The following is a 288358-nucleotide window of genomic DNA, read 5'->3' as shown; positions in this document are numbered from 1 at the left end:
TAACCTGTGACAAAGGAGCCTGGGGCTCTGGGGTTTGGTCACAGAGGAGGGTGATGACGAGCCTGGTCTTCTCATGATTTATTTCACCCAGCGGGCACTCGAACCAGGAAGGTAAATGGGCAGGGTCCCCACAGCAAGCTGAGCCCGAGCAGCCCAGAAATGACAAATTGATTAAGTCAGCCTCCAGGCAGGCAACCAGTGACCACACCTAATTACTCAGTGACCGCTCAGGGCCTGACCGTTGAAATTCCATGCCTGTGAGTCACTTGCTCCCCTTCGCTGTTGGGCTGTGTCTCCTCCTCCAGCCTGCTTGTTAGCTGGTGCCTCTGCATAGCTGGTGCCTCTGCCAGCGCTGTGGCCTTTGGGCACCAGCAAGCAAGAGGTTAAGCCCTGAGCACTAGCAAGGAGGTGTTCTAGGTCCCAGGATTCTACACGGGCAGCATTGGAAATGAGGTGGTGCTTTGGGCTTCCTTGGTAGCTCAGATGGAGCTCTCCTTGCACTGCAGGAGACCTGGGTTCAAACCCTAGGTCAGGAAGATGCCCTGGAGAAGGAAATGGCAACCCATTCCAGTACTCTTACCTGGAGAATCCCATGGATGGAGGAACCTCGTAGTCCACGGGGTCGCAAAGAGTCAGATACGACTGAGCAATTTCACTTTCTTTCTTTCTTTACCCATGCTAGTGTCAAGTACAGCATTTGCTAAAAAGAAAACAGAGAAGAAAAATATCAAGCATGAGGGGGTGGGAGCAAGGAGTGGGAATCAGGAATGCCCCTGCACTCCCCTACCAAGAGCAGGAGACTTGTCAGGTTCAAAGGCAGGATTCACTGACTCAGAGTCTGGCCAGGAACAAGGACCCCACACCTGTCCTTGAGTAGAGAGCACGTTGTTGTTCAGTCACTCAGTCATGTCCAACTCTGCGACCCCAGGGATTGCAGCACATCAGGCTTCCTTGTCCTCCACCATCCCCCGGAGTTTGCCCAAACTCATGTCTGTTGAGTCAGTGATGTTATCTGACCATCTCATCCTCTGTTGCCCTTTTCTCCTTTTGTCTTCAGTCTTTCCCAGCAGCAAGGTCTTCTCCATGAGTTGGCTCTTTGCATCAGGTGGCCAAAGTATCTGAGCTTCAGCTTCAGTATCAGTCCTTCCAGTGAATATTCTGGGTTGATTTCCTTTAGGATGGACTGGGTGGATCTTCTTGCAGTTCAAGGGACTCTCAAAAGACTTCTCCAACACCACAGTTCAAAAGCAGCAATTCTTCCAGAGCACGTAGTACAGGGAACTTGGTAAACAGTGCTGACCATGCTAAAGAGTCATTCAAGGCTGATGAGGCCACCTGGAGATCAGCAGTGGGTGGAGGTGGTACCTGAGCAGAGACCAAGGCCACCCAGCAGGAGAGGCTCTGTGGTCAGGCACAGCCAGGGGGAATTAGGGTTATAGAGACAATGTAGCCACTACTGGAGACCTTGACCAGAGCAGAGATGGGGAGGAAGGACAGTCTGGCTCCCGCCCTCTCACTGAGCCCAGCCTCTGGCCCAAGGTGGCCAGGAGCCAGTGACCAGGTGTCCTCAAAACTGCAGTTTGCAGAAGTCAAACCTTTAGTGCAAAACATTTGGGAGAATGACTCTGACATTCGCCTGAAGGGTGAGCTGGATGGACAGAGGTAAGGTGAGGGACCAACCAACCAAAGAAACCTAGAAAGGACTTAAACTGAAGGCCCTGGTGGGAGAACGACGGGGTGGCTGCAGACCGTGAGGACAGACAAGTCCATGAGACAGCTCGATTGAACTTGAACTTGAACTTGCCATGTGACACAGCAGGGGGACAGGACTCTTTTACCCCCTACTACTCCATCTCAGTCAGGGTCCCATCAGGAGAAGAAATTTAAACAGGGAAGTTGTAATGTAAAGCTATAAAGTGCAACAAGGAATAACTGGCACACCTTCCCAAAACCTCACCACAGGGCAGTAGAGAAAATAAAAAGAAATACAAATACATACATACATGCACGCCTGTGTCTGTATATGAGCATGCATGCTCAGTCACTCAACCATGTCTGACTCTGCACATTCATTTACCTTCACCACAGGTTTTACTTTCCATCTTTTAGAACTGGAATGAAATCAAAAGGCCTGCAGGGGGAGAAATCACTAAGAAACAAACCTATTTACACCACAAGTTCCAGAAAGCCTTAGAAATTTGAGCTCCCATGTGCCAGTGAGTGGGGGATGTGGCCCAGTGGTGAGGTGTCCTACCGGCAGCCCATACCAGTTTGCAAGAACCAGCAGCGACACGTTCGGGACTTCTGTGAGTCAGCTTTTGAAATCGGCCATTATCAACACTTAAACTACAGAAACTTAGAATTTAAAGCAATTTCTGAAAAACCATGTAGAAGGTCCTCAGAACGCATCACTTCCTAATTCTTCCATCACGTTTTGCTACTTCCTTTCTCGAGGGGACCCTGTTTCGTGTATCTACGTACGTGCTACAAGCATCTCCGACAGACTCTGCCTTCAGTGATGTCACACGGCAGCTAGAAACGGACCACGAGGGGAGCACTGGTCACACGGGAGTCGGCAGACACTAGACACCGGGGCCGACTTCTCCTCTAAAAAGCAGTTGCTTAACACTTCCTAAGGTGCCCCTGGATGAGGCTGAAAACCTACCATCTTAGACCCTCCTGTCCCACCCCTGCCTCACACTCTGTCATCAAGAAGAGTAAGGGTGTCCTGTGGGGGGACTGAATCGGGATCTGGGCTTTGAGACCTCAGGCACAGCAGATCTTCTTGAAAATAGAGCCATTAAGCAAAATTATCCCCCCGGATGGTAAGACTCGGTGGGCACAGACAAAGGGCTAAAGAAAGGGGCGACTGAGAAGAAGTACCCCCCGGCTGGTGAGTCTCACCCGCCAGCCCTCTTCCCCATCCCGCTTCCCTGGGTCCCTCTCCAGGGGACCACGAATCATGCTTACATATCCAAGACTGGAGAAGGATCTGGAATAAGAGACCCATGTGAGATAAAGCCCCCCAGACCCTCACACTCAGGGCACCAAGGTGAAGCATCTCGGTCCATCCGTGAGTCCTTCCACAAGCTTTGCTGGACACCAGGGCCCCCCAGCACACAGCGTCTCATTGTAAACTGTGGCTAGGTCACCAAAGAGCAGGAGCTATTCGAGAAAAAACCCTCATGTGAAAGTCAGAGGCCAAAGCCAACAGGCAGGCAAACAGGGAGAAGGGCTTGCCTGGAGCTCAGTCCACTCAGGGTCCCGTGCGTGCGGGGCTGGGCTGGGAATCAGGACACGGGCTGACCATGTCCGCCCTGTCAATGGGCAGGAGCACCCCCGAGGTGGGCTGACCAGTGTCCCCCCCAAGACATGCCCATCTGGAGCCGGTGAGGGGGGCCCTCGTGGGGAAGGGTCTTGGCCTGGGTCTTGGCACCTGCATGTGGAGTCCATCCTGATTGAAGCCCCCGTACCCCCACAGTGGCCACATGCCCTCAAGGGCACCCCCAGGACTCTTACGGATCAGGAACCCCAGATCCCAAAGGCAGCAGGTCGGGACAGGTCTAGTCTCTGTAGCCAAACCCACAGACCAGGAGCAGAAGGCGGGCAGCTAGGAGCACAGGCCACTGTACCCTCCTGGCCCCTCTCGGCGGTGCCCGAGGTGTGCTGTGTTCATGGCAGATGATCCCAGACTCCTTACTTTACAGACCCCGGGGGGAGCGGGGAGAGACGCTGTGGAAACCCTGGGAACTGGCTGACTAGAAGAGACCCTGAGAGCTCAGCTTTAAAACGTGGTCTCCGTTCCCGCCACCTCCCGAACTGCCAGAGACCTTCCTGCCGCAGTCAGCCTGCAGCACAGACTCCGAGCAGGACAGGAGTCCAGGCTCTCCGAGGACCGCCCATCCCACTGAAACACGGGTCCAGTGGTCCAGCCTGAGGCTGGTGAGAGCTGAGCGTGCATTCCGCAAAGCCTCCGTCCATTGCCCAGGTCCTTGTCTTGAAACCCCATCTTCCATCCTCAGGATGGACGTGGCCCTGATGACCTTGGCTTCTGACCTAGAAATAGGCTCCTATCACACAGAGCTTAATAGCGTCAGTTCTGATTGACTTCTGGACACTTCAGACGCCTTCACTTTTCCTGGAAGTGTTTCCTTTTAACAGTGACAACATTCCCAAAGCTGTCCTGGGGGCCGCCAGCCCATACCCTGTCCCCAGGGCCTGGCCGCTAGAGTCCTGGCCACCGTCAGGTGGGGATGGGGAGGACATCTCTTTGCAGACATTCCCCCATTCCTCCTGGGGTGAATCGCTGCCTCCTCTCAGCTCTGAGCCTCCCCAGAGTCTTCTCACCATGCTGCCAGTAACAACATCTCTGCATCTTGTCATCCATCTCCCCTTCCAGGCTGGGATCACAGAAAACTAGGAAAATGGGGGCTTCCCTGGCAGCCAAAGGGTTAAGAGACCATGCTTCCAATGCAGGGGGCACAGGTTCGATCCCTGGTCAGGGAACTGAAATCCCACATGCTGCATGGCATGGCCAAAAAACTAAAAAAATAAAATTCAAACATTAAAAAGGAAAAACCAAAGCCCTAGCTGTCTCTAACATTTTAAAGATGAGCCCAGCGCCTGGCATACCATGGGCATTCAATAACGATGGCCTGATCCGTGATTGAATAAATTAACAGGAGCCAGGGCAGAATAAACCACAGGGAAAGATATTCACAGGCTGCACAGCTGGGCAACGGGTGATTTTTCATTGACACTCCAGCTCCGCACGAAATTCAAATTCTCATTAGAGCACAGCCTAAAACACAATCCCCACTTTAACCACGATCCTGAGAAAGGCAGCGATGGGGGGACCCTAATGCGTTCTTCCTATTGATGACAGCCCCGCGAAAAGGAATGAAAGGCTCAGCTTCAAACACTTTGCTGTGAAAGCCTAAAAGGAAGCAAATTCAGCGTGGTAGCGTGAGGCCCGGGCCCTTTCAGACACACCACGGCCACCGACTCGCCGGGTTTGCGACGCGCCCCGTGACACGCCGCCGTGCCAACCCGCATTCTGAGTCACCCAAGCAGATTTAATGCCCTCGCCACAATGCCTCTCTCGGCCTTTTCTTCTGAACGTGGTTAAAGGGAAGACTCCAACCTACCTAGGAAAGGATTTTAATCAGTTTAGTTCCGGAAATAACTATGGAAATTCAGATTTTTCCATTCTACTGCTTCTTAACATTATATTCTAACAAATGGCTGATGAAGCCCCCCTTTTTTTCACCCCCTCTTTTATTCCCGCCCCCCAACCCGTCGGGAGAAATGACAAGATGGTCAGCCCTTCTGAATCCCGCATGGAAAAGACTGAGTGAATAAGCATATGAAAAGCCAGCAGAAATGAAGCTTCGGAAAATAAGAAAAACACCAACGTTGCCCATCGCTTGTCACACACCCTACAGATAACCAGGCCCCCACCCCGTGAAGACCCTTCCTCCCACGGTCAATCAACTCGGTCCTCGGGAAGCACAAGCCTGGGAAACCCAGACAACGTCGTATAGACAGTGACTGACAGCAGGGTCCGGTGACTGTGAACGCACGCGGACAACATGGGCCCGCAGAACACAGTGCGCCCTCAACATGTGACATCGGAGACACTCCGGGCCGCAGAGCACGCAAGCACCGGGACAGGGAAGGAAACTCGCCCAAGCTTGGAAATTCTTGGTGTGGCTTCAGAGGCGCTTCAGAGGGGTAAAGCACTGACTTACCCCTTTATCCCATCACTCAGCCGTGTCTATTGGAACGTGCACGCCTCTGACCTCTGCAAAAACCCTTTAATGGAGGTGAAGAAGCCATTTTAAGGGTAAGAAAACTGAGGTTCGTGGAAGGACTATTATATTACCAGCATCACCCAGTTATTGAGATGCAGAATCGAATCTGTCACCCTGCTGTCTTCATGCAGCTCTGTCACCAACCGTGTTCTTTCTGGGGCCTTCTAAACTAAATGTTGTAATTCTCTTGATTTTGCTTTTATGTCTGCTTTTTTTTAAATTGTTTTATTCAACCTACTCTCTTCACAGATTCCTTTAGTTCTGATGTCTTCCTTGCTTTGTGAATCTAATGTTTCCTTTTTCTTCCTTCCTGCTTTAAAGGTGTTTAAAGCTGTTAACAAAAAAAGGAAAGATAAAAGCTCCCAGGGGCACCTCAAATGTTGACTACACTTTATTTGCCTGTGCCTTTTTCACAAGTGTCTTCAATGTAAGCTAGTAATGAACCAAATTTGTGAAATTCAAATGAGAATTTCAGTCTGAATCCTGTGAAATTAATATATCTGCAGGCACCATGAGACTCTCAGTCTGAGTCCTGCATAGGTACTGAAGGTGTGCCTTGCCCTCACCTGTCAGCTAGTGTCCTTCTGCAGAGCTGAGGGGCAAGGAAAGGGGAGCTGGGTGTTCTGGAGACCCCCTAGGATGTACCCCCAGCCCCAGGACCATCGAGGACCTGCTCTGAACAGATTGTAGGTAGGCAAAGAATAGCAGCCAGAATTCTCATGTCTCGTGGTTGGCTTAGCCAAGACCCAGGTCCCTCCATCTCAGCTCTGCTGACATCTGAGGCCAGCAATTGTTTGCTGGGGGCCGTCTGTTCACTGTAGGATGCCCCTTCCTCGCCTCTACCCACCAGGGGCCATAGCGTCTTCACCCCCAGGGGAGACAACCAAAAATGTCTCCAGCCCCTGCTCGATGTTCCCAGGGGACAAAAGCACCCAGTGGAGGCAGGTGTGCCTCACCCCTTAAACCTCCGCCCACGGGCAGGCATTCGCTCTCCATGTTTCTCTGGAACATGTTGTTTCTTGCACAGAAAATGCAGACTGTGCTCAGAGGCTGCGGACAGAGGGGCTCCGGACCCAACACAGGCTCTGTGAGCCCCAGGCCACTGACCAACCCTCTGCAGGGTCTGTGGAATTTGACCGTCTCAGAAACCCCATGAAGCAGGAACTGTTATCATCCGACTTTATAAATGAGGAAACAGGATCTCCAAGATTCCCCAGGACATGAGCACTGAGGGCTCTCTGGGCTTCGTGTTCAGCTACCCCAACTCTGACAGAGGTCCCCGTCTTCTAGAAGGCAGACTTCAATGCTATGGTCCAGCCTTTGGCTAGGCCATCCTAGACATGACCGTGGAAGTCGTGTACATGATGGGTGTGTTAGTTCCCAGATGGTAACGAAACCACATGTACGTGTGTGAGTGAGTGTGAGAGCCGATACCAGGGAAGAACACCCTTAGCATTTTACAGCAGGGTCAAGCCTTCATTAATCACCCAGAAAGCAAAAACCTTGCTGCAAATACAAACTGCCTACAATAAATAATTTAATTTCCTATCAGACCTTCCCCAAACTAGCATCATTCCATATTAAATGGACCTGTTATCAGTATTTGAGAGTCCTGGCAGGCACTGCCTGTATACACTGTCAAAGGTATAGGGGAACTTTCCTTGGAGGGTCCAAGACCACAGATAAAGGGGAGTGAAGTGTTTTTGAATACTGGGTGGATCGTTTCAAACATTTAGCTACCATTGCTCAGGAGAGGTGAGATCTCAGTGGCTCGTATCCATACAGAGGTACCCTCCTGGAGCTTCATACTGAAGCCTGGTCCTTCCGGGAGGGAACTTTGGGGACCTTCCTGACCTAATCCACCACCACCACTCACTCCATTCAGGGCAGATTCACCTGAGACTCCAGATTCTGCGATGTCAGGCTTAACTCAGACAGAAAGTCTCCTGGACCCATGATTGATGGTCAGTGTCCTCACAGGAGGAGCCCAACAAAGGCAGAATTTCCACATGCCTGAAAAATGGGGTCACACTGCTGAGCTGCTCTCTCCTGGGGAGACTCTGAGAAAAGGCCAGCTGTCAGTGATTTAGAATTTCTTGCTACTCAGTCAGAGAACTAAACACCGACGTCCATGGGGCCTCATCCCAGTTTGCGGCCGGGCTGCTGGGAGGACTAATATCCATCATCCCATGAATCACTTTGGGCCGAAAGGATTTCACATCCAGTGCTTTCAGTGGCATTATGTTTCTCCTTCATTTTCAGGGAACCCAGTAAATAGCTTATACTTTGAACCAAATGGAAAGCCTTTATTAGTGACAATGGACTGCCACCTGGGTGGCTTGCAGTGATCCTCCTGCCCGTTGCCCTTTGGGATAGAGCATCAGGTGGAAGGGAAGGGGGCAGAAAACCTGCCCCATCTCCAGCGCCAAGCAGAGCTATCGAGGATCTGATGGCTGATTTCCTCCCCAGCCCAGACCCCGCCCCACACTGGAGCTCCTGATTGGATGTGGGGTTCAAATGCCATCACTCGTTAGATCACCAGCAGTTTTATTACCATCTCAGAAGGCTGGCATTTTCAAAGACCTTTCTTTTTTTTTTTCTTTTTATTAAAACTTTTTATTTTTTATTAGGGTATAGCCAACTTGGAGAAGGCAATGGCACCCCACTCCAGTACTCTTGCCTGGAAAATCCCATGGAAGGAGGAGCCTGGTAGGTTGCAGGCCATGGGGTTGCGAAGAGTCACACCCGACTGAGCGACTTCACTTTCACTTTTCACTTTTATGCATTGGAGAAGGAAATGGCAACCCACTCCAGTGTTCTTGCCTGGAGAATCCCAGGGATGGGGTCGCACAGAGTCGGACACAACTGAAGTGACTTAGCAGCAGCAGCAGCAGCATAGCCAACTAGGGCTTCCCTGGTGGCTCAGACGGTAAAGAATCCACCTGCAATACGGGAGACCTGGGTTCAATCCCTGGGTTGGAAAGAGCCCCTGGAAGAGGGCACATCAACCCACTCCAGGTTTCTTGCCTAGAGGCTCCCCATGGACAGAGGAGCCTTGCGGGCTACAGACCATGGGGTCATAAAGAGTCAGACACAACTGCATGACTAAGCACAGCACAGCACATAGCCGATTAACAAACAATGTGGAGAGTTTCAGGTGAGCAGTGAAGAGACTCAGCCATACATGTACATGTATCCATTCTCCCCCCAAACTCCTCTCCCAGCCAGGCTGCCACATAACACCGAGCAGACTTTCCCATGCTACACAGTAGGTCCTTGTTTGTTACCCATTTTAAATACAGCAGAGTGTACATGCCAAAGATCCTTCCATCACAAGAAACACCCAAAAAATGACAGAAAGGCAGAATTCAGACTCTGGTCTCTGCATTTGTGGAGAGCTGCAGGCTTCTGCCTAGCCCATCTCCCCGCAGTGGCCACCACATATCCCAAACCACGCACATGACCTCTGCCAACTCCACGTTTAAAATATTAATTGATGACATTCCCACTGATGTTCTGTGCTCTTGACCTGGGCCTCGGTCATCCCACCTGCAGCCATATTGTCCCGTGCCATTGCTCCCAGGAAGGATGTTACACCAAAGATCAAAGGAAAGTATTCCACTCTGGATAAGCAAGTCTTCAGGGGGTATCCCAGGTGGCTCAGAGATAAAGAATCTGCCTGCAACGCAGGAGAAGCAAGAGATATGGGTTTGATCTCTGGATCGGGAAGATCCCCTGGAGGAAGAAATGGCAACCCACTCCAGTATTCTTGCCTGGAGAATCCCATGGACAGAGGAGCCTGGTGAACTAGTTCATGGGGTTGCAAAGAGTCTGACACGACTGAGCAACTGAACAGGCACACACACAAGCAGGGCAGAGAAGAGGATTTCTGGAAGGAGCAGAGAGGGCTTAGTCACTGGCGCATCCCGCACCCAAGAGATGCACAGGGGTCTGCGACACTGTGTGCTGAGCTCTACAGGGAGATGAAATCTACACGATGTGTCTAGATTCAATTCCTCCTCCTCCCTCCGCACCTCCAGCAGGAGGAAGTGGCGGGTGATTTTCACAGGCTTCAAGAGGTTGGAATGCAGAAAAGCACATGTGGCAGCCTACCCAGTACCCAAGTATGCTGTGGTCCAGCGTGGTGAGGAGCAGCAGAGAGACTCTTGAACAGAACTGTCAGAGGAGCCCTGCTGAGAACCAGAGGATGTCTCAGCAGACATCAGTGGGGATGGGGGCGGGGCGCCTCTGAATGGCAGAGATGGGGCCTCAACACTGAATTATTTTTGTTTGCCTATTACAGAGCTGTCTTTCCACCAGTCATATATGGATGTGACAGCTGGACCACAAAGAAGGCTGAATGCTGAAGAATTGATGCTTTTGAACTGTGGTGTTGAAAACTCTTGAGAGTCCCTTGGACAGCAAGGAAATCAAACCAGTCAATCCTAAAGGAAATCAGTCCTGACTACTCACTGGAAGGACTGATGCAGAAGCTGAAGCAATACTTCAGCCACCTGATTCGAAGAGCCAACTCATTAGAAAAGACTCTGATGCCTGGGAAAGACTGATGGCAGGAGAAGCGGACAACAGAGGATGAGATGGTTGGATGCCATCACTGACTCAGTGGACATGAGTTTGAGCAAGCTCTGGGAGATAGTGAAGGACAGGGAAGCCTGGCGTGCTGCAGTCCATGGGCTTGCAAGAGCTGGACATGACTGAACGACAAATTACAGAGCTGAACTTGGGGGTGAAATCCATACCCTGCTTTGCACTGACTATATGGTAAGTATGTTTCTGCCTGAATTTAGGCCACTAGAAAGCACAGAGCAAACTTGCAATCCTTGTCTATCATCAAGAACATGTATCTGGGTCATAATCTCCTCTGATTTCACTTCGCCATCCTCCCGTCCGTTCTCCCTGACCTTGGTGTCTTCACCTGTGGTTACGTCATTATCCACCTGCTCTATTACCATCTGACCTGAATCCTATTTGGAACAAGGCAAGGGATTCCCTGGTGGCAGCTCAGTGGTAAAGAATCCGCTTGACAATGCAAGAAACCCAGGTTTGATCTCTGGGTCGGGAAGATTCCCCTGGAGAAGGAAACGGCAAACCCTTCCAATATTCTCGCCTAGAGAACCCCATGGACAGAGGAGCCTGGCGGGCTAGTCTGTGGAGTTGTAGAGAGGCGGATACAACTTAGGGACTAAACCACAGCAAGGGACACGTGGACCTGAGAACATACATGTGTATCAAGTAGGTGTTTAAAATAACATGTAAGCTGGGTTTCACAACTCTCAGCCCTAAGCCCTCTGAGAAGGGAGAGCCCTCCTGCAGTAGGTTGGAAGCAGGGCCTGGGGGGCTGTCTGCTATGGAAAGCGACATGCCCAGGGTATTTTGCTATAGTGGGGACAGCCCCCAGGTTCCCAGGTGAGCCTGGAGTCCTGGTCTGGGTCCACCTCTGTGTCAGCAAAAGCTCTCTCTGTTCATCAGTCCCATCAGAGGGGGAGGTGGGGGAGCCGCATCGGGGAGCCAGGCCCTCCTCTGGGTTCCTGCCCAGACACGCCCACCAAGCCCCCGCGCCGCTCCTGTGGCCCATGTAGACGGTCGGGGCTTCCTGAGAGAGCTCTTTCTGACTGCTGGTAAGGTGGGTTTACTTGGTGACTGTACTTATTGCATGGTCTGGAGAAGAGGGTCATGGATGGATTATCTTTTAAATGAAGAGTCTGTCTTGACCAGAGAAAAAGAAAGGACTTAAACCACAGAGCCTCAGCAGGGAAGGTTCAAGGCCTGGTGGATACGAGGCTGAGTTCCAGGCCCTAAACCGTTTTGGGCAGACAGCAAACCGGGACTTTTCTTTGCCAATTTTGCATTGACAGGTGCACCTACCAACCAGCTCCCCTCCCTTAAACATAGGCAGAAATATTTTAAAACATTAAACCACAACACTCGCACTCAGATGTTTCTCCTTTCATATAATTTCATCCAAGTTAACTTCCTGGGCTTGGCTTTTCTGGCTGTACTCCTTCCTTTAAACATATTTACTAGGTTGATCACCTATGTTGTAAATATTTGTATATTATCATCAAACATGCTGCTTGAATGCCAAACATGCTTTGAAAACTGAGATCCAAACACCTTTTTAGGAAAAAGAAATCTTTATTAAAAAAAAAAATAACTTACAAATGGAAAGAACTCTCTGGAATACAAGGGTTTGTTTCGTGTGCCGCGTTACAGCCTGGAAGAGTGTCACTGCATTTATTTTTAACGTCACTTTGCAATAATATTAATGTCACAAACCGCATTATAGAGCAGTTTTCGTTCCGTATCCCAGACCGGCCCAAAGCACCACACAGATATAAAACTATCGTAAATAAAACATTTCAGCCAAGACTGGCATATATATTTATATATATATTTATATATATTTATATAGAGAGAGGCTTTCAAAACAGCTAACAATTAATGTCATCCTTAGTCAAAACGGAAGTCAAAGTAACCTCAGAACTACGACACTGAGTAGTACATGTCAGCATGGATACCTCCCACACGATATTTAAAATATAAACTTTCAAATACATCGAGAGGGTACATCGAGAGTGAGAAAAATAGAGTCTTAAGATTTAAATACAAAGCCCCATTATAAAACCTTCAGGCAGCACAGAAAAGTCCTATGTTACAGAAGTGCAGCAAGCCTGTCCCGAAGCTGGTGTGACTAGCGGCGGGGGCTTGTCACAGGGGCCCCTCGAGGGTCACGCCGGCTGGAGAACGAGAAAGAAGCCACAGGGACGCAGGCTGCCCCTCTCCACGCCACCGAGGGTCACCACGCCCGAAGCCACTCGGCTTTCCTCCGGAAAAACCACGCAGCCCGGCGGTCCCCCCGCTGGAGCCCAGAGCACAGGTCCAGAGGCCGCGCAGGGCGCCCTCACTTGGCGTTCTGCTCCAAAGCGGAGTACTCGGTCTCCGACACGCGGGAGGCGTCGATGAGCTTGGTGAGGCCCGTTTTGGCCGAGTACTTGAAGATGAAGGCCTTCATCAGCTCGTACCGGTAGTTGCGGTTGATGAAGCTGTAGAGCACGGGGTTGACGCAACAGTGCACCAAGGACAGGCACTGCGTGACGTGCAGCGCCGTGAAGAGGAAGGCCTCCAGCTGGCAGGTGAAGGGGACGTAGTGCAGGATGGAGAAGATGTCCAGCAGCACCACCAGGTGGTAGGGCAGCCAGCACACCAGGAAGACCACCACGTAGGAGAAGATGATCTTCCGGCTGCTCTGCTTCTCCTGGTCGCTGGAGGAGGCGATGGCTCGGGCCAGCAGGAAGTAGAAGACAGCGATGATGGAGAAAGGAATGGCGAAGCCCAGGACCACGGAGACCAGCTCCATGCTGATGAGCCACTCCTTGACGCTGTGCTCGGGGTAGAAGGCCCGGCAGTAGGTCTCGTTGTTGGAGGCGGACGTCACGGTCTTCAGGTAGTAGGTGTCGGGCAGGGACACGCCGAAGGCCAGCAGCCACACCAGGACGCACACGGCGCGGCGCACCAGCCTCTTCTTGCGGCTGGAGGTGCTGGCGAAGTAGGCGACGGACAGGTAGCGGTCCACGCTCATGCAGGTGAGGAAGAAGATGCTGCCGAAGAGGTTGATGGAGAAGATGAGGTGGGTGACCTTGCACGTGAGCTCGCCCATGGGCCACTGGTTATGCTGCACGAGGCTGACCACCCAGACGGGGATGGTGACCACCACCCACAGGTCGGCGATGGCCAGGTTCAAGATGTAGCAGTGTGTGTCGTAGCCCGTGGTCTTGGCCTGGATGTTCACCCAGACCACCACGGAGTTGGCGATCATGCCGATCACGAAGATGAAGATGTAGACGAAGGATAGCGTGTACAGCAGGACGCTCTTGTTGGGTATGTGGCCACACTGCAGGGTGTCCACCGCGATGCAGTCGCTGCCATTGCAGGGCCAGCTGATGTCGGAGAAGTTCCCCGGCTCCGAGTAGTCCAGGAGATGCAGGTCCATGGTGTCGAGAGCAGCGGTCCAACGGCCTGCGCGCAAAAGCAAATACAGTTTTAAAAGATGCAAGAGAAGAATGGATCCCTTAGCAAACGCTCCAGGCCTGTAAAGCACTTTCCCAGCACTCCTGTCTGCTCAGCAGTTTCACGTTAGCTGCCAAGTAGCTTTGCAAAGAAAGGAGAAAAGAAAACTGACCGCAACAGAATCTGCAAAACAAAACACACCCGGGTTCTAAAACCATGTGAACCTGAATCCATCTCCCTCAAAGAGTGAAAGTGTTCGCTTCCTCTGTCTTTGCAGAACTGTGTTCTCAAGAGGTCACCAGCCTGGACTGTGCCCCGGATGTGAAACTGACACATTCTGGGGGCCAGAGGGACGTCGGGCAGCTGAGCCTCGGCCCAGAGGTGCCTGTGGGCCAGCTCGCTTTCCCCTGCGGGTGGCAGAGGCATTTCACCCATGTACCCAAGAGCAGAGGGTGGATCTGTTCCCTGCACTGGTGACTGACAAGCATCCTGCTCAGCCATGTCGGGCCACCTGCGGTTTACAGACCCCTGGAGGTGTGGACGGTGTATGGACCGCCCTGCAGGTTCACTGTGCCCCCATCCACAGCCTCCGACTTTGCCAAGTGGTTCGCAACTCAGAGCCACCAACCGGCCATCTCCGAATGTGGGCCGTTGCTGGTTTTCCATCTTTTATTTGTCCAGCTGCTTTGAGAACAACTTGTACCAAGACCCAAAGCTGGTGGGCCTCGGAAGGGCTGGCTTTTCCCAAAGGTCTTCCCTGTTGACCTGGCATGAGGTTAACACTCTTTACTGGTATCGTCTTAACCCCCAGGAGAATCCAGGCCTGAGGCATTACCGTGACTTGGCATGATGGCCCATGAACACCAGCTCCGAGAGCTGCCCGGGGCCGTCTTCTCCTGCTGGCCGGCTCACCTGAAGGCTCCGAAATGCCACCACCACCACCCTGGGTGGACAGCCTCGCTGCGTCCCCAAAGGGAGGGGCTGCAAAATGAAACCATCGGCCCAAGGGTGCCCTGATGGGCATCGCCATCTAGAGCAGGGAGTCTGTCTGTTCCTCCTTCTCCCCTGTCACAGGTAAGGACTGAGTGCAAGCCAAGCTTATTTGCCAAGTTCATCTAAAGTGGACTCCAGGCCACACACGAGAGGTCCCGGAGGATGGGGAAGGATGGTCCCCGAGTCAGGGCCCAGCGGCCGGGCTAATGGTCCACAGAGACCCAGCGAGGAGAGCAGCCCTCTGCTGATTGGACCGTCCTGGGCTGGGATTCGGGCTCCTCCCTCATTAGTGTCTCTTGCGAGTCTAGTTAACCCGTCATCTGCCGCTGCTTTCTCAGGGCACCAGCCCCTGTCTCCCAGAACCACCTCAGAACTCAAGGGCTGAAGACAGAATCTAACAGACAGAAGCTCAAAGCTGCATCCTTCCCCACTCCTGACCTATCAAAAAGCACAGACTCGCTTACCTCTTGCCCTACATTCAAAAGTGACCAAGTGGCTAAGTGGCCAATGCCCTGCCCTGGTGGGGAGAGGCAGGAGCTGCCCGCAGACAGCGAGTTATGCCTTTACCTCCAGGGGAAACGAGCAGACACCCCAGAAGCGAGGCCAGCCGCCTGCTGCCGCCCAGGGCACCTCAGCCTCCAGACTCACAGCTGAGCACCTGCCCTAGGACCACAGGTATGGAGCCGGCCCTCAGCTGCGGTCTGTTCACCTCTGTGAGTGGCAAGAGGCTGCTGGTTCCCTTCCAGGTGACCTGACTGGGCCTCAGTGTCCCCTGCTGCTGATGGACGCAGCTGGACCTCCGAGGAGGAAGTGGTGGAGCCATGGGGCCCGAGACCAGGAAACCTGGTGGTCCTCAGAGCCTCCCCCCATCACCAGGAGGATGCTCGGGCCCTGGGACCACTGACTTGTTGCAAAACCCGACCAGAGGGCACGCATGGAAAATCAGCAAGGTCAAGTTGAAGTGAAGTGAAGTGAAGGTCACTCAGTCGTGTCCGACTCTTTGTGACCCCATGGACTGCACAGTCCAGGGGATTCTCCAGGCCAGAATACTGGAGTGGGTAGCCTTTCCCTTCTCCAGGGGATCTTCCCAGCCCAGGGATCGAACCCAGGTCTCCCGCACTGCAGGCAGATTCTTTGCCAGCTGAGCCACAAGGGAAGCCCAAGGTCAAGTCAGGACAAATAAACTCATCCGCCTAAGAGACTGTGGGATGGCCTGTCCAAAGACGCAGCTGGAGGACCCCGAGAGGACATGGACGCACAGCTCATGCCTCTGAGAAACCAGGCCTGGACTGGCCTCGGGGTGGGCGGCCACCTCCAGACCCTGCCTTCAAGGTCCTCCTGACCCTCACGCCACCCTGGGCCGCTAAGCAGACAGGAACTGATGGTCCCCGCTGCACCCCCGACTTCAGGAGAGAGGGAGGGAAGGACTTGGGCTTTGCTCTCCTGCATGGCTCCACGGAGTGACCCCCTTTTTTTCCCCATCTCCTTAAAATGAAACACATCCACAGCTGACCGTCATTTCCGATTTGGCCCAGCCACCTCATTCTTTCTGGAGCTGTTAGTAATTGCACTCTGCTCTTTCAGGAGAAGTATACAAGACACCTTCCAACCTGGCGGGGTGGGGGTGGTGGGCTCCAACCTTCTGGTGTCATATTTTCTTGTCTTTTCACACTGTTCATGGGGTTCTCACAGCAAGAACAGTGGAGTGGTCTGCCCTTCCCTTCTCCAGTGGACCATGTTTTGTCAGAACTCTCCACTGTGACCTGTCCATCTCAGGTGACAGACTCGTGGCTCAGAGCTCCACTGAGTAACACAAGCCCCTTCGCCACGACCAGGCTGTGATCCATGAAACACATTTGCAGCATGGCATGGGGCTTCCCTAAGGCCTAGTGGTAAAGGTGGTTGCTAGTGGTAAGGAACACTTCTGCCAATGCAGGAGACAGAAGGGACATGGGTTTGATCCCTGGGTCGGGAAGATCCCCTGGAGGAGGAAATGGCAACCCACTCCAGTATTCTTGCCTGGAGGATCTCATGGACAGAGCAGCCTGGTAGGCTGCAGTCCGTGGGGTTGCAGAGTTGGCATGACTGAGCGACAAACACTTTCACTTTAGCTTATAAAGCACTTTCAGCCCATGACCTCATCTGACCCGGGTCCCTGCAGAACTCAGCCGGAGGACAAGCTGCTGCCCCACAGAGGCGAGCAGAGCGGGGCTGGGACCTGGCCGGGGGTCCTTTCCTCTGCCCGCCCTGGCACAGACCTATCAGGCCTCCACAGACGCAGCCAGAATCCCTGGGGTCTGGGCCGTGCACAGGGGCTCGAGGAAAAGGAAGCCTGACCGAGGCGCTATGCCCCCACCTCCGTCTTTACCCCAAGGAGTCATCCCACCCACTGGACACACCGTGCCCTGCAGCACCCAGGCGGAGGGACATGGCTCAGTGTGGACAGAGGGGCCACGGGCACAGGAGGCCTACAGGAAACACCAGGAATCTGTGTCCCTCAAGGAACGTCTCCTGCAGAGCAGACCATCCACACTCACACCTCTGGGGCTGGGCCGGCCCTCGGCGTCCCCTGGGCCGCGGCCAAGGTGGGGAAGGGCTCAGGGACCCCATCGGCTCCTTTGGTTTCTGGCCTCTGGACGATGAAAACCCAACTTAATGATCACTCATCCTCTGGGCCCGGAAGGTGACTTAAGAGTCGGTCACCCCCCTGCAGTCGTCCTGTGTCCTCTTGGGCAGCGTGGGGAACCTTCCAAGAGGGGCTGGGGGGACAGCAGAGGCTTGGGGTGGGGGCGCCATGCTGGAGCCTGAAAGCCAGCTGGCTCACCGATCAACTACCACCAACCACTGACCAGCGACCAGCCGCCAGCCCGGGAGAGGAGACAGAGGCCCACGCCATGCCCCCCGACCTTCTTCCAGGGAGCCCACCGGCCCCTGCCCTCCCAGGGCAGAGGCTGCAGGGGTCCAGAGAGGGAAGAGAGGCCGCCAGAGGGGAGGTGTGCACACAAGCAGTGCAGCAATCCAACCCCCCCGAGATTCAAATGGGAAGCCAAAGAGGGGCAAATGCCCACAGGAGGGCGCAGCCTGCATCATCTGTCATTTTTCACCTGGTCTGTTTTGGAAACAAACAAGGGCTCTTTCCAGAAAAAGAAGATAGTATCATATAAAGACACCTGCTGGGTCACATCAAATGCAGTCAGTGGGCCTCTGAGCGCGTGTCCTGGAGGCCTGGGGCTAACCGTGGGTGGTCCCCACGCCTAAGACAACAATCTTCCTAAGTCACTGTCTTAGATTTTAACAGGTGATGCTCTCAAGATGCTGACCTGAACAAAGATGTGATATAGCAACTACAAAATGGCCCCTGGCTCCCCAAGGTCTGGTCAAACCCGAGGGAGGAGGGGTGAGGGAGGCGTCCCATCAACTCCCTGAGGCCACTCAAACCCCCAGAGACCCTTCACCAGAATCTCCACTTGCCCCCAGGAAAAGCGAGGGGTCATCCCATGCAACCGGAGGGCTCACTGCCTATGCCAACTGGAAAGGATGGGCCGTGATCCTCGTATACATGGTGATGCCTCCAAGCCATGTGGCTGGTCTGCGATGGCGGGAAGGGCAGTGGTGAGGCTGAGGATCCCAGGGCCTGGAGCCGACTCCCACGTCCACATGGACCAGACCCTGTCTGATGCAATAAGCCAGCAGTTCCGTTCCCGTCAGCTTGGTCCAGAGCTCAGGAGGGACAATCACACCTGCCCACTGCCTGTGTCCCCAAGAGTCAGAGCCCCAACCAGGGTGGGCAGGAGAATGAGCGACGACTTCTGACACAGGTTAATAACATCTGCATAAAGATTCTTCATGGAAGGAAGGCAACAGGGCTTGGGATAAAAGATTCTTCCAGTTCTTTGATCTCACAAGTTCACACGTTCTCTTCTCAAAATAAATATTCCCAAGAAAATCTATGCAAGGATGTTTATTGAAGCACTATTTATACACCAGCAAAAAATTGGAGACAACATAAATGTCGACCCATAAGGGACTGCGAACTACTGTCTGGAATATAATACAACTGTACAAATAAAGAGGGAATGCTTTTATAAACATGAAAAGTTACACATATATACATGTAAAAAAACCCAAGAATTATGTGCACTTTTATAGGTACATATATGTGCATAAGGGGCTTCCCAGGTGGCACTAGTGGTAAAGAACCTGCCTGCCAAGAGATGCGGGTTCAGTCCCTAAGTCAGGAAGATCCCCTGGAGGAGGGCACGGTAACCCACTCCAGTATTCTTGCCTGGAGAATCCCATGGACACAGGAGCCTGGCGGGCTATGGTCCATGGGGTCACAAAGAGTCAGACACAACTGAAGTGACTGGGCACACACCCATATGTGCGTAAAAGCATGGGAAAAGATCTGCAGTGAGTATAAAGCTGGGCTGGAAGTGCAGGATGAGAAGACAAAGCGGGGATTGTAGCGTTTGCTCTACACACTTCTGTGTGATCTGAAACTTGGCATCAGGAGTTATGGAAGTTTTACTAGAGGGAAGAATGTCCCACAGAACAATGACGGTCCGTGGTCCATTTTTTCTAGACCAGAGGGACCCCGCTGAGAACAAAACAGTAATCAGCGTCACTTTTTTTCGCTCCCTTTTCCCTAGTGGGTACTGGTTTCTCTCACCAAGCTCCCACTATAGGGATCACTTCCTGTAGATTCTGGGTCCAACATCTGCACCCAGAAAGCATCACACTTCCACCAAGACAGTAAGTAGATTTTCCTACGGCCTGCAGGATGGAGGACCAGCGTCTGTCCACCCCCCGCCCTCCCCTCCCCGCAACACTGCATCTGTAAAGAGACTCATCTACCACTCACATCCCCATTTGCTGGAAGGGAGATGTCCCCTCATCTCTTGGGCTTATTATTCATCAATCAAGGTTCCTCAGCAACCACAGCACAGCTTCAAGCGGCCTGACACATTCAGCTGCCCCCAGTGGTCTCCCTGAACTCACCCTGCAAGCTGAGGGCAAAGCCAGAAAGAGACATCTCCAAGTTCAGGGTCTCCGTGGGCTGGTGGTTTGGCCTGCAAGGAACATGTCCTTCCAGTGGGCCACAGTCACTCCCTGCAGGACGCAGACCGCCCCACGTCCAGGTACCCAGCCGGAGTTCCCCAACACTGCCTTCAGCATGTTTGCAATTTCCAGTCACAGACTTGAAACACCCTTCCGACCAGCCAGGTAGGCCCTCCTCTCCCCAATAAATCCCATCCCCATTTATGCCCTCTATTACTCCCACCTTCTCCCAGCCAGGCTGTATACCTCCACTGTGTCACTGGGCTGATCCCCTGCCTCCCCTCCTTCCCCCTCAAGCGCCCACCCCCACGATGCCTTACTGCCCATGTACAGGACAGCCAGCAATGGCACCGGGACAAAGCAGGTGTCCAGTGAATTCATAATCAACGAATCAATAGTGAATCAAGCTCCTGAGACCAGAAATTTGCAATTATCAAAGGAAATGGGAGCCCCGAGGAGACTATTCCAGAACCCTCACTTAAGTCTCACCCTCTTCTGTGCCCGCCAATGTTTGTGGAGCCCCTTCTATTAAAGGCATTGCTCTGGGGCGATAACAGACTAGAATCATCACTCCCCACCCACCCCCGGGAACCCGCCAGCAGGTCGGGAAGGCAGGAAGGCAGTGTGGACGCCGCTGGAGCGTGGAGACGGACTTCCGCTCCAGTGACTGATGGGGACCCCCCCAGGAGAAAGAGGGTGCTGGGGTGGCCAGTGACGTGCTACGGGAGGGTCACCGGACCTGGCTGAGCCTGTCCATGCACGGTCTTGAGCAAGGGTCTGGTTTTGGGGCAGAAAAGGCTTTTGAGGGAGAAGGCAGTACGAACCACGTAGAAGGCCTGCAGGGGAAGCCCGGTGCTTGTCAGGCCTGGGTGCAGTGCAGAGAAGGTAACTTGGGCCGGGCCCCCAGGGCACCGACTCGGACGCTGAGGGGACCCTGGGCTCTCCAGGACCTGTGCCCGAAGGTGACCTTCTTCACTGGCTTTTCTGCAACTGGGACTCAACTCATGTCCTCCCAGCGCAGAATTTCACGGAGCAGCTCAGTGTTGTCCCAACATGATCGCCCACCCTGGCTAACCTCGCCGCTGGGCACCTGGAAACTGAGGCCAGAGAGGCAGTGGGACCAGAAACTCAGGGGTGTGGCTGAAACCGCTCTGTTCACCCCACCCCCCCCCCGCCCCCCACTCCCCAGGGACTCTCCAGGGGGATGCAGACTCTGGTCTCCTGCAGAAGCCCCGCCCTTTCTATCCAGGAGTGCAATTTACATACAGAAGACCTGCACCATTCCTTTCTCTTTTTTTAACTGATTAATTTATCTTAATTGGAGGCTAATTACAATATTGTGGTGTTTTTGGCATACATCTCCATGGATCAGCCACGGGTGTACATGTGTCCCCATCCTGAACCCCCCACCCACCTCCCTCCCCATCCCATCCCTCTGGGTTGTCCCAGACCACCGGTTCTAAAAGTCCTTAGGAAACTGCACAGCTCTGGGGTTGCTTCATTTCTTAACAGTCCTGCATTAAATCTACGGGGATGTCTGGGAAACTTTCGGCCCAGGCTTGCAGGGCCACCTGCTAGGGCTGAGAGCAGAACGGGGGCGGGGGGCAGTCTGTCTCCCCCGCCATGTCAAACAAACAGAACAATGCCATCCTGACTGCTGTTATTCTCCACAGGGAAAGAATGCTCTGAGTCATTTGAGAATTCAAAAAAATAATGAGAGAAAAATCCAAACCCTAATCCAGATAGAGGCCATCTATTTCCAGAGTCCTCAGACACACTTCGCATTGACACACGGGGAGAATTTGGGGAAACAGAGCAAGCCCCACATCCAGAAACCTGACCTGTTCTATTGTGCTCAGCGGCCCGACTGGGAAGCGCGGCACGGGACCCAGGAGGGCAGACCCAGAGGTTCCCACGGCACAAAGGCTGCGTCTCGGTTGGCGGGTGTAACCAGAGCCCTAATTTCCACCCAGCTTAGAAGCAGGACGAGCGGCGGGGGGTCAGCCAGCCTAGGGCAGCCCCAAACCCTGGGCTATACACCGTGGGGTTTCCATCTTAGGCTTAAAACTAGAAGAAGACGTGACAGAGGTTTCCAGGACCGTAAGAGAACTGGGAGGTGTTAGCCATCGGGCTGGCAGTCCCCAGGCAGCCCCCTGCCCTGCCCCCTTTACCTGTCCCCTGCCCGAGGGCACCACCCGAGGGGGTCTCAGCACCTCTACCTCGGAACAAAAAAGCAGAGTCAGCTTCCAAACCTACTTAGGGCTCGGCAGAATTTTCACCATGAAAATACGCCACTCTCTCATCACTTGAAGAACCAAGCAACGACGTTTGTTTTTTTCCAGTTCTAAGTTGAGTCAATTCTTGTGTAACCAAAAGATCAAAGATTCCAGCAGGAAACCATGAAGTATTCAAAAATCAGAGAACTGCCCCCCTTTTCTCATTCTTTCCTTTTTTTCTGCTTGCTTTCACTTTAATAAAACATATGTCTCCCAGAGCTGTAATTTCCTGGACTTTAAAAACACTTGACATGACACACAAATTTCCACCTACACTCAGGCGATTTGTCTGGAAGCCCTTCTAAAACTATTTCTGTCCCTGAATAAAAACCAAGTTCCGTGGTTGCCTGGATGAAACATACAAATACTTTCTAGCCCGGAATTCCACTCGTGTTCTGCAGAATCACTGAGAACCATCTCAAGTCCTTACACCTTTAAGGTTTTTTCTTCTCCTGCTTACCCTTAGGCTTCATAGAACGACTCTCTTTCGGTCTCAGGTTTGAGTAGCCAATTTCCCTGGTGTCTCCTGGAAAACAGGAGCCTCTCTCTCTGCCTGGAGTGATCAGACAAAAAGCCACTGTTCCCGATTAAGTAGGTTTTTTTTGTTTTGGTTTTTTTTTTTTTTCCATCCAGAAAGACTATACTTTGCCTGTTCTGGACCTGATTAGAAACCATAATACCTTCTCCAGTCTCTCAAGACTGGCTGTTAATATGGGATAACCTCGGAAGTCCTGACTCTGCATGCTGCCTGCACTGTACTTTCCAGAACTTTTAAAAATTGACAACTGCAATGCACACCTCTTTAAAACATCAGATGAGCAGCCAAGCCCAGCCGCAAGTCTCAACTTTCTTTTGCTTTTCCACCCGAATCCCGTGCAGCCCTCCTACCCCACCCCCACCCCCAGGAGCTTGGGGCATGGGGCTCCACAGTTGGTGCACACTGGAGTGTTTATGGCAGAGACTGGGGAAAAAAGAGCAAATTGTTTCCAAGCTAGAGCTCCCCATGTGCAACTCTGCTTTAGAAAAAGGCTCTGCATCTGGGGAAGCTCAAGGGCTGATGAAAGAAGGGCAAGCAGTTTATCCATTTAAAATCTATGGAAAGTGAAGCGCAGTCACCAGCCGCCTCCACTTGCCTTTCTAGGAGAGCCTATTTGATCTCCGCATTTCCCTGGAATAAATAAAGCGACACAAAGGCAGCATCTGCCCGTTTAAAGAGAAAAGAAAAAGTTACTACATTGAGACTCTGCAGAATGAATGTTTCAGGGGATGTCAGGGCATCAAATACCTTCAAAGGGCTGTAAACCATTTCGGGGAGGGGGGGGGGCTCTTCTACGTCTGGAAAACGTAATGATCCTGGTGTGAGCAAATGAATTGAAAGAAAGACAGAGAGAGAAAGAAAAAGGGAGACAGGCAGTCTGACTTTTACAACTTCTCATTCTCCCTGGAACTTACAAGTCTTGGCTAACCACCCAAGCCTGACCTCACTGCAGAGTTCTGAGTCACTTCTCAGATCTTTATGCAGGCGAACAAAATCGAACAAAATTCATGTTTTTTACTTCAAGAGTACACTTACAGTGCAAAATCCTAGACTTGTGTGTGTGCCTTTTTTTTCCCCCAACTGAAGGCTGATTTAACACCTTCTGAGCGAACAGCAAATAGTCAGATTAAGAAGGATGCAGTGGAGAGACAAGACTGCCGTGCTGTATTTAACATTCACTCTTATAGCTTCCGGATTTACAGGCGCTGGTAATCCTCCAGAGCAGTGAATTCAAACCCATTCTGGACCCACAAAGACTCTCAGGCCAGTTTTCTTCTCCGCTGGAGGATGCCTCTTCATAAAGGGCACATCTTTCTAGATTACACGTTTAGTACCAGTTCTGTTTCCCCAGTGGAGAGAACAGAGGAGAAAACAGGTTATGCAGCGGTGCCAAGCTGACCCCGATGCCAACTTTGAGCAAGGGGGATGGACAGTCTGCTTGCAAATGAACCCGATTCCTCAGTCCAATAGATACACAGAGAGGGCGCCTTCCACTTCAGAAAACAGCCCCTGTTGACTTTCTGCAGCCCACGGGAAGCCCCGAGTTAGCAGCCGCACTTCTCAAGGCAGCACGCCGCCTGCGCTTTCGGAAACCAGACCTGCGGACTCGCCAGCACCCATCAGAGCTTATTCCAAAGAAGAGCTCTAGAAAAAGACTGCTGCGCTTTAAGAGCAGACCCCTGCCCGCCGTCCGCACGCCCTGCTGATCCAGCAGAGTTTCCTTACCTGGCGGCTGGGCTTCTCCGGCTCCGGGCTCGCCTTCTGGGTTCAGGCGCTCCGTGCCTTAGGGCTGAGCAGTTTGCACAAGTGTGAGCTTTCTGGGGCTGCAGACTCGCGTTATATACACTGCGGGCGGGCGGCCTCTAGATGGCAGCTTTGTAACCGGCAACTGCTGCTTCCCTCCCCCGGCCCCCTCCCCCTCCATTCCCCCGCCCCGGCCACCCTCCCTCCGCGCGCGCGCGGGCGCGCACACACACACACACACATGCTTGCATGCACGCACACACTTGCACGCTCGCGCGCGTCCTCACCCCTCTTGTAAACCCCGATCTGTGGTTTCCGGCCAAGCTCTCGCACACAAGCAGACTCTGGGGAGATCCCAGCCTGCCTTCATTTGCAGAGTCTAATGAAGCTACAAGGTCCAGACCCTAGGTGGAGGGGGGAGATGCGTCAGCAGAACACCGGCAAAGAAACCCCAGCGCTTTGCCAAATCATCAAATATTTATCTGGGTCTCAGGGATATCTTTAATAATCCCATTAACAACAAGAATTCCTTTGAATGCCTCTTAGCTCTAGGGAAGACTTTGTTCCCAAGACAAATTGCTCTGAACTTCTGAACTTCGGTGTTGATTTATTAAGCCTGGGTTGTCTTTGTTAATTCCTCCAAAACAGAAGCAACAGTTTTGGAAGGGGAGCAATGAATCTGTACCACATCATACTACCCCCAAAGGAGGGGAAGGAACATTTGTAACAGATTTTATTTAGATTCTTTTATTTGTAAATCTTGAAAGTCTAGTGAAAATAATGTTCTGAACCACCTACCTAGTGCCAGACACAGATTAGAGGTATCAGACGTGTCTTTTGATAATGTCCTCTTTGGAGGTTAATTTAGCAAATATTTATTTTTATTATTGACATATACATTCTTATCTAGAAGTGGGTGGCTGAAGTTCTGTCTGTGGCGGAATTGAACCTAAACATGTGCTTCACATAATAATCCCCTCTACTGCCCTATTTAGAGAAATCAAGGGTAAGACAGGGACCTGAACTTTCACTTTTAAAACCATGCTTACTGAGCTTTTCCCCCAGGGTAACGTGCTGGTCCGCGGCTTCTGTTTTGCTTTCTGCCTCCTGGTGTTAGCTCCGTGGCTCAAGTCACTGTATGCAGGCCCCCAGTCCTCCCCCCGTCTCCCCAGCCCAAACTTTCTGAGGTTCTTTTTATACTTCTACTAAAAATACCAGCAGACGGCCAAATGCCGAGTCTGGAGAATTGGGAGGTCAAACTCTTAGGCAGCCAGAAGGCCTCCGTGTTGCAGAAAGCCCTCAACAAAAGAAATATTTTGTTTAGATGAAACTTCACCAGCACAGTGGAAATCACTCCAAAATATGAGCTAAGAGCACACCTGCTCCGGGAGGCTCTCAGAGGGGGTCTGCCCACCCTGTCCCTGCTCATCGGGTCACTGTCCTTAACAAGTGGCACGGACCTTCTTCCTGCCCAGTCTCCTGGGCACCCGAAGCCCCATCTCCGAGCTCCCAGAGTGAAAGTGACTGTGGAGTAAAGCCGCGGGCCGCCAGGCTGTACACACGCAGGATTTGGGGGGAGTCCGCAAGTACACCCTCAGGACTTTCTCGGTCCTGTTTTCTCCCGGCCCGTGACCCTATGTCTGAGTCTGACGAATGCCCGCAGCGGCGGCCCCGGCAGAGCTGCCCTCCTCCGGACAGCGATGCACAGGCTGACCTTCTATGTCTATGAACTTGATCTGTCCCTCAGCGAACGCCATTCTCCTTTGGCAGGTTTGGGGGCCAGACCGAAAGGCAGGATGGGCTTGAATCTGCTCTCAATTAAGTGTGCTGTGTGGAAAAGAAAGCAAGCCTCCTCGCAGATAAACCAGCAAGACAGGATGCAGTTGCTAAAGCGGAGGAAGGAAAACTCAAAGTAGATGTTAAAAGAAAAAAAGAACTCGCTTCAGGTCAGATGCTATGGGGCCCGCACTCCCTGAGAGGACTGGGCTGGGGTGCCTGGCTCAGCGTTCAGAGGAAGGAGAGGGGCGCAGGGATCCTGGTACCAGTTCGGGTGCAGAGCTGCATGCACCCGCCCACCACCCTCCCGGGTCCGAGTACTCCCCTGGCTGTCCCCACCCCCAGTCCTCTCAGAGAACCCAGTCCTGGGGGAACTGAGAGGGTAAGTAAGCCAGGTTTTGCAAGGGAACAGGAATCCATCACCCTGGGACCCAAAATGTCTCTTGGAACGTTTGGAAGTCTGCCCCGCTGTTGGGAGGGTTGTGTTTCTAAGGGAGGGGTTAGTTGGGGAGGAATGGGTTTGCTCACCCCCATGGGAAACTCAGAGAAGCAGGAATGGGTCATTGTGCCTATGGTTATCCAGAACTCATAGTTCCTCAACCCATTCCTAGCCCTGACTACTCAGAGCAGTGGCGCCGTGAAGGGGTGTCCAGTCAAGCCCCCCTTCCCTGTCTGGGATTTTAGACCCCCACAGAGCAGCTGTCCCTGTTGGGCTCTGATTTGCCTGTGGATGTGGCCCCATCAACCTCCTGCCTCGAAACCCCAGCTCCCTTTCAGAGGGATCCTGGAGGGCCAGAGCTGTGGCAGGCACAGTAAGGATGGAGACACGGTGATCTCTGATGGTGGGCAGGGTGGAGGCTCCTGGGGGAGCTCCCGGGGGAGCAGAGTTAGGATGGAGACACGGTGGTCTCTGACAACTGCACATGTGGTCCACAGAGGCTCCCCTGCACCGTCGCCCGAGGGCCGAAGACTAACCTGGCCCCAGGGCACGTCTTCCTGGCAACCTCAGCATATCACACCAGGTTTTACGGATTCCTGGAACCAGCCAGAGTCTTGGCCTGGCAGGAGTCATCTCAGCCAGGACTGGACATCCCCCGCTGAACCACAGACGCCAATGCCTGGCATGGTGAAAGGACCTGGAAGGAAAGGCAGAGCCCTGCCCGCAAGGGGATGGAGGTCCCAGGCTGGGCTCGGTTCCGATGGGCCTGATTTAGAGCCTGACTTGCACACCATGTATCCTTAGGCATCTTATCTCTTTGGACGCTTAGGTTCCTGTCTTTAAAGTAATTTTAACAGAACCTTCTATTCTTGGCAGGTGCATCTCAGGCTTAGGGCTTCCCTGATAGCTCAGCCGGTAAAGAATCTGCCTGCAATGCAAGAGACCCCAGTTCGATTCCTGGGCCAGGAAGATCCGCTGGAGAAGGGATAGGCTACCCACTCCGGTATTCTTGGGCTTCCCTGGTGGCTCAGCTGGTAAAGAATCCACCTGCAATGCAGGAGACCCAGGTTCGATCCCTGGGTTGGGAAGACCCCCTGGAGAAGGGAAAGGCTATGCACTCCAGTATTCTGTCCTGGAGAATTCCATGGACTGTATAGTCCATGGGGTCGCAAAGAGTCAGACACGACTGAGTGACTTTCACTTTCACTCTCAGGCTTAAATGAAAAGATTGGAAGCATCTTGTAGGTCCCAGAAAGGCTATTTCTCTCCTTCCTCATCCCCTGGCCCTGGCCAAATTCTGGTGACACAGAGCACCATTGAAGATATACAACTAAAGCCTTGCAACATTTTATGAACTCTTTCCTAAACTTTGCGCAATAACAGCTGTCAGTGTGTGACTTGCCAGTCTCTGTGCTAAGTGTTGCATTCTTTTAGTTAATCATCACAGCAGCCCTTAACCTAAAATGTCTTTTTTTGTCCTGCTTTTGTAACTGAGGAAACTAAGGCCCAGAGGGAGTGGACAGCCTGCCCCTGGTGGGGGTGCGGGGGAGTCATTGCCTGTCAAAAAGAGGGAGATTCAACCTGGTTTGTCCAGCTTTCTAGCACAGAAAGACATACTCTCAAAAGAAATGTAAAATGAGTATCAGGGTTCTAAAAGCAGACTCTTGGATGAGAATTCATGGGGCACTGATGTATTAAGGAAGTGCTCCCGGAAGAAGCTGGTGAGTGTAGGGGGAAGGATAACCAGAGGTACCATTTCTGACTAAGTCTCAACTGTAGCCTGATCCCTGATGTCACTCTGAAGCCTAAATTGCACCCTAATTTGTGCCAACCCCGGGCAAGGAAGCTGGTTTTCCTGGTCCTGTATCCTTCAACCAGTAGATCTGGGCTGCTGGGTGATGGGTCAGGGAATATAAACACAGATACTTCCCGTTCTCAACCTGTGTGGGCAAAGCTGCTCTAGGAAATCGAGGTCAGCCTCTCAGATTCACCCAGTCTCAAGCCTGGGCAGTAAACCCACATTAAGGGTGCCAGGGGGTACACAGAACTAGAAAGGGGTCAAGGGGACCTGGGAGCATCACCACCAGTGTCCACTGCATTGGCCTGTGGGGCATATATTTTATCAGATTTGACCCAAATAGGAGAATATTCTTTAATCAAGACCTGGACCAGCTTGTTTCCACCTCAGGACCTTTGCCCCTGATGTTTTCTGTTCTTGGAATGCTATTTCCAGTAATTGTTATATGGCTGCCTTCTCCTCATTATCCTGTTTCAGGCTTAAATACAGTTGCTTTAGAAACACTTTCTCCACTCTAGCCAAAGAATCCCCCCATCCCAGTCACTGTCTTCATTATTTTGTTCTCTTGGTAACACTTACTCACCATCCAAAGTCATCATTTCGTGTTTGTCTTCTACCCGCTAGAGTGTAAATCCCTGCAGAGCAAGACTGTGCCTGCTTGGTGTCAGTGCTGGGTTCTTGTGGGCACACTCGATGCTTGGCTCATGGCGAGTGCTCATAAATATGACCTGAATAAACTCGGGCAAATCTCACTTTTAAATCAGGTTTTTGCTCTCCTCCTATTTTGCTCACCTTCCCCCTCGTAGACATGGGGGGTGGGGTTTAGGAAAGAGTCCAGGTTAAGGGTTTTGGGGGAACTTAAAATATTAACGTTGAACCAGAAGCTTGAGGTTAGCATATAAACACTATATATGAGATAGATAACCCACAAAGACCACTGTATAGCACAGGGAACCATACTCAATATTTTGTAATGACTGATAAGGGAAAAGAATCTGAAAAAGAATATGTGTGTGTGTGTGTGTGTGTGTGTGTGTGTGTGTAAATTGCTGTGCTGTATGCCTGAAACAAACATGATATTAGAAATCAACTATATTTCGATTCTCAAGACTCTTGAAAGTCCCTTGGACTGCAAGGAGATCAAACCAGTCAACCTTAAAAGAAATTAATCCTGAATATTTATTAGAAAGACTGCTGCTGAAACTGAAGCTCCAATACTTGGGCCACCTGATGCGAAGAGCCAAATCATTAGAAAAGACCCTGATGCTGGGAAGGACTGAAGGTAGGAGGAAAAGGGGGTGACAGAGGATGAAATGGTTGGATGGCTTCACCAAATCGATCGGCATGAGTTTGAGCAAGCTGCGGGAGATGGTGAAGGACAGGGAAGCCTGGTGTGCTGCAGTCCATGGGGTCACAAAGAGGAGGACATGACCGAGTGACTGAACGGCAACAATACTTCAATTGAAAAAATATAAACCTTGCAAGTGGGCAAAAAATTTGAACAGGTAGGTACTTCACAGAGAGGGATCTGCAGATGACCTAAACACATACGGAAAGTGTACAACTTGCTTAGTCGTCGGGAAAATACAAACTAAAATAACGGGGCCAGACAACTGGACCCCCCCGGAAAGAATAAAATGAGATGACTGAATGCTACCAAAGGCTGTGGAACCACCAGAAATCTCCCACACCCCTGCTTCTCAAACTCTGAATGGTGAACGACCAGCATCCTTTCTCAGTTTGCAGTGTGTTGCAGACCAACGCATGGTCCGCTGAGAAGCTCTGGGCCAGCAGCGCCCGCCGCCGGGCCCTCAGGCAGATGCGCCATCTCAAGTGCTGGTCTGCACTGTCGCACAAGGCTGCCGACTGTGGGTCCGTGGCGCATTTCTAGAAGTTTCTAAATGCTCACTCTTGATTTCTAGACCTAACGTTTTGCAGACTGGTAGCAAGCAGCTCACAGCACACACGTCCAGTGACACGCTCTACCCTGACGGCGGAGGTGCAAAATACCACAACCGCTTTGGCGGGATTTGCTAAAATTAAACATGCGTATACCCTATGACCCACAAGTTCCATTGCAACATATATACACAACTTAAAGGTGTTATATTGCAGCAAAAAAAAAAAAAAAGCCAGAATGTTTATAACAGGACTATTTATAAGAACTCAAACTAGAAATAACCAGACATTAGCCAAAAAGGATCTTGAAGACCTATATCCCTCATGAACATAGACATGAAAATCCTTTAAAAAGCAAATCAAATACAACAGTATAATATGACTAAGTGGGGTTTATTCTTAAAATACAAGGCCAGTTAAACATTTCAAAATTAATAGAATTCACTAAATTAATAAATCATTTGAAAACCTTCAAAACCAATTCATGGTCACTTTCAGCAATCTGAAAATGAAATGATCTTGATTTGATTTAATTTCTTAATTTGATATAACCCATGTATACACTTGATATAGGGCATGTATGAATACTTAGTTAACATCATACTTAACGCTAAAAAACTGAACAACTTAACTGCATCTAAAATTAAAAACAAACAAAGATACCCACTTTTACCATCTCCTTTCAACATTATACTGGTTTCTGAGTCGGTCTCAATAAGGAAAAAAGAAATAAAGGCAATGGATTGGAAAGAAAATGAAAGTGAAGTTGCTCAGTCATGTCTGACCATTTGCGACCCTATGGACTGTAGCCTACCAGGCTTCTGCTTCCATGGGATTTTCCAGGCAACACTACCAGAGTGGGCTGCCATTGGAAAAAAATGTTAAACTTCTTTTATTGGCAGTTGACATGATTATTTACATAGAAAAAATCCTGATGAATCTACAAAACAAATTCGAGAACTAAACAGCCATGAGAGAAATTAAATGAAATCAAAGGGAATGGAGCCTGCCATGCTCCTCCATCCATGGGATTCTCCAGGCAAGAATACTGGAATGGGTTGCTATGCTCTCCTCAAAAACGAATGAGGAAGTAAAGCATGTTCATGGATTGGGAGGCTCAATACTGTTAATACATGAATTCTTCCTAAATTTGTGTGTAAGCTCAATGCAGTCCTAATCAAAACCCCAGAAGACTCTTTGGCAGAATTAACAGGTTGATTTTTGTATTTTAATGGTAATTGAAAACATGTAAAAATATTTTAATCCATCTTGAAAGAATGTTGGAGAACTCATACTTTATGATTTTATGACTTAACATAAGGATACATGATCAGTCTGGTGTGGTATTTGCATGATAGACAAATATTAATAGATACACAAAATACTCCAAAAATAGACACACATGTGCAGTCCATTCAGTTCAGTTCAGTTCAGTCGCTCAGTTGTGTCTGACTCTTTGTGACCCCATAGACTGCACCATGCCAGGCTTCCCTGTCTATCACCAACTCCCAGAGCTTACTCAAACTCATGTCCATTGACTCGGTGATGCCATCCAACCATCTCATCCTCTGTCATCCCCTTCTCCTCCTGCCCCCAATCCCTCCCAGCATCAGGGTATTTTCCAGTGAGTCAACTCTTCGCATGAGGTGGCCAAAGTATTGGAGTTTCAGCTTCAGCATCAGTCCTTCCAATGAACACCCAGGACTGATCTCCTTCAGGATGGACTGGTTGGATCTCCTTGCAGTCCAAGGGACTCTCAAGAGTCTTCTCCAACACCACAGTTCAAAAGCATCAATTCCTCGGCACTCAGCTTTCTTCACCGTCCAACTCTCACATCCATACATGACCACTGGAAAAACCATAGCCTTGACTAGACGGACCTTTGTTGGCAAAGTAATGTCTCTGCTTTTTAATATGCTGTCTAGGTGTGTCATAGCTTTTCCTCCAAGGAGCAAGCGTCTTTTAATTTCATGGCTGCAGTCACCATCTGCAATGATTTTGGAGCCCAAGAAAATAAAGTCTGTCACTGTTTCCATTTTTTCCCCATCTGTTTGCCATAAAGTGATGGAACCAGATGCCATGATCTTAGTTTTCTGAATGCTGAGTTTTAAGCCAGCTTTTTCACTCTCCTCTTTCACTTTCATCAAGAGGCTCTTTAGTTCTTTTTCGATCGCTGCCATAAGGGTGGCGTCCTCTGAGTATCTGAGATTATTGATATTTCTCCCAGCAATCTTGATTCCAGCTTGTGCTTCATCCAGTCCAGCATTTTGCATGATGTTCTCTGCATATAAGTTAAATAAGCAAAATGATGGTATACAGCCTTGACGTACTCCTTTCCTGATTTGGAACCAGTCTGTCATTCCCTACCCAGTTCTAACTGTTGCTTCTTGACCTGCATACAGATTTCTCAGGAGGTAGGTCAGGTGGTCTGATATTCCCATCTCTTTCAGAATTTTCCACAGTTTATTGTGATCCACACAGTCAAAGGATTTGGCGTAGTCAATAAAGCAGAAGTAGAGGTTTTTCTGGAACTCTCTTGTTTTTTTCAATGATCCAACAGATGTTGGCAATTTGATCTCTGGTTCCTCTGCCTTTTCTGAATCCAGCTTGAACATCTGGACCTACTGTTGAAGCCCAGCTTGGAGAATTTTGAGCATTACTTTGCTGGTGTCTGAGATGAGTGCAATTGTGCAGTAGTTTGAACATTCTTTGGGACTAGAATGAAAACTGACCTTTGCCAGTCCTGTGGCCACTGCTGAGTTTTCCAAATTTGCTGGCATGTTGAGTGCAGCACTTTCACAGCATCATCTTTTAGGATTTGAAATAGCTCAGCAGGAATTCCATCACCTCCCCTAGCTTTGTTCGTAGTGATGCTTCCTAAGGCCCACTTGACTTCACATTCCAGGATGTCTGGCTCTAGGTGAGTGATCACACCATCGTAGTTATCTGGGTCATTTAGATCTTTTTTGTATAGTTCTTCTGTGTATTGTTGCCACCTCCTCTTAATATCTTCTGCTTAGGTCCATACCATTTCTGTCCTTTATTATGCCCATCTTTGCATGAAATGTTCATTTTACAGTCCAATATACAGTCCATTGATATTCAGCAAAGGCTCCACAGCAATTAGCAAAGTTTAAGACCAATGATATTTACAGTATCATGGTAGAAATCAAATGGTTGTTGCCTATAGGGGTGGGGATTAACTGGAAGGGAAATTTCTAATGTGAATGGCCATGTTCTGTATCTTGATTGGTGGTATACATAAATGTATATATTTATCAGGTTTTATAAAACTGTATACTTGAGATTTGTAAGTGAAGTGAAGTGAAGTGAAAATCGTTCAGTCATGTCCGACTCTTTGAGAACCTGTGGACTATACATATACAGTCAATGAAATTCTCCAGGTCAGAATACTGGAGTGAGTTGCCATGTCCTCCTCCAGGGGATCTTCTCAACCTAGGGATGGAACCCAGGTCTCCCGTATTGCAGGCAGATTCTTAACCAGCTGAGCCTGCAGAGAAGCCCTGTGATTTTCATTAAATTTTACTGAAATTTAAAAAATTGCAGAGTGTACACATTTGTTATTGGTGTTCAGTTGCTAAGTCATGTCCAGCTCTTTGCTACAGCATGCCAGGCTTCCCTGTCTTCCACTGTCTCCTGGAGTTTGTTCAGATTCAGGTCCATTGAGTCAGTGATGCTGTCTAACCATCTCATCTTCTGCTGCCCCTTCTCCTTTTGCCTTCAATCTTTTCCAGCATCAGAATCAGAAATACACACACACACACATATATATATATATAATATATTCAAAGTCATGTTATTTACATAAAAATTTAAAGCACTTAAAGAGAAGTATGTATTGTTTGTGGAACTATTCAAAAAGCCTACATAGATGGAAGAACCATTATACACTTACCTGAGGACAAAGGTTTCATCAGCAGAGAGAAAGAGAAATACAATGGAGTGAGGAACAGGAGTATGTACACCGTTTCTGTAATGTTTTTATTTCTTTAGGCAAAATTTATCATCTGTTAAGTCTTACTGGTGGGTGCATGGGAATACGTTATATTACTTGCTGTTCTCCATATTTGAAACTTTTCATTCTTGGCTTTTAAATTTTAAGAAAAGAAAAAAAAAAAAACTTGAGCAGAAAATTCTGAGTGAAGCATTGCTTCCTCTGCTTTTACTTCACTATAAAGTTTGACACAGAATAGAGTGTTTTCTGATCTCTGAGTGAGCCCAGGAGACTTTTGCCAGGAGAGCGTATCAAAGCATAGAGAACCTAATGAGATACCAAGCAAGTCAGGTCAGACTAAGTCTCATTCTTCTGAAGCTTTGGCAACATTCAGAAGTAGTGTGATTTAACATTCCACAAACTTCAATATACACATTTTAGCTTCAAAGTCTAAAAGCAATTTCAGCTTAAAAAATATCTAAACCTGAAGACAATCAAAGAAATATCTGAGTATATATAATAAAATTATTCCAGCTGCTATGGGTTTTAAGAATCCAAATTTTATACCTGCTCATAGGGTTATATATTTTCATTTCCATGTAGTTTGAAAATACCTCTAAAGAGCTTAAAACACCATATGAGGTCAAATTAGAATGAGATTCCATTCTTCCTTCCTTCCTCTTTCCTTTTTATTTTTAAATAATCACAAACTTACAGAAAAATTATAAGTGGAGAATAAAGGCTCTTGTTTTCCTGAACGATTTAAGACTGAGTTGCTGACATGATGCTCTATCACCCCACTAAATACTTAATGTGCTTTTGTCACAAATAAGGATATTCTTCTTCTTTTATCCCAAAAAAACCACCAAATCTAGAAAATTAACATCAAAACATTCGTGTCTCCAGAGCCCATTCAAGTTTTATCATTTACCCAACAGTATCTTGTATAGAAAAAGGAGCCTCTGAATCATGGCTTGCCCTGGTCATTATATCTCTTTCCTTGTCCGTCCAGCAGTTTCACAGTCTTTCCTTGAGTTCCATGGTGTGGACAGGTTTGAAAATAACAAGGCAGTTGTATTGTAGACTGTCCTTCCATCTGGGTTTGTCTGATGGTTCCTTGTGGTTAGATTCAGGTTATGCATTTTTGGCAAGGAGTCTCACAGGTGTGGGCTTCCCTTGTGGCCCAGCTAGTAAAGAATCTGCCTGCAATGTGGGACACCTGGCTTCGATCCCAGGGTTGGGAAGATCCCCTGGAGAAGGGAAAGGCTATCCACTCCAGTATTCTGGCCTGGAGAATCCCATGGACTTCATAGTCCATGTGGGTCGCAAAGAACCGGACATGACTGAGCAACTTTCACTTTCCCTTTTTTCACACGTGTGTGTTCTCTCTGCAGCGCACTGGGGGTGAACAGTGTCCCCTGGTTCTACTACTGTGCTGACAATATTCACTTGATCCCTTGATTCATTACTGCACTGATGTTCACTTTGATCCATTGGTTCAGGAACTGTCAGTCAGACTTCTTCACTGTCTTACTCTTTTCTCCTATGTCATTTTGAGGGGAGGGACTTTGAATCTGCGCAAATATCTCATTCTTCCTCAAACTTTCTGTTCATTCATTGACTTATTTATATCTATATGAATTTGTGGTTTCCTGTCTGTGAGTTTCTGTCCACTGTTCTCAGTGTCTATTTTTAACTAACTAACTGTCTCTGAAAAGTCCCATTTCTAACGTAGATCAGGAAGTAGGCCTTAGGTCAACCACTGTGGCCAATGAGATGGATCAGTTATGAATGAAATGGTCCTGCTCAATTTCACATGACCAGAGCACAGACTTTTGGGTGGAGAGGCTACCTAGTCTCATACCTGTGCTTGGTGGAGTGAAAAGCTTCTGAATGTCAGGGCAGTCATAAGGCCACATAGTTTACAAAAGGCAGAAGACTTGGGTGAGGAGCAAAGTGGAAGGTCTGGGTTCATGTATTAGAGAGCTGTCAGCTGGACGACAAGATAATTGTCCCCGGACCAGAACCGGTGATGGACACTGGCTCAGTATGTGGAAGGACTGTCTGGCCATTTTAGACATAGGTAGCTGCCTTGCCCTGGATGTCTCATCAACTTGGCCACCCCATGATGGGGATGTGAGCATTTGGAATCAATAAGACTTTCGAAAAAGTATTTATGTTTGGCTGCGCTGGGTCTTTGCTGCTGCATGAGGACTTTCTCTAGCTGCAGTGCACGGGCTTCTTGTGGTGGCCTCTCTTGGTGTGGACCACGGGCTCTGGGCGCATGGGCTTCAGTAGCTGCTGTTCGTAGGCTCTAGAGAATAGCCTCTGTAGCTGTGGTTCACGGGCTTAGTTATCTTCCCAGACCAGGGGTCGAACATGTGTCCTCTGCCTTGGCAGGCTGAATCTTAAGCCCTGGACCACCAGAGAAGCCCACAGTAGGACTTTTAAAGACCCTTCCAGACTTGACACTCAGAGAGACCCTCCTATCAAGCTCATTTATTTACTGCCTCTCGCCTACAAATTCAACCTTTTTCCTCATCCTGTGAAAATGGGTATGATCCCTTTCAATATTTTTACTTTGCGGTTGGCATGGTGTTCAGCTTTGTGGGTGGAGGGGGCCCGAGGGAGCCCAAGAGTGACAGGAGGAAGTGTTTTGCTTCCTAGTTTGGGTGTAGCCATCAGCTTTCCCCAGCACCCCTGGGTGGTTTTTTTGTTTTTTTAGCAGTGGAGTTTTTTGGTACAAAACCTGGGTAACCTCTGATGAGATATTTCTCCATGGACAGTGTTCTGGTAAGGCCTGATGAGGCATCACCATAGCAACATCTCTGCCACCAGAGAGCCCTGGCTGTGCCCTCTTCACTGAGGTCTGCGGTCCCAGCCCTGGGTTGTGACTGCTCCTATAGTTAATGTCTTTATATTAAAACCTGCCCTGTTCAAGTTGCCTGTGGCCTCTCTCTCCCTTCTGGGCCTGGACCAATATACCCACCTTGTTCCCCATAATGATGTCCCGGCTCCTCCCATTCAAAATCCATCATCCCCTCAAGGATCCAGAGACCTTTTACCTAAATCTGTGGACACTGCCTCAATCACACTTCACTTTATTTATGTTAAATGCACCAAGTTACTAATAGCCTCTCGAGGGTAAAGGGATGTGTCCTAATCACCTGCTTTACCAGAATGGAGGAAAAGAAAGGAGGCAGGAAACATAACCATCTGGGAGCTTTTCAAACCACACTTTCCTCCTTGAGATTAAGTCCCATGTGTGCAAGCTCAGTCACTAAGTAATGTCTGACTCTTTGCAACCCCATGGACTGTAGCCCACCAGGCTCCTCCATCCATGGGGTTTCCCAGTCAAGAATACTGGAGTGAGCTGCCATTTCTTTCTCCAGGGGATTTCCCAACCCAAGGGTTGAACTGATGTCTCCTGCATTGGCAGGTGAATTCTTTACCACTGAGCCACGAGGGAAGCCCTGAGGTTAAGTCCCACCAAAATTCAAATCCACCGCTGACTGTCAGCCATAACTGAACATTTTTCCTTAGAACACTGCATCCTGCCACCCCCCACCTACAACAAAAACATTCTGTGAGTCTCTGACCTGGATCCTATTTAGCAATGCTACAGAGATGAGATGCAAAAGCATTTTCTAAACAAAACCCCACACCAGTGGAACAACAGTCCAGGACAAGTTTCCCAAAATGTCTGAAACAAGTTGAGATGAAATAATTAAAATATCACCAAAGAAAATGCTTTCTTCTTCTGAAGTCTGTATTTTTTTCTGAGACATTTCCTTCTTGCTTTACCATATCAGATGCCTACAAACCAAACTGTTCCTCTCCACAAGCCCAACATCTGAACACAAGCCTGGGGTGGGGGTGCGGTGGGGGAGGGCTCCCATCTCCCACCCGCAGAGCCAGTTCAGCAGGCCTCTGAGCAGCCGTGTTTCACATATTCTCTCAAACACGTCCAGGGCTGAGGGGTTTCCTTTCCACCTCAAATCTGAAGCAGGTGCATCTCTATCTGTGCCTTAATTTATGGAACAGGGGGTTCTGCTCCAAGCAGCCAGGTCATTTTCAGTCTTGACTGAGCCCCTCAGGAATCTGTTTCCTCACTGTTCTGGTGCTTCCTCATTGGCTTCTCTGTGCCTCGGCCTTTCTAGCCTCAGGAAGAATTCTCTTTAAAGGACGGTAAGCATACATGTGACACAATGTCACCAGTGGCTGCCTTGGTGGTGGGATGTATTCAGTGCCAAGATCTTCCACTCAGTTCCTGGTGGAGCCAAGATCCTTCCCTCGGTGATGGGATCCTCACGTCACCCTCCCCACCTATTCTCCACCAGGAGGCTGACCTAATGGGTGCATCCACAGGGTCCCAGGAGATAGGAAGAGAGCTCCCCCTGCCCTCCCACCTTCACCTCGGGTGCCTCCAGACCCACCAACATCAGGCAACCCTGTGGACTGCAGCCCGCCAGGCTCCTCTGTCCATGGGATTGCCCAGGCAAGAATACTGGAGTGAGTTACCATTTCCTTCTCCAGGGGATCTTCCCAGTCCAGGGGTTGGACCCATGTCTCCTGCATTGGCAGGGAGAGTCTTTACCCTGAGCCATTGGGGAAGCACTTACCCCTTGTACATGACGGTGGACCCAAGGTTGTGGGGCCTGAAGTTGATGCAGTTTGTGTTGCCCTTTTAAGAGGAAGAACTCAGAATTATGACTAAACACGCCTAGGCCACTCCAGACCACCAGGCACAGAAGGGACAAGGGGGACTTGAAATTGGAATGGGAAGAGACATACATTACCTGCTGTCAGCTAAAATGTGTTCCTTCCACAAGTGTTCCAAACTTTGTGATACCATGAGGCTCCCCAGGGGCCTGGGAAGTGAGGAGCCCGTGCAAGTGGCCAGCATGAAGTCCTACGGACATCGCTGTGGTCCCTCTGCTTCTGGCTGGCGGGGGAGAGGTCGCTTGGCACTGCAGCCCCATTACCCCACCCCCTCCCAGTCCCCACACCCAGATCTGAGTGCAGAGACACTTTGTAGAGAAACACACCTCATGGTATCATCACAGTCAGTTTATATTTTCTAATTTTTCGACAATGGCAGACATTTACATTTTTTTCCAAATAAGAATCCTTACCCCCAGAGGAGAAACTGGGGGTCACCAAAGCCCATGGCGATCAGTACCATGCAAAGGATGGAACCAAGGAGGAAAAGACTGGAAGGAAATACACCGAAACTCTACAGGGCGCTTTCTTTGGGTGGAGGTGCCCATGTTGATATGTTCCCTTACTTCTAATTTCACTAATTTTCTCAGTTGTTCACCATGTAAAATAGAAATGAGTGAAATGAACTGTAGATGGATGACAAGGAGGTGGAAAGAGTCCTTTCTCTCTCCCCAAACTTTGTCCCCTCCCGCTGCCCTGAGACATGCCCATCAGGACACACGTCCTCGGTCAGAGACCCCTACCAGGGAGGTCTCCTCTGCTTCACATCTTATTCAGGGTTTCACAAAGCACATTTACATCTTAAAAGATCATCACTGGGCTTCCCCGGTGGTCTAGAGGTTAAGACTCTGCCTGCCTGCAAATGCAGGGGACACGGGCTCAATCCCGGCTCCAGGAAGATCCCATGTGCTGCAGGGAAGCTAAGCCTGAGACCCACGACTACCAAGTGCCCTTCTCTGTGCTCTGCAACAAGAGAAGCCCCAGCAATGAGAAGCCCATGCCCAACAACTGGAAAGCAGTCCCTGCTGTCCACGACTAGAGAAAGTCTGTGAGCAGCCATGAAGATCCAGCATAGTCAATAAATAAATAAGAAGTTTTCAAAAGGATCACCCCCACTTTGCTTTGAGAAATCTTGTCTCCCCCACAAAAAATGTAAATACTCTGAATGAAAGTGATGGGCCAGAAACTCTGCAGAAGTTTCCACAGGAGACAGAGACCATGTTTCAGTCACTAAAATGGGAGAAAAGGAAGAGAACTTGATGATAAAGAGCAAGGCTAGAGTCCAAACCGGAGAAGGGAATGGCAACCCATTCCAGGTTTCTCCTCTAGAGAATCCCATGGACAGAGGAGCCTGGCAGGCTACAGTCCATGGGGTCACAAAGAGTTGGACATGACTGAGTAACTTAGCATGCACAGAGTCCAAACAGGGGTACCTGAGTCCCACGGCTTTGGGACCAGCGGCCAGACCAGAAGCTGGGCCTCTGAGCCACCATCATGGTCTCCCCGATACCCCAGCAGGCTCCGAAGGGGTGAGGCCCAGCCTCCTCCAGGTCCCAGCTACAGGAACCAGAGACCCAGGCACTCAGGTGTCCAAGCTGGTGGAGGGCTTGGAGGTCCAGGCTAAAATATAAACCTGTGCTGGCTGACACTGGAAAGGAGAGGTTTTCTATTTTAAACAGCCTCTAAGACACTGTGTTGTTTGGAAATATTCCATCTTGCCTTTCAGAAGCCATCCTTCTGTGAATTAGGTGGTGAGGGTGGGGAACAGGTGGACTGGTCTCACACAACTGGTGTTGACTTTGGGGTCAGTTAGTGCATGAATAGGGGTGGCAGCCTGACTTGCGGAGGGAGCTGACAGCTCAATCCCCTTGTGTCAGCATAGACAGCCTGCCCCGGGGCTGGGGACTCAGAGTTCCACGGGGAAAAGCTCTCTGAGTTCCCCGTAGGCGGGCTGGAGCACACTTTGCTTCCTGCAGGCCCACAGCTGCACTTGTGAGCAGCCACCTTCAGCTCAAAGTCATGGTGAGGCTCCCCTGGCCGGGGCAGTGGCCGAGAGAGGGGCCAGGGGCTCTGGAGCATGAGAGGTCAGCCTCCCGAGGGGGCCTGGGCAAGGAGCCAGGATGTTCTGAAGACGGTGTAGAAGTGGGTGCCAGTGAGGCAGCCGCTTGTCCTGCCAGCCAGGCTCCTCCGAGACCAGCCCTCAGGTGGGACGTGAGATGCAGAGGCGGGCAGCGCCCTGTGGAAGAGAGTGCCAAGGGCAGGTGCCTCTGCAGTGCTGAGGGACCAGGAAGACCAAGGAGGGGACACCCATGGGGAAGAAGACTCTGCCTCCAGAATGAGGTACAAGGGAGAGACTTCGCAATAAGGCGCCAGGAGCAGGGGACTCAGGGCTGGCACAAGGAATGGCTTTGTTTTCACAGCAAAAGTATGATGGCAAGAAAAAGTAGATCCTTACTGAGCCTCAACTCTTTACTGGAGACTTTGCATTTATCTCTGAACCCAGGTAACAGGCTTTCAGAAAGCATCAATACACCCATCTTGCAGATGGGGAGGCTGAGGCTCAGAGAGGTGCCATGTTTTGTGCCCAAAGTCTTGCCCAGCTATTCAGTCTGGGTTACGGAGGTTGAGTCATTTGCTCCCAGAGAACCCGCCATGCCTGGAACTGGTCTAGGGCTTTTGTCACCCTTTGCATGAGACTCCGGCCTGAAACAAAGCAAAGCAGTCCCTCCCAGGCTGGATTCCTCGAAAGATAATGCCATCCATCAGCACGGATTTACTGCCAGTTGACACAAAGAATGTTGACTCACCAGTTGCATCTGCACTTCTGGAAACTGAGAGCTTGTCTCTAACCTGACTAGACGGGTCAGCTCACTGGCCTGGTAGATGAGTGGGCCCCAGAGCGCCCACCCACCCCCGACATCCCCCGCTGGGCCTCGTCTGGCAAAGCAGTGCTCCTGCTCAGGCATTCCAGCCCATTCCACCCGGTCATAGACACCAGAAAGGATGTAACTGACTTTTCCCCTGCAGCTCCCACACTGCACCGCCTGCCTGCAGAAAGCCAGGCCCTCTGGTGACCACGGGCGTGGGAAAGACAGGGTACGAAATGAGAATCCACAGTGCTGAGCCCAAGTCCGCGATTATCTGCCCTTAGGTTGCACTTGTCAAAGGTCCGTGAGCGTCCCTGGGCGCTCTGTCTGGTCAGATGGACTCGCCAGCACAGTCACACCACAAAGGTTATGTCAGGGATGAGAGTCCTGTGGAAATGTCCTCAGTCACAGTAGAGAAAGTGGCGATTTGCCAACTCTACTCACCCATCATTCCTCTGGAAATAAGTGGGGGTGATTCATGGTTCCCCAGACCATCGTCTTCTACTAAACACAAGACATCCTCTGTCGCCCCCTTCTCCTCCTGCCTTCAATCTTTCCCAGCATCAGGGTCTTTACCAATGAGTCAGTTCTTCACATCAGGTGGCCAAAGTATTGGAGCTTCAGCTTCAGCATCAGTCTTTCCAATGAATATTCAGGGTTGATTTTCTTTAGGATGGACTGGTTTTACCTCTTTTCTGTCCAAGGGGGATAGAGGCAAGAGAGGATGGGATGGTTGGATGGCATCACCGATTCAATGGACATGAACTTGGGAAACTTCGGGAGATGGTGAGGGACAGGGAAGCTTGAAGTGCTGTTGTCCACAGGGTCGCAAAGAGTCGGATATGATTTGGCGACTGAACAATGACAACAAACACAGACATAATGTCCACCTTCAGAATGCACTCCCTGGGGATGTACCGGGCACGCAGCCCAGTCCTTTGGGCCTGTCACAGCTCTGCGGGCACACAGGTGGTGGCACCCCCACTCCAGGTGCAGCGCAGGATGGGGGACCCTCCTCCAGTCTCCCGGCACCAGCTGTGGCCATGTTCTCACGCTCAGAACGGCAGCCAAGGAAGGAGGATGTTGCCTGGATGAGCATCTTCGCTCCGTCATGGTTTAGTTAAAAACTGAGTCACTTGGAAACCTACTAGCAGCTTGCCTCCCATGGGATCCAGACCCAACAGTTGGTAAGGATACCTCATGGAGAAGAGCCCTTGGGAGGAATGGGCCCTCCAGCATGCTGTGTATGGGGACCCCGAGGATGGAAGCCTTCTGCCCATTGAGGAGGAACACGGGGTACCCAGAGTCACCTTCCAGGCAGGAGCAAGGGCAGACGGCACACCCAGAAGGGTGACTGAACAGGGACACATAAAGGATGATGGGCAGTTCACAGACACACCCAGAGATTGTGAAGCATGTTGGGGCCACAAAGGTGGAAGCACCCCCTTTCTGCAGCCCTTCAAGCCTGAAGGGTTGGGTCAGGAGTGAGGATGGAGCCTGGAGCTGACCGAGCCAGAACAGAGGGGAGGGTTCTCCATGGAAGTCATGGGCTCAGACCAACCTCCCCCAGACAGACAGACAGAGACAGAAACACATCAACCTCTCAAAAGCATCTCAGTTCAATTTTATTGCAAAAGAGGAGAGTTTATCTCATTTCAGATCAACAGAGTTTGTCAAAGATTGCCGAGGGTTCTTAGTAACTCGTTAAAGCTGTTTCACATTTCCTTCCAAGGCTGAACAAAGAAAATTAAGGTTCTCTATTAAATTAAACAACTCTAATTGGTGACCAAAAGCTGCTCAAGTTAAGAGTTTTAAGGCTAGCACATGTATGCCCTTGCTGTCTGCCTTTAGGCAATATATCCCAAAACGGTAATGCCGCCTCTTTAGATACGTTTTTAAATGAGCTAGCTGGCAAGAAACTCATCTAGTAAATATAAGTCACAATTAAATAAATGCTGAACTGTGCTGATGTGAATTTTTACTGGCTGTTACAGCAGAAAAAAGCCGACATCTGCAAGTCTCCTCAGACAATACTCTCCAGCCTCCCTCTGCCTGTGTCACACGGCGCTCCATTCCCAAGCAGAGCAAGGGCTCCTGGCCAGAGGTTTGCAGTGTCCTCTCTGCGTCCTCTTGCTGGGTTGGTTTGCTCAAGAAACATGGGGCAGGAGACAGAGGTGAAGGGTCAGGTCAGGGACCTCCACACATAGAACTAGGGAGATGATGAAGAATCTTCCTCTCTTGGTCTTGATCTTGCTAGTTGTTGTTCAGCGGCTCAGCCCTGTCTGACTCTTTGTGACCCCATGGACTGCAGCGTGCCAGGCACCTCCGTCCTCCACTATCTCCCAGAATTTGCTCAAACTCATGTCCATTGAGTTGATGATGACATCCAACCATCTCATCCTCTGCTGTCCCCTTCTCCTCCTGCCCTCAATATTTCCCAGCATCAGGGTCTTTTCCAATGAGCTGGTTGTTCACATCAGGTGGCCAAAATATTGGAGCTTCAGTATCACGCCTTTCAATGAATATTCAGGGTTGGTTTCCTTTAGGATGGACTGGTTGGATCTCCTTGCAGTCCAAGGGACTCTCAAGAGTCTTCTCCAGCACCACAGTTTGACAGCATCAATTCTTTGGTCCTGCTTACAGGGAGAAAATACTCCCCAGACTTCATAATAACAGGCCAGACTTATGTGAGTTTTTGGGCTGATTTTGTCTCACTTTTGTGGTCCAGAAGTTTGAACCACAAAAGTTAGTTTGAAGTAGACCTTCATGCAAGAGTCAGACTGAAGTGAACACAAATACCTCTGGAAGAGGTGCTCTCAACCCAGGCCTCAGAGAGTTCCCTGAGACAAAGACCACTGCATGAACTCATGACCAAAATAAACTCAGAAGTGAAGTCACAGGATACGTGAGCAGACAAGGCACGAGGAATGCTGAGTGAGCACAGACAGCAAACAGCAAATCCAAACCTGCTGCCACAGTAATGGACTTGTTGGGGAGAAACAAGAAAATAGAAATGCAGCTCTTTGGCTGCTTTGCATCTAGGATCTTCATTACCATCTGACTAAATTCCATATATGTGCGTTAATATACAGAACTGGTGTTTCTCTTTCTGATTTACTTCACTCTGTATAACAGGCTCCAGTTTCATCCACCTCATTAGAACTGACTCAAATGTGTTCTTTTTTCTAGCTGAGTAATATTCCATTGTGTCTATGTACCACAACTTCCTTATCCATTCATCTTCCAATGGACATATCTAGGTTGCTCAGGGTTGGGGGACATATATGTATCCATGGCAGATTCATGCTGATGTATGGCAAAAACCATCACAATATTATAAAGTAATTATCCTCCAATTAAAATAAATTAACTAATTAAAAAGATAGGAATAAGGAAAAGGGAGACATGGAAATGGGAATGAGAAATGTAAATATAGGGAGGACCAACAGGAATGTGTAAGATGCTTGATAGAAATTCCAGGAGGAGAGACATAAGAGGAGGATGACACAGTAATCAAGAAAGATGGTTCACATTTTCCAGAATAGATGAAAGACACCAATTTGTAGGTTCAGGAAAAATGACAGTTCTCAAGCAGAATGAATGCAAAGAGTTCAACACCCAGATATATTATTTAAAATTTTAAGAGTACTAAACATGAAAAAGAAGATCTTAAAAGTAACCCCAGAGAAAAGACAGTATCACAAAAGAATGGCAATTAGGCTGAAATCTGACTTGCCCGGCTATGGTAATGAAAGTTGGAAGTCAGTGGAATAATATCTTTAACATGTCCAATCTAGAACTCTCAATCTAGAATTATAAGCCCAGGATAATTGTCTATTAAGAGTGAGTGCAAACTAGTGCTCTGGAACAACCCAGAGAGATAGTGTGGGGAGGGAGGGGGGAGGGGGTTCAAGATTGAGGGGATGGATGTATACCTGTGGCCTATTCATGTTGATGTATAGCAAAAACCATCACAATATTGTAAAGCAATCATCCTCCAATTAAAAGAAATTAATTTTTTAAAAAAGAATGAATGCAAAATAAAAGGCTTTTGTAGCCACATACCACAAAGTTCACCTGTTTAAGTGCTTTCTAATATATTTATAGTTGTGCATCCATCACCAAAATCCAATTTCAGAACATTTTCACCACCTCAAATGATACACTTCATTTTAAATTTAGGTTCTACTCAGCCATCAAAAAAAAAAAAAGAAATTTTGCCATTTGCAGCAACATGGAGGGACTTGGAGGACATTATGATAAATGAATCTGACAGAGAAAGACAAATTCTGTGTGATATCACTGATAGATGGAATCTTAAAAATACCACAAATTAGTGAATATAGCAAAGAAGAAGCAATCTATCATTCTAGATCGAGAGTTCTAGATTGAACATATTAAAGATATTATCCCGCTGACTTTCAACAGATATGGAGACCCACAGATGTGGAGAACAAGCTAGTGGTTACCAGAGGAAAGATAAAAGGGGAAGGGGCAAGACAGGTGTAAAGTGTTATCATGGGACTATGTGATTTCACGTGTGTGAAACTTTTGAAAATTGTAAAGCTCTATAAAATTAAAATTAGTTAATTTAAAAAATAAAAATTAACTCAAGTATTCATTCCCCAAGAAGTATTTGACAATAAAATATCAGCCACAGACATATATACATATCAAAAATTAATCTTTTGTACTATCAAAAATTGAGTTTTTTCATCAACAAATCTTCTTTAAAAGTAACTTCTTTAAAAGTTCTAGATCTGGAAGAAATAAAATGATCTCAGGGGAAAAATGATCTGATATTTGTGAAGAAAGTACAAGCAAAGAAAACAATAAAGTTGTGGGGAAATCTAAACAAATTCTGATTGTATATTTGTAGAGCTTATTCTTTCTGGACAAGGATATATAATCTTTTGCAGATAAACCTAGAACAAATTGCCTCTTTTCAGAGCATTTCTTAATTCAGATCTAATCAGTAACTGTGCTTATACCTTTACAGTGTATGATCTAAGTTAAAAAGAAGGATAATATTTTTGAACAGTCATTATCTGCACTGAGAGGCTCTGAGTGATTTTTATTTCTTTCTTTATACTTTAATATACTTTATACTTTATATATACTTTATACTTTATACTTTAATATGTTTTCTAGAGTCACCCTTACAGAGTCTCAGGAGGATGACCGAGCTGGTGGCCAGAGCATCTGCTCCAGGGTGAATGGATATCCACCCATCTTTGTATTTTATAACATAAATCTCACAGGTCACTTTTACTGCCTTAAATCTGATTCCTGATTGTAACCATCAAGAACTGATCACACGTTTTATTTAAATTTGTAGTGAAAAAATACAAGTGAAATAACCCTTGCCCTTGTGCAGGGGAAGACTGGCAGAGAGAGACAAGGCAGTCTTCACTGGCCCCTGAAGCCATGAGGACTCCATGGGTCCTTCCTAAGAAGACATCCTACCTGAAGGAGGCTGGGGTCCCTCACGAGCACGCCAGTTATCAAAGTCCCCGTTTTACCTACAACCATTTTCATATCACAATTCCACACACTTGGCCAGTTACCTAGTTTCTCACGGGGCCATGAGAGGTGAGAAGGGAAGTTCAGCTGGTTTGGTGCTTTGCAAGTGACGGAGCACGGCGGTGCGTTTTCTGCAGTATACATGCGATGAATCTCTGAAAAGGAAGCAAAACCCTTGTGGTCGAAAGATGGCTCCCTCCTCGGTAGTCAAGCCAAAAAGCAGCGCAGGGAGCAGCTGCTCCGTAGCCCACTTCCTTTCCCACAGGCTGTAAACTCGGGCTTTTCAGTTCTTACCCTACTGTGTGTGTGAGCCATGTGAACTGCAACCACGACAAGCTAAATCATGCAAATAATTTCACAAATAAACATGACTTCTCTTTCTAGTAAAATAGAAGTATTTATTGGAAAACACAGCACACTCTCCCCGTAACGGCCGTAAATTCCCAGAAGTTTTATGTTACTTCCCTAGAGAGAAGAGTTCCCAACATACATACCATGAAATCTTCCTATTTTACAACCAAAATGCAAAGCAGAGTGTTAAACAGTTGCTGTGCTGATACTACATCCATAGGGCAGCCCCCGTTCCCTGCTCACCACAGAAGAGAGAGTGTCTTTGGAGGAAAAGAAAGTAGAACAACAGGCCGCAGGTGAATTTCCTGGCCTTAATTGGCTTGAACTCCACTCAAAAGACAAATGGACTCTGTCCACTTGTTTCCTGCACCAAGTCCTGTCTGGAATCCTAACATTTGCCTGTCTTTTGTTCCACATCTTGAACATCATGGTGAAAATATGCCTGCGGTGGCCTGGCTCCATGACTGTGAAGGGAAAACATTCATTAGTCTCTTCTCCCTTTAAATACAATAGGGGGTATTTTTCTGATGGTCCAGTGGCTAAGGCTCCATGCTCCCCATGCAGAAGGCCCAGGTTTGATCCCTGATCAGGGAACTAGATCCCACATGCTACAACTAGAAGTTTACATGCCACAACTATAAATCCTGCCTGCTGCAACTGAAAGATTCCACAGGCTGCAATGAACATGGGAGGTCACACAAGCTGCAACTAAGATCCAGAGCAGCCAAATAAATCCACACAGCATGGATGGAGAGTTCCGAGGCCCTACAGACATGGGCACAAGTGCTAAAGAAATACCCAAGTAGAGGTACTGACTTTGAAAGGGTGAATGAAGAGGGAAGCGAGAACATTGTATTCTTGGGCAGGGTGGCAAAATATGGGGGTGAATGCTGTGGACTCTCCGTGGAGGGGTGTTTCAGAGCTGTGAAACAGCTTGGCACCGATTCCCAAATGTGTTTGAGTGACAGAGCCCCTGAAGGTCAAGGTGCATGTCTCACATCTTTCAGTTGCTACAAACAGAAGCCCTCTCAACCTCTCTTAATTTCCAACAATGAAGGATGTACAGGAAGGATGCAGGGTGATGCAGAGAACATAAGGGAAGCAAGACCGTTATCCTGAGAGTTTGTAGAAAATATGGAGCGCCAGCTGCCTGAGATGTGAGGCTTCTGGGGGGGTCACATGTCTCTCCCATCTCTGCCCTGATTGCCTGCTGCCATCTGCAGACCAGATTTGTCTTCTTTGGAGTGAAAACCAGAGGCTCTGGTCCCTTATAAAAATGTCCGAGTGCCTTCAATTAAAAATAAATGAAATCCATATTGTGTCTTCTAGATTTCTGCCATGCTTTCTAGGTCTCTTAGATAATTGCCTACACTCTGTACCTCTGCCTTCTTCCAAATCTAGCCCAGATCTTTTTTCCAAGCATCAACCCATTGACTCCTTCCTCAATGTACCTCAAATTCCTGGATTGAGCCAATCATCTTCCCCCCTAAAACCTGCTTCTCCTCTTATGTTCCCTCGGCTCAGGCATAAGACCGTGATCCGTCCATTGGGTCAACCCAGAATGCTGGGACGAGTCATCTCTTCTTGGTCTGCACAGCCTCTATTGCCGTTGATCCAGTCTCCGGATCGCTCTGGAATCTGCCAGCAGCTCTACAGTTTCAGATTCAGACGTGAACCCTGTGTTCCTATGGTGGCCCCCTCACTCAGCTCCCTGCCTCCAGGCTTGGGGCCACCCCATCAGACAGGCCACCCTGTCACCCAAGGCAGCAGTAGGGATGACAGTTGCTCCTGTCACGACCAGCACAACAGCACAACAGCCTCCCCATGTCTGCGGCCATACTCAGAACCTCTCCAAATCCTGGGCCCCTCATAAAACTATGATCCTTTACAGGGAAAAGATTGGCAAGCTCCCATAACCACTATGTTGAAGAAGCACAATTCAAGGATTAAATAATCTGTTAATTTTATCTGGGGTTCCACTGTCCCTTCAAATTGCTCTGGCAGGCTGATTCTTTCTGTGCCCTGGGATGGAATTGGGGTCATATCCCATCACTGTTCTGATCACATTCAACCAATAAGAGTGCCCATACTGATCAGGAATGACATTGACCCATGTAGTGATGTAATCAAAATATGTGATTTCATTTAAGAGTACTGCTCCTGGCCAGCCCATGCCGACTGCAGGCCAGTCACCTGCTTGGAAGGGTGGGGGCTTCATCTCGCCTCCCACACACTGTGTATTTGCCATCACCTCTTGAGAATGGGATTGGACACACAACACATCAACATTTCCCCAAATCTTCTCTTCACCTCCAAGCTGGCTTTTGCTGTAACCTCAACATCTGGGGACTTCCCCAGTGGCCCATTTGATAAGGAATCCACCTGCAATGCAGGAGACGCAGGTTCAATCCCTGCAACAGGAAGATCCCCTGGAGGAGGAAATGGCAACCCACTCCAGTATTCTTGCCTGAAAAATCCCAAGGACAAAGCAGCCTGGCAGGCTACAGTCCACGGGATAGGAAAGAGTCAGACACGGCTGAGCTCACAGGCACATTCAGAGTGTGTGAGGAGATAACGGTAATGAAACAGCTTTCACTTCTGTATTTGTGTGTGATTTCAAATCACTTATTTGCAACTAAAGGAGGCCCTGATTCAGTTGTTCCCTGATAGAAAATTAAAAATAGTATTTAATAATAGAAAATTTTAGGTGCATTACTGTTATAACCATTCTTTCCAGTCCCATCTACTTTTTATGGGAACAAGGTGTTTTCAGCACTTACATCTGTATTAGTCATTCTCAAAATGTGGTCCAAAAGCACCTGGGGGTCCCTGAGGCTCTTCCAGGTATCCATCAAATCTTTCCTCCAGCTACACATTTGTGTGCAGCCAGATTTTTCTACATATACTTCAATCAAAACAACATATTACAAAAGATTAAATGTATAAGTAGATATGAGAATTCAGTTGCCTTTTCAAGGAAAGCATTAAAGAGATTTGCAAAAATGGAAAGCGATGCCAATATTCTATTATTTTGAGAATAGAGCCTTTATTAAAAATCTGTCATTTATCATCACATGTAATGGGTTTATTTTTAATTTTTATTTGAAGTAGAGTTGACTAACAATGTTGTGTTAGTTTCAGATATACAGTAAAGTGATTCAATTATGTGTGTATATATATATACATACATACACATATTCTTTTACAGATTCTTTTCCATTACTGGTTATAGGTTTTTATAAGATATTGAATATAGTTCAATACACAGTAGGACCTTGTTGTTTAAACAGGTTTTGTCTTCACCACTATCTGCACACAGCCTCAAACTCCTCTTTGGAACATAGCATCCATTTCTTGGGGTCTCAGCTGAAACAATGGAGAAGGAAATGGCAGTCCACTCCAGTTTTCTTGCCTGGAAAATTCCAAGGACAGAGGAGCCTGGCAGGCTATATAGTCCGTGGAGTAGCAAAGAGTTGGACACAACTGAGTGACTGAGCACAGCTGAAACAGAAAAACCTGGCTCCATTTCTACACCCTGCCGCACACAATGAGCCTGTCCTTGGCGCCCACCACTGCTCCACACTCTGAACCCCAAAGAGCAAGTCTCCTCCTGTGCACGTTCTCCTCTGTCTGCCCGAAGCAAACTCCTTTTTCTACCCACTAGGATGAGTCCCACTCACGGATTTATACCCCAAATAGCAGCTTGTCCAGAAGGACTCCCTGATCTTTTAGGTTCAAGAACGCATTTGTCACACTATTCTGTAATCACTTTTGATCTCAGTCTCCCATGAAAGATTTGTACTCCTGGAAGGCAAGAACTGTATTCTTTCACACCATATTTTCATAAACTATTTAGCAGAGGGCCTGTGTATAGTAGGTCTTAAACAAATAGTTTTCCATGGATAACTTAACTCAAAGACCCCCAGAGAGAACAGAAACTATGACGGAAAATACTAAGCAGCATGGTATGCCCTCAGTTTTTCACAAGCCACTCAAAACGCAGGGGAAGAAAGTCCACATTGGATTCTCCTACGTGAGCAGTGTCCCAGATCACTACTGCTTTCCTTGAAGGTTACAGTGTGGGTAAGAAACGTCATAAGCTTTTCCTCTTATATGTAAACTTAATTCAAACTGAAACGCAGCATCTCTTGGAAGACCACGACACTGCCCAGAATGAAATCTGTACCACTCCTCCTTAACCCAAAACACGTGTAAAGGGGATTATAAATTTCTTGCTGCCAATTTATTCTGATGGCATGAAAGACCCAAGAGAGTCCAAACGCTATAGGGTAATGACTGAACTACAGCCGGTTGGGAACGTTTCCAGCACTTTTTAAGGCGGCGTGCCTCTGCATAAGTAGGTGTAGCAATTTTGAAAATGGGATCCTTATCTTTTGCAATTTCTGGAGTCAGTGAGTGGCTGAAAGGCAGACACGGACCAGGATGCATGGGCCCAGAGCATTCCCCGCACTGGTCTCTCTCACTAATTAGATGTCATCCCCAAAGGAGGCCTCACTGTGATTGGCTCTAAGGTTGTTCTGGAGCCAGATTCCATCATAATACTACATGATTCTGCAAATTATCAGTGTACTCGGGAAATCTGACCAAAGCAGCAAGATGTCTATCCTTAGTGTCCTGAGATCCTTAGCCCTCCTCACTGCACACAACTGCACAGCTGAAAACTCAGTGGCTGTCCTATCTCCTTACCAGCAGGAAGGTTGTGTCCCCTTGTTCAGTTCAGTTCTGTCACTCAGTTGTGTCCAACTCTTTGCAACTCCATGGACTGCAGCACACCAGGTGATGGACACCTTCCCTGTCCATCACCAACTCCAAGAGCTTGCTCAAAACTCATGTCCATTGAGTCGGTGATGCCAACCAACCATTCATCTCATGGTTGGATGAGAGCCAACCATCTCATCCTCTGTCATCCACTTCTCCTCCCACCTTCAATCTTTCCCAGCATCAGGGTCTTTTCCAATGAGTCAGTTCTTCGCGTCAGGTGGCCAAAGTATTGGAGTTTCAGCTTCAGCATCAGTCCTTCCAATGAATACTGTCCCCATGATACTGTCCAATGAATAGTGTCCCCATCATGTGCTGGTAAGTGTTTAGCAAACTGGCCCTTGGGGGAAAAAGTCCTAATTTGTAGGTCTCCCCAATTTCCACATTGTAAATGCTCCCATTGGGACTGATTCCAAGCACTAACAAGGCAAACGTCACTGAATGTGGAGTTGGGAAGAGAAGCAAGCCCAAGCTGGCTGGACCCTACACTGCCACCCCCTAGAGGGCCCCAGGGCCAGCCTAGTCCTTATTTGTGCATCTACCCTACAAACAGTAAGTCCTCACTGGGTCATCGTGCTGTGCAGAGTCGCACAAAAGACAGAGCAGCGGATCTGCACGGGCTGCTGGGGCACAAACGCTCTGCTTCTCACAAGACAGCACCAAGGTTTGCGGACTTCCCTGGTGCTCCAGTGGCTAAGAATCTGCCTCCCAATGCAGATAACACAGGTTCGATTCCTGGTCAAGGAACTAAGATCTCACATGCCGCAGGGCAACTAAGCTCGTGCACCCCAACTAGAGAAAGCCTGTGCCCTGCAACAAAGACCCAGCACAGCCAGAAGAAAAAGAAAGAAAGTACCAAGGTTTACAAGTACCGACCACTGAAAAATAGAGATTTTCCCTAAACTAAGAGAACTCAGGCATTTTCCTTTAGATGCACATTTCTGAGCAGGGGACAAGGGGGCGAAAGCCCAGCTAGGGCACAAGGGCAGGGTTCTCAGCCTCCTTCATCAGCAGAAAGTGATCTGAGGCCAGACAAGGAATTCAGGCAAGGCATTACCGGGGACCCTGCTCCAGAAATGGGTAGTGAGAATAAGTGACAGGTTTCCCAGCTTGCTCCCTGAGAGAGGGTGAGCTGGTTCCTTATATGGGGTGAGGGCAGAGGCAGGTCCTGACAAACCTAGACAGTGTGTTGAAAAGCAAAATCATTACTCTGCCGACAAAGGTCTGTATACTTAAACCTATGGTCTTCCCAGTGGTCATGTACGGTTGTGAGAGCTGGGAGTGGTCACGAATGGTTGTGACAGCTCCGAAAATTTAGAAGGCAGAGCATCAAAGAATTGATGCCTTTGAACTGTGGTGCTGAGAAGACTCCTGAGAGTCCCTTGGACTGCAAAGAGATCGAACCAGTCAACCTTGAGAGAAATCGACCCTGAATACTCATAGGAAGGACCAATGCTGAAGCTGAAGTTCCAGTATTTTGGTCATCTGAGGGGAACAGCTGACTCATTGGAAAAGTCCCTGATGCTGGGAAGGATTGAGGGCAGAAGGAAAAGAGGGCATCAGAGGATGAGATGGCTGGATGACATCACCGATGCAATGGACATGAACTTGGGCAAACTGGGAGTTGATGATGGACAGGGAGGCCTGGTGTGTTGCAGTCCATTGGGCCGCAAAGAGTCGGACACGACTTGGTGACTGAAGAACAATAAGAGGCAGGTCCAGGACTCGGGCTGGAGGGATGACTTGGGTTGTTGCCCATCCCTTAGGTAGTGTTGAGTGCAGGAGGTATGCACAATATTCTGTTTTTGCTCCCAGCTCTTCAGAAGTGGCAGTTGGGTTTTTTGGTCTTTATGTATCTTGTTGTCTGTAATTTGCCCAAACTGCTGCATGCACACAGTTATTTTTAGTCCTTCATAGTTTCTTTGTATCTTATTGCTCCAGGAGACGTTTGTCGAGGTGCAAGCTCTGCAGCAAAGTCCCAGGTTCCAGCCTGTCTCACAGGGAGTCACCTAGAAGAGAAACAAGACCACCAAGGTGCATCGGGTGGGTTATGCCACCCATTTCACTCACCACAGGTTTGTGGCAGCAAAAAATATAAAGAAGAAGAAGACTGGAAATGGCTGGAATTGACATACAACACCAGCATCTGTCTGTCTTTCGTGGTGCTGTTTTTACAGCAAAAGCAAGGAGATGAGTGGAAGTTAAGAGGTTAAAAATGCAAAGGGTTACTTTTAAGAACTTTCAGCAGCTTTTACTTTTATACCATATGAAAAGAAAAAGAATGGTCACAGAGAGGAGCGGGGATCGGGGAAGGTGTCCTGGAGTGACTCTCCTAAAGATTACCAAAGTTAATGCTTTTTACATATCAGTCCAGAATACATATTCAGGGAAAGACCGGGACATAAACACAGACAGACGCCAGTAAGGAGCTGTGTCATCAGGTTTTCCCCCATTGTCCTAGCTTGGTTTCCCCAAGAAAGTGGAGTTATCTGTGTGTGAGAGGGACTCCGGCAGGATTTCCTATGAAGCTATAGTAACCGAGACACTGGTGTTACTGACCCGTGGTCTTGGACTCTTTAATCAAGAGAAATTGATGAGGCCAGATGAAAAATTCAGGCAGGGCTTTAATGGAACTCGTGCGCCAGTGCAAAGCGATCAAAAAACCAGTCAGGGTTTCCTTGGCTCACTCCCTGGGGAAGGGGGAGGGGCAACCTGGTGCCTTCCACAGGGGGAGGGGCAGCTTGCATGATCTGCCCACCCCCCTGGGGGTGCTGTATGCAGGGACCACGCTCAAGACCCTGCTTTTGCTCCAACACCTCAGAAGCAGCAGTTGGGGTTTTTTTTTGGTCTTTCTGTATCTTGTTGTCCATAATTTGCCCCAACTGCGCATGCACACAGTTACTTTTAGTCCCTTATAGTTTCTTTGTATTTCGTTGCTCCAGGAGACGTTTGTCCAGGTGCAAGCTCTGCAGCAAAGGGCCCCAGGCCCCTGGTTCCAGACTGTCTCAGTGTTGCCATAAAGACAGATGTATCAGTCGAAGGACAAGAATGTGCCCAGGGGCAAGAGGCAGGCTCAACTGATTGTCAACAAAGACACCAAAGTAATTCCACGGGAAAGGACAGTTTGTTCAGTAAATGGCACTGGAAAAAACCAGACATACATTCTCTTCTCCAGGGGATCTTCCTGGCCCAGGGATTGAACCCACATCTCCTGCACTGGCAGGCAGATTCTTTACCATCTAAGCCACCAGGGAAGCCCCTTGAACAGACCAAGGAAGCTGCTAAGAGGACACAGTTGCACAGCCATTTTGGAAAACTGTTTGATTGTCTCTTATGAAGCTAGATCCAGCAATCTAATTCCTAAGGTTTCACCCTAGAGAAATGTAAATGTATGTCCACAAAAAAATTTGCTCACTGAAACACATAGCTGCTTTTTTCATAACAGATGAGCACTGAAAATAACCCAAAGGCCCATCGGAGGTAAATAGATAAACTGTGGTGCTTTCATTCAATAGAAAAGCACTCAGTAATAATTATTTTTTAAAAAAGAAGAATAAACTACTGGTAAAAGGCAACAACGGGGAAGAATCTCAAAATCCTACTGAGTGAGAGAGGTAAGACACAAACAAGAGCACTGCAGGTGTCCATCTCCTTAAAATCCTGGAAGCTGGGAGTCTGATGGAGACAGCAGACTGTGGACACGGGGCAGGAAGGGGCGGGTGGGCCAGATGGGGACAGCAGCACTGACATGTAGACCCCACCCTGTGGAAGGTGGATGACCGTGGGAACCTGCTGGACAGCACAGAGACCTCAGCGCGGGGCTCCGCGACGACCCAGAGGGTGGGAGGGAAATTCAAGAGGGAGGGAAGACGGTCTTCCCTGGTGGCTCAGACATTAAAGCATCTGTCTGCAATGCAGGAGACCCAGGTTCGATCCCTGGGTTGGGAAGATCCCCTGGCGAAGGAAAGGGCAGCCCAATCCAGTACTCTTGCCTGGAAAATCCCACGGATGGAGGAGCCTGATGGGCTATAGTCTACAGGGTTGCAAAAAGTCGGACACAATTGAGCAACTTCACTTTCAAGCTTTCAATGGCTGATTCATGCTGTTGTACAGCAGAAATTAACATAAACATTGTAAAATACAATTATACTCCAATAAAAAATAATTAATTAGATTCTTTACAGGCATGTTAAGAAAGTCTCGCAGAAAAAAAAAGTCCCACCAGCACAGCCTGTTGGGGCCTCCTCTGCCCCGGAGTGGGGTTGCCAGGTTCATCAAGTAAAATTTCAAATTACTCAAGTTAAATTTCAGCTTCAGATAAACCACAAATAATTTTCTTAAGACTAGTGTGTCCCATGCAGTTATCTAGGACATGGGTGGCATGTACATGCATGGGACGTACTTATAGTAAAAACTGATTCATTTTTCATCCGAAATTCAAATGTAACGGGCATCCTGTGTTTTACCTGGCAACCCCGCACCGTGGTTTCCTGTGGCCTCTCTGAAGGCAAGCACTGACTGACCAAGAGGCCGCTCAGGCCAGTCCTCCCCTCCAGTCCTCCTCAGAGAAAACAGAAACAAGCCTGCAGGCCCCAGCCCTTCCAGCTGGCCCGCCCCAGCCATGCTCAGCACCAGTTCTGCCCTCTGGTTTCTCAAAGGGTGGAGGGGTGCCCACCCTCCCTCCACGGGTCAGAGTGGGGGCGCCCACCTGGGGAGGGCACGTGGCTTCCCCTGTGGCCACAGATGGAGCCCAGTCTCTGGCTTAAATGAATCCTTCTGACATTCCATTATTTCACATCGTAGAAAATGCGTCCTTGCTATGTTGCTGTTTCATTGTGGTTAACGGTGCCTGTTCTGCCTTTCTGTTCAAGGGACATCTAAAGCTACTTTGCAGGACACACGCAAGCACAGTTCATTAAGTTGGAGTTATACAGTGCTCAAGATTTTCAGCCAGTTTTCAAGAAGTCAGACACCAGGTGTGATGTGCCCGGATATTAACTGCAGCGCACAAGGAAAGGGGGGATCTGATTTATTCATGTTGCTTTTCATACCAGGGACAAAACAGCCCTTTGAATCAAAATCTGTTGAGTGGTTCGGGGGTATAATTTTTAAAAGACTACCTACTTGGAACATAAACACTTTCTCAATAGGTTATTTTTATTTTCCTGGTCTGGCAACTAAAAGAGGTATAATTTGCAAGGGTTGGTTCCCTGAAAGAAGTACATTCAATTGCTTGAAAGGGCATGAATACGTGTCAGTGAAAGAAACTAAATTTGATGAGGAAATTATACCTTTTGCAGAAAGTGCAAAAAATAATAATGAAGGTAGTAGAAAGGACTCCTTTGATCATAAAATTATTATGCATTTTCCCTCTGCAAAAAACCACTAACCTTGGCTCATAAATAACAGTAGCAAAAAGATGAAAATGTGAAATTAAAAGCAGGCCATGTTTAAAAAAAAACAAAAAAAGCAAAACGCATGGAATCTAAGCTGTTCTGAACAGACTAGAAGGTTTTCGTTGTGCCCAGAGGTGTTCCATGGGGGAGAGGGTTGCGCCTTTTGTATTTATGTTGGGGTGGCCTGACTGAAGTGGCTTTAAAACTTGGGGTCATGGATCATTAAGACTCTAATAAAAATTACGAACCTGCTTCCTGGAAAAGTGCACGTACACCCACGTAGACACTTTTTTACAGACCATAGCGAGAGCTTCAGACATTGCCCCTGAATTTATTCACAGAGCCCCAGCCAAGAGTCCCCGCGCTAAGCAAAACCTGTGTGTTCACCAACCCCTGCTTCCTGAGGGCTGATCCCCACACAGCCTCTTGCACTTACAGCAGAGGCACGCTGCCTGCTGACCTTTGCCCTCTCTGCCTCCCTTTCGGGAGCTGGCATTTGGGTTTCCCACCACTAGCCTTCCTAGAATGTGATCACAAACCCCAGGGTGCTGACCTGGGTGCTACACTGCCAGGCGACACTACACTCTCCCTAAGAAATAGAACAGAGGCAGGGGAAGTCCCCTGTGCCACACCCCACATGACCCCAGGGCCAGTGCCCTGGTCCCTTTGAGTTTCTGTGTCCCTGTCCGTAGGTGGGCATGATGATGGTGACACCTTAGGAGCTGCAGTGAGGATGACTTGACGGTATATATAAAAGGGCTTGAAGGCAGCAGGCACTCTGAAAGTTTAAGAGGCTGGCTGTTCCAGCTGTCACATAGTTCAGACACATCGATGTCTGCCCTAACTATCACTGTTACTTCACACTTGGACAGTGATTTACAAAATGTGAAGTATCTCCATTCGTTATTCATTCTTGGCAACACATCACCTGGGCTTCCGTGGTGGCTCAGAGGTAACGAATCCGCCTGCCAATGCAGGAGAGGCAGGTTGGATCCCTCCGTCAGGAAGATCCCCTGGAGAAGGAAATGGCAATCCATCCCAATATTCTTGCCTGGGAAATCCTACAAATAGAGGGGCCTAGTGGGCTACAGTCCATGGGGACGTAAAAGAGTCGGACATGACTTAGCGACGAAACAACACAATGCCCACAAGATATGAAAACTTGAGACTGATCCTCCCATTTTACAGGTGAGAAAACTAAGTCTCAAGTGAGTTTGTTCCTCCAGAACATACAGCCTGCAAGTGCCAGGGCGGGACGCCCTGTGTGGGGTTCCCGACATGGGAGCAGGAGCCCCAGGGATCTGGTCTCTCTCCATCCTCGGGTGGAACATTCTGGGAGGTATTCTCCATGTGGCTCTCAGAGGGTCCCAGAGGATGGGACCCCGTGACCCGCAGTGGGGCCAGTGTTGGGAAGTACTAGGGCAGTCTGAACCCTCCCAAGTTTCCCTCCCTCCAGACCCTGCTCCTGACCCCCAAAGACGACCCCCCAAATAAACTCCATCCAGCTCTGCTTTCCAGAGGGGAATCCCGGCTAAGAGAGATGCCCGCTGTGGGTCTCCGTCTTCCCACTACTGCCCACCCTTCTTCTGTGCCCGCATCCCTCAGCTGTCCCTGCTGGCGGGGCCTACAAGCCAATAAGAAACCCTACCTTCGAAAAAGCCACTGCGACTCAGGACTGAGCGGACTGCCGTCCACACATCCTGGGCTCCAACATCAGTTTCCACCCCTGGCGGCCTGGGACCGGGCTGACAGCTCTCCTCTCACCCTAGGATGCCCTAACTGAGGCCAGGGCTTTCCCTGGTCACGGCCAACCGACTCTGGGGGCAAAAGCACTGCTCCTGGGCCCCCCATTCCGGGGTTTTGGGTCTTCCCATCCATGAGGAGACGCTGGCAAAGGCAGCGGCCTACGTCAGCTTCCACTAAGACCCTGTCTCCCGGGGTTGACCACTTGTGGGCTGCCTGACGGCATAGCTAGGAGCCTGGTCCCCTCCCTGGACTGGAGTCAGGGGGAGATGGCTGAGCCCTCGGAGACAGACCTTCTTTAGAGCCTCCGCTTTCCACTGGTTCCACACACAGTCTCACGCGCTCTCCCACACGAAGGCCCGCTCATCCTGGTTGGCCGTCTCATGACAGGCTGGTATCTGCCATGTTTACTTCCCACTCTCCGCCAGGCCCCGCCCACGAAACGTAAACAGCGTAATGAACAAAAAGCCTGGTCTTCACTGGCGCAGCTTCACAACGGCTGCGTCGCTCCCGGTGTCCCGGTTCTAAACGCCAACCCAGCTCCCTCTCTCCGTCCACTTCGAGAAGACCCCTAGGGCTTCCCTGCAGGCTCAGGTGTATACAATTCGCCCGCCAAGGCAGGAGACAGGGGTTCGATCCCTGATCTGAGAAGATCCCACGTGCCACGGGGAAAGTAAACCCGGAACCACAGCTCCTGAGTCCACGTGCTGGGACTACTGAAGCCGGGGTGCCTAGAGCCTGTGCTCTGAAACAAGAGAAGCCACCACGATAAGAAGCCTGCACAACACAACCGAGAGGAGCCCCTGCTTACGGCACCTAGAGAAAAACACGCACAGTAATGAACACCCAGCACAGCCAAAAGCCAAATAAACAAATGACAAAATAAATTATATATATGTATATAAGAAAGCCTCTAATTGTCAGGAGGATGTGCCAGGAGGCACAGGGGCCAGGGCACAGGAGACCCTGCCCCCAGGATGATGTGCTCGTTGCCTCTGCTCACCTGTCTTTGGGATGAGACACAGCACAACTCGCCAAGTGCTGCGGGTGAGTGTGCCATGGTTCACGCCAACTAACTGGTATTCCACTCATTCCCGGAGTCATAAGCTGATCACTAGTCTCTGTCTTCACTAACAGAGAATTTCACACCTTCATGTGTCTCTGTGGAGAGTCCCACAGTTGTGCCTCTATTCAAAAGCAACTTCTCAACAAGTCTTTTTCAGCTGATATGTCCAGTGGTGGTTGTTCGGTCTCTAAGTGGTGTCCCATGCTCTGTGACCCCATGAACATGAAGGCCAGGCTTCCCTGTCCTTCAGACTTAATTCAGAACCAGTGCCCAGGGCTGGAGGAAAACCAGTCATATTTCACATGGCCTGTCCTCCTGTTTACGTGGCAAGTTTGGGGATGACATAATATTTAAGAACCTGTTCAGCTCTGAGTTGATTGCTTTTTGTACCTTCACTGGAAATTCTGATTTAAGTATTTTCATTTTGCCAGTAATCTTCTACATTAACTATAGAATGGTTGTATTGAGGCTGCTACTGTGATGTATTTGGCCGTTTTCCTAATATTGAATGTTGCTTCTTTACTGAAAATAAAACTGTACCGAGAGTTCCTCCTCTCTTAGGAGAAATTCCCAGAGTGAGTGAGAATATTATCTCACTCATAATATTCCAAATCAGTTCCCCTGGGGCGGGGGATGAAATTATGTCCTTTGATTACTCATGGGAGGAAACATTTTCCCATCTTATTTACTAATCACATTTATTCTTATGAATACTCATAATCCTGTTCATTTGTTCACCAAGTACACAACTTGTCTTCTATCAGTTTGTGTGGCTGTCAAAACATAATATGCATATTTATTGTTATTTTTTCACGCAATCCTTTCCTTCATGTAAATTATGATTGTAGACCTGCCTGACTTCCCAATTTGGGAGGTATTTCTGCATCCATCTCTATGGCAAGCATCACATAAAAGCATCCTGTGAAGGCCTGAAGCAAGTCAGGTTCATCTTTTCCTGACTGAGTTCAGATGTTCTTATCCATACAGCTGAAGATATTGAGAGACAGAGTCTCTTGGTCCTGCCATCTGTTCCTCCATCTTCTCAGATGCCCATCGTGGAACTTTTCTAAACAGTATCATGTTTTATAATCTCATTTTATTTTATCTTAATAAAAAAAAAGTTCACAATCGTCCCATTTTTTTAAAAATGTGTGGGTTAAATATAATATTCACTGTTGAGTTCAGTTCAGTCACTCAGTTGTGTCCAACTCTTTGTGACACCATGGACTGCAGCACGCCAGGCCTCCCTGTCCATCACCAACTCCCAGAGTTTACCCAAACTCATCTCCATTGAGTCAGTGATGCCATGCAACCATCTCATCCCCTGTCTTCCCCTTCCGCCTTCAGTCTTTCCCAGCATCAGGGTCTTTTCCAATGAGTCAGCTCTTCACATCAGGTGTCCAAAGTATTGGAGTTTCAGCTTCAGCATCAGTCCTTCCAATGAACACTCAGGACTGATCTCCTTTAGGATGGACTGGTTGGATCTCCTTGCAGTCTAAGGGACTCTCAAGAGTCACTGTTGAAGATCAGTAATAATTCTGTGTACTAAAAATCCTACATCAGGAAGATTCTATTAGAAAAATGAATGAGCCAAAAATGTTTAGTACAGATGGCCGCCTATCTACAAAATTTATCTGATGCAGTATGTGAAAAACAGCTTCACCTTGTTTAAAAATGATTTACAATTTAGGCAATATATAATAATGGCCTTTCTTGTAGCCTCGCGTTGTTCTTGAGTAAATAATCTATTAGAATGAATATTGTGTTTTATCAGTTATATGCTTCCTACTTGTGGAAAGCGTTTAGACTGGGAGGCTCGGAGTTTACAGTCTGAAATCTGACAAAGAGAAGAGAGTGAAGCACAGGGCAGATGAGCAGAGGGAAGCAGCTCCATGGAGAGGGAGCATGTGGGAGGGCTGGATGGAGGTGCCTGCGAAAGAGGCCTTATCTCAAGAAGGGAGGATGGGAAGGGCTGGAGCACCCTCAGATTTTCCATGCTCCAAGAAAACACAGAATACTTACCACCCTGTCCTTTGCCACTCAACCAAAGTTTGTTTGATAAAGACAAATTTTTTACTTTGGTTGAAAAAAATGGTTTTAGTTATTTGAATTGTGGCTATCAGTTCTGTTTTTCTGGTGGCATGAAAAAAAAAATGCCATTTTGGCAAATGCTTTGAACTCATTTCATCAAACTGAATATTTATAAAGATTCAGCAAAATGGATTATTTCCTCCTTGTAAACTGAAGAAAGACAGGCATCATAGCTACAGATCAGAGGCAGCAATTAGAATGCTCTATAAAAATATCACACACATCTTAGGTTTTGAATGAAATTGATACCAAAGACTTTAAGAACACCATGCACGTGTAATTAGATTCTGCGCCCTCAGGATGACTCCACGGTGAGAACTGAGAAGCATATCTTTCAACTAGTAAGTCACTTCAGTAAGAGATTAGCCCCTCCTCAAAGAAAAGCACTGATAACTTTAAAGTAAAATATTTTCATTTGCCATAAGTTGTTGCTGTTGTTCCGTCACCAAGTCATGTCTGACTCTCTGTGACCCATGACTGCAGCACGCCCAGCTTCCTTGTCCTTCACCATCTTCCAGAGTTTGCTCAAACTCATGTCCATTATGTCAACGGTGCCATCCAACCATCTCATCCTCTGTCATCCTCTTCTCCTGCCCTCAACCTTTCCCAGCATCAGGGTCTTTTCCAATACGTCGGTTCTTCTCATCAGGTGGCCAAAGTATTGAAGCTTCAGCTTCAGCCTCAGCATCAGTCCCTCCAATGAATGTTCAGGGTTGATTTCCTTTAAGATTGATTGCTTTGATCTCTGTATAGTCCAAGGGGCTCTCAAGAGTCTTCTCCAGCACCCCAGTTCGAAAGGATCAATTTTTCGGTATTCAGCCTTCCTTGCAGTCCAACTCTCACATCCATACATGACTACTGGAAAAAACATAGCTTTGACTATACAGACATTTGTTGGCAAAGTGATGTCTCTGCTTTTTAATATGCTGTCTAGGTTTGCCATAACTTTCCCTCCAAGGAGCAAGTGTGTTTTAATTTCATGACAGTCGCTGTCCACAGTGATTTTTGGAGTCCAAGAAAATAAAGTCTGTCACTGTTTCCATTGTTTCCCCATCTATTTGTCATAAAGTGATGGGACCAGATACCATGATCTTAGTTTTTTGAATGTTGAGTTTTAAGCCAGCTTTTTCACTCTCCTCTTTCACCTTCATCAAGAGTCTCTTTAGTTCCTCTTTGCTTTCTGCCATTAGAGTAGTATCATCTGTGTATCTCAGGTTGCTGATATTTCTCCCAGGAATCTTGATTCCAGCTTGTGAGTCATCCGGCCCAGCGTTTCTCATCAGGTACTCTGCAGGCATGCAAGCATGCTCAGTCACTAAGTCGTGTCTGACTCTTGCGACCCCATGGACTATAGCCCACCAGGCTCCTCTGTCCATGGGATTCTTCAGGCAAGAATACCATAATGGGTTGCCATTTCCTTCTCCAGGGAGTTTTCCCAACCCAGGGATCGAACCCATGTTTTTCATGTCTCCTACGACAGCAGGCAGATTCTTTTCCACTGAGCCACCTGGAAAGCCCATAGAAGTTAAATAAGTGGGGTAACAATATACAGCCTTGACGTACTCCTTTCCCAGTTTTGACATGGTCCATTGTTCCATGTCTGGTTCTAGCTGTTGCTTCTTGGCCTGCATTCAGGTTTCTCAGGAGACAGGTAAGGTGGTCTGGTATTCTCATCTCTTTAAGAATTTTTCAGTTTTTGTGATCCACACAGTCAAAGTACTAAAAGAAAAAAAATCCTCATTATCCATCAATGAATATTACTTTCTGTAATTAATAGCAAATTATCACCGCACTTCCCAAGGCCCAGAAAAACAGAAAAGATGTGCCAATAACCAGACCTTCTAACCACATGTAGAACTGTTCATTCCTATACAAACAAAAAGAGGAATGAAGAAGTGATCCAGAGGGGAATGTTATAGGCCCTATAACTCTTTAAATTACTGGATGGGGGCAGAAGTACAGCTGTCTTGGGATCAGCTAGAGAAGTGATCCATCCCAGGCCACCAGGCAGGGACTAAGAATTCAGTCAAAGAGAATGAGATGCTGGTGTTTACAATAAGTAAAGCAAGCATCACTCCAGCTTTGCATGAAGGTGGTGCTAACCCCAAGGCTTTTCAGGTTTGCCAGCCAATAAACAGTACTTCTCACTAAGCCCATTGGAGTGGGTTTCTCTGCCATTTACAGCCTAAAAAAATAAACAACGGCTTGCGCAGGAGTTTAGATGAGGCAGAGATTGCTGCGGCTGGTCTGGTAGGAAAGGTTTTTGGCAAGTGGGGGTGGGATTCATCTGGTCTTTGAGGGGCACAGAATGAGGCTAAATGAAGGAAGGGGAGGGCAAGATCGTTTGTGATGCTAGCCAGGAAGGCGTCATTCAGTAAAAGGTCCACCTTGGTGGAGAAGAAAGGGAATTAAAAACTTGTTCTCTGGGAAGAAGACTTCAATATTAAGAAAACAAACATGGTCATTCTGATGGATGGCTTGGTTACTCTTTCACTGAAGAAATGAGAAACAGCCCGAGTCTGATCAACAGACTGAGATTCCAAATACTCAACGTTGTGAGAATTCATGGATAAGTTTAGTCTTAAGTCTAGCATCGAAAAAACCCACCCAATATAGATACTTTGTACAGCAATTGAGCAAATTCTCTTAAGTTGAAGAGAGATACATCCTTGGACTCCACTTCTAGGTATATTTATTCAATCAGAAAAAAGTTCTTGTACACAGTGGCTCATGGGCTGCAATGTTGGCCGTAGCATTGCCTATATTAGAAAAACTTGCAAAAAATCCAGATGTCCGATGAACAAAGAATGGCTAGATATATATTTTTACAATGACTATGTAGTAGGAAAAATGAACCAGAGCTATGAGTACTGGATGAAGCTCCCAACAGAATATTGAATGATAAAGGGAAGTCATCAAAGAATACCTACATTATGATAGCATTTAAATAAAATCCAAACTCGTGAGAAACTAAAGTTTGTGGATACAGTAGAGAAAAGGAGAAGAATAGAAAGTAGGAAATTCAGCTTCATAGATACCTTGGGGAAAAGAAAGAAAGAGCAGATAATCAGGGAGGGATACTTCGGGGTCTTCAACTAAATTAGCAGTTCTTTAAATCTCTGGAGTGGGAATCTATGTGCTCATTATGTAATTCTTTATACCTTTTTAGTTGCATAAGATTTGTCATAATTAAACTTTGGAAACAAACACTCTACCCAAGTGGAAACTTTTAGTCTAAGCTGAGATGTGGTTGATGATTGTTATGGAAAGCAAAGCTTGTGTGCCTACATTTAAGACAAAGATTTCCCTCTCTGAGCCTGGAGAAGGAAAAAGATTTTCAGTAATGCCTCTTAACTTGCTACAAGTTCATACCAGGTCAAAGTGCCACTAAGCTCCTTCACCCAACAATTGTATGTGGCTCCTCCACGAGTGTTTATTTTACACTATGAGCAGCAGCCTTCTTGCCAACCCGCAGGGAGCTGGTTTCAGCAGCCCTGTGAATGCTGATGGCATCATGCCACATGCCACGTGGTTGTCAAAGGCCCACCACACCCCCAAAGTCTCCCTGCAAACTAGATTCCCCTCCACCTGGGGAGTTGGCAGCTCCAGGCTAGTGCAGATCGCCCAAAGGGCCCCTAGTTACTACTGTGAAATTGTAAAGCATGTCTGCCTTCAGTATTCTTTTTAGAAATCTTTGTATTGTGTTAGCTGCTCAGTCTCGTCTGACTCTTTGTGACCCCATGAACTGTAGCCCGCCAGGCTCCTCTGTCCATGGGATTCTCCAGGCAAGAATATTGGAGTGGGTTGCCATGTCCTTTTCCAGGGGATCTTCCCAGACCTGGGATCAAACCTGGGTCTCCTGTATTACAGGCAGATTCTTTACCATCTGGGATTCTCTGGTGGCTCAGAGGGTAGAGTCTGCCTGCAATGCTGGAGACCTGATTTCAATCCCTGGGTTGGGAAGATCCCCTGGAGAAGAAAATGGCAACCCACTTCAGTATTCTTGCCTGGAAAATCCCATGGACGGAAGAGCCTGGCAGGCTACGGTCCATAGGATTGCAAAGAGTCGGACACGACTGAGTGACTTTACTTTCACTTTTCTTTACCGTCTGAGCCAAGGACTTCCCACGTGGTGCTAGTGGTAAAGAACCTGCCTGCCAATGCAGGAGACATAAGATATGTGGGTTTGATCCCTGAGTCAGGAAGATCTCCTGGAGGAGGGCACAGCTAACCACTCCAGTATTCTTGCCTGGAGAATCCCATGGGCAGAGAAGCCAGGTAGGCTACAGTCTATGGGGTTGCAAAAAGTCAGACACAACTGAGCAACTGATCACTCATGGCAAAAGTAATTCAAAATGGCATGTTGTGCCGTGATGGAAGCCTCACTGCTACTCAAAATAAGTTGCTCTGTTTTGACACAGAGCATTTCTAAGAAGGCAGAGACCCTGAAGAGTCACTGTGTTTGATGACACTTTACCTGGTGACAGCAGGCACTCATTAAATGCTACATAAAGGAAGCCAGTGAAATCTACTGACAAAGACCCTCCAGGACGGGGTCAGCCCCTCCCTCCTGCATGATGACTGCACTCTGTCTCACAACGTGCCACGTGTTTGGTGGATTATTGTCCCTTTATTTTTTCATGACTCTAAGTGGATGCCAAAAAATAATTAAGGTGCAAACTCTATGGCTGGAAAGGTTCCAAATGGGTAAGGAACAGATATAAAGTAAAAAGAAATGACAAGAGAAGGTGGCATGTGTTAGCATCTTATAAGAGGCAAAGGTGCAAAAAAAAAAAAAAGCAGCAGCAGCAAAGATGCAGTGGGAACAGAAAAGGTAGTGGGTGGACTTCTGGGTTGGGAAGAGGAGGCAGGTGAGGTAGATCAGCTCACTGCAGGCACATGCATGGACCCACACGCAAGCCCCAATTCTCTTCTGTTGATATTTGCAGATGCAGTTCACATGCTTAAGTCCAGTCAGTCTTGCAACAACCACACGTAGGACAAAGGTTTGGAGTAACATTTTCATTGTACTTCCCAGTGGCTCAGGACTTCCCCGGTGGCTCAGACGGTAAAGCATCTGCCTACAACGCGGGAGATCTGGGTTCCATCCCTGGGTCAGGAAGATCCTCTGGAGAAGGAAATGGCAACCCACTCCAGTACTCTTGCCTGGAAAATCCCATGGATGGAGGAGCGTGGTAGGCTATAGTCCATGGGGTCGAAATGGGTCAGACATGACTGAGCCACTTCACTTTCTTTCACTTTCTTTCTCCATTGTACAGAGTCTGGACATGAATAAACCCATCACCCAAATAATGCCTACTAGTTATTTTTATTATTATAATAGCCAAAGTGGTGGGGGTTTTTTAGTTGAAATATAGTTAATTTACAATGTTGTGTTGGTTTCACATGTACAACAAATACCTCAGATATACACAGTAAGTCCCCTACATTCGAACCTTCAAGTTGTGAACTTTCAAGATGCAAACGTGCGTTCCGTCAAAGTCAGGCATGAGTGATGTTGCAGCTCGCCCTCCATCTCCTATTGCTGATGACCCTTCAGCCCCATCATCTCTCACCTCTTCCCCTCCTCCCTTGAGTAACTTGTCTGCCTGTTCACTCAATGCCAGCCCATGTGTCAGCTGTTGTACTGGACGACTGTACTTTCTAAAACACTGTGCTATAAGATTAAAAATGATTTTTCTGATATTTGTCTTTTACGTATGACTTGTGTGAAAAGTATTATAAACCGATTACAGGACAGTACTACTGTATTCATATTAGTTAGGTACCAAGGCTAACTTTGCTGGACTTCCTGAATAAATTGGACTTACAGAGGCACTCCTGGAACAGGATCTGTTTATATGTAGGGGACTTAGTGCATATACATGCTGTTCTTTTTCAGATTCTTTTCCACTATAAGTGATTATAAGATAATGAATATAGTTCACTGTGAGATTCCCTGGTGGCTCAGAGGGTGAAGCCTCTGCCCGCATTGCAGGAGACCCAGGTTCGATCCCTGGACTGGGAAGATCCCCTGGAGAAGGAAATGGCAACCCACTATAGTATTCTTGCCTGGAAAATCCCATGGACAGAGGACCCTGGTAGTCTACAGTCCATGGGGTCGCAAAGAGTCCACTGAGCGACTTCACTTTGTTTATAGTTTCCTGTGGCATACGGAAGGTCCTCGCTGTTAAAGCGATTTAAAAAAAAAAACAACCACCGGATTTCATGCTCTGTGGTGGGAAGAATCATAAGAAGGCCCTCTATAGAGAGCAGCTCCCTTGATCAAGTCAGAAGCAACAAGACTCCCTTGTGGTCCCCAAGAAAGAACCTCTCTGGTTGGCTTTGGAGAAGTGGGCTGTCTGTGCTGTGAGAGGGCCCCAGGGCTGGAACCTGAGCTTGGCTTCTAGGAGCTGAGTCCTGGAGGCTCAGTCTTACCCTGCAGGGAACTAGATTCTGTCAACAAGCCGCATGAGCTTGCAGAGGACCCAGAGCTCCAGCAGGGAATGCAGCCCAGCCAGAACTAACCTTCAGCCTTGCATGACCCTGTGCAGAGACCCCTAGCCAAGCCACGTGGGACCTCTGGCCAACAGAAACGGAGAGATACTAACGGATGCAGTTCAAAGCCATGGGGTGTGTGGCCATCAGTTACACACCAGCAGGAAGCATGCCACACGGACAGCACGTCTACTGTGATTTGTAGTCACTTCTTTTTCTTTTTGCCTTTTGTTCACATCTGATCATTTTTCTCCATTTACCTCTGCCTGAATTCTACACCCACGGGCTTCCCTGGTTGGCTCAGACAGTAAAGAATCTGCCTGTAATACAGAAGACCTGGTTTCGGTCCCTGGGTTGGGAAGATCCCCTGGCGAAGGGAATGGTAACCCACTCTGGTACTCTGGCCTGGGAAATTCCATGGACAGAGGAGTCTGGTGGGGTACAGTCCATGGGGCTGCAAAAAGTTGGACATGAGTGAGCAACTACCACTTTCCGTTTCCCATATTAATAGTAATATAGCCTCCAAATCACACCTACACAAAAAAGGAAAGGTGACCCGAGTCCAGCTCCTCTTCTAACTCATCCAGGCAATCCTTTGATGACTTCTGATCCTGGAGAAGGGAGAATTTTATCCTGCCCAGACATCGCAGCATTCTGCAGCAGACCCAGGCCCTGGCCAGCGCAGGAGGACGGGGCCAGGCCTTCATGTCCAGCCCCAACCCCAAGGAAACCAGAACATCTTTCAGAGCTTGGAGACACTCACCATCACACCACCAGCCAGGGAGAGGCAGGCTTCTCCCAAAACACAGAGATAACAACAGGCCTGGCCTCACCCAGCCGACCCAACCCTTCTCTTTTTTCCTCTTTTTAATTTATGTGTTTATATTAACTGGAGGCACACATGTGTCCTCTGAACCCCTTCCCACCTTCCTCCCTACCCCATCCCTTCTGGTTGTCACCAAGTACTGGCTTTGGGTCCCTGTGTCAGACATCAAACTCCTTTGATCCTTTGAGCAGTACCTGAAGGCTTCTGGGGCATGGTCATTTTTTCTTGTTCATCCCCATGCCTTTTGGGGGGGAACATGGATCATGGCTTCAGACCCAAAAGACTTTGGAAAGGAAGCCTTTTCTGGGAGAAGTCAAAAGTTAAAAAAGTTTGGGTAGCCTAAAACCAAACCCTTCTATTAGTACACAGGGAAACTAGAGATGGACACATGGGGGGAAAGAATTAATTCCTACTTCACATTTTATAGGGCTTCCCTATAAAATAGAGCTTCTTTGGTGGCTCATGAGGGTAAGAAAATCTGCCTGCAATGCAGGAGGTCTGGGTTCCATCCCTGGGTTGGGTATATTGGATTTCATTAAAATTAGGAAATTCTGTTCATCAGAAGACATCATTAAGAGATATGAAAGACAAACCATAGGATTGATTTTTCAACAAATATATTCAACATAGACTTGTCAGAATACATCATAGTCTTCTACAAATTAATAAGAAAAAGACAGAAAATTTCATTAAAGTTGGTAAAAGATTTCCAAAGGCACTTCACTCCCAAGAAATGCTCAAATGGCCAAAGAGGCATATGACAGTGTTCTCAGGACCAGTAATTGTTAGGAAAAATGCAAATTAAAGCCACAATGATTGAATAATACCACAATTTCAAAGAAAAAGACAGAAAATACCAAGTATTGGTAAACATATAGAGCAATCAGAACCCTTACTGGTAGAACTGAAGAAGGTATTGCTACAGTGACTTTGGAAAACTTTTTGACAGTATCTGTCGAGGTTGTCCTTGCATGCTCAGTCATGTCCAACTCTTTGTGAGCCCGTGGACTGCAGCCCACCAGGCTCCTCTGTCCATGGGATTCTCCAGGCAAGAATACTGGAGTGGGTTGTCGTTCCCTTCTCCAGGGGTTCTTCCCAACACAGGGATCAAACCTGCGTCTCCTGTGTCTCCTGCATGGGAGGTGGATTCTAAGTCACCTGGGAAGCCCCATCTACTGAAGTTAAACATACACACACCCCATGACTCAGCAAGAGATAGGCATGCGCAGTAAGAGATACATGGAAACTTGATTACAGCAGCATTATCTGTAATAACCCTAGTCCATCACTGGTAGAATGGATAACAAACTGAAGTCTGTTCATACGATGGGAGACTACTCAGTCATGGAAACAAACCTCATCTCCATGCAACAAAGTGAGCGAAACTCACACACACAGTAGGTCAAAGCGACTATGCACCATTGTATAATTCCATCATACATATAAAATCTTCCTTTATGAGGGAAAATTTAACCTTCCATGTTAGGTAGTTGTGAGGCAAGCAGAAGCAACGTCATGGCAGGCAGCTTAGATTAGGAGTAGTTTTCGCTTAACACTGACCGCTGTTTGCCAATTAGGACCAATTAGCTTTCGCTTAACACTGACAGCTGTTTGCCAATTAGGAAATTAGGAACGGGGCGGAAACCCCCGGGAAAGTCCCGCCCGTGTGAAAGTTTTGACCAATGAAATTGCTTTGCAAACTTGTAACCAATCCGCTTAAACCAACTACCAACGGCGTGTGCTCACCCTATAAATTTGTGTAACAGCTTGGGCTTGGGGCTCTCTGATTCGCACCACTGCGTTGGTTGCAGCGGAGAGCCCTGGCTTGAGTCAGTAATAAACTTCCCCTTTTTGCCAGTTGCATTGTCTTGGAAGCCTTCTCTCTTCCCGCTCGGGGATTCGGACATCGGGCATAACAGTAGTAGGAAGCAGACCCAGAGTAAGATTAGGAAGGGCTCAAGGATGCTTCTGGAATTCAGCTTTTCTTCTGCGTCTTGATCTTTCTCAGCTTGTGTTTGCAAGCTGAGAAACTGAGCTGGGTGCTTAAGAGTTTCACAGTTTGGGGCATTTATTATATGTTAAAGCAGGGGTACTTGTTAGCTCAGTTGGTAAAGAATCTGGCTGCAATGCAGGAGACACCAGTTTGATTCCTGAGTCGGGAAGATCTGCTGGAGAAGGGATAAGCTACGCACTCCAGGATTCTTGGGCTTCCCTTGTAGCTCAGCTGGTAAAGAATCCGCCTGAAATGCAGTAGACCTGGGTTTGATCCCTGGGTTGGGAAGATCCCCTGGAGAAGGGAAAGGCCACCCACTCCAGTATTCTGGCCTGGAGAATTCCGTGGACTATAGTCCATGGGATCACAAAGAGTCAGACACGACTGAGTGACTCTCACTCCACTCCAAGCACCCGACCTCTAGGCTATAATGCCTGATGATCTGAGGTGGAGCAGAGGTAATAATAATAGAAATAAAGTGCACAACAATTATAATGTGCTCGAATCATCCCCAAAGTGCCCCTCCCCGGCCTGTGGAAAAGTCATCTTCCACCAGACTGGTCCCTAGTGCCGAAGAGGTTGGGGACCACTGCTTTAAAGTGCTTGTCACAGGTGTACAATGTAGTGATTCACAATTTTTAAAAGCTATACTCCATTTACACTGGCTATAAAATATTGGCTATATCCCCTGTGTTGTGCAGTATATCCTTGCAGCTTATTTTATGAGTAATAATTTGTGCTTCTATTTGTACCTCTATTACTTCTTTTTTTTTTTTTTCCTCTATTACTTCTACTGTAATAATTTGTACTACCCTCCCCCATCTTGTCCCTCCCACAGCTCCTCCCCTACTGGTAACCACTAACTTGCTCTCTACATCTCTGAGTCTGGAAGATGGATGGGGGAAGAAATGTGCATATAAAAATTCTTACCAGCCTCCTGCCTGACTTTTGAAAGCTCAAGATTATATATATATGAAGTCTGGCAGTGTGTTACGGCAAATTAATAGATTAAGTAGATGTTTTCTCTGTTGCTAATCTTCCTCTTAGAGCTGTAGTCAGGACCACTGGCAATTCAAGTCTTTAAATAAATAAGCCTCATTAATGTATCACTTCTGTTTTATGAACAATGCAGCTGTTACTTGTAATTGGCTCTCTACCCAAGGTACCAAGAACTATTGTTTCATTATAAGCATTGTGAGCGTAAAATAGCACAAGAGGAGGGAACACATATGAGAGTCAAATAGAAACACAACAAAACAGAAACTGGATAGACACGTGCTGGTTATTCAGAAGTGGTACCAAAATATAGGAGAGAGTCGTTTTTGAGGAAGGTTTAAGACTGAATTTATCAATGGGCCTGTGGAAATCATGTTCATTTTAAAAGACAGCAGGTGTTAAAACAATGAGAAGTGACCTCCTTTGCACCTGGGTTACAAAAGCTGTCCCAATGTGTGTGAAACAAAACAGGACAATGATAAATTAAAAAACATCCTGCTTCTGACTAGTTCCTTTTTATTTTCTTCTCACACTGGGCAGTTTTATTTATAGATAATAAAGGCAGCTTATAAGAAACACACACACAGTTACACTCATTTCCTGGTGGAAGTGATGTTTATTTGACGTAAAAGAGCTTTGGTGTTTGCAGATTCTGTTATCTTTGGAATCTCATCCAGAAAGTAACTTTCAGATTGCTCACATCCCTTTTAAATCAGTTTACTAACATATTCTCAACAAAATTTATCAAATAAGATTTATCTCCAGTTCAAAACATCCTTTGATATGTGATTTAATGGACTGGAGGGAAGCCAAGGTTCACAACCAAAATGTCTTCTGTTTGGGAATGTCGATTTCACGGAATGGAGAAATTTGTAATTATCACTGTGGTGAAGATGGTATATCCACTGAACCTCTCATATGGAGCAGATCTTTGACACCCACGATTTCTGTGAATCCCCAAATTAGGAATACTGCTAACTGACTTGGGGAATTTGAGCAGACACCTAGACTCTCCTAGGACCTTAAGGAACTAGCTGGCACAGCACAGCATGTGATTCTAATTTGTGCCAAGTGCTTTACCTATATTATTCACCTAATCTTTTGCATAATCCTTGGAGGTAAGTGGAACTGTCCCTCTTACAAATTATAACATTCATAGACGTTGGGGGTGTCAGAAAGAGTCAAGACAAGGAATATTAGAATACCAGCAATTTATCAAAGCTTACTTTAATAATTATGAATTGATGAAACCCATGCTTGATTCATTTCCAGTTATGTAAGCAAACATAACAAGCTAGCATGGTATCAGTTTCCTTTTGCACAGATTTAACATTAGATGCAAAAGCATGTTATAGCAGAGAGTTTAATGTCTGATATTTTAAAACATCCCGGGTGGTACTAGTGGTAAAGAGCCCTTGTGCCAATGCAGGAGACATAAGAGACATGGGTTTGACCCCCGGGTTGGGAAGATTCCCCAGAGAAGGGCATAGCAATCCACACCAGAATTCTTGCCTTGAGGATCCTATGGACAGAGGAGCCTGGCAGGCTGTGGTCCACAGGGTCACCAGGAATCGGACACGACTGAAGCAACTTAGCAAGCAATTATGTGGAATGACATTTTATAGTTAAAGCATAGAAAATGCTCTTTATGGCTAAGTTGAGAGGAGAAGACCGTCAAATTCCAGCTGAACTTGAGACCTTTTCACTTCCACCCATCCTGTTTCCTCTGCCTGCTGCTCTGGAGGCCCATCTGAGGAACACATGGGAGCTGAACCAAGGTCCACTCAAAGCCCATCAAGCCAGGGGAGGGACCCAGGCCATCACTCCCCAAACTCCATGGGCAACTTGCACACCAGCCGCCCTCGGGGCTAAGGGAAGCCGCCTCTGAAGGACGAGTCCTGTCCCACGCACTGTGTGAGGGAAGTGGGGAAAACTGTCAACAAGGCTCAAGTACTGAGTCTTCAGGAAAAAATCATGAACTAAACCTCCAGAACCTTAGCACACAGGGTCATAACATCCAGTTTTCCAGCTCAGGGCAATTCAAAGACATTGAAGGAGGAAGCCCACCTCAGGCTTTCAGGGATGAGGGGTGGTGGGGACGGGGACCAGAAGGTCTGTTCTCACCGAGGTTCAGAAATATTCCCTGGGCCGCTTCCAGTCACCCTGGCAGAAAATGGAAGGATTGGGACGGGGTGTCTGATGTTCCGGTTGCCTGCAATTCCATCCATGGTCATAAAGCACCCAGCTCCTATTTTCAAATGAACTACAAGCTTATAGTTTGCCTGATTACACTCTAACCTGTTTTTGAGCATCAGTGGAGTGATTAGAGCACTAAAGGAGGGACTTCCGAGGTGGCCCAGTAAAGACTCCACGCTTCTAAGGCAGGGGGCACAGGTTCAATCCCTGGCCCGGGAGCCAGGATTCCACATGCTGCGTGGTGCCGACAAAAGATAAATTTACAAATAAATAAAGTATTAAAGGAGAAAAAGTGACACCCTGTGCCTTACAGACTAATAAGCATGATCCTTACGCTGGGGGCTTTTGGGGAAATCTGCAGTTGTGCAAAGGATGGAAGGCACGCAGCGTGACCCTGGGTCGCTCCCTGCAGAGAGGCACGCAGGTGTGCTGCTCCCTAGAGATGGATGTGCAGTCTTCCCGGTGCACCTGGGGTGCTGTGGGTTATGGAGAGACTTACCCAACCTGCGTGGGCTGCCGACTCCACTGACCCTTCACAGGCCAGATTCCATCATATCCATGGCATACAACTTGCCATTTAAACCAGTTTTAAGTATACAGTTTGGTGGCATTAACTGCACTCACAATGTTCCACAAACATCAGCGCTAGTTCCAAAGTCATTCATCACCCAGACAGAAACTCTTGTATTCGTTCAGCAACAGCCCTCCACCCCTTCTCCCCCTCCAGCCCTCGGGAACTGCTAAACTACTTTTTGTCTCTATAAACGTGCCTATTCTAGATATTCCACATTAAACAAACTCAGACAATATCTGTCCTTTGTATCTGGCTTATTTCAAGGTTCATCCATATTAAGACACACATTAGAAGGTTGTTCTTTTTATGGCTGAATGCTATCCCCTGTATTTATGCTTCATCTCATTTATCCTCTCATCTGTACTTCTTGACTTTTCACTGGTCTCACTGCCCCATGATCGCGTCCACCCTCTGCCCAAGAGGACCTCCCTGGTCCACAGAGTTCAGTCCAAACTTCTCCGGCAGCTACTGAGGACAGACACCATCTGGCCTCACGCTGGGATGCCAAGCTTGTTCCCAGATCAGATCAAAATGGAGACCACCAGATAAACAGCTCCCCACACCTGCTTTTAAGTCTTTGTCCAAGTTATTTTCCTTTGCCTGGAATGTTCTCTTTCTGTTTCCCCAGGTCAAAGCCAGTTGAAATTCCACATGCTGCATCACCCCTTCTTCTTCCCCAAGGGCACGGTGATTCCTCTCTCTTCTAAGCTCCCAGGTGACTTGGCACCATGGCGTTTAATCGCCTGAGACCTGTCTCTCCTCTCCCCTCCTCTCCTCTGGGAAGGCAGAATTCCCCAGTCATCACTGTCGACTGCACAGCGTTGCGTACTGGGCCCTGTGTAGAAGGGGTATCAATAAACAGCTGCCCAGTGACATCACACACATCAGACAGAGAGAGATGACTTTTCCCAGAGACCTGGCGGTCAGATTATGAGGCCGTGCAAAAAGGCATTTTCATTCTAAATGAAATGTGTGTGTTAGCTGCTCAGTCTTAGCTGACTCTGCAACCCCATGGACTGTAGCCCGACAAGCTCCTCTGTCCATGGAATTCTCCAGCCAAGAATACTGGAGTGGGTTGCCATTCCCTTCTCTGGGGGATCTTCCCAACCCAGGGATCAAACCCAGGTCTCCTGCAGTGCAGGCAGATTCTTTACTGTCTGAGCCATGGGGGTCGATTTAGAGGAAATTACAGAAAGGTGAGTCAGAATAATGATTAGGGTGCCAGATGTCCAGGGAAGCAGAGAGTATGGCCACTAAACAAAATGAACTTGATATTTTCCTGCCAGAAGAGAGACTCCAACAGGAAAGGACTCTGGGATGGACTAGGGAGGACAGAGGGGCAGAGAGGGTGGAGCTTCTCTGGGCTGTTTTAACTCCGGTGCAGACTTCTCAGGAGACTCACGAGTAAGCAGCCAGGTACCCTGGCTGGCTGAATCACCGTGCTGCCCTGGAAAGCAGGATTCAGTGCAGAGCAGGGACTGGTGTTTCAGAAAAGAAAAGCAGGTTAGGTTCTGGTCTAGTGAACTTCATAGTGGATCCAGAACAGATCATTAAAACGATTTGCATTTGAGTCAGTTCTAATGAGGTGGATGAACCTAGAGCTTATTATACAGAGCAAGGTAAGTCAGAAAGAGAAATATAAATATCACATACTGATGCATATATATGGAATCTAGAAAGGTGGTACTGATGAATTTATTTTCAGGGCTGCAATGGAGAAACAGGCATAGAGAATAGACATATGGCCGGGGGAAGAGGGGAGAAGAGGGTGGGATGTATGAAGAGAGTAACATGGAAACTTACATTACCATATGTAAAAGAGATAGCCAATGGGAATTTGCTATTTGATTCAGGGAACTCAAACAGGGGCTCTGTGTCAATCTAGAAGGGTGGGATGGGCAGGGAGATGGGAGGGAGGTTTAGGAGGGAGGGGACAAGGGTGTACCTCTGGCTGATTCTTGTTGATGTATGACAGAAGACCACAAAGTTCTATAAAGCAAATACCCTTCAATTTAAAAAAAAGTGGGGGAAAAAACAATTTGTGGGTTCTTAGAAAAAGGAAGCAGGGACAAGTGGGTTCTCTACAGCAAAACACGAAAGACGATCTGAATTTTCAGTTTCCATAGTGACCAGCCTAGTGGACAAGGACAAAGCTACAGAAAGAGAGCAAGCTCTATACTGGTGACAAACTCGACTGCATCTCTGTCTCACGGACTTGTTGAGGACAAAGAGATGATACGACGGCAGGGGAGGTGGATAACGTGTCAGACTGATGCTCACTTAGACACACTGCTGTGCTGTCAGGCTCTCCAGCTTTCTCACAGAGGACAGTCTCATCAATGGTCTGGATCAAATCGGAGAAAAGACAAGGACCTGGCTGGGATGGTGAGCATGCTGCATGACAGAAGGGGCTCGCTCAGCAGGCGAACTCTGCGGTGATTTAGAGGTTTGGTTGACTGTGGCTGCCCAGCAATAGATGGAAGGGGCGAAGGCCAACATGGGGCCCCTGTTGCTGCCTGATGGAGCACCTGGAAGGTTCTGATCCATTGGTCTATGTCTAAAGGACACGAACAGTGAACAGAGATACAGGGCAATTGATGTCAAGGGAACTGGTGTTGAAGAACTTGATTGGGCGTGCTGCAGTCCATGGGGTCACAAAGGGTGACTGAACTGAACTGAACTGAACCCTGTAATTAAGAAGACTTGTGGGAAGCAGACATTTAAATGGGCTTAAACATTTAAAAGGCTGCTTCTGTAAGAAGAGGGCTGTTCTGTTTTGCCTGAGAGCTTTGATGGAAAAGACGAATAGTGAGAGTTGTCCCAAGGCAAGGGGACTTCAAGAGGCCAGAAGGTCTGGCCATCCCTCTCTCTGCCAGAGCGTGGCCAAGAAGGGATGCTCAAGAAACAGAAATGTCCTGAGGGCCTGAAGTAGCTGAGACAGAAGTAAATCAGACAAGTGCCGATGGCTCTCCTGGGCCTGTCATTCCCCCAGGAACGTTCCCAGGATAAGGAAGCCTGAGATTATCATTTCCCTGGGTCACTACCACCTCTGCTCCTGGAAGGCAGGATTCATTCGTATCAGACAGATCTCTTCAGCACAGAGAACCACTGTGCTTGGAATAGAATTACTATTCAGTTGCTCAGTCATGTCCAATCCTTTGCAACCCCATGGAGCCCAGCACACCAGGCTTCCCAGTACTTCATTGTCTCCCGGAGCTTGCTCAAACTCATGTCCATGGAGTCGATGATGCCATTCAACCACCTCATCCTCTATCGTCCCCTTATCCTCCTGCCTTCAATCTTTCCCAGCATCAGGGTCTTTTCCAGTGAGTCAGTTCTTCCCATCACGTGGCCAAAGTACTGGAGTTTCAGCTTCAGCATTGGTCCTTCCAATGAATATTCAGGACTGGTTTCCTTTAGGATGGACTGGTTCGATCTCCTTGCAGTCCAAGGGACTCTCAAGAGTCTTCTCCAGTACCACAGTTCAAAAGCATCAATTCTTTGGCACAGCCTTCTTTATGGTCCAACTCTCACATCCATACATGACTACTGGAAAAACCATAGTTATGACTAGATGGACATCTGTCGGCAAAGTAATGTCTCTGATTTTTAATATGCTGTCTAGATTGGTCACAGTTTTTCTTCCAAGGAGCAAGCGTCTTTTAATTTTGTGGCTGCAGTCACCATCTGCTTTGATTTTGGAGCCCAAGAAAATAAATACAGAATGGGCATCAATCAATGTTTGTCCAAATGACTTCACATATATTCAGAGGACCAAGAAGATGAATTTGCTCAAGAGACCTGGTGGTGTGATCAGGAAGCTGCATAATTAAATACTGAGGACAAAGTCACCTTTTCTAGAGTATCCACATGAGTAAGTAGCAACTTTTTTTCTTAAAGGAAAATGGTTTGGGAAATACTATCTTTAGTAACATTTGTCTCACAAGAAACCAAAATTTTAAACAAAAATATCCAATAAGATAAGTGTTGCTACCAACAAAAAGATAATAGTTAGGGGTGTGGTCTTTAAAGGGAGAGTACCAGGTGGTCCAAATAGCAACTCTACCATGAACTGGATGGCCTTGGATACAGAAATTTACCTCTCTGAGTCTCTACCTGGAAATTTCCACATGTGCAAAATGGGGATGAAAATATTACTCGACTCATAAAATTAGTACGAAGATTTAATGAATGGATGTAGGTCAGGTCCTCAACAGTCCCTGGCATAGAAAGCAAGGCTTGTGGAGTGTAATCAAAGAACAATTGTGTTTGTTCTCCTGCTATATGGACCTTGGGAGAACTTGTCTCTCTTGTACTGAATACCTGCTCTTCTATTTCACAAGGCTTGTATCTTTCAATTGCTGGATTTCATCAACAAGTGCTTTATTTTCTAGAAAAGCTCATGGGCTGTGGCACATATGGAATGTTGCCTATACAACAACCTACACTTCCTGATACAGTTCTTTTACTATCTACCTCTCTCTTAATGCAGGTAAGTGCTGCTTACTCTACACCAGTAATGGAGGTCACAGTTCTCAGCTGGCCCTTTTCTATCTTAAGATATTGCAGAGTGAGGCTGTAACACCTAGAGCGACTGCAGAGGGAAGTCACCCAGCATCCTAAGGACGACTGGCTGCTCCAACAGATGAAGAGACCATCAAAGACTGGTGATGTTCTTGAGCCACTGAATAATCAGCTCCAAAACAGCCTCAGCTCTATCCTTGTTGTTAAGGAAGATTATAAATACTCCTATCGTTTAAGCCATTGGACATTAACCCAGTGGTTTTCTGTTACCTGCATTTGAAAACAAGCCAGTTTACACAATGCTGTGTTTCCTGAGAGTTTTCATACTTTGGAATATTAACTACAATCAGTAGAAATATCCTGGTTCACATTTTTCCCCAGGAACTTTAGAAATATCGCTACCTTTTCATCTGAAATTGAAAGTTACTATGGAGAAATTCAAGACCAGCCAGATTCCCTGTACCACTTCTCCTTGAAGTTCAATAACATACCCAGGATATCTTAAGTGTTGGTTGTTCTATGTCAGTTTTTCCTGGAACACAGTGAGAACTTTTGATCTGCAGACTTCATTCTTTTGTTTCAGAAATGTTTCTTTATACCTTTCAGCTGCATTAGTTCTGAATATGTTCCAGTAGGTACTGCAGGTTATCAAGTTTGCAAATAAATCTCAACAGATACGAAAGGTGATGACACAACAAGGAACCCAAACACTCACAGTGACCTGCTAAAAACTAACATCCACAAGGCATCTTACGCTTACAACGCACTGTCGCCTTATTTCATTTTCCTTAAGCCCAAGAAAGGTAGCATCTGCATCTACCCTGCACCCCTAGAACTGAAGTCAGCGCTTGGTCCAGAGTAGATACCCAGTAATGTTTCGAAAGAATGATTGCTACTCCACTTTACAGATGGGAAGACTGCGGCTACAATCATTAAGGACCTGGTCCGAGGCTACGTATCTCAAAGTGGGGATGAAAATGGGCAAAACAGAAAGCGGGACGCTGGCGTGAAGAACAAAGAGCGGGTGAATGCGACGTGGGGCCAGTTCAGGGGAACGCTGGGCGGGTCCTCCGAGAGGCAAATTTCCCCGTGAAAGCTTCTGAGAGCTATTGACGCCTACCAGCGTATCCACCAATGGCGCAGTAGCGTCCGCCCGGCGTGGTTGCCAGGGAAACAACAGGCGGCGGCGCGCAGGCGCATAGTGCGCAGGGGGCGGGGAGCACGCCGGCAGAGCAGACTGCCCCACCCCCCGCACTGCGTATTGCGCAGGCGTAGCGTCTCCGTTGCTAGGTTCCGCCTCGCGCATCTCGCTGGGTGGCCAGAGTCAAGTTCCGGAGCCTCCTAAAGGAAGGCTCTGGAATCCCACGTCTTGGAGACTGTAGGCATTCCCTTCCTACCGCCTTTCCCTTCTCGAAGTCAGAGGATATCCCCATTCCCAGTCCCTCCCTCGGAAGCACCTTCCTCCAGCCCCTCTGGTGGTGCCCCGACCCTGCAGCCAGCCACGCCTCAGAGGACAACAGAAGAGCTTCCCGGCAGGCGAGGCAAAGAGGGAAAGCAGCCAACATGTCGAACGAGTAAGTGAGGGGCTGCAGGGTTGCAGCCGCGGAGTGCGCTTCTTCAGGCGAAAAGATAGCTTGCTGTGCATCTTTTCCTTTTCTTTTCTCCAACACCCCTTCCTTTTGCAGTTTTATCTAATAAAGATACACCTCAGCACAGGCTGTCAGCTTCTGTGGACAGGGCATGCCCTTGCCTTAGAGGCTCCGACTCCCCTCGCGCTTCCCCCGGCCCCATAGAGAAGAGCCCCTCCACATGCAGTGCTTACTTTAGGCCCACTAGCCCTTGTGGTCTTATTTTTGAGGAAGCAGTTCCTGCCTTCAGTTCATTATCTGCTTTTTTCTTAATCTTTCCCAGCAGTGTTCATTGCTTTATAAAAACACCCTGGCCGCTATATTTAAGTTAAAAGATCTTGAGGAAGCTTTATTGTACTACTTTGCTTTCCAGCAAGAAACCCTAGTCAGGAGGCACTGAAGAGTCTTCACCCAGCGATGTGCCAGTTACAGAGCAGCAGCCCAGCCGTTATTGCATAATGGTCATCTTAAACACCTATTACAGTGCTGACTCTGCAGGCACTGGAAATATAATAACTCATGACTCCCCTGCAACGGCAGAGCTGTTAGTATTATTATTTTCATTTTACAGTTGAGGACTCAGGCACATAGAGGCTAAGGAGTTTGTATACAGCAGGAACATGATGCCAAAACCACTGCAGCTCCTGCCTGATTTCTAGCTGTCAGTAACCCTGATTTCCAGGTCAGAAAAGAAAAGCGGTGAGACTGAGAATGAAGGCTTGCGGAGTCTTGCAGGTGGGGAGATCAGCAGTTCGTTTTCGGAGATGTTGAGTTTGAGATGCCCGTTGGACATCCGGTGAGCATAAGTAGGCAGCTGACTTGAGTTCAGACGAGAGGTCTGTGTATGAAATATAAATTCTACAGCTGTTGGCATAAACAGTTTTTATGAGACAGGAGATGAGTGTAAACAGAAGAGAGAACAGGTTCAAGGACTCAGACTTGGCCATCCAACGGCAAGAGATGGAGGAGGAGAAACCCACAGAGGAATTACAGGCATGATCGTTGAGGAAGAAACATGATTGTGGAGCCCTGGAAGGCAGAAGGAAAATAAATGTAAAGTTTCTCGGAGGAGGGAGTAGCAGACTCTGTCAGAGGCTGCCGAGACAGGCCAGAAGAAAGCTGAGAATTGGCCAAGGGTTTAGCAGTGTGGAGTCCCATGGTGGCCTTGATCTTCATGGCGGAGATGGAGTAGAAAGATGAGCTCAAGTGAACGTAGGAGAGAGAAAGAGGGGAGAAACTGTAGACTGTGTAAGGCTGGGTTTTTAAAGGCATTTTGCTGTAGCTGGTGGCAGGGGAAATAGGGTCCGGAGACAAATTAAAGATAGGAAACAATAGCCTGTTTGTTTGTTAAAGGGAATGGCCAGCGTGAAGGAAGTGGGGTGAAATGAGAGGAGGAAGAAGTGAGGTGACGTCCTTGCTAGCAAGGGCACGGGCCCCAGCATGCAGAGAGAGGAGCTGAGGTCCTTTATTGCAGGAAGATGAGAAGGCAGAAAGCTGAGCACCAAAGAATTGATGCTTTTGGTGTTGGAGAAGACTCTTGAGAGTCCCTTGGACTGCAAGGAGATCCAACCAGTCCATCCTAAAGGAAATCAGTCCTGAATATTCATAGGAAGGACTGATGTTGAAGCTGAAACTCCAGTCCTTTGGCCACCTGATATGAAGAGCTGACTCATTTGAAAAGATCCTGATGCTGGGAAAGATGAAGGTAGGAGGAGAAAGGGACGACAGAGGATGAGATGGTTGGATGGTATCACTGACTCAATGGACATGAGTTTGAGTAAACTCCGGGATTTGGCAATGGACAGGGAGGCCTGGCATGCTGCAGTCCATGGGGTCGCAAAGTCGGACATGACTGAGTGACTGAACTGAACTGAACTGAGAAGACAGGGTAGAGGCTGTTGGTAAAGATTCCGTTTGGAGGGTAGATGTCCTGGCGGGGTGTGGAAAGATGATGCAGATGGTAGATGATGGTGACGTTGAAGGGCCGTGGGCAATACCATTAGATGAAACGAGTTTCAGAATTAGAGAGTGTAGGAAGGAGTAAGGAGAGTGGTCTGGAAATTGAGTGAGGAACAAAGACTTGGCCCTATTCCCTGCCACGGTCAGAGGGCTCTGAGACAAAGGAGGGTCACAGGAAAAGTTGTGTCCTTTAGGGAAGGCCAAGCCTCCCTTGCTCTGGAGAAGGGAATGGCTACCCACTCCAGTATTCTTGTTGGAAGAATTCCGTGGACAGAGGAGCCTAACAGACTACAGTCCATGGGGTGGAAAGAGTCAGACACGACTGAGTGACTAAGACTTTCACTTTCTTTCACTTTAGGCCTCCGTTCGAGCAAGAAGGCTAAGGAATATTTCAGAAAGAGTACAACCAACTAGATAGGAAAATTGGAAAAATCTAAAAGCTTATCATGTATAAAATAACTTGAAAATTTCCATTTTGCAAGATGTAGATTTTTCCACTCAAGCCCATGGTGTGTCTGAATATTCAACTCTTTTTCTTCCCTTCCCCCAACCCAGGCACCTCATGATCCCCCAGTCATAGGAAAACTGCCAAGCTGTAGAAATAACAATCTGGTCTCTTTCAGCCGTCATATTCAGTCTTTTGCACCCACGGTCCTCCTGACTTCAGTATCTGTAACGTTTCTAGGTCATATGCTGAAGTCTGAAACCAATCAAGTACTTAAAAAAAAATTCTAAGTGGTCCCATGAATAAAATACTGCCTTCTCTTTACAAGGCACATTTAAGATTTCAAGAACACTTTCACATCTGTTATCCCACTCCTCGGTAATCCTGTGGGGCGTCCAGGGCAGGTGTCATTATCCAGATTTGCCACTTGAGGAAGTGAAGACACGAGGTTAAGTGACCCGCCTGAGACCAACTACCTCAGGAGACGGGTTCTGCTTTTAAACTCAGAGTGCTCACACGTTTAAAAACCGCTGTGCCATACCCCCAGAGAAATAAGAACACAGGTCCACAGAACAACTTTCACAGGGATGCTCAGAGCAGCATCACTCTGCAGACCCAAAGAGCAGAAACTTGCCATGTGTCCCTCAGCTGAGGAGCAGATAAACAGAATGTGGGATACACCCGCAATGGAACATTATTGGTCAATAAACCGAAATGAAGTGACGATACACACCACAGCCCAGTGGGCCCTGGAAACATTATGCTGAGTGGGAGGAGTTGATCACCCAGGGCCACCTGTTATATGATTGCACTTAGGTGAAACGTCCAGAACAGGCAGGTAAATAGAGACAGATTAGATGAGTGGTTTCCAGGGGCCTGGGAGGATGGGGATAATGGCAAATAGGGAATGACTGCTCACAGACACGGGGGTTTCTGTTCCGAGTGACCAAAATGGTCTGATATCAAAGAAGGGTGGCAAAGGGTGCACAACTCTGTGGATGTAAACCACTAATTTCTGCACTTTCAGAGGGTGAACTTGTGGTATGTGACTTCCGTCTCAGTAATGGTCTCAGTAATGGAAACATCCTCTTGCCCCCTTCCTTGTTTCAGGTCGTCTTCCTGGGCGCTGGCTCAGTGGAAGGGTGCTGAGACTTTGAGCTCAAGGCAGGGCGGGAGTCAGGCTGAACTGGGGCTGCGAGGGAAGTGGGGGTACACAGGATGGGGGTCCAGGGAGTGTAGGGTTGTAGCCAGTGGACACATGTGGAGGGGCAGTAGGGAAACTGGAACACGGAAGCCAGTCTCCGCGGGAAACAGTAAGGATGTAAGGTTGCATGCTGTCACAGCTATTGATACTTAATATTTCCCTATCAGTCAACAACCTTGCCTGGTCCCTCCGACAAGGGTTCCCTGAAAAGCAGCAGGTGAAGAAGAAAGAGGGTGCAGCCCAAATGCCAGGACTTGGAAGGATCAAGCCCCCAGGAAGGTCTTTGGCCAGAAGTTCCAGATAAGAGTAGGCTCTGCTCTGGCCCTGGAGGGAGTCCTGCCTCTGTGACCCTGGATAATGCCAAAGATCTCTTCAAGAAAATTAGAGATACCAAGGGAACACTTCATGCAAAGATGGGCACAATAAAGGACAGAAACAGTAAGGACTTAACGGAAGCCGAAGAGATTAAGTAAAGTGGCAAGAATACACAGAAGAGATCTTAATGACCCAGATAACCACGATGGTGTGATCACCCACCTAGCTAGAGTCAGACATCCTGGCATGCGAAGTCAAGTGGGCCTTAGCAAGCATCACTATGAACAAAGCTAGTGGAGGTGATGGAATTCCAGCTGAGCTGTTTCAAATCCTAAAAGATGATGCTGTGAAAGTGCTGCACTCAATATGCCAGCAAATTTGAAAAACTCAGCAGTGGCCACAGGACTAGAAAATGGCAGTTTTCATTCCAATCCCAAAGAATGTTTCAGCTGCTGTACACTTGCCTCATTTCACATGCTAGCAAGGTTATGCTCAGTATCCTTCAAGCTAGGCTTCAGCAGTATGTGAACCAAGAACTTCCAGATGTATAAGCTGGATTTAGAAAAGGCAGAGTAACTAGAGATCAAATTGCCAACATCTGTTGGATCATAGAGAACGCAAAAGAATTCCAGAAAAACATCTACTTCTGCTTCATTGACTATGCTAAAGCCTGTGACTATGTGGATCACAACAAACTCGAAAATTTTTAAAGAGATGGGAATACTACCACCTTAGCTGTCTCCTGAGAAACCTCTATGCAGCTCAAGAAGCAACAGTTAGAACTGGACATGGAACAACGAACATGTTCCAAATTGAGAAAGGAGTGTGACAAGGCTGAATATCACTTCATTGCAACTAGAAGGGGAAAAAGTGGAAGCAGTGACAGATTTTATTTTCTTGGGCTCCAAAATCACTGGAGACAGTGACTGCAGCCGTGAAATCAGAAGATGCTTGCTCCTTGGAGAAAAGCTATGCTAAACCTAGACAGCATATTAAAAAGCAGAGACATCACTTTGCTGATAAAGGTCAGTCTAGTCAGAGCTGTGGTTTTTTCCAGTAGTCATGTCCGGATGTGAGAATTGGACCATAAAGAAGTTTGAGTGCCGAAGAATTGATGATTTCTTATTGTGGTGCTGGAGACGGCTCTTGAGTCCCTTGGACAGCAAGGAGATCAAACCAGTCAATCCTAAAGGAAATCAGTCCTGAATATTCATTGGAAGGACTGATGCTGAAGCTTAAGTTCCCATACTTTGGCCACCTGATGCAAACAGCCAACTGATTGGAAAAGCCTCTGATGCTGGGAAAGATTGAGGGCAGGAGAAGAAGAGGATGACAGAGGATGAGATGGTTAGATAGCATCCCTGACTCAATGGACATGAATTTGAGCAAGCTCTGGGAGATAGTGGAGAGCAGGGGAGCCTGGTGTGCTGCAGTCCATGAGGTCACAAAGAGTTGGACACGACTTAGCAACTGAACAACAAGCCAATGAGTGCACTGAATTAGGGCAGCAAGACTTCCCAGGCTGGGTCTGCCCCAAAGCAGAACCTAGGCATGAAGTTCTAGATGCGTCCCATCCATTTATTTGGCTGCTGTTTCCCCTGGAGGAGGCCTCCTCTCCCCAAGATCCCTTGTTTTGATGGGTGTGGGGTCTTTATGGGATTCAGGTCACCCCCTGCACCCCATGAAGACAGCCCCCATAGCCTCCATGGGTGGCGGGACACACCTTAATGCTTGCTGGCACAGTAAATGCTTTGAATTCTGATAAATGCCCTTTATCTTTTATTATCAACTCCACCCCTGCATTTAGAAATTATGAGTGGATTTATTTATAGAGCCTTCCGGATATTGTTAGCAAATTCTTGGTAATATTAAATCTGCCTGTCTGTCTCAAGAGTCTGCTTTCTTTGTATCTTGGGTCTCCAGACAGGAACAGAGAGACTGCCTTCTGTGGGATCCAGTCCTCTGCAGCTGACATTCCAGAATTTTCTTGAGCTACATCTCGTGTGGCTTTTGCCAAATGTATTCTTAAATGTTTAATGTTCTTAATCAGGACTGTGAATGGAGTTTCGTTTTTCACATATTTTCCCTGCGTTTAGTTTGGGGGGCTTTTTTATATGCCTTGCAACTTTGCTGTACCAATTGACTTCTTACTTTTTGTTACTGATTTCCTTGGATTTTGCAATGGTATCATTTACAAAAGCTGTTTTTAACATCTTTTATATTCACCCCTTTTCTATATGCTTCATGCTTTTTTGTTTACTTGTATTATTTAGCTTTCTAGTGTTTTTCTACCGAAAATATTTTTGGTCTCTAGTTTTCAGCATTTTGAAGAGGGTTGTCATCGTCTTTTCTTTGGGGTGTGTGGACAGCATTCTTCATCAGGCATTTGCCATAAATGTATTGAGCACCTCCTTGGCATCTGTGGAAATAATCCACCGCTTTTACTGTCCTTTGCAGCACGCCGTTCAGCTTTCCTCCATGTTGAACTCTTGTGAATTCCCCAGGTGGCCCCTGCTTGATCAGAGGGAATGATTTGCTTTTGATATGGTGCTGGGTTTTGTTTGCTGAGTGGAATTTCAGCTCTGAGTTCCAAACAAAATTAGCCTGTCATTTTCTTCTGTAACATTGTCCTGCCAGATCTAGGCCCTGAGCCCTATTTAGTCCACACAATGAGAGAGTTTTCTGTCTTGTGGGAACGTGTGTTGAGTCTCTTGGCCTGTGGGGCCTGCGTCACCTGTCGGGTCAGTGAAAGCCTTGGGGGTCCTGCCCCTTCTCAGATGCTGGAAGTCTGGGCTTTGGAAAAACCAAGAACCTGCTCAGCTTCTTTGTGTCTCTTTATCATGCAAACAGTGAGACATCCCAAGCTGAGTGGAATTCTAACTTTCTGATAGTAGCTTTTCATTGTTATAATAAAGTTGTCTAGCAGAGTGCTGTTTCACTAGCAGTATTTTTTAAATATGGCCAAGTTTGGAGAAATCTGGTACTTGAACCAGAGATTGTGGAGTGGCAGGGGCTGTATTCAGCAACCAAACTCAGTGGGGTGCTGGGAGGGAGGAGCAGTTCAGTTGTGTGTGTGTGTGTGCGCGCGCACGTGTGTGTGCTGGGTCTTCCTTGCTGCATGAGAGCTTTCTCTGTTTGCCGAGACCAGGGGCTACTCTTCATTGCAGTGCTCAGGCGTCTCACTGCGGTGGTTTCTCTTGTTCTGGAGTGTGGTCTCTAGGTTGCTCAGGCTTCAGCTGTGGCCCACAGGCTTAGCTGCTTCATGGCATGTGGGATCTTCCTGGACCAGGGATTGAACCCATCTCCTGCATTGGCAGGTGGATTCTTAAACAGTGAGCACCGGGGGAGCCCAAAAGTTTAGTTTTTAACTGTACCTCTTTGTTTTCTTGTGGTGTCCAGCACACCTCTGCCCTCCAGGGTTTGTCCTGACAAACTAGAGTCCATTAGGTTTCAGAGCCTGAATTCTGGAGCCAGGCTGCAAATCCTACGTTCAGATTACACAACTCTGGGCAATAGCTTCACTGTGCCTTGGTTTTCTCATCTGTAAATTGGAATAATAATAACAATCACCTCATAGGGTTTAGAGGATTTATGAGTTAATATATGTAAAGTACTCAGAACAGTGACCGACATGATGTAAATATGAGCCATTACCATCATCTTCATTTGAACCTAAAAGAGTTTTCACATCAAGAGAAGCTTTTCATTTTGGGCCAGGAAGATGAAAATCTCCCATTTCTGCTCCAAGCATAGGAAAAAGAAACGGCAGAAACTAATACAGTGCTATAAGTCAACTATACTTGAATAAAATAAAAATTTTTAAAGTATAGAAATGAATATAGAAACAGTAACAGATTTAAGTTCCTTTCTTGTTTCATGAGCACTGACATGTCAGTAGGTTTAGAGATTAAACAAAAGTCCTGCCTATTGAGATTGTTGTAATACCATGATTTCCATATTTATCTTTCTCTATAAATAAGAATGTTGTTTTGTTCTTAAATTATTTCAGGTCCTCAAAATTAACAAAGCAAATGTTTGTTTTGAATTTAAGGTGGTTTATTGAGAGAGTGAAGGTAGAGTCTAGTACTAAAAATGAAGAAACAACACAGTACTTAATTTTGAAAGATGTTCAGAGTATAGGTAGTGGCATACCGTATTTAAATAACTTAGCATGACATCTGGTTAGTAAATGTTAATCATTTGTATGTTTAATTAGAAATATTGGTCAATAAAAAAAAATCAAATTACAAAAAAGAAACATTTTAAGTGTTATTTTCGTTTATCTGAAACTTTTATTTTTAAAAATATTTAAATTTTTCTTTTAAATTTATATTAATTTCAGGCAGATGGACATGGAAGTCCAGTTTCTTACTTGTTGTCTCAGCAGATGTTGTGGTTATGCATCTCGTGGTGGTGGGGGGGTTTCTTTTATTTTGAGCAGAGGTGGAGATAGCAGCATGGGTTGGATTGTGGGCTCAGCTCACAACTGTGCAGACGGGGGTTCGGGTGCTGACCTCCCCTCTGAAGGGCAGACCCTACCTCCCCCCACCAGTGGAGAGATGGGAGCCACCCTGCCCCGTGGATGCTGCGAGGATGGCACGCGGCTCGGAACTCGGCCGGTGGCTGTGGTTTCAGTGTGTGATGCTCGCGTCCTTACCCACGGGAGGGAGAGGAGCCTGCGTGAGGAAGGGCAGATGGTGGAGGACCATTCCGGAGGGCTTGTCTGGGGATGACCTCAGACATGAGATGAGGGGCTCCCGGTTCAACAAGGTGGGTTGACCAGCATATGTATCTCCACCTTCTCCCGTGATGGCCTCTGAAGAGGCAGTAAGGGCTGTAAACACATAAGGGCCACGAGAACGCTTGACCAGAGATAGCAGGGCGCTCTCAGGGGACAGAAAACAGATGTGGGTTAAAGGGAGGGCTGGGGTAGAGTATGATCTGCAGGTAAGCAGAGGTGGGTGACCAGCCGTCGGTAGGACCCTGGGAAGGTCGTCCAGTGATGAGGGGCTGGTCACAGATCGGCAGAGGGGCATTTCCACCCCGGAGAGCAGGGGCTGAGCAGCTCCCCTCCTGGTGGCCGAGGCCGGTGCAGGTGACCTGGACCTGGGGCGGGACGCGGGACACAGGTGGGTGCGGGCACGAGAGGCTGGGCTGACCGGGGACAGGCCATGAGAGCCCGCAGCCCCCTGGACCCACATGCTCCTCAGGCGGGTGTTTGGAGCCGCCTGCACCGGTGTGTTCCTGGGAAGACCTTACGGAGAGAGATGGACATTGGTGGATTTTACCCTCTTCCCAGGGAGACAGCCAGGATCCTGCCCACCCCTCTTCCCCCGGTTAGGCCCCTGGTTATAAGATGTCCCTTCCCAGACACAGTGAACTTCCATTTATCTTTTCAGGACTGGATCTTAGATATAAAATGAGAGCCAAAAACTGCCCAAATTTCGAAAGAAAACAAAAGTCTCTTCCATGAGTGTATTGGTCAGAGTCCTGGCAGGAATAGGAGGGCATACTCAGTGGAAATGGGGGGATGGGGTATGGTGGGGGGATGGGGAGTGGGGGGCGAATAGGGGGCCAGATGACAAAAGTGTGGGCTGCATCTTGGGAAACCAGAAAGGAATTGGGAGGGTGGCCACCACCCTACACCTTTGGTAGAAGAAGGGGGCAGTGGAGGGGGCACCCTTCCATCTAACCCTTCCACTCCTCAGCACCCCCGGCTGCACCCCTCAGTGACTCAGACAAGAGTGAGGAGCCAGCCTCCTGGGCCAGCTGGGAACTCAGTTAATTCCAACTCAGCCATCCCATTCTTCATCTCCAGAATGCAGTGATCTGTTGAGTTGGAATGAACTGAGGAGGTGTGCAGCTGGGGAGGCTGAGGAGTGGGAGTTAGATGGAAGGGTCTCCACTCCACCGCCCCCTTCTTCCACCAAAGGTCAAAGGCTTTTTAAACTATTTATTTGAAAATAATAATTGTAGTCATATCCAAAACTCACATGCACAACAAAACAGAACATATGTGGTCTAAAGAACATTGCAACCACATGCAGTGTTCTCAGCTCATATTTGTGGTATGTTACATTTTGTTACACCAGATACCCAGTACCTATGCCTTGCAAAGTAATTTCTGCTTCCTGAACTGTCTACTCTGTCTTCCCTCAGAGCATATAATAAGATGTGGCATCAGACCCAAGAAGCCCTCAATTCTTTGCTTGATAAAGAATCTCAGAAGATGATGGAACCACAAAGGAATCAAGTGTTCATCTTCCAGATGTTAGCCACCTTCTACATAAAATACGTGCAGATCTTCAGAAACCTGGAGAATGTCTATGACCAGATAGTCCACCCACAGAAACGCATTCTGATCCGAAAAATCCTGGATGCAGTGATGGGTCGCATCCTGGAGCTGAAGAATGAGATGGTTGAGTTGGATTTTACTGAGTTCCATTACTTTGATGATATCTTACAGGATCTAAAGTTGGCGCCTGTAAGTACTTGAGTTTTTTTGTTTTTTTTCTTTAGTTTCTTTTCGTTGTAAATAATATATGTAGGCCTGTAACCAATAATCTACAGACTTTCTAGGCATATTGACTGGTTGTATGTTGTATTGAAAGTTGAAGCATAGCCCTTCAATAAGACTTTACTGCCGTGGACAAGGATGGGGTTCATTCAGCTTTTGGTTCAGATGAATTGTTGCGTGGTCCTGAGGTCTGCTGAACACTGGGGTTGTTGTGGTCTTACTTGTCACCACAGTATCTGCCCAAGCCAGTTGAGAGAATGGAGTAGGATGACCCTTTCACAAATAATCCCCCCAGTTTCCAACAACAATACCACTTCTTCTGTTTCTAGAAGACATTTCTCTCTGGCCTTTGCCTCCCATCATCTTCTTAATGAGCAGCCTCTTCGTTGCTGGTTCCTAATTCCCAGGAAGATGCATCTCCTCCTTTGCTTTGGGTCAGTGGTGACTCAAATCCTTTAGTAACACTTCTACTGTTTTGATCATTGACCTTGGAATGGGAAACATTCATCTGACCTCCACTAATAGGATGAGGTAGTTGGATGGCATCACCAGCTCAATGGACATGACTTTGAGCAGACTCTAGGAGATGGTGAAAGACAGGGAAGCCTGGTGTGCTACTGTCCCTGGGGTCACAAAGAATCAGACACAGCTAAGTGACTAAGCAGCAGTTTGAAATACTTGTATACAAATGAAGAACAGGAGTTTATACTAGGGTATAGAAACAAGTTTTCTAATAAAGCAAATTCATTTTGTAAATTATTTTTGCAATAATAAAACCAAGTTATTTTTTAATTGTGACTATTTACACACAAATGGTCGATGTGCTGATGTTAAATTATTAGATTTAATTCAAAGAGCTCTATAGTTCAATTTGTTGCTATCCAAATTTAAATTATTATTTTAGTAGGCTCAGATAGGATTATATCTCTTTAAAGAAAATTCCTCAAGCTATCATTAGTTCATTGAGACCTAATTGATATGGATTACTGGAATTCTGCAATAATGATCAAAATGAGATATGTTACACTTTCCCCTTTTGACTTTATTTGTGCCTACCTAATGGGGACAATCAATCAATGGGGATGATCAATGCAAAGAAATAGAGGAAAACAACAGAATGGGAAAGACTAGAGATGTCTTCAATAAAATTAGAGATACCAAGGGAACATTTCATGCAAAGATGGGCTCAATAAAGGACAGAAATGGTACAGACCTAACAGAAGCAGAAGATATTAAGAAGAGGTGGCAAGAATACACAGAAGAACTATACAAAAAAGATCTTCACGACCCAGATAATCACGATGGTGTGAGCACTCACCTAGAGCCAGACATCCTGGAATGTGAAGTCAAGTGGGCCTTAGAAGGCATCACTATGAACAAAGCTAGTGGATGTGATGGAATTCCAGTTGAGCTATTTCAAATCCTGAAAGATGATGCTATGAAAGTGCTGCACTCAATATGCCAGCAAATTTGGAAAACTCAGCAGTGGCCACAGGTCACTTTTCATTCCAATCCCAAAGAAAGGTCAGTTTTCATTCCAAACTGACCAAAAGGTCAGTTTTCATTCCAATCCCAAAGAAGGGCACTCCCAAAGAATGCTCAAACTACCACACAATTGCACTCATTTCACACACTAGTAAGGTAATGCTCAAAATTCTCCAAGCCAGGCTTCAGCAATACGTGAACTGAGAACTTCCAGATGTTCAAGCTGGTTTTAGAAAAGTCAGAGGAACCAGAGATCAAATTGCCAATATCCTCTGGATCATCAAAAAAGCAAGAGAGTTCCAGAAAGGCATCTATTTCTGCTTTATTGACTATGCCAAAGCCTTTGACTATGTAGATCACAATAAACTGTGGAAAATTCTGAAGGAGATGGGAATACCAGACCACCTGACCTGCCTCTTGAGAAACCTGTATGCAGGTCAGGAAGCAACAGTTAGAACTGGACATGGAACAACAGACTGGTTCCAAATAGGAAAAGGAGTACATCAAGGCTGTATATTGTCACCCTGCTTATTTAACTTCTATGCAGAGTACATCATGAGAAATGCTGGGCTGGAAGAAGCACAAGCTGGAATCAAGATTGCCAGGAGAAATATCAATAACCTCAGATATGCAGATGACACCACCCTTATGGCAGAAAGTGAAGAGGAACTAAAAAACCTCTTGATGAAAGTGAAAGAGGAGAGTGAAAAAGTTGGCTTAAAGCTTAACATTTAGAAAACTAAGATCATGGCATCTGGTCCCATCACTCTTGGGAAATAGATGGGGAGACAGTGGAAACAGTGTCAGACTTTATTTTTGGGGGCTCCAAAATCACTGCAGATGGTGACTGCAGCCATGAAATTAAAAGACACTTACTCCTTGGAAGGAAAGTTATGACCAACCTAGACAGCATATTAAGAAGCAGAGACATTACTTTGCCAACAAAGGTCCGTCTGGTCGAGGCTTTGGTTTTTCCAGTGGTCATGTATGGATGTGAGAGTTGGACGGTGAAGAAAGCTGAGCGCCGAAGAATGATGCTTTTGAACTGTGGTGTTGGAGAAGACTCTTGAGAGTCCCTTGGACTGCAAGGAGATCCAACCAGTCCATCCTAAAGGAGATCAGTCCTGGGTGTTCATTGGAAGGACTGATGCTGAAGCTGAAATTCCAATAGTTTGGCCACCTCATGCGAAGAGTTGACTCACTGGAGAAGACCCTGATGCTGGGAGGGATTGGGGGCAGCAGGAAAAGGGGACGAAAGAGGATGAGATGGCTGGATGGCATCACCGACTCGATGGGCATGAGTTTGAGTAAACTCCGGGAGTTTGTGATGGACTGGGAGGCCTGGCGTGCTGTGCTTCATGGGGTCGCAAAGAGTCAGACATGACTGAGCGACTGAACTGAACTGAACTAATGGGGACAAGCTGTCTTCACACCACTGGCTTCCTCACCTTGTAAGTGAGGGTGGGAGGTAGAGTGAGTCTCTGATGTCCTAACTGTAGGTTTACGTGGATTTAGGTGCTGGGATTGTGACCAAACTGCTCTTTTGTTTCTTCTTTCTCTTCTCTAGCAACAGTTAGATATCCCCATACCCAAGTATTTTTTGAAGGAGAAGCTGGAAATCATAAAAGGAAGAGAGAAAATCCTTTCTCAGATATTAGCAGAAAGTGAATTAGGTGTATCTGCAAAGGTTTGTATATCATTTTAACAAACTTCATTCCATAATCTGTAAAACCTCCTCTTCTGCTGCTCCTAACTGTGGGAGAAACAAGAATATTCTCAGTGCAAGGAGAGCAGCACCCTTTCCCGCATGTTATTCAATCAGAAAGACATTACATAACTTTTGGGTGTGTTTTTGACAAGTCGCAACCACTCCTGTCCAAGAACTTAGAGATCAAAACATAGTATTGGTTAAATCAGAAGTTCTGAGATTGAGTAGTTGGTCGACTCAGTTTAATGTTTCATCTCAAAGTCACCCAGCCTGTGGTCAGAAGCTGAATGTTGTTCATATAAAATAATTAAGTACTGAGTAACTAGGAGCTCTAAACGATACTTTCTGAAAATGCTGATTGACCTCTTGTAACTTCAAGTTGAGGGAGACTTCCCTGGGGGTCCAGTGATTAAGACTTTGCCTTCCAATTAAGGGGGTGCAAGTCCCATCCCTGGTTGAGGAGCTAAGATTCCACATGCCTCGTCTCCAAAAAAACCAAAAGATTAAAAAAGAAGCAGTGTTATAACATATTCAATAAAGACCTCAACAATGGTCCACATCAAAAAAAAAATCTTAAAAAGTAACTTCAAGTTGAGTGGCACTTAGATCACCTGGAGTAGAGTCTCTCTGGAAATGGGGGGGAACCCGTAGACCCCCCGGACAGCCCTGGGCAAAGCCCAGTGGGCGCTCTGACTGCTTTCCTCCTTTGTCTCCTGCTATGCATGCAACTGCACCCTCTGCCCGTTTCAGTAGCTGTCTTGGCTCTAACTCTCTCTGCCTTCTCCTGGATTCTGCGTTTATCTTCCCGCAGCCTCCTGGCGGGCAGCTCTTTCCGCAGGGCACTGCCATCGCGACTTGATGCGTTCCAGCGCCCCTCCCTGCCTCCAGAGTGGTGCCTCGCGCCCCCGGCTGGTCTTCACGGCCTCAGCATTAAGGCGGCAGCGGACCATCCACCCAGGGACGGTGCAGGGTGACGGGCACCGTTAGTAGCCGTGCTGAGATTGTGGGTGCGGCCTCGGTGCGCGGGGCCTTCAGACGGGTATGCCCCGGGGGCATTGCCAGCCCACGCCATGGTGTTAAGGAAGACTCCAGGTGTCCCCGGGCGCGTGCCCTGTCTGCCCACCACCGTGGGACGCAGGTCAGGTACTGCTGCGTGTGAGCACACACACCGAGCCCCAAGCCACCTGTTGTTTTGCACGGGCGGCTTCACACTGCACCCCAGCCATACATGCCAGCCAGTCAAGCGGTCCTCTTCCTGCAGAGCCTGGTGTGACGCAGTGTCCCTCCAGACGCCTTGCCTGACCCACCTCACTCAGGACCACCCCTCCTTCCACTGCTCCTCCCCTGAACATCTGGCCCCTATTCTGCATCAAACTTTCCTCCAAGTAGTCTCCTGGGAATCTGGCCTTGGGGGTCATCCAGCCATCCCTTCACCACCAGCTCCTGGGTCTGTGCCTCCAGTTCCCACGTCACCAGGACAGGCCCCCCCCCGCCCCAGGCACTCCCACCCCCGGGAGTCCCTGGCCCAGAGCGTTGTCACGAAGTGCAGAGTCCACATGATCTCCTGGGAGGGCGGAGGAGGGCGATTACATCACATGCAGCACAGTCGCACTCGGACGTCCTCCCTGCCGTTTGTCCTCCCCCCGCCCGTCTTGGTTTGTGCAGGGCCAGCGGTAGAAAGGTTTCTGCCCCGCCTTCACTCAGCATTCATCCTCAGTGGCTCCTCTCTCCTTCTTAGGTCAAGCCATTCATCTCTGTTCTCCAGGCCCCGTTTCTGGGGTACCTAAGGGTGCTCAGTGGAACGTGGGGGTTCCGGGCAACACCCGGGTGTCTGTGTGACTTTCCTGTGCCCATCAGTGTCTCACTGGACCCCCTGCTCTTGCCTCAAGCTGTTTATATCTTGCAAATATGTACAATGTATACCCCAAGAAGAATTTTGTTATTAGAATTCTTTTTTTTTTTTTCCACATGTGGCATGTGGCATATGGGATCTTAAGTTTCCAGATCAGGGGTCAAACCTGGACCCTCTTCATTAGGAGTGCAGAATTTTAGCCTTTGGGCCACCAGGGAAATCCACCCCCCCTCCAAGAAGAATTTTGATAAAGGGAAATAACTGCCCACTTCTGCACTGTTCATGCTGAGTATTTACTCTTATGGCCTCCACTGACATTCAGATATCTTTGTTGTATTGAGTGGACATCTCAAATCCCTCACATGTATCCCATGAGGGCTGAAATTATTTTCAGAATGTCAGTGTGCAATCTAAAGGAAATAGACAGTAATAACTGACAGTGGCTGAGCACCTGCTCTATGCTTAAGGATTTATACATACATCATCTGATTTATACCAGCATAATATTCATTTTGGGCTTCCCCAGTTGCTCAAATGGTAAAGAATCTGCCTGCAATGCGGGAGACCTGGGTTGGATGGGTTGGGAAGATCCCCTGGAGGAGGGCGTGGCAACCCACTCCAGTAGTCTCGCTTGGAGAATCCCCGTGGACAGAGGAGCCTGGCGGGCTACAGTTCACAGCATCACAAAGAGTCGGACATTACTGAGCGACTAAGCACAGCACAGCATAGCAATATTTATTTTGGGCTTTCCAGGTGGCGCTAGCGGTAAAGAACCTGCCTGCTAGTGCAAGAGAATTTAAGAGATGCAGGTTCGATCCCTGGGTCAGGAAGATCCCCTGGAGAAGGAAATGGTAACCCACTCCAGTATTCTTGCCTGGAGCATCCCATGGGCAGAGGAGCCTGGCAGGCTACAATCCATGGAGTTGCAAAGAGTCAGACACAACTGAAGCAACTTTGCACGCATGCACGCACTCAATATTCATTTTACCTTCACATCCAAAGTGCATTATTGAAAAGAAGTGCGCCCTACAAATCTGAAGCAGCAAGATGCCCCTGGACACCAGACCCTGAGCAGTTGTGTGAGAGAGCTTCCTTGGAAGGCTCTGGTGCCTCCACGCTGAGGGGTGGTGGGTGCTTTCATGAAACAGGGTGACCTGTCTCACTTCAAATGGGATGAGTCCCTTACTAACTATGGGAACTGCGTGAATTACTTTACTTTCTTCACCCGCAGTCTTCTTTGTATATATGTTCTTTAAAAGGGAAAGTGTATCTCTCAGTCGTGTCCGACTCTTTGCGATGCTGTGGACTATAACCCACCAGGCTCCTCTATCCATAGAATTCTCCAGGCAAGAATACTGGAGTGGGTTGCCCTTCCCTTCTCCAGTGGGTCTTCCTGACCCAGGGTTTGTACGAGGGTCTCCCACACTGCAGGCAGATTCTTTACCATCTGAGCCACCAGCGAAGCCCCTTACAGATGAATATTTCGCTGCTTTGGGTATTGGTTGCAGCACTCGTGATCTTTAGTTGCTACACGTGGGATCTTAGTTCCCTGACCAGGGATCAAACCCAGGCCCTGCTTTGGGAGTGCAGAGTCTTAGCCACTGGGCCTGCAGGGACATCCCCGGCCTTGGTCACAGTGATACCTGTCTTGGCCGTTGCTTTGTGAATTGGATGAGAAAGCATGTGGAAAGCATTTCTGGCATCTGTAGGTGCTCAATAAATGGCCCTTCACTCCCTTTCTTGCCGCTTCCTCTGCATCCCCTGCCGCCGCCCCATTACACGGAGAAGTGACTGTCCTGAGGAGCTGTGGCCCAGGGGATGAGCTGCAGCGTCTGCCCGTGGGCCGCACTCTCCTGCCGGACCCACGTGTGGCTGTCACTGCCCCCGAGGCCTAGACAAGGGCTCAGCCCGTGATTGAGTGGTTTTTGCATTCAAACAGTCTCTCCCTTCTGGCTCTGTCCAAGCAGGAGGCTTGGGTGAAGCCAGAGGTCCACAGCTTCGTCTTCCCTCCTGGGGCGACAGAGGGCCTCGGGCCGGAGCCCACGCAGGACCCCAGATGCACCCCGCCCCCAATCAGCAGCCACCTCGCTCTCATCCCGGTCCTCAAAAAGCCGTACTGCCCCTCCCTGAGTTTGCCCAAACTTCCCCCACGTGAGATCTCCAAAGAGCATTCTTGAGCAGTTCCCACCACGTTATAGATGTTTTAAAGGACAAATATGGACGTGCTGGGAGAGGTTTCCCTTACAAAGTTAAATTCTCCTAAAATGGCCCGAATATTACTCACATTCACTAGATGGTTCTGTAATTGATTTTAAAGCCAGCATTTGCCTTCGTCTATATTTCACATTTTAAATTCTCATAGTAGATATATGTTTTTAATTTCTACATTTCTACTATGAAGTTGGTAAAAGTTGGTAGCCATTTCAGGTTGATTTCGATCCGTTTTCATTGGCATCCCTCGTATAGTCTGCTGCCAACCTAAAACATTGTGGAGCTAATTAGTATTTTGTTCGAAATGGTAGAGGAAGGCTTAACAGGTCCTTACATACAGGTTCACAGCGTGAACATGACATATTATCAAAATATGCATATGCATGGAAAAAAAATGATTTGTGTTGAATGGCTGCAATTCTCTCAGTAGTTTGGAGACTGTAAGCAGGGTGGTGTTAGAAGTAAGTGTGTGATGTTTCTGGAATCAGTTAATGTCCTGAGCGTGTTTAAACATTGATTTACCTTAAATGTTTCTGCAGAAATACCAAGTAAAGCCTATCCCCCTAGAAGAGGCTGTTAAATTGATCCAGATGGCCGAGAGGGCGCGGCAAGGGCGTCTGAGAGCCATGTTCATGAAGCAGATCTACCTGCAGGAATACAGAGCCAAGCAAGCCAGGTTACTCGGCGAAAAAGTGGCGGATGCAGGCGCCGCTGCGCTGAGAATCCAGAAGGTATGACCAGGGCAGCCTCGGACATGGGGGACAAGGTGGAGATGCAGACTGGGGGTGGGGGTGAGCTCCAGAACTCCACCTTCCCAAGTCCCACCTCTAGTAGAAGAGTGGAAGTGATAGTGTTAGTCGCTCAGTCCTGTCCGACTCTTTGCGATCCAATGGACTGTAGCCCACCAGGCTCCTCTGTCCATGGGATTCTCCAGGCAAGACTACTGGAGTGGGTTGCCATGTCCTCCTCCCATGTATACCATACTGTGTGTAAAACAGTAGGAAGTTGCTCTGTAACACAGGGCGCTCAGCCCAGCGCTCTGTGATGACCTAGAGGGCTGGGATGTGGGAGGGAGGCTCCAGAGGAACGGGATGTGTGGACACACATGGCTGATGAATGTCGTACAGCAGAAACCAGCACAACATTGTAAGTCAACTATCCTCCAATTAAAACTTTTTAAAAGACAGTAAAAAAAAAAAAAAAAAGTATAATAGCTGCGTCTCCCACCAGCTCCCACTCCACTTTTTTCCCAACCCCACTTGGCAGCTGAATGTCTGTTTTCTGAGGGATTTGAAGTTTCTGGGATATGGGATACACATCTGAGTTCAAAGCTTGAGTTGTACAATTCTTGGATGTTGCTCTGTAATTCTCCATGTTACAGTGGAGATCTTGTAAAACCATGAAGTACCACCCTCAGATTTAGCCCCAACCCTGCAATCTAGGAGTTTCTCTTGAAGAAATACAGGTAGAGGAATCTCACCGTTAAAAAAAAAAAAATAAAACTATAGGCTATTTGTTTATGCTCTGCAGTTTTACAGAGATTATTTGATATGTCGCACTGTGTAACTTTGAGATGTGTGGCCTCATGGTTAGATATATATGTACATTTCATTATGATGACTGCAGTAATTGGTCACACTTAACACACGCATCACCTCACATGATCGCCGTTTTTTCTTATACTGAGAGCATTTAAGATCTACTCTCCTAGCAGCTTGTAGGTATAAGATACAGTATTATTCACTATAGTCACCATACCATACTTTCTGCATTCCAAGAACTTGTTCATCTTATAACTGGTCCTTTGACCACCTTCACCTGTCTCCCTCACATGCCCAGACCCTGGCAGCCACAAAAGCTACTCTTATTTCTATACCCTCAGTATTTGTAGATTCCACATGTAAGTGAAACCGTAAATTGTTTGTCTTCTTACGACTTATTTCTCTTAGCATCTTGCCCTTAAAATTCATCCATGTTGTCGCAAATGAGAATTTCCTTCTCTTTCTGGCTGAATAATACTTCATCGTATTTATATACCAGGGTTTCTTTATATATTCGTCCATCAACAGACAAGTTGTTTCTGCGTCTTGGCTGTTGTGAATAGAGCTGCGGTGAACATCGGTGTGCGTGTATCTTTTCTTTTCTTTTTTTTTTTTTTTATTAGTTGGAGGCTAATTACTTCACAACATTTCAGTGGGTTTTGTCATACATTGATATGAATCAGCCATAGATTTACATGTATTCCCAATCCCGATCCCCCCTCCCATCTCCCTCTCCACCTGATTCCTCTGGGTCTTCCCAGTGCACCAGGCCGGAGCACTTGTCTCATGCATCCCACCTGGGCTGGTGATCTGTTTCACCAGCGTGTATCTTTTCAAATTAGTATTTTCCTTTTCTTCCGACAAATACCCAGGAGTGGAATTTCTGGAGCACACAGTAGTTCTATTTTTAATTTTTGAGCACTCTGCTTACTGCTTTCCATAGTGGCTGTACCCAGTTACATGCCCACCGACCGTACTGGAAGCTTCCCTCATCTTCACATCCTCTCTGACACTGGTTGTCTCTTGTCTTTTCGATAACATCCATCCTAACAGGTGTGAGGCTGTCACTGGGTCAGCAGTGGGTTGTGCGGTTGCTACCAGGGTCTTGGACAAGGGTGGATCCTCTTTTGTCCCTGGGTGGACAGAACTGCCTTAGTCCTCCTTGTTTAATAGGGGATATTGGGACAAGGTTCCTCATCAGGGTCCACAGTTGGGTCCTCAGACAGTGGACAGTGGTATAGGCCACTTCTGTGATTCATTCTTTCTTTAAAGACGTCACTGTGATCACAGAAGGAAAAGCACTCATCAGCACAGAGACGTGCGCACCTTAGTGTATCATCAGTGCATCATTTGGCATGCACGGGGTGTGTGGGAGAAATGGTGTGACTGTGTTTGATTTATCTTTATGCACTAAACAAGCAGGCGTTTCTTTGTCTTTAGGTTTGGCGAAGTTTCCATCAGTGCAAGAGGACTGAAAGAGAGAGAGAAGAGGAGATGATATTTCTGGGTATGGTAAGTTTCCTTACAGACAAGATCAGCATCTGGTTCTCTTAAAGACCATAGAATCTGTAAGACTCATGTCCTCCTTAGAGAGCCTTTGAGAAAAGAAATAAAAGCAAAAAACATGACCGGTGACTTAAGAGAATGGAATCCCGTGTATTATCTAGAAGCCTCCCTGGGGAGGGGAGGGGTTCTGGAGACGCAGGATCATGTCTGTTTAGACGTCTATTGGAGTATGTGGGCTACTTGGAAGCAGGGACAAGCTGTGGGCTGCTCACCAGTATCAGCCATGGCCTCCACTGTGTTAATATCTGTTAGTATTCATGACCGGGAGAATGGGTTTGCCCCAGTATAACTGCCTTCTCCTGGGTGATCTCCATGAAGTGAAGTGAAGTGAAAGTCACTCAGTCGTGCCCACTCTTTGCAACCCCAGGGACTGTAGCCCGCCAGGCTCCTCAGTCTATGGGGATTCTCCAAGCAAGAAAGCTGGAGTGGGTTACCATTCCCTTCTCCAGGGGATCTGGTGATTTCTGAATCAAGAGTTGAACGGATATTTTCCTTAGTTATTACCACACACTTAGCAGCTTCAACAGCACAACCCTGCTCCCTCAGTCTCTGTGGCTCAGGGGTCTGGGCTTGGCTGAGTCCTTTGCTCAAGGGCTCATAGGCAGCAGTCTGGGTGTTGGCTGGGGACGGGGTCTCATCTGAGGTTCAACCGGGGAAGGAACAGTGCCCGAGCTTGTGTGGTTGTGGGCCAGATTCCGTTCCCGGTGTGCTGCCAGGCTGAGCGCATCAATTTTTCCTAGTTGTTCCCTGGAGGTGGCCCCCAGCCCCTTGCCATGTGGACTATCCACGTGACAGCTTGGTGGGGCGGGGAGCTGCTTACAGCCCCATGCGAGGATCAGAAAGTGGTGTGCCTCAGCTTTGCCCTGACAGTGAAAGTGAAAGTCGCTCAGTCGTGTCCAACTCTTTGTGACCCCATGGACTATACAGTCCATGGAATTCTCCAGGCCAGAATACTGGAGTGGGTAGCCTTTCCCTTCTCCAGGGGATCTTCCCGACCCAGGGATCGAACCCACGTCTCCTGCATTGCAGGTGGATTCTTTACCAGCTGAACCACAAGGGAAGCCCAAGAACTGGAGTGGGTAGCCTATCCCTTCTCCATTGGATCTTCCCGACCCAGGAATTGAACCAGGGTCTCCTGCATTGCAGGTGGATTCTTTAACAGCTGAGCCATGAGGGAAGCTTTGCCTTAGTCTGATGGTAATCAAACAGTCCTAGGGTCCACTCTGTGTTTTTCAAGACAAAAGTTACAGAGCAATGCCCCAAGTGTGGGACCGAATGCTACCTTTTCTATATACAATAGTGTCAAGATCTTTTCATTTACTTTAAATCCTAAAATCTCAGAAAATTTAAACGGTCTCATTTTTGGTTGATCGCAGAACCCCCTCTCTGCTCCTGCATCACTTTTGTCATGATGTGTTCTAAATGACAGATGATGCAGTCAATCGTTTTAGAATAGCATACGTTTTCCTCTGGAAGAAGGAAATGTCAGCCCACTCCAGTATTCTTGCCTGGAGAATCCCATGGACAGAGGAGCCTGGTGGGCTGCAGTTCACAGGCTCGCACAGAGTCGGACACGACTGAAATGACTCAGCACGCACACACGTTTTCCTCTGACCAGGCGTCCTGACTGTTCCACCTGCACGTAGGCCCCTGTGCATATCCTCTGTTGTCAGCACAGGATGGAGAACAGGGATTATTTTGCTTGAGGAAGGGATTCACCGCCGTGGTGCCAACACCTGGAAGAGCGTCTGTCCCTGGTGAAGGGGCGTGTGCCCACCGCACCTGTGTGCAGAGTCTCAGTTGTGGTGCCCAGGCTTTATTGTCTCAAAGAAGATGGTGACTCATCCCAGAGGGGCATGTGTGATTCAAGACGTACCCTGGTTTGATCACCTGCATTCTTGAGTTCCCTTTGATCTCTGATTTTCAAAAGCGAGTCAACATATATTTGTGGGATTGAAGACCCCTGGGGTCGCAGCTCCTCTTCTGTTTCTTGGTTGGTGGGGCACTGTGAGCATCAAACTGGTGAGTCACTGCCAGCCGTTACAGATCTTTATGAGTTTAAGACTGTGCTGGGTGGAATATTATGCACCCATTAAAAGAGGGAAATCTTGACACAGGCTATGTCAGGGATGAACTTTGAGGATGTTATGCTAAGTGAGACAGGCCAGTCACAAAAAGACAAATGCCGCATGCTTCTGTCTTTATAGGAGATCTAAAGTTGTCAAACCCATAGAAATGGGAAGTAGAAGGGTGGATGCAAGGGCATGGTGAAGGGAAGCCAGCAGTTGTTCAATGGGTATAAATTTTCGGTTTGGAAAATAAAAAGAATTCTCCAAACCTATTGCACAGCAGCGTGAACATACTCAACACTACTGAATGGTTTACTTACAAATGGTGAAGGTGATACATTTTATGTTACATGTTTTTCACCGCAGTTAAAAAAATATTTTTAGCTCAGTGAGACATTGAAATGGATACCGAAATGGTTTTATATGAATCATGACTATTCACATGTTAATACATGTCAAAAAATATGAGTTAAAAATTTAATGAGATACTGTATTTCATGACATCTAAGATTTCATTCGCTGTAAGATACATTGTGATTGAAAGTGAAAGAAAATATTTGGGCAAATAAATCAAAATACCTCCCTTTTTGTAATACATACATCCCTAATTTCAGATATGTTAAACTGGTAATGGAAGGTGAGTTTTATCAGTCTTATTGGGGAGGGAAGTTTTTTCAAGTTATAATTATATTGGAAGAATTAATATTGTTAAACGACCATACTCTCTCTCTCTAGTCACTGTGTCTGACTCTTGCGACTCCATGGACTATAGCCTGCCAGGCTCCTCTGTCCATGGGATTCTCCAGGCAAGAATACTGGAGTGGGTTGCCATTTCCTTCTCCGACGACCGTACTACACAAGGCAATTTATAGACTCGGTGTGCATGCTACATAACCGATCACTTCAGTCCCGTCTGACTCTTTGCTACCCTACAGACTATAGCCTGCCAGGGTCCTCAGTCCATGAGATTCTCCAGGCAAGAATACTGGAATGGGTTGCCATGCCCTCCTCAGATTCTGTGTAATCCCTATCAAGTTACCAATGGCAATTTTCATAGAACTAGGACAAAAGTTTTTTAAATTTGTATGGAATCACAGAAGACCTCACATAACCAAAGCAATCTTGAGAAGGAAATACAGAGCCAGAGGAATCAGACTTCCTGATTTCAGACTATACTCCAAAGCTGCTGTAATCAAATCAGTATGGTCCTGGCACCAAAAGACACCCAAGTCAACAGAACAGGGTAGAAAGCCCAGAAATAAGCCCATTAATTGACCATGGTCAGTTAGTCTCTGACGAACAGGCAAGCGTATAAATGGAGAAAAGACAGTCTCTTCAATAAGTGGTGCTGAGAAAACCGGACAGCTGCATGTAAAGAATGAAATTAGAACATTCAGAGCATCTGCGTGCCACTGCAGGAAACACAGAAGACGTGGGTTCAATCCCTGGGTTAGGAAGATCTCCTAAAGAAGAAAATGGCAACCCGCTCCAGCGTTCTTGCCTGGAGAATCCTTTGGACAGAGGAACCTGGCAGACTACAGTCCATGGGGTCGCACAGAGTACTAACACCATACACAAAAATAAGCTCAAAATGGATTAAAGACTTAATTGTAAAATCAAGTTATAATTACTATAAGGGTGTGATGAGATGTTTATTCTCATACATAATGAGTTAAACTGATTCAGCTTTTCTGAAAGAGGCAACACATCATGAAAATATATCCTTCCCTCCAGTTCTATCTTAAGTAAATCATCAGAAATAAAGGTTTATGTGCATAGACATCTCCTACAGTGTTGTTTTTATTAATGAAAAATTGGAAATAATCCTAGTGTTCTAGAGTAGGGATGGAGTTTAATGATTTATGGTGGACTTACATTAAAGTAATGATATGCCACCATTAACATAATGTTTATGGCTTATTTTTGACGTGAAAATGCTCAGAGTGAAAATACAGGATTTAGAATTACACATATAATATGGTTTAAGTGAAATATGTACATATATCTATACACATAAAAAAGTTTAAATCATGCTCCTTCTAAATGTTGGGACTTTGGAAGTTGTTTTGATTGTGTTTTCCAAACTGTTTAAATTTTACTGCATTAACTGGGAAAAGACAAATACTTAAAAATAAAAGCAAATGGCCATAGAATATTATCAGATTTTTCTTTTCAGATCTCTGAATTGTTTGACATATATACATAGGTGGACAGGTAGTGATACAAAATTATTTCTCTGTTCCGCTCATTAGAGATACACAGATAAGAGATGTAATGATAAAAACAGTGGTTATCTCCAATTTTCTACTTCAGAAATTAAGCTAGCAGTCAGAAGATTCAATCTAAGATAATCTAAGTTTAACATGAAATTTTATATAAGAAGCAGTTTTGACTTAACCATTTCCATTTAATGTGATTCAGCCGACATTTACTAAATACCCACGTGTAGTACACTAGAAACTTAGAGAGTGGCCAAATGCTGTTTTTCCATGGTGAAGTCTTAATGGCTTACACTGATACCAAATAAAGATAGAATTGCTTGTTTTTTATTGTAATTTTTCTGTTTTACTTTGCTGTTTATATTTGCTCAGCTTAAATAAAATAAGTCTGTTTTAGTTTTTCAGCAATACAGAGTTTGGACATTAGAAAGAGGACAGCTTGTCTGTTTTATATTAAATGTGACTTTCTCCAGTATGCTTTTTCTCCAAGCATGTCTTCTCGGTATTACGTGTTCTATGAAATTGTACACCATTGAGAAATGTATGGATCCAATTTTTAAAAGAATGGTATCTTCTGTTCACTGGCTGATAACCATAAAAATCCATTACCCCAAATCCTAGGAATGTTTTCAATTAAGTCTATTTTCCACTATATCACTAATTAAGATAGTGTCTACTCATTTTAAAATTTCATTTTTCCATTATTTTATTTTGTTATGTCAATATATAAACCGTTGACGTCTCTGATTAAAACAGTGTTTATATCTTTGTGGGAAGCCTGGCATATTTCCAGGGGTGACTATTTAGTAACTGAATCCAGAATTAGAGCAAAAGACATCATTATGTCCTTAGTTCCTGACCAAATGTTGCCTTTACCATTGCCATATAAATTATTTTTTGATATTGCCATTTTAAATATTTATATTCTAAAATCTACAAAGGAAAATAAATAGCACTCTAAAAATTCATGTGCAGTTATTTTAATTGGCAGAGCCAATGGAGTGGATCAAGGAGGAAACTTAATGAATGTAATACATTTTCTTCTGTGGATCCCTTTGAAATAATGTGTCCTACCGCCACAACCATGGTGTATTTTATGTTACCCTGAAGCTATCAATGTTTGCATTATAATAAAGAACACTAGGGGACACTTATTATAGAAGAGGAACTGACACTTCGAAATGCATCAGCTAAATCCTCAAAACACCATAAAACCCTGCTCATTTTCAAATTCTAACATGAAACAAGCTGCATTATAGATGATTTTTTTGGTCAATAAATTAGACTTCTTTCTCATTAACAAATCCCCAGGTAGGAGTTTGGGCGTCCAGTGAATGCTCCGGAAAGGCAGCTCTCCCCAGAGGCTCCCCTAGGTCCCCTGTCCTCACAACTTCCAGGCTCCTCCTTGGGAACTGCTGTCAACGCCAGAGTGAACTGAGAACCGAAATGAAATGGTCTTTACGATCACACTTGGATTTCAACCCAAACCACGTTCTCCAGCTTGGTTCTGCGCCATATTCGTCATATTTGGCTCCAAATGACCTTTGGTTGTTTTCTAGATACAAATGTACTAAAAAACAGATTTGCTCTGATATATGGGGGTTTGTTTTGCTTTGTTTTGTTGTTGTTCAGTTGCTAAGTCACGTCCGACTCTTTGCGACCCCGTGGACTGCAACACACCAGGCTTCCCTGTCCTCCACTCTCTCCCAGAGTTTACTCAAACTCATGCCCATTTAGTCATGATGCCATCCAACCATCTCATCCTCTGCCGCTCCCTTCTCCTCCTGCGATCAATCTTTCCCAGCATCAGGGTCTTTTCCAATGAGTCAGTTCTTCTCATCAGGTGGCCAAAGTATTGGAGCTTCAGCATCAGTCCTTCCAATGAATATTTAGGACTGATTTCCTTTAGGATTGACTGGTTTGATCTCATCGTCCACAGGACTCTCAAGAATCTGCCTGCCAGTGCAGGAGATGCAGGTTCAATCCCTGGGTTGGGAGGATCCCCTGGAGAAGGAAATGGCCACTCCAGCATTCTTGCCTGGAGAATTCCATGAACAGAGGAGCCTGGTGTGCTACTGTCCATGGGGTTGCAAAAAGAGTCAGACAGGATTTAGCGGCTAAACAACAACCTCAGAGTGGCAGTTAGGTGTTTGGTCTTTCTGTATCTTGTTGTTTGTAATTGACCACAACTGTACATGTACATGCACACAGTTATTTTTAGTCCCTTATAGTTTCTTTGTGTTTTGTTGCTGGAGGAGACTTGTCCAGGTGCAAGCACTGCAGCAAAGTGTCCCAGGTCCCAGCCTGTCTCATTCAGATTTATGAACTTGAAATTAGTCTGTTAAAAGTATGATCTGGAAAAGCAGTGCCGTTGGAAAGCCCACAGGGTCCCAGTCTTAAGGCAGCTGCAGAGGGAGAATTCAGGAGATCCCTGGGGCAGTAGGTACCACCCACCATGTACTGTGTGTGTTATTCCAGGAAGATGTTTGCAAAGCAGGAAAAGAAGTGATGCTGATACAGGCGTGCATGGAAGGCTGTCAGATTGAGCAGGGGGATGAGCGTGGGGAGGACGCTGTGAATAACCCTGTGACTTAGAAGTCCAGCTCAGGAGGCTTTGGGGGAGAAAAAAACAACAACTCACCATTTTCTGTTAAATAGCATTTTACAGTCTGGTTAACTGGGAACCTTTAGTTTAAGTATTTTTTCTTTTTTTCTTACTGAAGTGTAATTGACATGCAGGATCATATTACTTTCAGGTGTGCATCATAGTGATTTGACATTTATATGCATTTAGAAATGATCACCCCGCAAAGTTTTTACAGTATAACTGACTACATTCCCTAGGCCTTACATTTCAGTCCTGTGACTTATTATTTTATAGCTGGAAGCTTATATCTCTTTATCTCTTTTGCCCGTTTCTCTCACCCCCATCCCTCTTCCCTCTGGCCACTGCCACTTTGTCCTCAGTTAACGAGGGGTCTGTTCCTGTTTTGATGCTCATGTGTTTTGATTTTTAGATTCCACATATAAATGAAATCATATGCTATTGTCTTTCTCTGTCTGACTTATTTCACTTAGCATATTACTCTCCTGGCCCATTACTCTTGCCACAAACGACAAGACTTCATTCTTTTATACGGCTGAGTAATATTCCACTGTGCATGTATGTTGTATATATTCATCATCTTTATTCATTTATCTATGGGTGGACACTTAGGTTGCTTCTGTATGTCAGTTATGATAAATAATGCTTCAGTGAGCATATATCTTTTTGAATGTTCTTGTTTTCTTCAGATCAGTACCCAAAATGAGATTGCCGGATTGTATGGTAGTTCTATTTTTAATTTTTTGAGAAATCTGCACACTTTTTCATAGTGGCTGTACCAATTTACATTCCAACATTATACAAGGATTCCCATTTCTCCACATCCTCACTGACATTTGTTATTTTTTTGTCTTTTTAATCACTAGTCAGACAGGTCTGAGGTGATATCTCATTGTGGTTTTGATTTTGATCTCCCTGACAATTAGTGATGTTGAACATGTTTTCATGTGTCTCTGTTGGCCATCTTTATGTCTTCTTTGGAAAAATGCCTCCTCTTGTCATCTGCTCATTTTTTTATCAGGCTGTTTGTTTTTTGCCATTAGATTGGATAATTTCTTTATATAATTTGGATATTTAATCCTTTATCAGGTATATAATTTGCAGATAACTGTCTCCCATTCAGTAGGTAGCCCTTTAGTTTTGTTAATCATTTCCTTTGCTGTGCAAAAGCGTGTAGTTCTATTGTTTATTTTTGCTTTTGTTGCCTTTACTTGCATTGTTGTTCAGTCACTAAGTCATGCCTGACGCTTCGCAACCCCATGGACTGCAGCGTGCCAGGCTTCCCTGTCCCTCACTGTCTGCTGGAGTTTGCTCAAACTCATGTCCATTAAGTCAGTGTTGCCAACCAACCATCTCATCCCTTGTCACCTCCTTCTCCTCTTGTCCTCAACCTTTCCCAGCTTCAGGGTCTTTCCCAGTGAGTTGGCTCTTTACATCAGGTGGTCAAAGTACTGGAGCTTCAGCTTCAGCATCAGTCCTTCAAATGAATATTCAGGGTTGATTTTCTTTAGGATGGACTGGTTGGACCTCCTGTCCAAGGGACTCTCAAGAGTCTTCTCCAGCACCACAGTTTAACAGCATCAATTCTTCAGCGCAGAGAGAAGTCCAAAATAATATTGTTCAGACTGATGTTACAGAGTTTATCACCTATGTTTTCTTCTAGGAATTTTATAGTTTCAGGCCCTACATTGAAGTCTCTAATCCATTCTTGGGGCTTCCCTGGTGCCTCAGTGGTGAAGAATCTGCCTGCCAATGCAGGACACTTGGGTTCAGTCCTTGGGTTGGGAAGATCCCCTGGAGAAAAAAATAGTAACCCACTCCTTCCCTTGTAGCTCAGTTGGTAAAGAATCTGCCTGCAGTGCAGGAGACCCGGGTTTGATCCCTGGGTTGGGAAGATCCCCTGGAGAAGGAAATGGCAACCCACTGCAGTATCCTTGCTTGGAAAATCTCATGGACAGAGGAGCCTGGTGGGCTGCAGTCTATGGGGGTCACGAAAGAGTCAGACGAGTCTTAGGAGCTAAACAACAACAATCCATATTTTATTTATTCTTGCATGTGGTGTGAGATGGGGGCCCCATTTCACTCTTTTGCATGTGGCTGTCCAGTACTCCTACCAGCGTCTGTTGTAGACTATCTTTTCTCCATTGCATATTTGTGCCTCCTTTGGTGTAGATTAACTGGCGATATGTGCATGGGTTTATTTCCGGAAGGCATTTGTTGTTATTCTTAACTCTGTTTTATTCTTGCCGCAGGCCCCCAGGACATCAGAAACTCAATGAGGTAGAGGATTCTCTTCCTTTTGTCACCTGATCCCAGGGGTCTTTATCTGTATTCTAGGGCAGGACATTTGCCTTTATTTATCTCAGATTTGGGCCCATTACAGAGTCCACTAATGGAGAAGAGAAGGGAAGGCCAGCCTGCCCAGGTTCAGCTTCTGTTTCCACTACTTAACTCGCTTGTGACCTGGGGAGGCAACTTGACTTCTTGGGGCCTAAGTTTCCACACGTGCAAAGTGGAGATAGTGCTGGCACCCAGCTCCTGGATGTGAGTTAAAGAAACTGGTGCCCATAAAGCATTTGAAACCGTGTCTGACACATGAAGTGTTCACTGTTAGTTTTTGAAATGGCTGATCGTCGTGGATTTAGATACATCATTCATGATTCAAAATGTTTATCCCATTGCCATTTTTATCTATTTAAGTTAGCCATGATCAAAATGGTTAATATCCTAGTGTTGGCAAGATGTGGGGGGAAAGGCCGTTGTTTACTGTTGCCGGGGGGTGGGGGGTGTGGATCAACCCTGCAGCCTCTTACTAGGCAGCTCAGCAATGTCTATTAAAATTGCAAACATGCAGGTTTTAAAAGTATGATCCACAGTACCCATAGAAAGCCATTTTCACACAAAGTATTTTAAGCCAGAAGAAACCCATCAGTGAAGAGATACAACAGAGCATAGAGGGTTAAGAGCAGAGACTCTCTAGGTACACGCTTCAGGTCAAACCACAGTCTGCCACTTTCTGTCTGTGTGACTCTGGACAAGTTTCTTGGCCTCTCTGTACCTCAGTTTCTGCATATGTAAAATGAAGATAGTAATGGTATTCATACATTTATTTTGAGAAATAAACTATTTCTCAATTAAATTATTTCTGCTTATTTATTATGAGAAATAAATTAATGAATATTTGCAAACCAGGCAAAATAGCATCTCAAAAACTAAGTTCTGTTGAAGTGTTTATTTTAAAACATTTTTAAAGACGATAGGACACAAAAGTAGCCAGTTAAGCTCCCACCACTAGGCTAATCAGTTAACAGACTCAACTATTCTGTTCTAGCCCAGCTGTTAACTAATCAAGCTTTACTAAAAATTTTAGAAATTAGCTATAACAGGCTAGAAATTGCTTTATTTTTCTTTGTTTTGCACCCATTGAAACTGTGGCATGGAGATCAAACCAGTCCACCCTAAAGAAAATCAATCCTGAGTATTCATTGGAAAGACTGATGCTGAAGCTGAAGCTCCAGTACTTTGGCCACCTGATGCAAAGAGCCGACTTATTGGAAAAGACCCTGCTGCTGGGAAAGATTGAGGGCAGGAGGAGAAAGGGACGACAGAGGATGAAGTGGTTGGATGGCATCACTGACTCAATGGACACGAGGTTGAGCACATTCCGAAAGATAGTGAAGGACAGGGAAGCCTGGCGTGCTACAGTCCATGGGATCGCAGAGTCGAACGTGACTGAGAGACTGAAAAAGGACAAGAGAAAGAAAGATTAACCGTAACTAAAGTATAAGCAGAGGGCAAAACAAAGCCATCAGCTCTGACTCCATACAGCCTTCACGCCACTTCCTGCTGGGTTCGTCTTTCTGAGTAGGTGTGTTTCTATAAACACAGGTATATAAATGCAGAAGTGTTACTCTGAAATGAAATGCTGAAACAAAGGGCTTATTTTTGTAAACTGGGGAACACACACACACATACACATGATCTTAAAACAGACCGACTGACGAGCAGTTTACTCCACAGCGTGAGGCATGCCACGAGCAAATTAGAGCAAGAAGCGTGTGGCGTGGCCGATGGGTTGATGGAGTGGCTCTGAGTGCTCCCTAATGATGCCCTCTCAGGCTGTGTCCAGGAGGCAACTGGAGCTAATTAATCTCTGCATTGACATGGCGGGCATTTGCTGGAGTGGACAGTGGACCCTCTTCCTTCCCATCACTGCTCCATCCTTGCCTCCCGTGACTACAGAGCATGAAAGAGAAGTAAAACCCCCAGGATCAGGAGCTGCTTGAGAAAGTTGCCAGCGTTAAATCACTTGTTTGTGACTGATAAATTGGCCAGATTGTCATTTGGACAAATGTCCATTTTATCTTACTAATTTGAAGAAGGATTTTTAAAGACAAAGCCCATCAAACATTAGATAAGCATTTTAAGTTAATGGACCATAGAGTCCTATTTCTCCACAAACCCAGGAAGCATCATCTTATGTCCTATTTTTACGGCACCATCAATTATTAATATGTATATTTTTGCTGACGGAGGACCTTGCTATAAACGTAGGTTTCGTTAACCAGTTCTGGGTCATTAACTGTGGAAAGCTTGTAAATATAATGGTTTGTTCACATGGGAAGCCTTCATTAAGATGCATTATTCTACAGCTGATGTATTTCCATATATAGTATATTATCATGTTCTCTATTTCCCTTTAATATTCGTAATTTATTTTTAAATGAGTTGCTGTTTATGCGGCGAGTTAACAAATTTGAGTTCCATATGACCAAAGTTGCTAAAGAAGAAAAGATGTTTTAGCCCAAAGGAAAAGCTACTCATTAACATAGGACCTAAATATATTATACCCTTTAAATTCAAAAGCAACTAGAGGAAGAAACTACAAATGACCCCAAATGTATTTTTGTCAGAGAAAGTCTATCTCCAGAAACACGCATGAACACACACATATTAACAGCCCAGCATGGTGTAATAGGGGAAACACACACCCAGAGGACTCAGAAACCTTACTGCCAGCTTCCTCATTAACATAGGATGGCTTGGGGGTGGGGGATGGTCATTAACTGATGGACCTCATTGTCCCCATCTGTTCAATGGGATAATCAGATCCGCACTTCTGTCTCTAAAGATGGATGTAACATCATTGAAGAGATGTAGAGTGAGAAGGTGTGGGACAGAGTGACATGCCAATTACAAAACTCTGGTGAGGGCAGGGAGACTTCTGTTGCGTCATGGATGGTGGCTGTGTCAGAAAGTTGCCTGAACACTCTTGTATAGAACTGTTGAGAGGACACCAGTCAGAGTCGCCTACTTGTTAATTCACTTTTTAAATTTTTTTTTATTTATTCACTTTGGGCTGCCCTGGATCTGCATGGTTGCATGGGCTGTTCTCTGGTTGCGGCTTCTTACTGCGGTGGCCGCTCCTGTTGCAGAGCATGGGCTCTGGGGCACACAGGCTCAGTAGCTGCCTCTCTCAGGCCCAGTAGTTATGGCACATGGGCTTAGTTACCCCGCAGCACAATGGATCTTCCCAGACCAGGGCTCAAACCCGTGTCCCCTGCATTGGTCAGTGGATTCATGACCACTGAATCACCAGAGAAGTTCCTCATAAATTCACTTTTATGGATTCGAAGGGGGCAAAGCCCAGCTAAAACACAATTTCCCTGTGTGACTCTATGGAAAAAATCAAGTGTGATTTACCGTAAGAACAATGTAGTATGTGGGGGGCGGGAGGGGAATGTCATATGACTCACTGGTAAAGAATCATAACATTGACGCATGACCTTAAAACAAATTTACACTTTCATCAGAGACTAAGAAATTTGGGTCCTTTGTAGCAGAGATGCATTTGAACTTCTTCATGAAAACAATGGACTTTAGGAAAGATCAGATAAAAATCTCTGTGAATTATAAACTTGTATTTCATGACACCAGGAATGTAAAACATTACCTGAAAAATATAAGAATTGGTTATTTCTCTCAATGATTAGATAAGGGGAATTCCTATCTCTTTATTTTGACACAAAATCATGACTTTGAGTTATATATTGAAGCAAATTCAGATCACTTGTTTTTTAACATTGTTTTTTAAAAATGATTCTGCAATTCTTATTCTAGATTCACTTTTAAAGTAGTTTTAGGGGTTTTTTTCCTAGTCAAAAGTCGTACATTCTCATGTTCTCATTATACTAAACTTAGACAATAGGCTCATTCTGTTAGACATTCTCATGCATATTTTTATTCAGTATTATATGTGTGATTTTCTTTTTTTTCCACTGACCTTATGTCATTAAGTGAATTCTAACAGCATCTCAATTGTGAATTCAAGTAGAGAAATGCCTCCTGGGGGTTATAAATATTTCTTGGGGATTGTGTGTGTGTGTGTTTGCACCTGCATACTTGCTACATTTAATTATTTCATCCACTTGGAATTTACTTTCATATATATATTAAATATATATGTATATATATATTGACGTTAGTGGTAAAGAATTCACCTGCCAATGCAGGAGACCTAAGAGACTTGGGTTCAATCCCTGAGTCAGGATTGAGGATCCTCTGGAGGAGGAAATGGCAACCCATTCCAGTATTCTTGGCTGTGAAATCCCATGGACAGAGGAGACTGGAGGGTGACAGGCCATGAGGTCGCAAAGAGCCTCTGAGCACGTGACCTAAAATGAGTCTTTAAGACTATCTTTTTTCCACATAATTGATTTAAATGTATAGTTTTGCTGATGTCTTTTGTAAATAAGGCCTTGAATTTTGTCATACACTTGTTTCACAGATTTAGAAATGGGCTTTTCATGTCTTTCTCTTACCCCTGGGACTTTCTTCACCTGGTGCAGTTCAGTTCAGCTCAGTCGCTCAGTCGTGTCCGACTCTGTGACCCCATGGACTGCAACACGCCAGGCCTCCCTCTCCTGGTAGCCCCTAACATCCTTGGGTTTCACCCGCTAAGATGTGGATGCCCCTGATGTAACGATAAAGCACAACCAAGTGCCAGGCTCCGGGACTGGCTTTAGGCTCCATGGACTCCTCGCAGCCTAATACTGCCCCATCCTTAGGAGAATCGGCACTGTGTTCGCTATCACAGAGGCGGCAAGTGGCCCTGCCAAGACATAAACCAGGCTTTCTGTCCCCAAACCCCCGAGCATGGCCTTGGATCACAGAAGCTAGGGGTCGGTTGCTGCCTCTGCCATCTGCCTGCTGTGTGAATTTGGGAACGTTAACTAGCCTCTCTAGATCCATTTCCTTGTTTGCTGCTGTTTTTTCCCATTTCTTTATATGATAAGAATACCTGCCTGGCTGGCTTGCTATAAGGGCTAAAACATTGTTTCTCTCCAGTGAGCCTGCACAGCAAAAACTCAGGAAGTCATCCTGTGTCTGCCTCTGTGATTCCTCTCTTAGACAACCCCTCCTCTTCTCCCCTTCTCCTTTCCCCTCCCCTTTTTCATCTCCTCCTCCCCCTCCCCTTCCTCTTCCTTCTCTTTATCATCATCCTTGTAGACTCTGTAGGCCATATGGTCTCTGTCCCAGCTATTCAGGGTGGCCATTGTAGTGTGAAAGCTACCATAGGCAATATGTAAATGAATGGGGATGTCTGCATTCCAGTAAAACTTTATTCACAAAAATAACGGGCCAGGTTTGACCTGTGGGCACAGTGACTAAACCATTTTCTAGAGCCAATTAGTTTTTCCTCAAACCTGATCATTATCAGAATCACTTGAAGATTTTACCAAACTACAAAATATTTTTTTCTTCTACCTCACCGCCAGGGGGGAACTAGGAGTCTGTACTTTTTTTAATGCTTTTCAGGATTTTGAGGGAAAATGTGAACGTGGAAAAAAAGAACTCATTAGTATATCTGAAGATGTATTCCATCTAAAATAATTTCCCTGAACAAGTTCATTTCAGTTAAGTCGCTCAGTCGTGTCTGACTCTTTGCCACCCCAAGGACTGCAGGAAGCCAGGCCTCCCTGTCCATCACCAACTCCCGGAGCTTACTCAAACTCAAGTCCATCATGTCAGTGATGCCATCCAACCATCTCATCCTCTGTCATCCCCTTCTCCTCCCACCTTCAATCGTTCCCAGCATCAGGGTCTTTTCAAATGAGTAAGTTCTTCAAGCAGGTGGCCAAAGTATTGGAGTTTCAGCTTCAGCATCAGTCCTTCCAATGAATATTCAGGACTCATTTCCTTTACGAAGGACTGGTTGGATCTCCTTGCAGTCCAAGGGACTCTCAAGAGTCTTCTCCAACACCACAGTTCAAAAGCATCAGTTCTTCAGCACTCAGCTTTCTTTATAGTTCAACTCTCACATCCATACATGACTACTGGAAAAACCATAGCTTTGAGTAGACAGACCTTTGTCGGCAAAGTAATGTCTCTGCTTTTTAATATGCTGTCTAGTTTGGTCATAGCTTTTCTTCTTAGGAGCAAGTATCTTTTAATATCATGGCTGCAATCACCATCTGCAGTGATTTTGGAACCCAAAAAAATTAAGTCTGTCACTGTTTCCATTGTTTCCCCATCTATTTGCCATAAAGTGATGGGATCGGATGCCCTGATGTTAGTTTTCTGAATGTTGAGTTTTAAGCCAACTTTTTCACTCTTCTCTTTCACTTCCATCAAGGGACTCTTTAGTTCTTCTTCGCTTTCTACCATAAGCATGGTGTCCATGAACAAAGTGACTAGTAAAAACCAGAAAGGAGCAAATATAAAATAAGAATTTTGGGAGGATAAAAGCATGCTCAAAAAAGCAAAACAATAATAACCCCTCTAATATTCTAAATAATTACAAATAATAAATGGACATAACTGAAAGCCAAATTAATTGTAAAAGATAAAGAAATCTTTTGTAGCAGAGTGCAAGCAAGTAAACAAGAGATGGAAAATACAAGAGAAAAGTTCAGATCAAACTGGTGGTCTGCCATTTATGTAATATTTATTGCAGGAGGAGAAATGGAGATAAAGAAATAACAGAGAAAAATTTACAGAGGGGAAGACATAATTCTGTCTTTTTAGTACACATCTCTTCATTTTGCTTACTCATTTTTACCACGCCATGTGTCATGCAACATCTTAGTTCCCTGACCAGAGATCCAGCCAGTGCATTGGAAGCACAGAGTCTTTAACCACTGGACGACGAGGGAAGTCCCAAGAAGTAATTCTTTATATTGAATTGATCCACCGAATGGAGAATGTGATATGTGAAGAAATGCACTCACCTAGATTCATTGTGATGAACTTTCAAAAGTCTGTAAAGCATCCTAAGAACAGAAAAGCTTATCTACAAAGCAGCAGTCATTAAAGTCCCAACAAGCTAGTACCCAGCAGCTCTACCTGTTAGAAGAAATATTCTCCAAGGTTGCTAGTAAACTGCCATTTGAGGGGGAGGGACCAAATGAAGACATTTTAGAAATGCAGGTACTTAGAATATTTATGGCTGACTATATCCATTCTGAAAGTTACACTTAAGGGCATGCTTCAACAAAATGAAAACTGAATAAGAGAATGAAGAGTAGATAGAGGAGCCAAAACAGTGGTTAAATCTAAATAGTTACTAATTTTAAAGGTTAATCACAATCTGTGATTATAGAATAGAAGTTTGGGGGAATAAAAGTGAACACATGCAGAGGTCCTAGACTTGCTTAAAGAAATGGTAGAGATACTAATAAATTCTAGACATAGATAGAAATATAGGTGATAATTATTGTGTTAAAGAACTTCAGAATAACTGGCAAAAGATTAAAAATAAGGTGTACAATTTATTAACCACTACATGGCAAGAATGAACAAAGCTAACTGCATAAACCCAACAAAAGCTGTTTGTTAGTTACTCAGTCATATCTGACTCCTTGTGACCTCATGGACTGTAGCCCTGCCAGACTCCTCTGTCCATGGAATTCTCCAGGCAAGAATACTGGAGTAGGTTGCCATTCCCTTCTCCACGGTGTCTTCCTGACCCAGGGATTGAGCCCGGGTCTCCTGCATTGCAGGCAGATTCTTTACTGTCTGAGCCATCAAAAGACAGGAAAGGAAAAACAAGAAATTGTGTTAAAAGGTGTAAGATGGCAGAATTAGCTCCAAATATTTTACTTATCTAATGAATAAAGTTCCTCTTTTCTGTAATTCTCAGATTGAATTTTCATATCCGGTTATATGCTGTTGAAAGGCAGAAACTTTAAACATACTGATGCTGAGAAGTTTAAAACAAAGGAACGTAAGAGTTGTATCCGTTTTTGTTCAGTTGCTCAGTCATGTCTGACTCTTCGTGACCCCATGGACTGCAGCCCACCTGGCTTCCCTGTTCTTCACCATCTCCTGGAGCTTGCTCAAACTCATGTCTATTGAGTCAGTGATGCCATCCAACCATCTCGTCCTCTGTTGTCCCCTTCTCATGCCTTGAGTCTTTCCCAGCATCAGGGTCTTTTCCAATGAGTCAGCTCTTCGAATCAAGTAGCTAAAGTATTGGAGCTTAAACTTCAGCATCAGTCCTTCCAATGAATATTCAGAGTTGATTTCTTTTAGGAATCACCAGGGAAGTTCGTGATTGACTGGTTTGATCACCTTGCAGTCCAAGGAACTATCAAGAGTTTTCTCCAACACCACAGTTCAAAAGCATCAATTCTTCAGTACTCAACTTTCTTTATGGTCCAGCTCTCACATCTGTACATGACTACTGGAAAAACCATAGCTTTGAGTAAAAGGATTTTTGTTGTCAAAGTAATGTCTCTACTTTTAATATGCTGTCTAGGTTTGTCATAGCTTTTCTTCCAAGGAGCAAGTGTCTTTTAATTTCATGGCTGCACTCACCATCCCCAGTGATTTTGGAGCCCAAGAGAATAAAGTCTGTCACTGTTTCCATTGTTTCCCCATCTATTTGCCATTGAGTGTTGGGACCAGATGCTATGATCTTCCTTTTTTGAATGTTGAGTTTTAAGCCAGCTTTTTCACTCTCCTCTTTCACTTTCATCAAGAGGATCTTTAGTTCCTCTTTTCTCTCTGCCATAAGGGTGGTGTCATCTGCATATCCGGGCAGTCTTGATTCCAGCTTGTGCTTCATTGAGCCCGGCATTTCGCATAATGTACTCTGCATAGAAATTAAATAAGCAAGGTGACAATATACAACCTTGACATACTCTTGTCCCAATTTTGATACAGTCTACTGTTCCCTGCCCAGTTCTAACTGTTGTTTCTTGACCTGCATGCAGGTTTCTCAGGAAGCATGTAAGGTGGTCTGGCATTTGCATCTCTTCCAGTTTGTTGTGATTTTCCAGTTTGTTGTGATCCACACAGTTAAAGGCTTTAGCATAGTTAGTGAAGCAAAAGTAGATGTTTTTCTGGAATTCTCTTGCTTTTTCCATGATCCAACAGATGTTGGCAATTTGATCTTGGATTCCTCTGCCTTTTCTAAATCCAACTTGAACATCTGAAAGTTCTTGGTCCACTTACTGTTGAAACCTGGCTTGGAGAATTTTGAGCATTGCTTTACTAGCATATGAGATGAGTACAATTGTGTGGTAGTTTGAGCATTCTTTGGCATTGCCTTTCTTTGGGATTGGAATGAAAACTGACTTTTTCTAGTCCCGTGGCCACTGCTGAGTTTTCCAAATTTGCCGGCGTATTGAGTGCAACACTTTCACAGCATCATCTTTTAGGATTTGAAATAGCTCAACTGGAATTCCATCACCTCCACTAGCTTTGTTCGTAGTGATGCTTCCTAAGGCCCACTTGACTTCACACTGTAGGATGTCTGGCTCTAGGTGAGTGACCACACCATCCTTGTTATCCAGGCCATGAAGATCTTTTTTATATAGTTTTTCTGTGTATTCTTAGCACCTCTTCTTAATATCTTCTGCTTCTGTTAGGTCCATACCATTTCTGTCCTTTTTTGAGCCCATCTTTGCATGAAATGTTCTCTTGGTATCTCTAATTTTCTTAAAGAGATCTCCAGTCTTTCCCAATATGTTGTTTTCCTGTATTTCTTTGGATTGTTCACTTAGGAAGGCTTTCATATCTCTCCTTGCTATTCTTTAGAACTCTGCATTTGGATGGGTATATCTTTCCTTTTCTCCTTTGCCTTTCGCATCTCTTCTTGTTTCAGCCATTTGTAACACCTCCTCAGACAACCATTTTGCCTTTTTGCATTTATTTTTCTTGGGGATGGTTTTGATCACTGCCTCATGTACAATGTTACGCACTTCTGTTCATAGTTCTTCAGGCACTCTGTCTATCAGATCTAACTCAGATGTATCAGTGAGTTTGGGTTAACTTGGTAGAGTAAGCATATGTGTTTTCTTGTACTTTCTGCCCAGTGAGGAGTGAGCCAAGATCCTGTTCTGAGAGGGAGGATTAAAAGAACTTACGCGTTCGGTGAGACCCATAGCTCCCTCCCTCTACTGGGCTCAGGCAGCCTTGCTTCCAGGGCCTCAGGAGCAGGTGGGAGGAGTTCTATCTGCAGAAACTGACCAGCTCAAAAGAAACACTTTTGGATACTGATATTCAGATGCCTCAGCAAATATTCAGATACCTCCAACTGGTATTCAGATACCCCCAGGCTCCTCTCTTCATGGGATTCTCCAGGCAAGAATACTGGAGTGGGTTGTCATTCCCTTTTCCAGGGGATCTTCCCAATCCAGGGACTGAACTGTGGTCTCCTGCATTGCAGGCAGAGCTGTCAAGGAAGCCCATCTTCAGATACCTCCAACAAAACAGCTCTGACCCCCAGCAGTCGGCAGCTACCCTACACAGCTTCCAAACAGGTCTGGGAACCTCCCTCCTAAATAAGGGTGATGGTCAAAGAGTTGCCAGTCACTTAGGAGAGACAGAGATGCAACAGAAAAGAAATTTGAAGGAGAAAGAGGAAGCAGATAAAAATAAAAAACAAAATTCTGAAAGTAATAACCTTAGAGAAACAAAAGCAGATTATTGAATCCAGGAATTAAAACGCCATGCTCCCCACCCCCTACCCCAGAGGAGAACCAAAAAACAGGACAGTGCTGTTGAAGAGTTAAAATATAATAATAGAAATTTCAAAAAATAAAGTTGAAAGAAAAAGTTAAGAAAATCTAAAAAGTAGTCAAATGACAAAGTGATGGATGAGGGATATGTGTAAAGAAAATTGCAGGAGTTCCTTGAAAAAAAGAAGGAAACAGAGGAAGGAAATTATAAAGAAACAGTAACCAAAAAAGAAAAAAACTTATAACAAAAGGCTAGGTAGTTTCGGATCTAAATTGGGCCCGACTTTCGGTTGTATCCATATCTTGGCTATTGTGAATAGTGCTGCAGTGAACATGGGATGTAGATATCTCTTTAGGTCATTTCCTTTGAATTCAGTTTAGTTCAGTCACTCAGTCGTGTCCAACGCTTTGTGACCCCATGAACTGCAGCACGCTAGACCTCTCTGTCCATCACCAACTCCTGGAGTTTACCCAAACTCATGTCCATTGAGTCGGTGATGCCATCCAACCATCTCATTCTTTGTTGTCCCCTTCTCCTCCCACCTTCAATCTTTCCCAGCATCAGGGTCTTTTCCAGTGAGTCAGCTCTTCTTATCAGGTGGCCAAAGTATTGGAGTTTCAGCTTCAGCATTAGTGCTTCCAGTGAACACCCAGGACTGATCTCCTTTAGGATGGACTGGTTGGATCTGCTTGCAGTCCAAGGGACTCTCAAGAGTCTCCTCCAACACCACAGTTCAAAAGCATCAATTCTTCTGTGCTCAGCTTTCTTTATAGTCCAACTCTCACATCCATAGGAATATATACACAGAAATAGGACTGCCGGATCACATGGTAGTTCTGTTTTTAATTTTTTGAGGGAAGCTCCAGAGTGACTATACCAGTTTATATTCCCATCGACAATGTACAAGGGTTCCAGTTTCTCCTGTCCAGCGCTTGTCATCTTTTCTCTACTTGGTAGTAGCCATTTTGACAGATATGAGCTGGTATCTCATTGTGGTTTCTGTTTGCATTTTCCTGATGATCAGTGATGTTCACATATTTTCATATACCTGTCGGTCATTTGTGTGTCTTGTTTGGCAAAAATTGTCTATTAGTTCCTTTGCCTGTTTAGGCTATTTTTTTTCTAATTTTTTTATTAGTTGGAGGCTAATTACTTCACAACATTTCAGTGGGTTTTGTCATACATTGATATGAATCAGCCATAGATTTACACGTATTCCCCATCCCGATCCCCCCTCCCACCTCCCTCTCCACCCGATTCCTCTGGGTCTTCCCAGTGCACCAGGCCCGTAGGCTATTTTTTAAGTTCCATGTGTTCCTTATATTTTTTCTACACTCCTTATCAGATACGTGGTTTGTAAATATTTGCTCCCTTTCTGTAGGTTGCCTTTTCGTTTTGTTTCTTGTTTCCTTGCTGTGCAGAGACTTTTTAGTTTGGTATAGTCTGACTCATCTAGCTTTGCTTTTGTTGCCTGTGTTTTTGGTGGCATACCCAAAAAATTATTGCTGAGAAAACTGTCAAGAAGCCTATTCTTTATTTCTTGAGTTGTTTTCTGGCTTCATGTTTTATGTTTAAGTCTTTAATCCATTTTGAGTTGATGTTTGTATATAGTGTGAAATCAGGGCTCAGTTTCATTCTCCTTCATGTATATATCCTGTTTCCCAACACCATTTTTTGAAGCAACTAATCTTTCCCTATTGTTTTGGATTTGGGGGTATGATACACTTGGGGAGACAATTACTGAAGTTTTAAAATTAGGTATATGTAAAATGAGCATATTTTTAAAAACCACACAAACACATGCATATAATGATGGAAGTTTTTCAAAGTGACACAGGAGCCAACTGAAAGAGCTCCCAATGATCAAAACTGGGACAATTTGAAAAGAAAATAATAAAGCAACACTGGACTATAACCCAAAGTGTAAAATGAATATCCATGAGGCCATATGGATATAAATACAAGATCAAGTAAATTAACAAATGTGAGAGAAGAGACAAATCATCTTTGTTGTGTGATCCCAAATAACAAGAAGCTGTATCCTCAAGGAGAGGAACTTAAATTTTCACTTCTTAATTGGGGTGCACTTAATGACTTTCCAAAGAGGGCAGTGTGAAGTCTAAGTCAGGTGACCCAGGGAAGCATCGTCAGCTGTAAGTCTTGTTGATAATGTGTGCCCTTGATATGATGTGATGAAAACGGTGCTTTATCTCTGTGGCCTTTCTCTCAATCACCCATGATCCCAGCCTGATCATTACCAGGTAGAACTGTGTGTCAATGTAATTGGTTTCCCGTATAAATCTGTGCATTTTATCTTTGGTGGTGGTTTAGTGGCTGAGTCGTGTCCAGAGCTTTGTGACCCCATGGACTGTAGCCCACCAGGCCCCTCTGTCCATGGGATTTCCCAGGCAAGAATACTGGAGTGGTTGCCATTTCCTTGTCCAGGGGATCTTCCCCATTCAGAGGCTGAACCTAGGTCTACTGCATTGCAGGCAGATTCTTTACCAACTGAACCACCAGGGAAGCCTGCATTTGTTTTGAGAGGAAATCTGTGGACTTCCCCAGATGGACAAAGGTATCTGAGGTACAAACCAGGTTGAGAACCATTGGTCTGTATGGAACATTATCAGATGTGCTAGTTCCTTCTCCCTGTATCCACCCCATCTCCTCACTCTATCCACAGCCCACGTTCTCTTTCCACTTCAGACCCTTGGCTTATCTTATTCACTTGTCCAGGAAGAGGAGGATTTGTTTATGCTTCTGATTTGACAAAAAAATCTTTTGAGGTTAGTTAGCTCAGCCTTTGGAGAAGAAAATGGCAACCCTCTCCAGTTTTCTGGCCAGGATAATCCCATGGACAGAGGAGCCTGGCGGGCTGCAGTCCGTGGGGTCACAATAGAGTAAGACAGGACTTAGCAACTAAACAACAAGAAGCTTTGCCCAAGGTTCCAAGGGCTCTTTAACCATCCCCTCCCAAATAGCCTCTTTGGGAAGGAAGGCCCGCAGAAGGTGGGCAGTGGAGGGGCATGCAGATGACCGAGGAGTCACAGACATCTGAGTTCTGACCTTGGATGTACCCGGGCCCCAGGCTCTGTGCCCTGTGTTCTCAGCCGTGTCCAACTTTGCAACCCCATAGACTGTAGCCCGCCAGGCTCCTCTGTCCAGGAATTTTCCAGGAAAGAACATTGGAGTTGGTTGCATTTCCTCCTCCAGGAGATCTTCCCAACCCAGGAATTGAATCCACATCTGCTGCATAATGCTTAACCATGGCTCTCTGGAAAGAAACACATGCATGTGTATTCAGACTTATGTTTATTACCACATCATTGATATAGGATATGTACATGCAATTTACAAATAATAGTGAAATATGCACTTCTGTTCCTTGCACATTCAACGTAGCTGTGGATTCTCTCAGAGCACCTTCCTTGATTTTTACTAAACCCATGTATCTGTTGTCAGCCTGTGGTTGCAGTTGACAAATGAGTGTCGTTTCGGTATGAGTGTTGACTGATATTTTTCTTTGTGTTAATGAGGAAGATGAAAGTGAAACAGCAAAATCTATGCCAGGACGTCACTCATTCAACTTTTTTTTTAAGTCAGGGACTCCTTTGCTGAATCAGATGATAGTTTTTGAATGCTGGAAGAATATTTCCTCAGTTTTTTGTGCTATTCACAGTGTGACACAGACATGACACACTTTTATGTTTATCTGCACTTTTATTTTCTCTACCACTTTCTGAAGTCTGCACAGTCAAATCTAAGTAGTAAATCAAGGCTTCATCTGTCACACGTGTTCATTTCTAGGGTGTAAGTATTCCCATAGCCGACTTCAGGCTGCTAACCGGAATGAAAGTAGGAAGATACTCACAGAAGTACAGCATTATACAGTATTTCATCATACAGACAAGACAGGCATAGTACCATCAAGAACAAAGAAGACAGTAAAATCCAGCACAAAGTAATTATGAATCAATGCATTTTTAGTATTGGTAGCTTGTGTTGTTAACGCAGTTTATTCTTTTTGTAATGTTATATGTTTACTTCTGGCTGTGCTCTGGGTCTTTGTTGCTCCTCTCTAGTTGTGAGCAGGGGTTACTTTCTAGCTGTGGTGCACAGGCTTCTCAGTGTAGCAGCTTCTGTTGTGTGGAGCCCGGGCTCTGGGGTGTGAGGGCTTCAGTAGTTGTGGCACACGATCTTAGACATTCTGCAGCATGTGGAATCTTCCCGGACATTAAACCCATGTCCCTTGCAGTGGCAGGCAGATTCTTATCCACTGGACCACCAGGGAAGTCCTGGCATTGTTTTTTCTTGAAATCAGAACACCCAAACTCTTTTCATCAATTCTTGCTTTCTTACTCTATATTCTTTTCTCTCCCCCTAGCCAAGAAGATTTAGAAAAGCTTTACTTTCTGTAACTTGAATGATTTTTGAACGATTTACCAAGTATGCGTTTTTTAAGCTAACTACCCCCACCCCCAGCCAGTTTCTTGAAAATGTGTGGAGTGATCTCATCCTTCCTCCCCACGGTGGTGAATCACTCCTTCAAGTCCTGCAAGATCTGATTCTTTCGTTCTGTTTGTACTCCTTAAGGGCCTTGGGTAAGACACTGTTGAAGATATTGACATGTTTCGTTAGTCTCTAATATTTTTCACCAGCACCGTAACCTTCATGATCTCAAACCTTTTGGCCTATATTTTCAGAATCCACCTCCTTTGTTGAATGAAGTCAGTGCTGCAATAATCCAGGCTGACAGGCTGTCCCACCTGAGGAATAAGGTGCAGATAAAGCATGAAGAGGAATATAGAGACGCCTTAGTCACGATCAAGGATGACCTGAAACTCACAGAGGGTCCTGACATCAAGGAGAACCTTCAGGATCAGATCCGTCATTGGTTCATCGAATGCAGGTAACGGCAGGGCCTCTTTCCTGACAGTCTCTGCTGTGGTGGGTGATGTCCTGGGATATTTTTTAAACATAGAAATATGTTGATATATAGATTCATGTGCCTTTCTGGCTTCATTTTAGAAAAGTAAAAAGGCTAAGAATTCAGGAAATCATTTTTTTTATTAAATTGCTTTTTTCCCCTGTTTTATTAACCGTCGTCCATATAGTACTTTCGTAACCACAAGAAGTCAAGCATCATGAGTGGCTGACACAGCCCCAGGTTGGCAGGAGCTTACAGCCCGGGTCCTGTCTCAGATCCAGCCGCATGCAGGTCATGCTTCTGGGGGTTGGCCCTAATTGTACCAGGCTCTAGACTCTCAATCATGGTCCTTTTCTGTAATAATCCCTCGAGGCAGCTGCTGAATCTGGGACCCGACGCCTGGTCCCCAGGCCTCCCTGAAATGTTGGGAGGGGAGCAGTCCTGGCGACAAGGCATCGTGTACGTTAAGGCCTTTCTGTACTGAGGGTCTGCCTCTACTAAGGGTCTTTTTTTTTTTTTTTATTAGTTGGAGGCTAATTACTTCACAACATTTCAGTGGGTTTTGTCATACATTGATATGAATCAGCCATAGATTTACACGTATTCCCCATCCCGATCCCCCCTCCCACCTCCCTCTCCACCCGATTCCTCTGGGTCTTCCCAGTGCACCAGGCCCGAGCACTTGTCTCATGCATCCCACCTGGGCTGGTGATCTGTTTCACCATAGATAGTATACATGCTGTTCTTTTGAAATATCCCACCCTCACCTTCTCCCACAGAGTTCAAAAGTCTGTTCTGTATTTCTGTGTCTCTTTTTCTGTTTTGCATATAGGGTTATCATTACCATCTTTCTAAATTCCATATATATGTGTTAGTATGCTGTAATGTTCTTTATCTTTCTGGCTTACTTCACTCTGTATAAGGGGCTCCAGTTTCATCCATCTCATTAGGACTGATTCAAATGAATTCTTTTTAATGGCTGAGTAATATTCCATGGTGTATATGTACCACAGCTTCCTTATCCATTCGTCTGCTGATGGGCATCTAGGTTGCTTCCGTGTCCTGGCTATTATAAACAGTGCTGCGATGAACATTGGGGTGCACGTGTCTCTTTCAGATCTGGTTTCCTCAGTGTGTATGCCCAGAAGTGGGATTGCTGGGTCATATGGCAGTTCTATTTCCAGTTTTTTAAGAAATCTCCACACTGTTTTCCATAGTGGCTGTACTAGTCTGCATTCCCACCAACAGTGTAAGAGGGTTCCCTTTTCTCCACACCCTCTCCAGCATTTATTGCTTGTAGACTTTTGGATAGCAGCCATCCTGACTGGCGTGTAATGGTACCTCATTGTGGTTTTGATTTGCATTTCTCTGATGATGAGTGATGTTGAGCATCTTTTCATGTGTTTGTTAGCCATCTGTATGTCTTCTTTGGAGAAATGTCTGTTTAGTTCTTTGGCCCATTTTTTGATTGGGTCATTTATTTTTCTGGAATTGAGCTTCAGGAGTTGCTTGTATATTTTTGAGATTAATCCTTTGTCTGTTTCTTCATTTGCTATTATTTTCTCCCAATCTGAGGGCTGTCTTTTCACCTTGCTTATAGTTTCCTTTGTTGTGCAAAAGCTTTTAAGTTTCATTAGGTCCCATTTGTTTATTTTTGCTTTTATTTCCAATATTCTGGGAGGTGGGTCATAGAGGATCTTGCTGTGATTCATGTCGGAGAGTGTTTTGCCTATGTTCTCCTCTAGGAGTTTTATAGTTTCTGGTCTTACATTTAGATCTTTAATCCATTTTGAGTTTATTTTTGTGTATGGTGTTAGAAAGTGTTCTAGTTTCATTCTTTTACAAGTGGTTGGCCAGTTTTCCCAGCACCACTTGTTAAAGAGGTTGTCTTTTTTCCATTGTATATCCTTGCCTCCTTTGTCAAAGATAAGGTGTCCATAGGTTCGTGGATTTATCTCTGGGCTTTCTATTCTGTTCCATTGATCTATATTTCTGTCTTTGTGCCAGTACCACACTGTCTTGATGACTGTGGCTTTGTAGTAGAGTCTGAAGTCAGGCAGGTTGATTCCTCCAGTTCCATTCTTCTTTCTCAAGATTGCTTTGGCTATTCGAGGTTTTTTGTATTTCCATACAAATTGTGAAATTCTTTGGTCTAGTTCTGTGAAAAATACCGTTGGTAGCTTGATAGGGATTGCATTGAATCTATAGATTGCTTTGGGTAGAATAGCCATTTTGACAATATTGATTCTTCCAATCCATGAACACGGTATGTTTCTCCATCTGTTTGTGTCCTCTTTGATTTCTTTCATCAGTGTTTTATAGTTTTCTATGTATAGGTCTTTTGTTTCTTTAGGTAGATATACTCCTAAGTATTTTATTCTTTTTGTTGCAATGGTGAATGGTATTGTTTCCTTAATTTCTCTTTCTGTTTTTTCATTGTTAGTATATAGGAATGCAAGGGATTTCTGTGTGTTAATTTTATATCCTGCAACTTTACTATATTCATTGATTAGCTCTAGTAGAGCTAGAGTCTTCTGGTAGAGTCTTTAGGGTTTTCTATGTAGAGGATCATGTCATCTGCAAACAGCGAGAGTTTCACTTCTTCTTTTCCTCTCTGGATTCCCTTTACTTCTTTTTCTGCTCTGATTGCTGTGGCCAAAACTTCCAACACCATGTTGAATAGTAGTGGTGAGAGTGGGCACCCTTGTCTTGTTCCTGATTTCAGGGGAAATGCTTTCAATTTTTCACCATTGAGGGTGATGCTTGCTGTGGGTTTGTCATATATAGCTTTTATTATGTTGAGTTATGTTCCTTCTATTCCTGCTTTTTGGAGAGTTTTAATCATAAATGAGTGTTGAATTTTGTGAAAGGCTTTCTCTGCATCTATTGAGATAATCATATGGTTTTTATCTTTCAATTTGTTAATGTGGTGTATTACATTGATTGATTTGCGGATATTAAAGAATCCTTGCATTCCTGGGATAAAGCCCACTTGGTCATGGTGTATGATTTTTTTAATATGTTGTTGGATTCTGTTTGCTAGAATTTTGTTAAGGATTTTTGCATCTATGTTCATCAGTGATATTGGCCTGTAGTTTTCTTTTTTTGTGGCATCTTTGTCTGGTTTTGGAATTAGGGTGATGGTGGCCTCATAGAATGAGTTTGGAAGCTTACCTTCATCTGCAATTTTCTGGAAGAGTTTGAGTAAGATAGGTGGTAGCTCTTCTCTAAATTTTTGGTAGAATTCAGCTGTGAAGCCATCTGGTCCTGGGCTTTTGTTTGCTGGAAGATTTTTGATTACAGTTTCGATTTCCTTGCTTGTGATGGGTCTGTTAAGATCTTCTATTTCTTCCTGGTTCAGTTTTGGAAAGTTATACTTTTCTAAGAATTTGTCCATTTCTTCCAAGTTGTCCATTTTATTGGCATAGAGCTGCTGGTACTAGTCTCTTATGATCCTTTGTATTTCAGTGTTGTCTGTTGTTCTACTAAGGGTCTTAATTAAATGTTTAGCAGTTTAAAACCTGTTTGCAAAAGATGCCTTTTGTTTACAAAGAATGTGCTCCTTTGTTAGAGAAGTACAGTAGAACAAACACTTGTAGAACACAGCGCAAATTTCCACCCATTAGAGCAGGTACTTTGCAAGCAACCCAGTTGTAGCAGCTTTAAAATCTATTTCAAGAGGGGAAGGAAAGAGAGCAGAGGGTTGTGATGAGTCCCGGAGCTGTGGAGGCAGACACACCACTTGTTTTCATTGATGGGTATCTTGCTGGACCACATCAGATTCAGAGATGCTCAGACACCAACTTTGGTGAGCTCGTCAGGATCAGGGAATTTAACTTGTTGGCAACAGAAAGCCAATCTTTCCTCACAAAGCCTTATATTATAAGATGTTTATATCTGTGGCTCCAAAATCCCTGTGGATGGTGACTGCAGCCATGAAATTAAAAGACACTTGATACTTGGAAGAAAAGCTATGACAAACCAGAAAGGGTATTAAAAAGCAGAGACATCACTTTACCAACAAAGATCCATCTAAACAAAGCTGTGGTTTTTCCAGTAGTCATGTATGGATGTGAGAGTTGGACTATAAAGAAAGATGAGTGCCAAACAATTGATGCTTTCGAAATGTGGTGCTGGAGAAGACTCTTGAAAGTCCCTTGGACTGCAAGGAGATCCAACCAAGTCCATCCTAAAGGAAATCAACCCTGAATATTCATTGGAAGGACTGATGCCGAAGCTGAAACTCCAATACTTTAGCCACCTGATGCGAAGAACCGACTCATTAGGAAAGACGCTGAGGCTGTGAAAGATTGAAGGCAGGAGGAGAAGGGGACGAGAGAGGATGAGATGGTTGGATGGCATCACTGACTGAACGGGCATGAGTTTGAACAGACTCCGGGAGGTAGTGAAGGACAGGGAAGCCTGGTGTGCCGAAGCCCCTGGGGTTGCAGAGTTGGACATGACTGAGCAACTGAACAATGACAAATATCTGTGGTAGGCGGATGACTTCTGCAGACCCTGCCTCTTCCCCCAGTGATGCCCTCCCCTCCTTGAGTGTGATGTAGACCTAGAACTTCAGTTCTAAAGGAAAGAATGCAGCAAAAGCGATGGCGACCCTGCCGTCTTGCTTGCCTCTTGGTCCCTCACTTGCTTTCTCCCTCTGGCTCTGAGAGCGGTCAGCTGCTGCCCAGCAGAGGGACCCACTTGGAAGGAACTGACAGAGGTTCCCGGCAACAGCCAGCAAGGAGCCTAGGGCCTCCTTCCAGCCGGAGAAGAACAGAGTCCTTTCCACAATCACATGTGTGAGCTCGGAGAGCGTTCTCCCCCAGACGAGCCTTCCAGTGAGGCTGCAGCCCCAGCCAACACTGACTGCAGCCTCGAGGGGGCGGGGACCCTGAGACACGGGTATTCTGCTGAGCCACACCTGGTTCCCCACCCACAGTAACGTGGGTTTCCGTCACTATTGGGGTGACTTACAATGCAGCAACAGGTGTCTGACGTACATCAGTTACTTTACAGTGATTCAGAAAAACATGAACAGTCAGTAAGCTTCTCTTGCATTAACTCTTGGATCTTAACACAGTATCTCCTCAATAATCCTTAAATTTTGTAACAAAGCTTCTTTTGGAATGTTCGATATCAGAGTTACATGGCTTTGATTGGGGAGTTTGGTCCTTTATTATATAAATAGAGCTTTTAAATATTTATGATTTCTTAAAATTCAAAATTGATTACTTTTGTGAGTTTTTCCCTTTATATGTGTTTTCAGGGATATTTTATAGCAAAACGTGTTCTCTTTTATCAGCTTCCTCCTCACTCTTCATTGTGGTGATGGTTTCATGGAGACATAAAATATACATAGACAGGTAGGTAGATAGGTATCTCAAAGTTATCAAATTTTACCCTTAAATATGAACAGTTTGTGTGTGCTCAGTCATGTCCGACTCATTGTGACCCCGTGGACTGCAGCACACCAGGCTCCTCTGTCCTTCACTGCCTTCTGGGGTTTGCTCAAATTCATGTCCATTCAGTCGGTGATGGTATCTAACCATCTCATCCTCTGCCGCCCCTTCTCCTTTCTCGTGGCAAAGGGGCTTGTGTAACCCAATAAAGCTGTGAGCCATGCCATGCGGGGCCGCCAGGACGAAGGACTCATAGTGGAGAGTTCTGACAGAATGTGGTCCACTGGAGAAGGGAACGGCAAACCACTCCAGTATTCTCACCGCTAGAACCCCATGAATATGAACAGTTTATCTATATTAATTGTATATTATTAAATATTATATATAATATATAATTATATAATATATTATTATATAATACACATATTGTTTTATATTAATTATAAAGCTTTTAGAAAATATATCAGAGAAAAGATAAAGTTACCAGCAAAGATGTTAGCATTTCGTTTTTAAAAATAGCATGTCTTTGTGTTACTCAAATACCAAAACCGAGTATTCTAATCACTTGTTCTCAGGTTGCCCCACCACCACCACCCACTAAACCCCACTTGCAGTATAGGGAAAGCTTAATAGATAGCGATCTCTTCTGGTTTAAAATAGTCTCTTTAAGGTTAACTATGTACTTTGAGTACATCTGCAGTCACTTAGGGTGCCTCCCCATCACGAGTGTCCCATTTTCCTTCCCCTCGTGCCATCTGACTGCAGAGCGAAGTCACCAATCCTCGTAGCAGCAGCTGGGAGCCGGGGCGAGTGCCTGGGCAGCCGCAGTTCCGGCCTCTCGTCTCCTGAACAGGCCTCATCCCACTGGGATGCTGAGTCCTTCCCAAGCCCCATGTTCCCCAGGAGCACCGGGGTGCCATGCTCAGGCCTCCGGGGACCAGTGGGCTGTCTCACCAGCAGGTCCCCTGCTCCCAGCTCCATCCAGCCCCCTCACGTGCCGCACACACAGGAACACACCTCACATCGCCCAGGCGGTCCGTGATGCTCTCCAGGCACTCCGGAGTCTCTGCCCCGGTCTCAGCACTCATCCCCTCCTGGTCTGAGACCTTTGGAGGGTGGGGCCCAAGGTCCAGGTGGTGTCCTCACTCCGCTGCCTTCTCTTCTCTTGCCCGTTGGCCTGGACCACCAGCTGATTGTTCAGCTTCAGCTTCCTCAGGACACCCTCGCTCGGGGCCTGCCTGCCATTCCTTTCTGCCTCCTCCTGGAGCTGCTGGCATCCTCCCCGTTCCTCCCCCAGGTGGTCTGCGTGACCACACAAACCGGAGCCTGACGACAGCTGTGTGGCCTTGGGAACCGGCTTAACCTCTCTGTGCCATCCATCTCCTCATCTGTGATACAGGGACCAGACTCAGGCCCGCTTCGTGGGATTGTTAAGAGATGACACTTAGCCCCCAGAGGCAGGCCGTAATCATTCCCGCTGTGTTGTAGCCATCTGCTCACCCCTGGGCTCCTCCCCTGACGCAGCGGACGCCCCGTGAGGACAGTGCCCGCTGCAGAGAAGGGACGGCGGTGATCACGTTTCCCTTCCAAGCAGTGGCCTGTGCAGACCAGCAGGGCCGAGGTTTTCTGTTCTTAGCTGATTACATAATTGTGTCTGGAGGAAATGCACTCGAGATGGTTGTCTGCAATCATGGAAATTTAGGTAGAAAGGCAGCTCTTTCAGAAGAATTGCCTTCTGATTAAATCATCTTGGTTTATAATTGAAACCTTCCTTTTCATAGTTAACGAAGATGATTTGCCCTCTGTTCCTGAACTTTCCTTATCAGCAACTTTCTTCTCTTTTCTGAGGACTTCAGGGAACAGATGTGCGCAAATACATTTCCTGCAGATGAGATAATTCTTTACTTTTTAAAAAAAGATTCTTATTTGTTCATTTCTTTTTGACTCTTGGACCAGGGATTGAACCAGTGTCCCCCGCATTGGCAGGGAGAGTCTTAACCACATAACCATTCTTAACCACCACGGACGCCCTCTTTACTTTTATATAAACTTTTAAAATCCAGTTTAAAAGGTGACATAACCAAATTGAAAGCACTGTGTACAATTATAACCCCAAATAAGCTAAAATATACATAATGTATACCCACATATACAAAGATAGATTCATACATGGATCTTAATTTTTTTTTTTTTTTAAATTTTTTTATTAGTTGGAGGCTAATTACTTCACAACATTTCAGTCGGTTTTGTCATACATTGATATGAATCAGCCATAGATTTACACTTATTCCCCATCCCGATCCCCCCTCCCATCTCCCTCTCCACCCGATTCCTCTGGGTCTTCCCAGTGCACCAGGCCGGAGTACTTGTCTCATGCATCCCACCTGGGCTGGTGATCTGTTTCACCATAGATAGTATACATGCTGTTCTTTTGAAACATCCCACCCTCACCTTCTCCCACAGAGTTCAAAAGTCTGTTCTGTATTTCTGTGTCTCTTTTTCTGTTTTGCATATAGGGTTATCGTTACCATCTTTCTAAATTCCATATATATGTGTTAGTATGCTGTAATGTTCTTTATCTTTCTGGCTTACTTCACTCTGTATAAGGGGCTCCAGTTTCATCCATCTCATTAGGACTGGTTCAAATGAATTTTTTTTGACGGCTGAGTAAAATTCCATGGTGTATATGTACCACAGCTTCCTTATCCATTCATCTGCTGATGGGCATCTAGGTTGCTTCCATGTCCTGGCTATTATAAACAGTGCTGCGATGAACATTGGGGTGCACGTGTCTCTTTCAGATCTGGTTTCCTCAGTGTGTATGCCCAGAAGTGGGATTGCTGGGTCATATGGCAGTTCTATTTCCAGTTTTTTAAGGAATCTCCACACTGTTTTCCATAGTGGCTGTACTAGTTTGCATTCCCACCAACAGTGTAAGAGGGTTCCCTTTTCTCCACAGCCTCTCCAGCATTTATTGCTTGTAGACTTTTGGATAGCAGCCATCCTGACTGGTGTGTAATGGTACCTCATTGTGGTTTTGATTTGCATTTCTCTAATAATGAGTGATGTTGAGCACCTTTTCATGTGTTTGTTAGCCATCTGTATGTCTTCTTTGGAGAAATGTCTGTTTAGTTCTCTGGCCCATTTTTTGATTGGGTCATTTATTTTTCTGGAATTGAGCTGCAGGAGTTGCTTGTATATTTTTGAGATTAATCCTTTGTCTGTTTCTTCATTTGCTATTATTTTCTCCCAATCTGACGGCTGTCTTTTCACCTTACTTATAGTTTCTTTTGTAGTGCAAAAGCTTTTAAGTTTCATTAGATCCCATTTGTTTATTTTTGCTTTTATTTCCAATATTCTGGGAGGTGGGTCATAGAGGATCTTGCTGTGATTTATGTCGGAGAGTGTTTTGCCGCGACCGGCTCCGGGACGGCTGGGAAGGCCGGCGGGGAAGGTGGCTCGGGGGGCCCCGTCGTCGTCACCGCGGCGGCGGGTCCACCCTCCCCGAGTGTTACAGCCCCCCGGCAGCAGCGCTCGCCGAATCCCGGGGCCGAGGGAGCCAGACCTGTCGCCGCGCTCTCCCCCCTCCCGGCGCTCTCCCCCGCGGGGGCGCTCCCGCGAGGGGGCGTTCCCCGCGGGGGCGCGCCGGTGTCCACCCGGAAAACTATAAAACACTGATGAAAGAAATCAAAGAGGACACAAACAGATGGAGAAACATACCGTGTTCATGGATTGGAAGAATCAATATTGTCAAAATGGCTATTCTACACAAAGCAATCTATAGATTCAATGCAATCCCTATCAAGCTACCAATGGTATTTTTCACAGAACTAGAACAAATAATTTCACAATTTGTATGGAAATACAAAAAACCTCGAATAGCCAAAGTAATCTTGAAAAAGAAGAATGGAACTGGAGGAATCAACCTGCCTGACTTCAGACTCTACTACAAAGCCACAGTCATCAAGACAGTGTGGTACTGGCACAAAGACAGAAATATAGACCAATGGAACAGAATAGAAAGCCCAGAGATAAATCCACGAACCTATGGACACCTTATCTTTGACAAAGGAGGCAAGGATATACAATGGAAAAAAGACAACCTCTTTAACAAGTGGTGCTGGGAAAACTGGTCAACCACTTGCAAAAGAATGAAACTAGAACACTTTCTAACACCATACACAAAAATAAACTCAAAATGGATTAAAGATCTAAATGTAAGACCAGAAACTATAAAACTCCTAGAGGAGAACATAGGCAAAACACTCTCCGACATAAATCACAGCTGGATCTTAATTTTTGAAATATGTGTTTGTGTATGCATGGAAAATTTTTGAAAGGATTCACTAGAAACTTTGTTGGCATGGCTACCACGACAAGAATAGTGATGTTGTTCTTGTCGTTCAGTTCAGTCGCTCAGTCGTGTCCGACTCTTTGCGACCCCATGGACTGCAGCATGCCAGGCCTCCCTGTCCATCACCAACTCCCGGAGCTTACTCAAACTCATGTCTGTCGAGTCGGTGATGCCATCCAACCATCTCGTCCTCTCTCGTCCCCTTCTCCTCCTGCCTTCAATCTTTCCCAGCATCAGAGTCTTTTCCAGTGAGTCAGCTCTTCACATCAGGTGGCCAAAGTATTGGAGCTTCAGCTTCAGCATCAGTCCCTCCAATGAATATTCAGAGTTGATTTCCTTTAGGGTTGACTGGTTTGATCTCCTTGCAGTCCAAGGGACTCTCAAGAGTCTTCTCTAACACCACAGTTTGAAAGCATCAATTCTTTGGCACTCAGCCTTCTTTATGGTCCAACTCTCACATTCATACATGACTACTGGGAAAACCATAGCTTTGACTATATGGACCTTTGTTGGCAAAGTAAAGTCTCTGCTTTTTAATACACTGTCTAGGTTTGTCATGGCTTTTCTTCCAAGGAGCACACGTCTTATAATTTCATGGCTGTAGTCACCACCCGCAGTGATTTTGGAGCCCAAGAAAATAAAGTCTCTCACTGTTTCCGTTGTTTCCCCATCTATATGCCTCGAAGTGATGTTACTTTATGTAGTGGTGTTACTTTTTATTTTATATTCTTCTGTACGGTTAGAAGTCTTTTTTTTATGAGTCATTTTTGTAATTAAAAAGCCTAGTTGAAAATATATTAGAAAGTAAAGAAAGGCATGAAGTTAGTTTGGGATAATCTAAAATAAACATTTAAAATGTTAAAACACCCTATTTTAAAAAAAAGTAGATTAATACAGTACCTGCAGAGCACGCTTGGAAATTCTCTTTTGATGAGAGAATAGGGTGCCTGGAGGCTGGCTAGTTGAGTTGTCCCCCCATCTGAGATGTTGAAACGGTCATGGGAGACCCCATGGCCTCCTGGGAGCCATCCTTCCCACTGGCTCTGGGCTTCCTTTGAAGACCCAGCGCTCCCAGCCCAGCCAGTCCCCTTGAGAACATTCCATCCTGGTGTTGCTGACCTGACAGTTTGGAGGCCGAGTTAGAGCAGGTCCCGTGGGTGTGCTGTGTATAATTCACACAGACGTAAAGACCCATTCGTTTGAAGTGATGCAAGATCAAGAGTGGATTTATTTTCATAATCGGATTACATTTATCTGATTGACTTTGATAAAAATCCTTTTCTTTGCTTTTTTAAATCAAAGACAAATAAAAAGCAAATATTGTCTTTTGAAACATGAAACATTGATCAATCCTCAGGATAAATTCCAACAGGGCACACAGTGACAACTAAAAAATGACTTGAAGTTACAATTAACTCCCATAATTTAAAATACTTATTCTTAGCTCATTTAGTCTATACTTGTAGTTGCCAAAACTAGGATTTCTTTCTCAAGTCAATTTTTAAATTATTTTAGAAGTCTTTTTTTTCCAGTGTTAAAAGTAATACATGTTCATTGTAGAAGCTTTACAAGATTGAGTTTAAGAAGAAAATCTACAATTTTAATATACAGAGATAGCTACTATAAAAATTTTTGGCAAATTGCTCTCCAGTATTTTTCTCTCATGTATAATGTATATTTCAATTAGTTTTATGAATCCTTTTTCTGATTTTTAAAAATTTAACATCGGATTTCCTTTTGTCCTTAAAATATTTTCCAAAAGAGGTCTTTTGTGATTGTTTAACATTCTGTTGGATGGCTGCATTGGCTAATGAATCCGTTTTTATCTTTTTGCCAGATTGATACAGGAACAGTGACTTCTCAGCAGTCTTTTAATTAGCATTTATTTTATGATTTGGAGCAGTTGGAAAATCTTTTGATCTTTTTATTAGTAGTATTTCTTCTGTGAACTGCCCAGTCATTCATATGCTTTTCTTTGTGATGTCTTTTTTATTAAGTGATCTCTAAGCTATAGTTGTTTATATACATTTTTGTGGTGATTGTTTAGTTGCTGAGTCATGTCCGACTCTTCTGCAACCCTGTGGACTGTAGCCTACCAGGCTCCTCTGTCCTTGTGATTTCCCAGGCAAGAATACCAGAGTGGTTGGCCACCTCATTCTCCAGGGGATCTTCCCGACCCAGGGCTGGAACCTGCGTCTTCTGCATTGCAGGCTGGTTCTCTACCACCGAGCCACGGGCGAAGTCCTGCCATGTGTCACTGGAGGCTACCATATTGGATGACACAGTCATGGGAAGACTTGCTTTGAGATCCTCTCTTGCTATAACTGGTATTTCTCTCGGCTTGGGACCTTCCCTGAACTGCCATCTAAGTTTCACTATCCATGGCTGAGCTTCATTTTGAAGTACCATAAAGGAATCTTGGCGGTGACCTCATCCAGCCCCTTCATGGAGAACCTTGAAGTCTATGGAACTGTGGACTCTTGTCACTGAAGACGCACAGTCTCGCCCCCCTTTCTCCACACGGGCATCAGGCCGCCTGAGCGGCTGGCAGCTCTGATTCTAGGCCTCTGTTTCTTTGCAAATGGTCCCATGTGGGCCATTTCTCCACACCTGCATTTTTTTCATCTTAATTTGTTGAAATGATGCCTGGCATCCAGCTCACCTTCAATCTAGAGAGAAGTAAGACCCCCGGACGGGGTGACAGCTCTAGGACTGGCCCTGTGGCATTTCTCCTGGGCTTTTAGCAGACTCCTCTTAACCCGTGTAATCTTGAGGAATCTGGAAATGGTGTAAACAACATGGCCTTGTTCCATTTTTTAAGCCAATGCACCAGGAAATACACATTCTTCCTGAAGAGGTCCTGGAATGCTTTGCTAATCTTTTTTTTAATTTTGAAGATTCAATTCAGTTCAGTTGCTCAGTCGTGTCCGACTCTTTGCGACCCCATGGACTGCAGCACGCCAGGCCTCCCTGTCCATCACCAACTCCCGGAGCTTGCTCAAACTCATGTCCTTCGAGTCAGTGATGCCATCCAACCATCTCATCCTCTGTCGTCCCCTTTGCCTCCTGCCTTCAATCTTCCCCATAATCAGGGTATTTTCCGATGAGTAAGTTCTTTGCATCAGGTGGCCAAAGTATTGGAGTTTCAGCTTCAGCATCAGTCCTTCCAATGAATATTCAGGACTGATTCCCTTTAGGATGGACTGGTTGGATCTCCTTGCAGTCCAAGGGACTCTCAGGAGTCTTCTCCAACACCACAGTTCAAGAGCATCAATTCTTTAGCACTCAGCTTTCTTTATAGTCCAACTCTCACATCCATACGTGACTCCTGGAAAAACCATAGCTTTGACTAGACGGGTCTTTGTTGGCAAAGTAATATCTCTGCTTTTTAACATGCTGTCTAGGTTGGTCATAGCTTTGAAGATTAAGATAGACTTTAAATGCAGTAAAATTTGCCCTTTGGGGTCAATCAGAAGTGGTGGCAAAGAGGCAGGACTCTGGGGTCTTGAAATGATTTTCATCCTCAGCAGGGTGAGCTTGGCTGGGAAATAAAATGCCTCTTCTATTTAATCTAATGATGTGAGGGCACCTGTCATGCTCTGTATCATAAACAAGTACCTTGCAAATCACATGCACGCAGCAGGAGTGGTCTTGAGAGCCAGGCTGCCTGGGTTCAGATCCCAGATCTAACACGTAATTATAGGCTGTGTGACCTTGAACCAGTTGTTTAACCTCTCTGTACCTCTTTCTCCTCATCTTAAAATGAGGGTATTAACAGTATTGACCTCACAGATAAGATAACAGAATAATATATATAAAGCCCTTAGGACAGTGTGTGGCACATGATCCGGCCTCAGTAATTATTTTAAATGACACCATCATATCAATGACAGCGAGAACAGCCAACACTGTTATCAGAAGGCCAGCACATTCTCAGACACACAAGTTTGCAATGTGGAATAGTTGCCACAGTCAAAACACTCTGCATTTTCGTTCCTGGGTCTGGGCCTTTATATTTGCAGCCGCAAGCATCTTTTCAAAACGCTGCATTCCTGATGGCAGGAGGGACTGGCTGGTGGTGGAGGAGGGGGCGGAAGGGCTGCACGGGCTGGGGGTGGGGATAAAGCTGAGGGGATAATGACAAGGCAGGCAAACAAAAATTAGACAGGGTGGAATGCGCTTCTAGTCCCCGGGGTGGGGAGCCGGGATGTGACTTGTCTACAGGAGCGACACGTCTACAGATCACCAGGAAATATACATTCTTCCTGAAAGAGGTCCTGGCATGCTTTGCTAGTGTTTTTTGTAATTTTGAAGATTAAGATAGAGTTTAAATGCAGTAAAATTTGCCCCTTTGGGTACCATTCAGCAAGTGAAGCTTTGTAATTTTAAGGCCTGTGGACCTAGACAGACTTATAGACTCCTCTCTCACTGCCCACTAGACCTCCCCAGCCATGAGCAGAAATCTGCTGAGAATGGTGCTGGGAAGGTGTTTGGAGCAGGGCAGAACTTCAGAGTTTCCCATCTGCCTGGAAAAGTGAATGTCTCTTTCAGAAAAGACATTCGGATCTCTCCCACCCAGCTCCGTGCTGTCCCCGGCCGGGATCTCCTAGGCCCCTGGGTCTGCACCAGCTTCCATCACTGTTCACTCCTCAGGAAGCTGGGCCCTCCTTCTGGATCTGCATCCCTGGCCACTGCTCCTCCAGGAGGGTCTCTCCAGGCACTCCCCGTGGATGCTTTTCTGGGACCCCAGGGCTGGGAACAGTTGAGTGTCTTTCCTGGAGTCCGTGACTCACGAGAGGCCATTCATATTCAGATCCCTTGGTTCCAAAAGGCTTGCTGCTCCCACGACACTGAGCTCACGTCCTCCTTATGAACCTCCCAGCAGCAGAAACCCTGTCCTGTGCGTCTGGGACTCCCCTGTCATTTCGTGGGAAGGGATAGCAGTTGCCTACGGCCGGGTTGCTCGTTGGGTACCCCCTAGAAGCCTGGAGCTTTCCATCTCCCCAGCTCCTTCTCTGCCCCAGCCTCTGAGCCTCTTTCCGCAGAGCATGGTGACGGTCTGTGTCAGTAAACGGGAGAGAGCCACAGAGGAACCGCGGGATTTGAGAACGCTGGCTGACTCCAATTATTTTGCAGGTGACAAAGCAGACTCAGAGAAGTCAGGTAGCTTGGCTAAAAACTGGGGTTGCTCCTGGCAGAACTAAAGTCAGGGTGAGCAGAGGCTTTCTGAAGCTTGATCATTGTGTCAAACCCGGATTGGTCCTCAGGGGAGAGTTCAGAATTGTTTGGAGGACTTTGCAGGACATCAAAAAGAAGCCACTAGAATGTTCATGATCGATACCTTCCCGGGAATGGGACCAGAGCTCTGTCTGTTCTTTGCCTTTATATTTCAGGTTTTCTACATTGAGCGTGAGTTCTTTTCAGAAACTAAAAAGAGATTTCAGGAGGATAGAGAGAAACGGATGGCCAGGGGAGGTGACTGCAGGTCATCATTTCGAATTCCTTGTGTAATTATAGTTTCAGTAAATTCTCCAAAGCAGCTGTGGTCTGTGGAAGAGATGTGAACATGTGTGGATGACTCCTCTGAGAAGGTGAACAGCTTTTTTCCACCATTGGCTTTGATGGAAAATATATTAGCTTGAATGGGGGACGTAAGAAGAGGTGGATGAGAAATCAAGGACTCAGGCATTTCTCATAGAGACCTTCGGGACGGGTGCACACCCGCATGAAATCGCATATTTTGCCATCCATTGTCACAGTAAATCAGATAGCACCCAGCAGCTATAGGCTTATCTGGGCCCCAAGTCCCATGGAAAGACAGGCCCTGAGGCTCCTCTGCAAGTTCAGTGGCCAGACTGTCTCTCTAAGGGCCATAGATTATTCCAGGTCACACCCCCAGCCCCCAGGTCCCCTGCACCGAACCTGTGTGTTTCCCTCTGGATTGTGAGCTTTTGGGGGGACGAACAGGACAGTGGTGTCTTCCTCGGGTTTTCACTGAACCCAGCCGCGTGCCTGCGATTCAGCGGATGCAGTACATGTGCGGAGCTGAGCTGCAGGTCCAGCCAAACTCTGTAATTAGCATCAGGTCAGACTGCAGTGCCTCTCACACTGCAGCTCATGGCACTTCCCTGGTGGTCCAGTGGTTAAGACTCTGCACTCCCAATGCAGGGGCCATGGGTTCAAGCCCTGCTAGGGGAACTAAGATCCCACATGCCACATGGTACGGCCTGGAAAAAAAAAATAAGAGCAAATCAGCTGAAAAGCTTGTCAGAACAGATCCCCCTTGCCCCCGAAGCTCTGATTCAGTAGGTCCTCAGTGGGAAGAGTCTGAATTTTTTATAATCACCTCCCATTCTTTTCTTCATTTATTGTTGCGTGTGCAATGAAAGTGTGTAACATCACTTATACCCTCTTAGCAAAAACGTGAAGTGTGCAGTATTGTAAACTCTAGCTCCATGCCATGTGGTAGATCTCTAGAACTTACTCGTCTTGGCTGACAGCAGCGTTGTACCATTTGACTGATGCCTTCCTGTCTCCCCCGGCCCCTGGCAAACCCCTCTCCTCTGCTTCTGTGAGTTTGACCCTTTCGGGTTCCTCACGTGAGTCATGTGTCCTTGTGTGTCCAACTCGCTTCTTGGAGCACAGAGCCCTTGCGGTTCATGCATGTTGTCGCCTATGGCCAGATTTCCTTCTTTTTATAGACGAGTAATATTCAGTCGCGTGTATGGACCACATTTTCCTTACCCATGTATGCGTCAACAGACATATTAGGTTGTTTTCATCTTGAGAATAACGCTGCATTGAACATAGATGTGTGTAAAAGAGGAAAACATTCCTCCTGCGTGTGTGTCCTTGACTCACACGCCTTGACCATGCCGCCTCTTGACTCCCTATGTGTGTGGGTTGTCCACACATCAAGCTGGTCTCTGCAGCGCCAGCTGGGGTGTCCTGTGATGCCGTGGAGTTCTGACCTCCCTAGAGAGCCTCAGACCACCCCCCCAACCATGTTAAGGGCTCAGCCCTGCAAAGCTGCCCGCTCCAGCTTCAGCTGTCTCCCATGCTGCTGACCATTCAGCTGTAAATCTGGGTTTCCAGGACTCCTCCCTTGGCTTTGACAGCTGGCTCCACTAGCTCATAGAACTCAGGGCAACACACTGACTTGTTTGTTATAAAAAAGAGTGATAAGGATAAAAGTGGACCTCCAGATGGAAGAGAGACACAGGCAAGGTGTGAGGAGAGGCACCAGCTGCCACGCCCCCTTCCGGACACCAGGCTTGCAGCCCCAGAAGCTCTCCAAACCCCCTGGCTTCGGGAAATTGTCTGGAGGCGACTTCACATAGGCATGACCGACCATGAACTCAGTTTTCATTCCTCCTGCCTGCCTAGTCAATAGATCATGGAGCTGAAATTTTCAAGCTTCTAATTGCGGCTTGGTCTTTCTGGGGGCCAGCCCCCACTCAGGAGCCCAGCACGCATCACCTCATTCGGACAGAACACTCTCCTGTCACCCAGGAAAGTCCAAGGCATTTAGTTCCTGTGCCAGGAACTGGAGGCAGAGACCAACATACCTTTTTTCTGTTATTTCACAGTGTATATATATTACTTTGAGATCCCAATTTTATTTCCTTTGGATATATATCCATATATATATATATGGGTATATATATACCCATATATATATATATATATAGGCTACCCACTCCAGTATTCTTAGGCTTCCCTTGTGGCTCGGCTGGTAAAGAATCCACCTGCAATGCGGGAGACACAGCTTCGATCCCTGGGTTGGGAAGATCCCCTGGAGAAGGGAAAGGCTATCCACCCCAGTATTCTGGCCTGGAGAATCCCATGGACTGTGTAGTCCTTGGGGTTGCAAAGAGTCGGACACGAGTGAGTGACTTTCACTTTCACTTTGATATACCCAGTAGTGGGGTTGCTGCATTCTATGGTAACTCTATGTTTAATTTTTTTAAGGAACCTCCATACTTTTTTCCATACCGACGGAACCAATTTACATTCCTGCCAACAGTGGACAAGGTTCCCTTTTCCCCACATGCTCGTCGTCAACACTTACCTTTCCTCTTCGGATAACAGCCGTCCTAACACATGTGAGGGGACACTTCGTTATGGCTTCGATTTACGTTTCCCTAATGATTCGTGATGTTGAGCATCTTTTTGTGTACCTATTAGCCATTTGTATGTCTTCTTGGAGAAATGTCTATTCACTTCCTTTGCCCATTTTAAAATCAGGTTATCTGGGGCTCTTCTGCTGTTGAGTTGTGGGAGTTCTTTATGTACTTTGAATATTAACCCCTTATCAGATACATGGTTTATGAATTCTTTCTCCCATCCTGTAGGTCGCCTTTCTGTTTTGTTGACGGTTTCCTCTGTGGCACCCGAGCTTTTAGTTTCATGTCCTTCAAGTTGTCTGTCTTTACTTTGTTGCCTGTGTTTTTGGTGTCGAGTCTGAACTTCTAGCAAGCTCCTGGGAGATGCTGAGTCCTGGACCTGGGGTAATACTTTGAGTAACCTTGGGCTTTCCCAGTGGCTCTGTGGTAAAGAATCCACCTGCAATGCAGGAGACGTGGGTTCCATCCCTGGGAGGATCCACTGGAGAAGGGCACGGCAACCCATTCCAGTATTCTTGCCTGGAGACCCCATGGACTGAGGAACCTGACCGGCTACAGTCCACAGGGTCATGAAGAGTCGGACACAACTGAAGCACCTTAGCAAGGCCTTGGGTTAGAGGAACCGCCAGCCTCTGCATGCCTTTCGGGGGGAGGCAAAGTGTAGGTAATCCCCGTACGGAATGTCAGAGAATCACTGAAAAAATTAAAGCCAGTATTATCCTGGAGATATGAAAGCCCCCAAATCTCCTGGCTTTCTGCTGAAGCCACTCAAACTGGGAAAGTTGGATGGCTTGGAAGCCACTGCCTTTATAAGCACTTTATACCCTGCAAGGCTGGACAGGCTATTGTTTGGGTATAAAGCCTTTGGGTTTGACTCAGCAGACTCTTCAGTTCTGTGTTATATGGTGACAGACATCAACACACGTGTTGCTCCAGACAGGAACTGTCATGCCTTTATTTGTCACTTGATAGAATGAGGTCAGAGGAGCTTCAGAATTAACCTTGAACTCTAAAGCTTCCCTTTTCTGTAATTGCTCTGTTGCTGTCTATAAATGATTCTTTTTGAAAGCAGAGCAAAGGAACCAAGTTTGGAATGTAAATGTGGACATTTTGCTAACCTACCTTCCCCTGTGTCTGCCTTTCTTAGCCTTGTGGACTCCTGAGTTAGGAAGGGCAGCAGCTCCTTTGACTGAAGAATGGTTGATGAATGAATGATGTCTGTAGTTTAAAATGACAGGTGTGTAAACAGAAATGGATGGACATCTATTTAAACAGAAAATTCTCTGCATTAGTTCCTGGAGTGATGTGTTCTTTATATTAAGTTTCCTATACATATAAATATTTAAGACAAAAGTGAAAATAAAGCATATTAATCATTTTCTCAACAGAAGAGTAATCAAAGTCTAGATAGTCGATTGTGTTATCGGTAATATATTGTCCCTTTTAATAAAATAAATGTGAGCACAGGGTAGGGCAGGGAGTTTCATGTAGGAGTTGAGTCTGAGCAACAGTGAAACCTTGGGATGAAGAAGGAGGCTTCCTCCTGGAATGGTAACTGCTAATAAATAGCCCACTAATAAGTAGAAACATCAATGAATAAATCAGATTTTGTAAAGTGAAACCGAGACATCACCTCGATTTATACACTACTCTCTCCTCCTCTCCTTTGAGAGACGGTGAACCCCTCAGTTTCCCAGTGAGGGCCACGGTTATTAAGTCCATGTGTAGCCAATTGCCTTTATTGAGTGTAAGTGAATTTATAGGCAGCAAGTGACACTTTCGGAGGCTTCTGTGCGGTGGCACAAGCTGCTTTCTTTAGAACGCAGGAGAAATTTATGAGCCTGCTGACATTAATGGAGGTGGTTGGAAGACTTGGGGGGGCACCGGCCGGAAACCCCTCCATCCATATATTTTTCATACTTGATGAAACACAGATAAATCTCTGTCCTGGGCATCTGAAACGGTGGGACTGCTGAAGCTCGGTGTCAGAGCTCAGGGGGGAGATTTATCATTTTAGGAGTTCTGCTTTCTAAATCACTGCAGACTCGAGAGCTGGTCCTTTTCACGTCTGTGCAAGAATTTTTGACAATATGCATAAATCTTTAATCAGCCCCAACTTTACCAAATGTTCAGAGCCTCACGTTTGCTAACTGAAATATAGAAGGCGTGGGGTTTTTTCCTCCTCAGGCTCCTCTAAATAAAAGGATATAAAGGCAGGTAGCTCTGTCGAAGGTATTTTTACAAGAAAGCAACATTAATCATTGAGTATTCTGTAAGAAATTAACATTGCCCTTCCCCCATTAACATTGTCACATATAAATTATAGTTTCTAGAGCTGAAAGGGACTTTAGAAGTTGTCTGATAGGCACACAATACTTACTTTTTAACAATGAATGAGCAGACCTAGCTCAACAGCATCATTTGACACAAGGAAACTCACCAGGCTCCCCAGCTCATGGAGCGATTTGCTCAAATCACACCTCTAATTGTTGACTGCAGCCCTGGTTTCTTCATTTCCAGTTAAATACCATTTTCATTATACATTTAGCTCCCACTAAACGCTTCATTATTGGGTCTACAGATTTATTTTAATGCTTTATTATGAAACCTAAACCACCCGTGTGCTTTTTGTGGCCATCAGTTCAGCTCTGCCCATGGGTCTGGGTAAAGTGTAACGCGGGGCAGCCGACCCGGCAGGTTCTCTGGTTGGTCCACACTTGGCCCTGCTGGGGCAGCCGCTGAAACTCACCAGACCTTGGTTTCTCATCTGAAAAATACTACCAGCAGCAAGCCACCTCTCAGGACTGTTGGGGGGATTAAAAGAGACCATGATAGCAAGTTCTGAGCACATAGTACTTAAAACATGAAAACAGGGCTATGGAAGATTCTTTGCAGATCATTTCAATGTGATCGCTAGATCAGGTTATCCAGAAATAACATTGCATTTTTTAAAAATTATTATTCTTGGCTGCTCCAGGTCTTTGTTGCTGTGCGTGGGCTTTCTCTGGTTGGTTTCAGGGAGCGGGGGCTGCTCTCCAAAAGCAGTACTCAGGCTTCTCATTGCTGTGGCTTCTCTTGTTGCAGAGCACGGGCTCTGGAGCTCAGTAGTTGTGGCACGTGGGCTTAGTTGCCCCGCAGCATGTGGAATCCTCCCAGATCGGGGATCGAACCCATGTTCCCTGCACTGGCAGGTGTATTCTTATCCACTGGACCACCAGGGAAGCTCCAACGTTGCATCTTTAAACCAAGATCCAAGGTTGTCACATTTAAGCCCTTCGGTTTACCATAGAGAACCAGCGGCCGATGGAGAATGGAATCCGCCTGCTGGGGGCCTGGGACCTCGCCCTTTCTAGCTGGAAAGGCCATCTGTCTTGAAGTGGCCTCTGCTACTCCTGAAATCATCAGCTTTGCCCAACAAATTCCCTGTCTTGAGGCTGATATTGGTTACAGCCCTGTCCTGGGGCCAATGTTGGTTACATGACATAAATGGCAGTGTAGTCATCTGAAAAGAGAGGAGAAAAATCATCCAACATAAAATACATGACAGGAGCTACTCAAAGGCATCGCTGGTTCCTCCCTCGCCTCCCTCCGTTTCCTGCCCTTCTCGGTATCCATGGTAACCTCATCCCGGCTCACAGCGTACCATTCCATCTCTTGTTTGGTTTACTCCAAATGTGAATCCTCACTCCAGTTGTGGAGATGTCACTGCCGCCCAGTATCCCCACTGACATGCAGGAGTGGGGCGGAGGTACCAGGGGGAGGGGATCTCAAGCTCCGCACATCCAAAAGTAAGCTGGCACCTCATCCCCTCAGACCTGCCCCCCACAGCCCCTCATCCCAACAGATGAGAACCCACCCATCCAGTCTCCCCAACTCCTCATCCTCTCTCAGCCCAGCACACAGTCGGCTAGAAAACCCCATTAGCTTCAAACTGTGCTCCAAGCCCACCGACCCTCAGGACTCCCCTGGGGCTCAGACAGTAAACCACCTGCCTGCAATGTAGGAGACTTGGGTTCGATCCCTGGTTTGGAAAGATCCCGTGGAGAAGGGAACAGCACCCTATTCCAGTATCCTTGCCTGGAGAATCCTTTGGACAGAGGAGCCTGGTGGGCTCCAGTCCATGAGGTCGCAGTAAGTTGGACACAACTGAGCGACTATCACTGCTTCGGCTCATACACTGACCCCCCAGGCCTCTGACTTTGCTGCCGCCTGGCCTGCAGGCAGCAGCTTCTGAACCCTCCTCCCCACAACCACCCTGGCTCCCCAGGTCTGTTTCCAGGTTGATGACAGCGTGTTCACGACGTATGGCTGAGTCCATGACGGTCTCACTCAGACTTACAAGCCTACTTACTGACTGAAAAGCACCCCCGTTGCTGCTGCCAGGGTCTCTGTGGGTAGGAGTCTGGGCTCAGCTGCGTCCTCTGCTCGGGGTCTCACAAGGCTGCAACGGGGTCTCATCTGCACCCATGCCCTCCGGGCTGTGGGCAGCGTTCGGTGTCTCTGGGCTGCTGGACCGCGGGCCTCCGTCCCTTGCTGTGGGCTGGAGGTGTCGTCACGCTCGTGTGTAGTACTGGCTCCAAGCCAGAGTCCCAGCCCCACTCAAGAGGAAGGAGGTGCACAAAGGCATGGCCCCAGAGAGCAGGGATCATCCTGTAAAAACCTAAAGCGGGCCATGCCCCTGCCTCCTAAAGTGGCTCCCTTTCCTCTCCAGGAGGGCGAGTGTCCTGTGGCCACCAACCAAGGCCTGGCTCTTCTCAGGGCATCCCAGGGACACCTTCTCAGAGCACCGCCGTGGCCCGGCCCCAGCGGCCTCCTCCACAGGGCGTCTAGCACCTGGGAGATGTGCCTCTATAGTTTCTGCTCCCAGAACTCACCACCGTGCAGCTTTTGTTGTCTCTGCTCATGAGATCCGGGAGAAGGGAGACTAGAGGCTTCCACTTATGTTACTGACTCCGTGTGCCATAGGATGAAGAAGCATATGCTGTGATTGTTTTCCTGGTTCGTAGCCAGCTTGTTTGGGTTCTGCCTTTCCTCTCTGACTCCCTTGTTATTTCAGAGAGGACTTTTAGGTTTCCAAGTCGTTCAAAATTAGACACGAGTGTTTATTCCCAGGAATATAAATAGATCCGTGGTAGGAAAATGCAATATTATATACATCAGGAAAAGCACTATAATCATTTCAGGTCATGCAGAAAAACTATCTGATGAGATGGAATGCCCACTTCTTATTTTAAAAATTCTAAAACAAAGAGAAGGGTTAATTCTTAGCATAATAAAAATGTAAGCTGAATAAAAAACAAGGATTTGTTTAATCTTTTGTTTACTGCTTTTTCCCTGTGCCCAGAACAGTGTCTGGCACATAGTTCTAAACGAGTGCGTGAATGAACGAAACAGCAAGTATTTTTTAAAACAAAAGAGAGCTATACACCGAATGAGGAAACACTGTAGATTGTCCCACAAGAGAAAGGAAAATACAGATGATTTCGTCCCCTAATAATTAGTGCCTGCTTGCTCAGTTGCTCAGTCATGTCCAACTCTTTGGGACCCCGTGGACTGTAGCCTGCCAGGCTCCTCTGTCCATGGAATTTTCCAGGCAAGGGTATGGAAATGGGTTGGTTGCCATTTCCTACTCCAGGCCTAATAATTAGTGCCACAGTATAAATTTTTGTCAATATAGTGACATCAAAAGGAAAGAAGAATATTTTTAAGAAAGTAGAAAAACTTATTTTTTAAAAAATTAGTGATAGACTGTGAAATAGAGAGATATGAAAAGTTTAAGAAGTTTAAGACATCTACAAATGTTGAAGAAATTTTGAAAGACTTGAATAAATGGTGAGACGTGCCACGTTTCTGCTTAAATGGAAAGATGACACGACTGCTCTGGGTAATTTATAGACAGGACACATTTTCAATTAAAATCCCAACAGGATTATTTATTGAACTTGAAAACATAATTATTAAAGTCATTAGGATTAAAATCAGGAAATAAGAACAATAAGGAAGGACAAATGGCACTGTGTTTTCAAGAATATTATAAAGAAAAATAAGGTAAATGCATTACACTAATATAAAAGTACAACCATAAATCAGTGAAATAAAGAAGAGAGCCCCAGAACTGACAAACCTAGATGGAAATAAATAGCATATGATAAATTAAGTTTAAAAAGTAATAGGAATGGGAAAAATACACTCGCAATAACCAGATTGCCTTAATTGCTAAAGCCAACAAGCAGTAGAAAACAGAGGATTTAACTTCCCTGGAGAAAGGTCACAATTTTCCAACTATAGAAACAAAAATTTTTTCCACTGTTAAAATTACAGGGTCTATATAATAACCGAACCCTAAAATACGACAGAAAGGAAGCCAACCAAAAATAAAATTTATTTTTTATTATAAATTGTTTTACTTTATAGTTTTATTTCATTATAAACATGATTCCTATTTGCCGTAACAAGTAAAATAATACTGCAGTATACACAGGAAAAAAATCAGTGGTCTCCTCCCTCCAGCCCCTCCCTCTTAGCTAATCCAGATGAACAGTGCTTGCCTTCCCCTGCACCTGCAAACATAAACACACACTTGTTTGACACTCTCCTGTCCTCATTGAATCGGTGATGCCATCAAACCATCACCAACTCAGTGGACATGAACTTGGAAAAACTCCAGGAGATAGTGAGGGGCAGGGAGGCCTGCCTGGCCTGCTGCAATCCATGGGTCGCAAAGAGTCAGAACAGGACTTAGCGACTGAACAAGTCCTGTCCCCTTTTATTTTAATAACCCGGATGGATCCCCAGCCCGGTTTTCCCCCTTCATATTCTGTCTTTAGCATCCCCTCTGTTCATTTCCCTGGTGGCTCAGTGGTAAAGACCCCACCTGCCAATGCGGAAGACTTGGGTTCGATCCCTGGGTCAGAAAGATCCCCTGAGGGGGGGAAATGCCAACCCATTCCAGTATTCTTGCCTGGAAAATTCCACCGACAGGGAAGCCTGGGCTACAGTCCATGGGGTTGCAAAAAGTCAGACACAACTTAGTGACTGAACAACAACACCTGTTCACACAGAGTCAAGTCATCTTCATGAGAACTGAATGTGTTCATCCACCTAAATATTTGTTCAGTGCTGGTGGTGAAAAGCTAAAGCAGAGCAGGTGAAGTTTAGTCCCATGCTGGATTCCACACTGGGGCTTAACCACAGTTATATAACCATTCCCTGCAATCTGATTATTTGCAGTTTCTTATTACAGTTTTTATTTTTTACAGCTTTTGCTAGTACAAAAATGCATCACAAAGCTTTAATATCTCTGCTTTTATTTCAGTAGGGATTCCCAATAGTGGAATTATTGGGTTAAATGTGTACCTATGAAAGGTCCATGCATGTGAAAGTGCATGTCTGAATGCTCAGTCATGTCCGACTCTTTGTGACCCCATGGACTGTAGCCTACCAGGCTTCTCTGTCCATAGAATTCTCCAGGCAAGAATACTGGAGTGGATTGCCATTCCCTTCTCCAGAGTATCTTCCTTACCAAGGGATTGAACCCAGGTCTCTTGCATTACAGACAATTCTTTACCATCTGGGCCACCAGGGAAGCCCACGTGTGATAGGTTTATAATGTAAACTTGATAGCTGAAGACCTAAGCAATCTATTGTCTAAGGATTTTTGACAAAGCCAGTAAGTGACTGTGAGTAGTGGGGGATCCTGGGCATCTTGGCAGAAGCCCAAGGTTGGAATCTTGGCTCTTCCCAGAAGGAAGGAATTGTTTGCCTTTGGAAGAGTCATATAAACTCTCACATTTTCCAGTTTCCTCCTTTGCAAAATGGGGAGAGAAGGGCTCATCTCACAGAATTTCTTTAAGGATGAAATGAGAAACAATTTGTGAACAGCGTCTGTGGAAATGCTGTGTAATCGGCATGAAACAAATGCACAGGCGATGATCATTTCTACTTAATAAGTGAGTCCAAGAGGTAAGGAGTGCGTGCGTGCTCAGCTGCTCAGTCCTGTCCAACTCTTCACAGCCCCATGAACTGTAGCCCTCCAGGATCCTCTGTCCATGGGATTCTCCAGGCAAGAATACTAGTGTGGGTTGCCATACCCTCCACCAGGGGATCTTCCTGACCCAGGGATCGAGCCCGGGTCTCCTGCATTGCAGGCAGATTCTTTACCACTCAGCCACCAAGGAGATAGCTACACAAATGCAGCCAGCATGTAGCCAAGTGTCAATCAACGTCAGTAACAGCTAAAGAAATGCAAATGCAAATTCAAGTTGGGCTTCCATTTTTACACCCAAATTGGTCTAAACCGAGGCATCCGAGGAAGAGGAATGCTAATGCATTGGTGAGACAGGTGAAACAGACTACAGGGGGCTCAGAACTGCTTGGCCTGTTTGTGTTTTAATTCTGCTCTTTCCAGGATGGCACTGGGGCTTTTCTCTGTGGTCTTCCATCATCGGCACCCCCACCCCACCCCGGAATAATTGTCTGGGGCAGGGGGTTGTAGTTACACCAAATTTTATGTTCTCCTGTTTAAAATAATGAGCCAACAGCATCCTGTGCAGAGCATCTGACTTCCGAGAAGAGGTCGCTGCTGCTCGGAGATGCCCGTGAGGTGTGAACGAGGTCACCTGAATTGCCGTGAGTTCTGATGCTCAGCCATTCCAGATGGGCCAGGCTGGCTCCTCTCCGTCTGAGTGCAAGAGGGTTCCTCTGCCCCATTCCTGGCTTCTGCCTCCAGACTATGAAGCCATTTTTCAGGCACAGTAAGGAAACGGCAGGGCTTCCCAGGTGGCTCAGCAATAAAGAATCCACCTGCCAAGCAGGAGCCGCAGGTTCGATCCCTGAGTTGGGAAGGTCCCCTGGAGAAGGAAATGGCAACCCGCTCCAGTGTTCCTGCCTGAGAAATGCCATGGACAGAGGAAGCTGGCAGAGTACGTGGCGTCAGAAAGAGTTGGACACGACCTAGTGACTAAACAACAACAAAGGAAATGGCAGCAAGATGGTCTGCGTTATGCAAATGCCAGACAGACACCACTTGTACAAAGTAAAATGGGGGCTACCTCCCACCTTCCTGCGTAACATGAGGAGGGGGCAGGTCTGTTGGCCACTGGCCTCGGGCACAGTGGGGACCCGCTTCCACGATGCCTCAGGCAAGGGCTGTTCTCTGAGGCTCTGAGATGTGCGGGACAAATGTCATATCTTCAGGGCCAAAGACATACTGAACACCCCGTCATGGACCAAGGGTTTGGATTGGGGTTTGGGGAGAAAATTAAGTGAGAACAGTATGGGATCAAATGATGGATGGCTGTGGTTTCAGAGTCATTGGTTTACACATGTGAACCTTGCCTGAAGCCCATTTAGGGAGGAGATGGTGCAGGTCCCACTCAAGAGCCTAGGACTCAGAAGCCATTATCCTAGGTAATTTTGACTATGCAACATGGAGGTGATGCTTTCCGAGTCAAGAACTAAGGTTGGTAGCAATTGAAGCTGGAAGAAATGTCAGATTACTGGAGCTTTCCAATGCTGGAGCAGCTGGCGGGCATCATCATTTAGAAGGCTAATTCTCTGGTGAGGCGGGGGCCTGGCTGGCTTCTCAGCTTCTTTCGTTCGTAATTTTTCAGGGGTGATCTGGGTTTCATGCTGGGGAGGTATCGTTTGATTTTGAGAAATATCCTTCTCTAGTTTGTTGACAAATCTCAAGTTTGATAAATATATTTCATATTCAGAGTTCCTATTCAAATTTTCCTATTTTTAATTTTATTTTGCTTTATTTATTTCATTTTTTAACTGACAAAGCAGAGGACTTTATTGGGAAGGGGCACCCAGGTGGAGAGCAAGAGGGTAAGGGAATCCAGGAGAACTGCTCTTCCCAGGTACTTTTTAGGGAGTGGGTTTAATGAATACCTGAAAGTGTATGTTTTGGAAATTATACTTAATTTAATACAAATTAAATGTAGTTCCAGAAAATTGAGTTGTTGCTTGAATTAATCCCCATGGGGCTTCCCTGGTGGCACTAGTGATAAAGAATCTGCCTGCTAATGCAGGAGACTGCAGGTTTGATCCTTGGGTGGGGAAGATCCCCTGAAGGAGGAAATGGCAACCCACTCCAGTGCTCTTGCCTGGAAGATTCCATGGACAGAGAAGCCTGGGCGGCTGCAGTCCATGAAATCACGCAGAGTCGGACATGACTAAGTGACTTAAGAACTGCCCGCCACCGTAATCCCCATGAGATGTGTCAGCATTTGCTCAGAGGTGATGAAATGCTAAGAGCTCACAAATAGCTGATGAGTCCTGTCTTAACAAGTTCCGCCTCCATTTCTCAGACTTTGTGTTTTTGGATGATTCTCACCTCTTGTTTCTCCTGTTCTGTCGATCTGAGTGAAGTGTCTGTAGTTCAGGTTATTTTTCATGCAGCCGTGTGATGAGTTCCATTTTCTGCATCACTTGGTCCGTCTGGCAGTTGGGATGCCCATTTGCAGAACCTGCTTCGGCCTTGCCTGTTGCAGCAATTTGAGAGCAAATGGAAATTGGTTGGTGGGGGTGGGAGGGGTGTGGAGTGGGGAGGTGGCAGGCAGTGGTACAGCGGTGGTGGATTCTAGCACACACTGCACAGCAACTTTGACAATCAGCAAAATGATGAAAGTTGAAGATAAATGTCTGTGAAATTAAGATTTAAACTATAATTGATGGAAAGCTGTGATATAAATAGCCACCACTTACCAAGTCAGTATCTTTACCACATAATAATTTTGCAGATGGTGACTGCAGCTTTGAAATCAGGAGAAGATTGCTTCTTGGCAGGAAAGCTATGACAAACCTAGATATTGTGTTGAAAAGCAAAGACATCACTTTGCCAACAAAGTTCCATATAGTCAAGGCTGTGGTCTTTCCACCAGTCACATGCAGTTGTGAGAGCTGTACTGTAAAGAAGGCAGAACACCAAAGAATTGATGCCTTCGAACTGTGTTGCTGGAGAAGACTCCTGAGGGTCCCTTGGATAGCAGAGAGATCAAACCAGTCCATCCTAAAGGAAATCAACCTTGAATACTCACTGGAAGGACTGATGCTGAAGCTGAAGCTCCAATACTTTGGTCACCTGATGTGAAGAGCCAACTGATTGGAAAAGACCCTGATGCTGGGAAAGATTGAAGGCAGAAGGAGGAGAGGGTGTCAGAGGATGAGATGGCTGGATGGCGTCACTGATGCAATGGACATGAACTTGGGCAAACTCTGGGAGATGGTGAGGGACAGGGAGGCCTGGCGCGCTACAGTCCGTGGGGTTGCAAAGAGTCAGACACAACTGAGTGACTGAACTGAACTGAACATAGTGGGTGATCACCCACCATCCCCAAGGGTGATGCGTTTGTCCACAAACCTCCCAACCAGCCGCACACTGCACTGTGTCCAGTTCCTTTCAAAGCTACGCTGAGGAGCTGAGTCAGATGCCAACTGAGTGAGCCCCCAGGAAAGGTTCAGGAGACCTGAGAGGTTTTATGTAGACAGGGATGAAGCTGTCCTAAGATGTTTGGGGGGCAATCTGTAGAAGGGATAGGGGCCAAAGCACTGGGGCGGAGGCAGTTGGTGAGGGAGCTGCTGGGTGTTGACCTTGACCCAAGGCAGTGGCCCCAGTTTATCTAGATCCTCGCTGGTATGCACCTTCCTTTTTAAAAAGTTCATTTAACAATATCCTTGAGGACACAGTAGAAAATAATTGTGGGGCTTACCCTTGAATACGTAGCTTTTCAATATTGTACATGAGGGACCTGGAGTTGAGTGACTGCCTTCTGCTGCACCCCAAACTGTGAAGGCCATTCAAAGTGGGTGCCTGCCACCTGTCCAGTTTCAGACTGAGTGAGCCCTTTCGATGGAACCTTATTTTTCACTGAAAAGACGACTGACACTCTGGCTGTTAAGACTCAGGTTTGCAGGAGATACTTTCTCCAAAAAGACCCAAGTAAGCCTGAAGGAAAACAAATGAGGGTATTTGTTGCTAATAATAAAATCCAAGCTTTCTAGCAAAGATGACAAGTTTGGAAATCTTGTAGTCATCTCTGTGAGTCTGAGAGCTTCCCATTGCTTAGCTTTAGAGTCTGAGATTGATGGAGTTGTTGTTGTTCAGTCATTCAGTTGTGTCTGATTCTTTGTGACCCCATGGACTGCAGCAAGCCAGACTTCCCTGTTTTACACTATCTCTAGGAGTTTGCTCAAACTCATGTCCATTGAGCCGGTGATGCCATCCAACCGTCTCATCCTCTGCTGCCTCCTTCTCCTCCGGCCCTCACTCTTTCCCCATCAGGGTTTTTCCCAGTGAGTCAGGTCTTCATATCAGGTGGCCAAAGTATTGGAGCTTCAGCATCAGTCCTTCCAATGATTATTCAGGGTTGATTTCCTTTAGGATTTACTGGTTTGATCTCCTTGTGGTTGCAGGGACTCTCAAGAGTCTTCTCCAACACCACATTTCAAAAACGTCAATTCTTCGGCACTCAGCCTTCTTTATGGTCCAGCTCGCACATCCATACACGACTACTGGAAAAACCATAGCTTTGACTAGATGGACCTTTGTCAGCAGAGTGACATCTCTGCTTTTTCATATGCCGTCTAGGAGTTATTGATGACTGTGATTTTTGATACCACACAATGTATATCAGCTTTGGGAAGATCTGCATAAATCAGTGGACCATTAGTTTTGAAATGATCAAGACCTGATGTTATAGAATCATGTCTGAGTGAAAGATCTGTTCAGCGCACAAGATGCATGACTTTTAATGTAGCAGGGAAGGCAAAGTTCTTGATAAGGTTTCAGATTCTGCATCACCACCAGCCTTTAGGAAGGCTGTGGTGTGGAATCAAAGCCAAATATTCACAGCTGTCTAAAAGGCTATTAAAACTTTCCTCTCTTTTCTAATTATACATCCGCGTGAGGCCAGATTTTCTTTCCATACTTCAACCAAAACAACATATTGCAGCAGATTGAATACAGAAGCATATAGAAGCACCCTGCTAAGTTCCACTGAGCCAGAACACTTGCACTCCTCTAATTTTTTTCTTCTGGGAAATATATTCTTCATTAAAAATGTTACTTATGTGAACACCTAATGGGTTTATTATTGTTGTTTGTGATGAAAATGCATATTATAGAAAGTTTGCGGTTTTGATACCTAATACAGTAACTATCACCAGCTAGAACTCACATAAACAAAAGCTTTAGGGATCATCAAAAATTATCAAGCGTGTCAAGAGTGGGACTTCCCAGGACGTCCAGTGGTTAAGACTCTGCCTTCCAATGCAGGAGGTGCAAATTTGATCCCTGGTCAGGGAACTAAGATCCCACCTGATGCAAGGTGCAGCCAAGAATTTTAAAAACAAATAAATAGAACTTGTTTTTTTAAAAAATATTGTCAAGAGCAACTAAGGCCAAAAGCTTGAGAACATAGAGTCATCTTGAGCATAGGCATCTCTTCTAACCCTTAGATTCTGGATTAATGGAACTAACTTGATAAAGTTTTTCTTTCTCTATATGTAATAAATATAACACTCATGTCCAGGTAGTTTCTCTTGGAAAAATTAACTTTGTATCCCTTCTGAAATTTCTCAACATTAAATTTCAAACTCTGCTTTTTAAAACATAGAAACTATATGGCTACAGAAAACAATGACTATTCCTATCTCTTAACACGTGGGGCTTAGACTCACTGAAATCTAAAGCGTGCATGCCTATTTCATGCACTAGTACCAAGTCTGTAATTTGAACAACACCATGTTTCTGTTTTATTTCAAAATCCTGTGTTTATCCTACATTTTAAACAGGAAGAAATATTTTGTGCTTCTGTCGTCATTCTTAACACAAGCATGGAGTATTGCAATAATTTTTTTTTAAAAAAGAGGCAGAAAAGTACAGTCTGCTTTAAGGAGAGAGGTCTGACTCAGAGTAACAATTGCTTTGAGGAGAGAAACCTGCTTCTGAATGTCACAGGGTCCTTCTGCTCCTTAGAGACTGCATGTCCGGCCAGCAACTGGCAGGGAGCCCCGTCCTAATAACCATCACTCATTTCAGTGAGCTTGAGCAGAGCCAGCTCGTCAGGAATGTAGCAGAGAGGGCTGCGCTCCTGGATGTTTATTCTGCCTTTTTTTTCCTCCTCAGGAACTTAACAGGCACTTTTCCTGACTACCCTAACGAAGAAGAAGGAGGTTCCGCTATTATTTTTTCCAACAAGACCCCACAACAGGTACAGATATGCTTGAGAAATAAAGTGTAGCTATATCATAATTGCAGTCCTTTAAACCTTAGAGTTAATGAGTTTGCAGGGTTATTAGGTCTTGGCTATTTCCCTACAGACGTTTACACAGAAATACTTTTGGTGTTCATCACTTAATGTACTTTCAAACTTTTTTTAATGAAATTCATGCTTTCTCCTGTCTTTGAAGGCTATGTGGCAACACGTGATTCTCATCTTCTTAGTAAGTGATGACCATAGGACCTGAACACCTTGGTAGAAAAGAAGGCAAAAAATATTAACTTATAAAAAAATAGTAATATTTTAAAACTGTCTGGAAAGAAACTTAAATATAAAGTTAATGTTACTCTATCTCCTTTCACCTATCAGACTGCTAAAATTTTTAGATTGTGATAATAATTGGAGTGGGTAAACATGTGGGGAAAAGTCACTCCTGAACGTTGTAGCTGGATACATAAATTAACATGACATTTTTTGAGGGCCATGGAATGAGTAAATATCAAAATGTTTATTAAATATACCCTTTGACCCATAAATACTATTTAAGGAATTTATACTAAGGAAATAAGAAGACAAGTTGCCATAGGGAACTTGCCATAGGGGAACAGCAAACTTTTTTCATTAGCAGATAAATAGTAAGTAACTCTGCCGTTATAAGCTGAAAGCACAGACAATATGTAAATGAATAGGAACGGCTGTGTTCCAATAAAACTTTACTTACAAACATGAGCAACAGGCCACATCTGGCCCATGTGATACTGTTTGCTGATTCTTGCCATAGATAACTGAAATAGCTGTTCTCGTCTTCACTGTTCACATCATTGACAAAGAAGAAACCAGGCTAATGTGTGTTGTGTGAGTCGCTCTGTCATGATCAACTCTTTTCAACCCCATGGACTGCAACCCGCCAGGCTCCTCTGTCCATGGGATTCTCCAGGCAAGGACGCTGGAGTGGGTCGCCATTTCCTTCTCCAGGGGGTCTTCCCCACCCAGGGATCGAACCTCGGTCTCCCGCACTGCAGGCGGATTGTTCACCGTTTGAGCCACCAGGGAAGCCCCGTGTTTGTTAGTTGGGTAGTTAGTTAAGTGACGTGAAGCGCTAACTAAGCAATGGTAAAAGCCATGCTGTGGGTGAGATCGCGTCAGTGCTGCTGACCCTATGGTCAGCATCCCTGGCCCCCTCTGCTCCTCTGCCTGAGCCCTCGGGGTCCGGCGGAAGCGCTGCCCTCCCAGTCCCCTGTCAGAAGCCAACGTCAGCTGCCAAAGCCTTCTCTCCACCCTCCTGTCCTCCCCACTTAATAACCACCCTCTTCTTGGCAGTTCATCACGGCCTGCCTAGAGTCACTGTCATTTTGATGTGCTGTTATTTCACTTTCTTACGTGTTTAGGTCTTGTCCCTCCAGCTAAATTACCCAGCACAGGTTGTGTCTTGAAAGCTCCTGGCAGGCAGCCAGACATGTTTCATGTCAGTTTAGAAGGGTAACAATTACAGAATTAGGAATGTTGGTGGAATGTCTAAATTGTCCATCAGAAACTCTCAAAAGCAGAGTTAATGTCCAGTCAGACTAAAAGCAAAAGAAGACTGAGGACGTCTGGTTAATACACTAGAATTAATACACAAGGAAATGGGGGCCACAGAGCAGCCTGACTTTAAAAGGCAGGTGAGGGACTTCCCTGGTGGTCCAGTGGCTAAGAGCTAAGAGATTGCAGTGCAGGGGGCCCGGGGTTCAATCCCTGGTCAGGGAACGAGATCCCACCTGCCGCAGCTAGTAGAGTTCTCATGCCTCAACTAAAGATCCCGGTTGCCACAGCTAAAACCCAGCATGGCCAAATAAATCAATAAGCATTTTTTAAAAAGGCAGATGAGTGAAGAGTCAGGACAGCCTTGTGGTGAGAAATCAGAATTCCACTGGGTCTGCAGCCTTAGGCAAGTGTCTGACCCCCTGTGTCTCGGGTTTCTTGTCTGTGAATGCAGATACCAGCAAGACCTGAATCCCTGGACTGAGGAATCATTAGATGAGATGATACATGTAATGTACTCGGAACAGAGTTTGGCACTCTGAAAGTGTTCAGGAAGTCTTAGCAGTTATTACTAATGAGGGGTGGGGAGGAGGGGGAGGAGGAGGGGAGTAGGAGAAAGGGGAAGGGGAGGAAGCTGAAAAGATAGACCAAGCATAATCATTATAGCATGCATGTGTGTAGTCATTTATATTTGTTAAAAAAAAAAAAAGCAATAAAAAGACTTTCTGTGAAGTGAGTATAATCACATTGATGCCAAATCCCCCAAAAGATGGAATATAAATAGAACCTGAGACCAGTCATACTTGTGAGTATTAATTCAAAAATTCAAAGTGAAATATTAGCAAAACACCGCAGCCAAGTGGTGTTAAATCCAGAATGCCAGCGTGGGTGTGTTTTGGATGTCTGTGAATACATTGCATTATCTAAAGAGATCCAAGAGGGAAAACCATAAGCTCATCACTGTGGGTGCTGAAAGGCACTTTACAGAGTCAACTCCCATTCTTGATATTAAGAAAACAAGACAAAAATGGAATACATGGATACTTCTTTAACATGACAAAATATTTTTTAGTTCACAAGTTAATATCATGCTTAAAGAAATTCACAAGAAACACATTGATGTCATGAAAAATGCAAGGATAGTCATCATCACCGTTGATGAACAGGATCTATTGAACACTCTTAGACAAGAGAATGAGCGATAAATTGGAATGGAAGAGGGAAAATGATCACTTTTTGCAGATATGTTCTGAACTTAGAAAAGCAAAGAGAATAAACTAAAAAAAAAAAAACCTTAAGCAACATGAGAAGATGAGGAGTTACAAAATTAATATGCAGAAAGAAAAAGCTTCTATATGTTCAAATAGCAGCTACATTTAGAAAATATAAGAAGAGTCCATTTATAACAGCAACAGTGACACAAAGATAAAACATCCAGGAATAAAGTTAATAATAAAAGTGTGATATGTGGAAATAAAAGCTTAAAACGTTCTGAAAAATGAAATTGAGCAGATGGAAAAGCATACTGTGTTCTTAGGTAGGAATGTTCAATGTTATAAATACTTCAGCTCCCCCAAACATCGTTTATACGTACAATACGATCCAAATAAAAATACCAATAGCATTTTGTTGGAGTAGGGAGTTAGGGCATGCAGAGGGTGACTAATTTGATTTTAAACTTTGGGCAGAAAGTAAATAACCAGAAATAACTAGTAAAATTCTGAGAATGAAGGGTAATGAGGAGGAACCAGCCCTGCCAGGTATTAAAACATGTTTTTAAGAGCCCATTGGTACAGGCAGATGATTAGATGAAAAAGAACAGAAAATCAAGAAATATATCCAAATACACATGGAAATTTAGTTTATAATAAAGAAGCCTGTCATCCTTCTTGTATAAAGAAAAGTAAAAAGACCGTTTAATGAATGGGATTATAATAACCAGGTTGTCAACTGGAAAAGAAGAAAATTAAATCTCTGTCTCTTTATACTTTACCCCAGAATGATTCCAAATGGATCAAAGATTTAAATGTCAAACAAAACAAAAGCACAAAAGAACTAAAAGCAGCCAACAAAGAAATATGTCATAACCTCAGAGTGGAAAAAACCTTTTTACCTCTGTTGCATGACCCGGGAGTCATAGAAGAAAAAAAAGATAACTTAAACTACATTAAAAAATATTTTTAACCTCCATGGCCAAACTGACTCCAAGTAAAGTCAAATGACAGATAACACACTGCAAGAATTATTTGTGATGAGTATCACAGATAAGAGATCATTTTTCTAATATATAAAGAGCTCCTATAGCTCTATAAGAAAAAAACTCAGTAACCCAATATTTTTAAAGCCAAAAGATATGAACAGACAGTTCTCAGAAATGAAAATCTGAATGGATTTGAAACATAATAAAAGATGTTCAACATATGAAAAGACGATGAACCCCACATATATAAAGGAAATGCAAATTAAAGCTATACTGACAGACAAAACTGATAGATTGAATATCATCAAAATTCAAAACCTTTGGACTTCCAAAGACACCACTAAGAAAATGCAAATACAAGAACAGACTGGGAGATTGTAATTGAAAACTTACACCCGATAAAGGATTTATATCCAAAATGTACAAAGAACTCTTACATCTCAGTAATGAGACAAACAATCTAATAAAAAAAGAAAGATGGGCAAAAGACTCAAAAAGACAGTTCGTAAAGCAATATAGATAAATGGCTAATAAGCACATTGAAAGATGCTCAACACCACTTGTCATTAGGAAGATGAAAATTAAAGCTACAGTGAGGTAACATTTCATAACACTAGGATGATGTACTAATAATAAAAGACGGTAACAAATGTTGAGGATGTCAAGAAGAAGGAAACCTCCTACATCGTGGAGGACATAAAACGGCGCAGCACTTTGGGAAACCAGTTTGTCAGTTTCTTAAAAGTTAAATACAAATTCACCAAATAACTCAGCAGTTCTGTTCCACTCTCAGGACTTAATCCAAGAGGGATGAAAACATATGTCCACACACAAAAAATGTACATAAATATTCATAGAAGCATTGCTCATAATAGCCAAATGTTTGAAACAGCCTAAATTTCCATCAGTTGGTGAATGGGTAGGTGAGATGTGGAATAGCCATGCAACGGAATGGTACTCAGCAATAAAAAAGGAACAAACAAAAGGAAAAAGCCGAAGAAACGGGAGTGGCAGAGGATGAGATGGTTGGATGGAGTCACCAACTCAGTGGACATGAATCTGAGCAAGCTCCAGGAGATAATGAAGGACAGGGAAGCCTGGCGAGCTGCAGTCCGTGGGAATGCAAAGAGCTGGACAAGACTTAGCAGTTGAACAACAACAACAACACAACTTGGGTGAACTTCAAAAGCTTGATGAACCTTGAAAGAAGCCAGACACGAGGGACCACACGGTGTATGATTCCGTTTATAGGAAATGTCCAAAAAGAGTAAATCCATGGAAGCAGAAAGTAGATTAGTGCTGGAGAAGAAGGGCAGGAGAGGGAAACAATTAAAGGACACAAGGAAATCATAGTGGAATGATGAGATGTGTTAAAACTGATTTACGGTGATGGTTGCACAATGTGATAAACTCACTAAAAATGATTGACTTGACCACATGGAATGGGTAAATGTAAAGAATGTAAAATACGGCTCAATAAAATCGGACCTGTGTCTTCAGAAAGAAAACAGGCAGCAAGCCAGATTCAGACCCCTCGATGTCCCAAACACAATGGCTGACTTTACAGGCACTAAAGTGCATCTCTAATTCTGGGAGATTTTACGATAGTTGAAGAACACAAGCCAAATAAATTCAACGTTGGCACTTACACGAAAAACTGAAACAGCTACGATGACATGCTATTTTTCACCCGTTCAGCTGGCAAACACAAGCACTGTGTCAGTGAGCATGTGGGAAAGCGTGAAGTTGCCCGCATCGCTGGCGGAAGTGTGAATTAGCAGAAACCGGTGGGGGCAGTTTGACAATCTTGTACATGCATGTGATCCAGCATTTCTCCTCCTAGGAATTATCCAGAAGATATGCTCACACACTTGCAAGATGGCATTTGCATGCGTTGATCCCTGGCAGCTTTGTGGGTAATAGCAAAAGATTGGAGATAACCTTGACTTCTGTTGGGAGGAGAATGGTCAAATAAGTTATGAATAGGGAGGAAACGTTTCACTACATGCTTGTTTGTAATTTCTGAAGTGTGGATGGTGTTAATATTTTATCTTTTGAAAATAATAAACTGGGTAAGGATCTAGGTGAAACAAACAATTGATGCACTGAAGTGTATGCTTCACGATAAGGATTTTATCCTCTTTTCAGATACATATATTTATATTATATATTTTATACATATATATTATATATGTTTCTGAAAGTTTCCAAACTTCCAAAGGCCAAAACATGTCCATTTTCCATAAGCGCACCAGAGCATGAAGGTCCTGGCAGCCATGGTTTGGTTCTATGAGTTGAGGTGAGTCTGACCCCCAAGGAAAATATTGCTATTCTGACAACAAGGGACTTTCAATCCTGTCTAACGACATCCTTTTTATTACCAAATAGTGTACACCACACATATGTCACCTCTCACCTCCCTACACCACCTGCCTGAGCCTCCCCTACCCAGGATCTTCACTAGAGCCTTGGGAGGTGGGTGAGCCTCAGGAGGATGTGGACTTGGACATGGGACTACATTTTTTTTTTTAAGTCCAGGTGGTGCCTGAATATCCTACTTTGTTCATGATAAAGCTGTTATGAACACTTTTAAAGGTGTGAATTAAGCTCCTAAAAACAACATAGTTACAAATTCAAAAATGCAATATTAGAAAATAAACCTCAGCATTTCAGTAAATCACACTAAGGCGTAATCAGTGTACATTTGATCCCAGAAGAATGCTTTAGCACAGCACACTAGGGGTAAAATGATATTAGCCCTTTTTAAATTTTATTTATTTATTCAGCATCGTTTAGTCACTAAATCATGTCTGACTCTTCTGAGACGCCATGGACTGTAGCCCTCCAGGCTCCTCTGTCCATGGGATTCTCCAGGCAAGAATACTGGAAATGGGTTGCCATTTCCTTCTCCAGGGGATCATCCCCACCCAGGGATTGAACCCACATCTCCTGCATTGCAAGCGAATTCTTTACCACTGAGCCAGCAGTGATTCACTTGGCTACACTGGGTCTTCACTGCTGCTCGGGCTTTTCTCTAGTTTAGGCGGGCGAGCCGGGGCTACTCTGAGGTTATGTGCACGGGGTCCTCATTGCACTGGCTTCTCTTCTTGTGGAGCACAGGCTCTAGAGAGCATGGGCTCCAGTAGTTGGGGCGCATGGACTTATTTGCCCTGCGGCTTGTGGGATCTTCCCAGATCAGGGAGCAGTGTCTCCTGCATTGGCAGGCAGAGCCTTAACCCCTGGACCACTGGGCCACCAAGGAAGTCTAATATTAGTCCTTTTTTATTTGCTCTCCGAAAGTAACCACTGGACTGAATTTGGTATATGTCATTCTCTTATATTTCTTACCCTTCCAGTTCAGTTCAGTGGCTCAGTCGTGTCCGATTCTTTGCGACCCCATGGACTGCAGCATGCCAGGCCTCCCTGTCCATCACCAAATCCCAGAGCTTGCTCAAACTCATGTCTGTTGAGTCAGTGATGCCATCCAACTATCTCATCCTCTCTCATCCCCTTCTCCTCCTGCCCTCAATCTCTCCCAGCATCGGGGTCTTTTCAAATGAGTTAGCTCTTCGCATCAGGTGGCCAAAATATTCGGGTTTCAACCTCAGCATCAGTCCTTCCAGTGAATATTCAGGACTGATTTCCTTTAGGAAGGACTGGTTGGATCTCGTTGCAGTCCAAGGGACTCTCAAGAGTCTTCTCCAACACCACACTTCAAAAGCATCAATTCTTCGGTGCTCAGCTTTCTTTATGGTCCACCTCTCACACCCATACACGACTGCTGGCAAAACCATTGCTTTGACTAGACGGACCTTTGTTGGCAAAGTAATGTCTCTGCTATTTAATATGCTGTCTAGGTTTGTTACAGCTTTTCTTCCAAGGAGCTTGCGTCTTTGAATTTCATGGCTGCAGTCACCATCTGCAGTGATTTTGGAGCCCAAGAAAATAAAGCCTGCCACTGTTTCCACTGTTTCCCCATCTCTTACACTTTTAACCACACATATATGTGTCCTGAAACAGTGAATTATTATTTTTTTCATTTGTTTAACATTGCATTTCACACTGAAGGCTAAATGTTTAACTACGGTTCGGCATCTTGCCTCTTTACTTTTTACATTATGCAGGTCGTCCCGATTTGCACCTGTTTGAATCCCAGCTCAAGCCACTCACTAGTTGTGTGTCCTGGAGCATGGGGCTGATCGCTCTGTGCCCCAGTTCCCTCATCGATAAAACAGGTCGATCACAGCTCCCAGTAAATGTGCTCGGCAGTAAATGAGCTCCCTTGTGACGCTCTTAGAACCGTGCCTGGTGATTGTAGTGCTCCAGGTGGAAGTGCTGATTCCACTTTAAGGCGGAGGAAACTGAGCCTCTCAGAGGTGCTGCGGCTTGTCTCAGTCACTTGATCAGTGATGAGCAAAGCCCGAGGGTCCGACAGGGTATGTGTCCCATCAGGGTCTCCCTTCTACCTCCCAGAAGTCACAGCAAGTGAGCACTCAGTGACTATTTATCACATTGAATGGAATTACGTGAGGGGTTTTTGCCTTCCCAGATGGCACTAGTGGTAAAGAACCCACCTAGCCAATGCAGGAGATGCAAGACACTCAGGTTCGATCCCTGGGTTGGGAAGATCCCCTGGAGAAGTGAATGGCAACCCACTCCAGTGTTCTTGCCTGGAGAATCCCATGGACAGAGGAGCCTGGCGGGCTACAGACCATGGGATCATAAAGAGTCAGACACAACTGAAGCGACTTAGCACATGTGGCATTTTTTACAAACTTCCACTAATTCTCCAGTGATGCTAATCCTATGTGAACTAGGTGTTTTTAATCAATATTGTATTCCTTAAAAATTATTTTATTTTATAAAAATTATTGTTTTATTGTTATTTTATTTATTTATTTTGGGGTCATGCTGCTCTACATGTGGGATCTTAGGTCTCCAACCAGGGCCCCCTGCATTGGAAGCTTGCAGTCTTAACCACTGGACCACTGGGGAAGTTCTTAACCAATATTTTAAATTTTAGAATAAGTGGGTTTTTGTAGGAAATACAAATTAAATCAGAGGTGAAAGAAACCAGCTCCGAGAAGAGATGTATGGAGTCTAGGCAAGGAACACAGGAGCTCTTGGCTGGGATTTGGGGAAGAGGTGGGGGCAAGCCTGGAGCAGGCTGCAGCTGAGATGCTAATGAAGCTGAGAACACCCCCCCCCCACCCCACTCCCGGTGTCGGTGGGACCCCTGGGAATCAGAGCAGCTCTGAACTGGCAGGGAACTAGATTCAGAAATGTCCAGCCTCTCTCTCCACCTGCCATCTGAGACCCCACTGCTGCCTCTGCTGATGAATCCAGCCAGAGGCAGAGGGCAGGCAGAGTGGAGAGGCCAGGGGGCTGGTTCTGCAGGGTTCGGAGCCGAGCAGAGAAGGGACCCTGACCCACGCCAACACTTCCTTCCAGACCGGAAAGATAATCCTTGTCTTAATCCGACTCTCTTAAAGTGCTGTGATGATTTTGGTTTTTTGCAGGTTCTTGACGATATTCTTGCAAGCCAAGATGAAGAGGAGAAAATCAAAAAGAAGAAAAAGGAAAAGAAACAAAAAAAGGAAAAGAAAGAAAAGGAAACAAAAGAGACAAAGGAAAAAAATAAGGTATTTGGAGTTTTAGAAAAATGGGGAGCTTTCTTTTTCCCTGTTTTGCTTTGAATCCTTGCAATAATCTGAAGTCTGTTGAGACTACGGTCACTCATTTCCTTGGAAACCATTCTATCCCCCAGCTGTTTTTCGGTTTTTTTAAAATGTTGGTCGACAGTCAGTTGTCATCTTTTCTATGACTTGTAAATACCTATTAGGCTGAGGAGTGGTTTCAACAACTCAGATACCTCACATAAGTCACATATGTGATCGCTCTGAATGTTCATTCCTCAAGACAGATGATCCCACTCATCCTTGCTCAAGGGTAGAGATAAGGAAAATTTCTTGGCAAACCAAGTGACCACTACAAAGTCAAAACAATCCTGTCTACTTCCTCCAAAGCGTATTCATTCCCATTTATCACTTCACGTTGACGTCTCAGACCTGTTTTTAACAGGACTTGTCTCTTAATCCCCAAAGGAAAGCAGAGTTCAGAGTCACTGCGGGCCAGGCCTGCCCTGTGTGGTGGGGTTGCTGGGTGGTGGGCGGGCAGGCAGGTGCTACGTCCTGGGCATGATTGGAGGGGTCTTTACCCTCTGGTACATGGAGAGGCCCCTTCCAGGGAGATGGTTCTCTCCAACATAGACTCCTTCTTTGGGACATAGAATTCCAGCTGGAAGGTAACACCATCCGAAAACCTGAATGTGTGTGCTGTAGCCTTTTGCCCAGACAGATCCTACGTCACAGCTGACCAAAAGCCCAACCTAAATCAGAGCGGATCCTGAAAGGTTTTGTCCCTCCTTGACTCTGTCCAGAGGCAGAGAGCCACCTCTAACTCAGGTAGCCAAGGCCACGCTCCTCATATTCCCAGAGACAGGCTCCCCCTGGCCGTCAGACTCTCGAATTTCTCTGTGGGGGAGGCAGCTTGCTGGGTGTGGTGGATGGCACCTGGGAACTTGGGAGGCATCACGGTGAGGTGATGTCATCAGGGTGTGTCATCAAGGAGTGACTGGACCCAGGAGGCCAAAGTTGTGAGCAAGGGAGAGTATCAAACAGGAACATCCGAAGTCCAGGAAAACGCAAGGAATCGCGATGGTGATAAGAGCTAGCATCTTGTTTAGAATTCCTCGGAGTGGGGCTTCCCTGGTGGTGGCCCAGTGGTTGGGACTCCACCTACCAATGCAGGGGGCGTGGCTTTGATCCCGGGTACCAGAGGATCCCACATGCTGCGGGGCAATTAAACCCGTGCTCCACTGCTACTGAGTTGTCCATCTAGAGACCGTCCTCTGCAGCAGGAGACACCTGCACAGGGCAGCGAAAAGTAGCCCCTGCTCACCACAACCAGAGAAAGCCCAGCAGTGAAGACCCAGCTAAGCCAATAAATAAATAAATTCCTGGGCTTGATTGCGGCTGACACAGCAGGCGGGGGCTCGCCCCCTGCACGAGATGAACGGGAATCTCGCAGCTGCCCCCACTGCCCTGTCCCTCTCTAACCCTGGTCCTCTGTTGCTCACTGCATGGACAAGAGAAGAAAGACCCCCCTCCCTCCTCTCCCTGGTCTCCCCCCTCTCCACTGAAGTGGATGCTGAATGCATGCCACCCCTGAAACGCCCCCTCAGGACCAAGGGGCTCCATCCCCAGCTACAGAATGGGGCGCTGATCCCTCACACTCAGTCCCTCCCCAGCAACTATTCAGGGTCTAAGGTGGGTGCTTGAAGTGCGGTTATCCACCCCGCACGGGGCAGCTGCCTTCAAGGATAGTCACCTTAGGGCGGTCCCTGGCAGTCTTGTGGTTTAAGAATCTGTGTTTCCACTGCAAGGGGGCACAGGTCTGATCCCTGGTTAGGGAACTAAGATCCCACAGGCCGTGAGGTGCTGCCAGAAGTTAATTAATTAAATGAAGAAATACAATCATCTTTAAAAAAAAAAAAAAAAAGGATAAGATAGGGTATAGAGACCCAGCCTCTCGCTGCCCAGGACAACTCTGAAGGGTTCTCCCGGCCCCCGTGCACCCTGTGGGATCAACTACTAATTTCTCATGATCGCATCCCAGTTCAGCCCCACCTCTGCCCCGTTCAGCACCCCCTGCCCCGTTCAGCGCCCCCTCTGCCCCGTTCAGCCCCCCTGCCCCGTTCAGCCCCCCTCTGCCCCGTTCAACCCCTTCTGCTCTGTTCAGCCCCCCCTGCCCCGTTCAGCGCCCCCCTGCCCCGTTCAGCGCCCCCCTGCCTAGTTCAGCCCCCCTTTGCCCAGTTCAGCCCCCCTTTGCCCAGGGCTGCTGCTCTCCCTCCCTCCCTCTTGGGGGACGTTCCCAAAAAACAACCCACTCGTCTTCCGTCTTGTTTCCAGGGAACCCCACCCACGGGACCAGCTATTGCCTTATCTCATGGGCTTACAGAACTTTAAACCTTGTTCCCGGTGTGATATTTTGGAAAGGGTCTGTTTTCCCATTATAGAGATTAGCTGATATATTCAGATGTTTTTGTCTGAGATCTTTGCCAAGTTTTCTGATTATATTTGTGGGGCTGGCGATTGATAGATGACCAAGTGTTAGAACAAAATTCAAAAGAACAAGCTTACAGCTCTGCCCCTGTGGGTAGGGGTGAGTTCACACCCGTGTGAGTTCAACAAAGCTAGTTGCCTCTGTCTGCTGCCTTTTACCCTCTAACCAGGATGAACAATAATAGATATTTTTTCTATGGGTCAAAATGCTAATTTCCACATAAAACTTTGAATAGCTGGTCTCAGGTATGCTTCCTGTTATGCTTTAGGAATGATTTCAGAATAAGATTTTTTAAAGTCAATGGAAAAGATAATCCAATCCCTAAGAAACATACCAACATCATATAAATGTGCCAAGGCTTCTTAGAGATTAACATTTCCTATTTTAATGATCATATTCTCACTTTGTAGACCTGTACTTTTCATATAAATTCATGTCTAAGTAATTCTGAAAGATTATCCCCATCATATGCAACTACATCATAAATGCTGAAATACTCAAACTTTGCTTTTTTTGTCCAAAACCATTCATCATTAAGTGACTCTTTAATAGCTAGTTAATAAAATACTGTCATTCAACAAAGACCAGATTGTGTAGCTGATAATTTCAGATTTTTATGGAACAAGCTTCACTAACAGCGAATTTTAATTTGCAAGTGTCAAACTCACCCATGCATATTTAGAAGAAGAGATGCTTAGAATAAAATTGAAATTCTTCCAATTGTCCCTGTTCCCTATTAGGCACCGCTTCAAAATTATCTTGCCAAGTGGGGGAGGATTTTAAAAATTAACTGTATCAAGTGAGCTCTCTTTTTGGTTGTTTTGTTTTTTTTATTTTTTAGACTGAGTTAGAATTTGGGGGGTACAGGCAGATCAGTAGGGCAGTAACTGGTCTTTTGGGTGGGGTTCCCTGGAAACACTGAGGGGGAGGTTGTGAGGGTGGTTTATTCAGAACATCCCCAGAAAGGGAAGGAGGGAGAGAGAGACACAGCAATGGTTAGAAAGGGAACTAAAGAAGGCAGAGAGGGAGCCGGACTGACAGGGGGAGCCGGACTGACAGAGGGGGAGCCGGGCGGGGCAGAGGGGGAACTGGACTGGGATGTGTGTGCAAAGGAGCAGAACTATGCCGAGCATAGCCGTTGGGAGGGGCCTGGAGAGTGAGTGGATCTGAAGGCTGGCCGGGGGTGGCATTCTAGGCAATATCCAAGCCACAGACCCTGAGGACAAGTTCAGAGCACAGGTAACGGGAGGCCGGGGAGGGTGTGTGATGTGTGGAGCCCACGGAGGCTGCGGCAGGCAATGAATGAGGACTCGGGGCCGGGCAGAGCCTTCTGCTGAGAGGTGGGTGGATGGTCGTATCCAGGGTGCTACTGACTTGAGTAGATCTGAACTGAGCCCAGCAAGTTGCAGTCTAAGGTCCATGCTTTGTGGCCGTGCCGTGGGAGGGGCTGGGCGTGGAGAAGGGATTGATTGAGGCAGCGAAGTCAGTTAGGCCCAGGGTGGGAGCAGCAGTGAGACCAGCAGAGGGGTGACTACAAGGCCTGGTCCCACCCAAGGACAGGTGTGGGCTCGGGGTGGCAGGGTGGTCCGAGTCTGAAGTTTGCGTCCAGCCTCACGGGACATGATGCATTTAAAATCAAACGTCGTTCATGAAGTTGAAAGAGAAGCAAGTGGGTTTTGTTGATCTTGTGGATTTTTTTTCCCTGAGAACGTGATGGAGGACAGGGCAGGCGCTGCTGGTGGTGGAAAGAGCTGGGCTTTTACAGTCAGCAGTGCAGCAGCCCACCTGTCCGGCTCAGAGACCACCCCCCCACACCCCTTTGTGACAGCATCTCCTTCCTGGGACCACCTCTAACCTGCAGGACCGTGACCCTCGCACAGGGCCTCTCCTCTTGACCCCAGGGCAGCGGGGAAGAGCTCCTGTAGGCACCCCATCAACCAAGAATCTCAGGATGAGTGAATGTCTCTGTGGTGTCTTTGAGATGGTTGAACGCTGAGACGATTGGAAGAAGTTTTGGAGCGTGAACTTGTAGGTTTCAGTGTCCCTCCTTGGATTTCCAATTTATTTGGGGCTTCATAGCATGAGTTAGGGGCATTGTGGTAGTTCTCTGTAACTGTAGACAAGAGCACCTTAAATTAAAATAACTTGAACTAGCAATCCTATATTCATTTGATCAGCTCACCAAGAAACTTTGCAAACATATTCATGTTCAAATTATGGAAGTTCTCTATTCTTTTCCTGAATCCACCCGGGGATCCTCAACACGAAGATGGTGAAGAACAGAAGGAAATAGATGGATCCAGGCATTTTCTTCTTTAGGGACTGGTGGGCTTCCAAAAATTAGTCTCTCATCCATAGGCAAGAAAGTGGAAATCTACCTAAGTGTCATACCTGATACAAAAACTAGCTCAAGATGTATCATGGACTTTAACATGAAACAATAAAACCTGTAAATAAAAACCTTGGGGAAAAAATCTTCAGAATCTGGGGCTAAAGAGTTCTGAGACCTAACATCAAAAGCGTGACTCATAAAAGATAAATTTGATTTCATCAAAATATTAATAGCAGTTTTTATGTTCTGTAAAGACCCAGTAAAGAGGCTGAAAAGATAGGCTATAGACTAGGAGAAAATTATTTTCATATTATTTATCTGGCAAAGAATTTGTATCTAGAATACATAAAGAATTCTCAAAATTCAACAGTAAGAAAACAAACAGGTCTTTATTAGGGATCTTTGGTTTTAAACTGGCTTCCCTGGTGGCTCAGATGGTATATTAAAAAAAAAAAAAAAAAAATCTTCCTGCAATGCAGTAGACCCGGGTTTGATCCCTGGGTTGGGAAGATCCCCTGGAGAAGGAAATGGCAACCCACTCCAGTATTCTTGCCCAGAGAATCACATGAAGAGAGGAGCCTGGTTGGTTACGGTCCATGGAGTTGCAACAAGTTGGACACGACTGAGCAACTAACACGCAGAGGTATTCAGGCTTGCAGATGAGGAGATCCCCTTAAAGGGGGACCTTGATAGAGGAAAATGGTGGTGCCTCAAGGGCATTTTCTGCAGACCAATAGCAATCTTTGCAAATATGCTTTCAATATCAGCGTAATTTCATTTGCCTCTCTCTGGACCTCATGTTGGCTTTGGAAGAGAAGACACAGGAAAAAATCACTCTGCAGTTCATCCTCACAGCTCTTGTCTTCTCTTTGTTATTTTTCAGTGTTCCGTATGTTCAACCATTTGGAACTCTTTTCCTTATATATATATATATTTTCCCCCCTCTTGGCCGCGCTGCACAACATGTGGGATCTTAGTTCCCCCACCAGGGATGGAACCCACACCCCTTGCATTGGAAGCCCAGAGTCTTAACCACAACCACCAGGGAAGTCCCTGGAACTATCTTCAATGGTTTTGTCCTATTCCTAACACACAGTCTCACAAATACTGGAGATTCTTATCTATGTTTCCTCCAGCCATAAACAGATTTGGCTTAGTGTTAATTCTTCTGGGAAGATCCTTGGACCTGACTCTATGCAATTTGATTAGTTTGAAAGCTATTGTCTGTCTACAGTGCCCCCAGGCCACTTCTGGACTGATTTTTCACTCTTGCATCTAAAAGTGGATTATAATTTCACCCTCAGTTCAGTGAGAAGTCATCAGCCTCTTCCCCATCAGAGCGACCTCACTCCCATCCCCAGGACACAGATCCTGAGGTACCCTTCAGATAATCTGAAAGCCATAAGTGATCAGTCTGACATTTGGGCTAATATGTTAGCAGAAATATGCCTAGATGCATACCCCCATCTAAAAAGCCTAACAGATGTGGCCCCACCTGAATTTAACCCCTTTCCACTGATCTGAGATTAAAAGACTCTTACTCCTTGGAAGAAAAGCTGTGACAAACCTAGACAACGTATTAAAAAGCAGAGACATCACTTTGCCAACAAAGGTGTGTATGGTCAAAGCTATGATTTTTCCAGTAGTCATGTACAGATGTGAGTGTGTGTGTTAGTCACTCAGTCATGTCCGACACTTGTGACGCTATGGACTATAGCCCGCCAGGCTCCTGTGTCCATGGAATTCTCTAGGCAAGAATACTGGAATGGGTTGCCATTCACTTCTTCAGGGGATCTTCCCTGCCCAGGGATTTAACCCAGGTCTCCCACACTGTGGGTAGATTCTTTACCATCTGAGTAACCAGGGAAGCCCAACGGATGTGAGAGTTGGACCATAAAGAAGGCTGAGCACCGAAGAATTGATGCTTTCTAATTTGTGGTGCTGGAGTAGATTCTTGAAAGTCCCTTGACAGCAAGGAGATAAGTCCATCCTAAAGGAAATCAACCCTGAATATTCATTGGAAGGACTGATGCTGAAGCTGCAATACTTCGGCCACCTGATGCAAAGAGCCAACTCATTGGAAAAGACCCTGATGCAGGAAAAGATTGAGAGCAAGAGAAGAAGCGGACAGCAGAGGAAGAGATGGCTGAATGGCATCACCAACTCAGTGGACATGAACTTGAGCAAACTCCAGGAGATAGTGAAGGATGAGGAAGCCTGGTGTGCTGCAGTTCATGGGGTGGCAAAGAGTCAAACACAACTGAGTGACTGAACAATGACTAGTCTGAGAATCCCGGTGTAGGAGAACTCTGAGGCAGGCCCCAGAGCTGGAGCCTAAAGGGTCCTTGGCATCCCAGCACCTAGAAATTTCCCCACGCGGTAGGTGCTCAGGAAATGTTTACAGGTGAACAAGATAAGGTCATAAAGTTGGTAAACAAGCCAAAAAAATCAAAACAAACAAAACACAAAATGCAGTTCAGTGGCACCAAATAAAGGAATAGAAATTAAAAGTAAATGCTTTGTTTCACCTACTCAGCTGGCACAACTATTATATCACTATGATTATGCTGTAACAGACAGACATCGCCAATATGTACAGAAAAGGAAAAAGAAAAATGAAGGGTTCATTGGATAAAAGTGATGGTGAGGAAGCAATTTATTTCCTTTGATTTTTAAAAATTTTATCCCATTGTTGCCATTGTGTTCTTGGCAAAATAAATGAGCATTTTTGCAAAACATGCAACATGGCTCTGCTGTCAGCTTGCCAGCCCCCGCTCCCCAGATGTCCCTCACGGGTGTTTGCACAGAGCAGATCCTCCGTGATGTCTACAAGATTTCTGAATGAGTGGGAAGGCTGGGTGTATCTCAGATCCTGTTTCTTCTTGTGACCCACAGGGTCTGTGGGTGGCAACAGCAGCCCACTTAGGTCCGCTGATGAGACGGAGTCAGGCACGTGGGGGACACATGACGGAGAGTCCTGGCCGGCACAGGCTGGAGCTGGGAGCTGCAAGACCCATGTCCATGGGGACCAGCTCCCCTGTGCACCCCCTTCTCTACAGAAGGCCATGTGACGGCTGGGACCCATGTTCCCACCTTGCTGCTTGCTGGCCAGTCCAGCTGTGTGTCCCTGCCCCAGTGCAGAGGGAGTCAGCATGGCTGGCCAGAACCAGCCTGGTGCTGGTTCTTTATAGGGTACAAGCATCAGCAAGATGGGATCCCCCTCCATGGGGGCCCCACAGCCCGAGAGAGCAGGAAAGTCAGGCACACAAATAGCCGGTCATCTACACAGAGAGGCAGGCGCCGGGAAGGATAAGCAGCCTCAGGGGCAGGCTGCTCCCTGAGAGGCAGGCCTCTCTCATGAGAACTCTCCCCAGTCACTTGGCTGAGCTGGGAGTTGTGGCCGAGAACTTTCCATCAGAGAGGGACGTTGGTCAAGGTGGGCACCCTGACGATGCAAGTGGACTTGTGTGACCCCTTCACAGTGAAAGATTCAGGGAAAAAAGCAATGACTTTGGAGTTGAAGTGGGAAAACCTCCTCGTGGCATTTCTCTCTCGCAGTAATTATCAAAAGGGGAAGTGTTCAAAACAGCAGCCAAAGGCAAAGATCCATCCAGTAAACTATTGACCAAAGAAAGAGCCATCTCTAAACAGGAAGGCGGAAATGTTCCATGTGTGTTCACTCTGGTTAAGAGGTGTCTCCCGAGTTGCCCAGTTACGTCATCACTGTGTGAAACATCATGGGAACCGCTAGCGCCGCGGTCATTCTGTGCAATCGGGATCAGGTGTTTTCCCAAAACTGGTCCTGCAGTGTTTTGCTTCCCTTGAGAACTTGATATTTATTATAGAAATAAAGCTGTACAAATAAAGATATAAATCTCATTTTTATTTACATGTGTGAAACACTTATTTAGGAAACAGGCTTGGTGCTGGTTCTTTATAGGGTCCAAGCATCAGCAAGATGGGATTCTCCTCCACGAGGGCCCCAGAGCCCGAGAGAGCAGGAAAGTCAGGCACACAAATAGCCGGTCATCTACACGGGAAGGCAGGCGCCAGAAAGGATAAGCAAATCCCACTGAGCCGCAGAGAGAGGGTCCTGTCTACCTGGGAGAATCCAGGACAGCTTCACAGGGGAGGGGACATTGGCCTCGGGCCTAAGGGGGATTTCCCGCAGAAGAAGATGGGAAAGTGAATCCTGGTTGCGGGGGGGCGGCGGGGGGGGGGGGGGAGGCGCAGCCCTCACCCCCTCCAGCCTCATCCCGCCCTCCAGCCAGAGTCATGGCCTGACGAGCAGATGCAGAAATGTCGGACTTCTCCTGGGACCCCCGGTGGCCACCCTACTCCCAGACCAAGGTCACGCTCTCTGAAGGTCATGGCTCATGGGCCTTGCAAGGTCCGTCCCTGCTCTGTCTCCCAGCCTCCTGTCTGTCTAGATGCTCGCCCCGTCCCCTACACCCTGCCTTACTGATTTCCAGCTACCCAAAGCAGCCCAGCCTCCCAGCTCAGACCCCCATGGACTGACTGGTCCCTCTGTGAAAAGTGCTTCTGCAGCTGTGCTCCCTTCCCTGGAGTAGCACTCCTCCTCCTTCCCCATTCCCTTCCTTCCTCTCCCTCCTCCCCCTCCCTGCCCCTCCCCCTCCTCCCCCCTCCCCTCCCCCTCCCCCTTCCTCCCCCTCCTCCCCCTCCCCTCCCCCTCCCCTTCCTCCCCCTCCTCCCCCTCCCCTCCCCCTCCCCTTCCTCCCCCTCCTCCCCCTCCCCTCCCCTCCTCTTCCCCCATCCCCCCTGTCCCCTTCCCTGTCCTCGTCTTCCTCCCCTTCCCCCCGTCCCGTCCTCCCCAAATACAGACTGATCTGAGTCTCCCAAACAAAAGGGCAACAATACAACAACACGCGGGTCAGTAACGCATTGACTCTAAAAATACTAAAGATCCACAAATGCTTATTGACCCCTGGAGAGAGAGAAGGATGTACATCTCTGAGAAGACTAGTCAGTTATTTTAGGTGCCCCTCCGCCCATGAGTCATTCTTTCCTCCAAGGACACGCCTTCATCCAGCACTGTCACTTTCTTGTTTCTCTGGCTGATTCTTCTCAGAGGACCGGGTGTCCTGGGCAGGCACGGGTGGGTCTCCTGCCCCAGTGAGAGCTGTGACCTCCTGTGGGTCCTGAAAGGTGCGTCAGTTGCTCCATAGGCTTGGAGCCCCCAGCATTTCTGGGTCCAGGTTCTCTCCCAGGTTCTGCCAGGCAGATGGCACATTCCGTGAGCTGTGGTTCAGGCAGGTCTTCTGTGACCCCATCCCAAGAAGTGAGGGTCCTCCCAGCAGCCTGGCTCCCTCAGGGGTGCTCTCATCACTCCTGGGAGCTGTCCTTCCTGTATCCTCCTGACAGCCACGTGGAGTCGTGGAGTCGGGGCAGGAGAGTGGGGAGGGAGCCGGTACGAGGGCAGGCGCTGCCCAACCACCAGGGCGTGTGGCCCCAGGGTCCTGGAAGAGAGGGCACGTCCTCTACCCTGACCCACCAGAGCAGCTTGTCCTTTTCTTGCCGCTCCTCCCGCAAGCCACACAGAGAGCTTCAGGTGCTTTGGAAAACTCCCCATGGACATCATGTAGACAAGCATCCTTCCTTTGTCCTTTGTGGGGGGACAAGAACCAGGTCATCGGGCACTTGACACTTCATACAGTGTAAACATGATGGCCCAGAAATGTCAGTTGGGGCTTTGCAAGATCTTGCTGTTCACGGTTGAGAGCAGCCCTGGTGGCGTAGGGCAGGGGCTCTGCCTGCAGAGCTTGGGGTCCCTGCAGCTCTGGCCTGGCTGCTCTGGGTGGCTGAGCTGTCTCTGCAGCGGAGGCCCAGGGCAGGGAGGCCGACAGGACCAGCCTCTAGGCGGGAGGCCGGGACTCCAGCTCAAGCTGGGGCTCAGGACTGGCTTCCTGGCCCGGGGAGGGGACAGGCCAGCAAAGAAAGGAGCAGTCCGCGGCTCCTGCAGAGCCCGACCTGACAGGTAGTGGAGCAGAAGGGAGATGGGGAGCAGCCCCGAAGCTGGGTCACGGCAACATGGCAAAGGGAAGCGGCAGGACTCGGATGGGCGACAGCTCTCGGAGGAAGGAAGGAGCCAGACCTCAGAGGACAGGACCCAGCTCAGGGCTAGTGGGCACCACAGGGAGGTGCCTGAGTCAGGAAGGCCCCTGTGAGCCCGCCGGTGGACCTAAGTCTCAAACCATCCCCGCCCTGGTCAGTGGACACAGCGCCCCCCGCTCAGACCGTCAGCAGGGAAACCGCCCAGGTGGATGGACGAGGGGCCGGACCTTCACCCCACACACCAGGAGCGAACACGTGCTCTGCGCAGTCACCGTCACCACGTGTGTGCGCGCCGTTCCGTGTCTGACCGCAGCAGATAAGCTATGCCTGTCGTTAACGGGTGTGTCATTCTGCTCCACCAGGAAGAAGATGAGATGTGGAAAATGTCACCGAGTGTCTTCCTTCATACGATGGAGGAAGGAAATAACGTCTACAAAGGTCAGTTTACCAGGACGGGTGTGCTGACTGGCGTGTCCTCGTTGGGCAGGCGTCGGTGCCCAGTCGTGAGAGGCTTTTGTTGTGTACTCGCTCAGCCGTGTCTGACTCTGCGTCCCCATGGACTGCAGCACATCTAACTTCCCTGTCCCTCACCGTCTCCTGGAGTTTACTCAAACTCCAGAGGCTGCAAACATGCAGTTCACTACGAAGTCTGTCTGTCTGTCTCGCTTTTAAAATTGCTTTGAGTGGCTTCAAAGCATATAGGTGGTAAAAGAGCAAGATCAGAATATGTCTCAACCTCTGTTCTGTTTTAAACCCTTGAGACGTCAGCTGAACCTTCTCTTCCTTGGAATGAAGGGGAAGAAGGATTTCCCCTGGATTGTTTAAATTAAGAAAATCAGTGCCGTATGTACAGTAAAACGTTGTGATCCTATTAGACTAAGACACGTGCCTGCATGCTGACACCTAATTCTTTTGTCCCATGTTCAGAATGTAATCTGGCTCTTTTGGCAAGTGTATGAACTGGCCTTTGAGATGTTCTCATTAAAATTTACTGGAATGGTTGTCCAATTCCTTTGGTTCCACTCCACCCTCACAATAAATCCCAAAACAGAATGACCTGCCAGGGTGACCCTGGTCATTAGTGCTATTTGGAAACTCCTGAGAAATGCCATAAGGGTGTGAAGTAGAATATTTCCACGCTTGAGTCACGCATGTGGCTCCTTCTTTATCTGGCCTTAGCTGGACTGCAGTGGGACTGTTATTTACTTAATATGTATTTTTAATTGATGCATGGTTTCTACCCCCAGTTAGTTGAGCCTCACCCTTAGCAACTCTATCAGAGTCATGGCAGGTTTGATGGGCTGGCTGCTTCAGTAAAATAAGAATGTCTGTGTCTCTCCTGCAGTTCTCTCGCTCACCACTAGTGGCCAGGGTCCCACTTGGCCGGAGACGCAGAGCTAAGGCAGAAGCACTAAGAAAGGATGACCTCAGAAGGATTTGGCAACTGCTTTAATGGGGGGGGGAGAAGGTCAGAGGGTAAATTAACATTGATCAGGCGCCCACGACATGGAAGGCGTGTTTTCACACCCATCTCACTTCTCTTTACAACAACCGGGAAGACATAAACATCACTCAGCCCAGTCAGCAGGTACGGTCGGAGACCTGCCATCATTCAGGCTGAGAATATCAACTCTTCCCTTTTCTTTTCCATTATGGTTTATTACAGGGTGTTGGATGTATCCCCCTCTGCTGTGTACTGTAGGACCTTGTTGTTTATCCATCCTGTATATAATAGTTTGCTCTGCTAATCCCAAACTCCCAATCCAACCCTCCCCCACCCCACCCCCACCCCCACCCCCCTCTTGGCAACCACACATCTGTTCTTTATGTCTGCGAGTCTGTTTCTCTTTTGAAGATTAGTTCATTTGTGTCATATTTTAGATTCCACATGTAAGTGGTATCATATGGTGTTTGTCTTTCTCCTTCTTACTTCACCTAATATGATGATATCTAGGTCCATCCATGGAGCTGAGAATGGCATTATTTCATTCTTTTTGTGGCTGAGAACTATTCCATTGTACATATGGGACAGATCTTCTTTATCCATTCATCTGTCAGTGGACATTCAGGCTGTTTCCATGTCTTGGCTACTGTAAATAACGCTGCTGTGAACACTGGGATGCATGTATCTTTTCACACTGTAGTTTTGTCCAGATACATGCCCAGGAGTAGGATTGCAGGGTCACACGGCAACTCTATTGCTTCTGTCAAATGCCCACTCGCTTACATACTCCCTCAGCAAATATTGACTGGCTCCGGTGGGCACGTGCAGTGCTCGCCTGGGGGTGCACGGGTGGCCCATGCCATCTGAGGCTCACTACACACCCAGGGGCGGAGCTGGTGGGCGGGTGGGGACAGTGGCACCAGCTGGCTGGCTTCTTAGTCTGGCCACAGCCACTTCCAAGGGACCTGGCCAGGAATCGCGGTAGTCCACGATTCCTGCAGAGTCCAGGCCCGGCTGGAGTGCCCCTGGAAATCAGGGCTAGGCCCCACACAGAAGCTGCCCTTTGTCACAGGACATTATGTCCTGGTCTGCACACACCGTCTCTTGTCTCATATTCTTTGTATCTATCACCAGCCTTCGAGATACCTTCCAGGCCTTTGAACTGTCAGCTCATTTGCTTCTAAACACCCCCCCCCTTTTCTGGAGCCCTGCTGGCTGTCCTTGGGGCTTCCTGCCTGTCTCTCCTTCATTCTCCTGTTACTCCCTCACCATGTGGAGCCCAGCCTCCAGGGGGTCCTGAGAGTAGCCGCCAGTGCAGAGGGAAGTCTCGGGTGCGAGGTACATCTCAGTAGTGTCTTACACTTGAGAAATGGAGTATTCCTGCCACATCAGTAAACACGGGTGTCACAGCCATCAGCGGTTCCAGCCCTCCAGATGTGAATTTCTGAGCCCTAAGGGCACTCAGGAAGGAGAACAAATGCCTGTTTGGTCTGGCAGCCATGAGGCGGCGGCCACTCCCTACGGTGAGCACCGAGGAACTCGGGATGTGAGACACACAGGACGCCGGCCCCAGAGAGCTGAGATGCATGTGAACGAATGACTTCAGCGAGCCCAGACTCTTGCATCTTCCTGTCCACGGAACAGCGCTAAGTTCCTTAACTCGAGATATCTGGCTTTCTTTAATTCACAAAAATGCTTTTAACATTCAGACTACCTGCCCTTTGTTGGAAGACTTCTTTACATCTCTGTCTCTTTTGCTGTCTCACATATAGGGTCATCATTAACATCTTTCTAAATTCCATGACTGTTTTTTAAATCAGCACACAATCAGGATTTAGAAAGCCTGGCTCCCTTCACCTCTGATCGTAACATCTTGGATGAAGAAAGAAAAGTGGGAGAGCAAAATCCTCCTCTACCTTCACAGGGAGTCAGGCACTTGTGTCAGGAGCTTCTTGATGAGTCAAGAAGCAGATTAGAATCCACATATCCACACTATTGATACCGTGTATAAAATAGACAACTCATGAGAACTTACTTTATGCATGAAACAGGTGACTGATGAGAACATAAATAGACAAAAACAATAGAATGGGAAAGACTAGAGATCTCTTCAAGAAAATGAGAAATACCAAGGGAACATTTCATGCAAAGATGGGCACAATAAAGGACAGAAATGGTATGGACCTAACAGAAGCAGAAGATATTTAGAAGAGGTGGCAAGAATACATAGAAGAAATGTACAAAAAAGATCTTCATGACCCAGACAATGACTATGGTATGATCACTCACCTAGAGCCAGACAACCTAGAATGTGAAGTCAAGTAGGCTTTAGAAAGCATCACTACAAACAAAGCTAGTGGAGGTGATGAAATTCCAGTTGAGCTATTTCAAATCCTGAAAGATGATGCTTTGAAAGTGCTGCACTCAATAAGTCAGCAAATTTGGAAAACTCAGCAGTGGCTGCAGGACTGGAAAAGGTCAATTTTCACTCCAATCCCAAAGAAAGGCAATGCCAAAGAATGCTCAAACTACACACAATTGCACTCATCTCACACGCTAGTAAAGTAATGCTCAAAATTCTCCAAGCCAGGCTTCAGTAATACGTGAACTGTGAACTTCCTGATGTTCAAGCTGGTTTTAGAAAAGGCAGAGGAACCAGAGATCAACTTGCCAACATCCGTTGGATCTTCAAAAAAGCAAAATGGTTCCAGAAAAACATCTATTTCTGCTTTATTGACTATGCCAAAGCCTTTGACTGTGTGGATCACAATAAACTGTGGAAAATTCTGAAAGAGATGGAACTACCAGACCACCTGACCTGCCTCTTGAGAAACCTATATGCAGGTCAGGAGGCAACAGCTAGAACTGGACATGGAACAACAGACTGGTTCCAAATAGGAAAAGGAGTACGTCAAGGCTGTATATTGTCACCCTGCTTATTTAACTTATATGTAGAGTACATCAGGAGAAATACTGGGCTGGAAGAAACACAAGCTGGAATCAAGATTGCTGGGAGAAATATCAATAACCTCAGATATGCAGATGACACCACCTGTATGACAGAAAGTGAAGAAGAACTAAAGAGCCTCTTGATGAAAGTGAAACAGGAGAGTAAAAAAGTTGCCTTAAAGCTCGACTTTCAGAAAACAAAGATCATGACATCCAGTCCCATCACTTCAAGGCAAATAGATGGGGAACAGTGGAAACAGTGGCTGACTTTATCTTTTTGGGCTCCAAAATCACTGCAGATGGTGATTGCAGCCATGAAATTAAAAGACACTTACTCCTTGGAAGGAAAGTTATGACCAACCTAGACAGCATATTAAAAAGTAGAGACATTACTTTGTCAACAAAGGTCCATCTAGTCAAGGCTATGGTTTTTCCAGTAGTCATGTATGGATGTTAGAGTTGGACTATAAAGAAGCCTGAGCACCGAAGAATTGATGCTTTTGAACTGTGGTGTTGGAGAAGACTCTTGAGAGTCCCTTGGACTGCAAGAAGATCCAACCAGTCCACCCTAAAGGAGATCAGTCCTGGGTGTTCATTGGAAGGACTGATGCTGAAGCTGAAACTCTTAATACTTTGGCCACCTCATGCGAAGAGCTGACTCATTTGAAAAGACCGTGATGCTGGGAAAGATTGAGGGCAGGAGGAGAAGGGGACGATGGAGGATGAGATGGTTGCATGGCATCACTGACTCAATGGACATGGGTTTGGGTAAACTCTGGGAGTTGGTGATGGACAGGGAGGCCTGGTGTGCTGTGGTTCATGGGGTCACAAAGAGTCAGACACGACTGAGCGACTGAACTGACTGACTATATGTATGAAATAGGTTACTAACGAGCACGTACTGTATGTATGAGATAGGTAACTGATGAGAACGTCCTGTACCGTGCAGGGAACTCTGCTCCATGCTCTGTGATGACCTGAATGTGAAGGAAATCCAAGAAAGAGGGGCTGCGGGAACAGGCCCAGCTGATTCACTTTGCTGTGCAGTAGAAACTAACACAACATTGTAAAACAACTATACTCCAATATAAATTTAAAACTAAATTATTGGAAGAAAAGGCTGGGACTTAAGAAGAAGAAGCAGTATAAGCGTGTTATCTAGATATTAGGAGAGGAATAGAGAAAGAGCCGGAAGAGCCCCCATGAAGCTGGACCTTTGTATCCTTCTCCTCGCGGGCCCCTTGCTCTTCCTCCCACAAGCCACTCACACTCACACCTCTGAGCTGTCATGCCTTCTGTTCCCTTTGCCTGGAATGCTTGTCCCTTCAAGCCTCCCCTGAGACCCAGGTGGGGTGACAATCTCCCGCTTCACCTGTGCCCACCCCAGAGCCGCAGTATTCACCTCCACCTGACTTCCAGGGGTGTGTTTCCATGTCCCCACAGGGGGGCAACAGGTCTACGAGGACTGGGCAGATATGTCAGTCACTCAGTCACATGCAACTGTTTGCGACCACATAGACTGCAGCCCACCAGGCTCCTCTGCCCGGGGTATTTCCCAGGCAAGAATACTGGAATGGGTAGCCATTTCCCTCTCCAGGGGGTCTTCTCCCAATCCAGGGATTGAACCCAGGTCTCCTGCACTGCAGGCAGATTCTTTCCTGTCTGACCCACCAGGGACAGGGCATGAATTTCATAATTTACAAATAAATCTGGTTTATGGATAAATCTGAATCTAGCCAATGCATTTTTTTTTCATTTATTTTTATTAGTTGGAGGCTAATTACTTTACAATATTGTAGTGGGTTTTGTCATACATTGACATGAATCAGCTATGGAGTTACATGTATTCCCCATCCCGATCCCCCCTCCCACCTCCCTCTCTACCCGATCCCTCTGGGTCTTCCCAGTGCACCAGGCCTGAGGACTTGTCTCATGCATCCCACCTGGGCTGGTGATCTGTTTCACCATAGATAATATACATGTTTCGATGCTGTTCTCTCGAAACATCCCACCCTCGCCTTCTCCCACAGAGTCCAAAAGTCTGTTCTGTACATCTGTGTCTCTTTTTCTATTTTGCATATAGGGTTATCATTACCATCTTTCTAAATTCCATATATATGTGTTAGTATGCTGTAATGTTCTTTATCTTTCTGGCTTACTTCACTCTGTATAATGGGCTCCAGTTTTATCCATCTCATTAGAACTGATTCAAATGAATTCTTTTTAATGGCTGAGTAATATTCCATGGTGTATATGTACCATGGTTTCCTTATCCATTTGTCTGCTGATGGGCATCAAGGTTGCTTCCATGTCCTGGCTATTATAAACAGTGCTGTGATGAACATTGGGGTGCACGTGTCTCTTTCAGATCTAGTTTCCTCAGTGTGTATGCCCAGAAGTCGGATTGCTGGGTCATATGGCAGTTCTATTTCCAGTTTTTTAAGAAATTTCCACGCTGTTCTCCATAGCGGCTGTACTAGTTTGCATTCCCACCAACAGTGTAAGAGGGTTCCCTTTTCTCCACACCCTCTCCAGCATTTATTGCTTATAGACTTTTGGATAGCAGCCATCCTGACTGGCGTGTAATGGTACCTCATTGTGGTTTTGATTTGCATTTCTCTGATGATGAGTGATGTTGAGCATCTTTTCATGTGTTTGTTAGCCATCTGTATGTCTTCTTTGGAGAAATGTCTGTTTAGTCCTTTGGCCCATTTTTTGATTGGGTCATTTATTTTTCTGGAGTTGAGCTGCAGGAGTTACTTGTATATTTTTGAGATTAATCCTTTGTCTGTTTCTTCATTTGCTATTATTTTCTCCCAATCTGAGGGCTGTCTTTTCACCTTGCTTATAGTTTCCTTTGTTGTGCAAAAGCTTTTAAGTTTCATTAGGTCCCATTTGTTTATTTTTGCTTTTATTTCCAATATTCTGGGAGGTGGGCCATAGAGGATCCTGCTGTGATTCATGTCGGAGAGTGTTTTGCCTATGTTCTCCTCTAGGAGTTTTATAGTTTCTGGTCTTACATTTAGATCTTTAATCCATTTTGAGTTTATTTTTGTGTATGGTGTTAGAAAGTGTCCTAGTTTCATTCTTTTACAAGTGGTTGGCCAGTTTTCCCAGCACCACTTGTTAAAGAGGTTGTCTTTTTTCCATTGTATATCCTTGCCTCCTTTGTCAAAGATAAGGTGTCCATAGGTTCGTGGATTTATCTCTGGGCTTTCTATTCTGTTCCATTGATCTATATTTCTGTCTTTGTGCCAGTACCATACTGTCTTGATGACTGTGGCTTTGTAGTAGAGTCTGAAGTCAGGCAGGTTGATTCCTCCAGTTCCATTCTTCTTTCTCAAGATTGCTTTGGCTATTCGAGGTTTTTTGTATTTCCATACAAATTGTGAAATTATTTGTTCTAGTTCTGTGAAAAAATACCGTTGGTAGCTTAATAGGGATTGCTTTGAATCTATAGATTGCTTTGGGTAGTATAGCCATTTTGACAATATTGATTCTTCCAATCCATGAACACGGTATGTTTCTCCATCTGTTTGTGTCCTCTTTGATTTCTTTCATCAGTGTTTTATAGTTTTCTATGTATAGGTCTTTTGTTTCTTTAGGTAGATATACTCCTAAGTATTTTATTCTTTTTGTTGGAATGGTGAATGGTATTGTTTCCTTAATTTCTCTTTCTGTTTTCTCATTGTTAGTGTATAGGAATGCAAGGGATTTCTGTGTGTTAATTTTATATCCTGCAACTTTACTATATTCATTGATTAGCTCTAGTAATTTTCTGGTAGAGTCTTTAGGGTTTTCTATGTAGAGGATCATGTCATCTGCAAAGAGCGAGAGTTTCACTTCTTCTTTTCCTCTCTGGATTCCTTTTACTTCTTTTTCTGCTCTGATTGCTGTTAGCCAATGCATTTTAAATGAACAAATGAATGTAGGAATAAATGCCCTTTGGCGGTGTAACTGGAAGGCAGAGTTTTTAAAAAATTATAATCTTTTTAATACTCTCTGACTTCAGTTCAGTTCAGTCGCTCAGTTGTGTCTGACTCTTTGTGACCCCATGAACCGCAGCATCCCAGGCCTCCCTGTCCGTCACCAACTCCTGGAGTCTACCCAAACCCATGTCCATCAAGTTGGTGATGCCATCAAACCATCTCATCCTCCATCATCCCCTTCTCCTCCTGCCCCCAATCCTTCCCAACATCAGGGTCTTTTCCATTGAGTCAACTCTTCACATGAGGTGGCCAAAGTACTGGAGTTTCAGCTTCAGCATCAGTTCTTCCAATGAACACCCAGGACTGATTTCCTTTAGGATGGACTGGTTGGATCTCCTTGCAGTCCAAGGGACTCTCAAGAGTCTTCTCCAATAGCACAGTTCAAAAGCATCAATTCTTTGTCGCTCAGCCTTCTTTATAGTCCAACTCTCACATCCATACATGACTACTGGAAAAACCATAGCCTTGATTTTAAGGTACATGCATTAGTTTGATAAAAATTAATTTGGGGGACATCTAATGTTCCTATGGGAAGTCCATGTACCCACCCAGCAAAGCTCTTGAAACAACCCACGCCTTGTGTGTAATTACCTTGCAATCCCATCAAGGCTAAGAAAACTACAAGCCACCCAGGAGAAGGAAACATGAACCATGATTTTGCTCGTTGACTGTTGGGGTGTTTGATGAGATATCCATCCTGTCTTCGGTAACTTACAGAAATTCAGTGTCTTCATCTGAGCATTCTTTTCATAAAAATCAAAGGCTTTCCTTCTCAAAAGAAGTATTAGCATTTTAATCACTGACTTTATGCCCCCTCCTCCGTCCACTTCTGAGCAGATGAAAACTACCCCGTCTCTGGCTTCTCCTGCTCTCAGATTAAAAACTCATTCTCTGCTACAGGAAAGAGCAGACCGTTGTTTCCCTTTGAGAGCCATGAATAGCTTCCTGCATTTATAAATGTCCATGAAATTCTTGAAGGGATTGAGACGTGCCCTGTGCAAAAGTGTCATGGGAAAAACAAAGTTTCAGTGGAAAACTAGGTCCATTTACATAACCTCTAGGTAAAACCCACGAAGGCTGCTTGGAACTGCTTTATCTGTAAATCAGAGTCACGGCTCCAGAGTGAGGATGTCACGAGGTGCCACTGCTTCCACATAAACAGTCATATCTTGCTTTCCTTTCTGTTGAATATTCTGGGTCCCTTTCATTATTAAATGCATTGCTTCCTGTCTTATCTATCCCCTGAAAAAGCAAAGTGGCTTCCTTTGAATAACAAAGCGATTTGCTGTAAAAGATCTTAATGAAGCAGGTGGGTTTTGCTCATGGAGATTTAATCATCTGTTAGAAGAGAGTTGTTATTGTTATTGCTGAGTGTTGTTGTTTTTTAGTCGATAAGTCCTCTCTGACTCTTTGCAACCCCATGGACTGCAGCCCACCAGGCTCCTCAGTTCATGTGATTTCCCAGGCAAGAAGACTGGAGTGGGTTGCCATGTCCTTCTCCAGAGGATCTTCCAGACCCTGGGATCAAACTCACGTCTCCTACTCAGCAGACTGAGATGGTTGAATGGCACCCAATGAACGTGACTTTGAGCAAGCTCCAGGAGTTGGTAATGGACAGGGAAGCCTGGCGTGCTGTAGTCCACAGGATCGCAAAGAGTCAGACACGACTGAGCAACTGAACTGAAATGAACTTGGCAGGTGGATTCTTAACCACTGACCCAGCACAAAAGTCCCAGTGCTATTGACGAATAGAACATTTTAGCGCAGTTATATTTTCAAGGGGGAAAACTTAGAATTTTAAACCCATAAAAAAGAATGTTAAACCCATATTATTCCTACATTTCAGAGTTTCCCTCAGTGTAAGCTTATGTAGATTTCAGAAAATGCACAGAGAAGGAGCAGTTGCCTTCAGGCCCGTGAATTAACCGCCCTTCATGTACTCACACCTCACAAGCTCACTGCAAAATCCCCCTTCTGGGGGATTCAGGCCAAAGAGGAAACGCTCAGATATTTATGACTTAAGACATTTTTCACATCAAAGGGGTGGTATAAACCATGTAGGCAATGCATTCTTGCCCTGAACACTGATGAGCAGGATAGTTCTCTCTTGCTGACACTGTCCATGGGAATGACTATTCAAAGTGATGACTCTTCAGAGCCAGCTTTCCAGTCATTTCCTGTGTGCCCATCCCTGCCGCGCCTGGCCCACATCTGTCTTGTTCCAGCAGTCCCAGGCTGGCTACCTCCCCCATCGGGGTGGTGATTCTGCTTGAAGTGAGAGTCGCTCAGTCATGTCCGACTCTTTGCCATCCGGTGGACTAAACAGTCCATGGAATTCTCCTGGCCAGAACACTGGAGTGGGTAGCCATGCCCTTCTCCAGGGAATCTTCCCAACCCAAGGATGGAACCAGGTCTCCCACATTGCAGGCAGATTCTTTGCAAGCTGAGCCAGAAGGGAAGCCCAAGAATCCTGGAGTGGGTAGCCTATCCCTTCTCCAGAGGGTCTTCCCGACCCAGGAATCAAAGTGGGGTCTTCTGCATTGTAGGCGGATTCTTTACCAACTGAGCTATCAGGGAAGCCCTGATTGAACTTTTTAAAAAATATTTATTTATTTGGCTGAGTCTTAGTTGCAACACGCAGGATCTTTGATCTTCCTTACAGCGTGTGGTTCTTGGTGGCATTCAGACTCTTAGCTGTGGCATATGAGACCTAGTTGCCTGGCCAGGGATGGAACCTGGGCCCCCTGCACTGGGAGCTCAGAGTCTTAGCCCCTGGACCACCAGGGAGGTCCCTCACCTTGACCCTCACCTCTGACAGATGTCCAGGAGGCACACCCCCAAGCCCCTCCAGCCCCATCATCACATCCCATTGTCTGAGCCTCAGCAGTGGCTGGGCCACCTCTCACCTGGCCACCTTGCTGGGGAAGAACCCATGGGTGCATCAATTTTATGAAAATTTCACCACCTTTGTGATGTGTTATCTTTTTCTGATAAATTCACAGTAGTCACCCTGGAAAAGATCTGGGCACTTTCAACCTCATCTTTTTCGAAAACCTGCCCCTGAAACTTTGCATCACTGGTAGATTTCTCCTTCCCATCTTCCTAAGATTGGCCAAGGATTGGTGGAGCCCTGCGCAGGCCACACTGCCCTCAGTTTAACTGGGGGGAGACTGCTAAGCCTGAGAGCCCTTGCTAGGCCTGAAATCCAGACAGGCCAATCCCTCTGCCCAGGCAGCAGTCCAGGAAGTGAGCTGGCCCACCAGACCTGTGTGAGGTCAGCAGTTTGTGATGACCCTCTTCGGCTTCCAGAAACCTCCCTGCCAGCCTCTGGGAGCAGCATCAGGGTGTCCCCCCAGGGCTTGTCCACCCGACCCACACTTCTGGAAAATAGGGGCTCCCTGTCTCCCTCCATTTGTGTCCTGTGTGGTCCCAACTCAGAGCCCTGTAGGAGGACACGCCCCGTGGTCCTGTGTCCCCTCTTGCACTTGCTAAAAACAATGTTTTTAAGTGTTCTTAGCACAGCCACTGTCCCACTGGCCCCTCGCCCCTTGCGGGTGGAGATTGTTAATAAGCAAAGGACCACGTAAGGCCAGCAGCTGGTAGGTGGTAGGATGGGGGATCCCCCTGACAGGTTCCCCCTGGTCAGAGCCTTGGGGCCATTCCCTGCCTGGCTGGGCACCCTTGTGTGTCTGCCTCTTGTGGCCCTGTTGCTCTGTCGCCCGGAATCTGCAGCTCCCACCACGTCTCATCCCTTCTCCTTTCCTTTCTCACTGCTTCTGCTCACCCCCGGCCTCTGTGCTTTACCCAGAGATTCCACCCTCCTTTCTCGTCTGTGTGCCCACTTAGCTCTCTTGAGAATCTTCTCTCCCCTCTGCCTGCAGCGTTGACCCCTTGGCTCCCTGTGCACCCAGACATGCATTTCTGTCAGTGACTGTCCTCTGGGTGTTAAGTGCCAGCCCCTCCCTGCTTGGTCAGCTGTGTTGGGGGATACACTCCTGTCTGATCTCAGGATCAGTGGTCACAGGGGAGGCTGTGCTTGCGAGGCTTCTGCCCCGTCACTCACCACCTGCTGTCCAGACCCGGCACAGGCCCCCTTTCTTCCCAGTCGTAGCCATTGTCAGACGAGGTGGGCCACCCCGTGGTCCTCGACTGCCCTCCCGAGTTGAACAGCATCAGTGCCCCCAAGGGACCAGCTCCCAGCGAAGTGGCCCAGCTGCGTGGTGGTTGCAGGTTTGGTTCCAGCAGATTTTCATCACAGTCTGAACATAAATTCAAGGAAGAGATCTCTTCCCCAACTGGCGAGTCTTTTTCCCTTGGGAGATTCTCCAATCCCACGGCCAGGGTCCAGGGGTCTGCACCTCTGTGAACATTTGGAATTCCCCTTCTGAGAAAACAGTTTTATTTCCATTTATTCCAGTGATTCAAAATTACCCTTATTTCCTCTAACCATCCTCCTAACTGCCAGGGTAAGGCCAAAGGGACATGTAAAATATATATGATTTCAAAAACATCCCAAAAGTAATACAAAAACACAGCTGTTGAATTCGGGATGAGTGATGGGTACCTGTGTGTTCAGTGTTGGCTTTTAATAGGGGCCAAGGTAAATCACGGGTAAGCTGAACTAGCAACAAAGTCTCTCCCATTTCATTGAATCATTTGAATAATAGAACTAATGGAAAACGTATTACAAAAACAGTTACCTGTAATTCCATAACCCCATAATTGTTGTTGTTGTTGTTCAATCGCTAAGTCATGTCCGCTCTTTGTAACCCCATGGACTGCAGCACACCAGGCTCCCTGTCCTTCACTGTCTCCTGGAGTTTGCTCAGATTCATGTCCATTAAGTCGGTGATCTTATCTAACCATCTCATCCTCTGTCGTCCCCTTCTCCTCCCGCCTTCAAAGTTTCCCAGCATCAGGGTCTTTTTCAATGAGTCGGCTCTTCACATCAGGTGGCCAAAGGATTGGAGCCTCAGCTTCAGCATTTCCAATGAATATTCAAGACTGATTTCCTTTAGGATTGACTGGTTTGATCTCCTTACAGTCCAAGGGACTCTCAAAAGTCTTCTCCAGCACCACCATTGGAAAGCATCAATTCTTTGGCGCTCAGCCTTCTTTATGGTCCAACTCTCACATCTGTACGTGACTACAGTGGTACCTAAGAGTACCATTTGTTTCATACTTCGTTATTGGAGCTTTTCACATTAGCAGTTTTCTTCTTTATTTTTTAGATGTTGTACAGGCACAGTTCTTCCATCTGGAAAGTGGAAAAGAAGGACATAGGGTGGAAAATTGAGTTTGTGTTATATTTCACAAAACTGCCTTCATTCATCTTCAAGTAGAAAAAAATTCATTTTCTTTTCCTTTCTCCTTCTGGAGTGCAGACCTGTGGAAGAATAAAGACGAATCGTGGAATTTCCCCCAGGACTATGACCCTGAACTGATCAAGGAGGACAAACGTAAGGAACTGGAGTCGGAGATCAGAGTGCAGGTAAAGCGGCTTTAATGTTAAAGTCCTAGTAAAGTCTTCCACTGCAGTGCTTTTTTATATCGTCCTGTTAGTAACCTACCCAGAATTTAAGCTGTTTCTAAAGTCACAAAGAAAACACAAAGCAGGCAAATTGACCTAAAACATAGTATCTTTTCTGTTGACCTAGGTTGATGAGCTGATGAGACAGGAACTAAAAAACTTAAAACTAGCTGTGAACAGAGAGAAGGAACTATCAGTCAGACCAGGAAAGAAGAAAGGAGGTAAAAAGGTGAGTGATGCTTATGCTCGGGAGACGGAGGGCAGAACTGAACTGTGACCAGGAGCCCGACCCCAGCGTCCAGGACTGGTCCAGGCGGGCCTCAGGCAGACCCTGGCTGCCCTGGGCTGCTTTCCAGGAAACGTGCCTACCTGTGGTGACTTCCCTGGGTCCACTATGCACTGGTCTACCAAATGCATAGCCCTCAGGGTTGTGGACTCATAAGTGGGATAAATCTAGTCTGGGAGTGAACTCCCCACCTTCATCACTGTGGATCCGTGGTACCCAAGCCCACAGGTGGGATGAGAACTCTCAGAGGAGCTAGGACATGTGCCTCAAATGCCCACCTGTCTCACCCTGTAGATCTGTGTGTGGAGGCCAGAGGCAAAGAGCAGGTTCTTGGAGAGTCAGGGAATCTGATGAATTGAATTTTAAGTTGCCACTCAACCATCTCCCAGTGGTTTAGAGGCCAGTCAGATCCCAATATACAGTGTTATGCACTGGGGTCTTGTAAGGTAATAGAAAATGTTCGTATTGGTCTCTGCCCCCACTTGCTGGCATGGAGCTCCTGGAACCCTTGTAAATTCCTAAGTGATAAGTGCACTGGAAGCCTCTTTTGTTACAGTGAATCAATGCTGGGTGGGTTTCTGGGTTGGGACTTGTTACCACCAGAAAGACCAAGCCTTGATCAGAAGCCTGGAAATCTCAGTTCCGTCCACCCCATTCCCAAGTCAGAGGAGAGGAGCTGGGCATGGAGTTAATACCTCATCATGCCTGTGTGAGGGGGTTTCTATAAAACCCCAGTAATCATGGGATTCGGAGAGTTTCCAGGTGGGCAAACGCAACCACATGCTGGAATGGTTGTTGTTGTTCAGTCGCTCAGTTGTATCCCACTCTTTGCGACCCCACGGACTGCAGCAGGCCAGGCTTCCCTGTCCATCACCAACTCCCGGAGCTTGCTCAAACTCACGTCAGTGATGCCATCCAACCATCTCATCCTCTGTCGTCCCCTTCTCCTCCTGCCTTCAATCTTTCCCAGCATCAGGGTCTTTTCCAATGAGCCAGTTCTTCACATCACATGGCCAAAGTATTGGAGCTTCAGCTTCAACATCAGTCCTTTCAGTGAGTATTCAGGATTGATTTCCTTTGAGATTGACTGCTTGGATCTCCTTGCAATCCAAGGGACTCTCAGTAGTCTTCTCCAACACCACAGTTCAAAAGCGTCAATTCTTCGGCATTCAGCCTTCTTTAAGGTCCAACTCTCACATCCATACACGGTTACTGGAAGAAACCACAGCTCTGACTAGATGGATCTTTCTCAGAAAAGTGATGTCTCTGCTTTTGAATGCACTGTCTAGGTTTATTTTCTTCCCAGGAGCAAGCGTCTTTTAATTTCATGGCTGCAGTCACCATCTGCAGTGATTTTGGAGCCCAAGAAAATAAAGTCTGTCACTGTTTCCATTGTTTCCCCATCTATTGCCATGAAGTGATGGGACCAGATGCCATGATCTATTTTTTGAACTTTGAGTTTTAAGCCAACTTTTTCACTCTTCTATTTCACCTTCATCAAGAGGCTCTTTAGTTCTTCTTCGCTTTCTGCCATAAGGGTGATGTCGTCTGTATATCTGAGGTTATTGATATTTCTCCCAGCAGTCTTGATTCCAGCTTGTGCTTCATCCAGCCTGGCATTTCACATAATGTACTACTCTGCATAGAAGTTAAGTAAGCAGGGTGACAGTATACAGCCTTGATGTAATCCTTTCCCAATTTGGAATCAGTCCGTTGTTCTATATTCGGTTCTAACTGTTGCTTCTTGACCTGCATACAGGTTTCTCAGGAGGTAGGTAAGGTGGCCTGGTATTCCCATCTCTTTAAGAATTTTTCAGTTTGTTGTGATCCACACAGTCAAAGGCTTTGGCATCATCACTGAAGCAGAAGTAGATGTTTTTCTGGAATCCTCTTGCTTTTTCTAGAAGGGTAACACACCCCAACTTCGTAGAGGCAGAAACTCCTGTGCCCAGGAGCCTCCCAGACCTTGCCCTGCACACCTTCTCATCTGGTTGTTCTTCTGTGTCCTTTATTGTGTCCCTTGATGAACTGATAGGTATGTTTCCGTGAGTTGTGAGCCACTCTAACGAATTCATCAAACCCATGGAGGGGGTCATGGGAACCTTAGATTTACAGCCCGTTGATCAGAAGCACAGGTGACGATCTAGACATGTGATTGTCATTTGGAGTGGGGTGGGGGCGGTCTTGTGGGATATATCACCCTCCACCTGTGGGATCAGACTCTATATCTCCAGGTCAACAGTGCCAGAATTGAGTTAGATTGTAGGAGCCCCAGCTGGTGTTGCAGAAGGTTTCTTGATGGAGGAAATCCCCATACAACTAGCGTCAGAAGTGTGTGAACATGGTTCCCTTGGGTCCAGAGCCAGCCGTGCCTCTGGGGCCAGGATACTCCAGGCAGAGGAGCTGGCGGGAGTGCGGGCTTTCTCAAGTTCCCATGGTCCATCAGCCCTCCCTGTCCCATCAGGGACTCACACACTCCGTGAGTTTGTCATACTCTCAACTGCATTAGTGATTAGTTTGCCAACCCAGGGGGATGTGTGGTGTCTACAGTGACTCTATCCTGAAGCCTTCTGTGTTGATTTTACAGTTTACCGTTTTATAGCTTGCCTCTGACTCTTCAGATTAACACCTGAATGTCCTTCATGCACCTCCTTGGAGCCTCCATCATTGTAGCCCAATGCATGCTTAGTCGCTCCATCATGTTCCACTGTTTGTGACCCCGTGGACTGTAACCCACCAGGCTCCTCTGTCTTTGGGATTCTCCAGGCAAGAATACTGGAGTGGGTATCCATTCCCTTCTCCAGGGGATCTTCCTGACCCAGGGATCGAACCCAGGTCTCCTGCATTGCAGGCAGATTCTTTACCATCTGAACCACCAGGGAAGCCCATAGCCTGATGAGGGTTCTCTATATGTAATTCCCACAAGTAAGTGAGGGCACCTATTTATGCCACTCATTGACCTATCGAATTGACTGTCTTCAAAAAGTGATGCTTTAATGACTGAATGTGGAAATCAAGCCAAACAAAAGGGGAAATGAAGACAGGAGGTGACTGCCCCCTTCCAGCTGCGACTAGGCTTCCTCTTCTTAACCACAGCTGATAATCGGTCTGGCCCACGGGTACCTTCTGCACTGCTGCCCCTTTCACTCCCTGAAGCCTGGTGTCTGCCCTCACCACGTCCTAGCTCATGAAGTGTCCCAAGATGGGGTTGCTATGAATTTCCCTCTTGTAATTAAACTGACTGAACACACACTAGACGTGCTCAGGGTACCCCCAACAGATTGATGGTAATTGTGTAACTGTAGAGTTTTGAGTTCTCAAAATTCCCATCCAAGTGACCTTGGGAGACATAAATATGATTTCATTTCATAAGCTGAGACTAATTAGCTATATTAAATCCCCTCCTTAAGAAGACCATTAGCAGAAGGGGAATGGGCAACCTTGAACATCAGAAAGGAGAAAAAGGACTCAGAGGAATACAATTTATCTGTGTTATTCCAGCTTTATCCAGAGAAGGTGACTTGATCAGAGGTCATACAGCCACCTGAGCGCCCCTCTTGAAATACAGATATGACCTTAGCACTCCATGCTGAAACCCTTCAATGACACCCGAGTTCCCACAAGGATAAAGGTGACAATCTCCTGCCAGGCTTACAAAGCCATGCCCGACTTGGCACGGGTTCTCCTCTTCAGGCTCATCACCCGCTTCTCCCTCCCTGGCTGCACTCCAGCACCTGACCTTCCTCTCTGTCCTTCAAACACACTGTGCTCCCTCCCACCACAGGGCCTTTGCACGTGCTGCTCTCTCTCAAGAACTGTCTTTGCTCCCACCCTCAGTCCCGAGTGTAGTTAAACCCCTACTCATCCCTGGGGTCAGTCCAAGTCCTTTTTCCTCGAGAAAACCTTCTGGGACCTCCGAGTAATTCTGGTTGCTCTGCATGCACTTGACGCTGTGCTACAGTGGCTTCCTGGTGCTTCATCGTAGTTTTCGTGTTATATTTACTGATGAGATCTTTTTATTAGTATCTGCCTTCCCATATCTACTGAAGTGCAGAGACTGCATGACTGTCTTTGCTGCTCACTATTGTAACCTTTTCTGGCACATAGCAAGCCCTCAGCACATATTATTGTGTTAGTTAACTCATCAAATCTAGATCCTATGCAGATTGACCCCTCTCAGCTAGATCAGTGCCTTAAGATGCCACAGTCATGGCATCGGTGAAAATTCAGAGCATCCAGCCACTTTCTTTGCTATTCCGTACTCAACAAGCAACCTCCCAGTGAGTTACTGTGGCTTCATGTTTATTTCGTAACAAGAGAGAAAGCTACAGCCTGTTTCTCTCAGCAATTATACTTCACAGTACAGTTTAATCTACTTAGCTTACAGTTTCATCCACCTTCTCTTGTGATTTGGAGATCCAAAATCTGATATTGAGGGACAGATCCTCTTTACTAATTGTTTCATTCAGCAGTATTTATTGAGCACTGTATGCCAAGTCCACTTCAAGGCGTTTGAGGTACACAAGGTAACGAGACAGACAGAGAGTCTGTTGTGGCAGAAACAAGTTCCCAGGTACACAGGACTGTCAATCAGCCCTGGGTGGGCTGTGGCCCCCATTATGACATCACTGTCATAGCAAGAGTATCCATGGCAGGTGCTCTCTGGGGAGCTGGCCCACTGTGGTCTGGCCCTGGTTTCCACATCCTGCCCTGGAGTAACCTGGAGCACGTGTGGCCCCCAGCTTTGACCATGGCCAGTGTGGGCAGGTAGAAATTTAGAATCGTCTTTTTAAAAAAACAAATAAACATTCTACAGCTGAAAAATATAGTATCCAAAAGTATGAAGTCTTCTACCTGGTTTAACAATACTGTGGACATAATAAATGCAGGTTGACCTCAATCACAAATCAGTAGGAAATACAAACTGAAGTATAGAAAAAAACAAATAAGATAAAGAACAGACAAGAAGGGATATTTGAGGCATAGTCGAATGTTGTAACATATGTACAATTAGAATTTGCCCAAAAAAAGGAGGATGGAACAGAAGCAATAAATAAAAAAGTAATGTTTGTTAAATTTTCCAATTCAGATGAAATACACCAAGCCATGAATTCAAGAGCTTCACTGAGGTTCAAGAAGAATGAGGTCCAGACACATCATAGTCAAAATGCTGAAAGTCAAAAGACACATCAGAGTCAAAATGCTGAAAGTTACTACATTCTTTTTAAAAGCACATTTCCTTCAGGGTAATGAAAAATAAGAAAGACTACTGAGTCTCTCAGCAGAAACTATGAAAGCCAGAAGGAATTGAATGGCATCTTGAAGCACTGGGAAAAAATAACTACCAGTCTAGAATTCATACCCAATGAAAATGTCCTTCAAAACTGACAATAAAATAGAGATATTTCCAGACAGACAAAATCTGAGAGGACTTATCAGCAACAGACCCATAATATGAAAATACTAAAGGGATGTTATTCTTCAAGCTGAAGGAAAATTAGTTCAGATGAGAGAACAGAGAGATAAAAGAAATTTTCAGCTCTGAAAATATATATTTTCAGCTCTGAAAATATATATTTTCAGCTCTGTAAATATTTGGGTAAATATAAAAGGCTAAATACTCTTAAAATAATCTGATTTTTAAAGCAAGAATAGTAAGAGTTATGTGTGTGTACACCATATATACAAGTAAAATATAGAACAGCAGCAGAAGAAAAGGCAGATAGCAGTAAATGGACTTGTGGCATTATTGCATTTCTCAGGAAACCATGAAAGGCTAACTTAAGGTAAATTATAATAAGCTAATGATGTATTTTGTAATTCTTTAAGATGACACTAAAATATATAGAAAAAGAGTAATAGCAAAGATAAGTAGAAAAATAAAAATTAATTGAAAAGAATACAGGAAAGGAAAAATAGGAATAAAAATAAAAGTAAATTAATAAATAATAAAAAGAAAGGAAATGCAAATATGATTGAATTAAACTCAACCAAATCCATAATTACATGAAATGAAAACACACCAAATGTTTTAATTAAAAGACAATAATTTCCATACTGGAAAAATACAAACTTTGTGCTGTTTATAAGAAGCACAATTCAGTTCACTTCAGTTCAGTCACTTAGTCATGTCCGACTCTTTATGACCCCATGGACTGCAGCACACCAGGCTTCCCTGTCCATCACCAACTCCTGGAGCTTGCTCAAACTCATGTCCATTGATTCGGTGACACCATCCAACCGTCTCATTCTCTGTCATCCCCTTCTCTTCCTGCCTTCAATCTTTCCCAGCACCAGGGACTTTTCTAATGAGTTGGCTCTTCACACCAGGAGGCTAAAGTATTGGAGTTTCAGCTTCAGCATCAGTCCTTCCAATGAATATTCAGGATTGATTTCCTTTAGGATGGACTGGTTTGATCTCCTGGCAGTCCAAGGGACTCTCAAGAGTCTCCTCCAACACCACAGTTCAGAAGCATTTTGCCTTTTCATACTGTTGGTGGGGTTCACAAAAAGATATAAATAAACAAAGTGTGCTCACACTTTAGACTTTAATTTTGATTGGGGTATAACTGCTTAACAATGTTGTGGTAGTTTCAGGTGGACAGCAAAGGGACTCAGTCATACATATACATGTATCCATTCTCCTCCCATACCCCTTCCCATCCAGACTGACATATAGCATTGAGTAGAGTTCCATGAAGAAGCATGCTTTAAACATAAAGAATAGATATGTTGAAAATAAAAGAACAGTCAACCATAAATCATCAAAGCACTAACCGAAAGGTAGCTAGTGTAACTCAACATCAGACAAAGAAGACTTTAGGTGATAACCACCCTACACCATTCAAACAATGGAAACAGTGAGAGACTTTATTTTCTTGGGCTCTAAAATTACTGCAGATGGTGACTGCAGTCATGAAATTAAAAGACGCTTCCTCCTTGGAAGAAAAGTTATGACAAACCTAGAGAGCATATTAAATAGCAGAGACATTACTTTGCCAACAAAGGTCCATCTCGTCAAGGCTATAGTTTTTCCAGTAATCATGTATGGATGTGAGAATTGGACCATAAAGAAGGCTGAGTGTCAAAAAACCGATGCTTTTGAATTTCAGTGTCAGAGAAGACACTTGAGAGTCCCTTGGACTGCAAGGAGATCAAACCAGTCAATCCTAAAGGAAGTGAGTCCTTAATATTCATTGGAAGGACTGATGCTGAAGCTGAAGCTCCAATACTTTGGCCCCCTGATGCGAAGACCCAGCCTATTAGAAAAGACCCTGGTGCTGGGGAAGATTGAAGGCAGGAGGGAGAAGGGGATGACAGAGGACAGGATGGTTGGATGGTATCACTGACTCGATGGGCATGAGTTTGAGCAAGCTCCAGGAGACGGTGAAGGACAGGGAAGCCGGGCATGCTGCAGTCCATGGGGTCACAAAGTGTTGGACACAACTAAGCAACAGAACAACAAAAACACGCCATTCAAACACCTCAGAAAAACAGGATCCCTGCTCCAGTACACACCAGCAAAGCTGCATGAGGAGCCTACCCCATGAAGACGTAGGAGGCAACCCAACATCCTCTGTGGAGTGGTGTGAGAGAAGACCAAAGTGTCACCACCCCTCCCTCCCTCCCTGCTGGGATGGATCAGAGGAAGCTAAGTGGACAGTCAGGACCTTCACCAGTTCCCAGTGGTAACAAGTGTCATTGGAAGACCACATGGGGGGAGCCAGAGGTCTTCCCCCCCCCCCCCCCGGAAATAGAAGGAACTCCCTCTCACAATGGAGTGAGGAATCTATCCTTCTACCTTCCTGACAGTAACCATACAACACATACACACAATTCCCCTGCCAGAGTGGTGTCAGAGTTTAAACAGAAGATTTAAATTCAGAGTCTCATAGCATAACGGGCTTCCCTGATAGCTCAGTTGGTAAAGGATCTGCCTGCGATGTGGGAGACCTGAGTTCAATCCCTGGGTTGGGAAGATGCCCTAGAGAGGGGAAAGGCTCCCCACTCCAGTACTCAAGCCTGGAGAATTCCATGGACTGTAGAATCTATGAGGTCACAAAGAGTTGGACTCAACTGAATGATTTTCACTTCACTTCACAGCATAATACAAAAATGTTTAGGTTTCATTGAAAGTCACTCATCATACAAGAACCTGGAAGATCTCAAACTGAAGGAAAATAGATAGTAGATCTCAAGTCTGAAATGTCAGAGATGTCAGAATTATCTGACAAACATTTTAAGGTTGTCATGATTAAAATCTCACAATGAGTAATTATGAAGCTTCTATATACAAATAAAAAAATAGAAAGCCTCAACAAAAAAGTATATAATACAGAGAAGAACCAAATAGATATTTTAGAGCTGAAAAGTACAGTATCCAAATTATTGGTTGAGCTCAGCAGCAGAATAGAGGTGACAGTGGAAAGAATCACTGAATTAGAAGATAGGACTATAGAAATTATGCAATATGAACAACAGAGAAAATCAACTGAAAAGAAAAGATAAACAGAGAATCAGGGACTGTGGGACTGTTAAAAAACATCTTGTATTTATGTCATCAAAGTCTCAGAAGATAAGGAGGATGAAACTGAAAAAGCATTTCAAGAAATAATGATTGAAATCTTCCCAAATTTGATAAAGAGATATAAACCTGCAGATTTAAGAAGCTGAGTGAAACCCAAACAAAATAAATACAAAGAAATCTGATCTGAGATACATCCTAGTTAATCTTCTGAATACTGAAGACAAAGAAAAAGTCTGGAAAGCATGGGGGATGGGGCGGGGGTGGAAAAGTGACTCTTTACCTATAGGGGAAAAAAGACACCTTAAATGACTGTGGATTGCTCACAAGAAATTGAGGCTAGAAGAAAGGATACAATACTTTTTCAAACACTGAAAAAATTTATATGCCACCAGAATTTATACCCAACAAAACTATTCTTCAGCAGTGAAGAGGGGGAAATCAAGATGAAGGAAAACTAAGATTTTTTCACCAGTAGAATCACCCAGAGAGGATTTCTAAAGGAACTTCTTTAAATGGAAAGGAAAACCTGGAGTATCAGAAGGGAAGAAAGAACTTGTAAGCAAAAACATAGGTAAAAAGAATAGGCTTTTCTGCCCTTTCTAAATTATGTTATTTGATGGAAGTAAAAATTATAATACTATTTGACATGGTTCTCAAGGTATGCAGAGGAGATATTTAAGAAAATGTTAACAAATGATGGCGGTATGAGTTAAAGGATATAAAGGGAATTAAGATTTTTCTACTTCAGTCAAAATATGACATGAATAGACTGTGATAGTTATACATATATAATGTAACACCCAGAGCAACTGCCAGAAAACTATGCAAAGAGATACACTCAAAGAACACCATCAAAGTTAAATTCTAAAAAATAAATGTTGAAGTCACTCACAGGATGACAGGAAAAACCAAATAAACGAAAAATATAACAGAAAAAAAAAATAAAATGGTAGACTGAAGTCCTAACATATCAGTAATTACATTAAATGTAAATAGTCTAAAGACAATAATTAAAAGACAGAGGTTAGCAAAGTGTATTTAAAAACATGACCCAACTGTATCTTCAGGAACCTCGTTTGATATATTATGAAATAAGCAGGTGTAAGTAAAAGGATGGGAAAAGTATACCATGCAAACAACCAAAAGAAAGCTATTATAATATCACATAAGGTAGATTTCAGAGCTGAGAAAATTGTCAAAGACAGGGAAGAACATTATATGTGGTAAAAGAGCCAATCCACAAAAGACATGGTAATCCTAAATGTTCATACACCAAACAGCAGAACTACAAAATATAGGAAGCAAAATCCAATAGAACGAACGGAAAAACAGAAAACTCTACAATTACAATTGGAGACTCAACATATCACTTTTAAGAATTGATACAATACTAGGCAGAAAGTCATTAGCAAGGATATTGCAAAACTCAACACCAGCAACAGACAGAATCTAGTTGACATTTATAGAACACTCTACTCAACTTCCCTGATGGCTCAGACAGTGAAGAATCTGCCTGGAATGCAGGAGATCCGAGTTTAATCCTGGGTTGAGAAGATCCCATGGAGAAGGAACTGGCAACCCACTCCAGTATTCTTGCCTGGAGAACTCTATGGACAGAGGAGCCTGGCAGCCTACACAAAGAGTCAGACACTACTGAGTGACTAACACCACCCAACAAAGAGAATGCATATTCTTTTCAAGTGCCCACAGAACATATTCCAAGGTGGACCATATTTTGTGCCATAGAACATATCTCAATAGATTGAAAAGAGTTGAAATTATGAAGAATGTCTTCCCCTACCACAATGGACTCAAACTAGAAATCAGGAACAGGAAACTAATGAGAAGATGTCCAGGCACAGGGAAACTAAACAGCACACTTCTAATTCATAGAACAAAGAAAAAACAGAAATAAAAACATATAACAAAAATATAAGATATAAAAATATCTGGGATACAAGCCAAGCGGCCCTGAGAGGGAAATTTGTAGCCTTAAACACATACACAGGGGCGTCCCTGATGGTTCAGTAGACGAAGAATCCCTGGCAACTGAGCAAGTCAGTCACCCTAGGCCCTCAGCACTTTTGCCATCATGGGCCTCTTCCTGGATGAAAAAAATACTAAAAAGATTACATGACTGGGTTGGTATAAAGGCAAGTATATAGCAATAGGGACTTCACAGGTAGCTCAGTGGTAAAGAATCCACCTACCAATGCCGGAGACACGGGAGATGCAGGTTTGATCCCTGGGTCTGGAAGATGCCCTGGAGAAGGAAATGGCAACCCACTCCAGTATTCTTGCCTGGAGAACCCTATGGTCAGAGGAGCCTGGTGGGCTACAGTCCATAGGGTCACAAAGAGTCAAACATGACTGAGTGACCAAGTGCAAACAGATACACTAGAAAAAAAAGAGGGAAAAGCTCAAATTCATCAGCCAAGCTCCCACCTTCAGAACCTAGAAAAGAGGAGAAAAAGCAGAAAGAAGAAAATAAAGAGCAGAAATCAGTGAAATTGAAAACAGAAAAACAGCACAGAAAGTAAATAAAACAGCTGACTTTTTGAAAATTGTCAATAATTGACAAACCTCTGGTAAAACTAACAAAGAAAAATAAAGTCACAAATTACCAACATCAGGAATGAAGCAAGGGTTGTCGCCACTGACTGCAGACATAAAAAGAATAATTTAATAAAGGATACTGTAAACAACTCTACACACATAATTTGACAACTTAACACAAGATGGACCCACTTTCCCTAAAAATACAAACTGCCACAACTCATTTCATATGAAATAGATAAATTGACTAGCTCTGTAACCATACAGAAGTTGAACTGTAATTAAAACAATTCCCCACATAGAATCTCCAGGGCCAGATGATTTACTACCAGAATTCTACCAAATATTCAAAGGTAGACTAACTCCAGTTCTACACAGTCATGTCCAGAAAACAGAAGAAGAAGGAACACTTCCCAACTCATTTCATAACAAGCTAATATTACCCTTAAATGAAAACCAGACAAAGACAATACCAAAAAAAGAAATCTGTAAGCCTGTATCCCTTGTGAATGTAGATGCAAAATTCCTTAGCAAAATATTATCAAATAGAATGAAACAATAAAGGGAATTATAAACCATGACCAAATGGAGTTTATTCCAAGAATGCAAGCCTCGTTCAATATTTGAAAATCAGTAATGGAATCAACTATGTTAATGGGCTAAAGAAGAAAAAAAATCACATGATCATATCAGTTGATACATAAAAAGCATTTGACACAATTTAACACTCACCCATAATAACTTGCTCAGAAAAATTGGAATAGAGAACTTCCATAACGTGATAAATTTACAGAAACACCCACAGCTAACTTTTTACTTAACAGTGAGAGACTAAATGTTTTTTTCCTAAGACTGGGAACACGGCCAGCGTGTCCACTCAGTAAACTTTCATGAACATGGTGTAGACATTTTAGCCAGTACAGTAGGACAAGAGAAGGAAATGAAAGAAACAGTCCTTATTTGTAGATGACATGAATGGCTATTTAGAAAATCCCAAGGATTCTACAAACTCCTAGAAATAAAAAAGTGCATTCAGCAAGGTTTTAGGATACAAGGGGAACATATAAAAATCAATCATATTTCTGTTTACTAGCAACGAATAGGTAGACACCAGGGTTAAAAATATATCACTTAAAATCACTCGAAACTGAAGTACCTAGGTGTAAAGCTAACAAAAATGTATGACTTGTATGCTAAAAGAACACCATGCTGATGAAAGAAATCAAAGATCTAAATAGAAAGACATACTATGCACATGAATTGGAAGACAACAGGTTGTAAAGATGTCAATTCTTTCCACATCAGTATACAAGATTAATCCAGTTCTTATCGAAATCCCAGAATGATAGTTATAAACATATATAAGATTATCCTAAAATGTATATGGAAAGACAGTGAATCTAGAATAGCTAAAATGACTTTGAAAAAAGAGGAATAAAGTAAAAAGAATCCATCCTTGTGATTTCAAGACTTGTTATACAGCCATAATAATCAAGACCTTTCGCTGTTTGTGGAGGGTTAAATCACGAATCAGTGAAACAGGACAGTTGAGGCATCAGCCAGTTCAGTTCAGTCACTCAGTCGTGTCCGACTGTTTGCGACCCCACGGACTGCAGCACGCCAGGCCTCCCTGTCCATCACCAACTCTCAGAGTTTACTCAGACTCATGTCCATCGAGTCAGTGATACCATCCAGCCATCTCATCCTCTGTCATCCCCTTCTCCTCCTGCCCCCAATCCCTCCCAGCATCAGGGTCTTTTCCAATGAGTCAGCTTTTCGCCTGTTGAGGTATAGGCTTGCACAGATAAGCCTGACTGATTTTTGACAAAGATGCACATGTAATTGAAGCAGAAAGGATGACCTTTTCACTAAATGGTGCTGGAGCAGGTGGACATCCACAGATTAAAAAAAGAAGAAAAACAACTTGACTTCTAAAAAACAAAAAAAAAACAAAAAACTTGACTTCTAAAAAAAAAAAACTTGACTTAAGTATTACATCTTGTACAAAAATTAACTCAAAATGGATCATGGACTTAGATGTAAAATGTAAAACTATAACTTTAAAAAAATATATAGGGTAATATACACGATGGAATATTACTCAGCCATAAAAAGGAATGCATTTGAGTCAGTTCTAATGAAGGGGATGAACCTAGAGCCCATTATACAGAGTGAAGTAAGTTAGAAAGAAAAAGATAAATATTGTATTCTAATGCGTATTTACAGAGTCTAGAAACATGGTACTGAAGGATTTGTTTGTAGGGCAGCAATGGAGAAACAGACATAGAATAGGTTTATGGACCTGGGGAGAGGGGAGGAGAGGGTGAGATGTATTGAAAGAATAACATGGAAACTTACATCACCATATGTAAAATAAATAGCCAATGGGAATTTGCTGTATGTCTCAGGAAACTCAAACAGGGGCACTGTATCAACCTAGAGGGTGGGGTGGGGAGGGAGATGGAAGGGAGGTTCAAAAGGGAGGGGATATATATTTACCTATGGCTGGTTCCTGTGGAGGTTTGACAGAAAACAACAAAATTCTATAAAGCAATTATCCTTCAATTAAAAAATAAATAATTTTCTTAATTGATGGAAAAAAATACATAGGGAAAATCTTTTGGGTCTAAGGTTAGCAAAGCATTCTTAGAATTAGCACTGAAAGCACAAATCCATTACAGGAAAATTAGGATTTCATCAAAACTAAACATGTTTGCGAAAGAGCCTGTTAAGAGGGTGAAAAGACAAACTACAGGTGGGGAGAAAGTATTCTCAAACCATATATCTGATGAAGAGCTAGTGTGTAGAAGATAAAAAGAACTCTCAAAACTCAACACTTAAAAAACCAAACAATCTGACTATAAAATGGACAAAAGACATGAAGCGACATTTCACCAAAGTGGATGTGCAGAGGGAACATGAGCACAGAAAGGATGTCTAATGTCATGAGCCATTAGAAAAAAAACAAAACCACAAAGAAATCACTCCATACCCACGAGGGTGGCTGAAATAAAAGCATTGGCAACATCAGGTGCTTAAGAGGACAGGGGCAAACTATTATCACTCTTATTTGATTGGTGGGAGTGTAAAATGGCATGATCAGCACATGAAATTTGGCATTTCTTAAAAAACAAACATGCAACCATGGGTGTGTGCGCTCAGTAGGTAAGTTGTGTCCGACTCTTTGCAACCCCATGGACTGTAGCCCGCCTCTGCCCATGGAATTTTCCAGGCGAGAATACTCAAGTGGGTAGCCATTTCCTTCTCCAGGGATCTTCCGGACCCAGGGATTGAACCTGCACAGAAGAACTCCTGTATCTCCCATGTTGGCTGGCAGACTCTTTACCACCTGGGAAGCCCACAGCAACTGCCATACAACCCAGCAATTGCACTCATCAGCATTTATCTCAGATAAATGAAGGCTTACACACACACACACACACATTTGTTGTGCCTTAATCAATTCATAATAGCCCCAAACTAGAAACAACAACTGGAAGAAGAATGAACTATTCATGCATGCAATAACCTGGAAACATTTCCCGAGAATTATGATGAATGAAAAAAGGGTTTTGCTGTTAGAACATTCCTAAAAGGACAAAAATTGTAGAAATAGAGGAGGGATTAGGGGTTTCTAGTAAAGCTGGGGTGGCCGAGAGAGCAACTTGAAGGATCCTTGTCGTGATAGGAAACCTTCTTGACTGTATCCGCATCAGATCAATATCTTGGTTGTGACCTTGAGAGAAAGTGCTGCAAGATGTTACCATTGGGAGACACACCCCAAAGGTTACATCTCTCTGTTTCAGTTCTTGGAACTGCATGTGAATCTAACATCATCTCAAAATAAAAAATTTCAACTTTTAAAATGCTGTAAAACATCAAGTATGGCTACGTGCAATCACATACATGAATGTAGTGATCGTAATACTGATTGGAGGAAGTCAGACATTGAAGAGTCTGTATTATAAGACCCCATGTCCAAGAACAGGTGACTTGAGTCCACAGAGAAGTCAGAGGAATGGTTACCTACAGACTGGAAAACCACGTGAGAAGAGAGTTCAGGAATAATGAAAATGTGTTCTGGATTTTAAACTGGGTGGCGCTGATGTGGTTCTATGTAAAACGTTTATCAGCCAGATGTGATGATACTTTACATAAATTATGATGTCATAGAAATGATAAAGCATGAATGAATGGATGAATGGGAAATGGACAGAGTGCATATATACCCTACTGTGTATAAAATACGTAACTAGTGAGAGCCTACTGCGTAGCACAGGGAGAAAAGAGAAGGACCCGTATGTGAAACAGATCACCAGGCCAAGTTCGATGCATCAATCAGGGCACTCAAAGCCAGTGCACTGGGACAACCCAGAGGGATGGGAGGTGGGGTTCAGGATGGGGACACATGTACACCCGTGGCTGATTCATGTCAGTCGGTCAGTTCAGTTGCTCAGTCGTGTCCGACTCTCTGCGAGCCCGTGGACTGCAGCATGCCATGTCAATGTATGGCAAAAACCACCACAATATTGTAAAGCAATTAGCCTCCAATTAAAATAAATAAATTAATTTTTTTAAAAAAGAGAAGGACCCGGAGGGAATCCTGTGTAACAGGGAACACACATCACCTGAGGAGCGTGAGATACGGCAAAGAAAGATAGGGGTCAGGCTGGGAGACTCGAACTGCATCCTGTGGGCAGTGGGGAGATGCTGGTGGATATTTTAGACAGAAGAGTTCAAGATCTCTGAGCTCTGCCTTAAGGGACCACGTTCCAGCACCGCCCTTCCGCCGTCACAGGGATCTGAGTGCGAAGCCCTTGGGGAAGCAGAGGCCGCCTGGCCTTTCCGGCTCCAGGTTTGGGGCCGGATGCTGACTGAGAGGCGATCAGAACCAAGGACAAGCACAGCTGATTGTGCACTGGGCACTCTCATCCTTTGTCGTAAGCATCCCAGGACCCAGAAGAAGACCCAGGACGCCCGGCGCCTGCTGAGAGCTCAGGGTGCATGTGGGTGTCGGGGGGCCACCTCCCCTGCCGACCCCTGTGCACACGAAGTCTCGCTGCTCCAGATCCAGGTCCCACGACTGACTTTTATCATTCCCCACCCCCTAAACCGGCCTCCTCGGCTCATTTCTAGAGCTCATTTTTCTTCATTTTTACTAAACTTTTTTTTTCTCTTCCATTTTCTTCCAGAAAAATAAAAAGAAGAAAGGCAGAAAAGGGAAGAAGGATAAAGACCTGACGGTGGACAGGTGAGGGGTGCACCCTGGGGGTGGGCAACCCAGAGAAGAGCCTGGGACACGGCCAGATCCTCTCGGCCTGGCCTGGGAGAGGCACTGCCCCGCCTCGCTGTACGCCACACCCTTCATCCTGGCAGAATGGGTGGGCGAAGCCCCGGGACTGCCCTGCAGTCCCGCACCCAGACCGGCATCCTCGACTGGGGAGACACAGACTCGGCCCCGTCGCTTCTGAGGCCGTGTGACGTCTTAAGCTTTACAATTCTTGGGGATCTGAATAAGTTTATTAAGAAATAGCATCCTGCTATAGCTTCTGAGGGAATTCTGAGACTTGAGGGCAGACACAGTTCTTATTCCCTTCCTGTCCCTGGGTCTGGCCCCTGGGGCCCTTTATAAATGCTCCTTGAAGCAAAGGATGAGGACTCATCACAAAGGGATGGTTCCATCTCCTTGAGCTTTGTTGGCTGAACTTTGATATTAATGGGTAATTGTAAAAGCTCACTTTAAGCTGAAATGGCCTTCAGTGCTTTAGCATTAGAAATAGTTAGGGCCCAGGTTTTCAAACATTTTCAAGGAGTTTAATTAAAAATCCCCTCTAAGGGAATGTCAGGAGTCATTTTGAATGCATATACCTTTCTTCCCCGTGGGTTTGTTAACAGGTGACAGGTGTTGCTCCCTAGGGTGTTCCCTAGTTCCTCTTTGGACTTCCCAAGTGGCGTTTGTGGTAAAGAACCTGCCTGCCAACACAGGAGACACAGGAGACGCAGGTTCGATCCCAGGGTTGGAAAGATCCCCTGGAGGAGGAAATGGCAACCCACTCCAGTATTCTTGCCTGGAGAATCCAGTGGACAGAGGAGCCTGGTGGGTTACAGTCCACGGGGTTGCAAGAGTCTGATGCAACTGAAGCAGCTTAGCGTGCATGCATGCTTGTTCCTCTCTGGGTGCAGTGATACAGTCCCAAACTCTGCTTGAGAGAGGACCCATGAGAGAAAAGGCCAGCTTGGGACCATCCGTGTGGGAAGTGGGAACCAGCACCCCAGAGCTCACGCCCACCCCGGGCCCCCGGCAGGAAGCCTCCGCCGTGTCGCCCAGCCTGGGTGTGGCCTTGGCTCTGGGGAGAGACGGCTTCCTTAGGATACCGCTGGAAGGAGGAGCTGCTGATTTTCCATTGTTCGGGGAAAGGTTCAAGGTCAAAAGCAGGGGCCGACCGCTGCCTGGTCAGCATTCTGAGACACAGGCCCCCAGTTCCTGGGGAGGCACCGCCTACTGGTGACTGATGCCGACACCTCCTGGGGACACAGGGACATCATGGTCCCTGACCTGGAGGAGGGTCCAGCCCCTGCCTGCACGCGGAGCCGCCTCTGTCTTCAGTGACTCTTCCATGCCACTTTTCTCTTGTGTCCTTCCATCAGTCTTTCTGAGAAGATCCTGCTAAGTGTCTTACTGGATAACCACCCAGAGCTCACCTCAAATCTGCCAGTACAAGCCGACTGCTAAGTTAACATTATCCACTCACTTTTAAAGAACCGCTCGACTGAGTCCCCCTCTGCTCTGACCGCACGGAGCACACACATGCAGCTCATGGGCCGTGTCTGTTAGACAACGAATGCATTCTTGGCATATGTTTCTTTACAGTTCAACTGTCATAAATGGGCCACAAGCAATTCTCTAGTGAAATGAAGACGATTTTATGGTCTTTAAAAGTATTTTATTCACTTTTATGCCCAAAAGTACAGAGATACCTAGTCATCTCACTCCTGGAAGACTTTTTATGTTTGAAAGCTTTAATGACTTTAAGACTTAATGAATGTTACTCATTAAGTAGGATTCAGTTAGTGGGCTAGTTCTCCACCAAGACACTCTAAGACAACTTCTGTTTCTCTCACTCACTTAGCATTAACCTGAAATCAGCACTTTTACCGCAGTTGATAAGGTACATAGTTTTAGAGTTAAAGTTTTTTTATTCCATAGCAAGAGTTGATTTCACTGGAAAGATCCAAGTATAGGTTTGTGTTCCAGACTTCTTAAGATATTTGGTTTTAATTATTTTGGTGAATCTTCTTCAATTTTATGTGAATATTTTACATATATTGCTTGTATTAAATATTCAAGTTCAAACACTGCAATTTGTACTTCCTTGATACAGGTCAGATACGTCATCCCAAATTCCATGTATGGTGAAAACTTGCTTACTTCTCAGCTGAGAGCACGTTATTGTAAATATATTCGATAGAATAAAATTTCAGTCAACCAAAGTCTGGAGTCATTGAATTAACATCTATCCCAATAGTATTTGGCTTGAATCTCAGTGATGTACTTGAGTCTTTTTTTTTTTAAACTTTAAACATCTTATTTTGTATTGGCGTATACAATGTTGTGGTAGTTTCAGGTGAACAACGAAGGGCCTTAGCCGTACATACACGTATCCTTTCTCCCCAAACCCCTCTCCCATCCAGGCTGGCACATAACATTGAGTTCCAAGTGCTATACAGTAGGTCCTTGCTGGTTATCCATTTTGAATTGAGTCTTTTTTTAATCACCTTGAATCATAGAACAAAGAACATTTTAAACATAGTTATACTTAAAATTCTTCAATCTAAAGAAAGACTAGGCTGAACCAAATCATAAGGCCCCTAGAAATGAAATGGGAAAAGACGAAACATCTCAGAGAGCTATATTGGACCATATTTGAATTTGATCTATCAGAATTCCAGCAACCCAAGTCCCACTTAATTTCATTGGGAGTTTCATTCATTAAGTGGAAAACTGTCTTCATTTTTTCCTCAATTAGAATAAATTGCCAGTGTGCTGGCTACATGCCCATGCCCCCTCCCCACCTTAGAGAAGTGATTTTGTCATCTGTAAACAGTAGAGAAGAGTTTAACATGCTCTTCTACATTACTACACTCACAGCTTTTGACATTTTGTCTTTTTTCCCTTATAAGCCTTTGTTCCTTATAGATATTTTTCTTAAACTATAATGCTATGGAGTTAAAACGAAACATCAATTTTGCAAAGGATTAATGATCTACTACAGCTTGCAGATGCTAACTGAATGTATAATTATGGGCCCGTTACATTACTATTATTGGGTAATTTCTAACTCATATTTGTACCATTATGAAGGCTGAGGAAAGGGCAGACTTCAGGAGTTATAGCTGGTCTCAGATGCCTAAAGATATAATTCTTATTAATAGGAAACATCAGATACACCCATGGATGAGTGAAAGTATTGTTTTTAAAAAGCCTAATTCATCCCCAGATTGTAGAAATGGTCCAAACATCAATTTATTTGTGTACATATGAATGTACTTTGAATCAGATCTGGTTAAAGTCTGCTACATTTGTGAGGATTAACATAAACATTGCAGATTTGATGTGTTTGCTCACAGAATCGATGGTCTTCTTTTTCCCCAGGACCATTGAGTCTCTGTATAAGGAACTCGTGGAAGAAGGCTTGCTGATCCGGGCACTGAAAGTCAACCTCTCAGATTACATTGGTAAAGTCCACCAACAGTGATGCATGTGTGTGTCACATACGTATGTCACCTCTTGGGGTTTAAGGACCCAACAGAGGGAGGTACATTTCATCTGTGTTTTATCCAAAATCTGGCCCCTGGTGGCTTGTAGTAAATGTTTGATGGATTGAATTGGTTTGAGCTCTTCCTGCGCTGGGATCTAATAGGTTTGACTGTCTCCCTTAATGTAGGAGAAGCAGGTTTCCAAACCTACTAGCCAGGCTCCCTAAGGCATTCTTTCTGGCTGAAGCTGAATTGAGGAAATGAAGAATTGTTCATGCTCTCATGATTATCAAAATGCCCTAGAGGGAGCACCTGGTACTTCCAACACAGAGTCCTTTCATGAGGAATTCCTTCCAGAATTCTATCTAGGAGCCACCATGGGAGTAATAGGGAGGAATGCACTCCGCTGCTCAATCATGTCCGACTCTTTGTGACCCCATGGACTGTAACCCACCAGCCTCCTCTGCCCGTGGAATTTCCCAGGCCAGGATATTGGAGTGGGTTGCCATTTCCTACTCCAGGGGATCTTCCCAACCCAGAGATTGAACCCACGTCTCTTGCATCTCCTGAATTGGCAGGCAGGTTCTTTACCACTGAGCCACCTGGGAAGCCCCAGTTGGGAGGGATGAGGAGGAGATATTTGCTATCACCGTCTTCAGCCGATGTCTCTCTTTTAATGTTTAAAAAAACAGCCTGAGGACCTGAAAGCATATTTAAAGCTTAAAATCTTTCCACCCTAATACAAACCTCATTTTCACTTTTGTGCATCGACAATCAGCAAGGACATTCTCCCATAGAACCACAGAAAGATAATCACACTCAAAAATGTTTACATCATACAGTTGCTAGTCCTAATTATGTCCTTTGTAACTGTCTTTCTCAATCCAGAATACCATCCGTGATCACGGAGGTGATGGCCATATATCATTTTCATTCCTTTGCATGTGTGCACGCTAAGTTGCTTTCAGTCATGTCCAACTCTTTGCAGCCCTATGGACTGCAACCTGCCAGGTTCCTCTGTCCATGGAATTCTCCGGGCAAGAATACTGGAGTGGGTTGCCCTTTCCTTCTCCAGGGGATCTCCCTGACTCAGGCGTCGAACCCACATCTCCTGTGTTGGCAGGCAGACTCTTTAGAGCCACCAGGAAACCCTTCATTCCTTTCGTCTGCACCAGTTTACAGGCTTTTTCAGTCCTTCCTAATGTTGACAATTTAAAAGTGTCTGAACTGTTTTACAGACTGTCTTTCAGCTGGGTTGGTTTGATGGTTTCCTCCTGACTTGATTCACGTTGAACAATTTTTACAGGAAAAAAAAAATGACAATATTGTGTCCTTCTCAGCCTTTCACACTGGAGGCATATGATGAAGCTTTGTCCCATGATTGGTGAAGTTAACTTTCGTCCCTGATGAAGCTTCCCCAGATCCCTCCATTGTAAAGCATCATTTTCTCCTTTATAATCAATGATAATCTACAGGGGACCCTGGGGGCTCTGGAGATTCTGCTCCCAACCATATTAAAGGTTTTAGCATCCACTGATGATCTTTGCCTGCATCGATGGTTGCTGTGGTGCTCATAAAGGGGGAATGTTCTAGTTCTATCTCCTTTTCTTTATTTATTAGGTAACATTCTTCTGGAAAAATTTCCCTCCCACCTTACTTTTAAAATTATTGTGATATCAGTGTGGACACATGGACTCTTTTTTTCTTTTTTTAATTGCATTGTAACCCATATCCATGTGATTCGTTCCAGTGTTTACAATGACCCAGTTTCAGCCTGCGGGAAGGAGCAAAAAGGCTAACATTTCCCTTGGATCAAAAAATGATACTTTAATCCCTTTGAAATAGAGACACATTTCCTTCTTGGGCACTTGGAAGAACCTTCATTTTTTCTAATGTTATAAGATTTTACCAGGCTGTGTATTGAAATATGTATTGGGTTTCTATTTATTTCTTGTTTCTTCTTCAAGTACTGTAGGGTTTTTTCCTGGATTGCCTTGATTATGTTCTGTTAATTCTGTTTATATGAAAAAATACCACTGTTAGCAGAAGTCTATCTCTTTACTTACAGTTGAGATCTCTGAGTTCTGTCTGCTTTCTCCCTTCACATCATGTCTTTTATTGCTTCACTGAATTCCTGGTATTAGTACAGAGCCTGGCCGATGGTAGAGTCTTAAAGAATTGTTGTTGTCCAGTTGCTAAGTCGTGTCTGGCTCTTTGCGACCCCATGGACTGCAGCACGCCCGACCTCCCTGTCCTCCACTGTTTCCCAGAGTTTGCTCAAACTCATGTCCACTGACTCAGTGATGCCATCCAACCATCTCATCCTCCACTGCCGCCTTCTCCTCCTGCTCTCAATCTTTCCCAGCATCAGGGTCTTTTCCAAAGAGTCAGCTCTTCACATCAGGTGGCCAAAGTATTGGAGTTTCAGCTTCAGCATCAGTCCTTCCAATGCATATTCAGGATTGATTTCCTTTAGGATTGACTGGTTTGATCTCCTTGCAGACCAAGCACCTCTCAAGAGTCTTCTCCAGATCCACAGTTCGAAAGCATTAGTTCTTCAGCACCTGAAGAATTAATGGACGTATTTCTCACCTTTCTTCTGGTTTCTTACCCATCTTGGATTTTCTCAGTGCGCTCTTTTGTCAGTTTCTGGGTAGCATCTTAAAGTTGCCTGAGGTCAAAGCAGATAGAAATCAGCATCTGAAGAGTGTCCTCAAATGGAAATGACCCAGTCCAGCAGAACAGTCAAGCTGCCTCCAGCCATGGCTCCCTCTTGCCTTTTCCATGTTTTTCTCATTTCTTCCAGTTAAGGGTCTTATCTTGAAAAGGTGGCAGTGGATCCTCCTAGATCCCCACATAAAAAATAGACAAAGCAAAAGCCCATGGACAGCATTTACACCAAAACAAAATGACCCAAGTTTCCCCTCAAAGCCCAAAGTACAAGCCACTGAGGACAAAAAAATGGAAAAACCCCAAAGTAGCCAGCAAGCACTCCCTGGAGAGCAGAGTGGGACCACGATAGTAACTGCAGCCGGAACCAGGAGGGGTTCGCCCACTGCACCGCAGATGCGTGACAATGGACAGCCTCAGAACGTCTGAGCAGCTGAGAACAGTCCACCCGCTAGACACTCCTGAAGTTGACCCTTCGAAGACAGGGCCTTATACTGAAAGGGAGCTCTTGGGAGTAGAACTGAATTGGAACAGCTGAATAGGAACAATAGAGATGAAGGAGAGAAAAGATCCAGAATAAATTGGGGGAGGGGAATAGAACCAGGACATCACAAGAAGCAAGCCACCATACTAATAGCAGATAGGAAAACTACAGAAGACAAGGGCTCTGTGGGATTTAAAAAGCTACCCTGACCCCAAGTGTCTTCTCAGCATACGGGAATAGTAGCTCATAAGTTTAAGCAATGAAAAGTTCAAGGTCAAAACCCAGGCAAAGCTTCTATTAAAAAAAAAGGAAGAATAAGGAGCAAGGTAACATCACAGAAAGATATACTCATAGAGCAGACATACCTGGAACCTACTCTTTCAAACCAAGCAAATAAACATTAAAGCAAATTATAGAAAGGATTTATAGAAGATATGTAAGAATACACAAAATGGAATTAGAAAAATGCAGAAATGAGTTGGAAAAACTGGAGTATTTTAAAGGGAAAAATCATTTTAGGAAAAAACTAAATTACAGTGAATACAAGAATGAATAAAGTCAACAAACCAAGCTTTAAGAGAAATGAAATGTGAAATACAGAAATTTTTTAAATAAAACTGGAAATGAAAAGTGAGATTAAAAGATTTGCAAAGAAAGCAGCAAATACTAAAAGGTAGGCAAAGAAAATCCACACAGGCAGGCAAAGATAATACACATCCCTGAAGAGGAAAACCAAAGCAAAGGAGGAGAACACATACTGAGAATTTTTATTCATGAAAAATTTCCCAAAACAGAAGTGCAAACCACATAATGGATGATTATACTTTGTATGTGGGACCATCAACTCCAATGGACCAATGCCAAGACCTATTCTAATAAAAGTACCAGACTTAGGGAAGGAGAAAAACCTTTGGGCATTACCCCTTCTCCTTTTCTGGCTCAAAGCTGGACAAGCAGGGCAAGTTGTCTGTGCCTCGCCAATTCCCCATCCAGGCTGGAGTTGTTTGAGGGGCTTAACATGTGTAATTCCACTCTCTTCTCAACACCATGCAAATCCCAAAACTCACCAGAGTCATAGCAGCTAGGGCTGAAAGAGACTCAGAAGACAGGACGTTCAAGTTCGTCATGTCTGGCCCCCCAAGGCTCAGCTCCCAACGCTGCCCCCTGCTACCCTGGTTCCTTGCTGTGCCCCTCCACATCTGCCCAGCTCTGAGCACTAGCCCTGTGCCCGAAAGCCAACTCCCACCGCAAGCTCAGGTATGCCAGAGCTAGCGTATTTCCTTACCCTTTATATCACTGTCATTTAGATCACAGCTGCTAAGCGGCCGAGGTTATTCAAACTCGATCCTTACAGTGACAGACTTTATTTTCTTGGGCTCCAAAATCACCGCAGATGGTGACTGCAGCCATGAAATTAAAAGACGCTTACTCCTTGAAAGGAAAGTTATGACCAACCTAGACAGCATATTAAAAAGCAGAAACATTACTTTGCCAACAAAGGTCCATTTAGTCAAAGCTATGATTTTTCCAGTGGTCATGTATGGATGTGAGAGGTGGACTATGAAGAAAGTTGAGTGCTGAAGAATTGATGCTTTTGAATTGTGGTGTTAGAGAAGACTCTTGAGAGTCCCTTGGACTGTGAGGAGATCAAACCAAGTCCATCCTAAAGGAAATCAACCCTGAATAGTCATTGGAAGGACTGATGCTGCAGCTGAAACTCCAATACTTTGGCCACCGATGCAAAGAACTGACTCATTAGAAGAGACCCTGGTGCTAGGAAAGACTGAAGGTGGGAGGAGAAGGGGACGACAGAGGATGAGATGGTTGGATGGCATCACTGACTCAATGGACATGAGTTTGAGTAAACTCTGGGAAACAGTGGAGGACAGGGAGGCCTGGCATGTTGCAGTCCATGGGGTCGCAAAGAGTGACTTAGCACAGAGTAGAAAGGAAATGTTAGAAACTGATTCCACCTTGATTTCTTAATATTTTTTATTTCTTATCTTTTTGTTCAATATGTATTTGTTTGTTTGGCTGTACCTGTTCTTGTCCACCTTGATTTCTTAATATTTTTTATTCCTCATCTTTTTGTTCAATATTTATTTATCTATTTGGCTATACCAGGTCTTGATTTCAGTATGTGGGATCTTGTTTCCTGACCAGGGATCGAACCGAGGTCCCCTGCACTGAGAATGCAGTCTTAGCCCCTGGACCACCAAGGAAGTCCCTGTTTGTCATTATTTTTTGTGTGCTTGTATGTTCCTATTCTCTGCATTTATTTCCTCTTTCTGTGTTCATTCGCCAGGGCTGCTGTAACAGGTACCACAGTGGGGCGGAGGCGGCAGCTTAAACAACAGAAAATTACTCTCTCCCAGCTCTGGAGGCCAGAAGTCCAAGGCCAAGGCGTCAGCGGTGTTGGTTCATTTTGGAAGCTCTGAGCGCTTCCAGCTCCCCACCTCTGTCCTGCTTCCTAGACCCCTGCTCCCTGGAGGCTGAGCTGTCTTTGGGCTCACGTGGCCTATGCTGACCTCATCCTAGCATCTGGTGTCTTACTCCATGGTTTGCTGTCAACTCAGTCACTGGCGTTTCTTGGCTTCTGCTATATCTCCAGTCTCTGCCTCCATCCTCATGACCTCCTCCCTGTATGTGTGTGTGTCTGTCTCCAAACTGCCCCTTTTTATAAAGGACACCCTCTTATTGGATTAGGACCCACCCTAAGAATCCACCAGGGATTGAACCCAGGTCACCTGCATTGGGAGGCAGATTCTTTATAGAGTTTCCAGGGAAGCCCCACTCAGACACATTTTAAATGTTTCTTAGAGCCAAGGCTAAAGGGAGATTTTAGGCTTTCTATATCATATGTGTGGGGCTTTCACAGTGGCCAAGTGATAAACAATGTGCCTGCCAACGCAGGAGACATGGGTTCGATCCCTTGGTTGAGAAGATATCCTGGAGAAGGAAATGGCAACCCACTCCAGTATGCTTGCCTGGAAAATCCCATGAGCAGAGGAACCTGATGGGCTATAGTCCAGGGGGTCGCAAAAGAGTAGGACACGACTTAGTGAGTAAACAGCAACCACCCTAAGAACCTCAGCTTAGTTCATTTCCTCTGCAACGACCCTATCTGCAAACAAGGTCACATTCTGAGATACTGGGAGTCGGGGCTTCCACATACGGATTTTAAGAGGATGCCGCGCCCGACCCATGACCTGTTCCTGTTTCTCTTCCTGCTGTTGTCCGAGGTTTCCTTACCGTTTTTCATGCTGTCTATCTCCAGTGCCTTTTCCTCCACTATTTCCGTCTTCTGTCCCTCATGGAAGACCTCGTGTCTGCAAGGAATGCTGAAGTCGCTAAGTACTGAATGAGTCCATGGGAAAAGTTGATTACAGCTTCCATGCTGGGAAATAGCAAAACCTAGTAACACGCTTTCGGAATGAGTCTCATCACTTGGCGAAGGGTCCTTCCCTCTCTTGGAACCAGCACCCACCAGTTCAACTTCATCTACCTAAATAAAATCTGCTGGGGGCCTACAAAACCGGGCACGCCTGGGTATTAGCTTTGATTTACTTAGGCAGGAACAGGGGGTCCTTGTCACGTCCCCTCTAATGTCATATTTACAGTGAGAAGTGCAGGGTTGAACAGCGGCTGCAGGATGCCTTCCTGCTCCAGGGCAGGTGAAATTAACCACTCTTCTGTGTATTCCCTGCTCATTTCAGAGCGTGGGGCTCGGAAGCCGTAAGGCGAGCTTTCCTTATCACTCGTCTCCTTCACCAAGACCACTGTCCTTGCCAAGGACTCTTTTCATGTGGAGGCTTTGAAAGGCTGTCATCCACAACAAAACAGCAATCATCACCTAGTTTTTAATTCTCATTTTCTTAGCACTTGAAAGTGCTTTAAAGCCCTCGATATTTTCAGGACTTCATAGGCACATGGATGTATTAATGTCCTTTTAGTGTTTTCATACAGACATAAAGGTATTTGTCATAAGTATATAACATTGGGAGCTCTGCAAGATCCCAGGTGTTATGAGAAGGAAAAAAAATCAAGAAATTGTGATTCATTTATGAAATCTTTTTCCTTCAGATTCAGGTACAGATCAAGAGAGAATCAAGTGAGCATGTAAAAGTCCATCCTCATGACAAATGAAGACAGCCAAACTAATTTTCCTGGTGACCTTATCTAAATTAGTTGGAAAATAACACTTCAGATTTATGACTAGTTACAATTAAGCTCTTTGAAGCCTTCTAATTAAACCTGTAAAGATTTATTTCTATATTATTCCTTTGGTAATCCTTTAAAAATGATAAAAATGTTAATGAATATCACCCTCAAAAGGAGATATTTCTGTTTATCCTAAATTAGACTCAGATCCTTCCTTTCAAATGATTGCATTTCAGGTTCAGATTTACACACGGCCAATACAAATTTCACATCCGTTTTAAATAAGTTATTTTTAAAGTTTGTGAAAATGTTAGACATAATCTCTTGGAATAGAAATTAAACCAAACCTGTTGTGTTTTAATTTACTTTATATGTCCTCCATATGTCCTTGCTCTTCACATATATAACATATGTCCTTCACATATGTCCTTGCTCTTCACATATGTAACATTCAAAGGTTATTTTTTAAAATACTAGGAGGCTGGTCATACTCAACAGAATTCCCAGTTATTGCAGTGAGTATATAAATATTTCTGTGGCTGGAAGTTTTTCTTCAAGCCTTTATCTTAAAAGTTCTTCATGATGACTCTTACATAATACAATTATATTTGCTCAGAAATATTAAATTTGTATTCTCTGTTCATTTTTGTTGTTGTTGTTCAGTTGCTAAGTCATGTCCAACTCTTTGTGACCCCACAGACTGTAGCATGCCAGACTCCTCTGTCCTCCACCATCTTCCAGAGTTTGCTCAAGTTCATGTCCGTTGAATCGGTGATGTCATCCAACCATCTCATCCTCTGCTGCCCCTTTCTCCTCCTGCCTTCGAATTTTCCCAGCATCAGGGTCTTTTCCAGTGAGTCGGTTCTTCACGTCAGGTGGCCAAAGTATTGGAGCTTCAGCATCAGTCCTTCCAATGAGTATTCAGGGTTGATTTCCTTTAGATTGGACTGGCTGGATCTCCTTGCAGTCCAAGGGATTCTCAAGAGTCTTCACTTGTTAATTCTGCAAACGACTAAACGATGCGGCTCAGACTGGCATAGTTTCCCGTTCATTCATCCTGTTTCTTTTCTCCCCAGGTGAGTACAGCTACCTGGGCACGAGCCTTCGCCAGGTGTCCATAGAACCCATGCCTTCCCTCCTGGATGTCCGACAGCTCATCACCCTGTACGGGATCCTGCCACTAGGTAAGGGCTCCACCTGCCCGGCTGTGCCTGTGCTGGAGGCAGGGGTGTCTGCTCCTGTCTTCCTGGTTGTGGTCAAGGTACACTGCAGTTTAACTCTTCCTACCAAGAGCTGTGACTAAGGGCCGTTCCACTGGATTGAGGCATCCTGGAGCAGCCAGGAAGGTACTGCCCAGAAGCACAGCGGTAGCGCCTTGGAGTGTCTGCTTCGCATCCCTTTCTTTTCACTGGCGTCTAGTCACTTCCCAGTGTTGTGTTAGCTTCTGTGCACAGCGAAGTGAATCAGCCACACACGTGCACATGTCCTCTCCCCTTCGGACTTCCTTCCCATCCAGGCCACCATGGTGCCTTGAGTAGAGTTCCCTATACCGTATGCTATACAGCATGTTGTCATGAGTTGTCTATGTCACACATGTTCCCAATAGAGTCTATGTGAGTCCCAGTCCCTCCCCTCTCCCCCCCTTAATATCCATACATGTGTTCTCCACGTCTGTGTCTCTATTTCGGCTTTGCAACTAAGGTCATCTATATCATTTTTCTAGATTCTGCATATATGAGTTAAAAGTGAAAGTGAAGTCGCTCAGTCGTGTCCAACTCTTTGTGACCCCATGGACTGTAGCCTACCAGGCTCCTCCGTCCACGGGATTCTCCAGGCAAGAGTACTGGAGTGGTTTACCATTCCCTTCTCCAGGGGATCTTCCCGACTCAGGGATCCAATCCGGCTCTTTTACATTGCAGATGGACACTTTACCATCTGAGCCACCAGGGAAGCTATATAGAGTTAATATACAATATTTGTTTTTCTCCTCCCGACTTACTTCACTCTGTATAACACTCTCCGCGTCCATCCACGTCTCTGCAAGTGACCCAGTTTCGTTCCTCTTCTGGCTGAGTAGTAGTTCACTGTGTGTATGTACCACATCTCCTCTACCCAGTCCTCTCCCGATGGACATTTAAGTCGCTCTCTTGTCCTGGCTGCTTAACCTTCTGGGCTGAAACCCCTGATGGCCAAACTCTGGAGAAATGATAGACAAAGCCAGCCCCTGCCATTCAAAGTAACCTCAGCCTGAGGTTAAGCTTGCCTTTTATGCATAGGCTCTGTCACCAGCTCCTTAATAGAGCCAGCCCTTCAGTGGAGCTGTATTTCATAGATGTAAAGAATCAAGACTCTGCCAGCTTCCACTGAGGTTCAGTCACGATTGTTCAAACAGACCAGAGTCTGCAGGAAAGTCTGGGCTTGCCGTAAGAAATAACCTGCTGCCCTTCTTCACTTTTGTGTGTGTTCTCATGACTTCGGTCTGTGTGTGACCTGAGTCTCTGGGGCAGGGGCAGGAGCCCCGGCCAGGCTCTGCTCTGATGACCATTCTGAACTATAAGTCGCATTTTGTTTGTTTAATTTGCTTTAAAGTGAGATGGAAATAGTTCGGACACTTCTTATCTTATTCCACTTTGGGGTTTTTTTTTTCTTTGTTTTTTTGCTGCATCACGTGGCATGTGGGATCTTAGTTCCCCAACCAGGGATGAAACCCTGGCCCCCTGCAGTGGAAACGATGAGGATGAACCCCTCGACCACCAGGGAAGTTCCTCCACTTTGACTTCAACAAGAACTTAAAGTTCAGGACTTGCCTGCTCATTCCAAGGAGAGTCTGCCTGCCAACTCAGGGGACGCAGGTTCCATCCCTGATCCGGGAAGATCAGAGCAGCTAAGCCCATGCACCACAGCTATTGAGCCTGAGCTCCAGAGCCTCGGAGCCACAACTCCTGAGCTCACATGCAGCAGTTACCGAAGCCTGCGGGCCCTAGAGCCCGTGCGGCACAGCAGGAGAAGCCACCGCTGCAAGAAGCCGTCACACCACAACGAGAGAGGAGTCCCAGCTCACCGCAACTTGAGAAAGCCGCTCGCGCAGCGGTGAAGACCCAGCACGGCCAAAAATAAATAAATGAACAACTTTAAAAAGAACCTAAACCTATTGGCAAGAAATAGCTCATTCTTCTTTCAACTTCATGTCAGAAGTAGTACGTGGAATTTCAGGGGTCAACATAGAGCAGTGCAAGTCGCAGTCATGTCCAACTCTTTGCGACCCCACGGACGATAAAGTCCATGGGATTCTCCAGGCCAGAATACTGGAGTGGGGAGCCTCTCCCTTCTCCAGGGGATCTTCCCGACCCATGGATCGAACCCAGGTCTCCCGCATTGCAGACGGACTCTTTACCAGCTGAGCCACCACGAAAGCCCAGGGGTCGACATAAATAAGATGCATATATAACATAAACAAATACATAATCCTTGGGGATCAGCATAATTTGGGGTCAATAAAATCAATGTACAATGCTTTCAGGACCCATGTAAATAAACAGATGTGCCCTACACCCCCATCACAGTGTAATGGAAGGCAGTAGAGAGCCAAGAACACCAGGGGGTGACAAGATTTTCAGGGAACGCCTGACCAATGAGGCTGTGGTGGATTCGCATCATCGGCAGGTTTGGGGCGTCGGCTCCAGGCTGCCTTGAGGGTCCGGGAAGAAGTGTGCCCAGGACGCATCCTGCCAGGACCCTCCTCTTGTCACTGAGAAACCTGGAGTCCTCGTGGGGGTCTGCCCGCCCCAAGCCACAGACCCAGCAGGGCCTTTGTTCCCATGACCCGTTCATGGGTTTGCAACCTACCAGCAAGTCGGACAGAGAAGCTCGCTCCCGTGGCAGATTGCGAGGGCTCCGTCTAAATACCATACGTCTGTAATAGCATCCGGTCACAAACAGGAGTGTGTGTGTCGGCCTGACTGTTCAGGTCGCCACTGCCAGGGTGAGAGATCCTTTGTCTGGACGGCCTGTCTCTGCCGTCGTGGAAACGGCGTCTGCCCCATCGTAACACAGTATCATCGCCCTCGCCAACCGCAGATGAAGCATGCCCAGGTTATTTAGTTTTAGAGAGAAGGTGCTCAAAACTACTTTCCAGGCTTTTGTGGCACGTAGCAGGTAACCATAAGCCTTCTTTCTGATGACGCAGATCAATTCCCTGTGTCTTGTCGATCACACACAAAGAAAGAGAAGCACAGTTGTACTTAGAATATGGGTATATTTCCAGCTGACCCAGAAGAGCCCAGCGGTGGGCCCAGCGCAGACTAGTGTGACAGCCGATGTTCTGACCGCAGCGCTCCACAGGATTTCGTTCCATCCACTCCCTGACGAGTTGGTGCCAACATGTGCTCCGATCGTGTTCAGAATGATGGGAGAGATCAAACCCGAGTCCCAGTCTGGACTCAGAGGAGATGGACGGTGTGGTGGAGTGCAAAAACCAGAGACCTCTGAGTGACCCGATGAGTCTCATCATTCCATTGTCAAGCATCGTGTTCACTCCGCCCCCACTGACAGGCCAGACCCCAGGGCAGGAGAAACCACCGCAGATTTACTGCATAACACAGGGAACTCAGCTCAGTATTCTGTACTCACCTAAAGGAGAAGAGAACTGGAAAAAGAATCGATACACACGTATGTGTGTAACGAAGCCACTTCTCTGTACGCCTGAAGCCAACAGCGTTGTTAATCAACTGTACTCCAGTGTAAAATAAAAATTCAAAAAAAGGACCCAGGCTACCAACATCTGGACCTCAGCTTTTCCCCTTTCCCCCTGTATCTTCCCGTCCACTTCACATTCATCTACCCAAGCCTTCAAAGGGCGTAGTTGCTGACAAGCAGAGAATCCCCTGCCCCCTCCCCACAGAATGCTGGAGGTGAGTTATCGCAGGAATGTTCTTTAAAATTACAAGTTTAGGGAGCATGCTGGGGTGAGGGTGAGAGAGAAGTGATGTATTGGACACCCAAGGAGACCTGACCGCTCCACCTTGATGTACAAATCAAAGGTGTCACCGAGCCGGCTGAGACAGGAGGCGCGCCCCTGGTGAGAATGCTTTCAACACATCCATCACTGTTGTCGAGACTGGGGTCATGCCGTGGAGTCACGGCCTTGAGGGATCCTGACCTAAGAACCTCTCATTTTTTTGGCAGACTCTTAGAGCCTCTGCTTCTGCCTTTCTTTAGGTTCTGCAGCTGTGCATGAGAAAGCCCCTTTGGTGAAGTCCCTGCTATTGGCCGGACCATCTGGGGTGGGGAAGAAGATGCTGGTCCATGCCATCTGTACCGAAACAGGAGCCAACCTCTTCAACCTGTCTGCCGCCAACATCACCGGGAAATACCCAGGCAAGAATGGCCTCCAGATGATGCTGCATGTGGTCTTCAAGGTATTTGTCACATTTCCCAGGCTCCGGTTCTCCTCCTCCTTTCATGTTAGATTTTCAAATGCTGCAAGGTGAGGTGGTTAGATGGCATCACCACCTCAATGGACATGAGTTTTGAGCAAACTCCCGGAGACGGTGGAGGACTGGGAAGCCTGGCAGGCTGCAGTTCATGGGGTCGCAAAGAGTCGGACGTGACTTAGCGACTGAATGACAACAATTTCCCTAAGTCACCTAGCACAGACCCTTTCCTTAACTGACATGCACGTCCCTCTTAAACATCCCCTTTGTGTCCTCTGGTAAATTACTTTATCATTGCATCTCGCTGAGCATCCAACAGCCAGACACAGCTTCTCTCCTGGTAAGCACCCTACTGTGCCATTCAGATCAGCCTCCTCTGTCACGGGAATGCTCACATCTTCCCTCCTGCAGTGCTCACGTCTCCTTAAAAATTAAATCTTTTTTCAGCCCACCTCCCTCTAATAATGGCACCAGATATTTGCATTTGGGGAGTATTCTTTCTCACATGGCTTGTGAACTGCAGTCAGCTCCTCATATCCAATATAAGGAGGAACCCACAGGAAACTAAGCTGACCAGAGTAGTGTAGATATTCAGTTACATAGCATCATAGACTCAATGGACATGAATCTCAGCAAACTCTAGGAGATAGTGAAGGACAGGGAAGCCTGGTGTGCCGCAGTCCATGGGTCGGCAAAGAGTCAGACAGGACTAGTGCCTGAGCAACCGCAGACAGCAGCCCAGTGTCAGGTAGCAGGGTCCTAAAGATGCTACTCAACCCAGCACTGTGATCTTAGACAAACTCTTCACCTCCCCGGGGCTCTGTTTCATCATCACCAAGATAAAGGAGTCAAATCAAACGATACTGTCAGCCCTAAAAGCTATGATTCCATGATACCATTTAGATATAGATAGTGATGGATGGATAGACTTCTGCTCTTGTTGAGTTGCTAAATCATGTCCAACTCTTCTGCAAGCCCATGGACTATAGCCCGCCAGGCTCCTCTGCCCACAGGATTTCCCAGGCAAGAATACTGGAGTGGGTTGCCATTTCCCTCTCCTGGAATCCTCCTGACCCAGGGATAGAACTCACATCTCCTGCGTTGAACAGGCAAGTTCTTTACCACTGAGCCACCTGGGAAGCTAGGATATATAGATAGATATTAATAGATAGATAGATAGATAGAGGCAAAATATACATATACACACACACACAAGGACTGCCAAGTTTTAGAGTATTCTGACACTGAATGTTTGTGTATTTATTTAATATTTATTTTTATTTATGTATTTTATTTGGCTATTCGGGCCTTAGTTGCAGCACGTGGATCTGTAGCTGTGGCATTTGAACTCTTAGTTATGGCATGTGGGATCTAGTGCCCCCACCAGGGGTTGAATCCAGGCCCCGCTGCATTGGAAATGTAGCCTCTTAGCCACTGGACCACCAGGGAAGCCCCCACATATTTATATCTAATATTAAAACTGGACAGGATTTCATTTTCATTTGGTTGTGTGCTTCAAGGATGTCCTTAGGCTGTTCAGTTCACGTTTGCTTTCTAGAATGCCAGGTAAGCCAGCTTTGACTCTACCAAAACATACCCGTAATAAGTATTATCCAGTACGTGGAGCTAGGTGTTAGCTCTGCTTCTGCTTTTAGGGGAGATGGTTAGATGTGAGCAGCTGCTCAGACGGGAGCAGTTCCTTTTCCGTTTTCTCCTAGCAGACAAAAAGGAGGAAGTGATGGCCGCGGGATTGCTCCTCCCAGCCACGTGGACCCCACACCGCAGAGTCAGCGCATCTTGGGGTTTGTTTCCGTTTGACTGCTTTTTTTCTTGACTATGTGTCACATGTTTCTTTTTCTTCATAGTGTATCACTCTGTCCTATCATAGTCATGCTCAGCCATGTCTGACTCTTCACAACCCCATGGACTGTAGCCCGCCGGGCTCTTCTGTCCATAGGATTTTTCAGGCAAGAATACTGGAATGCATTGCCATTTCCTCCAGGGAATCCTCCCAACCCAGGGACCGAACCCACATCTCCTGTGTCTCTTGCACTGCAGGTGAATTCTTTACCCATTGGGGAGGCCTGTTTCTTCGTATGATTAATAAGTTTTTACTGGAGATTAGACATTGTGGATAATATGTTGTTGACACTCTGAAGCATGCTAGGCTTAGTTCTAACAGGCAGTTAAATTACTGGCTGATCAGCTTGAACTTGCAGAAGTTTTGTTTTCCATTTCATTAGTGAGGGTATATTTTGATTTTGCCCTTAGTCCTGGAAGCTTGTCTTTACTTTGAGGTTTCAGTGGAAATCTTGAGCTGTTTACAAAGTTCCTTTAACTTGGCAGAAGCTAAGGTATGTGCTCAGTTGTTTTACTTTTCCAGCTGTTGCTTTCCACTGAGCTTCTTGGAATCTTCCCCCATGGATGCATACTTGCAAGGTTAACCAAGAACTTGGAGGTGAGCTGGAATTTGAAGCCCAACAGCCTGACTCGTGGCCTCTGTGTACTTAGCCACCAAGCTCAAAGCACTGAGTTCTTCAGAGGAAAGGTAAAACTCATTCTCTTGCCCAGAAGAACGCCTCAGGGAACTCATTCTAAATGCCAGATTTTGTTGACATTGTCGAGTAACCAACAGAAGCACATGCGTGTAAAACCATTGGCATTTCATGAGCATCTGGGCATCACAGACCTTACACCTCTCTGTGTTAACTCAATCACTCCTCACAGTAGCCTTAGGAGGTGGGCAGTATCGTTATACCCATTTTGCTGATTTAAGAAGCTGAGGTACACAGCATCTAAGTAATTTTCCAGGACTACAGTGCCGTGAGATGAGCCTGATCAGTCTGGGTGCAGAGGCTCCAGGCCTAACACCCGCATTATTCAGCCTCTGAATTAAGCCTCTCTTCTCCACCCACCAAAGGGCTTTGTCGTTCAGACTCTAGGACAAAGCCAAGGGCATGGTTGTTTTATTTGCTCATGCCCCTGAGAAGTTTGTCTTGATATCAGACAAGCTGTCTTGGCATTAATTTGAATCATTGCAAACGAGCATCCTGTGGAGAACAAAATGCTGGATGTCAGATTATCAAGATGTGGATACAGCCTGTGTATCCACCCTGGCCACTCCGCGTCAGAGGGCCTGACATACACCTCATTACGCTTCACCTTTACTGTGTATGTAAGTGATTAATGGAAGGCCCAGAGGTCTCAGGAGTGGGAGTCATTCAATTAAAAATCGCACTGAGCCACGGTCCCCTGGCAAGACTGCAGAGCAGCTATCTGCATTGCAAAGGGGTACTTGCTTTTAATTAATCGGAGAAACACAGAAAGCCCCACACGTGGGCCTGAGGGCAGCAAAATTAGGATCTGAGGCATTTGCTCGAGTAGGTGAAATAACAGAAGGGCCTGGTTACTCATCACGTCTTCTCGTAAAGAATTCCTGTGGCTGAGTTCCTCTCTGCAGCGCTAAGAATGCAACTCTTAGAAAACATCACTTCTGCCTGGAGGCCTTTCCCTCTCGCACAAAACCCTGTGCACGTGGGAACACGCTGGTGAAACAAGTCTGTGATTTGTTTTCCAAGGACAAATTCAGATTTTCAAAAAAAAAATTTGAAAATAATTTAACAAAACATTCTATTTTGTTCTCATTATTATGGGAGGGCTTCTTTATTCCACACACAATAACTCCAGTGCGTTCCTTCACACACGTGTGTACAGCACAGGTAAACAATTGTCACTTAAAATTCTGTCTTCCAGTAAAGCTAGATGGGGGAACGAATACACATCTATTTGGTGGTGGTGGTGGTTTAATCGCTAAGTCGTGTCCGACTCTTGTGACCCCATGGACTGTAGCCTGCTAGGCTCCTCCTCCTGCTAGGCCTCCTCTGCCCATGGGATTCTCCAGGCAAGAATACTGGAGTGGGTTGCCATTTCCTTCTCCAATACATCTGCTTAGTTAGGACATATTAGAAATGCATCTAAAAAAAAAAAAAAAAAAAAAAAAAAAAAAAAAAAAATGCATCTAACAGTTAAGAACTGTGGGATAAATGATTTTTGTATTTATTATTTTTGGCTGCAGGGGGTCTTCATTGCTGAGAGTGGGCTTTCTCTAGTTGCGGCAAGCGGAGGCTGCTCTCTAGGTGCGGTACCCTGGCTTCTCATCAAAGCGGCTTCTCTTGTTGTAAAGCATCGACTCTAGAGCGCGGGCTTCAGTAGTTGCAGCCTAACGGGATAAGTGATTCATATTTAATAGATTTTTTTGGACAAAAGCTACCCAGGCAGGGTGCCAGCCTCCTCTGGTGTTTTGTGATGGTTGATCAGAGGATGAAGGTGCGAGGAGGACTCGAGTTGTCTGGCCAGGAGTCCAGCACATGCCGAGGAGTTTTCTATTCACTTTCCCTTTTGATTGCCCCAACTCCTGGTGAGGCAAGTATTAACGTGCCCATTTTACAGACCAGAAAACTGAGGCTCAGAGTGCTTAATTTGACCAAACGTACGAGAGAACTAAGGCTTCTCTTAGTTGGAGCTAAGCTGGTGCTAGTGGTCAAGAATCTGCCTGCCAATGCAGGAGACATAGGAGATGCAGGTTCGATCCCTGGGTCAGGAAGATCCCCTGGAGAAGGGCAAGGCAACCCACTCCAGTATTCTTTCCTGGAGAATCCTCATGGACAGAGAAGCCTGGTGGACTACCACCCATGGGGTCGCCAGGAGTTGGACACGACTGAAGCAACTTATGCATGCACAAGAGAGCTAAGGGGCTGGCATCTGGATTTAAGCCTAGGTCTGATTCAAAAGCCGTCGCCTGATCCCCAGCTGGCCTTTGGGGGAGTGAAGGCTGGGTAGTCCTGTTGTAGCCATGCATTCTGGGAAACAAACTCACTCAGAAGGACAATGCAGATAGTGGAGTGCAGTTTATTACACCGGCGGGCCCAAGGCAGGGTCTCCTCTTAGCCAAGGACCCCGACCAGTTTCTCTGAAAACCTTAGATACCCTAAGTGTATGTGCTCAAACCCACCTCCCCAAATTCTCTGAATTTAGTCTGAACAAAGGAAAAGAAAGATACAATCAAAGTTAACCCATGATTCATATGCCTCAAGCCTAGGTAGTTAACAGTGGACAGTTATCAATAGGCTTGTGGTCATATACAGTAAGCATAATAGAATTTGTGATTCTATTCGGTCACACAGACAATTAGGGTATTCTTTCAGGTGACGGAGAGTCTAAGTAAGAGTCCTGGGGCTCATCCAGGGGGCATGGTTTTCCAGCTGGTATGTCGTTTCCATAGATACTGGGCATAGAGCTCCAAGTCCACGGTCCGGCCCAAGCTGGAGTCCTGCTTTCAAGGTGGAGCCTGTTCTGTCTGTTTCCTCCTTCATCCCCTGGCCCTGTGAGCTCTGTGCCCTCGAACCACCACAAAGGCCATTCTGGGGCTGGAGTATCAGCCGGGACATTTCAGCGTGAGAAGGTGAAGAACCTAGAGACCGTAGCGTCCTGTTGGCAGGTCCCGCTGTCCCCATGCCTTCTGGATTCCCCCTTCCCTGACCCTCCAGACTGCCCAGGAGAAAAGCCAAGGAGAGGCCAGGGCACCCGGAGGGCAGGCAGAGCAGAGCATCCTCTCTCCTGAGGTCTGGGAGAGACGGTGCCCCCTCCCTGGGACCCTTGCTTCCTCCCCTTTCTCCTCTGTTAGAGACCTCACCCCCCGAGGGCTGGCCTCAGAGGGAGGCTTCAGAGAGCAGGGCTAAGGGGCCGCCCAGCCAGGGTTGAGGCCACCTGGCCTGCGAATCTGGACCCAAGAGAGCTGAGATGTTGCTCGTGCCTGAGCACCACCCACCAGGGCTCCTTGCTGGGCTCCCAGCCAACCGCCCGTGGCAGCCGGCCAAGAGATCTCACCCAGATGTGCTGGTGTAAACTCAGCTGGCCCAGGAGGCAGGAGAAGGGGAGCCCCACCAGTTACGTCTCTGTAGCTCACAGAAACCTCTACTCCTGGTTAATAACCCAGAGATATCATGGATATTCGTGGATGATTTTAAAAATAAAACAGATGTATAATAAACAGAACAAGTACGTCAGCCCTGCCTTTACAAGGTGAAATTCAGGAAGGACAGAGCAAAGACCTACACCTGACCCCCCACCCCAAAACAGAGCTTCATTGAGGGAGGAGAGGAGAGGACAAGAGAGAAACAGGAGATAGCTGCTCTGGTGGAGCATCAGGTGTGGAAATAGAGGCACCGGGGTGGGAGGAGGGGGCCCAGTGCCCATGAGCCCTGAGTGGCTGCTGTCAGGAAGCAGGGCCCTCCTGTGGGGCCACAGAGAGGGTTTCAGGTTGAGCAAAGGCATCAAAGAGATCCAAACAGTCCATCCTAAAGGAGATCAGTCCTGAATATTCATTGGAAGGACTGATGCCGAAGCTGAAACTCCAATACTTTGGCCACCTGATGCGAAAAACTGACTCATTCAAAAAGACCCTGATGCTGGGAATGATTGAAGGCAGGAGGAGAAGGGGATGAAAGAGGATGAGATGGTTGGATGGCATCACCAACTCAATGGACATGAGTTTGAGCAAGCTCCGGGAGTTGGTGATGGAAGGGGAAGCCTGGCGTGCTGTGGCCCATGAGGTCTCAGACATGACTGGGCAACTGAACTGAACTGAAAGGCATCAAAACCTCTCTCTCTTTTTTTTTTTTAAGCCACAGACTTTCTATTTTAAAGCAGTTTCAGTTCACAGTGGCAGTGAGAGCGTCCCACACCCCCAAGGAGGATGGGTGGCTCAGAGGGGAGGGCAGGTCCCAACCGCGGATGCCCCAAGGTGCCGCCTGCCGTGAGGATGTCTGCGGGCGCCACAAGGTGCACAGGATCGGCCGAGGGCTGCAAAGCATGGTCCACATCTGCTCTTGCTCGGTGGTGGGCAGTGGGGGTGAGCAGGGATGATGTCACAGGCACTAAGGGATTTTTAGCCAGTTTGAAAACCCTTCAAGCAGGGGGTGCCCTAAATGCAGCTAAACGGTGCCTGGGGAAGGTGAGCGAGGCCTCGTGCCCAGGTGTTAACTCCTGCACTTCTCAAAGTTGGCACAAGGTGGGGCAGATGGGCGTGAACCCGTTATTTCTGGTGTGGCTGGGAGTGAACCAGGAGGAAGGGGTTCCAGGAGACAGTCTGGATGGTCTTGTAAGCCTGGCGCCCTCCAGGCAGCAGCCTCCTCTGATTCCAGCAGTGGTATCAGTGGGCTCCTGCCAGCAGCACTGACCCGCTTCCCCATGCCACCTGTCACAGCCCATCCGCTGCGCCTCCATCCCCAGCTCCCTCCTGGTCCTCTCTTCCACCTTTGTTCACCTTCCTGCCCGTCAAGGGTCAGCCCCGCCCAGCTCTGGACTGTTTAATCCACCTCTGCTCATCCTGTGACTGATATTCACGGTTTATCCCAGCTCACACCCAGTAAGGACTTGGAGTATTGGGTTGGCGAAAAGCTTCATTGAGGTTTTTCATCCGGCGTAACGAGAAAACCGGAGCAAACTCTTTGGCCAACCCAGTAACCTGTACAGTTACATGAAAGATAATACAGGGAAATAGAAATTTTACAAATTATCATCTTTAAATAATGGAAGTAGAGAACAAGCCATCTTCACATATTAAATATGGAAACAGAATCCGGGTGACTATAGTTCGGGAAAGTGAGCGCCCCCCATTGCCCCCTGCCCCGGGTCTTCCCCAGGATGGCAGCTCCTCCCTGGCCACTGCCGGCTGGCCACAGCCCCCATTCAGACACAGGAGACCACTCCCTCTGCAGGCAGGGACCGTGTTTCCCAGCCCTCCCTGCTTCCCACCGCAGATGCTCAGCAAATCCGTGTGGCTTGGATGGATGGATGGAAGGGTGGGCAGATGGTTGGCTAGGTGGCTGGACTGTCCTTTTCAGTTTGGTAAAGATACAACCCCTAAACCTGGGTTTTCCTGGGGTTCTCTGTAGCAAGCAGAATAGCACCCTTTCAGAAAGAACTTCCACAGCTTCCAAGAGTCATTTGGGCAGATCTAATTAGTAACTCAAGCATGCCAAACACAAACTGGTTTTCATCGTTAAGCCATTATATCCCAACCGAAGAGAATCGCATCCTGATGGCGGATGTTTGACAGCATTTCTTTGGAGAAAGCAAAAGATCAAATCCATAAAATTCACGGGGATGGGGAAGTGACTGTTGGCTAGACCTTTCCAGAATTTGAGAAAGCGCGTGTTGGGTGAAATGTATTAGTCTGGAATTGATAATTCGGTAGGACTGCAGAGCCCTCTACTGGCGATGGAAATAAACTATCCCCGGTAACTTCGGAAAAGTTCTGTTGTGAATTAATTACATTTAATTGCCCATGACCTCCAACTATCTGTGGGTAATTTACATGACGCCTTTCCATTACTAAATGAAAATTAAAAGAGCAAAGGATACCATTTTTCATTAACAAATTGGCAAAGGGTTTTTTTTTTATTGTTAATGCTTTGTTGAGAAAAGCGTGAAAAAAATTTGTGGCTGGAGAAGAGTGAAGAGAGGGCCTCCAGGAGGGCAGGTGGGCCACACGGGCGCAAGTGTGACAAGCCGGCAGGCAGGTCCTTCGACCTCGGGGCTTCATGGACCCAAAAGGCCCATCTTAAGCCCTGTTTGGTTTAGCGAGAAGGCAGAGAACCATCCAGATGTTCAGAACACAGGGACTAAATCCATAAGTGATGGAGCTTCTTATTAAAAGGCTGTTGGCGAAATAAACTGCACACAGAGTGAACAGGACTATAAAGCAGTGTGGGAAGAGTCATCTCGTGCTTGCAAGTATTGATGGAGAGAAAGGTCTGTAAAGACAGGAGATGACTGATGAGTGGTTCTCAGCAAAGGGGGCAGAGGGGGCATGTCTGAATGTATATTCTGAAATTTTTACCAATACTCCTTTGGCGTGGCAAGACAGGACTGAATTTGCAGGGCGCATGTGTCCAAGGGGATGCCACAGTAGATGCCCTGACTGGCAGGCACCCTGCCTGCTCCCACCGTGATCCTCCCCACTGCCGGTGGCTATACAGCAGAAAGGGTGTCTCCCCCTCAAGGTCATTCTCTCCTGGACTTTACCTCCCCACCCAATGCCGTCTGCAAGCTCTGCCCTGCCCACCTTTCCTGTCTCTGTCCCGTGTGCTCCTCGGCTGCCTGTCACGTGGCTCCTGTCCCCTCCACACCACCCGTGACCTCCTGGTTGCCAGACACTCAGGCCAGCACTGCCCACCGTCACCGGCTTCCCGCTGCCCCTCCCTGGGCTCTGAGACTGCCCCTTCTTCTGTGCCCCTTTGACCTCCCCAGGCTCCCCTTCTTTCTCCCCTCCATCAGTGTCTCCACCCTGTGGACCCCACTCTGTGGCCAGGCTGGCCTCCTCCCCTCTCCCCGCATCCCCCACCCATTCCCATGACCCCACTGCAGCCTCAGAGCCCTTTGCAGCCCCACCTCCCTTCTGCCCACCCCCCCCCCCCCAGACCAACCATTCCTCCTGCCTGGAGGTCCAGCTGCCCTCCGGCTCCCGTGGCCTAAACAGACCTCATCTTTCATCCCTCATCTGGTCCCCTGTTTGGATTCCTGGGCCCTCGTCCTCATGGCCTCCAGGCCTCCCAGCACTGGAAACGCCCTATTTCCTCATCTCTCACCCAACCATCGCCAGGTCTCACTGCTGTTGTCCAGTTGCCCAGTCATGTCCAGCTGTTTTCAACCCCGTGGACTGCAGCACGCCAGGCTTCCGTGTCCTTCACTCTTTCCTGGAGTTTGCAAAAACTCATGTCCATCGAGTCGATGATACCATCCAATCATCTCATCCTCTGTCGTCCCCTTCTCCTGCCTTCAACCTTTCCCAGCATCAAGGTCTTTTCCAGTGAGTCAGTTCTTTGCATCATGTGGCCAGAGTATTGGAGCTTCAGCTTCAACATCAGTCCTTCCAATGAATATTCAGGATTGATTTCCTTTAGGATTGACTGGCTGGATCTCCTTGCTGTCCATCTGGCAGATCCTAAATGTCCCTCACACCCATTTCCTGCCCTCCTGTCTCTCCTTTGCTCCTCACCTCTTCTTCCTCCAAAAGCCTCCTAAACTTCTCCCTGCTTCCAGCCTCAACTCACTTCCCAGCACAACCTCTGGGGACACCCCCACCCCCTTTCCGGGAAACAGCCAGCTGGTCATGCTCCTCACCCCACCAGAGGGATTTGTCGGTAACACACCAGGATTGAAGGTCATGATTCAAGGCCCTTATAGACTCCAAACAGCTTCCAGGATAAAAGCAAACTCCGTGGCAAGGCCAAGGCCTTTCTGACACCTTCCAGAATGACCTGAGCAGCCCACGTGGGCACAGCCCCGGCCTGCACCCTGGCTCCTGCCCCTAGTGTGGCAGACGCATGCCCTCCTCCAGGCTATGGACCTTCTAGAGACCCTTGCAGGCTCTGTCTGCTTTAGCCCTCGTCGGCACCCTCTACGTCTGCTTGTCGCCCTCATCCCCTTCTCCCTGCTTCTGTCAGAGGTGGTCCTTGCTGACACCCATTTTCCTGGGCCCGCCCTCCCAGCCCCACTTCACCATCCCCTCCCACCAGTGGACTCCTTAAAGTCAGGGGCCCCAGCACCCAGCAGAGTGGCCGGCACATCAGAGTTCCTCTGCCGATGTTTTATGAGCGGAAAATGAGAGAATGGATTTCATTCTACAGTGCGGTTGTTTAGTCACCCAGTCGTGTCTGACTTTTTGTGACCCCATGGATTGTAGCCCGCCGGGCTCCTCTGTCCATGGGGATTCTCCAGGCAAGAATATTGGAGTGGGTTGTTATTTCCTTCTCTAGGGCGTCTTCCTGACCCAGGGGTCCAACCCGCATCTCCTGCATTGGCAGGCGGGTTCTTTACTACTGAGCCACCAGGAAGCCCTTCATTCTACATGTGTGCTTAGTCACTCAGGCGTGTCTGACTCATTGCAACTCCATGGACCGCAGCCAACCAAGCTCCTCTGTCCATGGGGATTCCCAGGCAAGAATACTGGACTGGGTTGCCATGCCCTCCTCCAGGGGATCTTCCCAACCCAGGGATCCAACCCAGGTCTCTGGCGTTGCAGGTAGATTCTTTACCATCTGAGCCACCAGGGAAGCCCTCATTCTACATACTGGACCCAAAATGATAAAAACCACTTTCCTCCCGACAGCCATTCAACTATTTGAAAATGGTTCACTTGCTCCCTGGAGTCTTCTTTTCCCCAAGGAAAAGAGCCTCGGGTCTTTCCATCCTTCCTGGGCCTGGCAGGGCCCAGGCTTCTGTGCCTGCCTTCTCTGCCCAGGACTGAACACGGTCCCCAGGCATCCCCTGCACAGGCTCGCCACCAAGGAAGGTCAGAGAAATAGAGATTCACGCTCTGGAGGACAAGACAGTGATGGTTTTTAAAGCCTTTCTTCCTACTAGAATGAAAGGTGATAGGAAGGGACACGGGCCAGGGGTAAGGAAATGCTGTGGAATAGGCATCTTGTCTCCATGGCAACGTGGCAGCTTGCTGCCTGGGTGATGGCATGGGCCTGCGGGTGTCAGACCGACCCAGGGATGCCTCCGGGTTCCACACATCCCGGTGCACACGTTACTGACTTCTCTCTCCACCTTGGCGACCTCATGTATTAAAGGGGGGTGGGGGTGAGGCGCACCTTGCTTCACACCAGATCTCAGGCGACTTGCAAATGACCATTCCTCGTACCGTTGTAGTATCATCCAAGAACTTGCCTGGGAAATGTCTTCTGTTCATTTGATAATCCCTGAGCCCTTCCAAACCACGTGGTCACCCAAGCCCCCCACACAGCCCTGGGAGCCCCAGAGCAGGTGACCGTCCTGAGGAAGGAAATCCTTCACAAGTGCATGTTAGAAACACAGGAAGTGTGGAATTCCCCCACTGCTCAGAAAGAGGGAGCAGTTCCTTAGCGTTCACATTCAGTGGAACATTGTGGCCACGTTTTCAAAACAACTTTAGATAAGAGGCTGGAAATAAGACTGCTGTTTTCACAATTACCCCAGGCTAAAAAGATGCCTGTGCTTCCAGTCCATCTATGCAGCTTACCTTGTTAAAAGCAGAGAGAGAAAAGGAAAACGGGGACACTTGGTACTCACATATGCAATTCCCGTTAAGAACAGCCGGACTGAGAAAACGCAGGCACACAAACCAAAGCTGGGGAAAAGCCGTTGTTTGCCAACTGGACACAGGAGAGGCCAGTCTGCAGCCTCCATGAGCACCCGAGTTAGCCTGAGACAGGAGACAACTGTTTATGGGAAAATTGTTTTGCCATTGGTTTCCGTTCTAGAGCTAAGATTTTTTTAGGAGGGATTGCAAAGAATAAAAATTGTGCCTTTGTTATTACACAGTATCCTTTTTCTCAGAAGCTGAAAACCTTTTATGTCCAGTATTTCGTTTTCTTATTTTCTTTGGGGGCTGGAAGTAGAGAAGCTTTTGACTTCAACTCCAAATAGCTTTGAGCAGAACAGCAGTTCCTTGGGGCCTGCCCCCGGGGCACTTGAGTGGGTGCAGTGGGCAGGCCAGCTGGAAAGAAATCGCAGGTTCACATCAGGAGCTGAGGGAATGGATGAACTGATGTGGTTGAAAGAGATTAGGACGGGGGTGGACAGACTTGGGGATGGTTCAGTGTGGCCGGTAAAGCCAGGGAGGATGCCTGAGGGTCTGGCTCGAGGAAGTGAGGGGAACTGAGGATGTGGTAGCCAGCACCCTGGCCTGGCATCCTGCTTCTGCCACCATCTAGCTGCATGACCGTGGACGGGTCATGTAGCATTTTTGAGCCTCAGTTTCCCCATCTGGAAACAGGGATGGTAATGATGTTACCTGCCCCATAGTGCTGTAATGAATGTGAGTGGGTTATCACAGGTCCCATCCTCTGAGTAGAGGAAGCGCTGTTCGGTGCTGGCCGTGACCTTGCATGTGACAGAGGCCGTGTGCGACGCGTGTGGCCCGAGCCTGGCTCACTGGCTATTTTGTACGCTTCCCATCAAGCTGCCTTGGGTACTGAGATTGAAACTTGGGGTTCCGGATTCCTAAGCTCTGTGGCTCGGGGTCTAAAACATAATGCCGACCAGAGGGTGGTTGGCTGGCACCATTTCCTCTCTGAACATCCTGGCATGTGTGGGACTGGACACAGCCAGCCCAGGACCAGACCGGCCCCGGGATCAAGCTGAATCCACTTTTGTCTTTGAACCTGCATAATCTGCTTCCCTTGCTAGGTAGTGCCGGGGGGAAAACAGACCCAGCCAGTGTTCCAGTGACTTTTCCATCATTTATTAAATATCTGTCTTGGTTTAAAAATCACACCTGCTGCCTTAATGATGTTTAAAGATATATAAAAATAGGAGTACATAACACTGCATTCGCTGTGACTGGAGACGGCTTTTATCTGGCACAATTTTGCACAAAGCACAAATTGTTGCAAAAATACCCGAACTCTGCTATCATAGGGGAGCTTTGAAGAGATTGTTAGGTGTGTGGCAATTATTCACGGGCCCACGGTAAGTCCTAGCGCTGTCACGAAGCCCCGCTCACCCCGGGAGAGGCCCAGAGCCACCTTCCAGATGAAACCACGGCCACAAAGGCAGCAGGCCCACGGAGAAGAACAAACGGCATCACGGGGGCCCTGGTGCTGAAACGGGCTTTTCTCAAAATAAGCAAACTTGAATCAGCGTGGGAGTGGGGCGTAGGCTGTAATTAAACCTCGTGGCCCAGTTCCCTTCGTTTGCAGCAGAAAACTACTGGCTCATTTCAAGCCAAAGCGGGTGGACGGTCGGTGTCCTTGGAGCAGGACGTAGGGACCCCCAGGGCACCCTGATCACCGGCGCCCACATCCTGCGGCGAAGGAAGATGCAGCGCGCATGCGCAGTGCAGCCTTGTGAGGCGCTGCTGTCCCGGGGGGCCGTCCCCGTCCGTCCTGCTGTTCCCAGGGGGGTCAAGAGTGCACCCCAGAGGAAACACGTTTACAACCAACCGTTTCTCCTCACAGGTGGCCCGCAAGCTCCAGCCCTCCGTGGTGTGGATCGGAGACACCGAGAAAACCTTCTACAAAAAAGTGCCCCACGCGGAAAGGAAGGTGAGGGCTTCCCGGTGAATTCTCAGTGGGGCTTTTCCCTTCTCCCAAGGGGGCCCCGTCCCAGGGACCACCTCGATCTCTCAAAAAGGTCTTGCTTCTTCAAGGAAGGAAGGAAACGAGGGGCCAGCGTCCCTCTGCCCTGAGCGCTTGTCTGTATCTGAAAGGATCCAGTGTCTGATTTTTACGAGGCATAATTTAGAAGAAAAAATGAAAGAAAGGATGGAGAAGGGGGGAGGGGAGCCTTAAACCCAAACACAGGATTCACAGTAAGGAACAATCGAGAGAACTCTGCTCGGCCACGGCAAACGGCACACACAGGAGTTATTATTAGGATTTCCTATTGTTCATCATAATAAATAGCCAAAGGCCTGAAATTTATGAACAAAGACGGTGCATAGACCCGCCAAGCGCCCCCACGTTCAGGGTGCCCCCCGGGAGCCCTCTGTCAATTGCTTCCTTCCGCCTTTTCTCTCCTTTCAATGGCTCCCCTCCCCCGCACTTCCCCCCACGCCCTCCCCCCACAAATCACCAGCAAATTTCCCACAAGTTAAAAAAAAAAAATTTGAAGATACACATGATTGTTATTCCACATCAATTTGCACCAAAGCAAATAGTGGTTAACTGTGAATTTCTGATTAAATTCATAAGGATTTTAATCACTTTTGATCCTTATGTATTATACATCATTTTTAGCAGGTAGAGATGATTTGGATAAAGAATGAAAGCTCAATCTTTTCTTCCCCAAATGAGCCTTGATTGCCCTGTCATTTTGGAAACTCTTAAGAGGACTCATTTATTATTTAATCTGGGAAGCTGGTAGGTAGCTCCCTCTGCTGGCGATGTTGCTACATTTAAAAAAAAGTCCACACGCAGTAAAGCAACTAAACTCCAATAAAAATTAGTTTTTTAAAAAATAATAAAATTGTAAAAGTTCACGTAGATGTGAACTTGAAAGTTGCTACAGTAGATCTCAAGAGAGATGAAAGGCAGTGTTTAGTCCAAGGTGTCACACACTTCATGTCATCGGAATTTCGGTCTCTTTAGTGGGCAAAGGACCTCCCTCTGGGCATCAGCCTGGAGAATATGAGAATTCAGGAGAAGTGTGTCCTGGGCCTTCACCTTAGTTGGCTGTATGTCCCTGAGCAAGTAAGTTAACCTCTCTGAGCCTCCACCCCCTTAGCTGGCTAAAGAGTTGCAGAGAGACCAGCCTCTGAGTTCACGAAGCCCCCCTCAAGTCCTCTTGAGGACCAGGACCCCCTCAAGCTGTCCGGTTGTCACCAGCAATTAGCTCTGCTCCCCTGTACCCCTGTGTTGAGGGACAATAAGAGGGATGAACAAGCCCATTTGAGAGCCACAGGGGGACGGGCTGGCCAGCTTTGAGGGAGTGCTGACCTCAGGGAGTAAATGTGGGTTCAGCAGATGCCCCCCACCCCGGTAAGGGGGGTCACCGTGAAGGGGCCCCAGAACCCTCCCCTGGGCCCTTTTCTTGCTCACCCCGGGCACAGGCTGTGGCCCACACAAGTGTGGTCCCTGACTAGTCTCGTTCCTGTAGAAGATGAAGGCCTTTGGTGGCAGTCTTTGTCATCGACAAATCGCACGTTTATTCTGTCCGCCTCTGCGTTAGAAAAGTCTGTTGTCTGTCAGGGGAATTCACTGCACTGGAGACTTAGTCACAGTCTGGGGAAATCCCAGGACGCCTGATGAATACAAGCAGAAGGGACCCCGGGTCTCCAAAAGTCTGCAAGACCGGCTGGGCCGCCTGAGTCAGCCCAGGCACAGACAGAGTTGCCGGGCGGCGGGGTGCAGGATGCAGACCCCTCTGGCCCTGCGGAGACCCCGGCTCCAGTGCCCTGGCCGGAGGAGGGCCCGGCGGGCAGAGAACCAGCCCGTGAGCATCTTCCAGCCCGAGTCCTGTACCTGCCCCCCGGGCAGCGGGGTTCCTGCTGCCTCGTGCCTCCGGGGGCCAGCGCCAGCCCGCTCTCCTCTGCTTCCCTCCCCGCCCCTGGCCACTGACTTCTGTCCTTGCCCAAGTCCCCCAGCCACCAGGGCTCAGGGCAGCCGTGAGCATTGGACAGTCCCGCTCCGAAGGTGACCACCGAACGCATTCACTGCATCAGGTGTGCATCACCTGGCCGCCCAAGGACCCCAGCATCCTAACTACCACTCGGCCCAGCCTCCGTCCAAAGGCTCCCCACACCCAAGGCCCTGAGACCTAGAGAAGCATGTCCAGCTGCAGAGACCACCCCCTGCCACGGCCACAGCCCAGAGCACTCCCGGCGGCAGCCTAGGGAGTTCAAGGGGGTTCCAGGAACACCCCTTGGGAAAAGCTCTCACCCACAGTGACTAACTCCACCCTCGATGCCTCCACCTCTGCGTCAAGGCCCTTTCGGGGGTACAGTGTGGAGGCTGGCCCAGTCCTAAGGAGTGACGGCTCCTGGTGCAGAGCTTCGGGGCGCAGGGACCCCGCAGGCTGCTGCAGCAGACGACAGAGGCCCTGGGGGCACACGGCGTAGGTCTGGAAGCACTTAGCGGTCCTGGGGAGAAGGAAGGCGGCGTTCCCCTGTTCCGCATGTGCTCAGTCCTGTCCGACCCCATGGAAGGCAGCCCGCCAGGCTCCTCTGTCCATGGGATTCTCCAGGCAAGATTACTGGAGTGGGTAGCCATTTCCTCCTCCAAGGGATCTTCCTGACCCAGGGAATCGACCCCACGTCTCTTGCATCTCCTGCACTGGCAGACAGATTCTTCAGGAAGCTCTAAGCCAGAGAGGGCGCACCGTTGGACCCCAGCAGCTCTGGGACTCAGACGCAGGCTCCTTCTCCGCACTGGATGCAGGTCTGGCGTCAGCACCGGCTTCTTGTTCTGCCCTCCGAGCTTCTACTACCCCTGTGTCCGCCCTCCTCAACCCCCGTGCTCCAGACCACGTCCTGAAGATTGCGCGTGGGGCCCTCCGGTCACAGAGCCAACGGTGCTGGGCTCCGGAGCCCCCTGGCACCCCAGTTATCCCCCCGACGACGTCCTCGACGCCCAGCCCCCCAGGCACCGGGCGGATGCTGGGTCTGCACCCTTCCCTGCCCTCCCCTCCAGGAGGATGGCCGTCCTCTCCACGGTCCTCGGCTGCCCCGTCAGTCTGTTGTCGGTGTACAAGACGAAGGCAGTACAGCGTGAGGCAGGACGAGACGCTGCTGCGTTTTCTGCCCCATTAGCCTCGTGGCTGCAGCGCGTGGGAGCCCTTCCTGCGTCCTAGTCAGGCCTCCGCGAGGGCTGGGTTGGGCCTGGTGGCTGCCATGGTTTAATGAAACTGACTGCAGAAAAGCACACGGGGACTGCCGCGTGCACGTCAGACACGAATTTGAAATCGCCCGCAACAACAAGGTGGGGCCGGCCCGGCAGGTCCCGCTGTAGGGGCATCGGCCGCAAAGGCTGCCAGGGTCAGTGGGGATGCTGGCCAGCATGACGCATGAGCATGCGGATCTCATGTGTAATGGACGCGGCTCTGAACAGGAACAGGGGTGGCCCAGGTGCAGGGGGCTGCTGGCTGAACAGACTCATCTTTCATTTCCATCCCCTCCTAAGGGGACTCACCTTCCACGAAGATGTCACTCTGGAGCCAGCCCAGGATCAACATTTGTTATCCAAACAGGCTGGTTAAGTTCGTTCATCCCTACCATTGACAGGACACAGCAATATCTTCTCCTGCTTCAGAACAGGCAGGACCACACCACTGTCACCATGGCAACCAGTTTGCAGGGGATGGGCTCAGACCTTGCAAGTGCATCTCTGCCTCCCACCTCTCCCCAGAGTGGCAGTCTCCAGCCCCACCAGGGTCCTGGATCAGACCTCCTTCCAGTCTTTGGGCAGCTTCATGTTACCCCACGCATGCCATAGTTGCCTCCAAAACCTTGCACTATTCTCCATCAAGCTTCTTAAAAAACCAATCTATTCTCAACCATCCCCACTCACTCTTCAACCCACTACTGTCCACTTGATGCTCTCCAGCTCCATGGAAACCGCTTTCACAAAGTTTTTTGAAACCCATTTTGCCAATGAGCTCCCATTTATAAAAGTCTGTCCTTTCTTAGCCTCTATCGCTTTGCCTTCTCCTGGTCTCTCAGGCCCCACCAACACTTTCTTCTTTCTCTCCTCCATGCACTTCTGAACACTCAGTGACGCTCACTGAGATGCCATCTCAAGCCCATGGACCTTTTTTCCTTGCCCTCCTTGGGCATAGCTCATAACTTAAAGAAGTCACCACTTAGCCAACAGAGGCTGCACTCCATCCCGTCTTTAGCTCTCCCCTGAGGGTCGGATGCAGACACCTGGCATCAGCCAGAATCATCCATGGGACGCCTCCATCACAATGCTGCCAACGCAGCCAGGGCCTACCCAGCTCTCCTCCTCCATCTCCACCTTCATCACCCTGCTCCTCCCTGGTTTTCCAAAGGGTTATTTTTTTAGCATAACCATGGCTCATATGCAGATGATACGACTCTAATGGCAGAGAGTGAAGAGGAACTCAAGAGCCTTTTGATAAGGGTCCAAGAGGAGAGTAAAAAAGCTGGCTTAAAACTCAGCATTTAAAAAACTTAAGATCATAGCATCCAGTCCCATTACTTCATGGCAAATAGAAGAGGAAAAAGTGGAAACAGTGACAGATTTTATCTTCTTGGTCTCCAAAATCACTGCGGACAGTGACTGCAGCCATGAAATTAAAAAGACACTTGCTCCTTGGAAGGAAAGCCATGACAAACCTAGATAGCATGTTAAAAAGCAGAGACTTCACTTCACCAATCAAGGTCTGTGTAGTCAAAGCTATGATTTTTCTAGTAGTCATGTACAGATGTGAGAGTTGGACCATAAAGAAGCCTGAGCACTAAAGAATTGATGCTTTCAAATTGGGATACTAGAGAAGACTTTTGAGAGTCCTTTGGACAGCAAGGAGATCAAACAAGTCAATCCTAAAGGAAATCTACCCTGAATATTCATTGGAAGGACTGATGCTGAATCTCCAATACTTTGGCCACCTGATGCGAAGAGCTAACTCATTGGAAAAGACCCTGATGCTGGGAAAGATTGAAGGCGGGAAGAGAAAGGGATGACAAAGGATGAGATGGTTGGATGGCATCACCGACTCAATGGACATGAGCTTGAGCAAGCTCAGGGCGATGCCAAAGCACATCTCAGTCTTCAGCACACACAGGGCAGCCCAGTGTGTGCAGTCCATAGGGTCTCCAAGAGTCAGACACGACTTAGGGACCGAACAACAATTGCCTGTTACTATGGAGTTCTTTCCTTGAGCTTTTCATTTTTGCACACAGCCTGGCCCCCATGGGAATTTTGGTAGCACAGTCAAGGCCCAACAGACATCTCTCCCGTCCCAGGCAGCCCAGAGGCGCGGATCTGAGCAACGGCAGGTTTCTGCAAAGACCTAGGCTCAGGGGTGCTGCCCCTTCGAGAGGAGGTTTCCGTCCTGGTGCCCATTCCCGGGGTTTTAGGAAGCCTCATTCCCGGTCACCCCTCTCCTGTGCTCTGCCCTCTTTTAAGCTCCGCTGTTGTCCCCAGCCCCCACCCATGCTTCCTGGATGGAGTCCTACAAAGCCATTGTTCCCTCCTGATGGAGTCTTGTAGGCTCTGGACTCCTGTGAGTGCAGGAAGAAATGGTCGGAAGCTGCCCGGTGGTCTGGCTTCAGGCCCAGACTGTGGGATTTATTTTGCCGTAAAAATCCCATCTTGTTCTCTCTGTGAGTCACATTACAGAAAGTCTCTTCTCAACTGAATCTAACAACACAGAAAAAGGATTATACAGCATGACCGAGTGGGATTTAGCCCAGGCTTAACATCCAAAAATCAATTAATGTAATACACTATATCATTAAAATAAAGGACAGGAACCACACCATCATCTCAACAGATGCAGGAAAAAAGCACTTGACAAAAGCCAACACCCCTTCATGATTAAAAAAAAAAGAAAGAGAAGGAAACTTCCTCAGCCTGATAAAGAGCAACTACAAAAATTCCAGAGCTAACATCATCCTTAACGGTAAAAGACCAGATGTTTTTCCCTTAAGATCGCCTCTTTTCAGTTCAGTTCAGTTGCTCAGTCATGTCCGACTCTCTGTGACTCCATGGACTGCAGCACGCCCGGCTTTTATCCAGCATTATATTGGAGGTTCTCACCAGGGCAATCGGGCTTCCCCAGTGGCTCAGCAGTAAAAAATCTGCCTGCAGTGCAGAAGATGCAGGAGATGTGGGTTCAATCCCTGGGTCAGGAAGATCCCCTGGAGGAGGAAATGGCAACCCACTCCAGTAATCTTGCCTGGGAAGTCCCGTGGGCGGAGGAGCCTGGGGTCGCAAAGAGTCAGGCAGGACTAAAGCAACTGAACAGGAACAGGCCCCAGGGCAGTCAGGGAAGAGAGCTAAATAAAAAGCATAGTATGGAAAAGGAAGAAATAAAACTATATTTGCAGATGACATGATCTTGTATATAGGAAACCCAAAGGAATTCACTAAAAGCAGTTTTAAAAACTAACGAAAACATTCAGTGAGATTACAGGGTAAGATACAAGACCAATATACAAAGTAACTTCCTTCTATACACTTACTGTGAAAAAATTAGTATTAAGAAAACAATTCCATTTATAATAACATTCAAAACATAGGAACAGACTTCACAAAAGAAGTGGAAGACTTCTACTCTGAAGACTACAAATCAAAGTTGCTGAAAAAATAATGAAGACCTAGATAAGTGGGAGGATACATCATGTTCGTGGATTGAAAAACTTAATACTGTTAATATAGCAAGAATCCCCAAATTGATCTACAGATTCAGCACCGTCCCTGTCAGGATTCCAGCTGGCTTATTTGCAAGAAATTGACAAGCTGATCTTGAAATCCATACGGAAATTCAAGGGACCCAGAACAGCCAAAACAGTCTTGGAAAAGAACAGAATTGGAGGACTCTTCCCGGTTTGAAAACTTACCACAAACCTGCAACAATCAGGACAGTGTGATGCTGGCCTCAGGAAAGACCTCTCGGTCAATGGAATAGAACTGAGTCCAGAAATAAACCCTCACATTTACAGTCAATTGATTTTTTTACAGAGGTGCCCAGACAATTCAATGGAGAAAGAATAGTCTTTTCAGCCAATGCTGTTAGGACCATTGGACTGCCACCTGCAAAAGAATGAGGTTGGACCCCTACCTCACACAGTTAACCAATAATGCCTCATAGACCTAAAAGAAAGAGCTATGCCTATAAAACCCTTAGAAGAAAATAGAGACATGAATCTTCGTGACCTTGCATTAAGCAGTGTCTTGGACATCACATCAAAAGCACAAGCAACAAAAGAAAGCTTAAATGGAACCTCATCAAAGCTAAAAATTTTTTGTTGTAAAAGAAATCATCAAGAAAGTTAAAAGACAACTCAGAATATTGGCAAACCATTTATCTGACAAAGAATTTGTATCTAGAACATATAAATGATCCTTGCAACTCAACATTACAAAGACAAATAACCCCAATTTTTTAAAGGGCAAAAGATCTGAATATACATTTTTCCAAACAAAGTATACAAATGGCTAATATCATTAGCCCCCAGGGAGATACAAGTCAAAATCACAATGCAATACCACTTTACACCCATGAGGATGGCTAAATGAAAGGAAAAAAAAATAAGGAAAACAAACAATCACAAGTGTTGGCAAGAGTCTGAAGAAACTTAAATCTTCTGCTCTCTGCTAGGATTGTAAAATGGTGCAAATACTTTGAAAAAGAGTCTGGCATTTCTTTAAAAGGTTAAATGTAAGAGTAACCATATGACCTAGCAATTCAAAATGAAAACATTAGCGCATACAAAATCCTATACACAAATGTTGATCGTGGCACAATTCAGAAGAGCCAAAAAGTAGAAATAACCCAAATGTCCATCAACTGATGAGTGGATAAAGTGTAGCATAACCATACAGTGGATATCATTCAGCAATTGAAATACTAAAGCATACCACAATATGGGTGAACCTCAAAAATGGCATGCTAAGTGAAAGAAACCAGACACACACACACACACACACACACACACACACACACATGTTTGAATGATTCTATTTATGAAATATCCAGAATATGCAAATCCATGGAGAGAGAAAGTAGAGTAGTGATTGCCTAGGATTGGAGAAGGAATTTGGGGGAAAGTGGGCAGTGACTACTAATGGGTGAGATCTTTTGGGAGCAAATACAAAAATGTTCTAAAATTAATTGTGGTGATGGTTACACAACTCTGTGAATATACTAAAAACCACTCAGACATTTTCTTTTTTTACTATTTTAATTTAATTGGAAGCATGTGTTTTAAATAGGTGGATTATACGGCATATGAACTATATCAATAAAGCTGATCTATACCTTATCAAACCAGTCAATGCTAAGTGAAATCAACCCTGAATATTCATTAGAAGGACAGATGTTGAAGCTGAAGTTCCAATACTTTGACCACATGATGCAAAGAGCTGACTCATTGGAAAAGACCTGATGCTGGGAAAGATTGAGAGCAGGAGGAGAAGGGGGCAACAGAGGACAAGATGGTTGGCTGGCATCACAGACTCAGTGGACATGAGTTTGAGTAAGCTCCGGGAGATGGTGAAGGACAGGGAAGCCTGGCGTGCTGCGGTCCACGGTGTCGCAAGGAGAAGGACACGACTGAGCGACTGAAAAACAAGATATCACAATAATGATATAAATATATTAACATATAATGTAATAGTAATAGATCTTTTAAGTCTCCTTTGCAGCTCTTAATTGCTGTAGGCCCTACACAGGAAGGGAATTGGAGGGGTCAGCGGAGAACAAGACCCCTGGCACATCCCCCCGAGAGACAGGGCCCCCCAGAGTAGGGTGGGGAGCAAGGTTCTGGAGTCACCACCTCCATGCTGGCAGCCGGGGTCCTGCTCATGAACTCTGAGTAGATCTCCAGACCGCCTGATGCCTCAGGCCAGCATCTCCCCAGTGAGGGTGAGAACAAGTCCCTCTAATGGGGTGCCTGTGAGGATCAGGTGAGAGAGTCCACGCCAGGCCCTGAGCAGGGCCCTGGAGCCCCGCAGTTGGTGCCCCCAGTGCTGTGCATGCAGGCTGGGCATAAGTGATGAGCAAGGCAGACGGGCACGGAAGTACAGCTGCCCTGTCCTAGGGTCAAGGCAAGCCCCAACCCAGGGCGCCCTGGGAGCCGACGTTCCTGCAGCTTCCTGCTGGGCTTTGCTCCTAAGGGCCCCTCGGCAGGGGTAGTGCTCCTTCTCAGCCTCTCATGGTCTTTTCCCTGTGCCCTGTGAAACCGGGCCCTTCCACAGGTCAGATGTGGGAAGGAAGGAGGCACTCAGCCCTGGGGCCCCTGCTTGGCCAACAGCCCTGCCCCTCCCCTCCCCCCGCTGACACCCACCCCGTGGGCTGCATGCCAACCCCCACTCTCCGGCCCTCTGCCCAGCAGGCTGGCCATCCCCCAACACACATTGGCCTTGTCCCCAAGGCCCTGCAAGCCATACACAGCTCTGGCACCCCCACGCCCCCTCGGCCTCCAGTGCCCTCCTCTGTTCACTTTTGTTCCCGAGGATGGAATTTATCACACGCTCCCTCCCTTCCCTACGCGTCCCCAGCCCCATCCTGCAGACAGGCGTGCAGGGCTGTCTCTCAGCCTGAGGGTGCAGGACTCACAGGGCAAACATCAGGTGGCCTCATCTCTGTAGAGGAGCTCACAGGTGCCGGGGCGTTTCCAGGAAACCCCAGCCTAGGTGAGATCTTTAACTCTGTATCTAAGTTGCCCCTGAGCCAAAGGGGAGCGGAAGAGGCTCAGATCATGCTCGGGCATCTCCGTGGAGGCTCCCCACCACCCCTCACCACTTCCTCTCCTCTTGCTGCCCTGGTTGAAGGCCCGTGTGTTGCCATGGCAACGTGGCCAAATCTGCTCACCACCACCCCAGGCCGGAAGTCCTCCTCCCTCCAGTGCCTCCTGACCCTCAGTTAGTGAGGAGGCTATACTGAAATAAAACAGCTTCAGACTACATACAGACTGCTTCTGGTATCACACCCTGTGTCACGGGGTGTTTTCAGACCTGAGATCCGGGACCTCAGATCCTCATTGTCATGGTCATCAACAAAGGAAGTCTTGAGTTCACCTGCAAAACAGCTCGGAGGAACGCACCAGAACCCATTGTCAACCCCAGGCAGCTTCCTTCCACTTGGAAATCCGCCCCGTTTCCCATGCTTAGGGCTAAGATGCTAGAACGTTCGGTCAGGTGCTTCCCTCCTTCCCCCTGTCCAAATCTGAACACCGGATTTGAGGAAAGGAAGGGCCAGCAATTCAGACCACGCCAACCAGGAACCACGTCCCGAGACCTGGCCCAAGGACACACTCTAGGAAGGTATGTCCAGCAGCCCTGAAATCACATTAGTAAGGGCATCCCACAGTGCATCCGAGGCTGGATTTTCTTTAGCTCTTAACTCTTTTTTCTATATGTGGGCTCATTTCTTTTCCTCTCTGTTTCTCCCAGATGGACCCTAAGCGTCTGAAAAAGCAGCTTCCCAAAATGCTGAAACTCCTGAAACCAGACGACAGGATTCTGATTGTGGGGACCACAAAGCGACCTTTTGATGCGGAACTTCAATCTTTCTGCAAAGTTTACCAAAAAATTATTTTGGTTCCCAGACCAGACTACGCTTCCAGATATGGCGAGTACCCCCTCACCCCTTCCCGTGTGCAGCCAGCGAGGCTGGGCCATCCGCGATGGCCGTGCTGCAGTGAGGGGCCGGGAGGGTAGCCTTCATCCCCCAGGAGCATCAGAAGGGGGCGTGAGGCCCAGTGTGCCAGGGTCAGCTGGACTCTGAGCTACAAATGCGAATACCAGGTCAGAGGAGCAAAGCGTACACCTCTGTCCTATTGTTAACGTGATCGCTCTCCCCTGGACGGAAAGAAACTGGACAGGGGTTACTATTTTGAGCCTGGAAGGACACAGAAGCCTTGAGGGTGTGAATTGATCTTCCGACAGGTGGATTCGGGTCCCTCCTTTTGTCCCTGTGGTGGTGCTGCCTTTCATCCGGCAGCATTTCTTTTCACGAAGTCAATTTTTTTCCCCCAATCTTAAAATATTAGTTCAGGAGAACATTGATTGACTTAAACGCTAAATACAAGAGCTTACTTTTTTCCATTTTTTTATTCTTGAACAGACAGATTCAAAATCCACGTTTTTGGAAACCTGTTATTAACAGGGAACCATACCAACAAGGGACCCTGGGAGACAGGGCAGTGAAATGGGGAAGAACCGTGAGATTTGGGCTCTGGGCAGACCTGGGTCTGATCCCAGCATGGCCCCTGGATCACTGGTGACCTTGACAAGTGGGCTCACCTTCTGAGCCTCCCCGCTCTCTCACCTGTAACATAGGAGAACTGTGAAGTTCACAGGGCGGTGGTGACCCTTATGTGAGATGGCTGGAATGCCCAGCACCATCCCAGCCCCCCAAGAGCACGGGTGGTGGTGGAGGAGAAGGGGGGATAAGGTGCTGGTGGTGGTCATGGAGGAGGAGGATTTCCACGGCTGGGTGGTAGGTGGCTCGGGAGCCGGCAGTGGTGATGATGGGGTCTCCACGTACCCTGCCATGTGACAGACCTCCCCAGGGGCTGGAAACAACAACGTGTGCCTCTGGTGGTTCTGAGGAGCCACTGGGTTCAGCAGGGGTTTCCCTCCCCCCGAGGTGTTTCATGACAGCGACTGGAGCTTCAGTCGTCTGAAGCCTGGATAGGCCTGGACATCCGAGACGGTTCCCTCTGTGACTGGATCAGCTGGAAGCTCAGCTGGGGCTGGGGGACCAGCTCTCCATTCCCCATGGCCTTCTGCACAGCACCTGGGTCCCCAAAAGCACATCCTGAGAGCAAACGTTTTCAGAGATTCAGGCGGAAGCTGAAAGGATTCTTGTGACCCAGCCTCAGAAGTCACACAGGGTCATCTTCACCACACTCTGCTGGTCAAGAGAAAGTACCAGGGGCAGCCCAAGGTCAAGGACAGTGGACGACAGAGCCTGTGGAGGCCAAAGGGCAGCTCCTTGAGGGGTCATCTTGGCCAGTCGTGGTGGTGGTGGTGGTGATAGATCTGGTTTAAAGATGGTGATGATGGTGATGGTGTCAGAAATCGTGGTGATGGTGACTGCAGTCCTGAGGTTGGTGGTCATGACTGCAGCCTGAGGGTGAGGGAGATGCTGGCGGTCACAGTGGTGCTGGCAACAGAGGAGATGGAGGTAGCAATGGTACGGCAGCAATGGTTAGCACTGATGATAGTAATAAGATCTACTAGGTCAGACTTGGTTTCTGTTAATCCTTCACAATAACATCACCAAAACAGGATATATGGTCCTTTCTGGTTGTTCTTCAGCTCCTGGCTAATGTGATTTGCTGAAAGAACAGCCCTTTATTCCGCATACATGAAAATCTCTTATTAGCCACTCGGTTTGTAACATGCACTCATTTCTGTCTCCATGAACTGTGGTCCTGACTTCATAAATCAGTGTTATACACAAAGCCCTGGAAGACTTTGGATGCAGTTACTTCTCCATCACCTAGGGGCTTCTCTGTCTTCTGGGGCCTGCAAGCCCTCCACTGGATCCTCTGCAGCCAACCAGCATCAAAGGGAGAAAAAGATCATGTAAATGATCTCTCAGGGGATTTTAGGAACCAGACCCAGGTGGGGCCCACAGCACTTCTACCCATGTTGGCCAGAATGACTTATGTGATCTCAGGTTCGAGGGGACAGGGCTGTGTAGTTTAGCCCAGGAGATGGGTGGGCACCAGCATGCTCTGCCCACCGTGAGTCACTACAGAGGGCTCCTTGCTTCCAGCTTCATCGGAGCTTCCTCAGCTCGTTAGCATCTCTCTCTCTCTCTCTCTCTCTGCATTGTATATATATTTTAAGCTATCTTAATGGAATAGAGTAGTGTATTATTAATTTTCAGGAGCTAGAACGTTATTCTTGACTTTGGATTCAGTAGTTTCCACTGTTTGACAAAACCAGAGGCCCTTTAAAAATGGAGCTATTGATGTCTAACGAGGACAATTGTGTTCTTTTGATGAAGCACCAGGCCTCTCTGGGGACTCAGATCACGTGACAGGGTCCAGCCTGAACCCCCTCCCGCAGCCACGAGGGAGAGGACGAGAAAGCGTCCCTTCACCTGTGAGCAGATGATGAACCCGCCATGGCAGCTGTCTTGGGCTCAGGGCTCTGTCCACTCAGCCACGTGCATCTCACATATCTCTTTGCTGGTGGGTGATTTGTGGAGGCCGCCATTCTTGCCAACGTCATAAATGCCGCCTGCTTCCTCCAGTGACCTTGAAGTTACCATAGCCACACTGACTGGGACATCTATCTTAAAGAAAGACTATTACTGTCTTTGCAGTGATCAAAAATGGTCTCTCACAGCCCGTAAAGCCTGGCCTGCAAATTCATAACTTGGGCCCTTGCTTGTCCATCTGTTTGCAGGCAGCAGAGCGCTGAAGGTGTGTGCAACAATCACCATCCAACTTCTCAAATTCCTCCAGGCGGGGAGGGGACAGGTGACGGGGCTGAGAAGCTAAGGGTAGATCAGCCAGAGGAAACATGGTCCTTAAGGTTTACCAAATATAATTCAATATCTACCTCCTTTCCCCAAATCAAGCTGTTTCCTTCAAAATGTCTCTGCAAAGAAAACCCACCCCCTGGTTGATGAATGCCGTGTCTAGTCCCCAGAAATCCCTCTGGGCTTCCATCTCTCCACGTTCCTAATGCTCTACCTCCTGCCTCTCTTCCCTGGGGTCTGTTCCACTAATAACCCAATTCATCACAGGCTCCCCACCCTGGACCCAGTGTCTGCTCGGAGGAGTCCAGCTCGTGTCTTTCGATTTTTCTGGAATTCTAGACTGCAGAGGCCAGAAGCTCATCCAAATCGTATTATTCACCCCCATGTGCTTGTGCAAGACCCCAAATGAAACTGAACTTTAAGAGGTGGTGTCCTCTCAGCAGTCAGGGTGGAATCAGTTTGGAATGGCAAAAGCAGAGCTGTTGCCATTCAGTCGCTCAGCTGTGTCTGACTCCTTTCGGCCCCAGGGACTGCAGCACGCCAGGCCTCCCTGTCCGTCACCAACTCCTGGAGCTTGCTCACACTCATATCCGTTGAGTCGGTGATGCCATCCAACCACATCATCCTCGGTCATCCCCTTCTCCTCCTGCCCTCGATCTTTCCCAGCATCAGTGTCTTTTCCAGTGAGTCAGTTCTTCGCAGGGGACCCAAAGACCAGATTCCTTTCAGTCTACAGAAGGGGAAGGGGATGTAGATCAGCCTGAAGAACTGAGAAGCCCTCTGCATGCACGAGAAGAAAATGAAATACAGCACCAGCTGCAGAGAGCCCCTTGTCTGCCCTCCGCCCTTGAGACTGAAGCTGTCCTGGGTCCCAGTCTGGGGTGTTTTCTGGCTCCTCAGCTTTAGGGGTTTTCACCTGTGCCATAAGGCGTCTTCCCTTCTCAGCTTCCAAGTCACCACTCAGACCTGTTTGCACAGTTTTTAGATGTTATGAATGTGGACAAGAGACAGACTAGATCCCAAGGGGCGGTGTGGTCTGGTGGTGGTTGTTGCTGTGTATTTTTACCACGGGTTATGTTTTCTGATCTGTGACAGTTGTATTTAGATAAGGGTAATCGTTAGCTGCTCCAGGGTCTTTACACAAATATGCTTAGCAATACTCTGTAGTTTATTTCGTGTTAGCTTTGATATCAGTCATTGCTGTTTTAGTGAGTGTTAGCAAACTTTGGTACAAAATGCAGTGTTGCTGCTCTTCAGGTGCTCAGTCATGTGACTCTGCAACCCCGTGGACTGTAGCCTGCCAGGCTCCTCTGTCCATGGGATTCTCCAGCCAGGAGTCCTGGAGTGAATTGCCATCTCCTTCTCCAGATGGTCTTCCCCACCCAGGGATTGAACCCATGTCTCCTGCATTGGCAGGTGGGTTCTTTACCACTGAGCCCCCTGGGAAGCCCCACAAAATGGAATGACTAATAGTAATTACAGAAATAGCAGTAATAAAGCTATAGAAAACAAAATGCCCACGGTGTATCAGAACGGTTTCTTCCAGTTGCTTTCTATACTTTCTTGTCCTTATTTCTCGCAGGAGCCTAAGGATTAAATCTTTCTACTCCTATTTACAGGTAACCTTAAGATGACTTCAGGTTTAAATAAACCCTCCAGGTTTAAATAAACCCCCAGCGTAGATGCAGGGGGTAGATGTTGCTTTAGGTCAGATTGGGGGCCCCTATAGCCCTCGCAGGCTTCACTGTGGCCCTCAAGCCTCGAAGGCTAACCTCCCACAGCTAGAAGACACCACAGGCCCCGTGGTAACATACCCACTTCCCAGCAACTCAGCTCACCTTGGAGCCAAGGATCCCCCACCAAGGAGGACAGAGAAATAACTTGGGGCCCCAAAACCAGACTCTCTTGTGTGGGTCATAGTTATGTCCCAAGTCATTCTATTCCTTGACAGTCATTGGACCGTTTCATTTCACCCGGTATTTTGGGGTCAATGTGTTTGGATGATGTAGTCATTCCACACGCCTGACAGTGCTCAGATCATGCAGGAATCTTCATTTATAAAAGACTGTCTGTGACCTTCCTCAAGGACGGTCGAAACTCTTTAGAGACATTTAGCGCAACCTTCGCCGTGCCAGGGCTGGCTCTGAGATGGACAGCCTTGTCCCTGCCCAGTCCCTTCCTCACTGTCTGAACACATCACAGTTCAGTTCAGTTCAGTTCAGTCACTCAGTCGTGTCCAACTCTTTGTGACCCCATGGACTGCAGCACGCCAGGCTTCCCTGTCCATCACCAACTCCCAGAGCTTGCTCAAACCCATGTCCGTTGAGTCGGTGATGCCATTCAGCCATCTCATCCTCTGCCGTCCCCTTCTCCCCACCGCCTTCAATCTTTCCCAGCATCAGGTTCTTTTCCAAGGAGTCAGTTCTTCACATCAAGTGGCCAAAGTATTGGAGTTTCAGTGTCAGCATCAGTCCTTTCAATGAACACCCAGGACTGATCTCCTTTAGGATGGACTGGTTGGATCTCCTTGTGGTGCAAGGGACTCTCAAGAGTCTTCTCCAACACCACAGTTCAAAAGCACCAATTCTTGAGGTCTCAGCTTTCTTTATAGCCCAACACTCACATCCATACATGACTACCGGAAAAACACATCACAGCAGGTCTCAATTTATTTCCATAGAACCTCTCTTACAGAATGCACACGGTATTTGAAGTGTTATGTCTCAAATGTTGTGTGGGAGACCATCCTGTCTCTAAGGTTAAGAAGTACCAGGGATTATTTCTTCATTTGTCTTCACAGCATCCCCATGTCATAAGTAAAATCTCCCCGTTACCCAAGGTCCCACCCACCCAGCAGCCACAGGGCACCATCCAGTAGATCCGTTCATCTGTGCATGTTTGCCGTTGTTGGGGGCAGAGAGTATACGTCTGTTCACAGGACATGTTCTGCAGTGTCGTACGCCTAACAAAACCAAGCCCTGCAAGGCTGATGGAAATCGGACTGTGTTACAATTCCACACGTATAAATCACATACAGAATGACCTTTGTAACTCAAACAAGTCAAGCTCCTACTTAACCAAACGCTGTAAATTTCCAGTTTTGGAAGAAATTTTGAACATCTTCAAAGACTCCACCCTAAATCTCTACTGACCTTTTTTAAAGATTTATAATTGGAGTGTAATTGCTTTACAAGGTTGTGTTACTTTCTGCTGTGCGGAGTGACAGCTAAATATATACATATATCCCCTCCCTCTTGGACCTCCCTCCCCCCCTCCCCACCCCACCCCCCTACGTCATCACAGAGTCCCGAGCAGAGTTCACGGTGTTGTACAACTGCTTCCTGCTTGCGATCTGTTGTATTAATACACATGATAGTATATTGGAAGGAGGTGTATATAGTCACTGGAAGGAGAGGTATACCGTCCCTTTTTAAATTTTTTCTTGTCAATTCACAAGGGACTCAGGGATCTGTAGAACTCAGGGCCATCGATGTGCATGCCTTGTGGGTGAAAAATCCCTCAAGGCAAAGTGTTTGGTTCTTTGGCTCCAGGCTCATACGAATTGGAGCAGACCCCCTGTGCTCTCCTTTCTTGGTGAGAGGCAGGTTTGTCCCGGGGACTGGGTTAACCCTGTTTTCTCTCTGCTGACTCTCATTCTCTGTCTTTGCCATCATCTTGGACACAACAGTTCTGTGGAAGGAGATCATTCAGCGACACGGCGGTGTCATCACAGACACTCTGAGTGTCAGTTGCCTGGCGAAAATCACTGACGGCTTCACGCAGGGACACATTGTCCAAGTGGTGAAGGAGGTGCTCACGGAGCGGAGAATCCGCCAGCAGCCCAACAAGCCGCTCACCGCCCTCGAGTTCATCGCCTCTCTCACCAGCATGAATCCCGTCTACCAGGAGGAAGAAGACAGCTTTAAGGTAAATGCAGCACCTGTCTCATCAACAAAGGCTTGTCACACGCAACACCTCCTCCCTCCTCCATTCATGCATTTGGACTCTGCCATATCCAGTGAAATTTGGAAATGTGAAATTTGGGGTCCACAGTATCTTCTGGCCTTAGCAATAAAGTATGTGTCTTCTAAATCTTAGGAAAATTGTGATCCGTTACCTTATAAGTGAAAGTGAAAGTCGCTCAGTCGTGTCCGACTCTTTGTGACCCCTTGGACTATACAGTCCATGGAATTCTCCAGGCCAGAATACTGGAATGGGTAGCCTTTCCCTGCTCCAGGGGATCTTCCCAACCCAGGGACTGAACCCAGGTCTTCCGCATTGCAGGCAGATTCTTTACCAGCTGAGCCACAAGGGAACCTTATAAGAGAACAGTCAAATTGCAGGATTGAGTAGCAGCTTCAAAACTATTGGATTTGCACACACACACACACACACACCCTGTTCTCATTGGTTTTTACTTTCACAATTCACATAATGGAACAGGTTTTGCCTGGAGAAAACCATTCCCTGAACAGTGTACTTCTGGCCAATGCTGATTTGTCTCATATGTGCCCGGGTTCACTTGTGGTAGGAAATTATGAGAAAATCCAGCTGAATTTAGTTTTCTAATTTTTGAACACATTCTGAGATGTTCACAGAATTGTTTTCTTCCAGATCCCTCTGCTATAGGAGGAAAAGAACTAGCCAAGAGTGATGTGCCTTCTCCAAGCACTGTCAGAATTAGCACCCTCACCCCCCAAGGCCCAGGCCAGCAGGCAGCCCTCCAAAGCCTTTACATAACAATGAGTACCGTAGTGTTCTCTTTCTGGACCGGAAGGTAGTTTTCTTGGCCAGCTAGGAATAGAAAGAAGGAAAACTGTATCCATGAAATTATATCTACCACCATCTTGGCCATTCAGTCACCAGAAAGAGAGTTGGAATTTTCATTCAAGCCTCTCATCTCTCATAGCCTGCCTGGGATTAGGAAAATTCCCTCTACAATGTGTCACCTTTCCACCAACTCTAGGAACTGTTCCCCTTCTGCTTTGCCAGTGATGGGTTAATGAAGATGGAAAATATTCACCACACTGGTTTCAAAAATAACAGTCTACACAAGAGTTGACAGACTTTTTCCTTAAAGGGCCAGATAGTAAACGTTTTAGGCTTCAAAAACTACACTGTCTCTGTCACAACTATTTAACTCCTCATCCTGCCTCAAAAATGTCCAGACACAGTAAATAAATGAATGGGTGTGGCCGGGTGCCAATGAAACTTTATTTGCAAAAACAGACAACCAACCAGCTTTGGCCCATCAGCCATAGTTTCTTGATCCTTGCTCTGGAAAAGTCAGAATAAATATTTCCAACTCCAAGTTGAAGTTTTTGCTAAGCATCTGAATTATACTCATTAACTATTTAAACCTTATTAGTGTTGATTGCAAATATTAATTCTCTTCAAGTGATATATTCTTGTTAGAAATTCCCAGGTTATTTCTCCTTTGTAAAATGATAATGTTCCTCCCTATTGTGAGGAACTAGGTTTAGGTATTTTCTCTTAGTTGGGTTTTTTACTGTCTGAAATAATCTCTAGAAGCTTTCTACCTGTTACAGGTACTTGAGATCCAGTGACTAGAATCCATCATATTAATCAAAAGAAGGAAATGCTGCCATTTTATAACCTGGGGTGAGAATGCATATGTTTCTTGCATATGCTTCTCATACTCGTTCTTGTTGGTGGTTTTTTAACTCCAAACTTTTGTATTTTGTATTGGGGTATAGCCGATTGACAATGTTGTGATAGTTTCAGGCGAACAGTGAAGAGACCAGCCATGCAAATACATGGATCTTTTCTCCCCCAAGCTCCCTTCCCATCCAGGCTGCCACATAACACTGAGCATAGTTCCATCACGTTCGTTTTTCAAAGGAACTAAATCATTTTACCACCATCATCACTAACCCACCCCCCCATCCATTTCCACTTCCTGTCTTTTCTCCAGGATTCGCACAACAGCTGGCCCCACCTAGATGTTCAGTTAATTTGTTTAGCGGCACATGGATTGAGCAGATGGCTAGAAGGAATGACACTGTCGCTCTTCCGATAATGAGATTCCGTGGCTGTAGATGCTGGTAACCAGGTCCATCACTGTTACCTTGAGAAGTTTCACCAAACTCTGCTGCTGACAGTTTGTCAGACTGAGGTCTTTCTTGTAGGTTCTCCAGACACATGTACCTGCTCCACGGACGTGATGGAGAACATACTGAATGATAAGAATGTGATAGTCATAAGAGTGTTAGTTAACACTGTTGTGACTATTAGCCAGGCACCCTATGAATGCAGACCTCACCATTGCTCTATTTTGCAGATGAAGAAACTGGGTTATAGTCAGTTTCAAAGAGGTCTACACCCAAGTCCCTGGAACCTGGGCATTTGTCAGATTACATGGCAAAGGGGAATTCAGGTTTCAGACGGAGTAAGGTTGCTAATCAGCTGACCTGAAGACAGATCATCCTGAATTGTCCTCATGAGTCCAGTGTGATCATAAAAATTAGAAGAGGGCATCAGAAGAGAAACAGAAAGAAGGCCACATGAGGAGTCACTGGACCTCCAGGTAGCCCAACACTGCTGCCCAAAGGTGGAGATGAGGCCACCAGCCAGGAGAGCAGGTGGCCTCTGGAAGCTACAAGAGACGAGGGGACGGATTCTCCCCTGGAGCTCCAGAAAGGAATACAGCCTGCAGACACCTTGATTTTAGCCCCATGAGACCCATTTTGGACTTCTGACCTACAAAACTGTAAGATATTAAGTGCTTTGTTTTAAGCCACTGTGTAGTAATGTGCTACAGCAGCCAAAATACAACAGAACCAGGGAAAAAAAACCACAAGAGGCAAAATGGCTTGTTCCAGGTGACACAGCTTAAAAGGAGCAGAGTTGCAGTTGAAACCTTACTCCGAAGCCAGTGCTGTTGAACACAGTCCATCCCGTGTCTCAGTAAATCAGGAATCTGTCACCTTAAGTGCTTGGCTGCCTCACCTTGCATTGAAAGGTAAGCCAAAGCTAAAAGAAGAATGACAAAGTCCCCAAGTGCCAGAAACAAAGATAAATCCCAAACACAGGGACAGCCAGATGTCTGGCATGCAGCATAGAGAGAAATAGGAATAGAAATCAAAATGGGTTAGGAGTCGTGGAAGATACAATGACAAATCTGATGTCTCTATGACTAGACCTTTGACATCCCAGTATCACCAAGGAGCATCTTATAAGACTTCTAAACATCCTATAATACTTGGTTCTGAATGTGGGTTTAGGGAACCACATGGAAGCAACTCCAGTACTGCTCAGGAGCAGAGACATAATGAGAGAAAGAGAGGCCAAGACAAACCTGAAAATCAAAATTCCACAACATTTCAGAAAATCTAGTGCTGAGTACAATCTTCAAACAAATATGATCAAAAGACAATAGTTTAAACAAAAATCTAATTACGTTAGATTTTTAATCCATTATGTTAGATTAGATTAATATATTAGATTAATATAATGAAACCGTAGCTTCCATTAGAGAAACATACAAAGTTTTGAAACAGACAGGCAGAAATGGAGTAAAAACAGATAATTATTAAAAAAAAAACACACACAGGAAACTTAGAAATGAAAAATATAGTCACTAACATAAAAAGTCAAAAAACAAGAGAGATGTGAACTCTAGACTGGAGATGGTCAAAGAACAGATTAGTGGAATGGAGGATGGTTCTAGGGATCTCCCTCAGAAGGCAGCACAGAAAAATAAACAGATAAAACCTATAAATGACAAGTGAGAGCCTTTGAAAACATTGGCACCCAACTAATAGTTTTGGAAGAAGAGAGGAAATACCAGAGGAATGATTATTTGAAGAAATACTTGCTAAGAGCTTTCTTAAGTTAAAGACATGCATTCTTAGACTAAAAACAAATTCCACGTGCCCAGCCGAATAAGTAAAACAGATCTACATCTACATGCATTATTGTCCAACTGAGAACAAGATGACAGGCCAGTCTTATGATACCAGATTACCTGCAGAGAAGCAATGGGGGAATCAGATGTCTCCTTGGCAATGATTAATGCCAGAAGAAAGTGAAAGCCTATCTTCAAAGTGCTGAGGAAAAATAACCGGCTGCCTAAAATCTATATCCAGCAAAACTAGCATCCAGGGGATTCCCAGGAAGCATAGTGGTAAAGAATTTTCCTGGCAATGCAGGAGACGCAAGAGACACAGATTCAATCCCTGGGTCGGAAAGATCTGCTAGAGGAGGAAATGGCAACCCACTCCAGTATTCTTGTCTGGAGAATCCCGTGGACAGAGAAGCCTGATGGGCTACAGTCCGTGAGGTCACAAAGAGACATGACTGAGCGCACAGCACACATACATACATACAAACTAGCATCAAGAGATGGGAGAAAATACAGACATTTTAAGAGAAAAACAAAGACTGAGATAGTGTCCTACTCACACCCCTTCAGAGCACGGCTTGGAAATATCAGATAAAATTGAAAAGTCTCATGACCTACCTACAACCCCAGGAATTCTTTTTCTGGGTATATGTCCCAGAGAAGCTTTCTAATATAAGCTTTCTCATATATATTAAACTTGTGAATTTCAACAGTGTTCATAATGACAAACAATTGAAAATCACCTATAAGTCCATCAATAGGAGAATTGATAAATAATGTTTATTATAGTCATTTAAGGGCTTCCCGATGGCTCACTGGATAAAGAATCCACCTGCAGTGCAGGAGACACAGGTTCAATCCCTGGTTCCTAAAGATCCCCTGGAGGAGGAAATGGCTTTCTCCTTGGAAGAAAAGCTATATTAGCCTAGACAGCATATTAAAAAACAGAGACATTACTTTGCTGACAAAGGTCCGTCTAGTCAAAGCAGTCTAGTTTTTCCAGCAGTCATGTATGGATTTGAGAGTTGTACCATAAAGAAAGCTGAAGAATTGATGCTTTTGAACTGTGGTGTTGGAGAAGACTCTTGAGAGTCCCTTGCACCACAAGGAGATCCAACCAGTCCACCCTAAAGGAGATCAGTCCTGGGTGTTCATTGGAAGGACTGATGCTGAAGCTGAAACTCCAGTACTTTGGCCACCTGATGGGGAAGAACTGACTCCTTGGAAAAGGACCCTGATGCTGGGAACGATTGAAGGCGGGAGGAGAAAGGGACGACAGAGGATGAGATGGTTGGATGGCATCACTGACTCGATGGACATGAGTTTGAGCAAGCTCTAGGAGTTGGTGATGGACAGGGACTTCTGGCGTGCTGCAGTCCATGGGGTCACAGAGAGTGGGACACAGCTGAGCGACTAAGCATAAGCACAAACAATAGTCATTTAGTGAAATATGACTATAGAGTTTGTAAGCCAAAGTGTTTCTCAGATTTCAAACAAAAGTGAAGGTTGAGAAAAATGTCATTACAGAGCCAGTTGTGATTATTGAGTGCTTTTTTGATATTTTGGCTCCAGTGTTTCTGTCATATTTTCAACAGTCTCCCTCAGAGTGTTTGAAGCCCTCCCAAGGTTCATAGTTGAGTCATCAGTCCAGCTGATGGTCTTGTCTGAACCACAGGGAGCTACTCACATTACCAAGAAAACCTTGGTAACTTGGGATTAGAGCAAGACTCCCAGGAAGTCAAGTGACTTAGCGGGAAGGGCTCTTGGTTTGACCTGGCGAGTGGTCTCTCTGTTAACTCTTTAAGGTGAAAGTTTCAAATAGTGTAGAAATATACAAAACCCACTAAGAAAGAACATACCTTAAATGCCCAGTGTTTAATGGCTGCTTGCCCCCTTCTTTATTTTTAAGGGCATACCAGTGAATTCATGTCATTTTGATATTTTCCTAAACATCTGTTTGATTTCAGAACTGGTACGCCAAGACCCCTATGGGTAGAAAGCGAGCCTTGGCATTAACAGGAGGTAACAAAGAAAATGAAAAGGACAAAGGAAAAAAGGAGAAGAAAGGGAAAAAGGAGAAAAAGAAAAAGTAATGCCTTTCTGAGGAGCCGGGGATGCAGGTGTCTCTGACTTGACAGAGGAGACTGACCATTGCCCGTCTGAAGACCCGCACTGACACCCCACGCCCATCAGCCCTGCCCCACTCAGGTCCTCAGAGGTTGACCACCAAGTTAGCTGTCCATGACAACTATTTCTACAGCTTGTAACTGTTTCTTAGCCTATGTAAAGTGTGCATATAATCCAAACTCACTCTTCACATACTCCACAATCTTTCCAAGATGGACACTTCATCTCATCAGTACCAGTTGCCAGATTTAAATGTTGATAGTTAGAAAATATTCTAATTTGACAACTAGTTAAGTTCAGTCTGTCATTGATACTACTAGGTTTTTATTAACTTATGTATACTGTATATTATCTTGCACAAATTTTAATAAATTAATTCTTTGCTCTATTCATATCATTTAAATAATGGAATAAAAACTGTTTTTCTTGAACTGACCCAGTAATTTGGCTGCTAAAGCTAAAAAAAGGGTTTTTAAATTAATGATTTCAATCTTCTGACCTTATGGGGAGGCTAAGACCCAGGGTCACAGAGCTAATATTTAGAGCATTGAGGCTGAAGTCATTGCCTCAATTCCCAGGTCTTGAGATCTTGAGAAGCACTGGAATACTGGCAGGCCAACAGCTAGATGAAAAGTACTACATGAAAATGGGGTAGAGACATCCCCAGCGGTCCAGTGGCCTTGGGTTCAATCCCTGGTTGGGGAACTAAGATCCCACAAGCCGTGAGGTGTAGCCAAAAATAAAATGGGATAAGAACTGTAGAAGAGAAATGCTAAATAAAGTAAAAAATGCTAAGAAAAAAAAGGATTAAAGCATAGAAAGATGAGGGTCAAAAGATAAATTTCAGTTTTGTATAAACATGAATGGTTATTTGGTAGAAGACGATAAGTGACCCACTTCTCCATTGTGAGAACACAGAGGAAGGAGACAAGCTGAGGTGGGATAAATTTAATTAAATTTAATTCAAGTTAACTGTTGCACAGTTTGGGGCTATGGCACAGAAAGTTCTACAATCTCCTTCTCTGTAGACCAAGCTCCATCTCCAGGCTTTCCCAAGATTTTCAATGGGTTAGATCTTTAATGCCCCCGAAATGACCAGTGGTTCCCAGGCATCTTCTGGCCATCAGCACAGACCCCTCAGCCTGTGTCTGTACAGGACATGGACACAGATTAGGAGAGAAAGAGACATCCCAGGGCCCACGTGCACCAAAACTGCTTTGCATAAACTGGAAAGTGTCTGAATCTGTTCTCTTCAACAAGCCACTGTTCCAAGTGCACTGCCATAGATCTGCCAAAGCAACCCCAACTTCTGCAGACTCTGACCCCTTAACGACCCCAGATCATGTCTGGTCAAGGCTCCAAGAGGCCTGAGGGGTGGACAGACTCCCCACCCTGAGCCCAGAAAACAGGGAAACCTTCATCTCTCCAGCATGGTCCCCCTCTTCTCACGTGTCGTGGGAGAAAACCCTTGGTTGTGACCCCAGATGGGAACTTCAAGGCTCTAGGGTTTGGTGTTCATTGCAAATAATAGAATCTAAATTATAAAGCCATGAGAATCACTATGTCATCGTCCACTGGCCAGCTCATTAAACCGTAAGCCTGTCAGTGATCCATGTTTAATTTATTTTTACTTACTTTTTGGTTGGCGGTGCCACTCAGCATGCAGAATCTTAGTTCCCCAACCAGAGGTCGAATCTGTGCTCCGTGCAATGGAAGTGCAGATTTTTAACCACTGGGCCACCAGAGAAGCCCCACAATCCATGTTTAAAATCTGAGGTCCTCCTGGGAGAATGATGCAGCCATGTGCTACAACCCCTGATCTTACCGGATGCAGAGAAATGACAGCCTTTACTCATGGGAGAAAAGGAAAATAAAAGCGTGCAAAGAAAGGAAGAAGGAAGGGACTGTGGGAAGGAAGGACAGACACTTCTGAGCTTGGGCCTGAGCTGTTTCTGGGCCATGATGTGACAATTCATCCCTCCTGAGAACGTTCTTAAGTGAAGGAGACAGTAATGAATGTCATTAACCCTCATTAAGGGAGCTTCTGTACAATGAAATCTGACTAAAGTGGAATTAAAGCTCTCAGTGACTCTGCCCTCAGCCTGCCCTGTTTTTGGACCCAGAACCACTGCAGGCTAACTCAGCATTCCTTTGAGCATGTTCCCGAGGCCATGGGGCCTTAAACAGACACCTCCGTCCAGAACTAGCAGGTTTAGGACACCCTAACGCTGAGGCTTCCCAGGTGGCAAAGATGCTAAAGAACTCACCTGCCAAACCAGGAGCCATGAGTTGGATCCCTGGGTTGGGAACATCCCCTGGCAGAGGAAATGGCATCCCACTCCAGTATTCTTGCCTGGGGAAGCCCATGGACAGAGGAGCCTGGTGGGCTACAGTCCATGTGGTCTCAAAGAGTAGGATATGACTGAGCACGTCTGCAAAGTTCAAGTGCAAAATGCTCTAGAAACTATTTTCGAGGTTCTTCCCAATGCTCCATCCATGTGTGGTATGAAGACAGTAATTGTGGGTGGTGTCACACGGTTATTCAAAGAGTGACACCAGCTTCAGCTACTAATGACTTTAAGGGACCCAAACTACTTAGAGAAGTGGCTTCTGGTGCCCTTACAGGTCTGAAGATTTTAAGAGAAGCATAGATGATACTAACAAGCACAGAGAAACCACAAAAGACCAATGGGTTTGAAACCAAGAGGGTAGCTACTTCAACAGGAAGGTTTGGAAAATCAAAGGGATCTTGACCCAAAATACGTCTCCCTACACCACTAGGCTTCCCAGGTGGCACTAGTGGGAAAGAACCCACCTGCCAACGCAGGAGGCAGACGAAGTGATCCCTGAGTGGAGAAGATCCCTGAGTGGAGAAGATCCCTGAGTGGAGAAGATCCCCCAGAGAAAGAAATGGCAACCCACTCCAGTATGTTTGCCTGGAAAATCCCATGGACAGGGGAGCCTGGTGGGCTACAGTCCATTCAGTCGCAAAGAGTTGGACACAACTGAGCGACTTGGCACCTTGCACTGTTAGAATCACTCCTTCACTGATGCGTGGTCCCCTTATCCATCCCCAGTCATTAGAAAGCACAGCGGCAGTATGCAGGGATGTGGGGTTCATTCTCCAAGCCTATCATTGAGCAGCCCCTATGTGCCAAGATGCTCAAGGGAACTGCTTTGCAGTCTAGAGGGGGAGAGGCCATCAATAAAAGACTTGTGTACCGGCTGCATGGAGCCAGATCCAAACAAGGGGTGTGGGGACCAGGGCACCCACCCTAAGACTTAGCCTAAGGGATCCAGCTTAGCAATGATTTCTGGATGGAGAATCTGAGATTCCGTGAGTATATGGCAGGTCTGTCTGATTCCTTAGCTCTTCAAAACGGCTGCAGTTACCGCCCATATAACTACCTAAGAGGGCCTATTTAGGGCCCCTGGCACATGGAATGTACTCCCTATGGGTTTATTGCCTTGTAGACATTTCACAGTGCACTTTGCATATTGGGCTTTGGGGTGATAACCCGGAGCCCAGGAGTCTGCTTCCAGGAGTCCTGGTCTCCGCCCCCTACTCCACCCTCACACCCACCACCACCTTCCAACTCCCCCAACCCATGCCCACTGGAAATCGTCAGAAATCTCTTGCTTCACACAGGGCAGCTCGCCCAGGTCCTCCACATGGCAAGCAGAGACGGGGTCTCACTCTTACCTTGTGGCCTAGAGATGAAGCATCTTAGAAATTCTGTCTCCACCATCAATTCTAGTAGTTTAGAGCAAAGGCCTTGACTGACCCACCGCCCTTCCTGGCTCCGTATCCTCTGCGTCTTCATCGGGCAGGCGTTTGGTCTCTGCCTCGTGGAGCTGTGGTGAGGAGCTATCCCAGCTCTGACCAGTGTGCCCAGCAGAGCCGGGCACCCAGTGAGGTCTCTGTGAGTGCCACCTGCTCTTCCATGGCAGGTCCCCAGCTTCCTGAGATGACAGTGCAGTGTGGTGACGTGATGGGGTGATTGCCCTGAGATACCCTGGCCTCCCCAGGGCCGGTGTGCACGTGCAGAAGCCGGAACCCTCTGCAGGGTGCCCCCACCACCCCCACCCCCAGCCCTTCCCCTTGACCGTTTCCCTTGTGAGCCCGTCTGGGGTCTGGGAGGCCTCTGTTGCAGCCTCAGGGACACCGCGGGATCACCTCTAGAGCCCCTGGGTAGAGAGACCACCGCTCCAGCCTGTCCTCAGGTCTCTCCCGGCCCGTCTGGAAAATCAGCCAGCATCTGGGAGGAGGGTTGTGGCTTCTTGGAAAGCCCCGTGGTCTGGGCTGGGCTGAGTTCAGACTCACAAATGAGCTGGGTGACCTTGAGCCAGTCTAACGATATGCATCCACACACACACACAACACATACACTGCACACAGAATCACACATGCCACACACATACATGCACAGACACATAAACACATGGATAGACATAAAACACACATGCACGGATACTCACATGTGTACACATCCCACCCCTATAAACACATGCACACCCACACACCCATGAGCACATGTTCACGTGCACACATGTGTGTACACACCCCCATGGCCCCCACTTTCCCAGCAGGGCTGATGGCAGGTGCCCTTGACGCTGGCATCCCTGAGCCTCAGGGCTCCCCCCCTAGAGCAGCACCAGAGGGAGGCGTCCCCACAGGCCCTCCTGGGCCGGGCAGTGTGTCTACGGGCTGCACTGAGCAAGTGCATTGTAAAGACATCTGCCTCCTGATCCCCATGGGAGGGGTTTTAGGGTCCCCCACTGCAGCTGGAAAGGCTAACGTGCCCCTCCACGGCTCCCCGCTGCACAGGGAGCAGGAATGGCCGCTCAGAAGAACGCGGCCACAACAAACCCAAACCAGACTCTCCACTCTCCACACGGAGCTCAGAGAGGTTGTCAGCCTTCCCAAAGTCACACAGCTCCTCCAGACAGCACCAGATCACATGTGCAACTCGGGGGGCAGGGAGGGAAGCTGGACACCAGGCAAGGTGGGGCCCATCCTGGGGGTCCCCAGGGAGCCATGTGTGTTTCCTTGTCTATGAGAGACCTGGGGTGAACCCCATAAACATCCTTCTAGCTCTGAGTTCCTGTTGCCCTTGGGATGGAAGCATTCCGGAGAAGAAGGTCTGTAAGCTGTAACCTGTGACAGTCATCAGGGCCACTAGGTTCACCCTGACTCCTAAACAACTGGGCTCGGACGCATCCCCGAGGAAAGCACCTGAAACATCGCAAGGCAGAGTCCTCTGCCTGCAGCCGAATATTCAGCATCTCTACAGCGAACTGGGGTTGGGGTGGGGGCTACCCCGAGAGAAGCAGACCCAGTGCTGAGGAAGAAGGTGAACAGCTGGAGTCAGAGCTGCTGTGCTCTGCACGTGATTCTCTGAACATCCTGGCTGATTTTATGTCCCAGAATTACAGATTTAGGGCTGGAGCCCTGTCTGGTGAGAGGTCGTCCTCACCCTGGAGAGCAGGGGCAATATTCGTCTGCCCCTGCAGAGTCTGACATGACTAAAGCAACTTAGCACAAACATGCTCTCACCACCTGAAATTGCCTTTGGAGTCTTTCTTCTGAAGGAGAACTTTCCAGTAGTCTTTTATCAAAACATGAACACTTGTAAGAGGGGATGTGCATTCATGATTTTATTGAGTTATGACACAAATACAATAAAGGCACGTTGCTCACCATCCAGGATATGAAGGGGAGGTGTTGGCAACACTTTAGAAGCCCACTTGCAGAGATGTCCAGTCAACAGACAAATGGATAAAAGAAGATATGGTACATATATACAATGAAATGTTGTTGCTGTTCAGTCGCTAAATCGTGTCTGACTCTTTGTGAGCCCATGGATTGCAGCATGCCAGGCTCCTCTGTCCTTCACCATCTTCTGGAGTTTGTTCACGCTCATGTCTGTGAGCCACCAACTCATCACTGACTCAGTGGAATATTACTCGGTTATAAAAAAGAAGGAAATAATGCGTTTTGAGGCAGATTATCATACTAAGTGCAGTAAGCCAGACAGAGAAAGACAAATATCATATAATATTGCATATTTGTGAAATCTAAAGAAAGAAGGTATAAATGAACTTATTGGCAAAAAAGAAAGAGATTCACAGACATAGAAAACGAACTTATGGTTACCAAAGGGGAATGGGGGAGAAGAGGGATAAATTAGGAGCTTGGGATTAACACACACACTATATATATATAAAATAGATAACCAACAAGGACCTACTGTATAGGACAGGGAATTATACTAAAATTGATAATAAACATAGGCAAAAAGAATCTGAAAAAGGATATATGTATATAAATAACTGAATTATATCAATATATGTATATAAAGCTATGACCAATGTACACAGCATACTAAAAAGCAAAGACATCACCTTGCCAACAAAGGTCTGTCTAGTCAAAGCTATGGTTTTTCCAATAGTCATGTATGGATGTGAGAGTTGGACCATAAAGAAAGCTGAGCACCAAAGAATGGTTGCTTTTGAACTGTGGTGTTGGACAAGACTCTTAAGAGTCCCTTGGACTGCAAGGAGATCCAACCAGTCCATCCTAAAGGAAATCAGTCCTAAATATTCATTGGAAGGACTGATGCTGAAGCTGAAACTCCAATACTTTGGCCACCCGACGCGAAGAACTGACTCCTTGAAAAAGACCCTGATGCTGGGAAAGATTGAAGGCAGGAGGAGAAGGGGATGACAGAGGATGAGATGGTTGGATGGCATCACCGACTCAATGGACATGAATTTGAGTAAGTTCCAGGAGTTGGTGATGGACAGGGAGGCCTTTGGTGCTGTGGTCCATGGGGTCACTAAGAGTTGGACATGACTGAGCGACTGAACTGAACTTTTGTGTATAAACGGGGCTTCCCAGGTGGTTCTAGTGGTAAAGAACCCGTTTGCCAATGCAGGAGACATGAGAGACTTGGGTTCGATCCCTGGGTCAGGAAGATCCCCTGGAGAAGGAAATGGCAACCCACTCCGATATTCTTGCCTGGAGAATCCCATGGACAGAGGAAACTGGGGGGCTACAGTCCATAGGGGTGCAAAGAATCAGAGGACATGATTGAAGCAATTTAGTGCATGTATATAAATAACTGAATTACCATGCCATAAACCAGAAACTAACACAATACTCTAGATCAGCTATACTTCAATAAAAAAATAAATAAATACAAGAGAAAAAAAAAAAAGAAGTCCACTTGCTGGGCTTCTTCTCTGGGTGTGGCACACACGGGCCACTTCCAACATCATCCACCCAGTGAGATGTGGCATTTTCCTCACCAGCCAGGCTGCCAAGTCCACAGGGCTCAGTGGCACAGAGGTCTCCTTGGGCGGTACCCTGGCAGGGCTGGTGCAGAAGCTGATGCCAGCCAGAAACCTCGGTCTCCCCACGGCACACACGGGGCTGAGGTGCTCAGTGCCCAGACACAACCAGGTCCTGGGAGCTCCCACGGCTCCCTGAACACAGCAGGTCACCCCGCCAGGTGACCCGCAACAGCCAGAGCGGGGATGACAGCCTCAGTCCTAGAGGACAGATTTTACTCCAAGTGGAAACTAATTGATTCTGCCTCAGCAACTTTCCCAATTTGTGAGAATTCTGCAACTGACGGATGAGCTGATGGGGAACGTTAGCTTTATATAAAACAGTTAGCCACAGACTTCAAAGGGTTCTCGAAGGTAAATTTAATTACATCCGCCCCAACCAGACATCCAAAATACCCTCGCTTAGCTTTTGTGTGTGTATTTATACTAAGCACAATGCCCACGTCCTGTGACATTAGTATGTCTCTTTACATCATTGAAAATAGGAGTCCTTTGGAACTGGTTAGAGCAAATTATAATGCCCCCAGCCAGGTCCTTTTGTTACACAGCTCTTCAAAGGGGGTGCCTGCCTGGCCCTCTGAAAGCTGTGGGACCACTGGAGTTCATTTGAGAACCCTCTACCCCAAGTTGGTCTTGCAAATTATTTCTGCCCTATGCAGAGTCTCTTTACTGTCCTCCTGGCATCAAGTGACTTTGAATCTTGCATAATACATGCTCACACATACACAGGGAAGGGATTATTGTGCTGCCAGGATTTAATAGTGTTTATGGTAATGAGCTGAGGGGACGCGGGATGACAGAGGTTTTGTGTTCGTCCCTGGAGCGCGATGGTGCCATGTCCAGTGGCGGGAGAGCGTCCGAGCTGTGTGGGCTCGGCCTGCACCTACAGACCAGCCTCCGCCGTCCTCCAAAGGCCCCAGATCCGGACATGGGCGGCATTTGACCTTGGTGAAGCCCATTCCGGCCTCCTCTCCTGGTCCTGGAAAAAGGAGGCGCGATCAGTCAGCCGACACCTAGATGACAACCTGACCACACAGGTTTCTAGTGCGGCTTCGTGGGCTTGGCTCCTGAGGCTGGGCAGTGAGCTTGCTGCAGGCCAGCACCAAGGGTCGCTCCACCCCAGACCCTCAGCTCTGTGGAAGGTGGACCCAGGCTCTCTCCCACCAGTAAGGAACCGAACTGGGACAGGCACCCCTGTGTGGATGGCAGCTGAGAGATCGCCACCCCTGCAGAGTCTGGCCTCGCTTCTTGGATGGCCATGACCGCGGGGCTCTGTGCAAAGCCAGCCCCAAAGAACCAGACACTCAGCTCAAGGCTTCTGTCCCCAATGAGGATGGAGACCTCTCCTGTTCTTCAGGGAGCGCCCTGAGAGTTGGATGAAGAGCTGGACCAGTCAGGCGCCTGCCCAGGGGTCCAGCTGAAGGGACACCGGAACAACCCTGGGACCACAGTGCCCTCAAGTGGAGCATGGCCAGCACTGCTCTTGGTCAGTTTGGGACGGGGAACTTGCTCTGTTAAGCCCAGGCCAAGCTGGAAATCTCTTATTCTAAATGTAAAGGCATGTATCTTAAATACATATGAGTAAGTATCACAGGTATAAATATCATACCTATGAATAAGTATCTTTGTTTACTAATAGAATGCAGGCTATTCTGCCATCTCCAATAAACAAATGTACAAATATTCAAAGAATGCCCATTATTATTATTTTTTTTCTTGCCTGCTTGGGTGACCTCCACCCCTCAGCCCATCCCTGCCATCTCATCTATTCTGCAAACATTCACAGGAAATGTCCATCACACGTTTGTCCCTTCCTGGGGACCATGGGACATCTCAGGGATGGACAAGTATGTGTGGAAAAGGGATGGAAGAGTGACCATGAGTGAGAGGAGATGATTATTGAACCGGCGATTCCTTTGGACCTATTTCACGCATGGCACAGGCAGCTACCGACCTCGTGATGAAAGTGGTTCTCAAGGGTGAGCAGACCGAGCACGGGATGGACTTGGGCCAAAGGCGGGTCCTGGCCGTGGGGGGCAACTCGGAGTGTGAGGTTGCTGGGCAGCAGAGGGTCTCAGCTGACTGCCCGGTGCTGTGGTCCCAGCCGAGCCCTCACCTATCCAATAGGAAATTGTGCAAGTAAGATCCCAAAGTCCTACTCTTGTAGCAGGTCTTCAGTCACTAACTTCTCCTACTTGATCATTACTGTTGGCCAGGGTCTGCCCAGGAGGACCACACGTGCACGCTAAGTTGCTTGTCATGTCCAACTCTTTGCAACCCTATGAACTCTAGCCCACCAAGCGCCTCTGTGCATGGGATTCTCCAGGCAAGAATACTGACTGGAGTGTGTGCCATGCCCTCCTCCAGGAGATCAACCCACGGATCAAACCCCTGTCTGTTACGTCTTCCTGTATTGGCAGGCGAGTTCTTTACCACTACCGCCATCTGGGAAGCCCCATGGGAGGACAATGACTTTGGCTTAAAAGATGAACCCAGAAGACTGCTGCTGGCTCTTCCCCCGGCAACCGAAGGACATGTTCTTTATCTCAGCGGTAGTAGCATCAGCTGGCTGCAGCTGACCATCTGGGCCACAACAATGCTGCCACGACAAATATCATCTCAAGCGTAGCTTTTTTCAGTGCCTCGTCTGTTTCTGCTGGATGGATTCTCAAAAGTGGCCCAGCTGGGTCAACATTTCATGCACACAGAAAGTTGCAAGTAGAAAGTAGTGGGGAGTGAAAATCATAGACTACGGGGCTGTGGCCTCCTGCCAGCCCTCCAGGGCTGAGGTCCCCTGGGTCATGGACACCCCAGCAGAGGATGCCTGTCCATCATTTCTGCCATCCTGGAAACCGGCCGAGGACAGGTGGGAGCAATGTCGGGAGAACCAGGCCCTGTTGGAGACATCTGAAGGATCCGTGTCTGCAGGAGCCTTCGGAGGGGCCCCAGTTCCGCCCTGGCTCCACCCTCTCCAGGGTCATTCACTAGTGGGAAAGCAGGCAGGCCTTGATGCTTGTGCTGTGATGTGTTAAATAGACCCCAGCCCCTCCTAACCCACCAGACACAGAGGGAAAGAGGAAGGGGCAAGGAAGTCGTGGTCAGGAAAGGGTTGAAATAAACTCCCATCACCTTCATCGGAAGGACTAATGCTGAAGAACTGATGCTTTCGAATTGTGGATCTGGAGAAGACTCTTGAGAGGCCCTTGGTCTGCAAGGAGATCAAACCAGTCAATCCTAAAGGAAATCAATCCTGAATATTCATTGGAATGATCGATGCTGAAGCTGAAACTCCAATACTTTGGCCACCTGATGGGAAGAGCCGACTCATTGGAAAAGACCCCGATGCTGGGAAAGATTGAAGGCAGGAGAAGGGGACGACAGAGGATGAGATGGTTGGATGGCATCACTGACTCAATGGACATGAGTTTTTGCAAACTCTGGGAGATGGTGAAGGACAGGGAAGCCTGGCGTGCTGCAGTCCATGGGGTCACAAAGAGTCAAACGCAACAGAGCCACTGAGCAACAACCTTGAGAGCAGGGAAAGTGCTTCACTCAGACTCCCATTCCCTGCATTCTCTGGCGAGATGGACACCTCTGAGAGGCGGTCCCCTAGAAGCTGCCACAGGGCACGAGGTGTCCTGCTTGTGACTGTCAGCATAGCCCCCGCTGAGGGGATCGCTGGCAAACATCTGAATTTGCATCAGAATGAGGCACTGAGTGGGGAGGGGAAAGGGAAGCTGCTAATCAACAGATGTAAAGTTTCGATGAAGCAACATGAATAAGCTCTAGAGACCGGTGCGCAGCATCGTACCCACAGTCAACAAGGCTGCACGTGTGAGCACCATCAGTTGCGTCCGACTCTGTGACCCCACGGACTGCAGCCCACCAGGCTCCTCTGTCCATGGGATTCTCCAGGCAAGAATACTGGAGTGGGTCGCCAAGCTCCCCTCCAGGGGATCTTCCCAACTCGGGGATTGAACCTGCGTCTCTTGTGTCTCCTGCATTGGCAGGAAGATTCTTTACCACTGAATGATCTGGGAAGCCCAGCAAGACTATTTTGTCTGCTTAAAAAGAGTAGATCTCAAGGGTTCTTACAACAATGAAACAAATTTGTTTTAAAAAACAAGGTGATGGTGGGAGGACTTTCCAACTATCAATACAAGAGGTAGGAAATCACCATTTGACAATGCTCTTCGAGGCTTCAAAATATGCTCGAGGATAGAATTTTAGAGGGAGTCCCTCAGAAACAATAGAGTTGGTTGCACAGGGCAGAGACCTACAGTAACCAGTCTCTGCCTGTATCCCCTCCTACCTCCTGGATGGTGCTCTACCCTCCAACATGATCTGTGACTGGTGATCACAGGATGCAGAGAAGATGCTTGAAACGGGTGCTCTACTGGGGCCATCCCCATGCAAGACACAGAAGAGGCAGATCTTTGGCATGGAGAATCCAGGAATGGATGAATCCATCTAAATGTCTACCCTTGAGTCCAGACACTCTTCCAGTAGGCAACATGGGGTGCACAAGGTAGGGAGAAGATGAGACCCATCTCTGAGGACAGAAGACTAAGAGTCAAGTGCAGACTCCACTGCAAGCCCACTCTCCGGTCCCCCCCAAAGATGCCCCCACTTAATCACAGGGGTATGAGCTGTAACGGAGAAAACGGGTGCTGGATGGGAGGGAGTTATGCAGTGAGGAAGGGGACGTAACTGGTTTTAGCTTCTCTGATCATTTACACATGAAGAAATAGTCGTGAGTGAAGGCTGCAAAGACCCAACATTTCAAGAGATATGATATTAACTAGACAGGCTTAATAGTCAAACAGATTTGGAGAAAATGCAAACGAGTGGAAGATCTGACATCTCCTCCTTTTCCTTCTCTCCTTTTCAGGACTGAGGAGGACTTCCCCAGGGGTACAGTGGATGAGAACCCACCTGCCAATGTAGGTGATGCGCATTCAATCCCTGATCCGGGAAGATTCCGCTAAGCCAGTGTGCCAAAACTGCTGAAGCCAGCACTCGCTAGAGGCCTCGAGCCACAACGGCTGAGCCCGAGTGCGGCCACCTTGAAAGCCCATGCACCCTGGAGCCTGTGCTCCCCAACAAGAGATGCCGCGGCTGCCACGAGAAGCCCATTCACCACAACTAGAGAGTAGCCCCCACTCTCCACAACTAGAGAAAGCCCACGTGCAGCCACGAAGACCCAGCATCACCACAAATAAATAAAGAGAAAATAAATCTTTTAAAAACTGTTTCTTTAGAACAAAAAAGAACTGAGAATTCAACAAGCCTTGCCCAAAACTAAATAAATCTGCATTTGCCCATTGTTTTCTCTTTGCCTTGGCCAATTACATTAGAATATGAGTGTTACCTTATCAAACCATCATCACTGCCCTATCCAGTTGTACATCAACAAGCACACACGTCTCAGCTGACGTCCATGATTGTGAAATGCTAAATCCTGTTGACTTCCATTGACCGTGAAGGAAAGAGCGAAGGTCCCTTGCATAGAATGCATCTTTCAAAGCCTTCCTTCCTGTTGCCTTGGTGAATCCATGTGGAATGGAGATTGTCTTGGTGATAAGAGGAAGCCAAACCAAGAGAATGGGAAAGATGGTATCTTGGGGCCAATAAACTCTCCTTGAAAGTTGGTTTCTTGGAGATGAGCTGGGTACACTATGGTGCTTTCAGCCAGCTCTCCTGCTGGCATTATTAGGTCCATAAACTCTCCTAAGATTCTATGAGCCAAATGGCCTCTCTCCCCGCACAATACCTCCAAGCCCAGGCCCCGACTTCCGTGAAGGGGAGGGATGCTGGCAGCTGAAATGCGATGCTGCTATCACGTGGCCACCTCTAGGATGCCTTAGGGCAGCTGGAGGTCAATAAAATGTCTTGGAATCCTGCCCACCAGACCCCATCTGTGCCTGGGGTCCCTGGGACTTTAGTGAGAACACAGCTTGTAAGATGGGGAGAAGGCCCACTGCACAAAACAGATGCCTATTAACTAGGAAGGGTTCACAGCGGACCACAGCGGAGTTGGGAGGTATTTATGCAGTCAGGAAACAGACCACCAGGGAGGGAAGGGGAGGAGGAGGAGCAGCGGTGGGTCCCCAAGGTGGCCTGAAAGGGAAAAAGCATGAATGGCCCAGATCGGTCTTAAAGAGCCTGCCTGGGGCACCAGGACCCACCAGGGCTCCCAGCAGAACCTGGGTGCAGGTGTTGTCTGTGGGTCTTTGCCTGCAGCTCGGAGCTCCTGCAGTGACTGTACCGATATGCATCCCTGAGCAGCCCCTCTCCGTGTCGGATGTGCCCTTGAATCTCCCAGGGATCTTGTTAATATGCAGATTCCTTATCCCTTGGTCAGGATTGGGGTCCAAGATTCTGCATTTCTGAGAAATGTCAATCCACTCCAGTACTCTTGCCTGGAAAAGTCCATGAACTGAGGAGCCTGGTAGGCTACAGTTCAGGGGTCGCAAGGAGTCAGACACGACTGAGCAACTCTTTCTTTCTTTCTTTCTTTATTCCTTTCTTTCTCAGATGATACTGATGCTGCTGGCCCCTGAACACTTTATGAGGAGGAAAGCATCTTGGGCTCCATCCCAGGCCTTGGGAATCAGAGTCTGCCTCTCATCACATCCCCAGGGGACTCACATGCACATACAATTTCAGAAGTTCTGTTCTAGACACTACTTACACATCAGAAATCAGAACAAGGGCATCAGAGAACTTCGTGCCCAAGAGCCATGCTTGGTACCCATGAAATGAGCCAACATAGGGACCATGTGAAGCATCACCTTTGCGTTTCTGTCATCAGGGCGCAACTCCGTCACAACTACAGATGCCGCCAGACTGAACACACGGGCCAGGACAAGCAGTTCATTAGGCAGGACTTGTGTTGTCCTTGTATTTTGTCCCAGGGGCTCCCAAATGTCATTCATTCATGTGGCCATTTGGCCATTTGTCTTGTGGCAACAATGCCCCCAATTTTCTCTGATTTTCAAAAGGCAAGATATCAATGGTTTTTGTTAAAACGTAGATGTTCCAAAACATGGTAACACAAAATTCCAGAAATTACTCCTGACAGGTCAAAGTCATGTGTGTTTCTGTGAAAACTCAATGAAGACACTAAAACACAAATTAACATACTTTGGGAGGCTTTGATTTTAGGCCTGGCAGGAAGCAGGGATTGCTTGCATAAAGGAAAAGACAGAAAAGCATTTTAAAAGTTTACCCACTGATAGAAAAATGCCAAGTATTACCAGCAAAGAGTGAGTTAAGTAGCTCAGTCGTCTCTGATTCTTTGCGACCCCTAGGACTGTAGCCTACCAGGCTCCTCCGTCCACGGGATTTTCCAGGCAAGAGTCCTGGAGTGGGTTGCCATTTCCTTCTCCAGGAGATCTTCCCGACCCAGGGGTTGAATCCAGGTCTCTCACATTGTAGGCACATGCTTTACCGTCTGAACCACCATGGAAATCCAGCAAAAGGAACCATTAAATTAGTAAGAAGTGAAAGTTGATCTATGCTTTATCCAAAGAGCGAAAACAAAAATTAAAAAAAAAGAAGAAAAAGAATACAGAACAGGGAAGAAGACCCCAATACAAGCTCAGTTTTGTCACTAACGGGTGCGTACAGACCTTTGGGTTCCCTGGTGGCTCAGTGGTAAAGAATTCACCTGCCAATGCAGGAGACACAGGAGACTCAAGTTTGGTCCCTGTGTTGGGAAGGTCCCCCGGAGGAGGGCATGGCAACCCACTCCAGTATTCCCGCCTGGAGCATCCCACGGACAGAGGAGCCTGGCTGGCCTCAGTCCACGGGGTCCCACAGAGTAGGACACAGTTGAGAGACTGAGCGTCAGCACAGACCTTCAGTGAGACTCCATCTGCCCAGACTTCAGTTTGTCCCTCAAATTGGGCATCTGCGTCCACAGCTCCTTCTCAGGTCTAAGAATCTAAGCTTTCAAAATCGAAGCTTTACATTTTGATGCTTTGCTGTGAATTTCAAAGTAGACTTAAACAGATGCATGTCAAATATCATTTTTCGAAAGTGTGAACTGGAAAGACAGCCCACAGAATGTAAGAAAATATTTGTATTGAGTTTTTTTTCAGTTGGGGCTAATTATCCAAAAAAGAGTTGCTATGGATATTTGTGTACAGATTTTTTGTGTTAACATAAATTTTCATTTCTCTGGAATAAATGCCCAGGAGTAAAATTTCTGGGTCTATGAAAATCCCATGTCTAGTTTTATAAGAAATTGCCCAGCTATTTTCTGAAGCAGCAGTACCATGCTACGTTCTCAGCAGCGATTGGTGAGGGATCCAGTTTCTCCGTGTCCTTCTCAACACTTGGTGTTGTCGCTCTTTTATTTTAACCCTTCTGACAGATTCTGCAGAGATATCTCTTTGTCATTTTCATTTCCTGTTCCCTGATGGCTACTGATGCTGAACGTCTTTTTTTGTGCTTACTTGTCATCTGGATTCAGAGAAATATCTCTTTGTGTCTTTTGCCCACTTTCCCTCCTTTTAACTGAATTTGACTAACTAAAAAGCTCCGTGCTGCTTTTAGAGGAATAAGAAACATATATCCTTGCCAGAAAAAAAAAAAAAAAAGCAGGAGACATGCATCCTCAAACATTCACGGAAAGACCTGCAGAAATGTCCATGAAAAGCAGCTGAACTTATTAAACAGTCATTGTCGAGAAGCACGTTCCGAAGGCAGAAGCCAAAGCTTCAGTGGTTCCTGCCAGATTTCAGAAGGCTCCAGAAGAATATTTCTGTATGATGCTCTTCAACAAGTTAGCATTTGTTCTTATTTTGGGGGGAGGGGTGCGAGGGGGAGCATGTTCATAATTGGGCTAACACATCCTAGAGGCTCCATCAGAATTTCGTCCACATTCTAATATCCAGGGCTGATTCTAATACCTGGTGCTGTGAGCAGCGTGTTAAGATTCTATTTTGGTGGGAAATGGACATTAGGGAACCCTGGCTTACAATTTTCCAGCCCACAATCATTTCTTCTCTGCTCTGTGTTGCATCATTCTGGAAGATACCTGGGCATTCCAGAAAGGAAACAGATTGGCATTGCTTTCTTTGAGAGAAACCCCAGGGCTGGGAACAGGAACTCCTGAGCAGGGGTAGGGGTCCACAGTGAACGCACAGGGCAGCTCCTGGCACGGCACCCTGATCCTTGCCTCACTCTTCACAGCAGCCGCAGAGGTGGAAGCCACCCAAGTGCCCACGATGGATAAAGGGATAAACAAAATGCAGTCCGCACACAGTTCAGGCTTGGAAAGGAAGGGGACCCTCACAGAGGCCACAACACACATGAACCTCGAAGACACTAGCTGTGAAGCAAGTCAGTCATCAAAGGACAAGTCGTGTATGATCCCGCTTGTGTGAGGTCATAGAGGAGTCAAAGACACAGAGACAGCAAGTAGGAGGCTGGTTGCCAAGGGCTGGGGGAAGGAGCATGGGAAGCTGGCGTTTGATGGGGACAGAGCTTCGGTTTGGGAAGAGGAAAAATGCTCTCGAGGGGATGGTGGTGATGGTTGCCCAATGACGTGTGTGTATTTAAAGCCACCGAACTACAGTCTGTGTGTGTGGTAGTCACTCAGTCATGTCCAACTCTTTGAAAACGAAACGTTTAGAAATGGTTAAAATGGCAGATTTTATGTTATGTATATGTTCCCACGGAATTCCCTGGTGGTCCAGTGGTTAGGACTGAGTGCTTTCTCTGTTATGGGCCCAGGTTCAATCCCTGGTCAGGGAACTAGGATCTCACTAATTAATTTTGGGGGGGGGGGGTGCTCCAAAATCACTGCAGATGGTGACTGCAGCCAGGAAATTAAGACACCTGCTCCTTGGAAGGAAAGTTATGACCAACGTAGGCAGGATATTAAAAAGCAGAGACATTACTTTGCCAACAAAGGTCTGTCTAGTCAAGGCTATGGTTTTTCCAGTAGTCATGTATGGATGTGAGAGTTGGATTTTAAAGAAAGCCAAGCGCCCAAGAATTGATGCTTTTGAACTGTGGTGTTGGAGAAGACTCTTGAGAGTCCCTTGGACTGCAAGGAGAGCCAACCAGTCCATCCTAAAGGAGCTCAGTCCTGAATGGTCATTGGAAGGACTGATGCTGAAGCTGAAGCCCCAATACCCTGGCCACCTGATGGGAGCCGCCGTCCCATTGGAAAAGACCCTGATGCTGGGAAAGATTGAAGGCGGGAGGAGAAGGGGACGACAGAGGATGAGATGGTTGGATGGCATCACCAACTCACTGGACATGAGTTTGAGCAAGCTCCAGGAGTTGGTGATGGACAGGGAGGCCTGGCGTACTGCAGTCCATGAGGTCACAGAGTCGGACACGACTGAGCAACTGAACTGAACTGATATATTCCCACAATTTTTTAGAAAAGAAAAGGTGGGTTTTTTACTTTCAGACTCACATTGATCTCATCTTCCGGGTGACTGTCCAGGTCTGCTCAGAAGCAGCCTGGTTTTGATTCCCCAAACCTCCAGGAAAGAATAAAGTGTAACAACCTGGCAACCGGTTCTCATTACCTTAGGAAGCCAAGACTGCTCTCCTGTTTGCCAGCAGCTGGGGCCGGCTTGATTAGACCCACTGGCAACCCTCCTCTGCCCTTCGAAGCAGCAGGAGAAATCGGCTTTAGAGTAGGAATTTAATGGAAATTCAGGTGTTGTTGGCAGATGAGAGATGTGATGAATTTTGCCTTATCTTCCCCATGCTTGATGGACTCTGCCTTGGGGGATTCAAAGCATTAACTTGGTTCAGATATCAAAGGCTTCCAAGCAAGAATGGACCCTGAAGATGGTTTAATCCAAGCCCAGCTGGGGAAAGAGACCACACAAGACAGCAGGAAAGGATAGACCCAGGCCACTGCCCTCTGACCTCCATCCAGATTTGGACTTTTTGTACTTCTTTTATCACACCATCTAGACCCCCAGCGAGGGTCTTTATTACAGTCAAAGACTCCTGGGAGGAAATGCCTGACTTCTCACCTGTGTCAGGCATGTGCATGCATGCTCAGTCGTGTCTGACCCTCTGGGACACCATAGACTGTAGCCCGCCAGGCTCTTCTGCTCATGGGATTCTCCAGGCAAGAAACACTGGAGTGGGTTGCCATTTCCTCCTCCAGGGAATCTTCCCGGCCCAGGGACTGAACCTGAGCCTCTTATGGCTCCTGCATTGGAGGCGGATTCTTTACCACGGAGCCACCTGGGAAGCCCCTGTGTGAGCTGTCTTCAGATAGATCCATCGTCCTCTGCAGGCAAGGGGGAGAAAGTCCCGCGCTCACAAAGCTCATGCCCACGGTCACCGGGTCCTGATACCGTACCCTTGGCGTGACACATTGACACCTCACCGAACGACCATCACATAATCACAACAGGAGCACTGACCGCGTCCCGGCCACGGCCACACCGTTCACGTGTCAGCGCTGTGCTCCTCCCAGCTGACAGAAGACACCTGAGACGCAGAAAAATCAGTGAACTCCCAAGGCACGCTGCTGGAAGGTGCTGACCCAGACCAGCTGCAAACACTGAGATGGCAAGGGTCCTGCCCAAGCTCAAGGGTTCCGAATGTAAACCCCAGCTCTCTGTGGTCTCAGCTCTTCCTTCGCAAATGGACATACAGCGTGCTGCGGGCAGTGACCCATCACCGTCTCAGGAGTCGCTCCTCCCAACTCAGCTCCAAGTGCTCTGAGCGCCGGAGTGAGAGGACCAGGCGGTGGGTCAGCTGCTGCCCCCTGCTGGACGGCCTGGGCTCAGCAGCCATTTGCGGGGGCTGGGGGAGGGGGGCGGACCGCGGTGGGGGGAGCTGGGGGAGGAGGGCGGGCCCCGGGCCGGGGAAAGAACGCCCCTGTGGCCAGTTCTGTGAGTGGCCAGTGTGGAAAGGTCACCTCTCCACCCATCTCCCCTCCGCTGGTCCTCCTCCCTCCAGGGAATGGATGGAGGAGCTGTGAGCTGGTTTCTCAGCATCACTAAGACAGCCTCAACCAGCTCCCCTGGGGTGGCCCGTGCTGGTCAAGGAGCCCTAGCTCTCTCCTTCCTCCATGGGAGGGCTTCCAACTTCGTCCTGAGTCCGGTGGGGGCCGAGGGAGCAGCCCTACCACACCCTCAGCCCGGACACACACACAGCCCTTTAAGTTTGCGGCCTGAAGTGTATGCAGTTCAAAGGGGACAAGCCTGTCCATTGACCAAGGTGGTTGACCTCTTGGGACTTCCCGTGGGTGGCTGTCCTGAGCCAGACCTGGGAAGCGAGGCACTCCATGTGAGCTTTAGATGATAAAACGAGCCGCTTGCTTTTGCCTTATTTAGACACAGAATTGTTGTGAGCTGCCAAGCTGTCTTCAAGCTGATTTCAGATTCCGTGGCCTTTAAGCTACACCAGGTTGCCAGTATATCATGCAAAGCTACTCTGCGGCAGTGGGTCAGGGCTGGTGAGGAAGGGTTTTTTTTATTAAAAATTAATTTTTAATTAATTTTGGGGGAAAGTGAAAACGTTGTGGTGCAGGGACATGACTGAATACATCTGTCAAAACTTGGTGATAGGGACTTCCCTGGTGGCTCAGTGATGAGGAATTCACTTATGCAGGGGACACAGGTTTGACCCCTGGTCCAGGAACATCCCACATGCTACAGAGCAACTAAGCCCATGCACTGCAACTAGAGAAAAACCCACGCAGCAACAAAGACCCAGCAGAGCCAAAAAGAAATATATAAATTAAATTATTTTTTAAAACTTAATTATACTTAAAGGAAAAATTGAGTTTTTTAAAAAAATTATCTCCTGGAGGGCAGTTTCCTCTTTCGTGGGAGGTTGACCAATTCATGCTCCCTGGTTATATGTGAATCCCCAGATGGAAACCTGGTTACCTGGCAACACCTTTTGCGATTCACTCCAGTGCTGATTTAGTAAACTTTGTGGGCTGTGTGGGCTTCCCTTGCAGCTCAGCTGGTAAAGAATCTGCTTTCCCATTTAAATCCATTTACCATTTAAAGAATGGCTGTGTGCTCATTGCCGGCTTCCAGGTAGCAAAGTGCCCCAAAGATGGAATGCACTAGCTCAAGGATGACTTCTCAGCTCATGGCTCCACCTCAAGGCGGCATCTCCCCCGGCCCCATGGCTCCTCAAGGCAGCTTTCCCATCAGTCAACCTTGTCTTCCTGTTTTCCTCCTTATCTTCTTACCCCAGATGCCCAGTCCTTAACTTCTCTTCCCTGTTATCATTCTCTCCCTGGATAATATCCCTCCTGAAGGCCCCAAATATCTTCCAGTGCTGAGGACTCCTGCTTACACATCTCTTGCCTGGATCTTTTTCTCAGGCTAAAGACGGCGGATGTATCTCCACCTGCCAACTCAACATCCTCCTTGGAAACACAATGGGCAACTCAAACTTAACAAGTCCAAAATCAGACTCTTGTTTCCCCTCCCCCAAAACTTGTTTCTCCCCAGGTCTCCCCCAGCTCAGAGCCTGGGAACGCCATCCTTTCATCACTCTGACCCTAAAATCATCCTTGGCTCTCTCTTCCTCTCCCTGGCCCATCTCTTCCATCAGGAAATCCTGACTCTTTGGTCTTCAAAATATACCCAGACTCCACCTTCCTCTCATCTCGTCCACGACTACTGCCTGGACCAGTGCATCAGTGTTCACCTGGACTGCTGTGATAGCTTTCTGGTTCCACCGGTGTCCCCTGCAGCCCGCCCTGAGCCCCGCAGCTCAAGCAGGTCAGCCATCCCTCTGCTCCAATGACTTCCCACCTCCCTGAGCAGAAGGTTCAGCGTCCGGACAATGACCATTAAGTCCTAACATGACTCAGCCCCAATTTGCACCCACCTCTCCTCCAGCCTGGTGGCAGCCTGGCTCTTTCCAGACCCGCCTCACGTGTTCTTCACTCAGGGCCTTTGCACCTGCTGTTCTGTTAGCCTGGGATGCTCTGTGCTCGGACATCTCCCTCCCCTCCGTGTTTGCTGACCCTCACCTTTGACCCAGAGCCTAGATGTGTGACTAGTTGTCTTATGAACCATCATATAAAGCCTTGGCAGGCGAGACTAGGTGGTTTACTGCCTCCACTCTGCACCCCCCGATGGGGTCAGGGAAGAGAAAAGACACAGGACACAGACTTGTCCGATGTGATCAGTCTCTGTGTCACCTGACCCCCACAAGTGGGTGGTCCCAAGCTCAGGGGCAGTGGACTCCCACCCAGGGAGAGTTGCTGTCAGGGATGGGGGGGGGGTCCCTGTAACCCCAGGCCATCGGGCAAGGTCCCAGGAGAACAAGCCCTCTCTTCTTCCCAGGCACACGTTCTTCCCCCAGGTGACGATGCCGTCTGGCTGCCAGGGCAGGCGAGGTGATGGCACGACCCGGGCTTATGGATCCGTCCCCCCGCCCATCCATCTGCGGGTAGAGACAGCGCTGCAGAACCGCGTGTTCTCACACACCCGGGCTGCTCTGCCACATCTGTGTGTGACCAACATCCCCTGTTTTCTGTGTCCCTCTCTGGATTTCTCCCAACTTGCCCCTCGGAACAGTCTGAACCCCCCGCAGAGGCTCAATGCCACCGCTCACATCGTCTGCCAGGTCATACATGGACCTCCACCTCCCTGAGTGTCCTGGACGACCTTGCTTGGTGCCTGGAAATTCTTCTCAGTGATTCTGGACTTCGTTACTCTAGACTCGGAGGTCACCAAACCCTTCCGGACTCTACTCCAGCTGCACCCTGGGGAGGGCTGAGGGCGCCAAACCAAGAAGCAATCACCGCCGGAGAACGCAGTCCGTGTCCAGCACTGGCGAGCTCCAGGCTGGCAAATGTGGGCCTGCGAGACCCCGGGAATGGCCTGCTGCTCTTGAGTAGCTGCTGCTGCTGCTGCTAAGTCGCTTCAGTCGTGTCTGACTCTGTGCGACCCCGTAGACGGCAGCCCACCAGGCTCCCCCGTCCCTGGGATTCTCCAGGCAAGAACACTGGAGTGGGTTGCCATTTCCTTCTCCACTCCTACTCTTGAGTAGAAACGACAGCTAACACTGATTGTTGACTTGTGGTTGCTTCCCCGCTTCCCTCCTCCCCTCTTGCCACCAACGGAGAGGGAGCTTCAAGCCAGAATACATTTGAATGGCAAAATAATTTATGCTTCATTAGGGTGCTGGATTTAAAATTAGAAGTTTCCATGCATAATCACATGGACCGTTTACTCTCATTGTTTTGCCACTCATTAGCGACTCTTCTTGGTGACACTGGAGTCTTCAACCTATTTCTAGGCCACCCCTTCCTCCCCTTTCTATAAACTAGACAGAATTCAGCTTCCTAAAATGCCACCCTGGTCATTTCGTAAGCTGACTCTAACACACATTGAGGAGTTGGGCATCAAGTGGCACTGAAGACCTTGCATGCTGACCCACGTCCCCGGCCCACAGCATCACGTCCGCTGCTGCTGGCCGAGTCCACATACCTGTGGTCCCTCTGTATCCCTTTGCTCACTCTCTTCTCTCCATCGAGGAGGGAAGTTTTCTACCTACCAAAACTCTGCCCATGCTTAAGACTCAACTCAAAAGCCACCTGCCCATGAATTCTCTGGTTACTACAACAAGAAGTCTTCTCCCCACCACCATGACTGATGCCCAAGCTGATCAAGTTCCTTATTAAATATTCCTATCTAATTGTCCCTGGAACCAGAGACTTGATTCTACAAGCCTTTGTAGCCCATGACGGGGGCTCACTAAGATGATTCTTTTGGATTAAGGGTAAATGAAAGACAAGCCATGTCTCTCCTTAACCCTTTGTGATAGATCAGAGAACAGTAAGACATGAGATAAGCTCAAAGCACAAAGCTTCACCTACTGTAGGTGCCTCTAAAATTCTCGGGTTCTCGATGCCATCCACAAATTTTCTCTCTGCTCCTAGTCAGCTTCCTCGCCCATCTAACCACACCAGATATTTCTATTACAGTTTCCACTGCTGTATTCAAGCTCTTAACCCTAACCATCTCTCCTAGCCCTCAGCAAATGACTTTGACTCATATTTCAAAGCAAAGACACCACAAGCCCTCCTCCCTTGCTTTTCGGACCTGGGGACAACCTCCCCTCTGTCCTTGGGGCGTCTGTTCCTTTCTCCTGGCCTCCAGCATCAGGTATCTTCCTGCTTCGGCTGGAGGCCAGGGCTCCCACCTCACCCCGGTGAGCAGCCTATCTGGCCCATCATTTATTCCCCTTTCTGCAACATTTATGACAGTTCTCTGTAGCCTTATACCTCACTGAAAATACCCATGTTCAAACCTCTGCCACCTCACACAGTCACAGGGATGGCATGGTTAAGTTGATGTGTCAGCTTGACTGGGCCACCAAGTGTTCAGGTACTTGCTTAAACTTTATTTCTAGGCATGTCTGTCAGGGTGTTTCCAGACAAGATTGGCATTTGAATCAGAAGACTGAGTAAAGTCAGTCCAATGTGGGCCCCTTCTAACATGGTGGGCCTCATCCAGTCCATTGAGGATCCAAATATTGGGTTGACCAGA

General features: G+C 46.6%; 2 protein-coding genes across 4 annotated transcripts; one reads left to right on the top strand and one right to left on the bottom strand.

Moving 5' to 3' along the window:
* Window positions 1-11949: 11949 nt before the first annotated feature.
* On the bottom strand, window positions 11950-24586 carry ACKR3 (atypical chemokine receptor 3). Its single transcript, XM_043877635.1, has 2 exons — window positions 24432-24586; window positions 11950-13850 (listed from the first exon to the last, which is right to left on the bottom strand). Exon 2 carries the CDS (start codon window positions 13822-13824, stop codon window positions 12736-12738), a length of 1089 nt encoding a protein of 362 aa, XP_043733570.1. The 5' UTR covers window positions 13825-13850; window positions 24432-24586; the 3' UTR covers window positions 11950-12735.
* A 57155-nt stretch (window positions 24587-81741) lies between these two features.
* Window positions 81742-277015, top strand: IQCA1 (IQ motif containing with AAA domain 1). Of its 3 annotated transcripts, none has more exons than XM_043878060.1 (19): window positions 81742-82035; window positions 92172-92496; window positions 95582-95701; window positions 100325-100516; window positions 102767-102838; window positions 127455-127660; window positions 159692-159776; window positions 169026-169148; window positions 180397-180472; window positions 193801-193907; window positions 194074-194175; window positions 210508-210566; window positions 213969-214051; window positions 222464-222571; window positions 226605-226804; window positions 240826-240912; window positions 251446-251623; window positions 258183-258421; window positions 264326-264921. In XM_043878060.1, exons 1-19 carry the CDS (start codon window positions 82025-82027, stop codon window positions 264449-264451), a joined length of 2499 nt encoding a protein of 832 aa, XP_043733995.1. In that variant the 5' UTR covers window positions 81742-82024; the 3' UTR covers window positions 264452-264921. The 3 variants fall into 3 exon arrangements, with proteins under 3 accessions (XP_043733995.1, XP_043733997.1, XP_043733996.1); XM_043878061.1 differs by lacking the exon at window positions 264326-264921 and adding an exon at window positions 276730-277015 and having other exon boundaries at window positions 81764-82035; XM_043878062.1 differs by lacking the exon at window positions 95582-95701 and having other exon boundaries at window positions 81760-82035; window positions 264326-264912.
* Window positions 277016-288358: the final 11343 nt, after the last annotated feature.

The sequence above is a fragment of the Cervus elaphus genome, chromosome 20, assembly GCF_910594005.1.
Source record: "Cervus elaphus chromosome 20, mCerEla1.1, whole genome shotgun sequence".
Taxonomy (NCBI): domain Eukaryota; kingdom Metazoa; phylum Chordata; class Mammalia; order Artiodactyla; family Cervidae; genus Cervus; species Cervus elaphus.
The sequence above is the reverse complement of the archived record's forward strand: the minus strand, read 5'-3'. Positions and strand labels throughout refer to the sequence as shown.

Coding starts and splice junctions, on each gene's coding strand:
- ACKR3 (XM_043877635.1), bottom strand. CDS start 13,824: ATGGACCTGCATCTCCTGGACTACTCGGAGCCGGGGAACTTCTCCGAC.
- IQCA1 (XM_043878060.1), top strand. Junction 169,149..180,396: donor AGACAAAGGAAAAAAATAAG/GTATTTGGAGTT, acceptor CTGCTCCACCAG/GAAGAAGATGAGATGTGGAA. Junction 214,052..222,463: donor CAACCTCTCAGATTACATTG/GTAAAGTCCACC, acceptor TTTTCTCCCCAG/GTGAGTACAGCTACCTGGGC.